Source organism: Schistocerca nitens, chromosome 1, assembly GCF_023898315.1.
Source record: "Schistocerca nitens isolate TAMUIC-IGC-003100 chromosome 1, iqSchNite1.1, whole genome shotgun sequence".
In the NCBI taxonomy this organism is placed as follows: domain Eukaryota; kingdom Metazoa; phylum Arthropoda; class Insecta; order Orthoptera; family Acrididae; genus Schistocerca; species Schistocerca nitens.
Window position 1 is genome coordinate 761,603,685 of NC_064614.1, and position 288,358 is coordinate 761,892,042.

General features: G+C 44.6%; 1 protein-coding gene across 1 annotated transcript; it reads right to left on the bottom strand.

The window, feature by feature from the left end:
• Positions 1-12,333: 12,333 nt before the first annotated feature.
• Positions 12,334-124,476, bottom strand: LOC126199277 (uncharacterized protein DDB_G0271670-like). Its single transcript, XM_049936126.1, has 4 exons — positions 124,432-124,476; positions 15,559-15,774; positions 14,801-14,988; positions 12,334-12,388 (listed from the first exon to the last, which is right to left on the bottom strand). Exons 1-4 carry the CDS (start codon positions 124,474-124,476, stop codon positions 12,334-12,336), a joined length of 504 nt encoding a protein of 167 aa, XP_049792083.1.
• Positions 124,477-288,358: the final 163,882 nt, after the last annotated feature.

A 288,358-nucleotide genomic window follows, 5' to 3' on the forward strand; every position in this document is an offset into this window, starting at 1 on the left:
ACAAAATGGAACTGTCGTTACCCAGTGTTTAATCCGAGAAGTTTGAGATGAATGTACCGTTGCTGCTACTCTTGCTTTTTACTTTTTATCTGCACTCAGTATCCCGTCATACAATCCATGACAGCAAAAAGGCAGGTTCCTTCTCACGTGCGAATACTCTCACAACCATTCTCACTTGTTTCGTCCTTTCTCGCTGGGACAGTTATTATTTTGGTATTAAGATAGTGGCAATAACTAGAATTACTCGAAAAATACTAAACCTGTTGACAAATGATTGTTACATATATTACAAGACGCATTTAGTAACGTAAGTCGGGTTCAGCACTTCAAAAATGGCTCTGAGCACTATCGGACTTAACATCTGTGGTCATAAGTCCCCTAGAACTTAGAAATACTTAAACCTAACTAACCTAAGGACATCACACACATCCATGCCCGACGCAGGATTCGAACCTGCGACCGTAGCAGTCGCGCGGTTCCGGACTGCGCGCCTAGAACCGCTAGACCACCGCGGCCGGCTAGGTTCAGCACTATGCCTAACCATCTACGAATAGGATTAGAGTACTGTGGCCGCACTGGTCCTTACTGCGGCTTTTAAAACGAAGGCAGAAGATCTGCATGTTCACTTTTCGTGCTCATTTTTTGACTTTTAGCTTTCTGTCCCTGACGGTAAAGTGGTCTGTTCAAGTTGTGACCCACTGCAGATTCAGGGTCTTTTCGGACAGATAAAGGGTGACAAACGGGGATTGGAGGTTTCCACATTGCCTAATACGTCGTTGTTAGTGGTGGGAAGGAGGTGCCGCACACGACATGTACTTCGAAAATGTCTGCCACTGCAGTACATGACATAAAAAGCCTGAAAAACCAGCATACTGCTATTCACTTGAAAACCTTCCGTTTCCCCGCTGGTCACCCTATGCCAGGCGAGTTGGTAATTTGTAAAACGGAGTTTCACTCAGGAATAGTTAAGAGACAAGTTCCAACACCAGCGTTTGCCTTACACCATAGGGAAACATTCCAATATCCTTGGCCAAACCCGGGGAAGGAAACTATTTCGAATTACTTCTAGTAGAATCGACGACTTCCTCGAAACATGCAGTACGCCTACGTGGCTATCGCTAACTCCCTTCAGTGGTCATTGAAACACAAAACATAATGACAATATTGCCGAAAATCTGATATGTATCTGGAATACACTACTTAAAGCCTTTTCGTTGGTGTGTGTTACTGATAATTAACTGGAATGCCATCACAGTACAAAAGTGCGTATTATGATGCAATTGTAATGTGAAAGAAAACTGAGGACATCTTAGATGACGGTCAGTTTGGCTTTAGGAAAGATAAGGCACCAGAGGGGCAGTTCTGACATTCCGCTTGAAGCAAGTGTTTAGAAAAGTCGAGGCACCTTCATGGGATTTGTCGACCTAGGAAAAGTGTTCGATAACTCAAAAAGGGTCAAGGTGTTCGAGATTCGACGTTTCGTTGAATGGTTCTCGCGTTGACACTTGGTGATGGTCCAGCATTGAAATTTGGGGAAGGGTAGCACTTCTGTCACGTTGAACGATTCTCTTCAGTCGTCGTTGGTCCAGTTCTTGCAGGATCTTTTTCCGGCCGCAGGGATGTTGGAGAGTTGATGTTTTACCGGATTCCTGATGTTCACGGTACACTCCTGAAATGGTCGTACGGAAAAATTTCCACTTCATCGTTACCTCGGAGATGATGTGTCCCATCACCCGTGCGCCGACAATAACACCACTTCAAACTCACTTAAATCCTGATAACCTGTCATTGCAGCAGCAGTTAACCGATATAACAACTGCGCCAGGCACTTGTTGTCTTATATATACGTTGCTGACCGCAGCGCCGTATTCTGAGTGTTTAGGTCTGTCTGTATTTGAATACACATGCCTATACCAGTTTCTTTGGCGCTTCAGTGTATATATAACAGAAATTTAGAATACGCTACATGATGAGAAAAAAAATCTTCTGCTCATGCAGACTGATAATACGAAGACGATGCTACATACCATTAGAATGGGAATATCCGGGTAGTCGATAGCTGAATGCGTTCTTCGTACGAACGCTTTAAAAATGACGAATGCTGAGCAGCGCGAGGGAACTTTGCAATACTCGTTGTTCCAGCGGCTCACCTCAGAGTGCTAACACAGGCGAAACATCGAGTTGGAAACTTTTCCAGGCGTTCCTTATCTCGCTTAGGAAATCTAGTCAGATGGAAAGCGCAGGAAAAAGCAGCGTGTGATCTAAGACAGTCCTTCCCACTCCCCCATCAACACTACCTCCACATTTCTCTCTCATACCTTTCCCTCAAACTTAGCACGAAGTCAGCTACACTAAGTAAGTCGTTAGTGGCAAACCAAGAAGATATACTGACAGCACTTACTCAAAGAATTATGTCTGTATATGTTTATGTGGATTAGAATCGTCTGGTCTGAAAATCAATACACAGTTCAATCCTACGGCGTAATCTCTCGTATTTTTATGATGCAAAAAGCAGGAAATACGAAACAGACTGAGACCTTTCTTTTGTTTTATACTTTGTGGTATTTCACGCTGATTTAATCGGCTCTTGACTTCTTTTTGTGGGGTGTTTTATATAATCTGCATTACCAGTACAGTAGTTGTAAAGCAATTAAACGCACAATCCTAGATTGAAGTCTAATCTGCATAAAGACCGATAGCAAATCGCCCTACGCCACAGTGGCCAAAACTGAAATCGTAAACAGATAAGTGAATTCTAGAACATATGTGTGATTTTCCTGAGACCATCAATCGTCATTATATTTTAGAGTGGTCTACCAGGTTGACAGTTACACATCTACACACCCAATCATCGGAAGATAGTGCACAAAAAGGGAGGCGGCAATCTTTCTCTCTTCGTGTGAAGTTCTCAGCTGGTAAATTGGGCAGAGTCTTCCTTATAGAAATATCGGATGGCTTACGTACGTATCAACTAGGGACAATATGACTAGTAGTAGTAACTCTTAGATCAAGTTACGAGAACTTGCAGAACATTTACGAGCAAATTCATTGTAGTTGAGCAAAATATTTTGTCCTAGAATATTCAGAGTGTGTTCATCCATCTTTTTTAGTGGGAGAGTGATTGAATGGAGGCACTATGGATAATACGATCAAAGCTATGCGATCCAAAATCAAAATGTGCTCATTGTGGCATTCTACATCTATACGACTATTCTGTAGTTCACAATTAAACGTCTGGCAGAGGGTTCATCGAACCACCTTCAAGTTCGTTCTCTACCTTCCCACTCTCGAACAGCAGGCGGGAAAAACGAAGCTCCGATTTCTCTTATTTTAGTATGATGATGATTTATTTCTCCCTATGTAGATGGACGCCGAAAGAATATTTTCGCATTCAGAGATTAGTGACTGAAAATTCATGTGGAGTTCCTACCGTAACAAAACTCGCCTTTGTTTTAATGATTGGCAACCCAATTTATACCAGTGACACTCTCTACCCCACTTCTCTACACTACAGAACAATATCCCATTCTTTCAGTCTCCACCCAATTTCTCGATAGTACAGAACGATATGCCCTTCTTCGAATTTCTATCTAGTCCGTCAGTCCTATCTGATACAGACTCGCCATAGCGCAGCAATACTCCAGAACACGACAGACAAGCGTAGTGAAGATAATCTGTTTAGTGGACCTGTGGTATGTTTTACCAGTAAGTCTTTGGCTCACTTTCCGTGCAACATTATCTATGTGATCGTTATTCTTGAAAGTAATCCATAAGTATTTAGTTGAGTTCACAGTCTTTGGATTTTTGTGATTTGTCGAGTAACCGAAGTTTAGCGGACTCCTTTTAGTACTCATGTGGATGATTTCACACTTTTCATTGCTTACAATCACTATAAGACAAGAGGTAAAACCACAGAGCTGCCTCAAAAATGTGTATTTTGCACCTGTTGTCAGGGTAACGTTCTTTTATACGATTCTTCTTCGCGAATGGCGCCGAACATTTTGGTAGCTATCGACCACAAATGTATCTTAACTTTCTGGTGAAAAATGTTTAATGGACCAGTTCATGTTACCGGGACTGTTTCAATTACTTACACACTATCTGCAGCCAACATGTGACTCGCGTAGGCTGTAGCTAGAAGTACCGAATTGTCGACTTATGTCATGTGGCCGCTTGCCATCAGCGAGAGATGGCCGGATGGCCCCTCCTGCATTACGAGTGGGACTCCGGCCAAGATACACCTGTCTGACCGCCGGAGTGGAACGTGTTGCCAAATAAACAAGACCAGAGACGTACGACGACTGTGACAAGTGGGTGGGTGGGGTGGATACGGTGACGTGACGGCGCCTGACGTACAACACACGAGCCCCGCGAATAACAACAGCCTGGGATTGCTTTTATATGCTGCCGTTGTCTGCGTTAGCTGATCCATGCCAAGGGCAGCGGAACAGTAATGTCGAGATAGGCTATTCGCCTCTCTCATTTTTTTGGTCTAAGCGCAATTTCGGAATTTTAACCTTCCATTCTTTCATTTTTTGACATTAAATTTGGAGAGTGTTGCACTCATACCGTTCTAGAACGTTACCTCATCAAATATAAAGAGTAAATATTACTGCTACTACTACTACTACTACTACTACTACTACTACAATAATAATAATAATAATAAAAATAATCGGGCATGGTTTTAGTGACCAGGGAACCAGCTTACGTTACTGTTAGATTGTACTATATAACATCCACGATTATATTTCTTTTATTACGAGTGGAATATGAAAGTGTGGATAATATTCATTCAATTATGTAATTATTTCTTAAAAAGATGATAATTATGTAAAATAGAGACAATATTTATCTCACATTCTTTGTTAATGTATGTCACTCTTTTGTTTTGTACCCTTTTGTCGTCTTCTACTGATGTACATCGCTGACGCAAGACGCGAATCGATTTGAGGTCTGTTAAATGAAAAACGTTTAATGTAAAATTATTGTGCTTTTATGTTCATTTGCTGGTAAAACAAATAGAGCCAAATTCGTTAAAACTATTTATGATTAATTATTGAAAATTCACTTCCTCTTAATTATAATTTTGTATTAATTGTTTTATCATAGCTGCAAGAAGCGCAGCCATTGTTAGTTGCGATTATATAGCAACTTCGTCTGTACTTCTAGTTGAAAATAGCATAGGTTTGTATTAAACTAATTTTCAAAACAATTTAATAATTTTTTTACTGGTGGCATCAATTTAAATGATATAAACGATTTATTGGGAAAAGGAAAATCTTAATTAAAAAAGAAATCCTCTATCTTTTGTTGGCCGCCATCTTAACTTTTATCACAGCTGCAAATTTAAATTACCTGAAACCGCAAACTTTCAGTATTCTGATGTGTAAGAAATAAATGTGCACCGGTGGTACTGAACTCTGTTTATAAAAGAAAAAATTAATCGAATCAGACTGCATTTTCTAAGAACAGTGCTGATGGTATTTATTGTTGAACAAGATTTCATTGCTGATGTATGTGGCCAAAATTAAACTACGCAGGAATCACGGAGAAAAATATTTCTGGTAGCGTATGTCAGTGTTGTGTGCCGGTGGTATTCTGTGGCTCCCTTTCATGATCAATTTGCTAAGAATAATTAAATCCATCGAAGACAAAAATTATAAAAGCTCTGATGTACGATCTGTAATTTTAGTGATATGAACACAGTTTACAGTCAACATTATTACACTGTGTCAGGTGGTATTCTTGTGCAATTTGAACAAAATAATTATCCGGGAGAAGTTGTAGTTTGAATAATGCATTATACCTGTGTATAATATTGTCAGTATCATTTACAAAATCAAATCAATGCAGCTGTTATATGAAAAAAACACAAAAAACAGAGCGAATTCAAACCGCAGAATACCATAGAGTACCGTATCATTCATATTCATTGCACTTGTCGGTGTTGATGATACACGAAAAACCGCCACAACTAGAGCAAGGTGGTAGTAGAACACCACTTAAGTCTTAATGGAAATCATTAAATGATGTATTGTACTAGTGTTCGTTTTTATTTGTAATCCTGATTCGACAACGTAGAACCGACGTGACCCTTTGGCAGTGAAACAGTGATACTGTAGGCAGCTGACGCCACTATACATAATTTATATCCTTAGCACACAGTAACAGGCGTATAATTATTTCTTCAACAAAAAGTGTTCTGGTATCAGACTCTGATGTACAATTGAGAAAAACGTTTCTGAAACTGTTAAGGAGGAAAATTGTCGGTGACGGCGAGAACACAAGGAGGTTGTCAATGACATGTTGAGCTAGCATGTAAGAAAAGAACAGCTTATTAGACCAAGTTACGAAGACAACACTAAACCAACCGAAAGGCACATAAAAAATTAATCAAGACAGTACTGTTATCACATCAGACAATTAGCAAGCTTTTGCACTACAAGTAATCCTAAAACAAAAATCTATAACGGGCTGTCTACGAGTGAAAGCGTATCACGTTTGCCTACCGTTAGCAGAGTTCTTAACCAACGAGCTGTCCTGAAAAGAATAAAGAACCACTTTTCGATTTTTACCTGTCGGCATGTCTCTCTGAGCTTACCAAGCTGTCTTGCAAACAGCAGCGTATAATGAAGAGTGATACATGATTTCTAGAGAGAATGCCATTTTGCAGACACTTTGACACAGGTACACCAGGTGATCTAAAAGTCAGTATAAATCTGAAAACTTAATAAACCACGGAATAATGTAGATAGAGAGGTAAAAATTGACACATATGCTTGGAATGACATGGGGTTTTATTAGAATAAAAAGAAAAAAAATCACAAAATGTCCGACAGATGGCGCTGGACAGCAAAACGTCAGTGACTGCTCATGACAATCGTGTGTAAAAGGAGCTGTAATGAGAGAGAGAATCAGATGCGCCAGCAGTCGCAGCATCATCCCCAGCCTGCTGGAACGTACGGTGTTTATGCACGATGGCGTTCCACCCCATATTGCTAGACGAGTGAAAGATGTCTTGCGCGCGTCGTTTGGTGATGATCGTGTGCTCAGCCGCCACTTTCGTCATGCTTGGCCTCCCAGGTCCCCAGACCTCAGTCCGTGCGATTATTGGCTTTGGGGTTACCTGAAGTCGCAATTATCGTGATCGACCGACATCTCTAGGGATGCTGAAAGACGAACATCCGACGCCAATGCCTCCGGACATGCTTTACAGTGCTGTTCACAACATTATTCCTCGACTACAGCTACTGTTGGGGAATGATGGTGGACATACAGAGCATTTCCTGTAAAGATCATCATCTTTCCTTTGTCTTACTTTCTTATGCTACTTATTGCTATTCTGATCAGATGAAGCGCCATCTGTCGGACATTTTTGAACTTTTGCGTTTTTTTGGTTCTAATAAAACCCCATGTCATTCCAAGCATGTGTGTCATTTTGTACCTCTCTATCTACATTATTCCGTGATTTATTTAGTTTCCAAATTTATACTGACTTTTTGATCACCCGGAATTTATCTGTTTGCTGCTATTTACTTATAACTTGCCATTTAGCAGCCAAAACAGATTGAATTTAACGCTGTTTTAAACTAAACAGTTATTACACGCGGGGCATTCATTCAAGAACTGACGCAATACTTTTTTTTTCTGAAAGCAGGTTGGTGTTATTCAGCATTCCCATACACCGTATTATTCCCCAATCTTTTGGCTGCAAAACCATATTTTTCATCATAATTGTTCAACGTGAGGGCTTCAAGCCACCTTACTTTGAGGGCCTGTGTGCCCTTATGGTACCATTCTACTGGTCGACGCCGGAGTAAATGTCTTTCTGAATCAGCATCTCCCCCTCATCCATGTAGTGCTTCCCGTGGACTGCATCCTTCATTGCGTCTTTTCCTTCGGAGACTATGATTTGCCGTTTTGTATACGGTTCGAAGAGATGAACGTATGTTTCATCGGCCGTGACTAAGTTCGACAAAAAATTGTCTCGATCAGCCTCTTAACGTGCAAGCAATCCTACAGAAATGACTCTTCGTTGCTCTGTATGGTGTTCTACTCGTATTAGGCGGCGAGGAATCCAGCGGGCACATACCTGTGGGCGTTTCAACTGGTGCACTATCAACAGAGAAGTTCAGTTTTGTTTGTTTGTGATGCGTCCATCACCCTGAATGAGTGTGTCCGCACGTTCCAACACTGCAGGAGTCACAGCTGTGTGCAGCTGGCTGGCGCGCAGGAAATCGGACAGGTTTGCGCGACTTTGTTGTCGAAGCGCGTATGAGTTCAGCGAGCTTTGGTTTTCAGAAAAAATAAAAGATCGTGTGGCATTGTTGGCCGAGAGGCCCCGTCCGGTGCAAGGCTTATTTCAGGCGACGCCACATTGGGCGACTTGCGCTTCGGTCATGATGTGGAGGACTCAACACCCAGTCCACGGCCGGAGAAAAAAATCTCCAACCCGGCCGGGAATCGAACCCGGGCCTGCTGCATGGTAAGCAAGTACACTACCACTCAGCTAAGCAGGCGGACTTTCGCCAAAAGAGACTGAATGACAGCTCTCTGCTTGGATCGCACCTCCACTGCAGACGCCATTTTGAAGGCTACGTATAGTGCCGCCAGCTATTAGAACTTCATGAAATTACTAGGGCTGAAGCGGGAATATAACAAATTCCGTTTCTTCTCAACCGAAACTGACAAAACTGTGTTGCATTACTTATTGAACTCGACTAATGTCTGAAGTAGTACTGGAGGGGACCGACACCATGAACCCTGCAGGGCCGTCCATAAGAGTACGAGGCAGTGTCGACCTCTTCTAAAGAGCACGTTGCAAAGCATTCCAGATATGCTCAATAATGTTCCTGTCTGGGGCGTTTGGTGGCAATCGGAAGTTTTTAAACTTAGAAGAGTGTTCCTGGAGACACTCTGTAGCAATTCTGGACGTGTGGGGTGTCGCATTGTCCCACTTGAATTGTCCAAGTTCGTCGGAAAGCACAACGAACATCAGTGGATGCAGATGATCAGACAGGATGCTTACATGTCACCTATCAGAGTCCTATCTAGACGTATCAGATGTCCGATGTCACTCCCACTGCACTCGCCCCACACCATTAGAGGGCCTCCACCAGCTTGAACAGTCCCCTGCTGACACTCAGGGTCCTTGGATTCATGACGTTGTCTCCATACCTGTACGCGTCCATCCACTCGATACAATTTGAAACGAGACTCGTCCGACCAGGCTACATGTTTCCAGTCGTCAACAGTCCAATGTCGGTGTTGACGGGCCCAGGTGAGGCGTAAAGCTTTGTGTCGTGCAGTCATCAAGGGTACACGACTGGGCCTTCGACTCCGAAAGCCCATATTGATGATGTTTCGTTGAATGGTTCACACACTGACACTTGTTGATGGCCCAGCACTGAAATTTGCAGCAATATGTGAAGGGTTGCACTTCTGCTCGTTGAACGAGTCTCTTCAGTTGTCGTTGGTCCCGTTCGCAGCGATGTTGCAGATCTGATGTTTTACCGGATTCATGATATTCTCGGTATACTCGTAAAATGGTCGTATGGGAAAATCCCCACTTCATCGCTACCTAAGAGATACTGTGTCCCATCGCTCGTGCGCCGACTATAACACCACGTACAAACGCACTTAAATCTTGATAACCTGCCATTGTAGCAGCAGTACTGATTTAACAACAGCGCCAGACACTTGTTTCATATATGCGTTGTCGAACGCAGCGCCGTATTTTGCCTGTTTACATATGTCTGTTTTTGAATACGCATACCTATAACAGTTTCTTTGGCGTTTCATTGTAAATATGTGGAATTCGGTGGCCGGGGGTGTGCGGTTAACTCATCCTGGTGCTCTTCGAACCACGCACGTACCCTGCGAGATTATGACAGGTTGCATTGTCCTGGTGGTAGATGCCGAGGAAAAACAAATTTCATGTCGGGGTGGACATGGTCCTCAAGGATAGATGCATACTTATGCTGATCTACTGTACCTTCAAGAATGGCGAGATGACCCAGTGAATACCACAAAAACGTTCCGCAGAACATAAGCCTCCCTCCTCCAATCTTAATCCCTCCGACGATTGTTGCAGAGTGTTTGCTTTCAGTCCCATGGAGCATATAACGTGATTTATTTGCAGAGGCCACATGTTACCACCCAGTGGACATCCATATATGGTTAGGCGTGCAAATTACAGCCTTCGTCGCCGATGAACGGAAGTCGGCGTGGGTGCATGAACTTTGAGCCTGCTGCTGAAGCCCATGTCGTACCCGAAGAAACTTATGAAGCCTCTTTCTTGCTTAATTCGTGCCATTATCAATACTAGAGGCGGTTTTACTCTATATTTCTGTATTGTCCTCTGACGGGAGGAGGTGATTTTTTTTCTATTAGTTGCTCTCTTTGTCTATTGTTTGGTTCTGTTTGATTTCTCACAGCCAGTCTCTTGTGTTCTAGTTCCCTCACATTTACTGAATACTGTACCTGTTTTTATTCTTTCGGAACAAAATACGATGATACAAATTCCAGTGTGTCATGCCCCTTGCCCCTTATTGGGTACCTGTGTTGCAAGATTTTTCTGTCTTGTGAGTCGAGCATTGACCAACACACTTTCATTCCCTAGTTCACAGAGTTCCACGTATGTCGCCATTCTATCGTTAAGTGATCATCACTTTCTGCTTTAGTTACTGCAAACTAGTCTCCTTTCCGTTCACTTTTTTATCAGCAAGCTGTCGCCTTCTTAAGCACATCTAAACCTGAGGGACAGGTGCCTCGTACTAGTTATGCTTCCTCTGAAGTGTCCTGAATGCCACTGTCAACTGCAGCAACTCTAGTGTTGGGAGCCTTCGTATCGTCGTTACCGGTTTTATTGATTTCAGCCTGCGTACCCACATACCGGTTCCAGAGCTGGTAACAGCACTCATGTCCAGCGCTCAGATGCAGTATTTTTGATTTTGGAAGAGCTTGTGACTCAGGAGCACAAATACGCTTATTATCGTAAGTGATATCAAACGAAAATTGTGACTGGATTTATTTCTTCGTAGGAGGGATGCATCCAGTTACCTTGGATGAAGAGTCACCGACTGATGTAGTAGGAACCTCTTTTATATCCCACGGGAATTTTATTCGGGCGCTTGCTACTTGTAGTAGATATTAACGACCTTGCAGACAAAACTTTTATTAATAGTATATGCATCTTCATGTTTTAACGGCGCGATTATTGATTCATTGAATTTTGGACATGCAGGTCGCATAAATTTCTTGCAACTCTTAGTATTTTGGACTTGTACCTTTCGGTCATTTTCAGAGCGTGCCGAAAACCTGACGCTAAAGCACTCTCTTCATTCATTTAAATCCGCCGACCGCGCTACTGGGCATGCTGCCACAGATACACAACCGCCAGATACGCTGACTGACGGCAAAGTAGTTCGGTTAAATTGAATCGTGGTTACGTGATCGATCTGTACTGGGATTCCGATTACCCATTATGAGCTGCACCGTAGCGACGTCTTTGCAAGTTTATTAAAGAAGACGTCGGATTCCATGAACTGCCCAGGCTTAAACCACCATCCCTACTAATAAAATTCTTCGCAAAACGAATTTCAACTGCTTCTTTCGCCACCGAAACACGAAAAGATGAAGTCGACCCTAGGATTTCGACATTGCAATACGTCAGAGAGAACGACGTCGACACAATGCTCCGTCACAGCCAAATTATTGGGCTTTAAGAGCCCGCTGTTTCGTGCATCTTTCATAGGCTGTACGATAGGCCACACTCGTAGGGACGCTTGCGAACCCTAGTCTTACTTAGCGTCAAGTAATCTTTGACGAAACATGAAAGTGGTGCCGTCATCGGTGGAGACCGAAAAATAACTTTGTGCTTGGCGAGGATCCGTGTTATTTTTGATGATAGACTTCCCACGTATGGCAGGAAAGCCGTGGATCTAATTTCTTTCTGTCTCTGTCTTCTTCATTGTTCTTATACCTATCTTTGGTTTTATTCGTACTGTCTTACGTATCTGTCATGAATAATAAAGTTACTGCAAAAACATCTTTTAAGTGTAGGAGCCCATCCTAGAGACACCTGTCGTCGGTAGTGACATGTGCTCTGTCAAGTAAAGCTCTGCGGACACTCCTCGGCTGGGTAGGATCGTACATTTGTTACCGGCAAATTGCGAAAGCCAGAATTTTATGGAATGCTTCGGGAATATGTAGAACACCGCAAGTCATTAGAGTATGAACTGTATCTTATTCAATACTTTGCCTAGGTATTTAATAGAATACCGGCTATGTTTAACGGAAAGTTAAAATGAAAGAATTTAAATATTTTTTTCAGATACAAGATCCACAAACATCACTGCTGAAAATGTCACTTCGATTCTGCTTTCTGCAATAAATAAAACATAAAAGAAGTACAGCTTCAACGTATCTGAAAATTGATTGTTTAAATTCCGTTATTGTCTATTATACATTTCTAACAATTGTTAACAACTTTCTTTTTCAGTTTTGTATTACATATTAGCAGTTACTAAAAAGTATTAAAACACATGTAATTCAGGTTATGCCAATTTTCAGACACGCACAACTGTGATAAATTTCGTGACTTAATTCAACCTTCACTAAATATTTAAGTTTCTAATTTAAAAATGTTATTTCATTGTGATATTGTACTTCGTCTGTGCCCATTTCGTAGTTTATAAAATACCCAGCCATTTTATACAATTCTTAGGAAAATAAAATTAAACACCTTGCCGAACAGTTCTAGGCATTCTATACATTGCCTTGATCAGACACTTTGCTAGGGAATGTGTTATTAGCAAACTCATACTCTTCGCAGATGATGTAGTTATCTATAGTGTACTGTCTGAAAATCACTGCACAAATATTCAGTAAGATCTTTAGATGATTGCAGAAGTGAAAAGATAGGCAACTCGCTTTAAATGTTCAGAAATGTAAAAACTGTGCACTTCAAAAAACGAAAAATGTAGTATTCTGTTAGTGCAATACCGGGTCGTAATTGGAATCAGTCAACTCAAACGAATATCACTTTGTAGGAATATGAAATGGAACTATTACTTAGGCTCAATCGCAGGTAATCAGTTGGTAGACTTCGGTTCACTGACGAAATCCTGGGAGAATGTATTGAATATACAAGGCACACTGCTCACAAAGTACTGGTGCGGTGATCGTAACATGTTGCAGATGTTCTGAAGAAAGCCTACTTAGTTTCAACAACCAGCAGTAAATGATAATCTAGAACTACATTATAACCCCCTACGTACGATGCCCGTAGGGGTCGGGAGGACAAAACCTAATTACAGCGCACACAGACGGGCTCAGACATTCTTTCCGCACTCCTTATCTCAGTGGGAAGTTAAGTGTTTTCCATAAACTACACAAAGGCCTACCACAAGTCTCTGTATTAGCTTCTTCTCTCAGATATATCAACAACAGCATCTAGAAAACTAATGTATGCGGATGATATTTCCATCAGGATCCAAAGTTCGAGCTTTGCGCAAAGTGAGGATGTTCCGATAGAAGACATTGGCATAATCAGTGAATATAGTGAATATTTCAGAAATTGGGGGCTCCAGCCGAACCAAAACAAAACTGAAGTCACATCGTTTCATGTTAACAACAGAGAAACTCAAAGAACTCTCGCCGTTCACTATTATGCGATCAAAATGAAACATAATCCACACCCTACGTACCTCGGTGCAACTTTCGACAGAACACTTACCTTGAGACAACGCCTGAAAAAATTATCAGCAAAACGCAAAACTAGAACTAACCCGGTTCAGAAACTGGCAGATACCCTTTGGGGTGCTACCACCAAAATTTCAAGATTTAGCACAGTATCCCTCATTCACTCATTGTAGGATACTATGGTCCTGTGTGGATCAATAATTGCTATACCAACCTTGCCGATAGCCAGCTAAACCAGGCAACGTGAACAATGAGTGGAACTATTAGAACAACTCTCCTCCAGTGGGTACCATTACTGACTTATGTCCGACCTCCCCAAACCGGACGACTGGCAGCTCTGAAATCACAGATGGAAAAATATAATGCCAACCCATCCTTTCCCATTCATGCAAATTTCCTTAAACGGCGGCAACTGAGACGTAAGTCAGGATATCCACCTGCAGCAGTTGCCAACCGACTCAGTGAGTTCAACATCAATAATAACTGAACATCACTTTGGCAACATCAGACTGTCACGAATTCCCAACTCTTAACAGGTCCACCTTTGAAGGTACCAGGACTTTCATTTTCCAGAATGGTGCAACATCAACAGGATTCGCACAAACGGTTGGTATCTGATAATGATGATGATGATTATGATTGGTTTGTGGGGCACTCAACTGCGTTGTCATCAGTACCCGTACAAAATCCCAATTTTTATACAGTCCAAGTTTTTACTCAATCCTATCGAGCTCCTGTCACGAATGATGATGATGATGATGATGATGATGAGGAGGAGGAGGAGGAGGAGGAGGGTGATGAGGATGAGGAGGAGGGTGATGAGGATGAGGAGGAGGGCGATGAGGATGAGGAGGAGGGTGATGAGGATGAGGAGGAGGGTGATGAGAATGAGGAGGAGGGCGATGAAGATGAGGAGGAGGGCAATGAGGATGAGGAGGAAGGCGATGAGGATGAGGAGGAGGGCGATGAGGAGGAGGAGGAGGGCGATGAGGATGAGGAGGAGGGCGATGAGGATGAGGAGGAGGGCGATGAGGATGAGGACAATGAGGATGAGGATGAGGACGATGAGGACGAGGACGATGACGATGAGGACGAGGACGAGGACGATGAGGAGGACGAGGATGATGACGATGAGGAGGAGGACGAGGACGATGAAGAGGAGGACAATGACGATGAGGATGATGAGGAGGACAATGACGATGAGGATGATGAGGAGGACAATGACGATGAGGATGATGAGGAGGACAATGACGATGAGGATGATGAGGAGGACAATGACGATGAGGATGATGAGGATGATGATGACGATGAGGATGATGAGGAGTAGGAGGATGATGAGGAGTAGGAGCATGAGGAGGAGTAGGAGCATGAGGAGGAGTAGGAGCATGAGGAGGAGTAGGAGCATGAGGAGGAGTAGGAGCATGAGGAGGAGTAGGAGCATGAGGAGGAGTAGGAGCATGAGGAGGAGTAGGAGCATGAGGAGGAGTAGGAGCATGAGGAGGAGTAGGAGCATGAGGAGGAGTAGGAGCATGAGGAGGAGTAGGAGCATGAGGAGGAGTAGGAGCATGAGGAGGAGTAGGAGCATGAGGAGGAGTAGGAGCATGAGGAGGAGTAGGAGCATGAGGAGGAGTAGGAGCATGAGGAGGAGTAGGAGGATGAGGAGGAGTAGGAGGATGAGGAGGAGTAGGAGGATGAGGAGGAGTAGGAGGATGAGGAGGAGTAGGAGGATGAGGAGGAGTAGGAGGATGAGGAGGAGTAGGAGGATGAGGAGGAGTAGGAGGATGAGGAGGAGTAGGAGGATGAGGAGGAGTAGGAGGATGAGGAGGAGTAGGAGGATTAGGAGGATGAGGAGTGGTAGGAGGATGAGGAGTAGTAGGAGGATGAGGAGTAGTAGGAGGATGAGGAGTAGGAGGATGAGGAGTAGGAGGATGAGGAGTAGGAGGATGAGGAGTAGGAGGATGAGGAGTAGGAGGATGAGGAGTAGGAGGATGAGGAGGAGGAGGAGGAGGATGAGGATGAGGAGGAGGAGGATGAGGATGAGGAGTAGGAGGATGAGGATGGCAACACCTAGTCCCCGGGCAGTGAAAAACAAACAGTTGAAACATTCTGGCAGATTAAAACTTTGTGCCGGACCAAGACTCGAACTCGGGACCTTTGCCTTTCGCGGGCAATTGCTCTACTATCTGAGCTACCGAAGCACGACTCACGCCCCGTCCTCACAGCTTTACTTCTGCCAGTACCCCGTCTCCTACCTTATAGATTTCACAGAAGCTCTCCTGTGAGGGCGTGAGTCTTGCCATCGCGGGCAAGTGCTCTTCTATTTGAGCTACCCAAGCAAGGGTCCTGAGTTCGAGTGTCGGTCCGGCACACAGTTTTAATCTGCCAGGAAGTTTCATATCAGGTAGCTCTCCGCTGCAGAGTGAAAATCTCATTCTGGAAACAAACGGTTGTTATCTGTTACAACAGCGTGACATAATAGGGAGCTCCAGAATGCCTTCTATGCAACCGATGTGGAGTTGAAGAAAGAGCAGTCGCCCTCCTCGCCCTGCTTTGCCTCGATAAATCCTTCAGGGATGCTTCATAGGATAACCACGACCTCACCACCGAATAACTGGTATGGCTGACCCACAGTGACCTGCATTTGCATTAAAAAAACAATATTGGACAAAATAGACATATGTTACTTTAGCTTCAGTTTGCAATAGTTATTTTAAGTTTTAATTTGTGGCAGTGTGTGTGCGAGTTCGTACAACTATCTATACACCAGAATTGAAGGGGAACCGCTACAATGGGACGTATCCGTCGTCATACATTTCAAACTGGTGTACGTAGTATGAATGTAGATACGTAGAAATACACGACGACGATTTATAAGCACGTGGAAGAGCTAGAAGTTGGTGGCGAATAAACGCAGATGTGGTAGCGTGCTGGGCGTGAGGCGTTCCAACACGTGCGGCGCAGCCACGCGGAAGGCCTGGGACACGTGCTCTGGGAGTGGCAGCGCGCCTGCTACGGTCAGCCGCCGCACCATCTTCAGGCCGCAGCTCTGTGGTCGCGAGGCCCCACAAGTGTCCCGGCGCGCCGTTATGCTTTAATAACGCCACGCCGCGCCACGTTCAGGGCAGCCAGCGCTTTGCTCCCTCCCTGACAGCCGATCGCACGTTCCTCACGGCTCTGGGGGGAAAGCAAATGAAACCCGACAATAGAACTGTGACGAAATATTCCTGACATGTTCCACATACGCTGATGGAAAAAAAAAAAAAAACTAGCAACAGCAACGAGGAGCTGTGCGATATAAACATCCATAAGTATGTTTCTACATCTTAAAGATGATGTCTATTCGAATATTGCACCAGTCGCCTAAGACTGTAAGGATGCAAATCAGGTTTGCTTTAAATGCACGCTGTAACGGTCGTGAGCGTTAGTTACCTTTGAGATCCAACGTGGTGAGTTTGGATGTTAATCAAGAATGCTTTTAAGGTGATAAAGACGCCATTACACCACCTTTCTAAATTTTAACGAGATCGTGTAATACGGCTATGAGAAGCTGGATGTTCCTCCCGCGGTACAGCAAAAAGACTTGGCAGGAATGTAGCCGCTGTACGTAATTGGAGGCACCAGTGGTCTGGTCTCAACAAGACCGGGTTCCGGGCACCACCGAGAGAGAAGACCGTCCTGTTCGGCGTATGGTTCTGGCGTATCTGTGGCAGCAGTTTCAGCAGCAGTAGGCACCACAGTGACGCAATAAACTTTTACAAATCGATAACTTCACGGACAGCTCCGAGCCAGATACCGTGTAGCGTGCAATTCCACTGACCCCAAGCCACCGCCATATGTGACTTCAGTGGTATCAAGCGAGAAACTGGATTCCAGATCTGTTGTGTTTTCTGATGAAAGCTGGTTCCGCATCGTTGATAGTGACGGCCGTGTGTTGCTTACAAGGATGCCAAGGTAAGGGCCCGAAACCAAACTTTCTGCATGCTAGACACACTGGACCAACACCTGGAGTTTTGGTCTGCGGTGCGATTTCGTATGATAGCAGGAGCGCTCTCGTGGTTATCCCACTCACCATGTCTGTGAAGTTGTACGTTAGTCTGCTGATTCGACCTGTTGTGCTGCCATTCATGATCAGCATTCAAGAGGGTGTTTTCCAACAAGATAACGCTTGCCCACACACCGCTGCTGTAACCCAGCATGCTCTACAGTGTGTCGACACTTTACCTTTACCTGCTCGAACATAGATCTGTCTGCAATCGAACACCTTTGGGACATCGACGGACAACTCCAGCGTCATTCATAACCAGCATTAACAGTCCCTTTATTGACAGACCAAGAGCAATAGGCATATAAGTCTTCCAAATACTGACTTTTGGCACCTGTACAACACTATGCATCCATGCAGTCAACATTTTGGCGGTTACACCAGTTTTCACATTTGCAGCGACTTACCTTGCGGTTACATAAAAATGCAAAATGACAGGTTATCACTTAATTGCGTCACCTAGACAAATATACTCCTGAAATTTCATTGTTCTACATTAATTATTTTTTGGTGTTCCGCCTTTTCTTCCGTCAGTGTATATACCGTTTGTCCTTCCTAGAAGCTGTCAGTTGCTTTTCCTATGGCCTTTCGGCAGCTATTGCTCGTCAGTGTGTGATCCGCAGCGGATAGAAGAAATAGAGAAGATCAGAAACAGCAACGCGTTTCGTTACAGTTTCATTTAGTAAGCTCGATAGCGTCACTGAAATCCTCAGGTAACTGCAGTGGCAGACACAGCAAGGGAGGCGTTCTGTACCACACTGTGGTTTTCTGTTAAAATTCCGCGAGCGTACGTTCCTAGAAAAGTCAACCAAGATACAGTATTGCTTCATCCTACGTATATTTCACAATAAAAAACAACCATAGATAAAATTAGAAATATTCGAGCCCACACTGAAGCTTACCAACAATCTCTTCCCTCGAACCGTACGCGACTGGAAAAGGGGGAGTGACAGTGGAACACGAAATACCCTTGGCAACACACTGAATTGTGGCTTTCGGTCTATAGATGTTGTAAGTAGGCTGTTTAGGTTTTTATATTGGTAACGCCACGTAGTGCTCTGTATGAAAATCACTGGCTGTGCTGCGTGCAGTCTGTGGCTGCTTTGCATTGTTGTTTGCTATTGTAGTGTTGGGCAGTTGGATCGCCATATGAAACGTCCCCTTAGAAAAATTAATGAATTACTGTGCTGATAAACATCTCATGTTATTCGATTTTCAAACAGCTGAGCAAAACTGAACATACTCAGACATTCACTAAAGTGACACACAATACAGGGTTATTACAAATGATTGAAGCGATTTCACAGCTCTACAATAACTTTATTATTTGAGATATTTTCACAATGCTTTGCACACACATACAAAAACTCAAAAAGTTGTTTTAGGCATTCACAAATGTTCGATATGTGCCCCTTTAGTGATTCGGCAGACATCAAGCCGATAATCAAGTTCCTCCCACACTCGGCGCAACATGTCCCCATCAATGAGTTCGAAAGCATCGTTGATGCGAGCTCGCAGTTCTGGCATGTTTCTTGGTAGAGGAGGTTTAAACACTGAATCTTTCACATAACCCCACAGAAAGAAATCGCATGGGGTTTAGTCGGGAGAGCGTGGAGGCCATGACATGAATTGCTGATCATGATCTCCACCACGACCGATCCATCGGTTTTCCAATCTCCTGTTTAAGAAATGCCGAACATCATGATCGAAGTGCGGTGGAGCACCATCCTGTTGAAAGATGAAGTCGGCGCTGTCGGTCTCCAGTTGTGGCATGAGCCAATTTCCGCGGGCTACGCGTGAAACTTGCCCGCACGCGTTCAACCGTTTCTTCGCTCACTGCAGGCCGACCCGTTCATTTCCCCTTACAGAGGCATCCAGAAGCTTTAAACTGCGCATACCATCGCCGAATGGAGTTAGCAGTTGGTGGATCTTTGTTGAACTTCGTCCTGAAGTGTCGTTCCACTGTTATGACTGACTGATGTGAGTGCATTTCAAGCACGACATACGCTTTCTCGGCTCCTGTCGCCATTTTGTCTCACTGCGCTCTCGAGCGCTCTGGCGGCAGAAACCTGAAGTGCGGCTTCAGCCGAACAAAACTTAAGGAGTTTTTCTACGTATCTGTAGTGTGTCGTGACCATATGTCAATGAATGGAGCTACAGTGAATTTATGAAATCGCTTCAATCATTTGTAATAGCCCTGTATTTTTAGCGCAACGCAATCTGACTTTCAGTAATCCCTACAAAAGAATGGCCCTGACTAACAATAACCTATTCCTTTAATGAATTCTTACCTCACAAAAATCTTCGTTACTCTAACTACTGCAATACACCGAGCGCCAATACTGCCAGCTAAATAAAAGATTCAAACTACTGAAGGCACTAACTGCTGATAGGCATAGTTAGCAAATGAAAGATTTTGATAGAGAAAAAACAATGTATTTACCTTAATATTGTTCAAAAGTCATATTATATATATATCAGATCATGACATCTAGTCTTACAAATTTACTGTCTCTGTCCAGATCATCCGCTCTCAAAACTCCGCCATCTCATTCCCCACACCCACCACTGCTGGCGGCTCACCTCCAACTGCACAACGCTACGCGCTGTTAACAGCCAACTGCCCAACACTACAATAGCAGTATTGCAACAATGCCACCCAGCCACAGACTGCACACAGCACAGCCAGTGATTTTCATACAGAGCGCTACGTAGCGTTACCAATATGAAAACCCTAAACAGCCTACTTACAATGTAAATTTAGATATTTGCAGTTCTGTTTTTGAGACATTTACTTGGCGTTACACCAAACAAATACTGCTCGGCACGTCTTTCATACAACGCCCAGCGCCGACAGAAAGCATCGGTTTGTTCCTCGGTTTGTTTCCCTTTACGAACGAAATTATTTTTAAAGCGAAATTTTACGTATCCATTCAACAGAACGGTCCAAAATTAGAACAGTGCGATATTTGTTTCATCGGCACCAGTCAGCTCGAGCTTGGCCGGTGCTGTTGCTGCCGTAGAACTTGTACGTACCGACAAAATAAATAGAAAACTATAAAAAAAAAAATTGGGATCGCGCTATCGAACGGGCATGGAAATTCCTCTTTAAAAATGATTTTGTTCGTAACAGGAAACAAAGTGGCGCGAACTGTCGGCGTCGGGCGTCACATGAAAGACGTGATGAGCAATGTTTGTGTATGTCGACGCCACCTACACATCGTAATGAGGCAATTTCAAATATCTGCCGAAATAGCAGAGAAATTTCCTGACGACTCTTAGGCGAGAAAATCTGATATTTATCTCTAAGTGTGTACTTCTGCATTTTTTGTTGTGTGAGTGGTATGTCCTGTGCAAAATCAGAGCAACGAAAAGTTAGAGAGGGAGGGAGGGAGGAAGGGTAAATGGTATCTTTACAATTTATCTGAATATGGGGGTTAAAGTGTGGCCTCAATGCAACTGTCGCGCAAACGGAATGCAGTAGGATGTGCCGTACATCAGAGCTGGATGAAGCATGGAGTGGAATTTTAGCAGTGAGAGCGTAAACAAAAACTCTGGAAAAAGAACATTCATCAGATCGGTAAATTTAATAGCACATATGAACTTGTGTAGTGAGTAATATGGTGGTTGCTGTTGGCTGCAGTCTATTACGTCGCATATCAATTAACCCTAGAATTTTGTTTCGCAGTCCCCTGAAATGTCTATGATCTATGGAAGAGGAATGATCAAAGGATGGTTTAATCACGAATACTTACATTCACACGCACTTGATACACTAACAGGATGGAAAAGAACTAAAAACCTTCAGCACAGCACACGTAAGTAGCAAGAGGGGCTGTTCCCTTGATTTTAGCATGCGGGATAAATGAATAAAATTTCTATTGAAATGAAATGCTATAAAAATGAAGCATAATTAATATTCGCAATTAATTCAGATACTCTACAGCGGAATATCACTGTGACCTTGGCACTGAGAACTTTCTCATTACATCACGATCACGTGGTCCTCACAAAGTGTGGACGAAGAAAGTTGTCAAATGAGACGAAATGCACAAAATTCAGTCTTAAAATCACGGAAATCATACCCAATACACATGCTCTCGCGAAAGGGATACTAAACAAAATGAACTGAATCACAATAAACTCAACACGGCTCCACGTGTTTGATTAACAGTTCAACTGAACAATAGCCTAACCGTCCCTGGATTTTAACGCATTTAACTCTCGCAAATTAACAAGTAAAATTTGCCGCACACGATAATAAACTAGGAAAGATGAAAGGGATCATTTACTTTGACTAGCTTTGAAAAACTTACATAAAACACAACATTAAGTTCTCATCGAAAAGGCACACTTACCGCCAGTAGGTCTCACCCGACTCGCGTCCCACAGAACACTCCATGAGCATTCGCTCTCCAACCAAAACCGCTCCCGGTAGCTACGGAAGTGGCCAGAGAAACCCCTATTGTAGCGCTAAACTACACAAAAGGTTCGTCCAAGAAACCTCTTTGCTACCTGGTACGTGTTACCTACAGTTGGCTGTTCTATCACAGTGGCAGACTACTATACTTCCACAGATCTACATACTGAAATCCTTGCACACACTCATTCATACATTCAACTCATCGGACAAGAAGAGGAAAGAAAAGATACATTGAAATATGGTACTTAAATTATCAAACATGCATGTGGGGCTCCGGCAAGTACCAATTACCTAATGAAATGTTAAAACGAAATATGGATTGTATACTGTGGCCACCACAAACATACTCAGCTGCTCAGTCTTTTCCCTTTCCTTCTTTACATCTAGGATAATAGACCATTTGCACCAACAATTCAGGTGCCACTGGCAAAATCATAAAGCGGCTCAGAGACCCTTCAGGGTGGGAGGGAGGGAGGGAGGAATGAAAATGAGGATTTTAAAAACTTAAGGACCAACACTGAGTCAAAAATCTGTATAAAGGTGGAGTAAAGAGAGTCTAATTCCAAGTGGTTAGAGTTGTCGAGTTCTGCCAGCGATTAATGAGCATAAAAGCAAGCTACCGCCCAGTATCCTTGGTGTACATTTAGTGTAGAACCTTAGAACAAAATCTGGGCTCAAATGTAATGACCTTTTTCGAGCAAAATAGTCCCCTCCATGCCAATCAGCATGGATTCCGAAAATATCGATCATGTGGCTCCCAACTTGCGCATTTCTCAAATGTCATCCTGAAAGGCACTGATCAAGGCAGCCAGACAGACGCAACATTTGATGATTTATATTGAAACAGTATTACAGACACGCATATTCTCGAAAGTGCGACCATATGGGGGGCATCGAGAGAGACTTATGACTAGATTGGGGACTTCCTGGCTAGGAGGGAGGATGTAGCAAGTCGTCTGGCATGGAGAGTCATCGAAAGATGTAAAAGCAACTTCAAGTGTGGCGTGGTGAAGTCTGTTGGGGCTTTCAGGAGGACGTGGTCCAAATCCCTGCACGAAATCTGAAGTGTTGGCAGCAAAGCCAACGCCGTGTTGCTAGAGGAGGCCGAAATGCACGCGTTTAATTACACGCAGATTGGAGTGAGGTCTGGAACAGGTCAGAGAAATAAGACTAGCAAAACAGGAAGTAACTGGTATAATACTTAACTTTAATCCACAATTGGTGAACATCTCTCTTGACTGTACATCATTTACATATTAATATAAACTGGTAATGGCGCCTTGCTAGATCGTAGCAAATGACGTAGCTGAAGGCTACGCTAACTATCGTCTCGGAAAATGAGAGCGTATTTGTAAGTTAACCGTCGCTAGCAAAGTCGGCTGTACAACTGGGGGGAGTGCTAGTAAGTCTCTCTAGACCTGCCGTGTGGTGGCGCTCGGTCTGCAATCACTGACAGTGGCGACACGCGGGTTCGACGTATACTAATGGACCGCGGCCTATTTAAAGGCTACCACCTAGCAAGTGTGGTGTCTGGCGGTGACACCACAAAATCCTCATTTAGATTTTCCTTGATTTTCTTAAAAGGATGAAGGAAAATACCTTCATGATTTTTTCGGAAAGGGCTCGGTTGATTTCCGTCCCCAGACCGAGCTTCTCCATCGTCTCTAATAAGATCGTTGTTGACGCGCGTTAAACCCTGATCGTCCTTTCTCTCGTTACAATGGGGAAGGACACAGAGATAATCATCGTCATTATCATCATGATCGTCTGCTTTCGACAAATTCGAAGCACGAACTGTTGCTTTTGAATCTTGCCCCTGTCTAAAAATTTTCTATCAAAGAACGATGTGGATGACGTATGCTACTTAGTAATCACTAATCAGATTACATGGATCATTCTGAAGCTTTTTCTGAGAGATGTTTAGGATGTCAGGCGCGTCCTTGGCACAAACTAATGATCGATTCACTACAGCGTTTGCTGAGATTCAAATGATAAAACTGCGACTTCTATGAAATGATAAAACGAGAAGAAGAAGATTGTATGTCAATTTTCATTCTAAGCAGGTGTATCACTCGCTTCTGCTGTTATTTCCAATCAGAATATGGCATTCATCGTTCCCCTACGACCAGTCTTACCGCTGTGAAATGGAGGATACGAAAGTAATAACACCAGTGCAGTAAGTGCGTATGACGAAGTGGAACGTTCCTGATTCACTCTAAACTACGGTACAGATACGCAGAGGTAAACAAAATTTCTGTAGTATTCATTAGGAATAAAAAATGAATGGTGCAGATTATATTTTCGTTGTTATTTTGAACCTTACATGTGTAAGAGTTCGGTGATCTACGGCCTTCGGTTAAAGGCACAAAACAATTCCCTGGTTCGGCAAAAGTGTTGTAAATTCCTAACTTTATGCTACATAATCAGAACAATAAAGCTGCTCCCATAGTCCCGATAGTCAATGTCTGTGGACAGTGTCATCAAAATGTTCTGTGATCTCAGACCTTCAATTAGCCCTTTGAGAAGATGAGTGTATGATCGTCTCGATGTACAAGATACACTACAAGGTTTATTGGCTGGTCACGGGGATATACAGCGTCATAAAGTCTATACAAAGGAGAAGCTTAAATCAGAAGAATAGGCACATTACGTCCTTTACAGACAATGAAAACAATAGCGAGCCAAGGCGGATGTATAGGAACGTGACGTATCTGCAGCGTAAAATCTTTTCTTCCCGAATAGTCCCGAGTTGCGGATGCCAGAGGTGAAGGAGAGACCGTTCGTTTAAAAGTATGAGAAACAAATTCACAAGCAATTGCTAAATTCTGAAAATAGGAGACCCTACAGGAACAAGTGGTGGGAATAGGTATCAATTGTGTGTCACTTCCGGCTGTAGTTTTACATTTATACAACTGTAAATGTATGTAACATTTGGAGGAAACTACACAATAGGCACAGTGGCTCGGTTACATTGTCCTCTAACATTGTTCTTTAAGTTCATGAGGCACTGCTACTACAGAACTTACGTACAAATTGGAAATGGCATCCCGGGTGCAGTTACAAAAGCAAGTGCATGTGTGATACAACGATAAATGCAAAACCCGTGTTCTTCGATAGCTTCTTGGTATAGAAAACTAACCTGAAGTATGAACATAAAATACATACACGGTGAATCGTCTAATACTTAACATACCTTTTACTTCGTGAATGCTTCATGATATTGAAACGAGATGTTCAGTGAATAATAGTACATAGCTTACCGTCCCAGATTTTGCAGGAAGTAATTTTTTTGTGTAACGATATATATTTTTTGAAGACATTGCTTTTGACAACGTGTATACAGTGATACAAAGCTTATTAAAGTTGACTTTGAACCTTTTTGGCAAAAATGTCCGAGAAATGTTGAAAAATTAAAAGAAAAACGGCTAGAATCAGTTGGTGCGGTGTGAACAGGATGAAGTGGGTCTTTCATGCCAGAACCAGTCACTGGTAACAAGAAGACCATCATACCTGTTAATCACATATTTTGACGAGTTTTAAGTTGCGAGGAACGTGTCAGAACTCTCCATTACATTAACAACATTGTAACACTCAGATATTGATAGTAACAATCTGAGGGCGAAACATGAGAGCGCGATTCTAAGCATCGTTTGAGACGATGTTTTCAGTAGGATTAGTTGCGAGCTCGGAGACAGAAGACGTGTCATGCTGCCTTCAACGTCGGTGATGGCGAATCTTACCACACTTAAGGTGTGATTTCATTTATATGGCCAGGAGAGATTTAGATGTCTTAACTACGCTTGAAGATGATTGTTAGTCCGATGATGGTCTGGTTTGTGGGGCGCCCAACTGCGCTGCTACCAGCGCGTGTACAGATTTCCAACCTTTGCTCAGCCCAATCTCGCCACTTCCATGAATGATGATGAAATGACGAGAACGCCACAAGCACCCAGTCATCTCGAGGCAGGTGAAAATCCCTGACCCCGCCGGGAATCGAACCCGGGACCTCGTGCTCGGGAAGCGAGAACGCGACCGCGAGACCACGAGCTGCGGACTTGTTGGTCCGAGCTTGCAGTAATCCCATGTGTTGCTTGTCAGTTAAAGAAGCCTCCTTATTCTCCAAAAAAATACGATGTGGTTATTGAATGTTAATATAACTTTGAAGTTGAAATAATTTGTTAACCTGGCACGCAGCCATTACTTATATTTACAGAATTGTCAGGCATTTCGCCATTGGTCTATTAATAATTGTCAATATATTATGGTCATGATGATTTTTGAAGTTTTAAAACATACATAATTTATGAAATCCCTTCTCACAAGTTATTTAATAGTTAACAGGACCCAAACAAACTCCTTTTTACTGAAGTCTTCCTTCGTAACAATAAGCCTTAGCCGCTCCTGCTGCATGCTGCAGCGAATTGCTCTAAACCACATGGAAAAAAGCGGTCATCTAAACAGGTGGTGCGAATCTTAGGGCCACTGACACCACACCGCGTCACGTACTATCCAGTGAATTCCGTTGCACAAGTCAAATTCTGTATCACTTGTAAATTCTTATTAAAAAACGCTGATAGCTTAGGTTTTAATTGTTATACGTTCATTTGTTCCTGTAGATTTTCATATTCAAATGCCCAATCAGATAATTTATCCAAACGTTAGTTTTAAGTTTTTCATGTAACGATCAGTTGAGGGCTTAAATGACAGTGAAAATGGCATACAACACCCAGACAGTGTTATGCAGGTTTGATTCCATTACTGATAGCTCATGTTGCTTATCGAGTGCATTTTCACAGACGAACATAGGCTATATTTGTTATAGGTAAGTTACAAAGTATGTTGATGAAGGACCTGTCCTGGCACCTGTTTAGCGGCTTTGCATGCGATGGACCCTCGTTTCTGAGGAAATCGATGTCGAAGTTTTATGCGTACCTCTCAATGCCTACACCGTTAATCATATTTACAATCAAGTGCAAGTAGTGCAGCGGTTAGGGTCCACGACTATCACGCTGACATTATTAAACGCGCAAACAAAGTTGACGCTCGGCTCGCTGGCTGATGGCAGCGGCTGTAAATGGGAAATGCCTTTTGAAGTCGCTCCCATCAGCTACCGCGCCGAGTGTCAACTTTGTTTTCGCGTACAATACAGGTTCAAATCTAGCCCGTGTATATTCCATTGCGCAGCGTGTCATTACATAGTATGTCATGGAAAATTAATTAAAAACAGTCTTTTTCGTCGTAGGAATGTCATTAATAAACCAATCATCACAGCAATTATTTTTCAAGTGTTTATTTCGTTTGTTACAGAATAGATTACAGAATCGCCTTACACGCTGTCGCTTGCGTCACTTGCTGTGCTAAAACAGAAATCTGGGCGGTGTTTGTCGCAGATTTAACCGAAACACAAATTCGTAGGCACCACAAATATTTAATGAAGGTTACTGCCTTGCTGGCACACGGATTTTCCAGAAGCGATACCGGAAAACACAGGTCGTAAACTTAGATTAAAAATGATTCTTCTTTCTTCGGTCAACTTCGATATGAAATCAGGGGCGCTAAACTAATGGAGAATTAAAGAGCATATTTTATGGAATCTTCCCTCGCAGCGATTTCTCTATTGGTTTTTAGCAAGTTAGGAGAATTTTGAATTTTTTCGTGAAAAAGTTTTAAGCTGCCTGCAAAAATGAACACCACAGGATTGTGGAAGTGGAGTATATTTGGGTGAGAGAAATTTTGCTGTGCTCGTGTTTTCTTTCCTTTTATCTACAAAGATTTGATCGTATAGTGCCTGATCAGTCTGCCCTCCGCATCAATCAAGCGTATGTTATCCAAATATTTTGCATATTAACTAAGAACCACAAATCTGAAGAAAGTTTGCTGTGTTACGGCGTATATGACTATTTTTGAACGATTTTTCATGACATACTATTTAATGATATTCTGTTCGATGAAACTTGAAAAAAGTATGCGAGTAACATTTGAATCAGTGTCTTCACCATGATAGCCACTTCGCTATTTTCGCTTAGTCGTAACTATGACTGACGTTATACACAAAGTTTCAATATCGAGTTTCTCGGAAACTAGGGGGCCGTCGTACGAAAACCGCTGGCCAGATACTCAGCACAGGTCCCTCTACAGTGTAACTGAGACTCATCAAAGTCTATGATCAACAGGTCTGATGGTCCACCTGTAAGGTAAAACGCATTTCCTATTGACTCTACTTCATAGGCAGAACGTCAGTTACGATTTGCGTAAGGTAAAGAAAGGGTTTAGGAAAGCTATTTCAAATGTGTGTACGTACAGGTATTCAAGTGAACAGCTTTTGTGGAAACCTACAAACAGTCGAAAGATTTGATGCGACGACAGAGGCGTTCTTTGTGGTGGTTACAGCACTATAGTCGATTCTAGCCGCATTGAGTTTCAGTTTCAGAACACTTCTCGGATGAAAGTAATGTCTGTGGCGCAAGACCGCGACCAAGTTGTCTTTCTTTGTCGCGACACTACAAAGGGGTGCAGCGGTCCATCAGCGCAGCCGCCTTTCACACAATGAAAAAAATCCGCCGTCTAAATTTAATAGCAGGGTGAATGGGACTGGGGCCGTCCTGGGGCTACCGAAACAAGGGAAAATTCCCATGCCTATCCGGCACCTCCAGGGCCAGAGTGTAGCGCTCCACCCGCTAGACCACCGCGGATGCTACTGCGGAAAGTTTCAACGCCAACAATTTTTTATCTCCCTGGACTCATCTTTTTCAAGAGCCTTCGCCCTCCGTTAAAAAAGTACCTAGTTCCGCTTAAAAAAGTACATACTTCAGTATCTCGATTGATACAACAATTGAGAAGGTTAAACAAAACGTGAGTGTACTCTGCATTATGTCATTTGCCGAAAACCTCGTTGCGACTTCTTGAACCGTTCACGAAATGAAACAGGTTTACATTAACACATCCTGAATGTAAGGATGTAATTTAATGACGAAAGTCAAGCTATTCGGAAAGAAAAATGTCTTCGACGCAATTGCGACTATAATTATATCAGAGCATAGTGCATACTACGCGTTAGACATTGCTTTAAGGGAACTTTGTGCACGCAACAGGAGCGTCCAGCACAGCTTGATTGTCAACTGTATATATAACATGCAATTTAGTGAAAATACACTGGCAAGAGTGAAGAAATTATGCAAAATTCACAAATTTGTGTTTCCCTTTCATTTTCTGTCACTTCACTTGATGCATTAAGGAAAAATAAATGTTTTCAAGTCGAGTCTTAAATACTCAAAGAGACTGTTTTCAATATGTGCTGTACAAAAGGCATGAAGTTCTCACTAGAAGTTATGATAGCAATGTTCCGTTTCTCAGTTTTGCGCGACTGCAACCTTCAATATAATAATTCTACACACCTAAGTCCCATCACATTTAAATCAACAATCAGGTATCTCCATCAGAGCTATATCTATGATGATCGAAAGTTTGAAAGTTTGTGGTTTTACGTATAATTTATAGAGGTTAAGGTAAGAAGAACATCTTTGTTACATGTAACAGCGCCATTACCCGTTACTTTGACAGTAATTACCTATCTGATGACGTAAACACTACAAAATAAATCGCAAATTTAGTTGCATTACTGTAGGCTGATATGTAAAGTTGAGCGGGCGATAAAGACAAAACTAACGATTCCTGAGATAGAGGTAGGAACAGAGAAATAAAGCATTAAAATGGCCCACTCTTCGGAGAGATCAGTAGACTGCTACGGTAACACTGCATCTAATGTATTTCACTACCGTGAAAACAGATGAAAAGTCTTCTTTGCAATGTTAAAAACGATCGAGATTTCCGAAAGCCTGATGTGTACTGCCTTCCATGCGTTGTTCATGGTAAGTCTTACGCGGAGCAGATTGTTAGCAGATGTGCAAGGAGTATCACGGACACACGTAGCTGAAACAACCAAGCGAATCAGCTGTCGGCGAACGCTGCCTCCAGTAAAATCACGAACTGAAATAGGCGAGACCAGTATCGCAGTGTTAACAACCATCTGGGACAGTATAATTAATGAGTTTATAGAAATGAAGACGTCGGAAAATCTAATTAACTGCAACGGAGGTTTTAACTGGAGCAAGGCGTAGGATCCGACACTATATATTGACAACTCGCCTGCTGCGTCATCAATCAGAGCTGGAAAATGGTAAAAAAACTGGCTCTGAAAAAAAGAAAAAAGAGAAATGAGCATCAAAGGGCGTAGAGGGCGCCGGGAGTCGAACTCTGCTGTAATAGAAGCGCAGCACCAACAGTACTTCACAGTCCACTATGGTGGTAGCGGCATAGCTCACAGCCTTTGACGGTGACTGGACGTTGTGTAGAGGAGTGGAAACAGCTGTGATGAAGGCCTGAAAACACTATAATTATGTAAAATTTCTTTTCGGGATTCACAATTACGGATGTGATACCCATTTTCAAAACATGACAGACTACCGACGTAATACGTACAAAACTGCTAACACTTAAACCCAGCTACATCCTCCACCCGAAGGTCGATGTTTATATGCTGTAAAAAATTATAAAAAAATTCACCACGTCGATGGGCCGTCTATGTGGCGGTAGGATGCTATCTCGATCTGTGTAGTCTCCGGTTCCACGGCTAGCCTCTATCGCTTACTGAATGCTACTTAACCAGCCAGAAGATGCTTAACTGAGATCGCAGACCGTGGAATATTGTACTGGTCACGTTATTCTACTCTCCAAGTGTAATCACAAATACATGTAAGTAACAGCTTATTGTTGGCGAACTGCATGCAGTAAACTACTTTTGTATGACGGTAATTCTCATTGTTTTCTACCTCGTATCTTGGAAATTAACATCGATCAGTCTTTTAGTAACCGTACATGATTTACACGTGAGATAAGAATTACTGTACTTACGTTCGCCGACAGTGTAGAGCTGGTCAGTGACTCCTTACTGATGTAAAGCCATCGTATATCGGTTGAACGTCGAAAACGGGTCCTGTTAACAAAAGGAAACAAATATGTTCAACGTGGAGCGTTATTACACATTTGGGATATTTCAAGTACATCAATTAATACCAGAGGCTCTGAATAGCGCGGACCGGCTACACGCAACAACAGCTCTTTTGTTGTATGCTGTAGAGAGGCGAAAAATTGTTTTCCTTCGAAGCTCGAGACAATTTCACGCGAAGTTTGGCACGCTGTTGCTGTAATCGAGTTTGCCACCCAAGCATGAAATTATTAATGTTCATCGACCTGGTCCAGGACCCACGCGCCAGTGGGGAACTAATTACGTGCCAAAATCTGATCGCAGCGCTAAAACTAACTTCGCCCTCAACCTAAGACCGTCCACAAGTGTCGCACATGCGGGGTTCTTGAGAGCAGATGTTAGAGAGAAGTTGGAGATTCGCCGTGTAATTAAAATTAGATGCTGTATGCCCCAAATAAAATTCCGGATGAAGAGGTATAACAAGAACGGGTGATGTATGAAGTCCTTCGTAGTTAACAGAATATGGGATTAGATAACCTGAAGTGATAATATATAATGCGGTGGGCAGTTGTGGTGGAAATGCGTTGATATAAGGCACAGCAGCCTTCCAGGTAAGAGGAAGTGGTAGATTATTGGCTAAAACAAAAGAAGTGACTGAAGCATAAAATCGTGAAGCATAAAATCACGATCACTTAAATCATATCAATAGAATTTCTTCATTTCTACAATTGAAACCAAATAGAATAAGCAGCTTCAGCACCACTAATACACATGCTGTTTCCCTTGCTGACTTAGGCATTTGGTTCAAATGGTTCAAATGGCTCTGAGCACTATGGGACTTAACATCTATGGTCATCAGTCCCCTAGAACTTAGAACTACTTAAACCTAACTAACCTAAGGACAGCACACAACACCCAGCCATCACGAGGCAGAGAAAATCCCTGACCCCGCCGGGAATCGAACCCGGGAACCCGGGCGTGGGAAGCGAGAACGCTACCGCACGACCACGAGATGCGGGCTAGGCATTTGGTCTCATTAACACGGCAAAAACTGGCAGGGAAGAAATTCATTGGAAAAACGGGGAATTTTCAGGAAGTATGATACCCGTAACACTAAATAGCTGTTGAAAATTTAACTATTCCAGGTAAGAAAAGGGGAGCAGGGGGCTAAGAGTTACTGAGCAGCTGCACAGATGTATTTCAACAACAGCAATAGTCACTTCATAAAGTAATCGAAACTGCAGACACTAATTACAAAGCACTCAATCTGGCAAAAATTTCCAGAACACAATGTCTAAACTAATAGCAATAGACCCAAGAATTAAAGGTTAGATTTTAAAAAAAAAAGCTGCATAGGAAACGTGCGATAACCTCAGCCGGATCGTTTCGATGTGCAGCAATGGGATAACTGGTTGATGCACACAGAAACTGAGGCATTTGTCGCAGCGATACAATATCAGGTCACTGAATAGAGAGCTACCTGAATTATATCCTGAATGAGCAAGAGATGTATGATATCTGTAGAAAATATGGGTATCAAAAGGAGACGATATCACACATTACATCTGGATGTAAAATTTATGCAATCGCTGAATGAGAATCGACAAAACAATCCGATTCAACCGATCTGCCATCACAACAGTTAAAGACGCTCAGACAAGTCTGCGCCCAACGCTCATAACTTTCTAATCGTCTGCAACGGGAAGATGCCAAATATAGGGATTTGGAAGACGAGATTCATACAGTGCTGATACCTAAATCTGCGTACATAGTCATTGTATCAATATCAGACATCGACGTTATCCGAAAGCGGACTGTGGAGAGCTTACGGGACCAAAAACTGCTTTCTTCACTCTCTTAGCGAATGCAAAAGACAATTCTGTTGAACGTCTGCAGAATAGTTTGTTGGAGAATAGTCTTAACATATTGGTAACTTACTGTTTAAACCGTTATCGTTATATCAGTACCATTTAAATGTGAACCAATATTTAACAACAATAATAATGAGGAAAAATATTCTATAAATTAGATCAGGTACTCAGTTCATACCATACATTCACAGCGACGAGGATCTCGTGAATGCGGAATATGTCAGACAAACGAAATGCAGGTTAGACCTAACGTAACTTAAACTGATAAACTGAAATGCAATGTTGATTTTACAGGTCATAATCGAAATGCATCTCAGCGATGTCGAACAAGTCAAAAAGTAGAATTAGTTATATTTTGTAATTAATACAGCTGTGGAAAACATCTCAGTATATACCTATGAAAGAGAATAAGGTAATTTCAATGCCATTATAGCAAAGCTTAGTGAAAAAAAAGTTTACAATATGAAAATCGCCTAGGTGAGGTACGCATTTCCTCCGCTTGTCATTTCTTCCAGGAGTGCTAATCTCGTAAGGTATGCAGGAGAAATTAGTGAAGTTTGGAAGGTAGGAGAAGAGAGAGCTGCGGAAGTAGCACTGTGGATGCGGGTCTCGAGCGATGCTTGGTAGCTCACTCGGTAGTGAACTGTCTCGCGATACGCATAGGTGCCACGTTCGAATTTCGGTGCAACACAGTTTTAACCTGCCAGGAAATTTTAAACTTGTGCTGTTCTTAATATACGCCGATGTAGACTGTTATATAGACTTACCTCCTGTACTGTAACATCCGTACAGTGCGGCGTGGAAGGGGCAGAAGAATGATCGTCTCCATGATAGTAACTAAAAGGAAAGTTACTTTCTTGAAGCATAGAAAAAAGATTCTAACAATGTTAGAAGTGAATTGCTGCTATACAGCGACTAAATTTTCACCGCCTCAGATTGAGATATTGGGGCGTCTAATACGGATCTAGGGTAACAGATATTTTTTCTTTTTTCGATAGTGATGCGTGGCTGGATGATCGACTGGCCACCGATATAAACATTAGGAATAAAAATTTCGCGCAAACTTTCGCTAAATCAACAGAATGCGCCCACTAGCAGGTACTGTCCTAGCATGATACGCAGAGAAACCTGCAGTAATTCAAGGAGTGTTTTAGATGCAGTTAAAATCAGCCGCTTCTTGTGAGGAAGCATTTTCAGATACATTTGTGGTCTCAGTTTTGCAAAGACCGACCTATTTCTCATCAGCTACTTCAAATAAGAATCTTACGTAAGATTTGTTGGCGCCGTGAGCTACTTATGCTCGAGTTAGAATCCCCGAGTCCACTACGTACTTGACACGCATCAATTTTTGCCGCGCGCCCGCCGTTTTTGGCAGTGAGAAAAATATCAAAGTGAGTGATAGATCCAAAGTATTGTTAAACAGTGACGCGACACCAAAACATCTGAAAGGCATGCCAATTCAAGTCGAGTCGAGTCCACAGATACGACCATCACTCGGAGCATGCCTACCTGACGAAGAAACTAACGCCAGATGCCAAAGTACAATGTATACAGTGTCCGCCCGCTTAGCAGAGGCCCGCACGGTAGCTCAGCGTGTTCGGTCACAGGGTTAGCTACCCTCTGTAATAAAAAAACACTGACTCAATGGACCAACAAAGAACTTCAACGGCTGTCATGAGACGTCCGACCCGAACAAATGCAATGAACAAAATGAGATTATAAAAAAAAGAAAAAATGGTAACGTGCTTGCCTCCCAAGCCTCCCGGGTTCGATTACCGGCCGGGTTGGAGATTTTCTCCGCTCGTGGACTGTGAGTGTTGTGTTGTCATCATTTCATCATCACCGGCACTCGAGTCGGCCTTGTGGCGTCGACTGTAGTAAGACTCTCACCCGCCCGCCGAACTTCCCCGGATGGGGCCTTCCGGCCACCATTGCCATGCAATCATTTCATTTCATTATGTATAAAGTCATAGACGCCAACCTGGCTGTGTGTGTTGCAACATACCGCCCGCGAATCTCGTCGGTAAAACCTCAGAAATTTTAGCATTCAGAAGCTAAGGATAGAGGTACGTATTTTGTAGCGAATCAGGTGTTAGCGCGATAAAAGTGAAGCGGCCCGCCGGACACGGTATCGCCAACCGTCTTCCGTTTGGTTTCTTAAAACCGAACATGAGAGCGATACAAAAACTGGACGTGGGACGGTAGTAGGGATCGAACCCGAGCCATCGGCTGAGCAGTCTCGCGCGCTATCATCTACGCTATGAGAACAACTGACAATAATAGTATCTGGCGGGCTGCTTGAATTTACACGCGCAAAGGCCTGATTGGTTAAGTTCAATGCTCATTAACTCGGAAACGGGGCAACATAGATTTTTTTTCCAGCAATTATCTGTCAGCATAAGCTTTCCACACTGTTTCTGCGCACCCTGTATTGTGTACATCTGTATCAAATGACGTGTATCGAACTTCTGTATTTCTTTTTGAGTCATCGGTCTTGTCTTCTGGCTTGTTTGATGCAGCCTGTCATGAATCCCTCTCCTGCGCCAACCTTTTCATCTCTCAGTAGCAATTACAACCTACGTCTTCAAATACCTGCTGGACGTATTCCCGTCTATCTTCCTCTACCGTTTTTACCCTCTAGAGCTCCCTCTAGTACGATGGAAATTACCCCTGATCTCTCATCACATGTCCTGTCATCTTGTCCCTTCTTCTGCTCATAGTTTTCCATATATTGCTTTTCTCGACGATTCTGTGGAGAAACTCCTCATTCTTTACCTTATCGGCCCACCTAATTTTCAACATTCCTCTGCAGCACCACATCTTTACTCCCTTCTGCCGGCCGCGGTGGCCGTAACAGTCTGGAACCGCGCGACTGCTACGGTCTCAGGTCCGAATCCTGCCTCGGGCAAGGCTGTGTGTGATGTCCTTAGGTTAGTTAGGTTTAAGTAGTTCTAAGTTCTAGGGGACTGATGACCTCAGAAGTTGAGTCCCATAGTGCTCAGAGCCATTTGAACCATTTTTTTTTTTTTTTACTCCCTTCTGTTCCGGTTGCCCCGCAGTCCATGGTTGTCTACCAGATAATGCTGTGCTCCAGACGTACAGTCTCAGAAATTACTTCTTAGAATTAAGGAACATGTTTGACACTAGTGTATTTCTGTTGGCGATCTTTACGATATCAAATCGATGGGGATCTCTGTGGTATACAGCTTCACGTGCTGCAGCTGTCAGACGCTAAATGAACACCTTACGTTATATTAGACGCAATCAGAGTACATCAGGACCATCATGAAGTGATTTAAGTAAACCAAGGGAAAGGTACTGATATCTGGGTGTCACTGTTGACGAATACGCTTGCAATGACTAACCACATCACTAAGCAACCTGGTTCAGTGAGAGTTGCACTGCTCTACCGTAGACAGCAAAGAACAAAGTGGGGTTAAACTATGCACAAACTCTGTATAAATGATTATCAGAAAATGGCAATGAGCTCCAGCAGGGTTCAACAGACAGAAGAATACAGTGGGAAAATGGAATAAAGAGCAGACGAGTTTTAAAAACTCTTGTTCACAAGACAGTGAAGAACGGAAAAAAATTCATCGTATCTCCGATTCGCTTGAAGCGAGCATCATAAATATTAACAATGACTCTGTTTATGCATGGAAAATCTATTTCTTTGATTACTTCGCCAGCTGCCACTTTTCAGTAACATTGAGCAGAAAAGAAAGTTCATTGTTCATCGTCGTGTGGTATCGCAAAGAACAGTCACCACTCGACGAGAAACCGGAAAATCTAATAGTTTTATCAGAGCGTGCGCCAATTGCTATGGCTCCAGCACGTCTTTTGCTTAGCGCATGGAAGAGACGCTGAAATCTGACTGCCAGCAGTTTTGCCCCGATTTATTTGCAAATGAGATCCCCGACTCTAATCGGCCGTGCAGTCACCTGTCTATCAAAACGTGGATGCAAATGTAATCAGGAACAGCCGAAGCGTGCACTGAGATGAACAAGGCACAAATATTGCGTCATTTATTCGAGTGCAGTTAGAAGGTACCTTGATGAGTTTCGTAATTCCGTGCTGCCACATTTTTATATAATTTGAACTCGAGATAAAAGAAATCACAAAGATGCTGATTTACATGTAACGTCTGTTATTTATTGTCATAAAAGAGAATAATTACAGTTTTCAGAAGATTATTTTGTCTAAAATATCCCAACATTAGAGAGATTAAAGGGATGCCCTTACAGAATATTGGCATACACATCGGCGATTTTAGCACTTTACGATTACAGCAACAGTTTCATAATTTTTTTTTTACTGCCTTGAAGTTAATGAAATGGGAAAAATGTTTTCCCAGCATCACACAGTTGAATCTGCTTTGGACTCACATTTAAATGAGTATCGCATTTGGAATGATCTTCTCATGCCTAGTACCCCACCTACACGGAAGGGGCGAAAAAGTGTTCCTTCACGAATTGATATACTGTTAACGCACTTTTTTTTCTCTCTCCAGTAATTAACGGCACGGCGATATAATTGAAACACACACAAGCAAGGGAAACTATGGAAAACATTAATTCGGATGACCTGGTCCCTATAAAGAACCAGAAGTGTTAAGAACTGTCCCACGTTTCTCGGCATCCCTGAATGTTGAAGTAGTTAACGATGCAGTAGGTATCTGCGTCGGCTTTGCCACAGGAATAGTCCACTGCTCACTGGGAAATGCTAGAAAATAAATGATCGGATACAGTTGCTAACTGCTCCTTTCGGTCAGACTCAAAGTGACCACTGGCACAACACTAAAATTAAGCCTTGCGTCAGATGTACGTGGCAATTAGCGAGTAGTCAAACGGTTAAACGAGCAATAAATTGCTGGAGAGAGAACACGTGCAAGCAGAGGCCAGCATTCTCGGAATCATGTGCAACAGCGGAAACGTCTGAAACGGAGCGACACAGCTTCAGTCTCTGGATCTCTCATGCTAACCTCGGGTCGCAGTGGCAATTCATCACCATCAGTAACAGTGCCAAAACAATCACAGTGGACGTAACACGTAGCATCTAGGGCACTATCACATTATTTAATTCAGGGGCTATATAGACTAATGGTGACACGTACACACTTGCTACTACGTGCGACGGCGACTAACATTAGGACACACACACACACACACACACACACACACACACACACACACACACACACACACACACACACACACACACACACACACACACCAGTGTCCAGATACAGTAAAGTAACTATCTGTAGCATCCTGTGAAATGTAATATAAACTGATGATTTCAACGAGGCCGGTGGTTTGAAGGTGTCGAAAAACAGTCAGTTTTATCCTTGGGAAGACAAATGCTGGAAGTCATAATCATTGGTGTGAACCCTTGTAACACGTCTATACCCTGCAAATTACCGTCAAGTGTGTGGTAGGGGATACCTTTTATTGAACCATACAGGAAGATCTTTTCCGGAACCATTGATGGCTGAAGAGTGCTCAGATTGACTGCAGCAATCTTATTACATTAATTCCACCTTCGCTGGCTCTATTAAAGGATGGGTAGGGGCGGGGACGGAGAAAATTTGTAGATGCTGTCCGAAAGAGCAATTTTTTGAATCCTCTGATGATGTTTTTTAGTCACTCAGCACGTCTTCTGTGTTGTATCTGGAATATTCAGTGTTTTTGTTGTTCGAATCATATACTCGAAACGACCGCTCGTGGAAACACCTGATCGACTTAGACTAGTCTTCATTTAAGCGTTTTTTACTATTAACAGAGTACTGAGAAGAAATCGCTGCAAAATTGCTTGCCTCGAACAGAGAAGTTACCGCACAGAAATGCAATATTTATGTTACTGACGGTCGTGCAGTACTCAGTAATTTATATACTGCTCAGCACAAACACAGAACTGATCATTACAATAGCAGAAAGTTGTAACAGCATTAGCAATATTTGTAGTTTATAACCGCAGCGAAACCATAACATTTATGCTGAATAATAGACTTGGATCTGAAAAGGCAAATTTAAGCATAACAAACGTAATCCATGAGGATTCCGCACAAGTATGCGAATGACGCATACTGAATCAAAATCTATTTCGTACTTGAGGTCTCTTAACACGAAGCCCAAATCAGTGTTGGCTCGAGCAGCTTTTGTAATGTACACTGCAACTCGAACATAAATGTCTTCGTTTTATTGAGGAAAGCAGACTTCGGGACACAATCCAATATAGTTTCGTGTTTAGTCTCGCAGTAAAATAGATGTAATCACGGAGGTCTTAAATTATAACTAACAAATTGATGGTATAAACAATAATTGTCGACGAACTTGAATTTCCACAACGGAACGTACACATACATTCACGTTAGTTATTGTAGATAAACAGCGAATTGTCGCTTGTTTACAGTGGTTGTGATGAAAAGGAACGGGAGTATTAACCCTTACCTTTGTTTTATGCGTTCACCGAGTGCAGGAAAGAGAAACAGTTAGGTGGAGCTGGGCACGAGTCGTGCAGGTGATGCTGGTGGGCGCCTTCAGCAGTCAGACAGCATTTCACTCTGGGAGAAGACGCGGCGTCGCGGAAGCGCTGGGACTGGGCCGAGTAAACACAACACAGCAACCACGCCTGCGGAGGCCGAGACGCGACTGAACTCGGATCGCGCGCCAGCTGGTGACCCCTAGCGGAGTCGCGTGACGTCACGGGTGGTGGGGGAGCCTTGCACCCTGGAGGGGGCAGCGTGTCAGGCCGGAGGCCCGGCGCTTCCGACGGGCCCAGCTCAGCGGTGCGGGCCGGGCGCGGGCCGCGTCCTCACGTGTCCCTCCCGCCTGCGGCTCAGTCGCGCTTCGCCTATTCTCAAAGCGGAGCGGATACAGTCTCACTCGCAGAGGGACAACCACTCAGTGACTCACAGATTTTGCCCGTACTTCACACGATTGTCCCACACATACTCAGATGTAGAATTGCTAAGCGGGTCGAAGCGTTGTACCCAGTCACTCATTGGACAGTCTGGTGTGGCAATGGAAGACTGCAAAAGCAAAGCCAAAGTTTTAAATTTCACATTTACGAAATCATTCTTGGGGCAGGTTCGTGCAAACATACCGTCGTTTGACATTCGCACAGACTCCCGTACGGAAGACACAGTAATAGGCATCCCTGGTGTAGACAACCAACTGAAGGAGTTGAAAACAAATGAGTCGCCAGATCCTGGTGGAATCTCAAGACAGCTTCACAGAGAGTATTCTGGCCCTTTACTTAGCTCGTGTTTATCGTTAATCTCTCGCACAGCTCAATGTCCCAAACGACTGGAAAAACTAGTAGGTGTGACTAGGGCCTCCCGTCAGGAAGAGCGTTCGCCGGGTGCAAGTATTTCGATTTGACGCCACGTTGGCGACTTGCGCGTCGATGGGGATGAAATGATGATGATTAGGACAAGACAACACCCAGTCCCTGAGCGGACAAAATCTCCGACTCAGCCGGGAATCGAACCCAGGCCCTTTAGATTGACATTATTTCGCGCTGACCACTCAGCTGGCGGGGGCGGACAACTAGTAGGTGATTCCTGTACACAACAACGATAAGTGAACGGACCTGTAAAATTAGAAATATCCTTAACATAAATTTGCTGTAGAATGCTATGGCATGTTCTCAGTTCGAATATAGTGTAAGTAGGCTGTTTAGGTTTTTATGTTGGTAACGCCACGCAGCGCTCTGTATGAAAATCACTGACTGTGCTGTGTGCAGTCTGTGGCTGGTTTGCATTGTTGGAATATTTGCTATTGTAGTGTTGGGCAGTTGGATGTGAACAGCGCGTAGCGCTGCGCAGTTGGAGGTGAGCCGCCAGCAGTGGTGGATGTGCGGAGACAGATGGCGGAGTTTTGAGAACAGATGATCTGGACGTGTGTCCATTAGGAAGAGTAAATTTGTAAAACTGGATGTCAAATGGCTCCGAGCACTATGGGACTTAACATCTGAGGTCATCAGTCCCCTAGAACTTAGAACTACTTAAACGTAACTAACCTAAGGACATCACACACATCCATGCCCGAGGCAGGATTCGAACCTGCGACCGTAGCGGTCGCGCGGTTCCAGACTGAAGCGCCTAGAACCACTTGGCCACTTCGGCCGGCAAAACTGGATGTCATGAAGGCTTTTGAACACTATTAAGGTAAATACATTGTTTATTCTCTATCAAAATTTTTTCATTTGCTAACTATGCCTATCAGTAGTTGGAATCTCTTATTTAGCTGGCAGTATTGGCGCTCGCTGTATTGCAGTAGTTCCAGTAACGAAGATTTTTGTGAGGTAAGTGATTCATTGGAAGAATCCTAAGGAAATGCAATCCGAAAACAAAGGAAGTAGGTTACAGTACGCTTGTTCGCCCACTGCTTGAATACTGCTCAGCAGTATGGGATCCGTACCAGGTAGGGTTGATAGAAGAGATAGAGAAGATCCAACGGAGAGCAGCGCGCTTCGTTACAGTATCATTTAGTAATCGCGAAAGCGTTACGGAGATGATAGATAACTCCAGTGGAAGACTGCAGGAGAGACGCTCAGTAGCTCGGTACGGGCTTTTGTTAAAGTTTCGAGAACATACCTTCACTGAAGAGTCAAGCAGTATATTTCTCGTGGCCGAGCGGTTCTAGGCGCTACAGTCTGGAGCCGCGCGACCGCTACGGTCGCAGGTTCGAATCCTGCCTCCGGCACGGATGTGTGTGATGTCCTTAGGTTAGTTAAGTTTAAATAGTTTTAAGTTCTAGGGGACTGATGACCTCAGAAGTTAAGGCCCATAGTGCTCAGAGCCATTTTTTAGTATATTGCTGCCTCCTACGTATATCTCGCGAAGAGACCATGAGGATAAAATCAGAGAGATTAGAGCCCACACAGAAGCATACCGACAATCCTTCTTTCCACGAACAATACGTGACTGGAATAGAAGGGAGAACCGATAGAGGTACTCAGGGTACCCTCCGCCACACACCGTCAGGTGGCTTGCGGAGTATGGATGTAGATGAAAGGTGTAGGTTATTGTTAGTCAGGGCCATTCTTTTGTAGGGATTATTGAAAGTCAGATTGCGTTGCGCTAAAAATATTGTGTGCCAGTTTAGTGATGTTCAGAATAAGTAAAGAGAGAAATGTCTGAGTACGTTCAGTTTGCTCTTCTGTTTGAAAATCAAATAACGTAAGATGTTTACGAGCACAGTCTTTCATAATTTTTCTAAGGGGAAGTTTCAATAGTAAATATCCTTGAGACGGAAAAGCTTTTGTTCACGAACCAGCACGGAGTAAGAAAGCATCGCTCATGCGAAACTCGGCTTGCTCTTTTCTCTCACGATAACCTGCCAACCATGGATGAAGTGCATCAGGCAGATTCCGCACACCTAGATTTCCGGAATGCGTTGGCTTGGTGTCCCACTGCAGACTCTTAACGAATGTAGGAGCGTATGGAATTGGTTCCCACATATGTGAGCGGATCGAAGACTTCTTGAGTAGGGCTGAAAGAACCCAGTAGTTTTCTTCTAAGGCGAGTGTTCGTCAGAGACATGGGTTTCGTCGCGAGTGCCCCAGGGGAGTGTGAAAGGACCGCGTTTATTCTCTATATACATAAATGATATACAGGACAGATTGAGCACCAACCTGCGACTATTTGCTGGCAACGCTGTAGTGCGCGGGAAGGTGTCGTCGAGTGAGTTTAGGAGGATGTAGCATCATTTGGGCAGAATTTCTAGTTGGAGTGATGAATCGCAGTTTGCTACAAATCTAAAAAAAACTTAGTCTAAGTTAATGCAGAGGAGTGGGAAAAAGAAAGTTCGAATGCAGGATTGCTAGTGTGCTGCCTGATACAATCGCGCCTGTTAGATATATAGGCTTAACCATGCAAATCGATTTGAATTGGAACGAGCACTTAATGACGGCTGGAGGGATGGCGAATGGTCGACTTCGGTTTATCGGGAGAATTTTAGGAAAGTGTGATTCATCCGCAAAGGAGACCGCATATAGAATACTAGTGTGATTCTCTCTTGACTGTCGCTCGAGTGTTTAGGATCACTACAAGTCGGATTAAAGAAACACATTGAAGCAATGCAGAGGAGGGCTCCTAGATGTGTTACCGGTACGCTCGATCAACATTCGAATGTTATGGAGATGTTGAGTGAACTCAAATCGGAATCTCTGGAGGGGAATATGACGTTCTTTTTGCGAAACGTTACTCGGAAAATTTAGAGAAGCGGGTTATGAAGTTCACTACAGAACGATTTTACTGCCGTTCCTAGTCAGACCAGTAACATCATCACCTACAGAACAATACAGCTGGGAAAGTCCGCTTGTGAATTTCCCCTTTTTCTACGAAGACGAAGGAAGTAATGTGTGATGTATTTCACATCTTATATGTATAAAGTTTAATCTAGACTAATATATAGGTTAGTCAGAAACAGTGTGAAAAGCTTTAACGGTGCTGCAGGGAAGCTTGGCTGCGAAATAATTGTTAAGAAAACAATTCGATACGTTGCGCTTGTTCCTAGTAATGTAGCAATCAAGTTAGCCAACGAGGTACTTCGGGAGTGCAAATTCAAGCAGCCTGCCAGATACAATTAGCGTCGGTTGTTCTCACAGCGTAATGATAGCCCACGAGATTGCTCCGCCTTTGGTTCGGGTTCGATGCTTACTATCGTCGCACGTCCAGTTTTTGTGTCGCTCTCTTGTTCGGTTTTAGCAAAAGGCGCAACGCATCGAATTCTTTTCTTAACAATTATTTTTCAGCACAAACTACTCTGTAACATACTTACAAGCTTATCAAACTGTTTCTGATCATCCTGGATAAAGGAGAAATGTGGTAAGGAAAAACCTATTTACTTCAAATTTTTACACGATGTTCTACAACATTCGCATGGACAATTTGAAACAAAAATCGTATGCACAGCAATGTACTTTTTGTTTTTTCTTCGCAGTCCGTTTTAACAATAGACCTGTATATGAGGAAAGCTGTTTTTGTGGCTTATCGGCTTATGATTACAGAACTGCAACCCAATCTGAATTGTACGAACCTTTGTAATCCTACTCGTTTGCAGATTAAAACTCTGCGAAGAAATGTCATTTCGACTGCTACCCTTACAGATCCAGCTGATGGAGAGGTCTCCTTCACACCTTGTGCATCAATGATTCCAACTGTGTTACACAATCTGTTTAAGAGAATCGAAATTTCGTTTGCAGTAACAATAAACAAGGCTCAATATCATATAGTCAAACTGGAACTGATTTATTCTGAGTGTTTTCGCAATGCCAGTTGTATTTTGCTGTTTGACGTACAAGTAATTCAGAAAACAAGTTACTAACCATGCGACATTATATCCAAAAATCATAAATTTTTGTATAATCCGTAGTTTTGTAATTGTATTGTATACGAAGAAATTAAAAACAATAAAAACAAAAACAACACTAAGGAAATTTTTTCATTCTCTCTCTCTCTCTCTCTCTCTCTCTCTGCTATATATGTATATACATCGAAGTTCCCTGCTCGCTTTTGTTTGTGTGTATGGGCTAATCTTGGGCACTACTGTAAGGATTTTGATCCACTTTTGTCTAATAGATAGACTGGTTCACGAGAGAGGTTCATGTATATCATCTACAATGAGGTGACAAGAGTTATGGTGTACCTCATAATATCGTGTCGCAGCTCCTTTTGCTCGGAGCAGCGCAGGAACTCTACGTGGCACGGACTCGACAAACCGATAGAAATCTCTTGCAGAAATCGAGCCATGCTACCTCTATAGCCGTCCATAATTGCGTAAGTGTCGCAGGTGCAGAATTTTGTGCACGAACTGACCTCTCGATTATGTCCCAGAAATATTCGATCCAGTCGGTTTCATGTAAACACAGCCCACACCATTATGGAGCCACCACCAGCTTGCACAGTGCGTCGGCCGCTGTGGTCGAGTGGTTATAGGCGCTTCAGTCCGGAACCGCGCAGCTGCTGCTGTCGCAGGTTCGAATCCTGCCTCGGGCATGAATGTGCGTGATGTCCTTAGGTTAGATAGGATTAAGTAGTTCCAAGTCTAGGGGACTGATGACCTCAGATGTTAAGTCACATAGTGCTTAGAACCATTTGAAATTGCACAGTGCCTTGTTGACAATGTGTATCCATGGCTTCATGGAGTATGCGCCACACTCAAACCCTAGCATCAGCTCATATCTGTTAGCACTGACAACTTTACGCAAACGCCGCTGCTCTCGCTCGTCAAGTAAAGGCCCGTGGTGAGAGGTAATACCCAAAATTTGGTATTCTCGGTACACTCTTGACTCTTTGGATCCCGGAAGAGTGAATTCCATAACGATTTCATAAATGGAATGTCTCATGCGTCTAGCTCCAACTATCAACCGGCGTACAAAGTCTTAATTTCCGTCGTGCTGCCTTAATCGTGTCGGAAACCGTTTCCTATGAATCTCCTGAGTACAAATGACAGCTCCGTCAACGCACTGCACTTTTATACCTTGTGTACGCGATACTGTCACCATCTGTATACGGGCATACCGCTATTCCACCACTTTTGTCGCCAGAGTTTATCCATATTTCGTGGAAACTGGATGACCTGTGATGAACTGAAGTCCGCTGCCGCTCTAAAAACGGTGGCACTGCCATCTAGCGCTAGATCCACCGCAACACCAGGTAACAACGAAGCTTAAGCAGAATCCTAGTCGGGCAAGTTGGTCTTGTCCGTGCTTGAAACCGAGAAGTGGCGGGACTGAATCACGGTCGGACCACGAATATATTATCTCTGCTTTTTAAACCTAGCAGTCACCCCTCAGTGATGTGGATATTCGCCTTCCAAGGCCTGGTCGTATAGAATGTAAAAAGCAGTGATACTGTTAATTTTCTTTGTTGTTGAAATTAATATTGAGGGACTAAAAGATAAAAAACAAAATATATATTAAAATACATTCAGAAATGGCGACATTCTAACAGCAAAAGTAGCACTCCACTTCCGCTAACAATCTGAAGAACTTGAACAAAGATAAAATGATTTGGGAAGGGGAAAAGTTGTTCTGTAGCTTTGAAATGTGTCGCTGAAACATATAGGGGTGCTTTGGAGGAGCTAGAGAAGGAGATTAGAGTTTAACGTCGCGTCGACTACGATGTCATTGGATACGGAGCACACACTCGGATTACGAAGCCGGCCGAGCGGTTCTAGGCGCTACAGTCTGGAACAGCGTGACCGCTACGGTCGCAGGTTCGAATCCTGCCTCGGGCATGGATGTGTGTGATGTCCTTAGGTTAGTTAGGTTGAGTTAGTTCTAAGTTCTAGGGGACTGATGACCTCAGAAGTTGTCCCATAGTGCTCAGAGCCAGTCGGATTACGAAAGTATGGGGAAGGACATCGGCGCTGTCTTCTTCAAAGAAATAATTATGTCATTTGCCTAGAGCGATTTAGACAAATCACGGAAAACCTAAATCTGGATGACCGGACGGGAATTTGAACCGTTGTGCTCCCTAATGCGAGTTCAGTGTGCCGACCATTGCACCACTACGCTCGGTCAACCGCTGGTGCTCTGGCTGATGAATTTCCTAACGTTGAATGCATCAGTATTTACGCGACTGTTACGGAAAAGGTCAAACATAGCAAAGTATGTTTAAGGCTGGTATCGAAGATGGTTGTCAACGACCACAAGACGGTGCCTGTATCAAGAAATAAGGTTTACCGTTGGGAACGTTTCGGCCACCCAACAGGCAGTGCACCCAGCGACTATTATGTCCTGTTGTACTTGTGAGAATGGTTTAATAGACAACTGATAGGGTGATCTGTCTGCAGAAACTTCCAGTGTCACTTTCCAATTCATCCAGTTGATGAACTGTGTGTAAAGTAACATGTATGTGAAGTAACGCGTTAATGAACCCTGAACTCAAACTCCAGAGCATACGAGGTGCGACAATAAAGTAATGAGACTGATGTGAAAAAAAATGTTGCTTACCTTTTTAGTCAAGTTTAGTGTTGTATCATTCAAAGTAGTTCCCTTCTTTTTCCGCCGCTTCTGCCATTGATGGTAACATTTCTGGAACTCATCTTCTGTAATATCCTCCAAGACCCTCGTCACAGCTTTTCGGACATCTTGTCTTGTTTGAAAATGGTGTCCCTTGACCATCCTTTCGACTCTTGAAAATAGAAAAAAGTCGTACAGAGCGATATCTGGTGAATAAGGTGGCTGTGGTTGTATTGAAATTTGTTTTGAGGTTAAAAATTGCTGTACTGCCAGAGCAGTATGCGATGGCGCATTATCGTGATGCAGAATCCAATTATCAGCAATATTGGCACGGACACGAAGAACTCTTTTACGAAGTCTTTCTAAAATTTATTTGTAGTAATATTGGTTAAATGTTTGTCCAGGAGGCACCCACACTTTATGAACAATTCCTTTGGAATTAAAGAAGCACACAAGCATGCATTTCACTTTTGATTTTGACATGTGAGCTTTTTTTGGTCTGGGTGATCCCTTTGAGCACCATTGCGAACTTTGGCGTTTTGTCTCTGGATCGTACTGAAAAAAACAACTTTCATCACCAGTGATAACACGGCTCACAATTTTGGATTGATTTCCGTTTGCTCAAACAGATCGGCTGCCACATTTTCCCGTGTTTTCTCGCTGCTGTGGTGTGAGATTTTTGGGGACCATTTTTGCACAAATCTTTTTCATACCAAGATCTCCAGTTTTTATGAGACGAACCGTTTCTCGATTGATGTTCAGTTCTTCTGCAATCATTTTCACGGATAATCTTCGATCAGATCGTACGAGTTCGCGCACCCTGGCCAAGTCGACATCCGTCCGTGAGGTTGATGGTCGTTCACTGCGGTCTTCATCTTCATCAACATTCGTTCTGCCTTCACTAAACATTTTATGTCAACTAAAAACTTGAGCTCTTGACATAACCTCCTCTCCAAAAGCCTTATGAAGCTTATCGTAATTTGTCGTCACGTTTCACCCAGTTTAACGCAAAAAGAAATAGCATACCGTTCTGCAACATTATGCGGTTCCATTTCCGTGACGAGACACACACACACACACACACACGTGTTAACTTATTACAGCACAACTCACGACTGAGCAATTCCATCGATGTGCCGCTTGGACTAGAAGCAGCTTATAGGCCAAGGTCAAAGATATTGTGTCTACGCAAGCCTGCAGGGTTGCCACATCTTGCAAAGAAAATCAGTCTTATTATTTTATTGTCGCACCTCGTATAGCAGTTTCATTAGAAGAAAAGATCAATCAGAAAACGAAATTATTAACACTCACAGTTAAATCATGTTAAGTCACATGTTATAATAAATGCAAATCATCACAAATGACGTAGGCACGCTACCCAGCGGAGAAGATATATCCCTAGAGTTACGCCAAGATTGAGGCAGTTGGGGTGACAGAAAGTCGGGACTGGACGGCGAGAGTCAACATTGGCGAGTGAGGCCGAATTATGTGAAAGAAGAGAGATATAATTAACAAGTTTAAAACAGCATATTGTGAGCGGAAGTTTGTGCTGAATATCGAATACAAAAGAACTGGTATAAATTAATTTTTGACGAAGTCCAACATGGTGAAAACATGTGGTGCAGTACATAATAACAGAGTATGGTAACAGCTGGTGTCGTAATATGATAGACGAAATAGTAAGTCATAAGTTAAAGGAAAGAGTGTAGATCTCTCTTATTTCAGTGCATTATTTTCCTAAAAATTTACTTGAAGCAAGTATGGACGCACTCCACTGCAACTCTACTTGTCTCTAAGGTAACCTAAGAATTGGTCTGTGTTGCAGAAGTGCAGCAGTTCTGAGAATGCTATTGTTGTTTCCATGTCGCAGTCTCGCTAAATAGCTTTCGTTGCTGTCAGATTCCATTCGTAAACGCAGTGGGATTCAATGATATGGACAGACGTATAAATTCCGTTGAGCATCAACATCAACATCGAACCGGTAGATAGCACTAGGTATACAGTATTTGTCTTACCAGAAGAAACAGATAACGAAAGGGCATGTTACACTTGGCTTAGCGTGCCAGTGTAAGATACAGCACCCACGTTATAAACAGTTTAAAGGTGAACATAAACTCAAGACGGCCATTATCAAAACTAGTTCAGTTCACATGTGGAGAACTTCTGTTGAGAGGTGTTAACATTGGTTATGTCGTCAGTAAAGTAGTTTTGTAGCCAGTGAGTTTTTTTCCCTTTTCAGATGGCAATTACTTAGCTATTAGGCCTCAAATTAATCACTACAATTTTCAACAGTCTTGAAATATAAAATTTTCACACATGGTAAAGGTAAAGCCGTCATCAACCTTAAGATTGGTTTCAACTCCGTAGTGCTTTACAAGACATGGTCCTGTTATAGGTGGTAGGCCCTTGCCTTCTTCTGACCTTTTAACTGACACCAAGCCAGTTGCATCCTACACCCTATCATCTACTCCAAACCACAGCGCAACTCAGCATTTTTCACATTAACAAATATTCAAAGAGTTCTCCTTACGAGGCAGCCACAACTGTATAAGTCTATTTTGTAAAATGAAGAAATCATACAACAGTTGCTGAATCAACAATGAATCAACGAACAATCTTTTAATGTATACAGACCAGTTTCGGAACACTTGAAGGTCCTTCATCTGTAATAAGGAAAATAATGTTTTGTAAGATAAGGGGGAGGGCATCCTCAAGTTGGAAATGTCAAGTGCGTTTTACGTGTTTAAGGATTCTGGTGATTTTTGATGTCCGGTCGTGATGTCGATTTTTTCGGATTTTTCTGGGTCCCCTTTTTATTCTTTTGACACGGAACTGTTGTTCAAAAAATGGTTCAAATGGCTCTGAGCACTATGGGACTTAACGTCTCAGGTCATCAGTCCCCTAGAACTTAGAACGACTTGAACCTAAGGACATAATACACATCTATGCCCGAGGCAAGATTCGAACTTGCGACCGTAGCGGTCGCGCGGTTCCAGACTGAAGCGCCTAGAGCCGCTCGGCCACCAGCGGCCGGCAACTGTTGTTCCTTGACACCACTGGGGTGAGTATGAATTCGGATGGTTCAGTGATTTTATTTGTTAGTAACATCTTGTTTTGTCTTCTAATTTATTTTAATTCATTTTAGATATTTTGCCGCATACTTCCTTATCTGACATTTAGAACTTGATATCCCTTCCCATTCTCTTCTAACACAGTATTTTCGTTGTTACAGTTTACAACACATGAAGGAACTTTAAAGATTTCCGAAACTGGTCGTGTATACAGTAAAATATCGTAAATTCAGCAGCTGTTGAGCGGTTTCTTCGTTTTACAAATGAACAAATATTTCCAGAGGCGAAAGACGTGTTTGGTGAAAGATAATAATCCTAGGAGTGACTATGGATTCATAGTGTGGCATATTATCCCTAAGACGCCGAGCCACACTTTGTCTACATTTTCAACTGCATCTATACCCCTAAAGTTGTCTTGCGGTATGCGTAGGAGGGTACGTTGTGTAATACTGTCAGTTCCATCAACCATGTTGCAGTAGCGAATGGTTCGCGGAAAGCCTCCGTGTGCGCCCGAACATCTCTAACTTTATCTTCACGGTCCTTCCGCGAGATATACATAGGAGGACTCAACATACTTGTTGATTCCTCTACGAATGTACGCTCTCGCAATTTTAACAGTAAATCGCACCATGATGCAGAACGCCTCTCCTTCAGCGTCTGCCACTGGCATTGGCTCATCACCTCCGTGACGCTTTTGCGCTTTCTAAATGGACCTACATCTACATAGATATTCCGCAAGCCACCGTACGGTGTGTGGCGGAGGGCACCTCGTACCACTACATGTCATTTCCTCTCCCGTTCCACTCGCAAATAGAGCGAGGGAAAGACGACTGCCTGTATGCCTCCGTATGAGACCTAGTTCCTCGTATCTTATAACCATAGTCCTTACTCGCAATGTATGTTGGCGGCAGTAGAATCGTTCGGCAGTCAGCTTCAAATGCCGGTCCTCTAAATTTTCTCAATAGTGGTTCTCGAAAGGAACGTCGCCTTTCCTAAAAGGATTCCCATTTGAGTTCCCGAAGCATCTCCGTAACACCTACGTGTTGTTCGAACTTAGCGGTAAAAATTCTATCAGTCCGCCTCTGAATTGCTGCGATGTCCTCTTGTACAGATCCCAAACACTCGAGCAGTATTCAAGAATAAGTCGCACCAGTGTCCTACATGCGGTCTCCTTTACAAATGAACCACTCTTTTCTTAAATTCTCCCAATAAACTGAAGTTGGCCAAACGCGTTCCCTACCAGAATTCTCACACGCTCGTTCCACCTCATACTGCTTTGCAACATCACGCCCAGATATTTAAATGACTTGACTGTGACAAGCAGCGCATTACATTATTCCACTTTCATGGCAAGTCACTCAACTTCGACACCTTACCGTACACCACGGCACCGTCTGAAAACACCCACAGATTGCTGCCCACCCTGTCAGTCAAATAATTTGTGTGTATAGAGAACAACAGCGGTCCTGAAACACTTCCCTGGGGTACTCCTGACGACACCCTAGTCAATCTGCAGTGAAACGCGCTGCCATTCTTTGGATCATCTGTTTTCTGTATCAATCCTATCGGGTACGGATACCATACGGACGAGCAATATTCAAGCATTGGTTGAAAGAGGGTCTTGTAATTACCTGCTTTGTTCACGGACTACATTTCCTGAGGATTCCTCCTATGAATCTGTCTGGCATTTGCCTTTCATATGGTCGTTCCACTTTAAATCGCCCGTACGCATACTAGATATTTTATGGAACCAACACCTATTAGTGATTTTACTGCAACCGTACAATTACACAGTAATGGGTCTTTCTGTCTATGTATACGCAATACTCTACAGTTATGTTGAGCGTCAATTGCCTCTCCCTGCACCAAGCGTTGATTCTCTGCTAATACATGATCTCCATATGGAGCATTAGCTTACGCCGCGCGGGGTAGCCGCGCGGCCTAAAGCGCCTTTTTCACGGTCCGTGCAGCTGCCCTCGTTCGAGGTTCGAGTCCTCCCTCGGGCATGGGTGTCTGTGTTGTCCTTAGCGTAAGTTAGATTAAGTAGTGAGTAAGCTTAAGGATCGATGACCTCAGCAGTTTCGTCCCATAAGATCTTACCACAAATTTCCAAATTTTTGATTGAAATGGTTCAAATGGCTCTGAGCACTATGGGACTTAACATCTGTGGTCATCAGTCCCCTAGAACTTAGAACTACTTAAACCTAACCAACCTAAGGACATCACACACATCCATGCCCGAGGCAGGATTCGAACCTCCGACCGTAGCGGTCACGTGGTTCCAGACTGAAGCGCATTGAACCGCACGGCCACGCCGGCCGGCTCCAAATTTTTCCATCAGTTTGTGGTAAGTTAAGCTATAATATGGACACGGTTGGAGAAAGCAACCTATGATAAATGAGAGCGTTCGGATTCACACACTAAACACAGTATATCCCGGCATATGCTAACTACAGCTACAAGAGCATAAAAATCAAAGTGTATGTTTTATTGACTTTTCAGTAAAATGATGGTGTAATTTGCCGAAACTCGAAGTGGAAGAGTCTAGTTACCTACATTTGTGTATTTCAATCGGCATCCGTAGAATAAAAATCCTAAATGGCTCTGCAATTCGCCATAATAACGATAAAACTTGGTATTTTCTCACTAAGAGTTAATAAAATGGTGTTACAAAAGTTAACGATTACTGTGGGTAACCTCTAGAAGTCGTAGTTTATGCTGTTAGAGAATCTCACATAATGCTCAGCAGCGATAAACAAAACGAGAGGCAGGGGTATCGCTTTGCACCTTGATAATGACAGTGAGATATGCCACCGAACGGCCCTCCAGTATACACAGCTCCACTCCCAGAGGCAGCGGCGCCGTAAAACACGCGGCAGGGTGGAGGGGTGAGTGGCCGAGGGTGTTGTGCCGGCCTAACGACCCAAGTCGGCAGCGCGAGATAAGGCGACGCGCCCTTTGAGCCGCATCTCCGATCCCATCTGCTGTCTTCCACAATTTGTCTTCCTTATCTCATCTGCCCGGCCGCAGCGACGAACGCAGCCCGACTGGGAGATGAGTAATGCCAATGTCTCTCACGGAATCTGACATGTCCCGAGATACCGGCTGATACAGGGAACCGAGAACACAACCTGCCCGTGTAGGTGTGTGTGTGTGTGTGTGTGTGTGTGTGTGTGTGTGTGTGTGTGTGTGTGTGTGTACACAGGGGGCACGTGGAATGCGAGCCTCTAAGTCGCACTGACCGGTCGATACTAGCAATGGAATGGTAGAGAAACAGTAGACAGTAAAGAGCCGTAATTTAGTTTAACGCTCGAAATGTTAGCAGGCGTAATACCGCACCTATAATTCTATGCTCGGGTGATGTCATGAGTATCACAGGCGTGCTAAATTTCGTTATTTTAGTGCCTCCGACCTCATCGTTGTAATAACATCTCGCAGACTGTCATCAGATCAGATGTTATAGTCACACATTCCTGAACAAGACACATTGTACAGCTTTAACAAACCTGCGTGTGCAAACGGATTGTCGGTCAAAAATTGCTTTAATTTTTTTAGTATGACCAGTTTCGAAACTTTCTGGCAGATTAAAACTGTGTGCCGGACCGAGACTCGAACTCGGGACCTTTACCTTTCGCGGGCAAGTGCTCTGCCAACTGAGCTACCCAAGCACGACTCACATCCCGTCCTCACAGCTTTACTTCTGCCAGTACCTCGTCTCCTACCTTCCAAACTTTACAGAAGCTCTCCTGCGAACCTTGCAGAACTATCACTCCTCAAAGAAAGGAAGACATGGCTTAGCCACAGCCTGGGGGATGTTTCCAGAATAAGATTTTCACTCTGCAGCGGAGTGTGCGCTGATATGAAACTTCCTGGCAGATTAGAACTGTGTGCCGGACTGAGACTCGATCTCGGGAGTTCCCGGATCGAGTCTCAGTCCGCCACACAGTTCTAATCTGCCAGGAAGTTTCATATCAGCGCACACTCCGCTGCAGAGTGAAAATCTTATTCTGGAAACATCCCCCAGGCTGTGGCTAAGCCATGTCTTCCTTTCTTTGAGGAGTGATAGTTCTGCAAGGTTCGCAGGAGAGCTTCTGTAAAGTTTGGAAGGTAGGAGACGAGGTACTGGCAGAAGTACAGCTGTGAGTACCTGGCGTGACTCATGCTTCGGTAGCTCAGTTGGTAGAGCACTTGCCCGCTATAGGCAAAGGTCCCGTGTTCGAGTCTCGGTCGGGCACACAGTTTTAATTTTCCAGGAAGTTTCATATCAGCGCACACTCCGCTGCAGAGTGAAAATCTCATTCTATGACCAGTTTCGGTTCACGTTAACTATTCTCAGGTATGGAGACAAAAGTAGAATAACTAAGACTGTATACTCTACCATATACATCAGATATACCAGATCGTACCTAATTCTATAGGTTACAAGTACGTTACCCTATTAACCCCTGAAAAAGAAGTTTTTACGAGAACAGTGTTCTCAACAAACAAAAAATTATTGTTAATTCAGTTCTGAAACGTATTTGCATTCATACACAACAAAGGCACCAGACTCCAACTGTTAGCAGTTGCTTTGCGGACTATATGCGCAACGTGTGTTGTTCTAGACCAATGTCTTATGCTGAGACGCAGCATGCAGCTTTTCCCGGTAAATAGGTCGCGTTCGCCTTGTAACCGATACAGTCAGGTACGTTCTGGTACACTGGGTGATCAAAAAGTCAGCATAAATTTGAAAACTTAATAAACCACGGAATAATGTAGATAGAGAGGTAAAAATTGACAGACATGCTTGGAATGACATGGGATTTTATTAGAACAAAAAAAAAAAAAAAAAAAAACAAAGTTCACAAAATGTCCGACAGATGGCGCTGGACAGCAAAACGCCAGTGACCTGGCATGACAATCGTGTATAAAAGGAGGAGAGAGAATCAGATGCGCCCCCCCATCTGCCCTTGGCTAGTGAGTGTCATGTTTGTGCCGACATTTTCGTGCAGTGTTTTACAGTGAGTGTTCAGTGTTGTATGTCTTTTGGAAATGTTGCGGACGGACATCATACTGTCGCTGGGTGATTTTTTTTTTACCTCTTGCGAACAGAAACCAGACTGTCGCCATGTTTTTTTTTTTTTTTTAAATTGTGTGTCTACTATGTTACTTGTCTGATTCCTGTGTATTTTATTAGCATTGCCAACCCCTTTGCTTTATGTTTTAACTTTCCACAATTTTCCGCCGTTTTACAATTTAAGTCACTGTTTTATCGCCTGATTTTATTGTTCTTTTCTTCTTACGTTTTTAAAAAAGTCTGTAGGCTGTAGAGCAGCGTACTAAGCTGCTGACAGCCCGCCCCCTTTGGGGGGAATCGAAATTCAATAAAGAAAAAAAAAAATCAGATGCGCCAGCAGTCGCAGCATGTTCACATTCAAATGGCTCTGAGCACTATGGGACTTAACTGCCGTGGTCATCAGTCCCCTAGAACTTAGAACTACTTAAACCTAACTAACCTAAGGACATCACACACATCCATGCCCGAGGCAGGATTCGAACCTGCGACCGTAGCGGTCACGCGGTTCCAGACTGTAGCGCCTAGAACCGCACGGCCACTCGGCCGGCCGCAGCATGTTGACGTTACCTGAAAAGGCGCTTTTAGTGAAGCTGTATTATCAGAATGGGGAATGTGCTAGTTCAGCGTTACGATCCTATCGCCATAGGAAGGGAATTCGAACGGGTGATGGTCCGTTGACAAATGCAGCTGTGGCGAGAATTATTTCGAAGCTTGAAGCCACGGGTTGTTTACACGATAGACCCAGTAGTGGCCGACCGAGCACAAGGCGTAATGCTGCTGAGACAGTTCAGGAAGAAATGAAGACTGTAGCGGGTTCGTCTATGCACTGGGAAGTCAGCGCTCGTGCAGTCGCACGTCGCACCGGCATTCCATACACTACTGTTTCATTGGCACTAAGTCGTACCCTACGATGCTATCCGTACTAAATCCATCGGCATCATGAACTGTTATCTGGCGATTTAGTGAAGCGGAGGGCATTTGCGGTGTGGGCGTTTCAAAAGATGGCGGAAGATAACCATTGGTTGAGTAATGTGTTGTGGACCGACTAAGCTCATTTCAAGCTCCGCGGGTCTGTCAGCGCCAGCAACTGCAGAATTTGGGCTACCGAAAATCTAGACCTGTCGTGGAAACTCCACTGCACGACGAGAAAGTCACGGTATGGGTTGGATTTACCACATCTACCGTTATCGGGCCTTTTTTCTTCGAGGAAATGCGTGATTCTCGTTTTGTAACTGCTACCGTGACGGGTGAGAGGTACGCCGATATGTTACAGAATTGCAGCATCCCCAGCCTGGCTGATAAACACCTGCTGGAACGTACGGTGTTTATGCAGGATGGCGCTCCACCCCATATTGCTAGACGAGTGAAAGATCTCTTGCGCGCGTCGTTTGGTGATGATCGTGTGCTCAGCCGCCACTTTCGTCATGCTTGGCCTCCCAGGTCCCCAGACCTCAGTCCGTGCGATTATTGGCTTTGGGGTTACCTGAAGTCGCAAGTGTATCGTGATCGACCGACATCTCTAGGGATGCTGAAAGACGAACATCTGACGCCAATGCCTCCGGACATGCTTTACAGTGCTGTTCACAACATTATTCCTCGACTATAGCTACTGTTGAGGAATGATGGTGGACATACAGAGCATTTCCTGTAAAGATCATCATCTTTCCTTTGTCTTACTTTGTTATGCTACTTATTGCTATTCTGATCAGATGAAGCGCCATTTGTCGGACATTTTTGAACTTTTGCATTTTTTTGGTTCTAATAAAACCCCATGTCATTCCAAGCATGTGTGTCAATTTGTACCTCTCTATCTACATTATTCCGTGATTTATTCAGTTTTCAAATTTATACTGACTTTTTGATGACCCGGTATTTGATGACCGAATCTATGCTATAATAGCAGCATTCTGCATCAATAAGTTTACAGGGCGATTCAGCTGACCCTACACCTGTCATTTTATGCAACCTGCAATGTTACAGCTGGCCTATATAAACCAAGCGCAATACTTCCATATTCTCTCGCTCGCTAAGCGCAAACTACTAGTCAAAAAAAAAAAAAAAAAAAAAAAAAAAAAAAAAAAAAAAAAAAAAAAAAAAAAAAAACCGAACAGGATCTTTTTTTAGAAAATTTAACGTAGTTGAATTTCGTACTGCGCTACGTTTTCTCTAGAGGTTATTGTTTTCGAGCTGTTCAAGAAAAACTTACAAAAGTGCTCATCAGACTCCACACACAACCCCCCCTCCCCCTCCCACAATCAGGCTCCACCACTCAGGATTCTAGCGTGTTGTTCATGGTACTCCCTCCTGCGATTGTACTATTTTTTCCGACTTCACGGATTGTTTCTCATCTTTGACCTTTCTTGGTCTTCATTGACTGGCCTTATGACACCATCGGACTAGTCAAGCACTTACAAATCGTAAAATTGACGTAAATGTAATCATTTCATGTATTCCCTATTCACTGTTGCAACAATAAATCTTGAGTGAATTGGTAATCTCAAAAACAGTAAACTCTTATTTCCGACAGTGCGTAAACAAGGAGACAATCAAACAGCCCCTTACTGCAAACAAATTTGTCTCCCGATGTTCGTTTTGAAATTTCTGAGAAAGTTTTCTACAGATTTCTACAGCAAAAAACCAAAAGTGATGTTACAGAGTGAGATGGTGCAATTGTTAGCACACTGGACTTGTATTCTGGAGGACGAGGGATCCAACATGCGTAGGGCCATCCAGATTTAGATTTTCCAAGATATCCCTAAATCGCTCCGGCAAATGCTGGGATCGTTCCTTTGAAAGGACACGAACGATTTCCTTCCCCATCCCTGAAACAGTCCGAGTCTGTGTTCCGTATCTAATGACTTCGATGTCGACGGGACATTAAACCCTGATCATCTTCCTTTTTCCTTCGAACGTCATACCCTGATTGAGCTGCAAAAGACTAGTTCTTAAGTAAAAATTTCCTGTGATTATGCTAATCTCTTTGTGGCATTAAGCCTCCAATGTAACTTCGAAACCTAAAATTTTATGGCATTTACTATACGAGTATTTATTTGGGTGGAAATATACTTTTACAAAAGAAATAATAACAGATGTCCGCAATTCCAGAGTGCACCATACGAGTACAATGTAACTTAAAATGGAGAGCTGTAAGTTATCTCGGTACTTGAGCAAACTAAAAGAGTAGGACACTGAAGCTTCTGAATTTAGTGACACAGCAGACTATTTACAACTGAGTGGATACAACAAAAAGTGCGGAGTGTGATATGTTAAACGAGGCTGAGGAGTACCTTTACCACAAGAAGGGGCAGTTGCGTGAAAATGTACTGCGGTATGGGTGGAAAGTTAATACGGCGCCTGGAAGAACAGCAAGGGAAAAAGTCATAGGGACACAGAAACTGTAAACAAATATTAGAGACCGTTCGGTTGTAGAAGATACAGTGTTTAGAGACGAAGAAATCGAACTTGTCACAGAACTCATAATTTAAAATAATAATGTTTACAATCACGTTGTTGTGTCAAATGGTTCAAATGGCTCTGAGCACTATGGGACTCAACATCTGTGGTCATAAGTCCCCTAGAGCTTAGAAATACTTAAACCTAACTAACCTAAGGACATCACACACATCCATGCCCGAGGCAGGATTCGAACCTGCGACCGTAGCAGTCGCGCGGTTCCTGACTGAGCGCCTAGAACCGCTAGACCACCGCGGCCGGCCGTTGTTGTGTCCATCACGTTTCAGAACTGGATAGATAATTGACCAACCAAACTGACTAGAGAACTGCTCGAAATATGAAAATGTGCATATAACTGTGAGCGCCTTAAATAACAGTTACTCAAATTATGTTACCTGGTGAAGTAATCGTATTAATCAAGAGCTCAAACTCCTCGTACTAGAAGCAATTCTAGTGGAACAAGAATGAACCTCGTTCATAGGCGACAACTTAAGTTGACTGGGCTACTTCATAGGAAAAAGTTTTAGCTTGAATCTTTCACAAAAACAATTACATGCAATTTACAAAGAATAAAATTAATCGTTAGATCACAGAAATTTATGTAAGTCGTCATACAATAAATTAAACGTTGTGTGTGTAATTCGTGTGTAGATAGATAACAAGCCAGTTTGGAAGCTACGTTTAACCTGCTTCTATCGTATTAATCTGCTTCGGAGGACAAGTTAAACGAAGAAGATAGGATGAAGAAGTACGTCGCGACCTTATTGCGGGAACTGATGCCGACATTGGGAAAATAGTAGCGATCGCGTTCATATCCTTCCGAGTACGAATATGTGTGACATCGGCTATGCTCAACTCGATGCAGTCGCATACCAAATACTGCAACACCAGATCTAAACGATTGCATTAGCAATACAAATCACACAAGCTGTAATTGACTTATACAGGTATTAGGTTCTTGTTCCTGTTTCCCATGTAGTATAAAATTATGCATCACATTCAAAGTACCACACACTGGTGTTCTGACGAATAAGTTGCACAGGTGCCTACACGATGAAAGACTCCAAGAAGTGGTCAGTTGTCAATGACGTCGTCAGGAAGAACACAGCTGCAGTGATTAGTGTTAGCACAATACAAAAGTCTTGTATGAAAGCCTTGTAGTTCCATTAAGTGCAGCATACTGCATCAACGAAATTAAAAACTCTTGTATATATATGTCAGTAATACCGACCAAAAGGAAATGTATCAACAGGCAACAATGAGTAGCTATTGACGAGGAATAACAAGTATTGCAAAGTACAGTAAGTAGTGAAGAATACACATAATGCGATTTTTATATTCTCGCAATCACAGATTATTTATTTAGGGAGCACTAATCACCTGAACTGTAAAGGCAAATTATTGGGGCAACTCAAGCAAAGGGTGGTATTGTTTAATTATATACGTGAGGAGTCTTGCGAATCGCATTACTTTCGTAAGAGGTAATAGTCGAGACAGCAAGTAGACTGGGAATGAAAGACGCATGTTGCGCTAGCCGTGAACAGCACGCAGGCCAGGGCGGCGGCCGCGCGGAAACACGGGTTGCCTAGCAACCAGCAGCTACACACGCGCCTCACCTGGCAACCAGGTCAGCCGACAGCGACGGGAAGATGGCTCGTTACCAAAACCCTTCATCGTTGCCTGCTGTAAATATGCTGAGTATAATACCAGTAAAAACTGTCTGATACACTGATTGTCCTCTCATCTTGAATATCTAGCCGTCCGAAACAACAGTATACGTCAAACAGTATTTTATAGGAGAGACTTAACTTTAAAATTTGTTAATAGGTTTATTAGTCTTGCGTGTAAATGTTCATATAAGATTTACTTTGAAGACTCGGTATTCCTGAAGAAGCATGACTAGTATTGTTTTCCCGTATTATGAGCCACACACATTATTATAGCCACAGAAAATATATTTTTATATTTTTAGAACAAGAGAATCAAGTTAACAAAAATAGTATGTTTATAAAATCAGGCACTGTATGAGTGACAATTCTGCAATCTGCAAAAGCTTCTTCGAGAGGATAATTATTCTATTCGCACAGTGCCCTTCACTTCCGGAGTATGGATGTAGAAAATCTTTCATATGTGGGGAAAATAAGTTGCAAGACATACTGAAGCTCACCTTCTTCACTTTTGAAATTGACAGCATTCCCCACTAGCCGTCTACAGAATCTAGTCGATGACTAGCCTTTCGTCAACGGGTGAAGCTTACGTATGTGCCTTCATTTATGTTACCGGAGAAAAAAAAATAAACAAAAGAACACTAGGTCACATACTTTAATGATTCGGACTATTTGAGACTCGTCATCTTCGAAAGGCTACTGAAACAATTTTTCGTTTACCTATTACCACTCTCTTCTCTTATTGATAGCTTTGATTCTCTGTCAAAATGTTCTTTTGTGTTATGCCGTGTATTTATGGTCTCAGACGTAATTCTTAAGACAGTGTTTCATCTAAATATATGATAAAGGTATGTAATTTCGCTCTTTTGGATGTCAGCCACGAATTTACTATTCTCATTTGTTTCTTTGTATGCTCAATCTTCGACGTTCGTCCTATCAAAATGATACCTGTATTCTTCAATGTAGTTTTTCCTTAATCATATGGAGTTTTTTATTACTGCAACTCACAAGACAGATGTTATCTGCATCAGCGAGATAACCATTTCATTACCGATCTCTTCTACTTGCTCTTCGAGTCTTTATCGCCTGGACCGTCCAGCGAGACCTCCGAATTTAAATCATAATAAAGCATGTCCGAAAAGCATTGTGGGGACGAATTTGTGCTCGTCAGGCAGCAACAAACACGCTCGCACACATTTTCCTTATAAATGAGAATGGCTTTGAATAGTGTTCCAGAACCATCTGACAAAGAGCTTTTGGAGCTTTTGGAGAGAGGATCGGCAAACTGGTAAGGGTGTATATTGAGTCGAAGAATTTTTCGAGTTGTTTGTTTCGGATACAACTGTATGCTAAATATCTTTTGACTAAGTTTTACCGTGCTCTGTCAAGCTTCCAACATCCTTTTGAGGAGATACGCTCTCATTTCTCGATTGTGGAGAGGGAAGACGAGGAGGTATTGGAGTTACCGCCCCGTCGACGTTGAGGTCATTAGAGATAGAGCTGAAACTCAGACTGGAGAATAAAACCAGCCGTGTCCTCCCAGAAGAACTATGCGGCATTCGTCTTAATCGATTTAGGGAAACCACGGAAAATCTAATTGTGGATGACCGACGAGGTTTGAACCACCGCTCTCGGAAGCTACTTGAATGTCGTACTATTGTAAAATTCTCTTGGTTTTCTTGTTTCTGCTTGACTTAGGTCAGCATCTCAGAAAGACATGAAATGGAGTGATACGAGGATCGTGTGAGCGTGTTCTGGAGTTTCAGCCGGGACCGTCCTGAACTTGGTGTGTTGTACAGAATGAATTTAATTTTTACGGACAGTAATACTGCCACAGCCGACAGCTTTGATGCAGTGGTAAAACCGGTTCCCATCAGATCACCAAAGTTAAGCGGTGTCAGGCATGGCTTGAACTTTGATGGATGGTCTACAGAGCTCTGTTTGCAACCGGGCTGCTGTCGGCTCTTGTGAGGTAAATTCAGGAGCTGCTTGATCGAGAAATAGCTGCTCCGGTCACGAAAACTGACAGCGGCAGGGAGAGCGGTGTGCTGACCACAGCCGGCCGGTGTGGCCGAGCGGTTCTAGGAGCTTCAGTCTAGAACCGTGCGACCACTACGGTGGCAGGTTCGAATCCTTCCTCGGGCATGGATGTGTGTGATGTCCTTAGGTTAGTTAGGTTTAAGTAGTTCTAAGTTCTAGGGGACTGATGACCTCAGATTAGTCCCATAGTACTCAGATCCATTTGAACCATTTGCTGATCACATGCCCTCCATATCCGCATCCAGTGACTCCTATCAGCAGATAATGACACGGCGATCGGTCGGTACTGTTGACTCTTCCGTGGCTACCGCCGCAGCAGCACTTTTGTGGAAGCTACCAACAACAAAGAAGAGACCAACGAATTGCAAACACTGCAATGGGCAGCATAATGGAACATCAGTATGAAATTGTGCGAATAATGTCCGTGTCATCTCATTTTCTGTACCAAATTGTGTTGTTAGAGTTCGTTGCTGTGAAGGGCCCTACGCAATCGGCGGAGAGGAGAGTTCATTTCAAAACCTATAGGTAAAAGCAATTGTAGAGCAGGATAAATAATGTCATACTCAGTGCTTAAGCTATTTTACATGTCCTCCGTAGGCTGTCAGTTTTTTTCATAAAGATGAACTTTATTGCATTTTGTAGTACACTGCTGGACAGTTTCGACACGTGGACATTTTGAAATGCAGTTGCGTCGGTGAAATATTTGTCGTATTTAAAAGCTATTTTAGAGTGGGATTGTACACGGTGGCTATTTAAAATGGTTTTACCATCACCACATGACGTACCACGCAGACTCTACTCTTTGTCGGTGTTCTCCATATGTTTCTTCCCTCACCAGTTCTGTGGAGAACATCGTCAATTCTCATCTTGTTAGTCCAACTAATTTCCTACAGCCTACTGCAGCACGATCTTCCGTGATTCACTTCCAAACGATACTGTGCTGCAAAGACATACAGAAATTTCTTTTTCAAATGTAGACCGACATTTTTAAATGGGTCAATAAGACCCCGTGGCGTTAGCATGTAATGTGTGTTGGCTATCATCCAGTCACCTTTTTGTGTGAAATGCGGCCGGCCGAAGTGGCCGTGCGGTTAAAGGCGCTGCAGTCTGGAACCGCAGGACCGCTACGGTCGCAGGTTCGAATCCTGCCTCGGGCATGGATGTTTGTGATGTCCTTAGGTTAGTTAGGTTTAAGTAGTTCTAAGTTCTAGGGGACTTATGACCACAGATGTTGAGTCCCATAGTGCTCAGAGCCATTTGAACCATTTGAACCATTTGTGAAATGCGGTAATGCGTGCAAAATTTAAGTTCTTGATTCACTTCTAAAATGACTTTCTCCGCCTAAAGACACGGTTTTCTTGTTGAAAATCAGTTCATTTTGCTAGGATACGTAGTATGCTGCTCACTTGAATAGTAGACCGTGCTAAGTTCGATGAAATGTCTTCGTCGCAGGCCCGGCGTATAGTAAAGGACTCTCGGCGTCCTGGGAAGCGTCAGCGAACTACTTTTTCTTATTTCCGTGGCGTGATCCATCGCCGCTAGACGTTTGTCACGATGACCATCTATACATTGTGAAGGTGCGTTTCAGTTGCCTATCTCCTTGAAGACAGCGGGTTAATACCAATCATCAATCCTGTTGCTCGCTTTCGTGCAATCAGTACTAAGTGATGACCTATCCTCCTCGTGTATATATACGGAGTAATCCACGGCATCTGTCTCTTGGTATGACAACACTATTTTGCTGCACTTTATTTTTCGCGTATGAGAGGCAGTCAAATGAAAGAACACACGGCACAACGAGACCACGCAGTGGTTCAGTTCAAAAGCAATCACCACACGCATTAAGATATTTATACCACTGGGACCCGAGACGATCAGTTTCCGTTTCGTAGACCGAAGTGGGTTACTGACGGATGCAGAACTCCACACAGTCTTGCACTTTCACGTCCGACTGAAACCGACGTCCTCGCATGTCTTTCTCCAGATCGCCAAAGATGTGACAATCACACGATGAAATATCTGGGATGTGCGGAGGATGCTGCAGTGTTTCCCAACTAAATCGCTGAAGTGCAGCCTTCGTCCGATTGGCAGTGTGGGGGTGGACATTATCGTACAACATGACGATCCCGTCTGACAATCTGGCTTCATTACATGTCGCAGTTTCTGCGGAGTGTCTTCATAGCGCTGATGTGCTCCACACGCGAGGAATTCGACGAGCAGAGAGCCTCTGCAGTCGAAGGACATCATCATGACATGACCGGAACTTATGTGAACAGTTTTGGATTTCTTTGGCTGGGGAGGAGTGGGATGTTTCCACTGTTGACTTCGCCGTTTGCCCTCAGGAATTCGGAATGCTGTCGGGCCGAATCATCACACTGCACGATAACGCCCGTCCCCACACTGCCCTGGGACGAAGGCTACGCTTCAGCGATTTCGTTGGAAAGCATTGAAACTTCCTCCGTACTGCCCGGATCTTTCACCGTGTGATTTTCAAATCTCTTGGCGACTTGAAGGAAGACCTGCATGGACGTCAGTTGCAGTCGGACAAGGAAGTGCAAGGGTAGGTGCCGTTGTGGATCCGTCAGCGACCGACCGCGTTTTATGAAACAAATCGATCATCTCGTCTCCCAGTGGGACAGAAAGGTGTGGCGATTACCCATTGTGGCGCGTATTCTGTTTTCATATCACTGCCCCTTGTCACTGAGGCGGCAAAAATTACGGGATAGCATATGCACATATAAAGGTGGCCGTAGTATCGCGTACACAAAGTATAAAAGGGCAGAGCACTGGTTTACCATATTATTATGGTCGCACTACGGGAATTAACAGACCTTGAACGCGGAACCTTAGTTGGCGCTAGACGCATGGGACATTCCATTTCGGAAATCGTTGTGGAAATTAAGTATCCCGAAATTCACAGTGTCTAGAGTGTGCCGAGAATACCAAATTTCAGGCTTTAACTCTCACCACGGACAACACATTGGCCTTCACTTAACGACCGAGAGCCGTGGCGTAGAGTTGTCAGTGCTAACACACAAGCAACAGTGAGAGAAATTGTTTTGGTTGGGAGGAGAGCCAACACCGTGTTATTAGAGGTGGCCGAAAGGCACGCGTTTTAGCTCACGCAGGCTGGCGTGAGGTCTGGAACAGGACAAGGAAATTAGAATTTAGAAAAAAGGACGTAGCTGGTGGAATACTTAACTTTAATCCATTAATGGTGAACGTCGGTCTGGACGGTACATGATTCACAATATCAATAGTAACTGATAATGGCGCCTTGCTAGGTCGTAGCAAATGACGTAGCTGAAGGCTATGTTAAACTATCGTCTCGGCAGATGAGAGCGTATTTTGTGTGTGAACCATCGCTAGAAAAGTCGCTTGTACAACTGGGGCGAGTGCTAGGAAGTCTCTCTAGACCTGCCGTGTGGCGGCGCTCGGTCTGCAATCACTGATAGTGGCGACACGCGCGTCCGACGTATACTAACGGACCGCGGCCGATTTAAAGGCTACCACCTAGCAAGTGTGGTGTCTGGCGGTGACACCACAGAAATAACCGCTGAAAACCATGTGGGACGCACGACAAACGTATCCGTTAGGACCGAACGGCGAAATTTGGCGGTAATGGGCTATGGGAGCAGACGGCCGACGCTAGTGCCTTTGCTAACAGCACGACATCGCCTCAGTGCCTCTCCTGGACTCTTAACTATGTTGGTTGGACCCTAGACGATTGGAGAACCGTGGCCTGGTTAAATGAGTCCCCATTTTAGTTGGTAACAGCTTATGGTAGTGTGGTGTGTTGTGACCTCACGAAGGCATAGACTCAGGTTATCAACAAGGCACTGTGCAAGCTGGTAGTTACTCCTTAAAAATGTGGGGTGTATTTACATGAAATGGACTGGCGCAGCTGACTGGAAGAGGTTGTGTTCAGTAACTTTGAGACCCTTTGCAGCCATTCATGAACTTCATGTTCCCAAACAATGATGGAATGTTTATGGCTGACAATGCGCAATATGAGCAGGCCAGAATTGTTCGCCATTGGTTTGAAGAGCATTCTGGACAATTAGAATCATTTCGTCCGAGATGAATCCCACAGAACACCTATGGCACATAATCGAGATGTCTGTCAGTGCACACAATTCTGCATCGGCAACACTTTCACAAGTATGGACGGCTGCTTTCAGCATGGCTCAATGTTTCTGCAGGGAACTCACAACTTGTTGAATCCATGCCACGTCGAGTTTCTGCACTAGCCGGGCAGAAGGAGGTCCGACACGACACTAGGAGATGTCCAATGACTTATCACCTCAGTGTGCATCTGAGAATGGCTAGTCTAGCTAGAATTTGTCACAACTGAGCCTGACAGCAAATTATTTTCATAACAAGCAATTACTATACGTCTCCACTCCGACTGAAACGTCGTTCCTTCCAAAAGGACAACTCTTAAGGTCTGAAGTGTTGCACCAAGTCTAGAATTTTGGTTCGCAAAGGAATAGCGGTAGCGTGGCGCTGTTAATTAGATGCGACGAGCTGCTGGTAAACATAATGGCGGTATTCCGTACGCCGGGCATGTAGTACAGACAGGCAGATAGCCGTCAGAACGTCACGCTCTGCTACGGGAGTGTCTCGGGCCGCTGCAGCCGGAGCTGGCGCCGCCCACGTAACGAGCGACGCCGGGCGCAGCCGCCCCGCCGTAACAGGCCGTAATTCCCGGCGCAGCCCCCTTTAATTCGTGTCATCCCGCGCGCCCCGGTCCGACGACCCGGCGCTCTGGCGCACCGTGTCATTATTGGGGCCTCGCCTCGTTGTCGGCGACTGTTCGCGGCCAATCAGCGGCACCGGACCTCCTCCCTTAACGAGACCAGGTGTTGAAAAGCGATACGGCTGTTGTGCGGCCATATGGCGGATGCCGTCGCAAGCGCGCTCCAGGGAAACCCCATCTTCCGGCCAGCTGCGCGCCACGCGAGTCTACACGCCAACTCCCAGCTCCATTTCGGTGAATAGCAGGTGGTATGCCGTAGCGTCGTTGCGGCGCCAGTCGGGCATGCTGGTCAGGCGGTAAAAGCTAATGCCTGGGAACAGAGAGGTAGTGGGATCGAATCCCGGTTGCATCACCGAAATTGTAAGTCTTCTCTTGTTGTAGCTTTCACCCTTCATCGATGTGAGAAGTCGGCAAGTATGGCATGTTCAACTGTGGATTCCTTTGCCTCACTGGCTAACTGGGTATATCAGTCGCCAAAGCGGCGCGCTACTGGAATATGTGCACTTGGGCCAAAAGAAATTAATGTCTGCGTTCTAGGTATGCGAGGCAAACGCCGTTTACTCAAAACTTTTTAGGAGTGGAAATGACATAATTCTTTCCTTTAGCGTTTCCTTTCAACCTGGTTGTATAGAACCCTCCACCACGAAGAGTACGTTACACTGACGTGACTGGAGCAGCTGAATGTAAAAGGGTTGCCCAGAATAATTCTTTATTGATCATAATGAGAATTACGCACACGAAATGGTATTTGTCTACACATACTATTTTTCCCCGTAATCTCCTTCCCATTCCACGGCCTTCCTCCAGCGGTAAAAAGGGCGTGATGATGATTATGTTGGATTTGTGGGGCGCTCAACTGCACGGTCATCAGCGTCCGTACAGAGTTCCAATTTTTACACAATCCAAGTTTTTCACAATCCAATCTAGCCACTGTCAAGAATAATGATGATGATGATGATGAAGACAATAGAAACACGCAGTCCCTTTTTTTTTTTGTCCCCGCGTAGAGAAAATCCCCAACCCTGCCGGGAATCGAATCCGGGACCCAGTAATCCAGAGGCAGCAACGCTAGCGATTAGACCACGAGCTGCGGACGAAAGAAGGGTGTGTGTGTCCTGTCGGTACCAATCCTTGTCCTGGTGACAAAGCCAGTGCTTCACTGCGTGAACTCCCTTTGCTGACTAAAAGATGCAGTGCTAGCTGCTCAGTCGTAATGCGTCTGTCCTCACGAGTGGCAACATCAGCTCGCTGCAACATGTTAGGTGAGACAGCCGTGCATGGTCTCCCAGACCTCTGCAAATTGAGGAGCTGCGCCGAACCGCCTTCTGATCGGCTCACCCTCCGTGCCCAGCTATTAACTGTACTACTGTGGAAGCAGATGCTCCATAGACTTTGTACAACCGTCGTAAATATTCCCCAGTTTCTTTCTCTACAGTGAGAAATTCAATGACGGCACTTGGGTTGTAAGGTACGTCACCTGCAGACGCCATTTTGAAACTGTCCTGCAGTTGCGCTATCTCTCGGAAATGACGGAAACTTGGAGCGCTGACTTAGGATGCTTCAAATAAGACATACGTAACGTTTCGCATTCGTGCATTGTTTTTGACTGAGAAAAAAATGCGGTGCATTACTTTGTGGGCAACCCTCGTACACGGCCAGAAACAGCTTGAAATGCTTGTGTGTTGCAGGGTAGGTTGTGCTAAGAAATAAATTGTAAGTTCAAAAATGTTCAAATGTTTGTGAAATCTTATAGGACTTAACTGCTAAGGTCTTCAGTCCCTAAGGTTACACACTACTTAACGTAAATTATCCTAAGGACAAACACACACACACCCATGCCCGAGGGAGGACTCGAACCTCCGCCGGGACCAGATGCATAGTCTATGACTGCACCGCCATAGACCGCTAGGCTAATCCCGCGCGGCAAATTATAAGTAAATGAATGTAAATAAATGGATGTGCTGTGAAGCTTCCGAGTTGATCTGCATTGAAGTTAGCCAGTCAGGCCGTTGTGCTTTGAGATTCAAGTATCCTGCCAGGTACAATTGGTATCAGCTGTTCTCATAGCGTAGACGATAGCGCTCGACACTGCTCAGCCTTTGGCTCGGGTTCGATCCTTACTATCGTCGCCTGTCGAATTCTTGTATCGCTCTCCTGTTCGGTTTTAGGAAACCAGAAGAAGAACACGTTCGGGGACACAGGCCCTGGCGAATCACTTGAATTTACACGCGCGACGGCCTCGTTGGCTAACTTCAATGGGAAGCAGCTCGGTAATGGCGCATCGTATCGAATTTTTTTGTTATAAATTATTTCTCAGTACAACCGACGCTGCAGCACAATTACAAGCCTTTCAGGCTGTTTCTAACCACCCTGTAGAGAAAGGCTTTTTTTTATTTGATGCTTTATTCATATTTCTCCGCCAGGTATAGTGATGACCTTCGGCTTTCATTTATAAAATTATAATTCATGAAGATATCAACTGATCCGGTAAAAATGATATAAGACAGGGAAGCAGTCTTTCGCTTCTACTGTTCAGTCTATTCATCGAAGAACTAATGACTAAAAATAAAGGTTCAGCAGAGAGACCGAGTGAAGTGGCGCAGTGGTTAGCATACGGGACTCACTCACATTCGGGAGGACGACGGCTCAATTCCGCGTTCGGCCATCCTGACTTGGGTTTTCCGTGACTTCCCTAAATCGCTTCAGGCAAATGCCGGGATGGTTCCTCTGATAGGGCTCGGCTGACTTCCTTCCCCATCCTTCCCTAATCCGAAGAGACCAACGACCTCGCTGTTTGATCTCTTCTCCAAAATCAGCCCCAGCCAAACCCTCAGCAGACAGATTAAAATAAAAGTTGAAATGATGTCAATGATGATATTCATTGATGATGGTGATGATGAATGGAATGAACAGTCTAATGAGAATTGAAGTTAAACCGAAGAAAGACGAAAGTCATGAATAACAGAAATGAGATTAACGACAAACTTAACATCAAAATTTCGTACCGTGAAGTAGATAAAGTGAAGAAATTTTGCTACACTGCAAGCAAAACACACATGACGGACGAATTAAGGACATAAAAATTAGACCATTGCAGGCAAAGAGGACTTTCTGGCCAAAAGAAGTTTTCTGCTATCAAACCGAAAGCTGGCCAGTGTCAATCCTGAGCCAGAAAGCTGGTCCTGTGGTATTCGAATTTTATTTTGCCCTGCCACCTCTCAGGGAAATAAGCGGTCTCAAACGACACCTAGCGTTTTCAGGAAGCACATAAACATTTCTTATCTAAAGGTAGCTGTTCCCCACGATGTGCTCTATGATCCCTTGATCGCAAAGATTCAAACACTGTGTATATTAGCTAATGAAATTCGTCATAAACAATCCACCACAGCTGGAGAAGAACTCTCCATACCTACAACACAACAAGAAAAAAACGAACTTCATTGCCCGTTATTAAAGCTGTCATTGACTCATAAAGGAGTCCCGTATGCATGAAGAAAAATAATGGCTCATTTCTCAAATAACAAAAGTGTAACAAAGCAAGTTTTGAAAGGCGAAGCTAAAAGTCTGACTGTCGGCCCATTCACTACCAACCGGCCGCCATGTCGTACTATGCCAATGACGTCAGCGCACATATCTCCCGGCCGTCGTCAGCTTTCCAGACCTGGGAGCCGCTTCTCACTTCGCTGGCTCCTTAGTTGCCACCACGAAGCTGAGTGCACCCCATTCCAGTCCACCAACCGAGGAAAAACGCCTGGCAGTGTGGGGAATCGAATCCCAGTCCTACGCATTGGAGTTAGACACATTGAATACTGAGCCACTTATGCGCATGCAACTTTTAAATGCAATCTAAAGTCATTTATTCTGGACAACTTCTATTCCATGTACGAACTTTTATTTAAGAACTGGCAACCTGAAAAACAACTGGTTTTTAAATTAATGGCATGAGTAAAACTAAAAAATAATATTTTTAAACTAATCATGCATACTAATCACGCATATTTTTCAGAATAAAATTCAGTCTCATCTGTAATTATATTTTTATTTCTCTTTACCGGTTTCAACAAATTCGTCATCTTCAGAAGGCTACAAAATTACGGATATTATCAATCTTTACACCTCGGCTACATATTTATGTAAAGTATAAGAAGTATATTGCCAACGCCCTTGCGCAGTGGTAACATCGGTTCCTGTCAGATAATCTTAGTTCAGCGCTGTCTGGCTGGGCTAGCACCTGGATAGGTGACCATCCGGTCTGCCGAGAACTGTTGGCAAGCGGAGTGCACTTAGCTCTTGTGAGGCAAACTGAGGAGCTACTTGAATGAGAAGTAGCTGCTCCGGTCTCGTAAACTGACATCCGCAGCTCTTAGGCTAGTGGCTAGCGATGCTACCCTGGTTCACGGGGTGCCAGATTCGATTCCCGGCCGCATGGGGTATATTCTCTGCCCGGGGACTGGGTGTTTGTATTGTCCTCATCATTCCGTCATCATTCATGAAATTGGCTAGATTGTACTGTGTACAAACTGGGAATGTGTACGGGCGCTGATGTCTGCGCAGTTGAGCGCCCCACACACTTAAGATCATCATCGTAAACTGACATACTCTCGGGAGAGTGGCGTGCTGACCACATGCCACTCCATATCCGCGTCCATTGACGCCTGTGGGTTGAGGATGACACGCCGGCCGGTTGGTACCGTTGGGCTTTCATGGCTTTTCCGGGCGGAATTTTTATAGGAAGTATGTTACAGGCTTCTCAAGGTAATTTGTCGAAAACGGTACGGCGAAATAAAAGTATATTTCCTACTGACGACCGAATTTTGTTCTGAAATATATACTACAGTTGCTGAAACTTACAGCTGTGACTGAAATAATAAATCGGATATCCTGTAAAGTGATTCTTTCCACATGAATTCGATAAAAGAAAGCCATTCCATTGATCTCTAGTATGTTTAACGCTACATAAAAGCTAAGCTCTTGATAAGCTCTTGATGGGCTACTGGCCAACTATCCATGCGCCTCAGACATATATTAACAACACTGTAACAGAGTTCATAAGCACTTCAATCAATAAATTATGTAAACCCACAATTATAAATTGCACAATTAGTGCATTTTATGACAGAGATGCGATGTGTTTGTAACAAGCAGATACATTACTTAACGTGGTGAAAGGGTACAGTACCGCCCGACATTGAAAATAGGTACAACATTCTTCGTTATTCTTGTCAGAACAACATATTTTTTTCTAATAATAACTCAATTTCAATTAATACAGCGAAGCCGGATACCAGTGTGGGAAAGAATGACTATTTAATGTGCACTCCCACAAAATAAATCCCTACATCCAGTTTGGTGAGATCTGTGAAATGAATGAATGTATGGTCGTCTGCTAACCGCAGATAGTGAATGTGAATATATGATCATCTTTGAGAAGATATTTGGGTCATCTTTGGTGAGACCAAAGAGATGAAATTTACCTGAGCTTTGAGCACCTTAAATGTGGCTGACCAATACGGTAACAAGGTGCTCCCCCACTTCGGCAGAGGTGCGAGAGGACCTGAAGAACGGCCACGTTTCAGCACTCTGCCACTGGATCTTGTGCTGTTAAGACCTGTCTTAGGTGTGCTCCGCAAAGACAAAAGAGTGGAGACATGGTATGCATGTGGAATATTTAAGAGTAGTTTGAAATAATAATTTCTCTATTTCAGGAACTTTTGTGGGGAGAATTAAATGTCAGGCAGGTAATATTAATGGGATCGTAGTAATCTTCGGAAGTGACCAACGGTCACAATGAAACCACGTGTAGCAATAAGTTGAAATACTTCCGTGTGCTTAAGTTAAGCTGAATTACTAGCGTGTGTACTATAAGTTGAAATATCTAAGAAATAGCGTGTGCAGGACTTGCAATTAGAGGCGAGTAATTCCACGTGGTGAGTACTGTGTGTGTCTCAATCTGTGTATGAGACAAAGGATAAAGAGAAGTACTCGTCCATGGTATCAGTTGAGGACTCGTGTGTGTGATGAATATGTTCTTAATATTACTTTGCGAGATATGTTTCCGTGTGACGCTTGATTCAAACTATAATACTCTGAGAGAGAAACAAGGTGAGTCAGCCGTCTATCCAGCAACGCCACTTGGCTTGCATTGCACAGGAAGACGTGCATGTATCTCCAGAGTAGTAGGAAAGTAGAATTACGAAGTGGGGCAGTGTCGTGTGAAACTGGGATAAATATTAATTGAAGTGGGAAAGCTGAAAGTGATAATGTTGTGACTATTCCCTGTGTTGTATTTCATGTTTTAGTGTGGTGTATGTCATGTACTTTAAGTATGTGTGGTTTGCATGGGAGAGTAGCAAGGTAGTTTCAGAGGTAGTGGGTTATGCGTGTTCGTTTTGTACTGCTCGGTCTGGAGGAAAGTTTCGTGATGATGATTGTGAGAGGCGAAGTGTGAGAAATAATAAAAGATCCACCATCCTATCCAGAAAGTGCACTGTAGCGTTAAATAATTACGAGACCATAATATAGAGATTCACCAATGTAAAGCCATGCCCACTGGGCGGAATTTCTCATGTGTTATTGTTGTAGGTTATAGAATTTGTGTGTTTAGGTTATAGAATTTATCTGAATAAATAAGATAGTGAAAAGAAAAAGATTGGTGGCCTTTTCCTTCGAATTGTATATTGTCATGATATCCAGAATTTATAATGTGTGCGCCACTCATATTCAGTGCGATGGCCACGTGTTGATAAAAGCCGTTAAATAAAAAAAAAAAAGAAAATGTGGTATTGCCAGTGCGTAGTGAACAGTCAGAGTTCTGTAAATTACTGATAGTCAGATGTGCGTTTCCGTTGCGTATTATTCATACAGGAGGATAATTTGTAACTTAATTGTGAGTACGAGAGTTCATGTTACTCGATAAATAAGAATGAATCCACTCGCTTGGCAGACCACTCATCTTGCAGGCCTGACTAAAGTACAGAAAATGTTCAAATGTGTGTGAATTCTTAAGGGACCAAACTGCTTAGGTCATCGGTCGCTAGTCTTACACACTACTTAAACTAAGTTAAGCTAACTTACGCTAAGAACAACACACACACACACACACACACACACACACACACACACACACACACACACACACACCGATGCCCGAGGGAGGACTCGAACCTCCGGCGGAAGAGACCGCGCAGACTGTGACATGACGCCTCAAACCGCGTGGCCACTCCGGTTGGCTAAAGTACAGAGACAGAAATAGTCCACAACAGCAGTAAAACACAAGAGGGAATAAAGTAGAAAGTCACGTAAGTTCAGGGCTGCAGCCTATCACCACTGTCGTTCAACTTTACGTCGACAATGTAGTAACGGAATGAAAGGAAATTTCGAAAGAATGACAGTGTGTAAGTGGGCTGTTTAGGTTTTTATGTTGGTAACACCACGTAGCGGTCCGTATGAAAATCACTGACTGTGCTGTGTGGAGTCTGTGGCTGGTTGGCATTGTTGGAATATTCGCTATTATAGTGTTGCGCAGTTGGATGTGAACAGCGCGTAGCGTGGCGCAGTTTGAGGTGAGCCGCCAGCAGTGGTGGATGTGGGGGGAGAGATGGCAGAATTTTGAGAGCGGACGATCTGGACGTGTGTCCATCAGAAAGAATGAATTTATATATTGTATATCATGAACTGATACATATATGATGACTTTTGAATATTATTAAGGTAATACATTGTTTGTTCTCTATCAAAATCTTCCATTTGCCAACTATGCCTATCAGTAGTTAGTGCCTTCAGTTGTTAGAATCTTTTATTTAGCTGGCAGTATTGGCGCTAGCCGTATTGCAGTAGTTCGAGTAACGAAGATTATTGTGAAGTAAGTGATCCATGAAAGGTATAGGTTATTCAAATGGTTCAAATGACTCTGAGCACTATGCGACTTAACTTCTGAGGTCATCAGTCGCCTAGAACTTAGAACTAATGAAACCTAACTAACCTAAGGACATCACACACATCCATGCCCGAGGCAGGATTCGAACCTGCGACCGTAGCGGTCGCTCGGTTCCAGACTGTAGCGCCCAGAACCGCACGGCCACTCCGGCCGGCGTATAGGTTATTGTTAGTCAGGACCATTCTTTAGTAGGGATAATTGAAAGTGAGATTGCGTTTCGCTAAAAATATTGTGTGTCATTTTAGTGTTGATCAGAATAAGTGAAGAGAGAAATGTCTGAGTACGTTCAGTTCTGCTCAACTGTTTGAAAATCAAATAATGTAAGAGGTTTATCAGCACAGGCTGGCTCTAAGCACTATGGGACTTAACATCTGTGGTCATCAGTCCCCTAGAACTTAGAACTACCTAAACCTAACCAACCCAAGGACATCACACACCTCCATGCCCGAGGCAGGATTCGAACCTGCGACCGCAGTGGTCACGCGGTTCCAGACTGAAGCGCCTAGAACCGCTCGGCCACACCGGCCCGCTATCAGCACAGTAATTCATTAATTTTTCTAAGGGGACGTGCTACAGGAACATATTTCGACAGCACTGTTCGCAGACGATTAGGTCTTTCTGGCCGGACGTAGAGAAGGACTGTACGACTATTGAATGTGATGGACAGCCTGGTCAGCTCAGGATATGGCAGAAGGATAAACGGAGCAAAAAGGAAGGCTAATGGAAGAAGTGAGAGTCTTTATATCTTGGCTGGATGGCTCACGCAAGGAAGAGGTCAGACGTGCTTTGGAGCAGATGAAAAAAGCTTTCTTCAATGAGAGACAGGTATCGATGTGGAACTAAGAAGCAAGTTTTCCCAGGCGTACATTTTGAGCACAGAACTGTATGGAAGTTAAACGTAGACCATCGAAAATCTGGAGAAGAAGCTGAACGCATTTGAAATGTGGTGCTACTGAAGAATGTTAAACATTGAGGCAGAGGGCATGGACAAAAGTACGGAAAAACCACAAACGCATCACATTACCATGCCTGATACGGTCTAGGCAAATGGTTGCCATTCAAAACAGCTGCCAGTAGTCTCGGAATGGAAGAAAATATAGGTCCTGTATGGTTTTTCAGAGACTCTTATACCATTCTTCCTACAAAACAGTGGCAAGTTCAATTGACGAGCCGACAGCGGTTGCGCACCCTGCTTAGCAAAGTAGATCACGAAGTCTCAATAACACTGAGACCTTGTGACTGCGGTGGCCAGCGGAGATGTGACGATTCATGCTCGTCCGAACAAAACGCTTCCTGGACGATGCGAGCAGTGTGAACAGGGGTTCTTTTGTCTTGAAACACAGCGTCACCATTCGGGAACTTTGTACCATAGGAAGGACCTGATCAGTCAAAATTGTCACGTATTGCTTGGGAGGAAAACGACGTTGCAGCGCAGCGTACCCATTGGGCCCATGAAATAACACGATATGTCTGCCGTAATCATCACCGAACCACTGCCATCCTTCACTCTTGAGATGTAGACTCGGCCAGAAGCTGCAAACAATATGGAACAAGAGTCATGCGGCCAAATGACATTGTTCCATTGCTAGACAGTCCAGAATTAGTGGCTTCATCACCCCATCTTCCTGTTACGGGCACGCTCATCAGTGATGCATGGTTTTGGAATTCAAGCTCGCCCTATAATTCCCTGCTTCTGGAGCTCCCTTCGCGTCTTTCTGATACTGACAGGTTTCGCGAGTGCGACATTTGCAGTTGTCGTCCTCTTATTTCTTGTCACAATACTCTTCAATGATCGTCCATCATGATCACTCAACACACATTTTCGTCCGTGTTGTCACTTAGTGGATGATGTCTTTCCGCCTTTATTGTACGCGGTATATATCTTCGATAGACGCCTCTTGAAACACAAAACACTTCAGCCACTTTTCTTACGGAAGACCCACCATACGAACACAAAGAATCTGCCCACGCTCGCATTCATTTAGCTCGGCAATGCACTCACAACTACACAGGACGCTGTTCTCATCACAACGCACACATGCAACGTATTGAGGACATTAAACAGGTGCCTTTAGTTGTCAAACAAACACCGCGCAACCAAGAGATTTTGGTTCAAATGGCTCTGAGCACTATGGGACTCAACTGCTGTGGTCATAAGTCCCCTAGAACTTAGAACTTCTTAAACCTAACTAACCTAAGGACAGCACACAACACCCAGCCATCACGAGGCAGAGAAAATCCCTGACCCCGCCGGGAATCGAACCCGGGAACCCGGGCGTGGGAAGCGAGAACGCTACCGCACGACCACGAGATGCGGGCACAACCAAGAGAATCGGCTTCCATCTGCATTTGTGTTCAAGTATACGTATCCAGCCGTGTTCCTATGTTTATTTCCAACACCTTTAGTTTGTTAGTGAGCTACCAAAAGGAACATTTGTATTTTATTTATTTATATAGCCTCGTCAGATTGGGTCTCTAGGCCCTCTCTTACATCAGGCTTGGGATTTGCATGAATTTTTCACTTATGAAATGAAATATACTTTAATGTGATAAGTAGCAATAAAATAGTATTAATAGAACTGAAAATGTTTTGCATGTATCTAATAACAATTCGAGTAACAGTACTAACTAAGAAGGAAAAACTACTACTACTACTACTACTACTACTACTAATAATAATAATAATACTAATACAAAACTTAGGAGAACGTACGGTAAAACCTTCAGCATCTACAAGAAAAATGTACGTCCATGCGCACGAAAATCAGGTACTGTAACACATTTATCAAGTCTGAAGCCTTGTACGCTAGCGAAGCACTTATACTCCACAGAGAAGGTGATATGAAAGATATCCTGAAAGAAGAACGTAAAATTCTAAGAAACATACTCAGTCCCAAAACAGTAGGTGGGTGCAGACTACAGTCCTGACAGACAACCAAAAAAGTATAAAATCTCGCGGAATGAACCAGCAAAAGAAGATTGAGATATTATTGGCATTTCCACAGACTCCAACAACAAGACTTACTCCCAAAAGTGCGACGTACAAACAACACAAAACCATATCTTGGATCGAGGAGGTCGAAAAAGTTTTAAAAGAGACTCGTGTATGTTGTGACATTGCAGACACTTGTCTCTATGCGATGGTTCAAAAATGATTCAAATGGCTCTGAGCACTATGGGACTTATCATCTGAGGTCATCAGTCCCCTAGAACTTAGAACTACTTAAACCTAACTAACCTAAGGACATCACACAACACCTAGTCATCACGAGGCAGAGAAAATCCCTGACCCCGCCGGGAATCGAACCCGGGAACCCGGGCGTGGGAAGCGAGAACGCTACCGCACGACCACGAGTTGCGGACTCTATGCGATGTTTATCTTTTTTATTTGATTATTTTTTATTATGTTTGAAGCAAGCACAAGGCTGGGTAGCTATGGAGGAAGGTTTCAGTTTGCCTTGGTGGAAAGCGAGCTGGCTGAGTGACAGCGTAGAGGTTCCAGTGTGACCACAGGAGATCTGTCCTAAAGAGTCTGGGGGAAGGAGGCCAGACTGATAAGTGCTGTTTTCACAGAAGCGTGTGTAGTAAGCCCCTGGCCGCCTGTTTCGATGCGAATACGGTTATCTCCTATGAAAGGAGTTGCCGACTACCCCCAGAGAATTGCCATGTGTGACGAATTCATCTTCTCGTACACAGAACTCAGAAGAGAACCATATGGCTCCGCTAGCTTACCGTGAGAAAACTCGTTGCCGTCCCTCCAAAATCATGTTATCCAATCATGTGAACATTGTCCGTCAACTCTCTTTGGCTCGAAGGATTCGACGAATGAGTGGTACCAGACTAGAAGTCAGTACCAACCTTCCGCATACTAAAACGCATTCAGTGAGTCAAGTATGGAATCTCTGCATGGTTCCCCTGCATTCTGGAAAAGAAAGCGAAATTCTCGCTTGTCACTTGGCAGTGCCTGGAGATCTTCCTCTCCAGATAGAATTTTTCGAGAGGCAGAGAGATAGGATGCGACGACGATTCTACACTCCTGGAAATGGAAAAAAGAACACATTGACACCGGTGTGTCAGACCCACCATACTTGCTCTGGACACTGCGAGAGGGCTGTACAAGCAATGATCACACGCACGGCACAGCGCACACACCAGGAACCGCGGTGTTGGCCGTCGAATGGCGCTAGCTGCGCAGCATTTGTGCACCGCCGCCGTCAGTGTCAGCCAGTTTGCCGTGGCATACGGAGCTCCATCGCAGTCTTTAACACTGGTAGCATGCCGCGACAGCGTGGATGTGAACCGTATGTGCAGTTGACGGACTTTGAGCGAGGGCGTATAGTGGGCATGCGGGAGGCCGGGTGGACGTACCGCCGAATTGCTCAACACGTGGGGCGTGAGGTCTCCACAGTACATCGATGTTGTCGCCAGTGGTCGGCGGAAGGTGCACGTGCCCGTCGACCTGGGACCGGACCGCAGCGACGCACGGATGCACGCCAAGACCGTAGGATCCTACGCAGTGCCGTAGGGGACCGCACCGCCACTTCCCAGCAAATTAGGGACACTGTTGCTCCTGGGGTATCGGGGAGGACCATTCGCAACCGTCTCCATGAAGCTGGGCTACGGTCCCGCACACCGTTAGGCCGTCTTCCGCTCACGCCCCAACATCGTGCAGCCCGCCTCCAGTGGTGTCGCGACAGGCGTGAATGGAGGGACGAATGGAGACGTGTCGTCTTCAGCGATGAGAGTCGCTTCTGCCTTGGTGCCAATGATGGTCGTATGCGTGTTTGGCGCCGTGCAGGTGAGCACCACAATCAGGACTGCATACGACCGAGGCACACAGGGCCAACACCCGGCATCATGGTGTGGGGAGCGATCTCCTACACTGGCCGTACACCACTGGTGATCGTCGAGGGGACACTGAATAGTGCACGGTACATCCAAACCGTCATCGAACCCATCGTTCTACCATTCCTAGACCGGCAAGGGAACTTGCTGTTCCAACAGGACAATGCACGTCCGCATGTATCCCGTGCCACCCAACGTGCTCTAGAAGGTGTAAGTCAACTACCCTGGCCAGCAAGATCTCCGGATCTGTCCCCCATTGAGCATGTTTGGGACTGGATGAAGCGTCGTCTCACGCGGTCTGCACGTCCAGCACGAACGCTGGTCCAACTGAGGCGCCAGGTGGAAATGGCATGGCAAGCCGTTCCACAGGACTACATCCAGCATCTCTACGATCGTGTCCATGGGAGAATAGCAGCCTGCATTGCTGCGAAAGGTGGATATACACTGTACTAGTGCCGACATTGTGCATGCTCTGTTGCCTGTGTCTATGTGCCTGTGGTTCTGTCAGTGTGATCATGTGATGTATCTGACCCCAGGAATGTGTCAATAAAGTTTCCCCTTCCTGGGACAATGAATTCACGGTGTTCTTATTTCAATTTACAGGAGTGTATTTCGGGACCTGCCATGGAGATGACACCTGGACCTATCATGACGGTAGCGGCAGCTGCTCTCAACCGTCATCTCAAGCCATTTTGCATTCGGTGCTGACTTGTGGGTTTGGGCACATGTTCGCTTAGTTCCAAATACCTTGTATCAAAATTAAAGCGGCAAACGGAAGGCTGCGTTTATTTTGCCACAAAACAGTAGAAACAGGTAATAGCAAAGTAGAAATAACGTAAATAATACAGAACATAAACAACAGCAACATACATAACAGTAGACGTAAATGTTCTTCGTTTTTTCCAGCTTAACAGATATGTACACACATTGCGACAATTGGTTAACGTGCTTAACTAAGGGGTGTGACCACCTCTGGCAGCAATACAAGCCTGACAACGACAGAGCGTGGTGTGAAAAACGTCATCAATGCATGTTAAGGAAGTAACGCCCATTCTTATTGCAGAGCTGCTCACTAGTCTTGGAGAGTGATTGGTGGATGTTGACGTGATGCAACCCGTCTCTCTAGTGTATCCTAGACATGCTCCATGGGACTAAAATCAGGAGAGCGAGCAGGTCACGCCATCGTTTCCAAGAAAACATCAACCACACGTTCTCTATGAGGTCGAGAACTATCGTCCATCAGTACGAGATCTGGGCGCACAGCACCTCACTACAAACGTATATGAGGTCCAAAGACCTCGTCACGATACGTGACAGCAGTTAAAGCTTTTCGATTCACTTTCACAATTTCATGAACAGGTGTTCGAATGGTCAATATAATCTCTTCCCACGCCATTAGTGATCCTCCTCGATATCGGTTTCTTTCCACAACGCTACGGTCTCGAAATCGTGTTCCGCATTCCCTTCAGATGCGAATTCGTCGAGAAGTCGAGAATCACCCTCGTGATCAAATCGGGACTCATCTGTGAAAAGAACATATACAGCAGGTAATAATATAGGCCGCTCTGTCGTAGCCTTCTCTACACCGTTTGCCTCGATACAACACGTCCAGTGGATGCTGCGAGCTCCGTTGCCTGTTGCTGCGCAGCTGTAAGGCGCTGCCATCGCGCCCTTACAGCCAAATAACTGTCCTCTTTCTCTGATGTCACACGTGATCGACCCTGTCCTGTCTTGAGGATACATTTTCGGTCTCTTCAAACTGTCGCCACATTCGAGAAACAACAAAACGATTCATGTTAAGCCATCGGGCCGCATGAGTTTGCGACCGTCCTGCTTCTATTCTTTCTATGGCCCTCCGACTCACTGAGTCTGGTAGGCATCTTCTGTGTGCCATACTGCACCGTTTCTGGCTCTGTAAAGAGCAACTGTGGATGAGGGACTACCCGACCAACACTACTCCGTTTGATAGGTGCCCTGACGACATCGTTGGCGTGGTTTCCCGTTGACCGAAATGCCATCTTCCGTGGAGAACACGAAAGTACGGACATCTGTTGACAATCTGTATGATTATATCATGAATTAGACACAGGACGGGGAACTAGCGGTTTGTCGCCTTAATTTTGGACACCAGTGTATGTCTCGCATTTCGAAAATAGCTCTGTCCATTATCTCAGTAGTCCGCCCCCGGTAGCTGAGTGGTCAGCGCGACAGACTGTCAATCCAAAGGGCCCGGGTTCGATTCCCGGCTGGGTCGGAGATTTTTTCTCCTAATCATCATCATTTCATCCCAATCGACGCGCAAGTCGCCGAAGTGGCGTCAAATCGAAAGACTTGCACCAGGCGAACGGTCTTCCCGACGGGAGGCCCTCGTCACACGACATTTCATTTCATTATCTCAGCAGCTCACAATTTGCTGGATTTGCAGCGCAACTTAGGTTAGTTGATTACTTTCCGTATTTCGCGAGTCGTGCACTCTATTACTTTGCATTTGCGTACTGTACAGATTACGAAAATCTGCTGTGCTTCCCAAACTGACTTCCGCTTAGGCGTACATTAAGATACAAATACGCTTCTAGTGAGCCATTATTTGCCGTTAATATTCAGAGAACTGATTCTTCTCGTGGTAGTAATTGGTTAGTAATCATTTCTTTTTGTTCACGTACAAATTTGTTCGCAATAATCTGATATTGTTCAGTGCGTTCTCGTTTTGCATAAGAGAATGAAGTCACCACCGGAACAGGGACAAAGTGGCTTGAAGAAAAGAAAACAATCCAGGGAAAAAAAGGAAAGCTGGTTGAAAACTCTGACGACTGAAACATAACTTTTCATGATTGGATAGGATCCAATCCCACCTAATAATAATAATATTTTGCTGAAACAATTCATGAAAATGGGATGGAAGCAAAAGCAAACGATATCAGTTACCGAAGGATGGAAACTGCATACCAACTAACCCCAGATATCTTCAACAAGAAATGTATATCCAAGCACACAAAACTAAGAATTTACAGTACGATAATTAAACCAGAATGCTTCTATGGATCAGAACACTAATCTTGAACCGGAAAACAGACACTGAAAACACTGAGAAAAAGGAATACAAAATCGTAGGAAAGTTCTAGGTCCAAAACTTGCAGAGCAACAATACTGACTCAGAGGCAACCAGAAAATCAAACAATGCACAAATAACCACAGTGACATTAGCAAACGCAGGGTAACGTTCGTGGGCATATTAAAAGAATGAACGAAGACAGACCTACGAAACAAAAAGTCGAATTCTTTGCCAACAGGAGTAAAGCCAAAACGGACGCGATGAAATGTATTTGAGAGATCGAAGCTGACCTGAAACTGGCAGGGATTACACTAGAAGATGTCGAACACAGTGAAATCTGCAGGTGTGAAACTCACAAATGGCCAGATGACCGACAGGAGAAACCAAAGAAGAAGTTATCTATTCTACGAGGAGTGAAAAAGACAAGTCTGAGAAGGCAAGGAAGGGAGTGAAGGAAATACGGGCGCAAAGGAAGGCAAACGCCCAGCTGCAAGTTCTTTGCTTAGTCCTACTGGGCTCATTCGCAAATAACAATAACAATAATTATAGTAATAATAATGCAATCAAAAATCGGGCACTACATCACTGTCTTTAAGCCCGAGGTGCTATAGGCAGCAGATACCTTGTCACTCCATAACAAGATGCTACTACAAAATTTACAAAAAGAAGAACTAAATATCATTAGGAAAATCCATGGACCACGAAAAACTGAAGCTGGATATAGACTGCAAACCAACAAAACTACGGAGGAAATTTCAAATATTGCTGCTGACATTAGAAAAAGACGCCTTAAATTCTGTGGACACACACACAGACTGCCTGAGTATAGATTCACACGCCAGATACTCACAACCACTGAAAACCTTAAAGGTATGACACAGGCTGAACAAGTACGAAGAGACCATACTGATGCTCAACTCACCATTCAGGACACTGCAACTGTAACAGCTGCAGAAGCAAATTGAGAAGTAGGAAGTCCAGCCAGAGACAAGAGCCAAAAAGACCGGTAGAAAGTGGATGGATGAAAGAAAGCCATGAACGAGAAAATGAAGGTCTCATGGAAAAACCAAGGAAGAACTGTAGAAGCTTGAGGTAATCCAAAAAGGGTCCACTATGTGTATAATAATAATCATATAATAATAATAGACCCCGTGGAGGCCCGGGAAAAGAATAGGCCTCCGGTAGGTTCTGCCAGTCGTAAAAGGCGACGAAAAGAACAAACCACTAATAGGGCTAACCCCCCTTTTAGTGTGATTAGTTGGTTCAGGACAGAACTAATCAAGCCTCGGACAAGCGCTGTCATGGTCGGGGACGACGCTTGAACCCTATGCCCGTCCACAATGGTAACGACACTGCTAGCCACACGGAAAATGATTTAAATCCAAACAGAGGTGTTTTGCAGGATATGCTTCCTGCAACCACTCTAGAAGGAAAACAAAGACAGAGGATGAGATGGTCAGATGAAGTTAACCGACACCTCATGTTCTGTTATTACCAAGCAACAAACTTAGGAACCAACACAACTGGATAAAGATCACAAGTATACACAAAATTTATTACCAGATACCCAGAATTAAAATTTTTAACAGAACAACGACTAGCTGATCAGCCGGCCGCTGGTGGCCGAGCGGTTCTGGCGCTACAGTCTGGAACCGCGCGACCGGGCATGGATGTGTGTGTTGTCCTTAGGTTACTTAGGTTTAAGTAGTTCTACGTTCTAGGGGGACTTATGACCTCAGCAGTTGAGTCCCATAGTGCTCAGAGCCATTTTTTGAACTAGCTGATCAGATCCGTGTAATAATAAAAAAATAACAGGATACCCCAGTCAGAATTAGAAAACATCAAACAACAAGTACAACAAATACTGAAACAAAATAATTTTCAATCAGAAGAAGAAGAAAATACAGTAATGGACTCAAACATCCCAGAGCAAACAAACAAAGAACACCAAGCATCTATTAAACAATCAGAGGAAAACGAAATCTTAAGACAGTCACCGGAACAAGCACAAACAGAACATGAAGTGACACACATGTTAGATATAGAAGAAAAATTTCAGCTAACATATATAGAATACAAAGACACAAATACAGACATTAGACCTTATATAGACCACCAAATAACCCACAAGTCGAAACAACAATAACAGCTATCAACACAATCATACACAACAAAATAAATGAAAATACAACTATGGAAGAGTTACAACTACTGGTTTATATAGGAGCACTCACTACACTAAATATACACACTAGGTAGAGATCAGAACAAACCAACACACAGAAGAGACCCACAAAACCAGCATGGCAACACAGGCTACAGATCAGAATAGTAAAACTGAGAAAAGACATCGGACAGCTAACACAATTTATAAGAAATAAAATATCAGACAAAAAACGAAAAAGGTTAGGTAAAATTTCACAACAAGAAGCGATAGAGCAATTAGATGAAAAGAAGCAGAAATTACAAGCATTGGCTAAACGGCTTAGAAGATGCAAAAAAAGTGAAAATAGAAGGACACAAAACCAAACATTCAACACAAACCAAAAGAAATTTTACCAGACATTAGATAACACACACATTAAAATAGACAATCCACCAAACATAACAGACATGGAACACTTCTGGAGCAACATATGGTCAAACCCGGTACAACATAACAGGCATGCACGGTGGATACAAGCAGAAACAGACACATACAAGAAGATACCACAAATGCCTGGAGTGATAATTTTGCAACATGAATTCACCCGAGCAATTAATTCTATGCACAATTGGAAAGCCCCTGGAGAAGATAAAACAGAAAATTTCTGGCTAAAGAAGTTCATCTCAACACATTCACATCTAACTAAATTATTTAACAGTTACACTGCAGACCCGTACACATTCCCTGATACGCTTACACATGGAATAACTTATGTGAAACCTAAAGATCAAGCAGACACAGCAAAGCGAGCAAAATATCGCCCCATAACATGCCTACCAACAATATACCAAATATTAACTTCAGTCATTACACAGAAATTAATGACACATACAACACAGAACAAAATTATAAATGAAGAACAAAAAGGCTGTTGCAAAGGAGCACGAGGATGTAAAGAGCAACTGATAATAGATGCAGAGATGACATGTCAAGCTAAAACTAAACAAAGGTCGCTACACTACGCATACATTGACTACCGAAAAGCTTTTGATAGTGTACCCCACTCATGGTTACTACAAATATTGGAAATATACAAAGTAGATCCTAAATTGATACAGTTCCTAAACTTAGTAATGAAAAATTGGAAAACCACACTTAATATCCAAACAAATTCAAATAATATCACATCACAGCCAATACAGATTAAGCGTGGAATATACCAAGGAGACTCATTAAGTCCTTTCTGGTTCTGCCTTGCTCTGAACCCACTATCCAACATGCTAAATAATACAAATTATGGATACAATATTACTGGAACATACCAACACAAAATCACACATTTGCTATACGTGGATGATCTAAAACTACTGGCAGCAACAAATCAACAACTCAACCAATTACTAAAGATAACAGAAGTATTCAGCAATGATATAAATATGGCTTTTGGAACAGACAAATGTAAGAAAAATAGCATAGTCAAGGGAAAACACACTAAACAAGAAGATTACATATTGGATAACCACAGCGACTGCATAGAAGCGATGGAAAAACAGATGCCTATAAATATCTAGGATACAGACAAAAAATAGTAATAGATAATACAAATATTAAAGAAGAACTAAAAGAAAAATATAGACAAAGACGAAGAAAAATACTGAAAACAGAATTGACAGCAACAAACAAGACAATAGCTATAAATACCTATGCTATACCAATATTGACCTACGCATTTGGAGTAGTGAAATGGAGTAACACAGACCTAGAAGCACTCAATACACTTATACGATCACAATGCCACAAATATAGAATACAAATGGTTCAAATGGCTCTGAGCACTATGGGACTTAACATCTGTGGTCATCAGTCCCCTAGAACTTAGAACTACTTAAACCTAACTAACCTAAAGACAACACACACATCCATGCCCTAGGAAGGATTCGAACCTGCGACCGTAGCAGTCGCGCGGTTCCGGACTGAGCGCCTAGAACCGCTAGACCACCGCGGCCGGCTATAGAATACATCACATACATTCAGCAACAGAAAGATTCACATTAAGCAGGAAGGAAGGAGGAAGGGGATTTATCGACATAAAAAAACCTACATTATGGACAGGAAGACAATTTAAGAAAATTCTTTATAGAACGAGCAGAAACTAGCAGAATACACAAAGCAATCACTCATATACATACATCGGCTACACCACTGCAATTTCATAACCACTTCTACAACCCTTTAGATAACATAACATCAACAGATACGAAGAAAGTAAATTGGAAAAAGAAAACACTACATGACAAGCACCCGTATCATCTAACACAGCCACACATCGATCAAGACGCAATCAACACATGGCTAAGAAAAGGCAATATATATAGTGAGACGGAAGGATTCATGATTGCAGTGCAGGATCAAACAATAAACACCAGATATTACAGCAAGCATATTATTAAAGATCCCAATACCACAACAGATAAATGCAGACTTTGCAAACAACAAATAGAAACAGTAGATCACATCAGAAGCTGATGTACAATACTAGCAAATACAGAATACCCCGAAAGACATGACAATGTAGCAAAAATAATACATCAACAACTTGCCATACAACATAAACTAATAAAACAACACGTTCCCACATACAATTATGCACCACACAATGTACTGGAGAATGATGGATACAAATTATACTGGAACAGAACCATTATAACAGATAAAACAACACCACATAACTAACCTGACATCATACTCACCAATAAAAAGAATAAATTAACACAACTAATCGAAATATCCATACCCAATACAACAAATATACAGAAGAAAACAGGAGAAAAAATTGAAAAATACATCCAACTGGCTGAGGAAGTGAAAGACATGTGGCATCAGGATAATGTTGACATCATACCAATTATATTATCAACTACAGGAGTCACACCACACAATATCCACCAGTACATCAACGCAATACAGCTACATCCAAACGTATATATACAACTACAGAAATCCGTAATTATTAATACATGTTCAATTACCCGAAAGTTCCTAAATGCAATGTAACATAAACCGTACAGTTAAAAGGGAGTCACACTTGATCAAGGTCCGTGTCACTTTCCATTTTTAACCAGACATAACGTCTGAGACAGGAAAGAGAAATAATAATAGTGGCAGATATGGAAAGTGTTTATGGGTGTGCAAAAGTAAATTTTCTAAGAAAGCTAATGGTGTCAGGGAGAAATGTGGATATACTGCGCCATGTAAGATCTTCGGAAAATCAGGAAGGTAAGACTGGACAGAAGAATAGCTGTTCATTGTTCCGGGTTAGGGTCGTGCAATATGAAGCTTTTTAGTTCCTGACGTTCCATCCAGAGTTGCATTGGGCATTCTCAGAGCTGCTTCTGGTACCGCTGACTGTTGCCGGCTCGCGTTTCATGGTCCATGGCAGCACTACGTTGAAGATTCAGCAACTAAGACATATGGTCGCCATAGCGTTCACTTACGATCAGAGGGATACTTACTTGTAATGGGGTGCTGAGAGCGTATAGCAAAAAAAGCCGAGTTATTGTTAGTTTGGTACATATCCATTACCTTTTGAATCTGGAGCTGTTATCAGTAGTAGAGATAAATGCAAGCCTGTCGAAGGCAATTACCAGAAGAAGGGGCAGGTTTGTGAGACGTTTGTTATCGTATCCTGGAATACCTGGAACTGGAAAGAGTAGTAGGGAGGAAAAGTAGTAGGAGTAGACAAAAAGTAGTAGACGCGAGTAACAGATTATTGGGGAAGTCGAGTGCAGTAGTTATGCAGCGATTAAAAGATGGACAGTATCAAACCTGCCGAAAAAGTGATGACTTAAAATTTAACCGCTGTGGTTGGTCACTCTGTCAAAATGATGTCGGAGCTTCGAACAGTAGTCTACCGAGTATCAGCGAGGTTGGCTATCCTACAGAATTAGTAGACGTGATGGAGGAAAGACGTGAATGCGGGTTTCCTCGGACTGGTTTCACGACGTCGAGGAGACTGGTAAGTATGCGGAAGCAACTAGCGCCCGGGTCGCCGTAGTTCGCGCAGCATTCACTGCCAGGGAGGGGAAGAAAGACCGTAAACTGCGCCACGCGCCCGTTATAGGCCTAGCCGGCTGGTCACAAACCTGTCAGCGCATCTTTGAATTCTTCCTTTCATATCCGTCATCTCGACTGCGTGAGGACTCCAGAGGTTCGGGCGGTATTCAAACCGGTCGTTCGAGAAACCTCCAATAGTTCTTCTCAGCAGATACATTTGGAGCCCCAAGATACTTGTTTCGAATGGAAGTGTACACAATAGAGCTCTCACAACTAAATTCACGTGTTTGTTCCATTTCATTTAGCTTCGCTTCCGTACTCTAAAATATTTGACTGATGTGGCTGGATACAGAGTTGCATCGATAACGAGACTCGGGATGTTTTAACACAGCCCCATCAAACTATGAGGAACGAAGTGTTACAAAGAAGGCTATTTGTCGTCAGGGAATATTACCCGTTATAAATTGTCGTTTGTGTGTTAAACACGTGAGTGAGGCGCATTGATTGTGGCGCATGACGCACCGTAACCAGCCCACAGTTACTTCCCGTTCTGCTTCTAAACCTCCAGCGTCCCTTAACAACTGTGTTTTACCTGTGATATTCTGAACCCTCCATGGGCTATGAACTGTTTAAGGTCGTTTATGTCAGCATGTGTTATGGTAAAACGAAGAGGAAAGTAACTGACTGAAAGCCCTCATCCCGTAATTTTAAAGATCTGACCGTGATTCTAATGGTTGGCGATCAGACTTAAGGTTGAGGGAATGACTTCAGCCGCGATCGCACTGAAAAACTAAATTGCAGCCTAACTGTTCTTTCCGTAACTGTAATTATTTACTACCAAATTAAGTGCAACAGGTGGTCAGGTTCTTCCGAAATGAAAGATGACGTCCATTAACTTTACTTAAACTTCTAACAATGAAAACATGCCTAACTGTATCACACTAATTCCTCTGATGCCACCGACAAATTTTAAACTTCAGCAACTTCAAAAAAAGCCACTTACGATTCAACATTCCTATTCGAACGACTGATTTCATTGCGCTGCTAGATGCTTCATAATCCAACTCAGAGTATTTCTGCCTCACAACTCTTTCCATATACACACTACGAAAGAAAAAGACGCATCACGAAGAAATCACGAGCCGCGAAATCGGAAGATGTGACACACATTTAAGCATCAACAAATGATTACAGTTTCAGAAAAATGGTATTGTTTATTCACCAGAAAGAGAGTCACAAATTGTGCAATCAATAACGTGTTGGTCCACGTCTGACTCGTATGCAAGCAGTTATTCGATTTGCTACTGAACAAGATAGTTGTTGGATGGATGAGTTCCTGAGGGATATCGTGCCAACTTCTGTCAAATTGGCGCGTTAGAGCGTCAAAATCCCGACCTGGTTGGAAGGTGCTGCCCATAAATACTCCTGACGTTCTCAATTGGGAAGAGATTCGGCGACCTTCCAAGGCAGGGTCTGGCAAGCACGAAGACGAGTAGTAAAAATCCTTTCCGTATGACGGCGGGAATTATCTTGCTGAAATGTAAGCCAAGGATGGCTTGCCATGAAGGGCAACAAAACGAGGCGTAGGATATCGTCGACGTACCGCTGTGCTGTAAGGGTGCTGTGGATGACAATAAAAGGGGTCTTGCTGTCAAATGAAATGGCGCCCCGGACCATCACTCCTTCTTGTTGGGCCTTATGGTGGATGACACACTGCTGTCCGTGGTATCTCCAGACAGTCTCTGCCCTGGAATCTTAACCTTAACCTAACCTTAACCTAACTCTAAACCTAACCTTAACCTAACTCTAAACCTAACCTTAACCTAACTCTAAACCTAACCTTAACCTAACTCTAAACCTAACCTAAGCGTGTTTATTGAGGACTCTCACTTCGAGCTGAACCCCTATGAGCAGCGTAGACGCGTCTGGAGACGCCCCGGACCTCAGTGGGATAGCAAACTGCCACGAGCCATACGGCCTGACAAACAGGAGTTGCGTGCTATTTCTTTTCTTGGTTCTTTGGTTGTCATCCGCGGCACCCTTACAATAATAGTGGTACGCCGACGATATTCTGCGCCGCGTTTTGTTGTCCTCCATGGCAAACTATCCTGGGCTTTCATGTCAACAAGCTGAGGCCTACCCACACACGGCGTGAGATTTTACTACTTTTCGTCTTGTTTGCCAAACTCCACTTTGGCCAACAAGATCGCCGGATCTCTTCCCAGCCGATAACTTTTGGAGCATATTGGCCAAGTCCCTCCAACCATATCGGGATTTTCATGATGTAAGTCTACAAAGAGATTAATTACGAAACGCTCGTATGATCCATCATATAAAATCGAATATAGCTCAAGTGTGTGTGGGATCCACACCAAATAGGACTGGCAGAGGATACGGGACATGTAAAAGGACAAAACGAATGGTCGCAGGTTTGTTTCACTCATGGTAGGCCGTCATGGAAACTCTGAAAAATACTGAACTGTCAGACGCTTGAAGATGGCACCAACTATCTCAGGAAAGCCTACTTACAAAGTGTGAAGAACGAGTATTGAGTGAAGAATCTAGGAGTATACTGCAACTCCCTGCGTTTCACTCTCTTAGTGAACGCAGAGACAAGCGTAGAGGAATTACAACGCGAACAGAGGCACTTAGTCAATCATTATTACCACGCTCATTACGTGAATGAGGGAGTATCCTCCAGCATGCACTTTGCTGTGGTTTGTAGAGGTATAAGTTAATGTAGCAGTACAGTGGATCGTGAAGTCGCGCACATAAAAGTAAATGCGCCTGTAAATAGAAGTTCCAATGGACTAGTTCAAATGGCTCTGAGCACTATGGGACTCAACTGCTGAGGTCATTAGTCCCCTAGAACTTAGAACTAGTTAAACCTAACTAACCTAAGGACATCACAAACATCCATGCCCGAGGCAGGATTCGAACCTGCGACCGTAGCGGTCTTGCGGTTCCAGACTGCAGCGCCTTTAACCGCACGGCCACTTCGGCCGGCAATGGACTAGTTCCTCGCGTGAGATATCCAAATGCCACAGTGCTGAACAATTTACGAGATTAATCGCCCCTTTTCCACGAACACGGATCAGTTACAGACAAAAAAGAGAACTTGATTGACCGTCCATTTTGACGAACGCTAGACTAGATGAGGTGAGGTGAGGAATGCGAAATTTAAGGTGACTACTTGTCCAGTCTCAAATTTCGTCTGGTAGTGCAAAATGGTTCAAATGGCTCTGAGCACTAAGGGACTTAACATCTATGGTCATCAGTCCCCTAGAACTTAGAACTACTTAAACCTAACTAACCTAAGGACAGCACACAACACCCAGACACTGGTAGTGCACAGAAAGCGATGCAAAAGTTAAAATTCCATTATTATCGTTTTTGTAGAGTCGAGGAATCGAAGTAACTGAACAAGAAAAAGCGAACAGCATACTCTACAGTTTCGGTCATTTGTTGACATGCACGCTGTCGCAGAAATTGGAAGTCCTTAACTTCAATTTTTTAAGTTCAGATGTCATTGTTTGTTGTTGAGGTGCGAATTTCTAAGGATTTTTGGTGAGAGCGTTGCTTGCTAGCTTTGCAGTGGTATCATTCCATATTATATGATTTTTCAGTTTTGTGGATACGTTTTCATTTTGAACAATGTTCTGTCTTTGTCCGGTGTGCGTCTTTGTTTAACGTAGTGAGAATCAGTATCTGCCTTTGTTTAGGGTCATCTGCGGATATTAGTAATTTTCTACTTTATTTTTTCACTGCCTAAATAATATTACTCGGACTTCTACACGTACTTCTATATACAAACTCCGCGAACCATCGTACGGTACGTGGCGGAGTGTAACCTGTACCATTACTAGTCATTTTTTGTCCCATTCGCAAATACAGCGAGGGAAAACGGCTGTTTGTATGCCTCCCTAATTTCTCTTATCTTCTTCGTCCTTACGTAAAGTGTATTTTGGCGGCAGTAGAATTGTTCTGCAATCAGCTTAAAATGTTAGTTCTCTAAATTTTCTCAATAATGTTCTTCGAAAGAACGTCGCTTTCGGTCCAAGCATTCCAGTATGAGTTCCCTCTCCATCTCCCTCTCCATAATACCTGCGTGTTGTTCGAACCTACCTACCGGTAACAAATCTAGCAGCTCGCCTCTGAATTGCTTCGATGTGTTCCTTTACACCGAGATGATACGGATCTCAGACACTCGATCAATACCCAAGAAGGGGTCGTACTAGCGTCTTATATGCTATCTACTTCAGAGATGAAATGCACTTTTCTAAAACTTGATGGCGTATGGTATTGTAGGGTGTACATTAAGTCCGGGAACACTTTCAATTATTTATTGCACAAGAGTCAAACATTGTACAGATATCACACGTTTGTCTTTTGAAGAGAAACCCTGAAATTTTTTCATGTATACCGCCACAATGTAGTTTTGTAATTTGCCGATAGTCAGCGTTAGTCGTAAACATGGCGAGTTCAGGTGCGGAGCGAGCTTTCTGCGTGTTGGAGCCGTGCGGGATTAGCCGAGTGGTCCAGGGCGCTGCAGTCATGGACTGTGCGGCTGGTCCCGGCGGAGGTTCGAGTCCTCCCTCGGGCATGGGTGTGTGTGTTTGTCCTTAGGATAATTTAGGTTAAGTAGTGTGTAAGCTTAGGGACTGATGACCTTCGCAGTTAAGTCCCATAAGATTTCACACACATTTGAACATTTTTTGTGTGTGTTGGAGGTCGACAAAAACTAGGGTGCTATAGCTGTTCAACGGATGTTTAGAACCAAGTACGGTAAGAAGCCACCAACAAGGAAGGGCATTTACCACTGGCACAACAAATTCATTACGACGGGTTGCTTGTGTCCGGCAAAGAGAAGCGGACGTCCAGGTGTGAGTGAAGTGAATGTGGAAGGCGTACGAGACACATTCATAAGGAGTCCAAAGAAATCGGTGCGTCGTTCATCCCGTGAACTAAAAATGGCTCCAATGACAGTGTGGAAAGTCCTGCGACAGAAGCTGTCTATGCAACCATTCAAATTGGAGCTAGCGCAAAAGCTCAATGACGACAAAGACAAGCGTTTTGAATTTTGTTCACAGTTGCTACAATTGATTGAGGATGGGGATGGCATTTTTGATCGCTTAGTTTTTAGCGACGAAGCCATTTTTCACACTAATGGGAAAGTGATCAATCCGAATTGTTGAATCTGGGGTACAAAGCATCCACACGAATGCAATGAATTTGAGCGTGATTCCCCAAAAGTAAATGCTTTGTGCCTTGTCACGTCGAAAACTGTACCGGCCATTCTTCTTCGCCGAGGGCACTGTCACTGGATATTCCTACTTGGGCATGTTGCAGCAATGGCTGACGCCTAAAATGCAATCGGACTCTCCGATCACCTTTCAGCAGGATGGAGCTCCACCCCATTTTCATCGTGAAGTTCGTGGGTACCTGAACACGGAGCTGTCACATCCATGGATCGGCCGTGCTACAGAAGGGGACAGCTGTTTCAGGAAATGGCCTCCTCGATCACAAGTTCTCACTCCGTGTGACTTTTTTCTGTGGAGACACAATAAAGATCTGGTGTATGTGCCGCCGCTACCACGTGATGTAGCAGAGCTCCGGGAGAGAATACGAGAAGCGACTGCCACAGTCGACGATGCCATGCTGGGACAGGTATGGCAAGAATTCGTCTACCGTAATTACGTCTGCCGGGTCAATCATGGTTTCCATATCGAATGTTTGTAAAAAAACTTTCAGAGTTTCTCTTCAAAATTCAATGTGTATGACATCTGTACAATGTCTAGTTCTTGTGCAATAAATAATTGAAAGTGTTCCCGGACTTTATGTACACCCTGTTTCCACATGGTCTCTTGAAGGAGAGATGTATCTACTGTTCGTGAATCTTCATGTTTATTCGTCGAATAATGATTACTCTCTTTCTGGAATCTTATCTCAATCTTATGACTTTTCTATTCAATCTGTACTTGGTCATTCGTCCTTTATTCACGTCAGTAGCCAATACGAGCACCACTTATTGGAAACTAGCTGCCTTCCGCGGAATTGATGGGATTATAAACAGCATTCAGTAGACAGAGTTTTCTTTCTTTTCACTCAAATTTCAGATAATGTAAGTAATGTTGTAGTCTTCGAGACAAGAGTTGCAGTCCCCAATACATCGAGAGTTGGCTCTTTTGTGGTACAAATGGCTCTGAGCACTATGGGACTCAACTGCTGAGGTCATAAGTCCCCTAGACTGGCTCTGAGCACTATGGGACTCAACTGCGGAGGTCATTAGTCCCCTAGAACTTAGAACTAGTTAAACGTAACTAACCTAAGGACATCACAAACACCCATGCCCGAGGCAGGATTCGAACCTGCGACCGTAGCGTAAGTCCCCTAGAACTTAGAACTACTTAAACCTAACTAACCTAAGGACAACACACACATCCATACCCGAGGCAGGATTCGAACCTGCGACCGTAGCGGTTGCGCGGTTCCAGACTGTAGCGCCAGAACCGCTCGGCCACCAGCGGCCGGCGGCTCTTTTGTGGTTCGTTCTTCTTTCAGTCAGCGGTTAGGCAATACAAAGTGAATTTTACGTCAGTCTTGCACGCGTTTTATCTACAAGAGAAGACGTAAACACACAACTTGTAGTAGAATGGTTGAACGTCTTTGTTACAATTTACGTGAATATATGTCAGAAACCTCCTTCATATGTTTCGTTACGGTGTGGTGTGGTGTGTTTGCTACCTATTATTTCATTAAAAGTAGTCATATCATGTTGTTGTTCACTCACGGGTTAAAATTTTGTAGAGGAAGGGGAATATTATCAGGTCGTTAGTACCGGTATCATAACTGCTATGCACTCGGGTTGAAGTCTAACTAGGTTCCAAACTGGGCCACGTTTTCTTTACTTATGAGGTGTAGTTCCATCTCAGTTGAAGCTTCATCTGTCAGTACACAAGAATGTCGGCAACCGAAAGACATGGAAACACCTTGCGCGGTCACAAAATTGAAATGTGGTATGTCGTATCACGTCGTCGAATACTGGGGCGCTATTCTTTAGAAGCGCAATGAATAGCGTTGTGAACCAAGACATAATTACATAGCTTATTTCTTTTCTTGAGGTAGATGAACGTTTTGTTCTTTGCAGCATTACGGTGCCACTTGTCACACGTCTAGTGAAATAATTCATTTCTTAAGCGATCACTCTAAAGAATAAATGTCAGCATCTTCGAAGCAACAGGTTAAGCCGAAGGACACCCATTTTACGGCGGTATTGACACTGGGGGCTGCCCACCAGCTGCTGTATTCAAAGACGCGACGCGAAGGGTGAGCCGGAGACCTGCGCTTAGGACTCGGCTGGCATTTGTCTGCAGCAGGCGAGGTTCGGTCGATGGAAGCGCAACAGGTGCGTCGATAGGGTGGCCAGCGTTGGCAATGGCGCTAGGGCGCGGCTGTAGGCCGCTTCGCTCCTGCTAAGTCTTCGCCAAGTCGAACATTTTCCCAGAATGGTTGCGGCGAAGTGCAACTGCGTTTCAGTTACATGTGTCGTAGAGTGTGCTTTTCATAGTTTAAAGGTCAAAGTCAAAACATACCTACGAGTTAGCTGGCAAATGAACTGCCTGTCACGCCTCAGATGCTCAGTTACATCTTGTATCGATAACTTACCGCTGGGTCGTTATAGCAGAGCTGTGTATGGTAGGAATCGTGCTGTGCTGTGATGGGGAGTGTCAGAAAGAAATTAGTACACCATTTAGAGGTTTCCAATTCACTCAAGATATGTTGTTGCAACAGCGCATATGGAATACATGAAATGATTATATTTACAGATGAGCAGAAACAAGCGGTTCTAAGGTATCAGTTATCGACCCGTGCTGAAACACCCGTATTAGTTCGTGGTGCAGTCTCCACGGGCGACTGTGAAGCCGCTGGCTCTGGCATCGAGTCGATCGTACAGATGGCGAATACTGTCTTGGAATAGATCATGCCACGCCTGCTCGACATGTTCATGTGGTTCTGTAAGAGTTGTTAGTTCACGAGTCGTACGAGTCGCAGCTCTTCCCATCGTATGCCTCACGTGATGGGCTGGAGCCAAGTCCAGAGATCGCGTTGGCCAGGGAAGTTGCTGCACGTCTTGCAGAGCATGTTGAGTTTCATGGGCAGTATGTGGACGAGTATTATTCTGTTATAACAACACATCAAAATCCTGTTGCAAGAACGGCAGAAGAACGGGTCTAACAACATTCTGCATGTACCGAGTGTTGGTTAGCGTACCCTCCACATACGCCAGAGATGAATGAGAGTTGTAGCGCATCGCACCCCACACCATAACTACTGGGATGTGGCCAGTGTGTGTTGGACAAATGCATTCTACCAGACAGCGCTCACCAGTTCTACGTCGAGCGCACGAACGACAACACTTACGTGCAGCAGAATCTACTTTCATCGCTGAAGACCATTCCACCTTCGAAGTTATGGTCTGAAGGCACCGGTCGAGCTGTGTACGTCGATGCTGTGGCGTGAGTGGAAGACGGGCTAGAGGTGTGTGTGCCCATAGTCCCAACGCTACTAACCAGTTCGCAACAGTTCGAGTTGACACGTCTGGGCTCACAACCCCTCTCATCTGTGCTGATCTGCCACTGCTACCCTTACATTACGACCACGCTGGCGGGTGTCTGCGCTGCGTGGACGTCCAGAACCTCTTCCTCCGGTGTGACAATGTTCACTTAATCACTGATACCAGCTTAGTTGCACTACTGACGCAGCACGTCCAACTTGGGTGGCAATCCACCCCGCCACTAGGGAGGCCACAATCTGACCCCTTCGCAGCTGTTGACTGTAGGAAGCACGAGAGTGTCTCTGTGGCATGGCTACTTGCTTGCTTCACACGTTTGGACCACACTGATACTTCTGGCTGTGATCGTTCCCAGTTAAAGGATAAACACGATGGCACTCTGGTAGCTATGCCGCTACGCTATCTGATGACGGACAACGCTGAAACCATTATCAGCACATCTACTATCCCTCAGGTGGCATACGCCGTCATCAGATCCAATTCAAAGTAGTCTTTCCAGGTGCACTAATTTCTTTTCTTTTTTCCGGAAGTTTACTTCAGACTCAAATCACCTTTCTAACATTTTTTTTTTCTTTTTCTGTGAATCATTCTCGAAATCACCACAAAAAGCAACTTCGAGTGGATGTAGTTTCAGTAGTTGTGCGGAGATGAAGAGGATTGCACGGGACAGTCTAGCGTGGAGAGAGTCATCAAACAAGCATTAAGTTAACAACAACAACCACTGGACATCCTGCCTGCAGGGGAAATGGGGTAGCTTGGAACCGCGGCGTACTTAACTGTAAGCCTATCGGAAGTCAGTAGTTCGATAAGGAATCCAGTAGAGTTTGAGGAGGTAGCAGAGGCAGTGATGTCTGAAATCATGACTTCGTACCATGATAATTGTTCAATCACCAAGAAGTGCTCGAATAGGAGTGTATCTTGGTGGAACAACAACTTGGCATTACAGAGGAAATAGGTACGAAGACTGTTTAACCTTGCGAGAAGGGAGGACAATGGGCACAATATCGGGAGGCCCTTGTCAAATACAATATTTCAATTAAGCATGCAAAGTAGGCGTTCCGGAATGTATTCAGTGAGCAGGTAGAGGGTACTGTTGTTCAGGCCAGACTCCACAAAATCTTCACTAGTACACCAACTAATCCAGGAGGAACTTTAAGGAAAGAGGATGAGGAGTATACAAGGACAATACATGAAATGCTCGAACTACTCCTCAAGACTCATTTTCCTCAATGTACTCTGACAGACAACATAGACCAGGACAGATCCCTGTGAGATATCGGTTTTGAGGTATTCGATGGGAGAACTGGGAATCTGCCAGAGAATGTGTTGACAATAGTAAAATCCAATGGCTGGTGGGAACATTCCAATTGTTCAAGCCATCTGGCCCAAATGGAACTTTTACAGTGCTCCTGCAACAAGCAGGAGTGAACTTAATAAGATTCCTCTGCAGGTTATTTAGGTTTAGCCTAGCAGCAGGTATCATTCCTAAAGTCTGGAGGGCAGCGAAGGTTGTCCTCATTCCAAAGCCAGGGAGAGTTGGTCATACCAAGGCCAAGGATATGAGACCAATCAGTATGTCCTCCTTTCTTCTTAAAACATTAGAAAAACTGGTTAACGTGCATGTTAGGGAAATGAGGTTAACTAGGGTCCCTCTACACATAAACCAACATGCATACCAACCACAAAAATCGTGTGAAACTGTACTCCACCAACTTGTTGGGAAGGTGGAGAAAGCACTACACATTCATTCAGGAAATAGTCCTCCGCATCTTCTTGGACATAGAATGGGCTTTTAGCAACACGGCCATCGAATCCATGGTTAAGGCAGCAGAGGTGCATGGCTTGGTGACCACCATTTTCAGGTGTATTAGAGGCATACTTAGTGGTAGAAAGGTAGAAGCCACCATGATGTAAGAAAAAATGGTAATCAACACCACCAGAGGCTGTCCACAAGGAAGGGTCCTGTCCCCTCTACTGTGGGACCTTGTGGTGAATGAGCTCATTGTAGAATTAAGCTATAGACAGTACTTTTGCCAGGGATACACAGACGATCTTGTCATAGTAACGCTTGGCAAATTTTCAAGTAGAGTCAGAGCTATGGCACAAGGAGCATTGAACATTGCGCAAAATTGGTTCAGGAAACAGGATCTAAGGGTTAGTCCTAAGAAGAATGTTGTAGTACCATTTAAGAGGAAGCAGATCCAACACACATATTGGAATCCCAAGCTTCTCGATGAAACTCTGCTCGTGAAGTGGATAGTGAAATATATAGGAGTAACCATGGATGGGAAACTATTGTGGACCATCGCACTAGGAGCACCTGTTCCAAGGCGAAAGGTACTCTAATTAGAGTACCAGGAGAGCTTGTGGTAGAAACTGGGGCTTAAGCCTCAAGAGTATGTACTAGATATACACCACAGTAGTGAGACCTGTGATCACTTATGGGACAATAGTGTGGTGGAAAAAGGAGAACAGCAGGTAGCTGCTATGGAGCTTGCTAAGGTGCAGAGATTGGCTTGCTTAGCCGTTACAGGTGGAATTAGCAGCACAGCCACTGCTGGGATGGGAACCATGCTGGACATGCCCCCATTACACCTGTGAATAAAGATGGAGGCAGCAGCTGGAGCACACAGGTTGAAACTGACAAAAAGTGGAACTCACTGGGGTATCCAGGATCTCACACTAAAATAATGAGTGAGGTAGAGATAGGTACAGTCGGGGAAATGCCAACCGACATATAATAACTCACAGCTGCTTCAACAAGTCTTTCAGTGTAGTAATTGAAAGTAGAGAGCTCCGGGACAACAAATTTCGACACCATACTGGGGACATAGTCTGATTCACTGACGGTTCTAAGACAGACCGAGGTGTAGGGGTATACGGAGTGCAGCCAAGACTGCAGAGTGCAACCTCTCTAGGGAAGATGGCCACTGTGTTTCAAGGAGAAATATCTGCTGTCAGAGTGTGCGTGGAGGAGAATTTGTGGATGTGCTACAGTGGTCGTAACATTTTCATTTATTCCGACAGCCAAGCAGCCCTGAAAGCACTGGCAGCCTTTGCAACAAGATCAAAAAATTCGTGGCGGAATGCCACGAAGTCCTTGTGGAGCTAGGGGAAAGCAATAGAGTAAACCCATAGTGGGTTCTTGGTCACTCAGGGATTAATGGTAATGTGCAAGCTGATAGGTTGGGCAGGATAGGGGCGATGACACATTTTATTGGACCGAAACCTGTCCTGAGAATCACCAAGGAGACAGCATGTAGAGTGTTGGGCTAAGGTCCAAAAGCAAAAACATGGCAAGGTATTGATGTCGAAGTCATGTTCTAAGAGAAGTCTCTCAATCCTAGACTTGAACAGGGAAGAAATGAAATTCATGGTTGGACTGTTGACAGGCCATGGGAATTTCAATGTTTCAAATGGCTCTGAGCACTATGCGACTTAACTTCTGAGGTCATCAGTCGCCTAGAACTTAGAACTACTTAAACGTAACTAACCTAAGGACATCACACACATCCATGCCCGAGGCAGGATTCGAACCTGCGACCGTAGTGGTCACGCGGTTCCAGATTGAAGCGCCTAGAACTGCACGGCCACACCGGCCGGCATGGAAATTTCAAAAAACAGCTACATATAATGGGGATAATAGAAGAAGACCCTAAATGTAGTATATGCGGCGTGAGGGAGGAAACGGCTTCACATTTGATCTTCGAATGCGAGGCATTGGAGACTAAAAGACACAGAATATTCCGATCAACCAGACCTGAAGAAATTGTTTCTAGGAAAGCACTGGTAAAGGATATCCTTGCACTCGTCAAGGGCATTGGTTGACTTTACTAGAGACACACAGGGAACTATACCGCGCAATGAACTCTGTTTCGGCGCGGGCAGCCGCGGGCTTGACCAATGTCGTTTTTGCTTTCCTGATAAAATGAAATCAGCGTTTATGTACTCGCGAGCGATGGCGGCCAGTTGAGTGGATGCTTCGGACGAGCAGGCAGTCGCAGCGAGCGAAGCCGGCCCTGACGCAACCGCCGCTGCTGCTTGACCCTGGGTCAACTGGGCGTGCGGCGCCCGGGTCGCATGGCGGCGACGCGGCTCGTCGTGCCCGGTCCTGGTCTCGCCTGGTCTGCTGGCGCGCCACTGTATATCAACAGCTACTTCCTGGCCTGCAAACACCTGGGCAGCAGAAGGGAAACCGCCACTACCGTGTCACGTGCTTGCATTTCTCTTCACATTCTTCGGGTGACAGCAGACAGTCATAAAACATCCACATTTTCGTTGAGAGTAATACCGCAAGCTTGCTGCACGTAAGACTTGAAATAATAAGTATTCAGTGAATCTTGCAGGTTTTGCATGAAGTACACAAAGGTAAAGTACTCGATGTGGTGCAGGTGACAGAAAGGTATACCAAATGTTCAAATGTGTGTGAAATCTTATGGGACCTAACTGCTAAGGTCATCAGTTCCTAAGCTTACACACTACTTAACCTAAATTATCCTAAGGACAAACAAACACACCCATGCCCGAGGTAGGACTCGAACCTCCGCTGGGACCAGCCGCACAGTCCATGACTGCAGCGCACTAGACCGCTCGGCTAATCCCGCGCGGCAAAGGTATACCCATCAAAACGAGATAGAGTTCTGAATGAAAAATGTCTTTCAAGTTGGAAAATTTCTAAACAATTTTGTGCCTGTTCTATGACGACGGGTTGAAAGACCACACCACGTACAATTGATGCAATGGCAACGGACACGCACAACTGAAGTACGGGGGCTACTACGTCACTATCCGATAAAAATTATGCGGACACATCTCTGTAATGCTGAGTTGACCACTAGCGTCACGAGACGAGGACTCGCCAGTATAAAACGAGGCGGTAGAGAAGTAATAACAGCGGAATGGGTTTGTCAGGAGAGCTCATTGACTTCGAAAGTGGATCATTAGAAGTGACCCGAGTAACAAATCCGTCAGGGACATTTCAATCCTTCTAAAGCTGCCCAAGTCGATTGTTGGAGATGTGACTGAAGTGGAAACGCGAGGAACAGCCACAGCTGAAGTAAACCAAACCATTACGAGGCAGGCCTCATGTACCAGTGGACAGGGGCCGTCTAGTATTGCGTGGGGTGGCTAAAAAATAGCAGCGGAGTGAGTCTCAAAGTGCTACCAGCAGTCCAGCTAATACAGTGACTGTACATAGAGAGTTAAAAAGAATGGGGTCCAATTGTTGAGCAGTTCCTCATAACCGTTACATTTCTGTCGTCAACGCTTGGAAAGGAGTGAAGAACGACGCTACTGGGCAGAGGAAGACTGGAAACGATTGACTTGGTGTGATAAATCACATTACACCCAGTGGCAATACGATGGAAGGCTTTGGGTTTCGCAAATATCTGGAGAACGTTAAATGCCTTCATATGTAGTGACGAAAGTGCCGTACGGAGGTGGTGGTGTTACGGTATGGAGGTGTTTCTTGTGGGTAGTGCGTAGTCCCCTTATTGAGCTTAAGGAAACGTTAAATGGGGAATGATATGAATACATTTTGCAGCACTGTGTACTGTACACAGTAGAGGGACCATTCGGTGACTAAGTCTGTGCCAGTACGACAACGTACGTCATAAAACAGCATTCGTGAGGCAATGGTTTGTGGACAGTAACATTCCTGAAGCAAAATGGACTGCTCAGTGCCCTGGCCCTAGCACAGTGGAAAAGTTTTGAGATGAGTTACAACTGTCACTTCGCTCCAGACAGCAGCGTCCAACTTCACTACCTTTCTGGTTTCGGCTTTTGAAGAAGAATGGGCTGCCATTCCTCCACAGACATTCAGACATCTCAGTGAAAGTGTTCCCAGCAGAACTTCACTCGTAGTAAGGGCGAAGGGCGGACACAACCCATATTAATGTCCACTAGGTCTTCGGACACTTTAGCTCAGACAGTATATCCACATAAATCATAAGTTGTGGGGGTTTTATTATACAGGTGCAAGACTAACTTTTTTTTGTTTTATTTTACTCGACTGGTAAATTATACACTGCGTCCATTGTATTTAAGCTATCGCATCACTACTAATTTTACATGAAGGGAGTTGCGAGCAGACTATTCATGACATCTCTGTGCATCATTTCTGTAAGCCGGGTACATCATCTATGTATGTCTACTGCGTAATCTAGCGCAAGCTCTTTGTAACAGCATTTTCCCTAGTACCACGCCCCCATTAACCATTGTACAGTCATAATGTGTAAGTCGAGTGCGATGATACACAAGTAATTTTTTAAATTTGTGACATAACTCGTATTGAAGGTGCTGGTGGTACTGGTTTATTGAAGGTGAACAATGTCAGGGGACATCATTCAAAAATAACATGTGCAGAGACTGAAACTAGTATGACATAATGTGCCATCGTTGAATTTTTTGTACAGCATGTTTCATGGTCTGATTTGTTACTGTTATTTCTGACAGAATTACTGTGTCATCTACAAACCTCAAAATTCGTGGGGGGTATTTCTTCTCCCTTTCCGAATCCATCTTTGTTTCCTACACAGATTACTTACTATACAAACCGACAATATTGGCGATAAGCTACAACCATGTCTCACCCCCTTATCAGCTACTGTTTCCTTTTCATGTCCGTCGATTCTTATAACTGTAGTTTGCTTTTTGTAAAAATTGTAGATAACCTTCCACTCGGTGCTATTTATTTATCCCAGCTACCTCCAAAGTTTCAAAGAGTGTATTGTGGTGAACATTGTTGAAAGCTTCCTCTAACTTCAGCGCTGTCAATCAATTTCGCACATATAGCAACGTATCTGCTACAAGAGAGGAGTGGGATGATCAGAAAAACAGATATTCGGGCAAAACGGTTGGAGAAGAAATAATAAAGGTGTGACATACACCATAAAGTCACGCAGGAGTCTAGCGACCATTCTAGTAAATATGTGTGGGTCTGTAATTAAGCTGAGTAGGTCACATAAGAAGTCGTACAGCACGCGAAGAATGACCTCATTGGCCACAAAGTATGCATGACACCTTTCGGAATGATTTCCATCTTCAGAAATTCAAGTGTAAAGGTAGCACAAGAGTGTTACCAGCTGTGTACTAACATGAGTTGACTGACTACTCAATTGGAGAAAACTGTCCAGAAACGAAAGATGAAGCGCTTTCTTTGTGTTCAACGAATATTGAAAGATCGCCTGCCGAGGTTAATGAAGGGGGTAAGCTCGACGCAGGAAGAGATGTATGTGCTTCATATCTCCGACACCTGAAGCTGACGAGGTCCGAATTAAAGTAAGATTAATATATGATCTTGTTGAAGTCTTTATAAGAAAGGTGACGAGAAAGAAATAATTATTGTCCACTCTTTTTGCAAAATATTCCAAAATGTTATATACTCCAGAGTAGTCTCTCATACAATTACGAACAAACAATTTGCCTAGCGTATCACAGCATGGATTCCCGGAGAGTTCCTCGACTGAGAAAGATATTTATACATTTGCTCCCAGGTACTACAAGCTTTAAATAATAAAATACCGCTGGATGGCGGTTTTTGTGATCTGCCAAAGTGTTTGATCGTGTACATCATAGTCTTAGGTTTATAGATTGATGCCTTTACAAACAACTGCTTTCAGTCACACTTAACAAATAGAATGCAACATGTTGTGTTGCACATTTCAAACAATCGTGTAAATTCCATTAGAGAGAAAAGAACTAAAGAAGTTGTTAATGATTTTTAAAGACTTTTAAGTGGTTTTCCGAAAATGAACTTTCCCTTAATTTTGATAATACACACTAAATTCAGTTTTGTACAACAAATAATGTCATACTAACAACTGATATGGCACATGAACAGGAGTCAGCAAACACGATAGAATGCTCCAAATTATTGAATGTACATGTTGATGAAAATGTGAACTGAAAGAAAAATATTACTCAGCTGTTCAAACAATTAAATTCAGCTACTTTTGCCATTCATATAATTGCTGGTCTTGGAAACAACGAACCAGCCTCCTAATACATTTAACGGTTTCCCCAAAATAATGTCAAATGCCGCAGGAAATTATTCTATCACTAAAAAAGAAAGTGTAGAGTCTACAAGAGGTGCTCAACAGCAGTCACCTTACTGGTGCCTCTTCAAGAAGTTAGGCATTTTAACTGCGCCTTCACAATGTATATATTCATAGATTAAATTAGTGATAAATAATGCATCACGAATGGAGGAAAATAGTGATGTCCACATCTACAGTACTAGAAGAAAAAATGACCTTTATTGTTATTTAAGCTGTAAGTTTCTGAAGAGAGTTCAATACGGACCAACAAACATTTTTGACCATTTGACCAATAATATAAAATGTCTGACGGGTAGTACCAAGTTTTAAATGTAACCTACAATCATTCAGGTCAGTGTGTCATTTAGGTACTATATCCAGCACGCAGCCATCTACTGAAACTAATCACGTACAAGTATCCTGTAAACTGACTCGTTCCACATCATATCGTTAAAAAAAGTCGTTAAAATGGTTATGGAACACGTAACCAACTAAATAACTAACAAGGTAAGTACATACTCAACGGGCCGCCGACTTTCCTCGCTTTTCGCGCGATGATATCACATACTTCGATGTCACAAATGCTGCTCTAATACGAAGCGCTTTTCCAGAATTTCCGAGACATCGAGAACGAAAGTTTCACGAGTTTGTTGACTACCGTACGTGGGTATTTATCGGCTGTTGACGAATCACTTGTATCGAAATGAAACGGTCTGCAACAAAGCACGTAGGTGAGGAGACAACCTAAGCTCATCACCGAATAGGGAACACGCCTGCTTTCTACAGATGCTCCAAACGAAGTATAAATACGGCGTACATTATTCGAAGCAGGTGTAGGCCTTGCGATTTCACTGCGACACTCTCATGAAAGTATTTATAAATAAATATTCATTTCAGCACGATTCCGTATTATACCTCGATAATACATCGCAATGATAATTCCACAATGATTATGTTGTTACTATCATCATAATTGTTCCTTCCAGAAGAGACACGATCCATTTTTAGCCATGAAAGTGTGTGGTAGGAGATTAGGATAAAACTGACGAGACTCGAGCGCAGCTCGGGCAGACTGGTGGCCTGCTGCCTTAGCTGGTTGCGCTGACTTGTTCGGCGGCTGGCGCTCTCGTATGGCGTTCAACGGGCTCCTGAAACTTTGAACCTAGGTTTCTCTAAAGCATCTGAGAATTGCATCGTAAGACAGCAGCATCTTTCTCTTCCAAGTGTGTACTACAATCGTGCTCAACAACAGCAAAACCGACGACCCGCAGGCTATATGCTTTCCTTGTAAGAAATAGACTTGGACAATATTTCGGGTCTTCTAGGTACGTCTATAGGATCAGTGGCCTTATTCATGTTGTCTAGGAATTGACATCAACGCTAGCGTTTACAGTGGAAACGAAATGACTTTTTTTTTCTCTTTTTCGAATAGGAGATGTGTCTTCAGCTTAATGTGTATGGTGGTACTTAGGATTAACGATCTGTAGAGTGATGGAGAGATCCAAAAGATTGATAACCAGCTGTTTCCAGCAACAGCGCACATCACTTGGCATGCCACGGCTGCGCCTCGAACTTTCTTTTTGATGCGGTGTTGGCGCGTCTCCACTCAATGAACTTCCTTGTGGATTCCGACTGCAGCTCTAGATATCTGCTTTCCTTCATTCAGTGTATTTCTCTGCAGGATTTGACATTTATTTATGCGTGGTAGCTATACACCAAAAGTTTTTTTTTCTTACAGAATCAACGTTAAATTCTATCGGTAGACTGGATTTTTGTTTGGTCTGTTAACTGCTTATTACAAAGATATATAGTATACGTATATGATATCTAAGAAGACTGATATGCAGAAGAAACTTTTACAAAACACAATATCTCAAAGAAACACTGGTGCCAATAAGATGGTTACTATTACAATAATTCGATAAGCATGCACCGGCTACATTATAGCGAAGACTTCTATCAAATATCGTGGAGTGAATTTCTACTGTAATGTCGATCTGAGCTACAGCGAGGAAAACCATGGTTACTAACTGAAATTTATGCGAAGTGCGTGTACAGACAAACAAATGATCAGTTTCAGAGAAATTGGATGATTTAGTTAAGACAAACATTTTCACAAATTCATCAAGTCAATAACGCGTTGGTCTACCTCTGTCAATTATGTAAACAGTTCTTCAGCTTGGCATTGTTTGATAGAGTTGTTGGATGTTCTCCTGGGGGATATCGTGCAAAATTTTGTCCAAGCAGCTCTTTAGATTGTCAACATCCAGAGCTCGTTGGAGGGCCCTGCCCATAATGCTCCCAACGTTCTCAGTTGGGGAGGGATCCGGCAACCTCGCTGATTCAGCTAGGGTTTGGCAAGTTCGAAGACAAGCAGTAGACTCGCCGTTTGGAGTGGGCAGTGCCTCGCTGAAATGTAAGCCCAGGATGGCTTACCGAGAAGGGCGAGAAAGTAGGACGTAGAATATCGTCTACGTGCCGTGTGGGGCCGCGGACGACAACCAAAGTGGTCCTGCTATGAAATAAAATGTGGACCCCACATCGTCACTCGTGGTTGTCGGGCCGTAAGGCGGGCGACAGTCGGGTTAGTATTCTACCACCGTCTGGGGCGCCTCCAGACACGTTTTCGCTGGCCGTCGGGCCTCAGTTGTAAGCGGGGCTCGTCACTGAAGAGAACTGTACTCCCGTAAATGAGATTCCAGGCCGAATGTGCCGAACACCAATGCAAACGTGATTGTGTGCGGAGGTCGATGGTAGTAGCCTCAAGTGGCCCAGTGATCTCAGTCCCATTTCTGTGAGCCGCCTATTAATGCTCCTTGTGGTCACTGAAGCACCAGTTGCACGCCAGATCAGTGATGATGAATCCGGGGCACTGAGTGCATCTCCACCACGGCTCGGTCCTCGCACTGTGCCGTCTTTCTAGGCCGATGGCTTCGTTCCTGACGCAGCGTTCGGCCACAGTTAACACATTCCTGGCAACATCGTCGAATAGTGGCACCGCTTCTATTCGAATGTCAAACGATTCACCGATTACTCCAACTGGCTTCTTTGAGCCCAATTACACGTCCTCTCTCAAATTTTGACATCTGCGTATATTGTTGAAGCGCCTGTGTGCGAGCCATAGTTACTATCCCACTGAGTAGCCGGAATGAAATTCGCGAGGGCTTTATGCCCTGGTATCGACAGCTGTTTAGTGAAATTGCGCTCCAGAGTCACACATTCCTCCACAGACAACCAGTCTACAATTTTACATTTTTCGTCGATACCTTTCGTTATCAGGAGAAAGAAAACTGGCGTTCTACGGATCGGAGCGTGGAATGTCAGATCCCTTAATCGGGCAGGTAGATTAGAAAATTTAAAAAGGGAAATGGATAGGTTAAAGTTAGATATAGTGGGAATTAGTGAAGTTCGGTGGCAGGAGGAACAAGACTTTTGGTCAGGTGATTACAGGGTTATAAATACAAAATCAAATAGGGGTAATGCAGGAGTAGGTTTAATAATGAATAAAAAATAGGAGTGCGGGTTAGCTACTGCAAACAGCATAGTGAACGCATTATTGTGGCCAAGATAGACACAAAGCCCATGCCTACTACAGTAGTACAAGTTTATATGCCAACTAGCTCTGCAGATGATGAAGAAATTGATGAAATGTATGACGAGATAAAAGAAATTATTCAGGTAGTGAAGGGAGACGAAAATTTAATAGTCATGGGTGACTGGAATTCGTCAGTAGGAAAAGGGAGAGAAGGAAACATAGTAGGTGAATATGGATTGGGGGGAAGAAATGAAAGAGGAAGACGCCTTGTAGAATTTTGCACAGAGCACGACTTAATCATAGCTAACACTTGGTTCAAGAATCATAAAAGAAGGTTGTATACCTGGAAGAATCCTGGAGATACTAAAAGGTATCAGATAGATTATATAATGGTACGACAGAGATTTAGGAACCAGGTTTTAAATTGTAAGACATTTCCAGGGGCAGATGTGGATTCTGACCACAATCTATTGGTTATGAACTGCAGATTGAAACTGAAGAAACTGCAAAAAGGTGGGAATTTAAGGAGATGGGACTTGGATAAACTGACTAAACCAGAGGTCGTACAGAGTTTCAGGGAGAGCATAAGGGAACAATTGACAGGAATGGGGGAAAGAAATACAGTAGAAGAAGAATGGATAGCTCCGAGGGATGAAGTAGTGAAGGCAGCAGACGATCAAGTAGGTAAAAAGACGAGGGCTAATAGAAATCCTTGGGTAACAGAAGAAATATTGAATTTAATTGATGAAAGGAGAAAATATAAAAATGCAGTAAATGAAGCAGGCAAAAAGGAATACAAACGTCTCAAAAATGAGATCGACAGGAAGCGCAAAATGGCTAAGCAGGGATGGCTAGAGGCCAAATGTAAGGATGTAGAGGCTTGTCTCACTAGGGGTAAGATAGATACTGCCTACAGAAAAATTAAAGACACATTTGGAGAGAAGAGAACCACTTGTATGAAATCAAGAACTCAGGTGGTAACCCAGTTCTAAGCAAAGAAGGGAAGGCATAAAGGTGGAAGGAGTATATAGAGGGTTTATACAAGGGCGATGTGCTTGAGGACAATATTATGGAAACGGAAGAGGATGTAGATGAAGACGAAATGGGAGATAAGATACTGCGTGAAGAGTTTGACAGAGCACTGAAAGACCTGAGTCGAAACAAGGTCCCGGGAGTAGACAACATTCCATTAGAACTACTGATGGCCTTGGGAGAGCCAGTCATGACAAAACTCTAGTTTCTGGTGAGCAAGAGATATGAGACAGGCGAAATACCCTCAGACTTCAAGAAGAATATAATAATTCCAAGCCCGAAGAAAGCAGGTGTTGACAGATGTGAAAATTACCGAACTATCAGTTTAATAAGTCACAGCTGCAAAATACTAACGCGAATTGTTTACAGACGAATGGAAAAACTGGTAGAAGCCGACCTCGGGGAAGATCAGTTTGGATTCCGTAGAAACACTGGAACACGTGAGGCAATACTGACCTTACGGCTTATCTTAGAAGAAAGATTAAGGAAAGGCAAACCTACGTTTCTAGCATTTGTAGACTTAGAGAAAGCTTTTGACAATGTTGACTGGAATACTCTCTTTCACATTCTAAAGGTGGCAGGGGTAAAATACAGGGAGCGAAAGGCTATTTACAATTTGTGCAGAAACAAGATGGCAGTTATAAGAGTCGAGGGGCATGAAAGGGAAGCAGTGGTTGGGAAAGGAGTGAGACAGGATTGTAGCCTCTCCGCGATGTTATTCAATCTGTATATTGAGCAAGCAGTAAAGGAAACAAAAGAAAAATTCGGAGTAGGTATTAAAATTCATGGAGAAGAAGTAAAAACTTTGAGGTTCGCCGATGACATTGTAGTTCTGTCAGAGACAGCAAAGGACTTGGAAGAGCAGTTGAACGGAATCGACAGTGTCTTGAAAGGAGGATGTAAGATGAACATCAACAAAAGCAAAACGAGGATAATGGAATGTAGTCAAATTAAATCGGACGATGCTGAGGGAATTAGATTAGGAAATGAGACACTTAAAGTAGTAAAGGAGTTTTGCTATTTAGGGAGTAAAATAACTGACGATGGTCGAAGTAGAGAGGATATAAAATGTAGACTGGCAATGGCAAGGAAATCGTTTCTGAAGAAGAGAAATTTGCTAACGTCGAGTATAGATTTAAGTGTCAGGAAGTCCTTTCTGAAAGTATTTGTATGGAGTGTAGCAATGTATGGAAGGGAAACATGGACGATAACTAGTTTGGTCAAGAAGAGAATAGAAGCTTTCGAAATGTGGTGCTACAGAAGAATGCTGAAGATAAGGTGGGTAGATCACGTAACTAATGAGAAGGTATTGAATAGAATTGGGGAGAAGAGAAGTTTGTGGCACAACTTGACTAGAAGTAGGGATCGGCTGGTAGGACATGTTCTGAGGCATCAACGGATCACAAATTTAGCATTGGAGGGCAGCGTGGAGGGTAAAAATCGTAGAGGGAGACCAAGAGATGAATACACTAAGCAGATTCAGAAGGATGTAGGTTGCAGTAGGTACTGGGAGATGAAGCTTGCACAGGATAGAGCAGCATGGAGAGCTGCATCAAACCAGTCTCAGGACTGAAGACCACAACAACAACAACCTTTATGAATATCAATTTGTGACCCATTTGCTTTGCTTCTTTGTGGTGTGACCTCTTATCCTATAGTGTGTGTGTCATAAGTTTCAGTGATTTCTTATCAGAATGCTCCGAATCCTCTGGGCGGAGAAAATACACTCCTGGAAATGGAAAAAAGAACACATTGACACCGGTGTGTCAGACCCACCATACTTGCTCCGGACACTGCGAGAGGGCTGTACAAGCAATGATCACACGCACGGCACAGCGGACACACTAGGAACCGCGGTGTTGGCCGTCGAATGGCGCTAGCTGCGCAGCATTTGTGCGCCGCCGCCGTCAGTGTCAGCCAGTTTGCCGTGGCATACGGAGCTGCATCGCAGTCTTTAACACTGGTAGCATGCCGCGACAGCGTGGACGTGAACCGTATGTGCAGTTGACGGACTTTGAGCGAGGGCGTATAGTGGGCATGCAGGAGGCCGGGTGGACGTACCGCCGAATTGCTCAACACGTGGGGCGTGAGGTCTCCACAGTACATCGATGTTGTCGCCAGTGGTCGGCGGAAGGTGCACGTGCCCGTCGACCTGGGACCGGACCGCAGCGACGCACGGATGCACGCCAAGACCGTAGGATCCTACGCAGTGCCGTAGGGGACCGCACCGCCACTTCCCAGCAAATTAGGGACACTGTTGCTCCTGGGGTATTGGCGAGGACCATTCGCAACCGTCTCCATGAAGCTGGGCTATGGTCCCGCACACCGTTAGGCCGTCTTCCGCTCACGCCCCAACATCGTGCAGCCCGCCTCCAGTGGTGTCGCGACAGGCGTGAATGGAGGGACGAATGGAGACGTGTCGTCTTCAGCGATGAGAGTCGCTTCTGCCTTGGTGCCAATGATGGTCGTATGCGTGTTTGGCGCCGTGCAGGTGAGCGCCACAATCAGGACTGCATACGACCGAGGCACACAGGGCCAACACCCGGCATCATGGTGTGGGGAGCGATCTCCTACACTGGCCGTACACCACTGGTGATCGTCGAGGGGACACTGAATAGTGCACGGTACATCCAAACCGTCATCGAACCCATCGTTCTACCATTCCTAGACCGGCAAGGGAACTTGCTGTTCCAACAGGACAATGCACGTCCGCATGTATCCCGTGCCACCCAACGTGCTCTAGAAGGTGTAAGTCAACTACCCTGGCCAGCAAGATCTCCGGATCTGTCCCCCATTGAGCATGTTTGAGACTGGATGAAGTGTCGTCTCACGCGGTCTGCACGTCCAGCACGAACGCTGGTCCAACTGAGGCGACAGGTGGAAATGGCATGGCAAGCCGTTCCACAGGACTACATCCAGCATCTCTACGATCGTCTCCATGGGAGAATAGCAGCCTGCATTGCTGCGAAAGGTGGATATGCACTGTACTAGTGCCGACATTGTGCATGCTCTGTTGCCTGTGTCTATGTGCCTGTGGTTCTGTCAGTGTGATCATGTGATGTATCTGACCCCGGGAATGTGTCAATAAAGTTTCCCCTTCCTGGGACAATGAATTCACGGTGTTCTTATTTCAATTTCCAGGAGTGTATAATAATATAACGGACAGACGCAGACAAAATGGCTCTGAGCGCTATGGGACTTAACATCTGAGGTCATCAGTCCACTAGAACTTAGAACTACTTAAACCTAACTAACCGAAAGGGGAACACACGCTTCCATGCCCGAGGCAGGATTCGAACCTGCGACCGCAGTGGTCGCGCGGTTCCAGACTGAAGGGCCTAGAACCGCTCAGCCACACCGGCCGGCTGTGTAAGACAGATATGGTATCATAGTTATATTTGTTTTCAGAAGTCTTGCAATTGCAGCACAGCCGAAATGTAGTCAATCATTGTCACGTTCGACATACCGTAGTCCATGTGATAGTGTCCACACTTCGGAGGGCATGTTGGACTGACGAGTTGGATAAACTCGTGCTACTAAATGCTTATGGGCACGCTACGCAGATGTCGCTATAAGGCGGCTAAAAACTGTGGTCGCAATTTACGCATCAGCAAGAAACACGAATGGTGAGACGAAGTTCGAACTCTTAAGTGATGGTTTCCCCGCCCTCGCAAACGGTAATGTTTACACAAGATAAATATAGTCTTACCGTATGAGCGATCAGTTGTCACGTTGGGCACAGTGGCGCTAATCTCCTCTGCGACTTTACGTCGAACGAAGAATGAGGTAAGGTTTGTGAGTAAAAACGCCAAAATCACTGCCCCCACTTCCGATGTTGCTTTCACGACGTCTCCAGAACATGGAGGTCACTAGAGATGGAGGAAGAAGTTTCAAATAAGTACGGAGAAAAGAAGTGTGACTTGACTTTTGACTTCACGTTAGTTATCCCGGTATGTCTCTTCAAATAGGAGTCCAGCGTTTCTCGCGTCACTCACACTGTGCCGGTGCCGCTTACTGCTGAGGGACCACGAGTGAACAGAACAAAGGAAACCGTGGTTAATGATACGGGCGCGTGCGCACACGTGTGTGTGTGTGTGTGTGTGTGTGTGTGCGTGCGCGTGTGTGCGCGTGCGTGCGCGTGCGTGCGCGTGTGTGCGCGTGTGTGCGCGTGCGCGTGTGCGTGCGCGCGTGTGCGTGCGCGCGTGTGCGTGCGCGCGTGTGCGTGCGCGCGTGTGCGTGCGCGCGTGTGTGTGCGTGTGTTTGTGTGCGTGTGTTTGTGTGTGTGTGTGTGTTTGTGTGCGTGCGTGCGTGTGTGTGCGTGCGTGCGTGCGTGTGCGTGCGTGCGTGCGTGTGTGTGCGTGTGTTTGTGTTATATGGGATCTTGCTATTGAAGTTGAACGTCGAAAATTAAGTGAATGATTAAAGCAGTAAATTGAGAAGTTATACAACACATTGGTGAGAAATGTTTATGGAAAGCCCGTACCCAAAAAATCATATACGCTGATGAGCCAAAAACTTTATGAACACTTGCTTAGTAGCGTGTTCGGTCGTCCTATGGAACGGAATACAGCAGCAGTTCTGCGTGGCTTTTCTCCGGAGTCATGCGGCACGAGATGTCCACACACAGGTCCGTAAATGATGAGCCCATGGTTTGTGGCCGTGGAGCTTGCGCCCGATAATGTGCTAGATGCGTTACATCGGATTCGGACAGGTCGATTGTTGTGTACATAGTTCCGCGTAGTCTGCGCGTACACAACTATCCCATTAGACCGCGCCCCGCTAAGCACATCAGCGCAGGCGCAGCGCTCGTCCGTCTCCGCACTACGAGATGGCGCTGCCATAGAGACTGACCAAATTCTGTTTCCGCCGATCCGCGTATTAATATGTAACGCAGTCAATGAGATTGCTGCTAACGTAGAACCTTTTCTCCTCGCGGATCACACTCGCGCAGTGATACATGAACGCGCGAGGTATTATAACGAGTGTACAGACCTCCGATTAGTCAGTCTGCATTTGTCTGTACCTGTCTGCATTAGTCTGTACGAGTTCTACATTTGTCAGTACGAGTTCTACATTCGTCTGTACGAGTTCTACATTTGTCTGTACCAGTCTATAGTCAAGTTTCAGTCTGCGCCTAATAAGATTACCATATTCCTGTACATAGCCATGAAGATAAATATATAGACACCTTTGTCAAGTATCAGAGATATGTGCGAATAAGATTAACGTACCAATACCAAACGAACTTCAGACTGTCAATTGTAAATAGCATCCAGAACCAAGTTAAGTAATTTTTATGCTTGTTATTATTTTAATAAATGTGTGTGAAAATTAATCAAGTTCTGTTTAAAGTTGGTCACCGTCAATCTGCTACTCTAAGCGTGCAAGTGGCATTTCTATCGTCTGACCTAACGGCAGAAGATAAATACGCCACGATAAGACCACGAGACATATTGCTGACACTCGCCTACTTCGTTAGAGCGACAAGTCAAATAATCTGATGGTGTGTGTATTGAAGGTTTTACAATACGCACACCACACGGATTATGGGGTCAAGGAACCAACTTGAGATCACTGCCACGCGCCTCAAACCACTATAGCACGATTACTGTCTTGTGACAGAGAGTTATCCTACTGGAAGATACTGCCGCTTTTGGGGATGACATCATGCGAAAAGGGATCAAGATAACCCGTAATAATGTTCACATAGACCACAGCTGCCTTGATGCGTTTGATTGCTACCACAAGGCCCCAGAGCATAATAGTACCCCCAGTGACCTGCGTCTGCGACCTGGTGCATGGTCTGAGAAGCCGTTTCCTTGGATAACGGAATATCAGACGACGACCATCGACCTAATTTAACAAGAAAAGTGGTTAATCCGAAAGGGCGACAAGTTTCCATTGATCTGTGAGCCAATCAACCACAATGATACCGTTGTGCCGTTATTATCGCGGGATTGTTGAGGTCCTCCTCTGGACAGAGCAAGGATCATCGAAGCGCCACCGATGTACTCGAATTAGCGACCGCAGCGAGAGTGTGGAGTGTAACCGGAAGCAGCGGAACAAACGGGACACCTGGCGGCGGGCAGTTAGCAGCAGGACAACCCGGAGATAGCGGTCCAGTCTGCTCGCATGAGGGACCGGATGGTATTGTCCTCTCACCTGAAGTCTGCGATCGAACTGCAATGGCAGTGACTGTGCCTTGTGCTGTGTGCCCTACAATATGGGCTCTCCAAGAGAAATACCGTATTCCGAAGGCCTCTGCGTTGTTTTGAGATTGAACTGCTTGAATGTGCCATCAGAAGTTGCACGTGGAATGTGATGTACCTTAATTCACATGTTGTAGTGCATTTGTAGTGTAGTCTTGGTTTCCTGTTGAAGTTACTGAACAAGTTGCTTCCTTTTCTCGTTATATTTCCTGGCTTGAAATGTAGCTTGTGTGCATACCATGTTCTTATTTTGTACTGTTTACTTGCAGCATTTTTCAAAAATAAAGAATATCGAGTTAGACCACAGTTGTGTTTGGTAATAAAGTTGTGTTGACTATTAAAATACACTGAAGCGCTAAAGAAACTGGTATTGACATGGGTATTCAAATACAGACATATGTAAACAGGCATAATATTGCGCTGCGGTCGGCAACGCCTGTATGAGACAACAAGTGTCTGTCGCAGTTGTTAGATCGTTTACTGCTGCTACAATTGCAGGTTATTAAGATTTAAGCGAGTTTGAACATGGTGCTATAGTCCGCGCACGAGCGATCGGACACAGCATCTCCGAGGTACGACCCTTTCACGAGCGTACGGTGAATATCAGGAATCCGGTAAAACATCAAATCTCAGACATCGCTACGCCCGGGAAAAGAACCTGCAAACACGGGACCAACGACGACTGAAGAGAATCCTTCAACGCGACAAAAGTGGAACCCTTCCACAAATTGCTGCAGATTTTCAATGCTGGGCCATCAACAAGTGTCAGCGTGCTAACCATTCAACGAAAGATCATCGATATGGGCTTTCGGAGCCGAGCCGGCCGCGGTGGTCTCGCGGTTCTAGGCGCGCAGTCCGGAACCGTGCGACTGCTACGGTCGCAGGTTCGAATCCTGCCTCGGGCATGGATGTGTGTGATGTCCTTAGGTTAGTTAGGTTTAAGTAGTTCTAAGTTCTAGGGGACTAATGACCACAGCAGTTGAGTCCCATAGTGCTCAGAGCCATTTGAACCATTTCGGAGCCGAAGGCCCACTCGTGTACCCTTAATGACTGCACGACACAAAGCTTTGCCCCTCGCCTGGGACCGTCAACACCAACACTGGACTGTTGATGACTGGAAACATGTTGACCGGTCGGACGAGTCTCGTTTCAGATTGTATTCGACCGGTTGGTCGTGTACGGGTATGGAGACAACCCCATTAATCCGTGGACCCTGCATGTCAGTAGGGGACTGTTCAAGCTGGTGGAGGCTCTGTAATGGCGTGGGACATGTGCAATTGGAGTGATATGGGAGCCCTCATACGTCTGGATACGACTGACAGGTGTCACGTACGTAAGCATTCTGTCTGATCATCTGCCTTCATTCATGTCCATTGTGTATTCCGACGGACTTGAGTGATTACAGCAGGACAATGCGACACCCAACACGTTCAGAATTGCTACAGAGTGGCTGCAGGAACACTCTTCTGAGTTTAAACACTTCCGCAGGCCACCAAATTCCCTAGACAAGAACATTATTGAGCATATCTGGCATGACCTACAACGTGCTGTTCAGAAGAGATCTCCATATCCTCTTTCACTCACGGATTTATGAACAGCCTTGCAGGATTCATGGTGGGAATTCTCTCCAGCACTACTTCAGACATTAGTCGAGTCCATGCCACGTATTGTTGCGGCACTTCTGCGTGCTCGCAGGGGCCCCACACGATATTAGGCAGGTGTACCAGTTTCTTTCTTTCTTCATTGTATATTAACAACTTCATGAGCCACAGTCACTTCCACTTTTCATCCTACTGCGTGTCCAACGCAATGGTAAGTTAAGATGATGTAGGGTCTACGTGACAATGTGTAAGGGTCGTGTGCACCAAGTTTAACAATGTGCGTGGAACGATGCACTCTTTAGTGTGTCGTCAGAAGTGCCAGAGGTCGCTGTCTATCCTGCTTTACAGAGCGGGCAAGCCTCCGGACTTGGACGTTCAGCGATGAAGCGTGAATGTCCAACACGTTGTCGCCTAATAGTGGATTCTCGTCCATCAATCACTATCCATAGATGGTCATACGAACAGCCTATTGGCTTTGTCGTTCCCGAGATGGTCTTTCCCAGGTGCTGGTCGACGGTTGTGTGTCCTTTGTCAAAGTCGTTTACGCGGTCCGTCCAAAATGTTCCAAAACTGATTTTGTTCGTGATGTACAAGCGACGTCATCGCAGTAACCACCCCAGCAGCTTGACTTAACGACTGTAAACAACAGACGTGCTTTTGACTAGTGAGCTGTGAGCAGACAGTGTTGTGACATTGTTTGTTTGTTTCGGTTCCGGTTTAGTGCGCAAAAACAACAAGGATCATACGCGCCCATCTCAGAACTGTAGAACACGAAGACAAAGACAGGATTTGAAAACGACTACACGTTCGTCCCAGTCGATGGAAGAGATGACAGCTAAAAACAGGAATGTGGAGAAAGGTCTATAAAACAAGTCATAGAGAAACGGGTATCCTGAACGAAATGTCCCTCGCTACATTGCTATGACGGATAAAAAGTAAATCGCGATCGACAGACCGCGCGTCGTCTAAAACGGCCGACAACTCAGACTGCAAACACAAACGAGAAAGTAAGTGGTTTAAAATGGGATTCCCGCCAGGAAATGGTGGACCGTCAAAGGTTGAGAGCAGTGAACACAAAGTGGTGGTGCAGCACCACGTAACAAATGGCGATGGCTGAAAAGACATGGTTAGATACGCAACCTAGCTAAAATGATCTCACGGAGAGAGGGCCGAGAGGAGTTCGTCCAAGACGCTGGGAGAGGCTTAATAACCAGGAGAGTTTCCCACGAAGGGAGGACCAGTGGTGATGGCAAAGTGACACCACCTGCTGACAGAAGGCAACACAGAGGTCATCCGAGGGGACGGAAGAGCTAGCGGGGTGAGGTACGAGGACAGCAGCCTTGGCAGCAGCGTCAGCGGCGTCATTTCCTGTCAGCCCGACGTGACCAGGAACCCACAGAAACATCACAGTGGTTCCATCAAGAGTGATCAAGTGACATCTCTTCTGGACCCGTTGCTCCAAAGGATGGACGGTGTACAGCACAGAGTCGGAACAGATGACAATTGAGAAGCCTATGTCGCCGGATGTACTGCGTGGCCTGATACAGGGCGAAGAGTTCTACTGTAAATACTGAGCAGTGTTCCGGGAGCCGATACAGAGAAGCGTCGGTACCAATGACAAAGGCACGCCCGATACCACGGTCAGTTCGAGAGCCATTAGTGTATACAAAGGTACTATCGCGAAGTTCCGTGTGAAGTCCGTGAAATTGAAGGCGATAGAGTGAGACAGGTGTAGTGTCCTTAGGAAACGAATGAAGGCCAAGATGAACACGGGCCGCCATACGAAGCCAAGGCGGTAAAGGGTTAACACCCATCGGAAAAGTAGCAGGTGGCGTGAAGTTAAGCTGCCGGAGCAACAGCCGAAAGCGAACTCCAGGAGGTAAGAGAGAAGAGGGGCGTACGCCATACTGGCGATCAAAGGAGCCATCTAAGAAGAACGTATAGCATGGGTGGCCACGCATGGCACAAACGGCTTGCATATATGTGTTATGACATTGCAGTCACGTATCGCTATGCGATGTTTATATTTTGACTTGCTCATTTCTGATTATGACTGAGGAAAGCACAATGGCACGCCCGATACCACGGTCAGTTCGAGAGCCATTAGTGTATACAAAGGTACTATCGCGAAGCTTTGGAAGGTCGGCCTCAGTGGCCGAGCGGTTCTAGGCGCTTCAGTCTGGAACCGCGCGGCTGCTACGGTAGCAGGTTAGAATCCTGCCTCGGACATGGATGTGTGTGATGCCTTAGGTTAGTTAGGTTTAAGTAGTTCTAAGTTCTAGGGGATTGATGACCTCAGATGTTAAGTCCCACAGTGCTCAGAGCCATTTGAAGCATTCTAGCTATGGAGGAAGCTTTCAGTCTATCTTGGTGGAAAGTGACCCGGCAGAGTGCCGCATCCCTTTCGGGATCCGCCGTGGGGAAGACGTCTGGACTGTTCTGACGTCCGTGGTAGCTCTTCTCTGGCGCTGTCTCACCCTTTTTGCATTCGGTACTGACTTGTGTGTTGTGGAGAAAGTACGTTGAGTTCTAATTAAGTTTCACTTTTCGCAGTTAGCGCTGTCTGTTATCTGAGAAACTCACCATTTGCAGTATTTTCAAAACAACTACACTTGCTTGTTTAATTGATTTCGCGAGTCATACTGTCGATTAATTTAAATTTGCTAGCTGTGCAGATTACGAAAGCTTGCTGCGTTTCCTGGCGGTCTTCAAATTAGATTTGAGGTATTCTCGAAATTGTTACCTAATATGAACGTACCGCAGAATGAGGAAGTGCAGAAATTTACGTGAAGGGTCAGTGCTTTAACGACATAACCGACATTCAGGGCTATTTGACCAATGTCCCAAAGAAAGGACGTTTCTGACGGTTCACATGGTGGTATGAACATTCTGTGCCTAGTACTCAAGTGGGGGTCGGGGAAGGGAAAGCATTAAAACCACCACCTTCACTTTTCTCTATTCTTTTTTGAATCCAGTCTCGAAACTTTTTGGACTACGGGGTATGTCAGTGGACATCCCATCCTGCAGCCCCTATCGTCGCTGGCATGAGCCCCCATTCGCCTCCGATCAGCTTAAATACTTTCCTTATCCCGATATATGATGGTAACTCTACCAGGCGGCATTCAAGTTCACGTTGGGCAGCAGTCATGTCGTTATGGATCTTCAGTGTATGTTGTACATACTCAACAGTGCCGAAAAGCAGTTCACTTGGTTCCAAAAGGAAATGTAAGTATAAAAATAAACTGAAAATTTAAAAGTCATTATTGATGATTTTTTGTGTAGTGCAGTAAATATGAAGAGGTTAAAAGAAATGCAAGAAACAGAAAGAACTTGATAACAACATTAGATCAATAGAATGGATGACCAGTGACTGGTAACAGAAGTTTATATAATCTACATAGACAACGATTCAACAGCATCTGAAAATCAATGCATTTGATCTATTATCTCCTTTTTTGGTGAAGCATTTTATTGAGGTGTTCCGATTCACCGCAAATAACAAAAAAATCATCAATTGCGGTTTTACTATTTAATTCATTGTCAGACATTTCTAGGTAGCTGACAAGGTTAAGAAAGCATGCTGATCAATATTTTTTCTGAGATAGGCCGTCAGAATGAAAGTTCGTTATCAGTATCTTCAAGTATCAAAAGATATTTGAGGCCACAAAGTCCTACACTGTGAATATATGCCTATCAGAGCCAGAGACCCTAAAAAGCTTCATATGGGTTAGAAATAAGGTCTGTAAGTACAGTTTGCGATTGATTAATTGACAGAGATGTATTTCACACCTTCAATTCCAACATTACAGAGAGGTTACAATGAAGGAGGCTCGAAGTTAGGCCTGGATAGCTTAAGTGGGATGAGTGAAGGGGTACAATGTCTACGTAAGATGCAGCGATTGTTTTGACACTTTTCTAATAGATCCCACACATTTACACCGTAGGAATCCACACACAGACACCAGTGGAATCGCCGAGACATTTGGTTGCCAACTATCGGTATTTATTGTATATACCAAACTTGTCTTAGAAATATTATCGTCCAGTAATAAACTTTTTCAATGTTTTTATTATATCAAAACTGATTTTTTATTAAATGTACTGACCTGTTATTTGTATTATTATTTTATTAGTTTTACTTTATCTTTCTACAAGTTTTAAACATTCCTGACATGGTGTCATTTTATTGCCCTGAGTAAAGTGTTATATAAAATAATTTATTTTTGCTGTTACGCATCGATTGATTTTACGTTCTCACTTGTCTGGTTTTTTAACGGAGTGTGATAATTCATGGGTAGAGCATCAGGCGTGATAAAATTATGGATACTGTTACGTTAATGAGTAATTTCACAGTGTACCTCTTACAGGCCCCGAGAGATGCGCTTTCATACTGTGTATTGTAAATTTAACGCCAGAACTTGATTCTAAACGAAGCATGACACTGTTACGAGATAGACTGCATGCGACACATGACATTACGATCACCAGTTTTGCACCAATTTTTTCTGTGATTCTCCTTTTTATATTAAACTTTAATCTCGTTTTGTAGCAGTTAAAATCGTTTCATTTTGGCAGACTTGGAGTTGGTTAACGACCATTACTGGCGACATGTGGGGAAAAAACCTACTCTTATGTACAGCATCAAAAATGTACTGCAAAAATGTAGTCCTCAAATGTAACTTTTTCTTTTTGGTAATATCTACAAAAATGTTTCTTTTATCAAATCTGTGGACCAAAAAGAAGAAAATAAAAATTTTGCCAACTATGCTGAGCCATGCAAGAACATTGCCTGCGAAAGTCAAGGCTGCGAGTTCAAATTCGTCTGACACACTGTTTTAATCTGATAGTCTAAACAACGAGATAGCGACAAATTGCAAGGAAATTGCAATCTCAGGCTGTTCTTTGAACAGAACGAAATTGACCTGGCGCCTTGTGCGTGTGTGTGCGTGTGCGTGTGCGTGTGCGTGTGCGTGTGCGTGCGTGACCAGAGAAAGCTGCACTCCTACGTCAGCATATTCCAGCAGCTACGAGGTGTTTCTTTCCTCGATTGAGCCATTACAGAATGGGAGACAGCCTTCCCCTTCCCTCCACCCCATCCTCAAGAGAAATATGATTTTAAATGAACAGAGAAACGGTAGGAGGAGAGCATGGCGCGAAGCGGTTTATTAGTGCAGTGAACGATCTGAAATATTAGCTGTTAAAAATGAGTCATTTAAAAGATAGATGTGTCTTTTATAATGGCATGTAACTGTATTTTACAACACTGGGGGTGGCGTGGCTTTGTGGGATCTGGTGAACGCCGATTGGCTCAATCCACAATCGTGCACTATAATAAGGTGCGGATACCAATTTTCCAAAGTTGCTGATTTGAATCTTGGCCATTTTCTCCGATACATGTCAATAAATTTATTTAAATTATCTGTAATGAGTGTGTACGGTAGCTTAGGTTACTAAAGTATTTTAACATGCCAGTTACATCTTCCCATTGATAATACACAGTCCAGTCACATTAACGTGAGCACCGCCTACGTTCAACGTCAACGTGCAATAACCACTCACTCACAGACGGCAGGTGTAAACACTAGCAGTGAAGAGTATATAATGTTTGTCAGGGAGAAGCAGAGGAAATGCACTCGTTGTCGTAATGCGGAAACGAAGTGATTTATCTGACGTCTGAAAGGCACGATCATGGGATTTCGGGTCAACGGTGGAAACAGTTCCTAAACAGTTCGCGTGCCGCCGTGGTCAAAATACACCGTGCATGGAAAAATGGGGCTATCCAAATCCGTCGTCGAGGCGACTGCGGTGCACCACGGGCCATAGGTGACAGGGGTAAACGACGGCTGAGAAGAAGTGTACGGGAGCATAGACGTGCAGCTGTTGAGCAACTGTCCGCCCTGATGAAGCAAGCGGCTACCAACAGTGTCTCCTTAAAGACCATTCAGCGAAAGTTGGTGCGTATGGGCCTCCGCAGTAGGCTCCTGGTTCATGCACCCATGCTAATGATCATAGCCGACGAAAGTTGGAACTTTAACGCCAGGACCGCAATTGGACGTCGACTAAGTGGCGACAGGTGGCCTTCTCAGATGAATCTCGTTTTTATGTTTCATCAGACAGATGGCGGTTGGCACGTACGTCCCTGCAAGAGACCGCAGCCTGTGGCTCTGTGGCTAGCGTTGCTGCCTCTGGATCACTGGGTCCCGGGTTCGATTCCCACTCAGGGCGGGAATTTTCTCCGCCCGGGAACTGGCTGTTTGTGTGGTCCTAATCATCTCATCATCATTCGGGAAGGGCCGAGACTGGACGTGGAAAGATTTGGACCTCGTACGGGTGCTGATGACCACGAAGTTGAGTTCCCCACAAATCACCACCACCACCACCACCACCACCACCACCACCACCACCACCACCATCCCTGCAAAAATCGTCGGATGGGTTCAGCCTAGAGGGAGCGTTGTCTGGGGAATGTTTCTGTGGCATTCCATGTGATCTCGTGATTCTGGAAGGCACAGTGGATCAACACAGCTATGCATCTACCCTTGCAGACTGTGTCCACCCCTTTGTGCAGTTTGTTTTGCCCTCAGCATAATGGCATCTACCAGCAGAACAACACAACGTGTCACGCAGCTAGCAGTGTACGTGCGTGGCTAAGTGAACCGTACTCCCATGGAAACGAACCAGCCCAGATCTAAAAGCAACCCAGAACCTGTCGGGCGACCTCGATCTAGTTGTTCGCGCCATGGATCCTCATCCGAGAAACCTAACAGAGCTGGCCATGGCGTGGCTCCATATCCATGTCGGTACCTTCCAGACCCTTCACTGACTCTTCCTACACTTCTCGCAGCGGTCCGCACTGCAAAAGGAGGTTATTCAGGCGTTAGACAGGTGGTGACAATGTGACTGGCCAGTGTGTATGCTGTTACGAAAGTTGATTCGCCGTCCTGGCTTAGACATGAGGCGTAGCAGAACTAACTTCTTCCTTTTCTAGGTAGCAACTCCAGTGGTGACCCTGTTATATAATATTTAATTTATTTTTGTCATATTACAGAGTTAGCGCTCAGCTTGCTCGGGGCCATAGTTAAGCTGCAAAATGGCAATCTGTGTCAGTGTGGCAAAGAAATGGAACACACTAAGTTAATTAAGGAGCTGGTGCCGGCCGCGGTGGCCGAGCGTTTCTAGGCGCTTCAGTCCGGAACCACGCGGCTGCTGCGGTCACAGATTCGAATCCTGCCTCGGGCATGGATGTGTGTGATGTCCTTAGGTTAGTTAGGTTTACGTAGTTCTAAGTCTAGGGGACTGAAGACCTCAGATGTTAAGTCCCATAGTGCTTACAAGGGAACCTCCCCATCGCACCCCTCTCAGATTTAGTTATAAGTTGGCACAGTGGATAGGCCTTGATAAACTGAACACAGATCAACTGAGAAAACAGGAAGAAGTTGTGTGGAACTGTGAAAAAATAAGCAAAATATACAAACTGAGTAGTCCACGGGTCGCATAGGTAACATCATGGACAAAATGAGCTCAGGAACGTCGTGGTCCCGTGGTAGCGTGAGCAGCTGCTGGGCGAGAGGTCCTTGGTTCAAATCTTCCCTCGAGTGAAAATTTTATTTTCTTTATTTTTGCATAGTTATTATCTGTCCGTTCGTTCATTGACGTCTTTGTTCACTGTAGTAAATTTAGTGTCTGTGTTTTGCGACCGCATCGCAAAACCGTGCGATTAGTAGACGAAAGGACGTGCCTCTCCAATGGGAACCGAAAACATTTGATTGCAAGGTCATAGGTCAACCAATTCCTCCACAGGAAAACACATCTGATATATTCTATACGACTCTGGTGACGGCATGTGCGTCACATTACAGGAATATGTTGTCGACCCACCTAACTTGTACACTTGGCGAATGGGTAAAAAGATTCTTCTACCTTGCCCGATTTAGGTTTTCTTGTAGATGTGATAATGACTCCCAAAAAAGTGATGAAAACATAAGAGTTTGTCACATAAACTGAAAATAAAAAATTAAACTTTTCACTCGATGGAAGATTTGAACCAAGGACCTTTCGTTCCGCAGCTGCTCACGTTACCACGAGACCACGGCGCTCCTGCACTCCTAGTGTCCTTGATGTTGCCTATCTTCCCATGAACTACTCAGTTTGTATATTTTGCTTATTTTTTCACAGTTCCACACAACTTCTTCCTGTTTTCTCAATTGATCTGTGTTCAGTTTTTCAAGGCCTATCCACTGTGCCAACTTATAACTAAATCTGAGGGGGGTGCGATGGGGAGGTTCCCTTGTTAGAGCCAGTTGAACCATTTGAAGGGGCTGGTACTGTGAAAGACAATTCATAACTGGCCCCTAAAATTCACGTAACTCCACAGCAGGAAGTATCACAACAGCTCACACTCGGCTGCAGAATGAAATGTTCATTCTGGAATGAATCTTTTGTTTGTCGCAATGTTTCCTGCCCTATTGAGGCTACTGTTTACCGGCAAGGGCACGGGGGACCAGCTAGGGGCGGGCTCATTAGCACGTCTTTGCACGGCGGCCAGCACCCATTAAGAGTTCGAGGGGCCGCGCGCCTCGCAGCGGGCCCAGCTGCAGCGGAACTATCTGCCCCGCACATCAGGCGCCGGACGGCCTTTAGCACCGCCAAACGGCTTTTAAGCACTCGGACGAGCAACGATATTGGAAACGTTAACCCCGCGGCGGCGATCGCCAATAAATTTCTCACAAACCTCCGCGCTAGACACTGAAGAATGGAGAGAGAGAGAGAGAGAGAGAGAGAGAGGAGTCGGTTAAAGCAGCGAGAGGGCAGATCGAGTTACGGAAATCACTTCCGCCGCTGCGGCGGACGCCTCACGATCCGTTCATTAAAAATAGTTACCGCGGGGAACACGTCCGGCGGGGCGGTGTGCGAGTGTTCCGCGATTCCGCAGATATCGATTGGCGGGGTTGCGCTCGTGACCGGCCGCGGTTTATCTGGCGCGCGCAGCGTTCCTGGAGGCTAATGTACCGGAAGGCCGGCCGGCCGGAGACGCGACGCGCTCCAGCGGGCAGGCGGCCGCGGATTTAATAAGGCGGGCAGCGCGCCGGCCCCTGGCGCTCCGCCGTCCTTATTGAAAGCGATCTGCCGAGATCGCAGTCACGCTAGCCGGCCCGCCGGTGCCACGTTTCCCCGTTTCGCGCGGCTGGAGCGCGCTCGCCGCGATGACGGACGCAGATAAATGCGTTTACGTTACGGTTATTGCCCCTAAAAGGACACGCATTAACAGTGCGATACTGGCGCCGGGACGGGCGCAGAGGTCGTAGAGTAATGGCTACGCCGCTCTGCATGAGGGGTCGAATAGACTTCACACTACTCTTTCAGTCGTGAAGTCACTGGTGGGCTTACGACTGAGGCGTTACTTTCGTTTTGCCTCAGGTTACAGTAGGAAGGAATTATGTTTTCTATATCGAGATATAAGTTTTTCTTTGATTGCTAGCAGCTTCAATACTTCGCTGGGTGAAAGGAATATTTGACGCATTTGTTTATTTCTTTTCATCATTTCATAAAGAGGTCACACGCCGTTTATATGTATACTCCTTGTTCCATCCTGTATGAGTGTGCATGGGTATGAATGGAAGTCAAATGTAGCGGGAGCATGGACCAAAGGGAACAGCAGTCATTGCCAACATTACAAGAATAACGGCAGGTAGGCGAGAGCAGCAGGCAAAGATCAAAACAGGCACGAGGGTAGGTTACAAAGTTGGTGCGGGAGTGAGGTGAGTCTCCCCACCACCGCGATTGAATAGGAACGTTGCTCGGATTTTGGAGCGTGGAGAGCACTGTGGGGCTAGCCATGAGACGGACCGGACGCGGGAGCACAGCAGCTCGCTGATTTGGTGAGATAAAAATGACCTAATGTGGCTAAAAATTCACGACAGGGTATGCTCATAGCACGCATTCACCATATCTTCATCGGTACAGGTTACGGTTTTAATTAATTTGCAATAGTTTTCTCGGAAATGTGTTTGTAAAATTTTGCTTTGTAGTAGTGATCATGCAACAGGAACCATTAGTTCATGCAGCTATTTCCCGAGTTATAAGCTTCACTTTTAGCTCAATGAGTGCAGATTGCGTATCGGATGGTAGATCGAGAAATTTCTGTCGCGAAATTTAATTATTTTTGGTACTTTCTTTGTGAGTTCAGTTCGCACTTCATTTTGGCGCCAATAGTACATCATTTTTGCCCAGAATCTTTTCTTTGATAGAGGTTTCCTACCTTCAGCAGTGTCCTATATTAAATTTCTAGTGGTGTAATTCATGCATGATGTTACGTGAGTCTTAAGTAATGAATGACGATTATCCCGCTAAACACGGTGTGGCCCACTTATGTATATTTTGTGTAATGAGACCATGATGAAATTATTCGTGTAGTGTTTTCGTTTTGTCATTGTCCTACCCATGAGAGGTAACGCTCATTCAGACATAAGTTTTGTAACTAAAGAAAAATTCAAATGTGTCGTCTTCTAAAATTTTCATCAAAGTAGAAAATAAATCTATTAAATGAGAGTCAGCATTTCAATTAAGAAATATTCCCCCAATCACCTGATACATGAAATGGATAGGATGTATCTTATTCAGTTCAATTAAACCCGGGAAGCCTTTTCAGTTCGATTTTCTAAAGTTAACGAAAGACAGAAATAATCTGCAATTTGAATTTAGATAGGCTACCAGCTGCTATAGTGACGGCTTTGAGTTCAACCACCCCATAATGTGTTATCTTAGAGAAACTCGCACCAGTACCGTTGCGCACATTTCTAAAACAATTAATATGTTTACCAAGTTAATCAAATAAGGGTCAGATTATAGGCACCATTTCTTATGCGCCTGGTATATTAGCAGCCAGGACGCGAAGTCTAGTATAATTCTCTAAGGTAACGCGAGGAGATGGTCACACAGGTTCAATATAAATTAAAAATATATAAAGAACCAGCATACAGCCAACGAGCAGTCTTACAGCACGACTATCGACTTCCCCCAGCGCATGTGAATGACGTATGTGTGAATTGTGTGCATTGTGTGCATTTCGATTATTCGTTTACTTTCTAGTGTGTTGGCCCCACTATGCTGCTTCGAAGAAATGGCGCAATGGAAATGTATAACAAACACGCCACTCTTATCGTTAAATGTCAGTTAACAACGCAGCAACGATACAAGACTCGAACAAAATCTAGAATAACCGAGGCTTGAGATGGAAGTCGTATGATTAAACCTTACCGTGATTGATATTGCTGTGACAGAATGAGATTTTCACTCTGCAGGGGAGTGTGCGCTGATATGAAACTTCCTGGCAGATTAAAACTGTGTGCCGGACCGAGACTCGAACTCGGGACCTTTGCCTTTCACGGGCGAGTGCTCTATCAACTGAGCTACCCAAGCACGACTCATGCCCCTTCCTCACAGCTTTACTTCTGCCAGTACCCCGTCTGCTACCTTCCAAACTTTACAGAAGCTCTCCTGCGAAACTTGCAGGACTAGCACTCCTGAAAGAAAGGATATTGCGGAGACATGGCTTAGCCACAACCTGGGGGAGGTTTCCACGATGAGATTTTCACTCTGTAGCGGAGCGTGCGCTGATATGAAACTTCCTGGCAGATTAGAACTGTGTGCTGGACCGAGACTCGATCCGGGAACTGCCGAGTTCGAGTCTCGGTGCGGTACACAGTTTTAATCTGCTAGGAAGTTTCGATATTGCCTTAGTTTATAGAGCGAAAGGATGTAGGCTCGCATCTCACTAAATACCAATATCTTTTTTTCATGTTAGCATTGTTAACACAGTCTGGGAGTTCGTTATGGATGGAATACTAGTATGTTCTGATTTAACATTTCTGATTAGAAAACTGAGGATGAAATAAATATGTCGAGATTTCCGAGTGTGCCGTCAAGCAGGAACCTAAGAGCACAGCCTTACATTGCTGCATGTGAAACGACCAACAGTAACATTCATTCTTCCATGTCACAAGTACTTGGCTGTTTATTTCCGAATACACAGCGATTTCCGAATGTGTGGTTAGACAGGAACCTAGGAGGACAGCTTAAATCGTTGCGAGTGAACCGATGGGCAACCATCTCGCACGTTATGTAATGATAAACACATGCCTATAAACAGTTCTCGCTACGATTGTGAGATTCTCCTGTCACTAACAGATCTATAAATACCAGTTCGGTACTATAGCGATCGACAAATCGATAGCTTCGTTTCACAGCATCACTAAGTCAATTCCTACAGAAAATAGTCTGAAACGTACTCGACCCGTGCAGGAGGAGCATCAGCTGAATGTCTCGCGAGGAAGAGCATTGGCGATGAAATGAGACCTCCTTACGCTTCGTTCTTTGTGGCACCGACAACAGACATCGCCGCCAGAGTTCGTCCGATAACATCGTCCGGCAGCTTGGTCACGGTGCGCCCGATCTCATTCGTCAGTTTTTGGCGGGGTGAAGGAGGTTAGGTTAGGTTAGGTTGGGTTAGAATCTGTTCTAAAGGGTGTTTTAGAATTCATGTTACGCACTTTTAGAGGTTTTAGAGGAGACTTAGTACATCAAGTTTTAGGTAGGAACCCATGTCCGGAAGAGTCATCCAACGACGCAGCAGATAGTCAAAGTTACAGGAACCGGCGCCTGAAAATGTTCGATTCGTATTCAGTGTGAACATTAATGAAACCGACAGAGGGCAGGGACGGATTCCTGACTGGAAATTGAAGAAAAAAGGCCCTCTGAACCTGTGTCCGAAAACGTATCGTTGCCACGGTAGATGGCGCTGCCGAATGTAAGTTTCTCTGACCAGGTGTCGTGCTTTCCTTGTGTGTTGCAGGTTGTGTAATTGACGCAGCGTACTCTAAGCAGCAGAGTGGTCCGGTATTTATATCTGGAATAAGCCGAGATGGTGTTTGTGTTCTTTTTCCTAGAAGATTTTTGACAGTAATACACTAAGGTGTGTATACACTAATTCACTAAGGTGACTTATGTTAGAAGATAGAATAAGGAAAGGCAAACCTATGTTTCTAGCATTTGTAGACTTAGAGAAAGCTTTTGACAATGTTGACTGCAATACTCTTTTTCAAATCCTGAAAGTGGCAGGGGTCAAGTACAGTGGAGCGAAAGGCTATTTACGATTTGTACAGAAACCAGATGGTAGTCTCAGGAGTCAAGAGGCACGAAAGGGAAGCAGTGGTTGGGAAGGGAGTGAGACAGGGTTGTAGCCTATCCCCGATGTTATTCAATCTGTGTAGTGAGTAAGCAGTAAAGGAAAGAAAAGTAAAATTTGACGTAGGAATTAAAATCCATGGAGACGAAAAAAAACTTTGAGGTTTCCTGACGACTTTGTAATTCTGTCAGAGACAGTGAAGGACCTGGAAGAGCAGTTTGCCGGCCGAAGTGGCCGTGCGGTTAAAGGCGCTGCAGTCTGGAACCGCAAGACCGCTACGGTCGCAGGTTCGAATCCTGCCTCGGGCATGGATGTTTGTGATATCCTTAGGTTAGTTAGGTTTCACTAGTTCTAAGTTCTAGGGGACTAATGACCTCGGCAGTTGAGTCCCATAGTGCTCAGAGCCATTTGAACCATTTTTGAAGAGCAGTTGAATGGAATGGACAGTACCTTGAAAGGAGGATATAAGATGAACATCAACAAAAGCAGAACGAGGATAATGAAGTGTAGTCGAATTAAATCAGGTGATGCTGAGGGAATTAGATTAGGAAATGAGACAAAGTAGTAGATGAGTTTTGCTATTTGGGAAGCAAAATAACTGATGTTGGTCGAAGTAGAGAGAGGATATGGAATGCAAACTGGCAATGGCAAGAAAAGCGTTTCTGAATAAGAGAAATTTGCTAACGTTGAGTACAGATTTAAGTGTCAGGAAGTCTCTTCCGAAAGTATGTGTGTGGAGCGTAGCCATGTATGGAAGTGAAACGTAGACGATAAATAGTTTAGATAAGAGAACAGAAGCTTTCGAAATGTGGTGTCACGGACTAATGCTGAAGATTAGATGGGTAGATCATATAACTAATGAGGAGGTACTGAATAGCATTGGGGGGGAAGAGGAATTTGTGGCACAACTTGACTAGAAGAAGGGTTCGGTAGGTAGGACACGTTCTGAGGCGTTAAGGGATCACCAATTTAGTAATGGAAGGAAGCATGGAGTGTAAAAATCGCAGAGGGAGACCTATGGATGAATGCACTAAGCAGATTCAAAGGATGTGGGTTGCAGTAGTTACTCGGAGGTGAAGAGGCTTGCACAGAATAGAGTAGCATGGAGAGCTGCATCAAACGAGTCTCTGGACTAAAGACTACAATAACAGCAACAACAACAACAACACTATGGTGACAAAAGTCATGTGTTACCTCTTAATTTCGTGTTGGACCTCCTGTTGCAGAGTGTAGTGCAGCAACTCTACGTGGCAAGATTCCACAAATCGTTGGAGATCTCCTCGTGAAATATTGAGCCATGCTACCTCTATAGCCTTCTGTAATTGCGGAAGTGTTGCCGGTGCAGGGTTTTGTGCACGAACTTACCTCTCGATTACGTCGCATAAACGTTAGATGGGATTCATGGAGGGAGATCCGGGTGGCCAAATGATTCACTCGAATTATCCAGAATGTTCTTCAAACCAATCGCTATCAATTGCGGCCTGGTGTTTGGGGACACGACGTTCATGAATGGCTGCAAATGGTCTCAGAGTCACCGAAAGTAATCATTTCCAGTCAATGATGGCTTCAGTTGGGCCAAAAGACCCACGTTGGATCAAAAGACTCAGTCCATTTCATTCCATGTAAACAAAGTGCACACCATTATGGAGCCACCACCAGCTTGCGCAGTGCTTCGTCCCCAACTGGGAGCCAAGCTTTCGTGGGATCTGCACCACACTCGAACCCTGCCATCAGCTCTTCCCAACTGAAATCGGGTATCATTTGATCACGCCACTATTTTCCAGTCGTTTGCGGTCCAACCGATGTGGTCACTAACTCAAGAGGGGCCCCACAGGCGATGTCGTGCTGTTAGCATAGGCACTCGCGTCTGTCATCTGCTGCCTTAGCCCGTTAACGCCAAATTTCGCCGCACTCTCCTAGCGGATACGTTCGTTATACGTCCCGCATTGATTTCTGCAGTTATTTAGGGCAGTTTTGCTTGTTAGTTAGCACTGACAACTTCAAGCAAACACAACTACTCTCGATCGTTAAGTGAAGGCTATCGACCACTGTGTTGTCCACGTCAGAGATAATGCCTGAAATTTGGTATTCTCGGCACGCTCTTGACACTGTGATCTCAGAATATTGAATTGCCTAATGATTTCCGAAATAGAGTGTCCAATGTGTCTAGCTCCAACTACCATTTCGCGTTCAAAGTCTTAATTCCCATCGTGCGGCCATCATCATGTCAGAGACCTTTTCACATGAATCACCTGGGCACAACTGAAAGCTCTTGCAGTGCACTGTCATTTTTTACCTTGCGTACGTGATATTACCACCACCTGTGTTTGTGCATATCGCTATCTGATGACTGTCACCTAGTGTAATATAAGGGTCGGTCAATAAATAACACCTATTTTTGTTATCGTTTTTTTTTCGTCAAGGATTTCAAATGGAACTACATAGACCGAAAACAAAAACTCTGACGATTAATTTAAGACTTTTCACTATAATCTTCGTCCATTTCCACAGTTTTAACATGTATTCCAGTGTGGTAAAACGCGCGGTCTTGCTTCCGAAGCACTGACGCACGGACGTTTTCGCGGCTCCTTATCTTCAAAGTGAATCGTACAATGAGCTGCTGTTAGCGGCAAGAACAGACAGAAGTCTGACGGTGCCAGTCAGGGTAAGTGGGGGCCGCGGCTGCTCTTCCCATCCAGTTTTCACAACCTTTTCAATGGTGCGTGGTCTTGCATTGTCACACAAAGGAACAACATCCGTCATAGTTTTTATTGGGCGAACTCCCTGAAGGTGTGCTTTAAGCTGCTTGAGGGTCCTCACTTACTGGACAGAATTTATTGTGCATCCCTGCTCCAAACAATCAAGCATAATCAGACCCTCTGAGTCCGTGAATATTGTAGCCGTAACTTCCCCTCTCGATCGTACAGTCTTGAACTTTTTCTTCTTCGGCGAGTTTCTGTGACGCCATTCCACTGACTGCCTCTAACTTTGATTCAAACAAATGAACCATTTTTCGTCTCCGGTCACAGATTTTTCCTGGAATTCTTCTCCTTCCAAACGGAAGTGCTGCAAGAGTTGGGAGACAATTTTCTTTCTTGTCTCTTTATTCTGGTCGGTTTAAGTTCTCGATACCAAAGTTGCACAAACTTTTGAGTATCCCAGTTGTTGAATAATCGTCATCACACTGCGTTTAGTTAGGGGTGTAATGCAACACAAATCATCTGTAGTCACCCAGCGGTCATCACGAATGATGTCATCGGCTCCCTGAATGCTGTGTGGTGTAGCCGCTGTCACCGGCCTACCGCTTTGTCTTTCGTGAGCCGATATGTTTACCTTCCAGCTTCGTTAAGCGACGAACCCATCGTCTTACAGTACTGATATCCAGTGTTGCGTTACCGTACGTATTTTCAAGTCCTTGATGAATGTGAATGAGCATTTCACCTTCTGCATTCAAGACTTCTATCACAGAACGCCGTCTAATACGAACGTCGATGTCGGCCATTTTTCAAGCGACTGCAGTACGAGCATCTGTTGACGCAGAAAGTTACAAGTCGTTCAAATGGCTCTGAGCACTATGGGACTTAACTTCTGAGGTCATCAGTCCCCTAGAATTTAGAGCTACTTAAACCTAACTAACCTAAGAATATCACACACATCCATGCCCCAGGCAGGATTCGAACCTGCGATCGTAGCGGTCGCGCGGTTCCAGACTGTAGCGCCTAGAACCGCTCGGCCACTCCGACCGGCCAGAAAGTTACATCCGTAGTATATTGGAGTAGAAACTTTGCGAAATAGCGCCAAATACAACTTTTTCACTTAATGTTATTCATTAAGAAAAAAAAATACGAGTCATTACTTATTGGCTGACCCTCGTATATACACTCCTGGAAATTGAAATAAGAACACCGTGAATTCATTGTCCCAGGAAGGGGAACTTTATTGACACATTCCTGGGGTCAGATACATCACATGATCACACTGACAGAACCACAGGCACATAGACACAGGCAACAGAGCATGCACAATGTCGGCACTAGTACAGTGTATATCCACCTTTCGCAGCAATGCAGGCTGCTATTCTCCCATGGAGACGATCGTAGAGATGCTGGATGTAGTCCTGTGGAACGGCTTGCCATGCCATTTCCACCTGGCGCCTCAGTTGGACCAGCGTTCGTGCTGGACGTGCAGACCGCGTGAGACGACGCTTCATCCAGTCTCAAACATGCTCAATGGGGGACAGATCCGGAGATCTTGCTGGCCATGGTAGTTGACTTACACCTTCTAGAGCACGTTGGGTGGCACGGGCTACATGCGGACGTGCATTGTCCTGTTGGAACAGCAAGTTCCCTTGCCGGTCTAGGAATGGTAGAACGATGGGTTCGATGACGGTTTGGATGTACCGTGCACTATTCAGTGTCCCCTCGATGATCACCAGTGGTGTACGGCCAGTGTAGGAGATCGCTCCCCACACCATGATGCCGGGTGTTGGCCCTGTGTGCCTCGGTCGTATGCAGTCCTGATTGTGGCGCTCACCTGCACGGCGCCAAACACGCATACGACCATCATTGGCACCAAGGCAGAAGCGACTCTCATCGCTGAAGACGACAAGTCTCCATTCGTCCCTCCATTCACGCCTGTCGCGACACCACTGGAGGCGGGCTGCACGATGTTGGGGCGTGAGCGGAAGACGGCCTAACGGTGTGCGGGACCGTAGCCCAGCTTCATGGAGACGGTTGCGAATGGTCCTCGCCGATACCCCAGGAGCAACAGTGTCCCTAATTTGCTGGGAAGTGGCGGTGCGGTCCCCTACGGCACTGCGTAGGATCCTACGGTCTTGGCGTGCATCCGTGCGTCGCTGCGGTCCGGTCCCAGGTCGACGGGCACGTGCACCTTCCGCCGACCACTGGCGACAACATCGATGTACTGTGGAGACTTCACGCCCCACGTGTTGAGCAATTCGGTGGTACGTCCACCCGGCCTCCCGCATGCCCACTATACGCCCTCGCTCAAAGTCCGTCAACTGCACATACGGTTCACGTCCACGCTGTCGCGGCATGCTACCAGTGTTAAAGACTGCGATGGAGCTCCGTATGCCACGGCAAACTGGCTGACACTGACGGCGGCGGTGTACAAATGCTGCGCAGCTAGCGCCATTCGACGGCCAACACCGCGGGTCCTGGCGTGTCCGCTGTGCCGTGCGTGTGATCATTGCTTGTACAGCCCTCTCGCAGTGTCCGGAGCAAGTATGGTGGGTCTGACACACCGGTGTCAATGTGTTCTTTTTTCCATTTCCAGGAGTGTATTTATTTTTAATAGCTAATTGGCATTTTTTTGATTGACAATTAGAGGATTTTGTTTAGTAAAGAAATTAAATACCGTAATTACCGAAACTAATAGTATCTAATAGTAATAAACTAGTGGTGGGTGTTTCATTGCTACAATCGATGTAAATTCACGATTTCGTATATTATACTAAGGCAAATGAAACAAAACAGAGGACGTACAAACTCATTCTTAAGTTACACATGATGTCCCGCTCTAAGACCTTGGCGCATTGTCCCAAGAAAGTACAATTTCCGAATTTCCTGCACACATAGCTCTACGACGATACGGATAACATGTGCATCACAGGCACGGCTGAATTGGCGTGGCATTTAAGCCTACTCCAAAGTCGAAGTACATGGGGCAGTAAGATTCCTGTAGCCAAAATGTCTAAATTGCACCCAGATTCTCCCCGGTATGTGAGCCAATTCAATGCTGCATCCAGACGTAGTGAATTAGTCTCAACAATTTGACCAAAGTCTCATGGATGTTTTTTTTTGTGGGATTTAAGGGCGCTCAACTACTGAGGTCATTAGCGCCCGAACACAGTTGTTAGAGCACATGGACTCTAGTAAAACTCAACGGAAGGAGGGGGGGACACCAGAAAGTCCTGACAAAGATGCAGATAAAATAAGTAAAAAAAGTTAGATGTCTTTGGACAAGCCAGTCAAAGTTATAAAACGCAGAACACGAGCAGCTGCTCGAGCGTCATCAGCTAAAATATCCGGTAAAGTAGATGGCAGGGACAGGACAACACGAGATTGACTAAAGCGGGGACACGACAATAAAACATGGCGCACTGTTAATGCTTGACCACAAGGGCACTGCGGGGCTGGGTCACCAGAGAGCAGGTAGCGGTGGCTAAACCGGTAACGCCCAATCCGCAACCTGGCCAGAAGGACCTCTTCTCGCCGAGATGCTCGGGAGGAGGTTGTCCAAGCAGTTGGGAGCGGTTTTACTGCCCGGAGCTTTTGAGGGATGACCAAGCATCCCACCACAACAGCACAAGCCTCTTACAAACAACCCCACGAACGTCAGATGACGGGACACAATGGGAGGCTGGCCGAGGCAGGAGGACTGCAGCCTTGGCTGCAGCATCTGCAGCCTCATTCCCAGGCACTCCTACATGTCCGGGAACCCACAGAAAGCTGACAGGAGAACCATTATCAGCGAAAGAATGGAGGGACTGCTGGATCCGTGGCACCAAGGGATGGACCGGATAGGGAGCTCCAAGGCTCTGAAGAGCACTGAGGGAATCAGAGCAGAGTACATACGATGAATGGCGGTGGCGGCGGGCATACTGAACGGCCTGGTGGAGAGCAAAAAGTTCGGCCGTAAAGCTGGAACATTGGTCGAGGAGCCGGTATTTAAAGGTGGCGGCCCCGACGACAAAGGCACAGCCGACACCATACTCAGTTTTGGAGCCATCGGTGTAAATAAAGGTGTGACCGGCAAGCCGAACACGAAGTTCGACAAACCGTGAGCAATACACTGCAGCCGGAGTACCCTCCTTCGGGAGTGAGCTGAGGTTGAGATAAATATGAACCGGAGCCTGGAGCCAAGGTGGTGTCGAGCTCTCACCCTCTCTGAAGGTCGTAGGGAGGGCAAAATCCAATTGTCGAAGCAGGCGACGGAAGCGGACTCCAGGGGGCAGCAGGGCAGACACATACAACCCGTACTGACGGTCGAGAGAATCGGCGAAGGAGGACTGATAAGAGGGGTGGTCGGGCATTGAAAAAAGCCGGCAGGCATACCGACACAGCAGTACGTCGCGCCGGTAGGTCAATGGTAATTCGGCAGCTTCAGCATAAAGACTCTCGACGGGACTAGTGTAGAAGGCTCCGGTCGCAAGACGTATTCCCCGATGGTGGATGGAGTTGAGACGGCGTAAGAGGGATGGCCGAGCAGACGAGTAGACGAAGCTCCCATAATCCAGCTTCGATCGGACTATGGACCGATACAAGCGAAGCAGGACAGTGCGATCCGCTCCCCAAGATGAACCACTAAGAACTCTGAGGACATTAAGGGAACGTGTACAACGGGCTGCCAAATAAGAGACGTGCGGAGACCAACAAAGTTTCCTGTCCAATGTGAGCCGTAGAAACTTAGTTGTTTCCACGAATGGGAGAACAACGGGACCGAGATGTAAGGATGGCGGAAGGAACGCTTTATATCGCCAAAAGTTGATACAAACCGTCTTCTCTTCAGAGAACCGGAAGCCATTTGCCACGCTCCATGAGTATAGGCTGTCTAGACAACGCTGAAGGCAGCGCTCCAGGAGGCATGTTCTCTGGGCACTGCAGTAGATCGCGAAGTCATCGACAAAGAGAGAGCCTGAGACATTAGGTGGAATGCAATCCACAATATGATTTATCGCGATGGCAAAAAGGGCTACGCTCAAGACGGAGCCCTGAGGCACTCCGTTCTCCTGGAGGAAGACGTCGGACAATACGGAACCCACACGTACCCTAAACTTTCGATCCGTTAAAAAGGAATCGATAAAAACGGGCAGGCGACCGCGTAGGCCCCACCTGTGCATAGTGCGGAGGATACCTCCTCTCCAACAGGTATCATAAGCCTTCTCCAAATCGAAGAACACGGCTACCGTTTGGCGCCTTCGCAAAAAGTTGTTCATGATGAATGTCGACAAGGTCACAAGGTGGTCAACAGCGGAGCGGCGGCGACGAAAGCCGCATTGGACATTGGTAAGTAGCCATCGAGATTCAAGAATCCAGACTAACCGAGCATTAACCATGCGCTCCATCACCTTACAGACACAGCTTGTAAGTGAAATGGGGCGGTAACTAGAAGGAAGGTGTCTATCCTTCCCGGGTTTGGGTATAGGAACAACGACGGCGTCACGCCAACGCATGGGGACCTGACCTTCGGTCCAGACGCGATTGTAGGTACGAAGAAGGAAGCTTTTGCCCGCCGGAGAAAGGTGTGCCAGCATCTGAACGTGAATGGCATCTGGCCCCGGAGCAGAGGACCAGGACAGTGCAAGCGCACGTTCGAGTTCCCGCATAGTAAAGGGGGCATTATAAGTTTCCAGATTCAGCGAGTGGAAGGAAGGTCGCCGAGCCTCTTCTGCCTCTTTCCTGGGAAGGAAGGCAGGGTGGTAATGGGCGGAGCTTGAAACCTCCGCGAAAAACCGGCCGAAGGCGTTGGAGACAGCCACAGGATCAACATGGACCTCATTACCTGAGGTCAGGCCAGGTACCGAGGAGTGGGCCTTAATGCCCGACAGCCGGCGCAGGCCACCCCAAACGACAGAAGAGGGAGTAAAACTGTTAAAGGAGCTGGTGAAAGAGGCCCAACAAGCTTTTTTGCTGTCTTTGATGACTGTACGGCATTGCGCTCGGAGTCGTTTGTATCCAATACAATTCGCCAACGTAGGATGGCGGCGAAAGGTGCGTAAAGCACGTCGTCGAGCACGGATAGCGTCTCTACAAGCCTCATTCCACCAGGGGACAGAAACGCGACGTGAAGAGGTACTATGAGGAATGGAACGTTCGGCAGCATTGACGATAACAGCCGTGAGGTATTCGACCTGACTGTCACAACTGAGAAAATCGTGGTCCGGAAAGGTCGCCAGGGAGGAGTAAAGTCCCCAGTCAGCTTTCGGTATGTTCCAGCTCGAAGGACGTGGGGATGGGGTGTGGTGCAGGAGACGAACGACACAGGGGAAGTGGTCGCTCGAATAGGTGTCAGAAAGGACATACCACTCGAACCGACGGGCAAGAGTGGTAGAACAGATCGAGAGGTCCAAGTGGGAGTAGGTATGAGTAGAGTCCGAGAGGAAAGTCGGGGCGCCAGTATTGAGGCAGACAAGATTGAGATGGTTGAAGACATCCGCCAAGAGTGAGCCTCTTTGACAGGATGCAGGAGAGCCCCAAAGGGGATGATGGGCATTGAAGTCGCCAAACAATAAAAACGGCGGAGGAAGCTGAACAATCAGGTGCATCATGTCAGCCCGACTAACTGCGGATGACGATGGAGTGTAGATGGTACAAACTGAAAAAGTAAAGGCAGAAAGACTAATACGGACAGCTATTGCTTGGAGTGGGGTGGTCAATGGGATAGGATGGTAATAGACATCGTCCCGAATGAGCAACATGACCCCACCATGAGCTGGGATACCGTCCACAGGGGTGAGGTCATACCGCTCCGAGGTATAGTGGGTAAAGGCAATACGGTCAGTTGGGCGCAACTTGGTTTCCTGGAGACCAAGGACGAGCGGACAGTGCAGGCGGAGGAGCAGTTGTAATTCCTCCGATTAGATCGAATACCTCTTATGTTCCAATGTAACAAGGCCATCGCTAGTCAAAAAAGAGGGGGAACGAGACGGGGGAAGAGCTGGTCACCTCGACGGCCGCGGAGGGCCAGGTTTCGAGGGAACAACGCTACAACCGGCGGGAGGCGGATCCTGTTCCATCGAGTCGTCGCCAGCTGCGGCCGCTGTCCCGGGTTGTGTAGGAGGGGCAGCATCATTTGCCGACGAGAGGCCAGCTGAGCGCCTGGCAGCAGAGCGTCCCGGCGAAACGAAGGACGGCCGGGAGCAGCGACTCACGGATGGAGCGTCAGACGAAACGCGCCGGGGTGGAGAGGGGGATAGAGACTTCTTCTTGGAGGCCTTCTTGGAAGTCCGAGGAGGCACAGGGATGGTGGGCTGGACCTGAAGAAGGTCCTCACGCGCGGGGTCCGTTTTGGAACGCCGGACCTCGGAAGCTGGGGTCCGGAACGTTTCCCCGATGGACGCCTGAGAAGAGGATCGCTTCTCAGGCGGCGGGGGGGGGGGTGAGGAGGAGGAGGAGGAAGGGTGGCCCCTGGGGCAGAGGGGATGGGGGCCACTGGGGAGGAGGATTTGGAAGGGAGGGATTTGGGAGGCGGAGGCATAGACCCCGGATGGGGGGAGGAGGTGGAGGGGGGACAGGATAGGGGTGAGGATACTGTGGAAAGAGTGGACACGACTGAGGCAAACGAAGTGGTCAACGTCACGGGATGGAGGCGGTCATACTTCTTCCTGGCCTCAGAATAAGAGAGACGAACCAAAGTTTTGAGTTCTTGAATCTTCTTCTCCATCTGATACGCGTGGCAGTCTAAGGATCTAGGCGAGTGGATGCCAGGACAATTTACGCACCGAGGTGGTGGGGTGCATGTATGTTCCTCACGAAGAGGACGTCCACAATCGCCACAAAGGGGCTCAGCCTCACACCATGACGACATGTGCCCAAAGCGCAAACACCAAAAACAGCGCATAGGAGGCGGGACGTAAGGTCGCACGTCGCACCGGTAGCACATCACCTTTACCTTCTCCAGGTGAACGTCCCCCTCGAAGGCGAGGATAAAGGCCCCAGTGTCGTTGCGATGGTCTTTGGGGCCGCGCTGGACTCGCCGGACGAAATGCACGCCTCGGCGCTCCAGGTTGGCCCTGAGCTCCTCATCAGATTGCAGCAGGAGGTCCCGATGAAAAATAACCCCCTGCGTCCTATTCAGTGCCAGATGCGGGACAATGGACACTGGGATGTCCCCTAGTCGGTCGCACGCCTGGAGCACCGCCGACTGTGTGGCGGAGGTGGTCTTTATAAGAACGGACCCCGAACGCATTTTACTGAGAGCCTCGATTTTCCCGAAGATGTCCTCTATGTGCTGAACAAAGAACATGGGCTTGGAGGTGGCGAACGTCCCCCCATCGGTTCGAGAACAGACCAAATAGCGGGGGAAGTACTTCGCCACAATCCGGCGGGCCTGTCCTTCCTCCCAGGGAGTGGCCAAGGGGGAAAGGGCAGGAGAACCAGAACCAGAGACAGTACCTTTCGTTTTAAAAGACTCGGCCGCAGAGCGACCTGATACATGTTGACGTTTCATCTGCGAAACGTCCGCCCCGATACCACCAACTCCGACCAGGGGCTCTCTCCACGGGCGCCACCCAGCCTCAGCAAGGGCCACCTGGCAGGATGACCATTGCTGGGAGTCCTGATGCCCCAAGGAGACGGGCATCTACTCCCTGGCCGACGTGGGGAGGGTGCAGCTTAGGTATCGGCAGTACGATCCCTGTGTTGTCAGGGGGCTACAACCTAGAGGGTACATGACGACCCCACCACAACGGGCTGGCTACCGTGCTGGATTTCGGGTGCCATGGAAAGTCCATCATGATCGTAGGTGCAGATGGGGACGCACTATGGGCGTAACTTGTACAACCCATCAGGCATTTAGGCCCGAGGAATAGTGGGTATGGTTACAACGCCGTTACAATGCTGAGTGCCAAGGTCTTAGTGCACTGAGGACCAATGGTACACCACGTAAGGCGTCCTTCCCCAAAAGGCTCGTACTTCTGTAGAATTTTGAAAAATGGAGGTCAAACCCCAAGGGGGACCACACATGGAAGGCCGAAACGGTTGAAACTCCTTTTAGTCGCCTCTTACGACAGGCAGGAATACCTCGGGCCTATTCTTACCCCGGACCCGCAGGGGGGCTCATGGATGTGACTGATAATGATCTTGCACTATGCGATTTCTGCGCTGCGAAATAAAAGTAAAGGATCATTTTTTCGGGATCCCGTGATTGTCTCCAACGGCGACTCAAAAGTTCCAAATTTGCCTCGAAGGTGCCTAGGACATTCCTGTGTAATGGTACAAAAGCATTCCAATGACACCAAATTTCAGCACAATTGTGCCCAACACAATCATGGACATGTCACACGACGGGAAGGTCATCACACCCCGTCTTACTAAGATTTCACCTCTCCTTTTCAAACCTCAGCGATGGAGATCAGAACCGCGACACCCAGCGTTGAAATCAAGCGGTTTTCTGATGGATGGCTGAATCGAATATTTCAGACACTCCACCACCCAGAATCGACACGAAAAAGCCTCAGGGAGTGGCATAAAGGACGTCAAAGAAACCACTCCCTTCCTTGGGCATTGATTTCAAAATCAAATGGTTCAAATGGCTCTGAGCACTATGGGACTTAACATCTACGGTCATCAGTCCCCTAGAACTTAGAACTACTTAAACCTAACTAACCTAAGGACAGCACACAACACCCAGCCATCACGAGGCAGAGAAAATCCCTGACCCCGCCGGGAATCGAACCCGGGCGTGGGAAGCGAGAACGCTACCGCACGACCACGAGATGCGGGCTTGATTTCCATACACTTGGCAGTCGAAAACGACAGTTGACAATGTCGGTTAGACAATAAGTGAGAGTGCACCGAGAGCTCTTGCTGCTAATAAGGCGAGTACACCATTCGTTTATTACATATTTTTACGAGCTTCAAACAGGAGCGACTTCAGTAATGGTTAGGAACTGTGATTGCTGTGTACAGATGCAACCTGAGTTATTGACCCTTCACTCACAGCTCCAGGCTATGTTGGCTTCCGTCACACAGCTTGATGCTGCTGCCAAGGGACATCACATTGGAGGGGGTCGGACGCGGGTATCCGAGGGACTTCGGCGGTGCTCCAGGCGTGCGACCGACTAGGGGACATCGGTTCACTACTGTGGCCGCCCCGGGTACTGCCTGCACTGAGGTGGATCCCTCACCCGTGGTCGAGTGGGAGATCATTCCAAAGTCTAGCAGGCAGCCAAAGACCTTCCAAATGGCCGATCATGGGGCCTCCCCGGTTCGTTTGACGAACAGATTTTGGGCGTAATCTGTGACTGACGAAGTCTCTGAGCCAGATGCAGTCGTCCACCCTGGTCCAGAGGAAGCTTCTCAGCCCGCAAGGTCTGGGCATTCACAGAGGGTGGGTTTGCTTGTAGCTCCAACGTTATGCGCGTAATGAGGCCTCTTAGGAACATGGCTGACAAGGAGGGGAAGGAAGCCAGTGTGCATACCGGGGAAAGTAATTCTGGATGTGGAAAGGGTGCTTCCTGATGCCATGAAGAGTACAGGGTGCAGCCAACTGCAGGTGGTGGCCCATGTCGGTATCAATGACGTGTGCCAATTTGTATCGGAGGGGATTCTCTCTGGTTTTGGGCAGTTAGCGGAAATGGTAAGACTGCCAGTCTTGCTTGCGAGATTAAGGCGGAGCTCGCCATCTGCAGCATTGTCGACAGAACCGACTGTGGTCCTTTGGTGCAGAACCGAATGGAGAGTCTGAATCAGAGTCTCAAACAGTTCTGTGACTGTGTAGACTGCAGATTCCTTGACTTGCACCATCGCGCGGTGGGTTTCCGGGTTCCGCTAAATAGATCAGGAGTCCATTACACACTGGAACCTGCTTCACTGGTAGCGGCGGCTGTGTGGAAGGGACTGTGCTGTTTTTTTAGGTTAGAGGGTCTCAGGAAACAACAGAAAGGGCGTCCGTCTAAAAGAGGGCACGTAAAACACAGTAAGGTAGTTGTAGAAACGATCAGTATTGTAGTTGTAAATTGTCGTAGCTGTGTTGGGAAAGAGCCAGAACTCTAAGCCCTAATAGAAAGGACTGAAGCTCAAATAGTTATAGATACGGAAAGCTGACTAAAGCCGGAAATAAGTCCACACGGAATTTTTTCAAACGACCTAACAGTGTTCAGAAAACAGGTTAAATACAGTTGGTGGTGGAGAATTTATTGCTGTCAGTAGTAGTTTACCTTGAAGTGAAATTGAAGTAGATAGTTATTGCGAAATAGTATGGGTAGAGGTTATACTTGACAATCGGACTAAACTATTAATTGGATCGGTTTACCGACCCCCGACTCAGAAGATACAGTTGCTGAGCAGCTCAAAGAAAACTTGAGTCTCATTTCAAATAGGTACTCCACTCATACAATTACAGTCGGTGGCGACTTCAATCTACCCTTGATATGCTGGAAAAATTGTACGTTTAGGCATAAAACATCATCCGAAATTGTACTGCATGCTTTTTCAGAAAATTGTTTTGAACGATTAGTTCACGAGTCCTCTAGAAGCGTAAATGGTTGCAAAAGCATACTTGACCTCTTGTGGATTGGAGAGGCAATCATTAAAACAAAGGCGTTCTCATGAAATCTAAATCACCAGTTTTCTCGTCCGATTGCTAAAACATTCAGTTGGCACCAACCTACATACGTAGAAATGATAATCACGATAAAAAAAAAAAAAGAAATCAGGGCTCTCACAGAAAAATTAACTGCTCGTTTTTCTCGCGTGCCGTTCGAGAGTGGAACGGTGGAGACAACTTGAAGGTAGTTCATTGAACGCTCTGCCAGGCGCTTTATTGTGAAGAGCGGTGTAATCACGGAGATGTGGATGTAGAATGTGGTAAGCAACAGGACGATGTTCTTGATAACATTCGACACTTCCGCTACCCCTTGAAAGTTTTTGTCCGCAGCTCGTGGTCGTGCGGTAGCGTTCTCGCTTCCCGCGCCCGGGTTCCCGGGTTCGATTCCCGGCGGGGTCAGAGATTTTCTCTACCTCGTGATGACTGGGTGTTGTGTGATGTCCTTAGGTTAGTTAGGTTTAAGTATTTCTAAATTCTAAGGGACTGATGAGCATAGATGTTAAGTCCCATAGTGCTCAGAGCCATTTGAACCTTGAAAGTTTCAAACCTAGTCTAAGGACTTAAAGGCATGCAACCCCAGTGGACGTGAGCGGACCCCTTAGGAGTGTAGTGTGACCGCAATTTTTGCTACGGTATACAGGTTGGAACTACTAGGGTGCGTTCAAAATCTTTCAACTAAATTTAAACGTGATCCAAAGTAGCGAAGGGTGTTTCTACTTTTTGAGATACACTGTTTAATGGCCCCTACTGGCATCGTCACAATGGGCTGTAGCATTAAAATGTGTGTGAATAGAATGCAAAGTATCACTCTAAGACCCTCCACTTTGGCAACATCCTCAATGCCAATCACACTTTCGTTCATTCCGTTAAAAATGTAGCTGTCTGAGACATGATTCAGCCTTAGAGCTGCTCTAGCACCTGAAGGTAGGCAAACACCACCTAAGAGTTGTGGAGCAACCGTGAGGCTTAATGTGCGTCGAAGTCTCAGACAAGTACTTCTTTAACGTGCTCAACGAAAGTGTGTGGTTTGGTACCGAGAATATTGCCGAACTGGAAGGTCTTAGAGTAGCCCTTTCCCATTTTATCCACACACACGTCAATATTGCTCCCACCGTGATCTCGCCAAACGATGGTGTGCAGCAGTAGAAAGAATACTGCGGAGACATGACTTAGCCACAGCCAGGGGGATGTTTCCAGAATGGAGTCTAAAATATGTTACAGTTGTTAACGTACAAAAGCTAAAATGTGTATCAGTAAGTGTGAATTAAACTTCACTGTGGGGAAGCTTTGTGAATAAATATTACAAAAATGTAAGTATCTATGTATGTATGTATGTATGTATGTATGTATGTATGTATGTACACAAAGGTGACAAAATTCATGAAATACATAATAATACCGTGTCTGACCTTCTCCTTGCCTGGCTTAGTTGCGCAATTCGACTTAGCATGGACTCAACAAGTCGCTGGAAATCACCTGAAGAAATATTGAGCTATGCTGCCTCCATATCCGTCCATAATTGCGAAAGTATTCCAGTGTAGGATTTTCTGCACCAACTGACCTCTCGATTATGTCCCAAAAATGTTCGATGGGATTCATGTTGGGAGAGCTGCCTGACCATATCACTCGCTCGAATTATCCAGAGGGTTCTTCAAACCAATCGTGAACATCTGCGGCCTGGCGACATGGTGCACCGCCATCCAAAAAATGCCATCGTTGTTTGGGAACACGAAGTCCATGAATGGCTGCAAATGGTAGCCGAAAAAAAAAAACATTTCCAGTCAATGATTGGTTCAATCACACCCGAAGACCCTGTACATTACACGTACACACAGCCCACACCATTGTGGAGCCACCACCAGCTTGCACGGTGCCTTGTTGACTACTTGGGTCCATGGCTTCATGGGGCCTGCGCCACACTTGAACACTACCGTAGGCTCTTATCAACTCATATCGGGACTTCCAGTTGTCTAGCGTTCATCCGTTATGGTCACGAGCCCAGGAGAAGCGCTGAGGCGATGTGCTGTTGGCGAAGGCACTCGCGCCAGCCATCTACTGCCGTAGGCCATTAACGCCAAATATCGCCGCACTATCGTAACGGATACGTTCGCCGTACGTCCCACATTGATTCCTGAGGTTACTTCGCGTAGTTTTGGATGTGTGTTAGCACTGACAACTCTACGCAAACACCAAGTGGGCAGCAATCTGCGGTTGTTTACTGACGATGCCATGGTGTACGGTAAGGTGTCGAAGTTGAGTGACTGTATGAAGATACAAGGCGACTTAGACAAAATGTCCATATGGTGTGATAAATGGCAGTTAGCCCTAAATGTCTAAAAATGTAAGTTAAATGCGGATGAGTAGGAAGATCAAACCTGTAATATTCGGATACAGTATTACTAGAGTCCTGCTTGACACAGTCAAGTTGTCTAAATATCTGGGCATGACGTTGAAAAAGCGATATGAGATGGAACGAGCTTGTGAGAACTGTGGTAGGGAAGGCGATTGGTCAGCTTCGGTTTATTGGGAGAATTTTAGGAAAAAGTGGTCCACCTATTCTTGAGTACTGCTCGAGTGTTTGGAATCCGTACCAGGTCGGATTGAAGGAAGACATCGAAACAGTTCAGAGGCGGACCGCTAGATTTGTTTCCGGTAGGTTCCAACAACACGTAAATGTCAAGAGATGCTTCGGGAACTAAAAAGGGAATCTCCGGAGAGAAGGCGACACTCTTTTCGAGAGACACTATTGACAAATTTTAGAGAATCAACATTTGAAGCCGACTTCCGAACGATTCTACTGCCGACGACATACATTGTGTGTAACGGCTACGAAAATAAGATACGAGAAATTAGGTCTTTTTGTGGAGGCATACGGTCATTTTTCCTTGGCTCTATTTGCAAGTAGAACAGGAAAGGAAATGAGAAGTAGTGTTACAATGTACGCTTGGCCACCCACCGTAGATGTAGATGACCAAAGGAATCATTATCTTTCACGACGGTACTCTATCTCAAACAGGAAATCGAAGAAAAAATTTAGACCTTTGGCTGGGAGGTATTTCAATATCCACCATACAGCCCATGCTTAGCACCAAGCGGCTTTCATCTCTTCCCTGAGATGAAGGCCTGGCCACCTACTCAGCACTTCATGAAAGACAGTGAGCTAACGGTGGCTTTAAGCAAGTGGCTCAAGCACCAAGAGTTCACCATTCGTGATGAAAGGATAAAAAGCTGGTGTTGTGAGTTAACGAGCATTTAATTATATGGCCGAAAGAGTCAGCCTACAGGAAATGTGAAACGAACCCTGTCGTCCAGGACCGTGTGCCATAAAGAGTGCAGATTCACCACGAGATGGGGAAATTTACAGGCGTTTATTGTATGTGAGTGAGGCAGACGAGAACCTACGTCATAGGGAAACCCAGTAGAAGCCGTTTGTGGCCAAGGAGACGTAGCACTGTTAAATGTGGTTGACCTAAGATCGGCCATAAAGGGAAACATTTATGAAAACTATTTCATTCTGCAGCATTTCAGGGAAGGAAGCCACAGTAATTTTAATCTACCATCCTTCATAAATTTTCATGGTAATCCCAATAAAACTGCAATACTGTACATGCCTATAATAGGTTAGTATTTACTGTTAAAGTGAAATTAACAAGTTTTGTAACAAAGACCTGAATGCTAAGATCCGAAGGCTTTGGTAGATCTTAACGACGATGTTTCATATAGAAGAGCATCATTAAAATGACAAACGTCGTAAATATCACCTCTGTAACTTTATTTATTTAAATTATATATTAATTTAAATTATCAGTATTTTCAGTTAAGCATCAGATCATCATTTCCTCCATACGAAACACATTGAACAATGGTAGTATGACACCTTATTGAATCATTAGGAACTAGAATATTTGTTGTTAAGTTTAGTTCATAATACTTAATTTTGCTCTTTATTTATTTATCAGAAAGCACATTGGTGCAAGGCTACTGGCCGTGACATTTAAAGTCAAGAAGGAAATTGTATTCGTTTTACGTAAAGGAATTTAACCTTTATTATGTAATGGCTATTATTGACACTTTATTTAGAACGTTAAAGTGGTCAAGCTTTGATTGTTTGGATATGTTAAAAGGTAAAGTAATGTAGAATAAGCTGTAGCCAATCAGATGGACGGCCTCAGGAAAGGGAACTGCCCTAGTCAGTTGAGCGACGATGTTCGGCGTGCTGGAAAACGCGGCCGGGGACGGGCAGAGAGAGTGCTGGTGCTGACGCGAAAGTGTGCAGTACAGTTCTGGTCTGGTCTGGACACCAAAGGGTACAGTTCGGATTGAGACGCGGAAGCGGACAGTCGGTCTTTAGGCAGCTAGGAAGTGAAACGACTTGGAAAATTTCTCGTTGTGTGCTACTGCAGGACTTAGTCTCTGAGCGGTGAACAGCTGCGTGCCTGGGATGAACTAACTTTTCGCATAAATGACGAGGTGGAGTATCGGACTTGTGTTTCGTGATGAGACTGAATGATCAAACTGTGTAAACTGGATATGCGCCCGAGTGTAACAGAAACTCTAAATACGACGACTTTCGCTATTAGATTGCTTTCTGAATAAACGTTATTCTAACCAAATCGCAACTCTGTGGCCTACATCATTTATGGGTCGTTAATTTAGTTCCCAGTATTATTATTACTGTTGTTATATGTTATATTAACTTTGTATTTCGCAAACTTACCATCAACCAGACAATTTAACCAATGGGTCACAAGTGTCTAATTTAGGGCGTGTAATGTGATACGTGCGGTTCAAGCCCTGGACGAGTTTGAGTCAAGACATTTCGATGAAGGGGAACCGTATGTGAGCCCGAACATCTTTGGGATGTTGGCTCGCAGTGTTACGGTATGACAGACTGTGGAGAAGTAATGTCAACTTGTGAATACAGATTGTATGAGAAGATTTTTTTCATATTTTAAATAGGTAACAGTGGGTTAATTTATAAATAGCCAAAATATGGAAAATGGAGTAACAGTTCATAAAAGACTGTGAATAGGAGAAATGTGAGGCTTACGTAAAGGTTAGAGTAGTGGAGTAGTAGTCCGAGTTTGAAGCTTGATTATTTAATATTAAATGAGGACTATCTGCTTGGTGTGTAATGATAGTAGATTCAATTTTTGCCTTTCCTTTGCCCAGTGCAGAACATGGGACTGTGGTCGGTAGTTGTCTATGTCTTTCCTGAAACATCACCTCACTAAACCTTAATACTCTCTTAGAAAACCAGAAAATGACTAATTAGTGTCCCATGTCAGCAATTGGGAACGCACTTAGGAATTATTGTGCATTTTCAGTACTGGAAAAATAACGTTTTTGATCAGAACAGATCACTAACCACCGACTTCAGAAATGTTATACACTTCTAAAACACCACTATGCACTCTAGAGGGATTCAACATGCATCCTACAGCTGGGTGCTGCAGGCTGAGTTCTCGATCTGCTTACTACTACTAAAATTTTAACAGTACAGCTTATCTGTCAGTCAATCTCAGGATAAGAATGAAGGTATTCGGATGGTCATTTTCTTCCCCCATAAATAACAATGCTCAGGAAAGCGCAGTTCCTGTAAGGACTTACGTCTAGTAACCTTTTTAAAATTAATTTAAGTACATAACTGATTTGACAGCAATGTTAATGCCCTGAAAATATTGCACTTCGTATACAAACTTTTGATCCACGAATGAATATTAGCTAGATATGACTTCTTTTTATGAGATACTAACTAGCTGAGCACCTGGCGTTGGCCAGGAATGCATTTATTCCAGTCTTCTATTAGTCGAACTCTTCCTCCTCCCCCACCTCTGTTCATATTCACCACCCCCTGTCTCTGTCCACCTTCTTTCCTCCACGCTCCATCCACCTGCTCCTCGCCTTCTGCCCATCCGATCCTCGCCCTATCTCTGTCCATCTCCTCCCCTTTCCTTTCTGTGTCCATCTCCTCTTCCCCCATTTCTCAGCCTCACTCTTTCACGATCTGTCTTTGTCCATCTCCTCCTTTCCCCTCCCTTTGTCCATTTCCCCCTTCCTATCTGTGTCCTATCTGTGCCTATTTCTTCCTTCCCCCTTGGTGTCTCTCCATCTCTTCGCCCTACCTGCTCTCTTCCCATTTTATCATGTTCACGACAGTAGGAGACTGGTGATTCTTATCCCTACAATACTTCCATCCAGAACGCAAGTAACATAAATAACAAATTTGACAGAAATCGGTGCAGGTGTTTAGAATGAGCTTTTTACCTATGACTTCGCCCACAATACGCAAATGTCAAATATGTTTCACACATAATAAGATTTTCACTCTGTAGCGGAGTGTGCGCTGATACGAAACTTCCTGGCAGATTAAAACATTGTGCCGGACCGAGTCTCTAACTCGCGACCTTTGCCTTTCGCGGGCACGTGCTCTTCCAAGCACTTGCCCTCGAAAGGCAAAGGTCCCGAGTTCGAGTCTCGGTCCGGCACACTGTTTTAGTCTGCCATGAAGTTTCACGTTTCACACATATTTAACGAATTTCAAGAGTATTGAGACATACGTTTCACCTGTATGTCTAGAGTCTTTCTCCCATCAGTTTCATTTTCACACAGCTCATTGTTTATGGCTCAATTGGCTCTGAGCACTATGGGACTTAACATCTGAGGTCATCAGTCGCCTAGAGCTTAGAACTACTTAAACCTAACTACCCTAAGGACATCACACGCATCCACGCCCGAGGCAGGGTTCGAACCTGCGACCGTAGCGGTCGCGCAGTTCCAGACTGAAGCGCCTAGAGCCGCTCGGCCACACCGGCCGGCTCATTGTTTATGGCGTAGCTCCTGGACTACTTGCTGTACAATAGCATCACTTTGTTTTAATATTTTCAACATTTCGCGGCCCTATCAGCAACTGTATAAATATTAATTTTAAATTAACATAACTTTGTAAGTACATCCAGTTTTGTGTGTGTGTCTACTGTCTGCGAAATGTGTTATGAACAGAGTCGGTGCTCCAGAAATAATAAATTAGAACGTGATGCATGATGCAGCATTTTCTCACGCGTGTCATTGATTATGTCGGCGTATCTCCGGAACTACGAGTGGTACAGTGATATATTTTTGTGTGTACATTCAGCGGCTGATGTGGATACTGTCTCCAAAATGTGTCACGAATACAGTTTCTAGTAAAGAAGTAAAAAATTGGAAAGGTCATGCTTCTTGCAGTAGTTTTACAGCAAGAACACGGAGAATACAGTAAGCGATGATTTTTTTTTCCTTTCATCACATTGTGGGAGTTGTCTACGAAGAAAACTTTCGTCAACGTTCAAAGTTACATGCAATGTTTGTTTCAGCTCTAAGTGCTCTCACTCTCAAGTACTAGATGACTAAAGCACACTGCTTTTTCACCCCCTACGCTGCTCGTTTGTTAGGTTGGTGGTTCTTACCCTCACAGTGGTTCCTTCCAGATACGTGTACCAAGTTTCCCTGGAATCGGTCCAGTGATCTAAGAGGAGATGTTGAACATACACACATACATACGTAAGTACATGCATTTTTATACTTTGTATGGATTCTGAACTAGGGAGGACTTTATAGCATAACGATAAACATAGGGGATCTGGAACAAGTGTTTAAGTAACGCATGATTACAACCAATACACTCGAACCTTAAGACAGTGTGTAAGTATACTGCATCCTTTTTCATAGACCGAGTGTGTTCAATGGAGATGTGGACTCCACGTTGTATAGCCTAACACCGACGTTAATTACAATAGCCATCCACAACAAATTCAGGATCAGCAAGTGTTTAGAAGTTTTTGGCGGCTCAGACACGTGCTGTAATATACATTCAAAGTAATAATTATATAATCTGACGAAGGCGGCTGTTCTAATAACGATTCTACTGAAGGCAGAACGTGATCAATAAGTCTATTCACATCAATCATGACTTAAGATAACATATGTGAGCACACGGGATCTGACCAACGAAACGTGCTGTATTATGTCTTCAGGATGGAAAATAACTGAAGAGCGTTCGAAATCACTTTTTATTACTGTCCAAGAAACAAATACGAAAATTTATGCAATGAAATTACGTATGTCCTCCCCGTGACCATCTGAAATACAAAGCCACTGATCATCAAAAACAGAACCATAATATCCTATGCTCAGAAACGGAACAAGTTGAACTCCATATAATTTCGAATCCCAATAGTAATATTGAATAAGTGGAACAGTAACGCGATTTATGATCCGTATTCATAGACGAATTAATCGAAAATCGTTATTAATCCTTGAACGTGGAGTAAAGACTCTCGCTCGGAATAACAGAATTAACTTGTGGTGCAAAAAAAGCACACCTATAAAAATACAAATCATTTACAATGAAATATTATGCCAATGCGCACTAGCAACCAACGCTCTCACCCTAAATTCCTGTATGTTTCAGCGTAGAAATGGCCGTCGAAGTAAAAAGTTAGAAGAAGCCGTCGAATTTGAGCCAGCAGAACCATGAAAATTGCAGGCACTGTCCACATTATGTGACTACCCCAGCGGTCGGCTGAAACACAGTTGTGCTTTGTATCTGCGACAGCAAGGCATGCTGAACGCTGTCAACTGCCCTGGTACCTCCAAAGTACCGCATACAGATATGCTTCCGCTACGCAACCAAAGATTTTGACGCCTCTAGCAAACGAAAACAGTGATTAGAAAGTCTGTGCCAACGAGTTTAAAATTCATAGAGTGGCTATACGTCCGCCATGTTTGAAGCGAATTGAATTCCCGTCCACCATTTTATTACGGGTCAAGGGCGTCGTCTGAGCCTTTGACTAAAATCAAATAGTTCATGCTAGCTTTACTTTTTGTTTCAAAAAACAGTAAACAGCAGTGATTTCTGTGTACACCGGTACTAACAAGGAAAATTCTGGTCGAAATACAGATAAACGTTGCAAGACGACTCGAAACTTTTTTGTCCAGCTACGATGACTTCTTGTTTCTCGCAATCTGAATGTAAATCAATGTAATTTGAGTGGGTACAACTTAAGTTTATTGAGTAAATTTAAAAAAACGTTGTAGCTAGGTAATAGAAAGTGTGACTGATGCAGTAGTTCTTTAAGCACACAATCACGGCCTCGAAAACAGTCGACTATGGAGACGATTATTTTTAAAAATGTGTGCTACTGAAACACACATAATTCAATAATAATCATGACTTATAAGACACTAAAGTAATGTATTTACATTTCATTTTACAGTATTTTAATTAGCTTTGCATTTTTGCAACGTTTTTGCTGATCTTTAAGTAAAACAAGCTTGGTATATGTGACGTTTAAAGCTTTCCCGGCGAAATTTACCTCCCTACTCAAAAGATTTAGATCTACGTAAATGATTTATTCTGCAGATAAAATAATTCCTGAGGAGTACTTTTGTAAGTTTCAAATACATCTGCAGGAGTACTCTGCAATTCACAATTAAGTGCCTGACAGAGGGTTCACCGAACCATCATCAAGCTACGTCTGTAGTGTCCCACTTTCGAAATAAACGAACACTTAAATCTTTCCGTGTGAGCTGTGATTTCTCTTATTTTATTAAGATGATTATTTCATCCTATGTAGGTGAGAGCCAACAAAATATTTTCACACTCTGAGGAGAAAATCGGTGACAGATTTCATGAGAAGGTCCTACCGCAACGAGAAACGCTTTTGTTTTAATGACTGCCATCCCATTCGTGTATCATATCCGCGGCATTTTCTCCCTTATTTCGTGATGATACAAAACGAGCTGCCATTATTTGAACTTTTTCGATGTTCACCATTCATATGCGGATCTCACTTCGCACAGCAATACTCCAGAAGAGAGCGGACAAGCTTGATGTAAACAGTCTCTTTAGTAGACCTGTTACATTTTCTGAGTTTTCTGCCAATAAATCGTAGTCCTTGATTTGATTTCCCCACCATATTAGCTACGTGATCATTCCAGTTTAAGTTATTTTTAATTGTAAGCCGTAAGCGTTTAGTAGGGTTTACAGCCTTTAGATTTGTGTGATCTATTGGACAACTGAAACGGCTTTCTTCCCTAAATTCGGTTGCTGTAAAAAGATGGTCACTTTTTGTAAATAAGGAACTTGTCAACAATTGCAGTCAGATGTTCATGGATGTCTTAATTGGACAAACTTTCGTAAATAGCTACCTGCCTTAGCAGAATAAAAGTGTAGGGTAAGAGCAAATTTCCTGCTTGAGAATAATGTGATAATTTTCCACTAGCTTGAGGTTTCAAAAGCTCATTCAAGAGATCCGTTAAATTTTCGCTATTTAACATACAAGAAACTGAAATACATTCTGTTTTTCCAAAACAGAAACTGAAGTTTCTAACAGCGTTTTCTTTTCTTTGTATCGCGCACTAAATTGCTTTATATACATGAAATGTATTCGTATATATGAATAAGGTCGAAAATCAGCTGTACAATGAAATGACAACGAAAATTTATGCCGGACCGGGACTCGAACCCGAATTTCCCTCTTATCGCGAGTAATCGCCTTACCATTTGGCCAGGCCAGGGCCAAACTTCCATGTATCATCAACCACGTCTCTACAACCTGCAGTCGTACATCCATTATGTATTTTCCCATTCAAGGGAGACGTTTTACTTGAAAGTCACTTGCCCAGTGTCGGCTGATAAGTACGATATTGCAGTGCTGTGTTATTCTGAATTACAATGGAGTGGTCCTTCGGACAGGCATGCACAGGGCAAGAAACTTTCAAGTAAAAAAGTCTCCTCTGAACGGGAATATACATAATGGATGTACGACTGCAGGTTGTAGAGACGTGGTTGATGACACATGGAAGTTTTGGTCTGAGAGTGAATCGTCCTCGGGTAGCCCAATGGTAAAACTATAGCTCGCGATAAACGGGATATCCGGTCCGGCGAAAATTTCCACTGTCGTCATTCCATCATACAACTGATGGTTGAGCATATTCGCAAATGCGAATACATTTCATGTCAGCTCTAGTCGCCACGGCGCCTACATTGTAATTAGTAATAACACAGGCACAGCAACATCGTATTGCTTTATGTATTTCGTCAGTAGTACATTCTCTGCTTGTACTTTGTCATATTGTGCTATCAGCTTTTTGGACATTGATGATCGTAAACAAATGTTCTAGGCAGAAAAAGAACGATATTCCACCATAGATTTAAAATAATTTTACTGTACGAAAATATAAATAATCAATATCGGTATGATAAAAACATGGAGTAAAATTAATTTATAGACTTCCTATGTGCTACTGAGGCCTGATTAATAGAAATGTCTTGCAAGCTCTCGAAGGTCACTTTCTGCTGGTGGTCGCAAGATTTTACCTTTTATTTGTAAATATGTTGGAAAAGTAAAGATACCTGATATTGCCTGATATATTTCTTTCCAAAATGAGCTGAGCAGAGGTAATTTGCTGTAGTAACTATTGAAAACCAAATTAGTTTTTTTCATTTATATTAAGCGTACTTACATGTCCAATACCCCGCTGAAACTCTAATATACGTTAAAAATTGTGTTTCGGCTTTTATTGATAGTTACTTTAATATGGAATATTTGTTGCTCTACGGTTTCGATTTGTGCAACTGAAGAACTGTTAAATTTATATTTTGCTACGCAAATCTTCCAGAAAAATTAAATATTTCGCTAATAACAGAACAGCTGACACTTCAAACACAAACAGCAGACCGGCTTTTCGTAATATTTTGATATTTTGATTACGCAAAACATGGCGTCCGAGTTAGCGTTGGTTGCTGCTTGGAGCGTTGTGGCTGGTGTCTTGGCCACTCTATGAAATTTTAACTTGTTCATCTGTGCGTATCGACAGCGGATTTTTGAGTCACCATTCTTCTGACTGGTTTGATGCGGCCGCCACGAATTCCTCTCCTGTAGCCAACCTCTTCATCTCAGAGTAGCACTTGCAACCTACGTCCTCAATTATTTGCTGGATGTATTCCAATTTCCGTCTTCCTCTACAGTCTTTATCCTCTACAACTCCCTGTAGTACCATGGAAGTCATCCCTTGTTGTCTTAACAGATGTCTTATCATCCAGTTCTCTTTTGTGGTCAGTGATTTACACATATTCCTTTCCTCTCCGATTTTGCGAAGAATCTCCTCATTCCTTACCTTATCAGTCCATCTAATTTTCAACATTCGTCTTTAGCACCACATTTCAAATGCTTCAGTTCTCTTCTGTTCCGGTTTTCCCATTCTCCATGTTTCACTACCGTATAATGCTGTGCTCCAAACGTACGTTCTCAGAAATTTCTTCCTCAAATTAAGGCCTATGTTTGATACTAAACTACTGTTAGCCAGGCTGTAAGTAGGCTGTTTAGGTTCTTATATTGGTAACGCCACCGCCACGTAGCGCTCTGTATGAAAATCACTGACTGTGCTGTGTGCAGTCTGTGGCTGGGTGGCATTGTTGGAATTTGGTATTGTAGTGTTGGGCAGTTGGCTGTTAACAGCGCGTAGCGTTGTGCAGTTGGAGGTGAGCCGCCAGCAGTGGTGGATGTGGGGAGAGAGATGGCGGAGTTTTGAGAGCGGATGATGTGGACGTGTGTCCATGAGAGACAGTAAATTTGTAAGACTGGATGTCTTGAACTGATATATATATATATTGTGACTTTTGAACACTATTAAGGTAAATACAGTGTTTGTACTTTATCAAAATCTTTCATTTGCCAACTATGCCTATCAGTAGTTAGTGACTTCAGTAGTTAGAATCTTTTATTCAGCTGGCAGTATTGGCGCACGCTGTTTTGCAGTAGTTCGAGTAACGAAGATTTTTGTGAGGTAAGTGATTCATGAAAGGTATAGGTTATTGTTAGTCAGGGCCTTTCTTTTGTAGGTATTTTTGAAAGTCAGATTTCGTTGCGCTAAAAATATTGTGTATCAGTTTAGTGTTGATCAGAGTAAGTAAAGAGCGAAATGTCTGAGTACATCCAGTTCTGCTCAGCTGTTTGAAAAGCAAATAATGTAAGAGGTTTATCAGCACAGTCATTCATAAATTTTTCTAAGGGGACGTTTCAAGGCTTCCAAATCAGTTAAAGACAAATATTATAAAAGACGACGTCATAAGACAGCTTTCAGAATTTTCGCATGTTTATTTCCAACAGGTGCTGGAAAACACTTGCCGCCGTCGGCGCTCACTACTCCGGACCATAACACACTTTAATCGGCTTAGGGAAAGATCAACCGATCATCTCCATCCTGGACAGAGACCACGTACACTGGACGCCAGCTCTTGGTCTCCCTTAGTAACAGCGCCAGGACCATGCCGCCGATGAAACGAGGCTCGCTCGCAGTAGCCGCTAGTGTAATACTTTGTAGCGTCCAATTTTCTCTCAGGTGCTGGCCGCACGTGCGAGAGTGAAACCGAGTCATATATAATTAATAACTACCGGTGGGAGCGGCGAGGCCCCTGGAACCGCAGCCAGAGGGGAGGGCACTGGGCAGGCGGGCTAGGCCGCTGCGCTGCGCTGCGCTCTGCTGTTCCCACGGGACGCCGTGCCTCGCGTGCTGTGACCGCAACACGGCCGGCCGGGCCAGGCCGGGTCCCGGCATCGCGCCCTGCGGCACACCGCAGCCGCTGCGGTCCGCGACACCTACTGTGCTCTGCTCCCCTCTGCTGAACGGCAAAGTCAGCGTGTTCCGGTTTACAGGAGTCGTAAGCTGTGACCGCGCGCTGGTTGGAAATCACGGAAGACCGAATTACTGACGTCATGAAGTAACGCCACATCTCCACCTGACACCGAAATGAGTTAGCGGAGGCAGTCATACTGCACCTACATATATACACTCTAAGACAAAAAACGACGCACCACGAAGAAATTATACGAATCGGACGGAAAAGGGTAGATGTGATGTGCATATACATGCACATGTACAGCAAACAAATGATTACAGTTGAAAGGGTCCTGTAGCCACCTTTCATTAGTCCGGTAGCCCACTTCCCCTGGCATTTCTCTTTCTTTTCCTTGTTTCTCTTTTTTCATAACTCTCATAGTGGTGTGATTGAATGGATGTGGTTGTGTGTCTCGTTGCTAGACGGTGGCGTAGTCTGCTGCAGAAAGTCTGCGATAGTCATATAGATTCAGCAGCAGTTGTACAGAATAGCCAACTCTCGTAGTGGTCAAGTAGGCAAAGAGGTTTGCGCTACTTGTGAGAAATCTACCTGCGTTAGGTTGGAGGCGGAAATGGGATATTTGAGTTTTCCGGGCCACGCGGAGCGTGGAAGAGGCTGGAGAAGAAAAAGGGAGGCAGTCTGCCACCGGTACGGGAAGCGTCCACAGCTGTGCTCCAGTCGAAGAAGGGTGAGTTAGACTAATCGCGTGGCGCGTTGTTGCTTGGCAAGAGGAGAGCTGTTAGCTTTTGGTCTCACTCTTCAACTCTGAAAGATTGCTTTGCCTTGTCGCAGCAAGGCATGCAAAACTTTGGCAGATTTTTCTTTCTATAGTAGACTTGGATCCGCCGCAAAAGCGCCACACAAAGATGTCGATAACAAGTGAGCACTCGCTTCTGTATGAATGTCTGTTTGCCTTCAGCTGTGCCTGTATAAGCTTTTATTTTCCTAAATATCAATAGTTTTTCCTTCTCGTAAATTTTCCTTGCTTTATGTATCTTTCGTCCGTGGGGAGCCAACCACGTGGTTGAACATTTAGAGTTCGTTGGGCTATCGTCATCACTAATTGTTAACTGTTCATGGTTGTGTGATGTGATATTGTTGCAACTTGGCCATACCTAGAAATTGCGTCTCCACAAACCACGTGTGCACGCGGGTGTACTGCGAAACGTGTACCGTTTCACGAGTTATTGCGATCAGTTATCAGGCAACAGCAGTTGTATGAATGATTCACACCAATGATTTTAGGTGTAGATTATAACGGTGAATATATCGATGCTTTTCTTTAATGTTTTAGGAATTAATGTTATCAGGAATTGTGTACATGTCTCAGATCCATATCTTAGGAATAAATGATTTTATCCACAATTTTCTCTTGTATTCCGACGTTACGTTTTTGCACCTAAGCCACTCACCTCGTAGCTTTCCCGTCAGCACATCCAACGAGTTTCCTTACGCACAGGCCCAGTGATTAGTTTCCCCTTTGATTTTAAAACAAATGCTTTAGAGTAAGTCTTATTTTCAGGTGTGTTGCTGGGAGCTGATCTCCTGCACAGTGTTCATGCATGTTCTATTTTAATTTAAATGTTTGATTCTCGTGAACAGTGCACGGGCAATACTATTAATTACATCGCATCCCCTATGAGCGACATCACAACGTATGCATTTTTATGAGTTTTTGGTCTGTGATCAAATTAGTTTATTTTCCGATTCGGCCAAACCTTTAATTAGTTGTATGGTTAGAATCGGTGGTGACCCTAATCTTCTCATGTTAATTTCACAATCAATAAACATTGCCATTCCCAATAATAACGTAATAACCCGTAGAAACAGGATAGTTACACAGTTTCAGTATCATTGGATGATTTATTCAAGATGAAGGGCTTCAGAAATGGAGCAAGTCAATAAGGTGTTGGTTGAGCTCTTCCCTTATGCGAGCAGTTATTCGGCTTGAAACTGATCGGCAGAGCTGTTGGATGTCCTCCTGAGGGATGTCTTGCCATATTCTGCCCAACTGGTGCGTCACATCGTCTTGGGCCTGGAATCTCGTTTACTGGAATAACATTGTCTTCCCTCTTCGAACTGAGCAACGATGACCAGCTAAGACGTGGGTGGAGACTGCCAAGACAGCAGTCGGATACTAATCTTATCCCGAGCGAGGTGGCGCAGTGGTTAGCACACTGGACTCGCATTCGGGAGGACGACGGTTCAATCCCGTCTCCGGCCATCCTGATTTAGGTTTTCCGTGATTTCCCTAAATCGTTTCAGGCGAATGCCGAGATGGTTCCTTTGAAAGGGCACGGCCGATTTCCTTCCCAATCCTTCCCCACCCCGAGCTTGCGCTCCGTCTCTAATGACCTCGTTGTCGACGGGACGTTAAACACTAACCACCACCACCACCACCACCAATCTTATCGTCGCCCCCCCCCTGCCCCTCCCCCCCAAGCGCCCGACGGCCAGAAGTGATGTTCTGAGGTGCTACTTCTTTTCATAGCGGGACACTTTTGGTTGTTATTCGCAGCACCCTTACAGTACAGCGGTACGTCTACAATATTCTACGCCCTGTTTTGTTGCCCTACACGGAAAGCCATCCCGGTCTTACATTACAGCATGATGATTCCAGTCCGCACAGGACGAGAGTTTCTACTGCTTGTGCTGGTGAGAAGTTCCTATGGCACCAAACTGCTGACGTCATCGGTCCCTAGGCTTACACACTACTTAAGTTAACTTAAACTAACTTAAGCTGACCACACACACACTCATGCCCGAGGGAGGACTCGAACCTCCGACTGGGGGAGCCACCCGAACCGTGGCAAGGCGCCCTCCACCGTGCGGCTACCACGCGCAACTACTGCTTATCTTCGTGCTTGCCAAACCGTACCTCGGCAGCAAGGTAGCCGGATCTCTCCACATCTGAGCACTTTTGGAGTATTACGGGCAGGGCGTTCCAACAATCTCGGAATTTTGACGATCTAGCGCGCCAATGAGATTTGGCAGCAGTGCCAAGCCGAATAACTGCTCGCAGAAGGGCAGAGGTGGACCAGCGTGTTACTGACTTGCTCAGTTTGGGAAACCCTTTTGCTTGAATAAATCATACAATTTTTCTGGAATTGTAATCATTTTCTTGTCTGTACATGTTTATCAAATCTACTGATATCTCCCTCATTCGGATGATTCCCTCCTGGAGAGCCTTTTTGGTCTTAGAGAGTGCCTCACAAGCCACTGTAAGGTGTGAGGCGGAGGTTACATCATACCACTATTATCGAATCTCTGTACTACTCCAGCCTGTTTCCGCGAAGGAAGAATGACTGACTTACAACATGACCTTTCGTTATAAACTAAACTGTTTATACTGTGTCTTTCTGTCGAAATGTCCCTGCTACTAGATTTTCAATGTCTTTGAACTTTTGTGTGTCAATTTTTAAACGTTTATTTGCGCAGTGGATTTTTGTATCTGTTCATAAAATGTAATTCGACTGCTCTGCAGCGTTAGGGAAATAATCTGCTGCACGAAAACATTAATCCTGATTACTCAACTTCCCGAGTGTCTTCATTTTGAAACAGTGTTCTGTTACACATGTGTGAAATCTGCTCTGTGTCGCCGGCCGGGGTGGCCGAGCGGTTCTAGGCGCTACAGTCTGGAACCGCGCGACCGCTACGGTCGCAGGTTCGAATCCTGCCTCGGGAATGGATGTGTGTGATGTCCTTAGGTTAGTTAGGTTTAAGTAGTTCTAAGTTCTAGGGGACTGATGACCTCAGAAGTTAAGTCCCATATTGCTCAGAGCCATTTTTTTGCTCTGTGTCACCTTTAAGATGATGGTGAGCTCAGCTTGAGGGGGCCGATGTTTTCTCGATGCCGATGTATGAGGAAGTGATGAAATGTGATAGCAAACATGGAGTTATTCATTCTGAATTATTATTTTGCTGCATGTTATGAGGAGGACTCGTATCCGATTTCCGCTCCGGCCAAGGATTTTTCCTTCGTGGAGGATTGCTATGGCGTGCACTGAGCTTCGCGATGCAACTGAGGAGCTAATTGGCTGATTAGTGGCGGCTCGAGATCGTGAAAACTGACAAGGGGTGGAGAGCAACGTGGTGACCCCAAGCCCTCCATACCGCATCCAAATGTCGCCACTGGCGGAAGATGACACGGAGGTCGGTCGGTACCAATGGGCCTGCCAGTGCCTGTAGACGTGGCCTAACCCTCTCTTTTAACTCAGTTATCACGTTATTTACGGTTTTTTCGGCATCAGCTGTCATCTGCAGTCATGGACTGTGCAGCTGTTGTCACCCTCACATCCACCTCTGTCGCCCCTCTGTTCTCTTCTGACGCTACTCGTGCTGCTCTGCCAACCTCTTCTAGCGGCTTAACGTCCTGACATCACATTCTAGGCTTTTCACTGACTTGCACCACATGGCTTCATTTGATTGCCAATTACTACAGCGTTCTTCAAAACAGTTTCAGAGTTGAGTTCATGGTGGATTTACCAACACATACGACAGTTTCAGTTACCTGTCAGTTATTTAAAACATCAGATGGCATCGATGATTTCCGAAGGTTCGGTCAACTTACAGACCATGTGTTCCTGCAGGCTCCACCACACATCATTCTTCTGTCATAGATCCTGTGCAAGAGATGCGACGATGGCAGAAAAACGTTCGTACTGTCTTCCTGGAGTACAAAATGAAGGAGTAGTAGAGTTCAGACACATCTCACCAGCGACGAGGTCATTAGAGCTGGAGCAAATGATCGGGTTGGGAAAGGAATGAGAATCAAACCCATCTGTCCTTTTCTGAGGAACCATCCCGAGTTTGCCTTAAACGGTTTACGAAAACCACGGCAAACCAAAATCTGGTAAGGGGGGGGGGGGTCCAGTTACTTTCTTCGCACTGCGTCAGCGCGCTCAGTCCTTCGATAAAGGAAGAAAAGTGTAATAACTGCTGTTCCAAAGAAGGCAGGGATGACACGTGTGAATATTAATGAGCAATTCAGTTTAAGAAGCCAAGGTTGCAAAATAATGACACGAACTATTTACAGGAAAATGGATAAAAGTAGCAGAAGCTGACCTCGGAGGTATCAGCTTGGGTTCTGGAGAAACGAAGAAACACCAGAGATTATAATGACCCTACAACTTATCTTCGAAGATAGACTGAAGAAATGAAAACCTAAGTTTACATCATTTTTTTTATCTGGAGAAAACCTTTGACAATGTCATCTGGTAATTCTCATTCACTGTTCCGTCTCAGGTGCACATTTTTGATTAGATTACATGTTTCGATCACTCTGGATAATCTTCAGAGCAAAGTAGTAGAGTCGACTACCGTCTTATCTATTCAGAAGCACGTACCAGAGTACTCGAGTACTCTGATGTGTCGTTCTACGCAGACAAGACGGGTTGCGGACGCGACTGCTTAGATCTGAAGACAAAAAGAGTGATCGAAGAATGTACTCTAATTAAGAAGTGCATCTGCGATGTAATAATAAATGAGAATTATTTTCAGTATCAAAATACAGTTGCTGACTCTCTCAAGACGATTGTGTTGGCTACAGAGAATATTGAGTGGAATACACATTTTTCAGTTATGAAGGCAGCATGGGCAAAATACAGGGAGCGAAAGGTTATTTACTACTTATTCAGAAACCAGACTCAGGTTAGAAGAGTCTGTAAGTAGGCTGTTTAGGTGTAAGTAGGCTGTTTCAGTTTTTATGTTGGTAACGCCACGTAGCGCTCTGTATGAAAATCACTGACTGTGCTGTCTGCAATCTGTGGCCGGTTGGACTCATTGTTGGAATATTCCCTTCTGCAGTGTTGGCAGTTGGATGTGAACAGCGCGTAGCGTTGCGCAGTTGGAAGTGAGCCGCTTGCAGTGGTGGATGTGGGGAGAGAGAGGGCAGAATTTTGAGAGCGGACGATCTAAACGTGTGTCCATCAGAAAGAGTAAATTTGTAATATTGGATATCATGAACTGATATATACACTCCTGGAAATTGAAATAAGAACACCGTGAATTCATTGTCCCAGGAAGGGGAAACTTTATTGACACATTCCTGGGGTCAGATACATCACATGATCACACTGACAGAACCACAGGCACATAGACACAGGCAACAGAGCATGCACAATGTCGGCACTAGTACAGTGTATATCCACCTTTCGCAGCAATGCAGGCTGCTATTCTCCCATGGAGACGATCGTAGAGATGCTGGATGTAGTCCTGTGGAACGGCTTGCCATGCCATTTCCACCTGGCGCCTCAGTTGGATCAGCGTTCGTGCTGGACGTGCAGACCGCGTGAGACGACGCTTCATCCAGTCCCAAACATGCTCAATGGGGGACAGATCTGGAGATCTTGCTGGCCAGGGTAGTTGACTTACACCTTCTAGAGCACGTTGGGTGGCACGGGATACATGCGGACGTGCATTGTCCTGTTGGAACAGCAAGTTCCCTTGCCGGTCTAGGAATGGTAGAACGATGGGTTCGATGACGGTTTGGATGTACCGTGCACTATTCAGTGTCCCCTCGACGAACACCAGTGGTGTACGGCCAGTGTAGGAGATCGCTCCCCACACCATGATGCCGGGTGTTGGCCCTGTGTGCCTCGGTCGTATGCAGTCCTGATTGTGGCGCTCACCTGCACGGCGCCAAACACGCATACGACCATCATTGGCACCAAGGCAGAAGCGACTCTCATCGCTGAAGACGACACGTCTCCACTCGTCCCTCCATTCACGCCTGTCGCGACACCACTGGAGGCGGGCTGCACGATGTTGGGGCGTGAGCGGAAGACGGCCTAACGGTGTGCGGGACCGTAGCCCAGCTTCATGGAGACGGTTGCGAATGGTCCTCGCCGATACCCCAGGAGCAACAGTGTCCCTAATTTGCTGGGAAGTGGCGGTGCGGTCCCCTACGGCACTGCGTAGGATCCTACGGTCTTGGCGTGCATCCGTGCGTCGCTGCGGTCCGGTCCCAGGTCGACGGGCACGTGCACCTTCCGCCGACCACTGGCGACAACATCGATGTACTGTGGAGACCTCACGCCCCACGTGTTGAGCAATTCGGCGGTACGTCCACCCGGCCTCCCGCATGCCCACTATACGCCCTCGCTCAAAGTCCGTCACCTGCACATACGGTTCACGTCCACGCTGTCGCGGCATGCTACCAGTGTTAAAGACTGCGATGGAGCTCCGTATGCCACGGCAAACTGGCTGACACTGACGGCGGCGGTGCACAAATGCTGCGCAGCTAGCGCCATTCGACGGCCAACACCGCGGTTCCTGGTGTGTCCGCTGTGCCGTGCGTGTGATCATTGCTTGTGCAGCCCTCTTGCAGTGTCCGGAGCAAGTATGGTGGGTCTGACACACCGGTGTCAATGTGTTCTTTTTTCTATTTCCAGGAGTATATATATATATATATATATATATATATATATATATATATATATATATATATGATGACTTTTGAACATATTAAGGTAAATACATTGTTTATTCTCTATCAAAATCTTTCATTTGCTAACTATGCCTATCAGTAGTTAGTGCCTTCAGGTGTTAGAATCTTTTATTTAGCTGGCAGTATTGGCGCTAGCTGCGTTGCAGTAGTTCGAGTAACGAAGATTTTTGTGAGGTAAGTGATTCATGAAAGGTATAGGTTATTGTTTGTCAGGGCCAGTCTTTTGTAGGGATTATTGAAAGTCAGATTGCGTTGCGCTAAAAATATTGGGTGTCAGTTTAGTGATGATCAGAATAAGTAAAGAGAGAAATGTCTGAGTACGTTCAGTTCTGCTCAGCTGTTTGAAAATCAAATAACGTAAGCAGCACAGTAATTCATTAATTTTTCTAAGGGGGCGTTTCATAGTACAACGTAATTGAAGTTCAGGTATACGAAACGCGCTTTGTGGAAAAATGGTATTACTTAAAACGCTTGCCACTTCCACTCCTCATATGTAGAGGTCAGTCAAAGAAGCGGTACAATTAACACAATCACCGATTTTTATAAGGTCCGTTACGTCATAGGCTTCCTAAGTGTACTTTTCTGCCGACCGAAGTGGCCGTGCGGTTAAAGGCGCTGCAGTCTGGAACCGCAAGACCGCTACGGTCGCAGGTTCGAATCCTGCCTCGGGCATGGATGTTTGTGATGTCCTTAGGTTAGTTAGGTTTAACTAGTTCTAAGTTCTAGGGGACTAATGACCTCAGCAGTTGAGTCCCATAGTGCTCAGAGCCATTTGAACCATTTTTTTTGTACTTTTCTTTTGTAAATAAATTATACACAACTGCAACCAGTCACTTTTTTCATTAATAATGCCTTATTACATTAACCGGTTTTCGAACCCTTTCAGGTTCATCTTCAGATGATTTCGGGAGAATCCGGGAAGTTACATCATTACTGGGAGTAGTATAATCCTGGGTGCTGGTTTGCGACAGTATAGGCGGCTTTTTTCGTATCTGTCTGCATCCATTTTGAAGTCCAGAGCACTTTCACACGAACTATATTAGTTCAAACTTTAACAGTGACACTTCACCAGCATCCAGCATGCGCTTTACAACTGTTGCTCATAAGCAACAGTTGTAAAGCGCATGCTGGGTGCTGGTGAAGTGTCACTGTTAAAGTGTGAAGTAATATAGTTCGTGTGAAAGTGCTCTGGACTTCAAAATGGATGCAGACAGATACGAAAAAAGCCGCCTATACTGTCGCAAACCAGCACCCAGGATTATGCTACTACCAGTAATGATGTAACTTCCCAGATTCTCCCGAAATCATCTGAAGATGAACCTGAAAGGGTTCGAAAACCGGTTAATGTAATAAAGCATTATTAATGAAAAAAGTGACTGGTTGCAGTTGTGTATAATTTATTTACATTAATATACAGTCACGGTTCTAAAATATCCGTAATGGATAAGCATATTAAAGTACTTTTCTTTGTCGAGCAACGTAAAACTGTAAGACAAAAAACTGCGCTGACTGCTTTTAGCTTGAGCCTTTGAGGGCCGATAATAGCGTGAAGAGTGATAAAGGGAAAGGCGGGTGACCTGGTTGCTCAGCCGGCTGGAGGCATCCCGTGCCGCGCCGTTGCCTGGCAACGGCCGTTTCCGCACCGTCGCAGAGCCGCGGGTCTATACAGGGACCACAATGCGCAAGTCGTCTCAGCAAAGGTACGGCCTACGCACAACGAGCTTCTTCCGTACTTGGAAGCGAACAGTGAGCGTTTGTCACTCATTAGCCTTTTAAAACTCTCACCTGTTGATACAGTAGGTCCCAATGAATACATGCGCTAGGTAAGAATGTTAAAATATGAGTGATCAACTGTAGAAAAATTTGCAAATATGTGCTGCAGTCTAGGTCTGTTGGGAAAATTGTACGGCTATCATAATGGTCGATACCTACAGCTGAGTAAATATAGTAAATTGTGCTTATGAAAACTTAGGGACAAATGCAATTCCAATTTACACCGAAAAGACTGGTTTAACGTTATGTAAGTCGAGTCTTCACAATAAGAATCTCGATCTCTCTCTCTCTCTCTCTCTCTTTCTCTCTCTCTTTCTCTCTCTCTTCCTCTCTCTCCTGTGAGGTTCCTACAGAGGTCTCCTGTCGCCGTATCCCACATATCTGTCGCCATTGGTTTATATCTATCGGTTTATATCTCTCCATCCTTCCACGTCTAGCTTTGTAGATCGGTGTCTTCCCAATCTAAAATCTTAAACTGAGTCTGCATGCCAAAAGATTCGAGAACAGAACATACGGAGTTGGATCGTTCCGTCGATTGTTAAGTACTTGAGAGAAAACACCATTCACTAGTATGTACGTTCCCAAGCCGTGGCATTAAAACTGAAAGAGACTTAATTACATTAATTACATTGGGAAAGTGCAGATTCATAACTGACGGACGAGACGAACATACTGCGAAAACATTGTAAAATGTATGTCACAAAGTTACCTAGTAGAAATAATTTCAAATAAGCAGGCGCAACGCCGCTGAAGATGTTTAAAAAAGTGGTCCAAATGGCTCTGAGCACTATGGGACTTAACCTCTGAGGTCATCAGTCCCCTAGAACTTAGAACTACTTAAACCTAACTAACCTAAGGACATCACACACATCCATGCCGGAGGCAGGATTCGAACCTGCGACCGTAGCAGTCGCGCGGTTCCGGACTGAAGCGCCTAGAACTGCTCGGCCACCGCGGCCGGCGAAGATGTTTAGATAGGCTTTATTTACTGCAGAGCATCGATGAATGTTGCACCGAGTAATAAATGTAAGGATTTGGTCTCAAATAGGCGGAGAAATCCACTACTACATTGACGAAAAAAATCGCAACACCAACAAGGAGATGTGCGACAAAAACAAGTTAGCAGGCGTGCTTCTACATGTGAAAGACGGCATCTACTCATATTTCGCGCCAGTCGCATTAGAGTGACGCTAGAAGCGCCACTACGAGGATGCAAATCACGATTGCTTTACGCACATGCTATACCGGTCGTGAGTGTTAGTTACCTTCGAGGTTGGGCGTGGTGAGTTGATGTTAGTCAAGAATGCCTTTAAGGCGACAAAGGCGACATCATCAGCACCTCAGTTTGAGCGAGGTCGTGTAGTCGGGCTACGAGAAGTTGCACGTTCCTTTTGCGATACTACAGGGACGTAGCCACTCACACGATTGCTGTCAGCGGTGGTCGCGAGAGTGTAAGATAGCGAGAAGATCGGGCTCCGGACGGCCACGTGGAACTACAGAGAGGGAAGACCATCGTGTTCGGCATATGGCTCTGGCACATCGTACTCCATTTGCAACGCAATTTGAGTAGCAGTTGGCACCACAGCGACACGATGAACTGTTACAGATCGGTTACTTCAAGGACAGCTCCGAGCCAGACTCCCGATTGCGTGCATTCCACTGACTCCAAACCACCGCCACTTTCGACTTCAGTGGTGTCAAGCGAGAACTCATTGGAGAGTTGGGTGGAGGTCTGTTGTGTTTTCTCATGAAAGCTGTTTCTGCGTCGGTGTCCGTGATGGCCGTGTGTTGGTTAGGAGGTCGCCATTGAGGACGCCATTGACCAGTCTGCGTGCTATACACACTGGGCTCACACCTGGTGTTATGGTCTGGAGTGTGATTCCGTATGACAAGAAGACCACTCTCGTTGTTGTTACCCCACACACCATGACTGCAAATTTGTACTTCAACACGGTGATTCGACCTGTCTTGTCGCCATTCATGAACAGCCTTCCAGGGGCTGTTTTACAATATGATAACGCTGTCCACATACCGCTGTTGTAATCCAACATGCTGTACAGATCTGTCTCCAGTCGAGCACATACAGGACATCATCGGACAACAACTGGACAACCTCCTTAAACCATACCCGTATGATAGACAAAGTGCAACACGCATGGAACTCCACAGCACAAACTGACATCCAGCGCCTGTACAACGCACGTTTGCATGCTCATACTCTACAGTATGGCGGTTACACGGATTATTAACATACCCACATTTCTCATGTATCTCGCTCAGACACTGACCTGTGATCTTGCATGTTAGGCACTTAATATGGTACCTAGCCAAAGTATTCCCGAAAATTCATTACTTACCTTAATTATCATTTGGTATTGGAATTTTTCTTCCATCAGTGCGTATTATTACACTGCTAGCGATAAATTACAGAAAACAGTAACTATCGTAAAATAACTAGGAGTAACAATCTCGGAGAGCGTGAAGTGGAATGACCACACAAAACGCAATGTAGGAAAAGCAGATGCTAGGCTGAGGTTCATTGGAAGAATCTTATGGAAATGTAATTCATCCATGAAAGTAGTCGCTTACAAACACATGTTCGATCTCTTCTTTAGTACTGATCATTGATCTGGGACATTTACAAGATTGGTTTGGTGGAAGGGATATAGACGTTCGATCAAAGAGCTGCAGGTTTCGTGACGAGATTGTTTATTCCACGCGAGAACGTTATATAGATGCTCAACAGTCTCCGGTGGCAGACGCTAGAAGAGAGGCGTTGTGCATCACGGAGAGGTTTACAATTGAAATTCCGAGAGAGCACGGCCTGGGAAGAGCAGGCCACTGTATTCTTTTCTCCCACATATGTACTGCGAAATGCAAACAAGAAAATCTGAGAAATTAGAGCTAATACGGATGTTTACTGACAACCATTCTCCCCACGCATCATTCGCGAGTGGAACAACGAATGTGGGACTAGATAGTGGTATCAGAAGCAATCTCTGACACACACCATGAGGAGTTTAAGGAGTATAGATGTGGATGTAGAAGCAGAAACTGTGATAATTATACGCTGAGGAGACAAAAGTCATAGAACACCTTGTAATATAGTGTTGCACGTCTTCTTTCCTGGCATAGCGCAGCAAATCGATGTGGCGTGGACTCAAAAAGTCGTTGGAAGTTCGCTGCAGAAATATTGCGCCATGTTGCCTCTACAGCCGTCCATAATTTCGAAGGTGTTACTGGTGCAGGAATTTGTGCACTAACTAATTTCTCGATTATGTCTCTGACACTTCACTCCTTTTCTCTTTCGTCAGAGGTCAGCATAAATGAGTGCGTTAATGTCTATAGAATAAATGACTGTGGTAAGGAGTGGACCCTTATTCTATGACAGGGCACAACGCTGTTTAAGCTGTAAACAAATTGGTTTTTAATGCAGAACTTTTTTCAAATAAATACAGGAATTTATACAGTTTGCAACATGAGAACATTAGGACAGTTGTCACGATAACGCATCTCATCTTGAATAAGTGAAATAACTCTAAACACAACAATATCAAACTCGATGAGCTGTCATCTGCATGGCTGCTCTCGTCCTCTGAAATTCCTACAAAAGCTAATCAAAACCTTTGCTGATTTTATCAGCAGAAACTCACCTATGTTTCTCGCGAGGCGAGAAAACATGCACTCATCCCTAGTCTTTGAATATGGCGATATGCACGTGCATGGCTGGAGCAGCATGCATATTACAATGCCCTCTCAGTTCTTCCAAGAACAATTAACTAAGTGGCTAGTTCGTTTCTCCGCAGTTGGAGAACACTACAGCTAATACCTAGCTGAATGTCAGCCACAGTGAACGCAGTGTTCACACAAATTTCTCCTCTGTATCGTACATAGAGTTACGCGCCTTGTTCTGCACTTGACGCCAGTTCAGAGGAGAGCGTCCTCGAAAATTTTGGTCTCGTCTTTCTCGTAGCGAAACTGTCCCCCACCTGGGTCCTTTCGTGGTCCATGTCATGGCTTTTTCCGACGAATAGGAACGTTCCTCTTATTTTGTGGAAACTGTCTCTGCCAATCGCAAAGGCCCTACCATTAAACTGCATCAAAATCTCAGCACTTTACTCCTTCCTAGTTCGTTTCCGCCAACCGGACATTTTGTGTCCACTCCAGATGCTTAAAAGTTAGATGCATACAGCATAAGCATACCACGCACTTTTCACATGATCAACTGCGTCACTGGTTTGTTCATATCCATTTGGAAATTCTGAAACACAGTTTTCTAATGGTTCTTTCCATCCCACTCCAGTGGCCTGCTACTTGCTCTCCTGCATGAGTCACCTGGCGCCCGTTCATTGACTCTCGCTGCGGGACGCACCCTAAGAACTTTCCGTTGTATTGCCCATGGTGGACCCTTCAATCCTGCTTCCCAACAGAACATTTCCTCTAGCTGCTTGTTTCACCTCTTGCTCATTGACATGCAGTATATAGGATCGGTGTGTTAATACCATCACCTGAGTGTCAACCCTTTGTATGATATACTGATAAGGAAATCTGCTCATTTTCGCTGAATTAAGTTAGGTGTCCGATTCACCTTCCCATTACGACGTATAAAAACTCTCATGTAAGGTGCGAAATTGACCTTCATTTAATCAACCACCTTACAAGTCTCATAAATATTCGATGGGATTCATGCCAGGCGATCTGGGTGGCCAAATAATTAGGTCGAATTCTCCACAATGCTCCTCAAGCCAATCGCAAACAACTATGGTCTGGTGACATAACATCGTTGTTTGGGAACATGAAGTCCACGAAAGGCTGGAAATGGATTTCCAGTCAATGATTAGTTCATCTGGACGAGAGCACCCAGTCCACTGCATGTAAACACAGCCCACACCATTTGGGTTCCACCACCAGCTTCCACATTGCCTTGTTCCTAACTTGGGTCCTGGCTTCGTGGAGTCTGCGCCACATTCGAACCATACCATCAGCTGGTACCAACGGAAATCGGGACTCATCTGACCAGGTCACGGTTTTCCAGTCGTCTAGGGTTCATCTGATAAGGTCACGAGCCCAGGAGAGGAGCTGCAGGCGATATAGTGCTGTTACCAAATGCACTCACCTCGGTCGTCTGCTCCCATGGCCCATTAATACCAGATTTCGCTACACTGTCCAAACGGAAACATTCGTCATACGTCCTGCAGTAATCTGCTGTTATTTCATGCAGTGTTTCTTGTCTGTTAGCACTGAGAACTGGACGCAAAAGCCGCTGCTCTCTGTCGTTAAGAGAAGGGCGTTGGCCACTCCGATGCCCGTCGTGAAAGGTAATGCCTGAATCCTGGTATTCCCGACACGCTGTTGACACTGTGGTTATTCAATTCCATATCGATTTCCGAAATGGAATGTCCCATGGCCCTAGTTCCAACTACGATTCTGCGTTTTAAGTCTATTAATTCCCGTCGTGCGGCCATGATTACGTCGGAAACCTTTTCACATGAATTACCTAAGTACAAATGACAGCTCCACCAATGCACTGTCCTTCGATACCTTGTGATGTGCATATCGCTATCCATGACTTTTGCCACCTCAGGGTACAGTTTGTAGTGAAACGCTCAGCGCCGGCCGGGGTGGCGGAGCGGTTCTAGGGGCTACAGTCTGGAGTCGTGCGACCGCTACGGTTGCAGGTTCGAGTCCTGCCTCGGGCATGGATGTGTGTGATGTCCTTAGGTTAGTTAAGTATAAGTATTTCTAAGTTCTAGGGGACTGATGATCTTAGAAGTTAAGTCCCATAGTTTTCAGAGCCATTCGAACCATTTGAAACCCTCAGCGTGGTACAATGAGCTACAAAAACAAAGAGAAAAGTCTTTATGTTCACTAAGACTAAGAAGGTTACCTAATTTCTCAGGCGGAAGACTAAATCAAGTGACTTTAAATCGTCGTTGCTTCTTTGTGTGTGGGAGGGATAGAAGGGAGAGAAAAGATTGAGTGGATGGTGCCGGCTTTGGCCAGTCGAAGAAACTATCTTAGAAGTAAAATAACGAGATGGAGGAAAACTCAAACAGATTTGACTCTGACACCCACTGCGTTGATAAGGAACATAGATCGAGGAAGACGAAAATGAAATTACAAGCAGATTTTCAATGTCCCGTTTACATGTAAGGTTAGAATTCTGTTTGCTAGGAGAATCAGGTATTAGTTTTTCGAACGTCAGTTCTTCGATATGAATGGTGTTTACAAATCAACCTTTCGCATTACGTCAGCATGATTTAGTAATGTTATCAGTATCTATGTATATATTTTAATAAAAATAGAGTATGATTTCCTTATGGGAGGCCATGAACTCTTATTTGAGAGGAAGAAAAGTAGGAGGAGGAGGATGAGGGGAGGGGCAATTGTTATCCACCAGAATTTTGAAGGCTCTGAATGGTTTGAAAGGTTTGATTGAGTAAAGATATTCCTGTTTCTGTGTACAGAATTGGAGTCATGTTTTCTCACTAGCCAGTGACTAAGTACGAGAGTCTTTCCCACAGAAAGAAAGAACGAGTATAGGAGTTTAGTAAGTAATCATTTGCGCAGAGTGTAGGGTTGTTGATGGTTCGATTCTGATACTCGTATTCCAGCAAATGTATCAGTATTGTCGCATATTCCGATCTAATAAAGATATGACATGCATCTCTTCAATTTTGGTGATAGGAATGGAATCCGGTCACTCTCTAACATTAACCATGAAAAATCTGATAACAACCGTGTAGCTACGGGACAAAAGCAAAAGCAAATAAGAAGAAGAACAGTGAATCGCATCATTTAAATAAAAGAAATGAACACTGTCATGGGCAGTCTAAAATTACTTCATCTCATTCACTCCACGCAAAATCGCTTCGTTAACACATAATCTGACATTTTAAGAAGTAAGCAGCTACCTGATAATCTTAACCGTATTCAAATGCGGTAAAGTGTTCACTTGAAATGGAAAAAATTGGAAATTTGTGGTAAGTTGCTATGGGACCAAACAGCGGAGGTCATCGGTCCCAGGCTTACACACTACATAATCTAACTTAAACTAACTGACGCTAGGGACAACACGTACACACACACGCATGCCCGAGGGAGGACTCGAACCAAGACGGGGGCAGCCACGCGGACCGTGGCGAAACGTCCTAGACCGCGCGACTATCCCACGTGGCTTACTTGAAAAAGTATGGGACTTGATACGCAACAGCCAAACTTGCGTTTTCGGAATACATATTCTTGAGTTTATGTGACCAACCAAAAGCAGTATTGATTATCAGTTTTAGAGAATGTCTGATATGGTGTCACCGGAAGGCACCACACTGGTTAGGTTGTAGGCTTCAAATTGGTCGCGGTCAGTGAGTACACATCGGACCCGCGAGTCGCCACTGTCGACGGTAGCAGACCGAGCGCCGCCACTCGGCTGGTCTTATGAGACAAGCTAGCGCTCTGCACAGTTATACAGCCGACGTTAATAGGAATGGTTCACTTTTTATAGCTTCAGATATCTCTTTGCAGAGACGCTAGTTAGCATAGCCTTCATCTAAGTCAGTAGCTACGACCTAGCCAGGCGCCACATACAGTTTATGCATTGACAATTGATCTATACGTGTGAAGCCATCAGAATTGTAAAGCAGTATTCGCAGTTCAGTCTATAACTACACTTGTAAATATTATTGTACGAAGTCAAGATCAACGTTCACCGCTGATGCTGAATGAAAGCTAAGTATTTAATTGTATTCCTGTCTACTAACTTTCTAATCACCTAAGATGTTCCAGATACATGCCATCAAGTATAGTTCATTGATCCTCACGTCAGCCTACGTGATCAACGCGTGCAATTAATTGCCACCCCTTGTGAGCAGACTAAGAGTCAATTTGCGTGACTCAGCCGGGTCACCCTTTTTCCATAGTTCCGCCTCATACACAACATTTGGGACCCACGTAAGCGCCCTGACTCCTGAAATAAGGCAATAAAGGTAACGATTAAATTTTTTATCGTACGTATTCGGGCACTACGTGTGCCGGGACGAAGACAGTTGGCCGGCCGCGGTGGCCGAGCGGTTCTAGGCGCTACAGTCTGGAACCGCGCGACCGCTACGGTCGCAGGTTCGAATCCTGCCTCGGACATGGATGTGTGTGATGTCCTTAGGTTAGTTAGGTTTAAGTAGTTCTAAGTTCTAGGGGACTGATGACCTCAGCTGTTAAGTCCCTTAGTGCTCAGAGGCATTTGAAGACAGTTGAGTAACGATATACACTGCTAGCCATTAAAATTGCTACACCACGAAGATGACGTGCTACAGCCGCGAAATTTAACCGACAGGAAGAAGATGCTGTGATATGCAAATGATTAGCTTTTCAGAGCATTCACACAAGGTTGACGCCGGTGGCGACACCTACAATGTGCTGACATGAGGAAGGTTTCCAACCGATTTCTCATACACAAACAGCAGTTGACCGGCGTTGCCTAGTGAAACGTTGTTGTGATGCCTCGTGTAAGGAGGAGAAATGCGTACCATCACGTTTCCGACTTTGATAAAGGTCGGATTGTAGCCTATCGCGATTGCGGTTTATCGTATCGCGACATTGCTGCTCGCGTTGTCGAGATCCTAAGGCGTGCTGGATCCCAACGGCCTCGTTTCACTAGCAGTGTAGATACAGGCATCTTATCCGCATGGCTGTAACGGATCGCGCAGCCACGTCTCGATCCCTAAGCCAACAGATGGGGACGTTTGCAAGACAACAACCATCTGCACGAACAGTTCGACGGTGTCTGCAGCAGCATGGACTATCAGCTCGGAGACCATGGCTGCGATTACTCTTGACGCTGCATCACAGACAGGAGCGCCTGCGAGAGTGTACTCAACGACGAACCTGGGTGCAGGAATGGCAACACGTCATTTTTTCGCATGAATCCAGATTCTGTTTACAGCATCATGAGGGTCGCATCGTGGTGAACGCACATTGGAAGCGTGTATTCATCACCATACTGGCGTACCACCCGGCGTGATGGTATGGGGTGCCATTGGTTATACATCTCGGTCACCTCTTGTACGCATTGACGGCACTTTGAACAGTGGAAGTTACATTTCAGATGTGTTACGACCCGTGGCTCTACCCTTCATTCGATCCCTGCGAAACCCTACATTTCAGCAGGATAATGCACGACCGCATGTTGCAGGTCCTGTACGGGCCTTTCTGGACACAGAAAATGTTCGACTGCTGAGCGGGCCACCACATTCTCTAGACCTCTCACCAATTGAAAACGTCTGGTCAATGGTAGCCGAGCAACTGGCTCGTCACAATACGCCAGTCACTACTCTTGATGAACTGTGGTATCGTGTTGAACCTGCATGGGCAGCTGTACCTGTACACGCCAACCAAGCTCTGTTTGACTCAATGCCCAGGTGTATCAAGGCCATTATTACGGCCAGAGGTGGTTGTTCTGGGTACTGATTTCTCAGGATGTCTGCGCCCAAATTGCGTGAAAATGTAATCACATGTCAGTTCTAGTATATTTGTCCGATGAATACCCGTTTATCATCTGCATTTCTTCTTAGTGTAGCAATTGTAATGGCCAGTAGTGTAATTTCCGTTGCTACGAGTCCCCTGACGATTACGGATTGGAGGAATACGAAAAGTACAGACTCGGCGCGATTCGCGGACGACTGCGTTCGGGGAAGAAGACGTAACGAAGTATTTCAGGTTGTAACGAAACGGTACATCGAGTCTCGTGGGATATGGCTATGGCTCTGAGCATTATGGGACTCAACTTCTGAGGTCATAAGTCCCCTAGAACTTAGAACTACTTAAACCTAACCAACCTAAAGACATCACACACATCCAAGCCCGAGGCAGGATTCGAACCTGCGACCGTCCCGCGGTTCCGGACTGCAGCGCCAGAACCGCACGGCCACCGCTGCCGGCTCGTGGGAATAGTTCATATGGCTCTGAGCACTATAGGATTTGACGTCTGAGGTCATCAGTCCCTTGAACGTAGAACTACTTAAACCTAACCAACCTAAAGATATCACACACATCCAAGCCCGAGGCAGGATTCGAACGTGCGACCGTAGCAGTCGCGCTCTCGTGGGATATTCGTTACTCATCGGCAGTGTTGAAAACACACGCTATGCGTCATGCTACTGCGGGATTCAAATCCAGTGCGAGTGCCAGTTGGCTCGGTTACCAATTGGGAGAGCGAGGAGACGAGCCGGCGGAGCGCGACCGTAAAGAGCGGCCGGACTGAGAGCGGGCAGCGCAAATGGCTCATTTCACGGCGTTCCGCAAAGAAGTCTGGTGCGTGAGTAATGGCGAGCGGTGCTGGGTCTGAGAGGAGCGGCGGCCGTCCCCCGCCGCCGGACAAAGGCGCCGCTAATCGCAGAACCAGTCCGACAGGGGAACTGCCATATGACAAACACGCGGGGCGCGCGCGCGCGCGCGCTAGGCCGGTACCCGTCTCGCAGCGGCGACACAGACGGTGGCGCGTCGCGGCCTTTTGCGGCGGGGCCGCCTCAGTGACAGCGAAGTCACAGCCGCGGGTACCTGACCCCCGAGCGCTCTGTCAAACGATGCGTCGTGCGGTCGATCTGGCGGCGCTTCTCAGGCCTCGCTTCGCGCGGGTGCGTTCCATTATCTGATCAGATGCGATCTCTGGTATCGGAGTCAGCATCTAAAATGATATTGATACACTGACCGTACGGATTCCAATACTATCGTTTTGATTGTAGAGCAGTATTCATTGCTTTTTCAAAATGTGATTGAAACCTGGAAATCGAGGAAGGCACGATTCGGTTACGATTGTGGACGGGGCCGTAATCAGTTTTTGTTCGTTCCCTTTTGCAATTACACGCATTTATTTTGAAACGGTAATTCCAGACTCGGTGCCGGCCGGTGTGGCCGAGCGGTTATAGGCGCTTCAGTCTGGAACTGCGCGGCCGCTACGGTCGCTGGTTCGAATCCTGCCTCGGGCATGGATGTGTGTGATGTCCTTAGGTTAGTTAGGTTTAAGTAGTTCTAAGCTCTATGGGACTGATGACCTTAGAAGTTAAGTCCCGTAGTGCTCAGAGCCATTTGAACCATTTTTGAACCAGACTCAGCAATAAATAAAGATATCAAACTTATTAATGAAGCAATAAACAACTGTGCAATTAACAGTGCTTTCAGTGCGTTACAATTTACCAAATGAACATAAAATACAGACACAGCAAATAATGTTTTGAAAACAAGCCAAAGCGATCCCAATTAGAACTTTACGGGAAGTAACCACAGTTACGGCTGAAGGCCTTTAACGTCAAGAGTGGCAATTATAAAAAAATTAACAAACATACTGTAAAACTGCAGTGCAATAGCAAGGTTGATTTAAAAAGACAGGCTACTGATGTCCAAACGGGTGAGACAAAATGATGGTAAACGTGGTAGCACAATCATTTAAGCCTGCTGTAACGCCAAGAATGCCAATTATACAAAAAATTTTGAACATATAACAAAACTGCAAATAGAATAATAGAACACAAGGGCCAGTCACAGACGGTGCACCAGGAACCGACCTCTGAGTAGGTCTGGCAAAAAAAAGGAAAATATTTTCGCGAGCGATGAGATAGGCAGCCAAGAGTTGCATTCATTTCACAAGATGGTAACTCAGACTAGTGGCAGTCCAACGAATGACTAATAATAATCTTGCTGAGGATACCTGACGTCCAATAAACCAAATGCAAAGATGTAAAAATACGCCGAAGCTGGAACCGGTAGTCTGGACTCTGCCCGCAGAATACTGTGCGCCCAGAACGAAAATGGAATCACTACCACCATAGTAGAAGGATCGCCAACCAACCCACAATCAAGAAAGCTGTCCAAACTATACGCCTCACCAGACAGCAGCGGCAAAGCGAAGAAACGTACACTACCGTTACATACACTAACCCTCCAGGGCAGGTAACTGGGGCGTTAGCGGCCACGAGGCAGGAAAAATACCGCTGGTTGAACTTAACAAATAGTAACAAACTGAACGCAACAATTAGTAATTAGAAGTCCAGGAAAACTAATCTGATCCGCCTTCCCCAAGCACTCCACTCGCTGCTCTTCGCCTCAGCAACACTACGAGCAGCAACACGAACTCAAGTCACCGGAGAATCGCAAGATCTTACAATGGTGGAGGTTTCTCTACTTGAATCCAAATGTACTGAACTTTATAACTTGCAGGATCCGGTTTTCGTGCACCCTCGTGACCACAGGCCTTTGATCCGGCAGTCCATCCGCGCTGCCATTGGTCCCGTCGTGTTCTCGCACTGCGCGGACCTGGGTCCACCTGAGTCTCCAACCGAACTACACTCTAACACGACCCGGAAGCACCACGGCATTGCCCCAAATGTAAGGCCACAGTTACCACATATCGGTAAAATGTAATGTATTTGGTTTAGCCGGTGTTACAGCTATCTGTAAGTTGTATTCACTTCCTCGTATTATTGCTTTATCATGTTTGAAGACTAATGCAATTACAGCCAAACCTCACACACTCAGACAGTACCAAACCCTTGTATGAACTAGACATCGATTTAGTTCGTGCTGTGTACTGTTGTCCAGTAGAACTTGCGTAAACCGTAATTAAAGGTATCACCAGAGGTACGGAGCACAGGAAAAGCGTATCTGCGAACGACTGAATTGCAGATCTCACGTCGGTGAGGAGGTAGAGCGTTCGGTCGTTGTACTTTAGATCTTACGTTCAAACCAAACTGACAAGAATTTTTTTAACTATTAACGCTTGAAACACTTATAAGCGAAAACATTTTCCTGGCATTTAAAAGGACTTTTCGGAGTTTGTAGCAATGTTCTTTTGGCAGTCTGCTTTCGCTTCGTTAGTTGAACGTTATGTACTTATTATTGATCTTATCATTTTGTTTATTATTAATTATTATTTTTACTATTACTTCCGCATGGCCGGCCGAAGTGGCCATGCGGTTCTAGGCGCTACAGTCTGGAACCGCGCGACCGCTACGGTCGCAGGTTCGAATCCTGCCTCGGGCACGGATGTATGTGATGTCCTTAGGTTAGTTAGGTTTAATTAGTTTTAAGTTCTAGGCAACTGATGACCTCAGAAATTAACTCGCATAGTGCTCAGAGTCATTTGAATCATTTGAACCACTTCCGCATGTGTCATGCAATTCTATCTTTATTTTTCTGTTCTGCCAAGAGAACATTGCTGTAAACTCCAAACAGCCCTTTTACGTGCCATAACCACGTTGTCCCTTATAAGACTTTCGTACATAATAAAGTAAAAAAGAAGTTGTCTTCATTGATGTTTGAGCTCGACGTTCTTTGTAGGACTATCTTATGCACTGCCAGCTTCCCCGCAGAAGGAAAGTAAGTGAATAATTCACAGTTATTTTTTTGATGTGCTCCGTAGTTCTGGTGTTACATTAATTAACGTTTACCCCCTTTCTGCTGAACGACAGCACATAGTACGAACTAAATCGGAGTTCTAGTTGATAACGTATCTACATACGACGTTTGGTCCCGATCCGAATGTCTGGCATCTGGAGGTTTGAGTGTTAGATTAGTGTATGTAGGCCATTTAAATCCTAGATGATTGACTGGTTTTGAATATCTAAAAACATTTCCAATACAAAAACGAAAAAAAGAGTGAGTAAAAGGAAACATCACTGTCGTGCTTCCTGATTTATTTTTCTCTCATTTGTCGTTTTCTCTCCTGTATTTATTGCTATTTTTTTTCACGACGTAAGCTTTTGATTTCACTTATGAAGTGTGATGGATAGCCACAGTTAATAATTGTTACCCATTATTTATTTCAATCAAGTCCATCGAAAGCCTACTAAAATGTAGAAAATCAATGTCGACTTCAAGATTAAATTCTCTTAGATTTTCTGTGAGTAGTTTCATTGTAAAAACATTGTCATTACACGAACGCCTTTGATCTAGTTTGAGAAAATTCATAGCTACAACTATTATTCTATTGTTCCAGAGTTTTGAGTAGATTTTCTACGCTGTGTTCAACATACCGATTCCACATTTGCTTATATTGTTCTTTCTGAACAGAGATCATTAAACGTGTGAGTAAAACGATCCAATTTTTTTGAAAAATCTGTTTTTGAAAAATCGTTATCTGTACAATATCTGTAGGTCAGATTATTATAGACAACCAGTTTGGATCAGACAACACACCATCCTCAGCTATCTATATACAATGAGACAGACTATAATTAGGCATAGTGTCCAACAAACAAAAACAATTACCATCTTTCTATAACACATTCTTCAAAATGACATAAATTACAGTACATGTGTCGTATCCTAGAACTGATATCTGTATGACTGCTAAAGACCAAGTGCATCAAACTCACAGCTAGCAGGAAAGCAACCAATGCTTTGATGGGACAAATCATAATTTTTCCAAAATATTTGGAATCTATAAATCACCGCTTCGTTAAAATAATGTACAAAACATGCAAATAAATCAAGACTATAAAAATTCCAAGGCTACAGGTAACTGCTTTCGTGTACTTGTCTGCTCTCCAGAAGATTTCATGTAATCGCTTTGGCATGGGACACACGAGAGCTCTAGTGACATCCATGAAAATGATAGTTCTCCGTAGGAGGAGTACTTCCTCAGTCCCGCGGCGGTAGTTTCGTTGGGCTTCTGCTGATGCCATCTCTATACCGTCTGAGCAAGAGGTTCACCTCAGGAACGCAACCATTCCAGTGAACCTGACTGCAAATTCTCAAAATGGGTGATATAACTTTCGGCGGCATGCTTCGTTAAAATTATTAGCTGTTAAGACACTTTATACCATCAATGGAGTTACCCAAATTATCAGAGAAGTACGATGTTCGCGTCTCTGACAGATCTCTAATCTGAACACTATGCCATTTGCGTATTGAGGCCATTTCTAAGGTTTACGGTGGCCGAAAACCACCGCTTCTGCCCATTCACGTTTATCATCCCTCGGAGACATAACAAGTCAGGCGGGAAGATGGTGGCGCATTTGCTGTACCTGGAGACACCTGGCCAGGGAGCGGCGGATCCAAAATTAAACCTGCTGGAACGGCCTCCGCCGCGGCTGCAGTCGTAAAACCCCGCGAAAACGACCCGCGCACAGCGCAGCGTCACTGAACGATACCATAAAGCAGGCCGTTTCCCCGCCGGCGCGCGCCGATGAAAAACCGGAAGCTGAGATCACGCCGGCGTCGAGTTATGCACAAGGACGAAATGTGTAATACCGCCCTTCGTTGTTCCTCTGTTTGATCTGCTTCCATCGAGACTCCATACGAAGAACGCCCGAAGCGAGGTGGGGGTCTGGTTCACAATTTCTACAGCGTAATCAGTGGAAGAGCATTTCGAGAAAGGCATGTGAAATGTACTTTGCTAGTGCACACTTCTTCTCTGTGACGATGACAACTTAAAGCTTCCTGCTACGAGAATTATGGCAGCAACAGTAGCCGTATTTGATTAGGTTCCACGTCTCTGATAGTTTGCTGAGAGATAAAAAGGAGTACATGAGGTGACAACAGTCGTGGGATAGCGGTACGCAGATACAGGCCGAACATGTGTGGTCGAGCGGTTCTAGGCGATTCAGTCTGGAACCACGAGACCGCTACGGTCGCAGGTTCGAATCATGCCTCGGGCATGGATGTGTGTGATGTCCTTAGAGTAGTTAGGTTTAAGCAGTTCAAAGTTCTAGGGGACTGATGATCTCAGCTGTCAATTCCCATAGTACTCAGAGCCATTTGAACCAATACCTGTCCGGAAGTGGTGTGCGTGCAACGACAACAAATTGTTCCAGGACACAATACAGAGCTGCATCGCATCCATGTCACAACAGATGTTCAGTGTCGTCTCCATGGTATTGCAGGTGGCAGGGAGAGAAGCGGTTGTCATGTGGGATACACATAATCGTACTTTGACTCACACCATGTTGGCGCGCCACTTGCCTGGAGCTTGTAGTAAGGTTCGTCTCAAAATCCTGTAGAACCCGGTCCTTCAAATCTGGTGTACGCACAGTTCACCGCTTACCTGCTCGTTCGTCTGTCTGGAAAGACCCATGATCACACAAACGCCCAAAAAGGGCTTGAAACGTAAAAATGTCGTGTGACTAGGGCCTCCCGTCGGGTATACTGTTCGCCTGGTGCAAGTCTTTCAATTTGACGCCACTTCGGCGACTTGCGCGTCGACGGGGATGAAATGACGATGATTAGGGCAACACAACATCCAGTCCCTGAAGAGAGAAAATCTCCGACCCAGCCGGGAATCGATCTCGGGCCCTTAGGATTGACATTCTGTCGCAATCACCACTTTTTTTTTAGTATCACTTTGTTCGTTTTCTGCTCGGGGCGGATGTCGTAAGACATCCGTTTCAGTTCGTTGTTGATCCATTAACTCAGTTTTTTTTATTACAGAGGGCAGCTACCCCTCTAACCGAACACGCTGAGCTACCGTGCCGGCTTTTTAATAACAATGAGAGTATGGCATTGATGGCCGTGAGACCCCTCGCGGGACGGTTCGCCCACCGCTCCACAAGTTCTTTAACGCCACTACGGCGACTTGCGAGTGAATGAGGATAAAATGATGATGAAAGACACACAGCACCACTCAGCTACCGGGGGGCGGACGCTTGAAAGGTTATGTGATATGGCTGGTGTCCGTCAGGGTACTTGTTTTGGCACAGGCGTGCTGTCTCTCAATTCTTTCCATCAGCTTGACCGTACACAAATAGCATCTTGGCTTGTTCCCGACATGAATAGCGGAGCATTCCTCTGCTCACACTACGCTGGGCCAATCACACAGCCTGCCCCACACAAGGAACACACGACACATGGTCAGAGGAACTCTCATTCGTCAGCGGCATCTACTATGGCAACGATGCATTTCCGGACACACGTTCATAGGACATTTGTTCCTCTATTTCCAGTCAGGAATCCGTCCTTGTGTTTTTTCTGTTTTATTAATGTCCAAGCTGTATACGGATGACAGTAGTATCTCCTACACAACGTACAAAAGGGCAGAGCATTGGAGGAGCTATTATTTGTATATAGGTGCTTCATGTGCAAAGGTTTCCTACGTGATTATATGGCAACACTACGGCAATTAACAGACTCTGAACGCAGAATGGTAGCTGGAGCTAGACGCATGGGACATTCCATTTCTGAAATCGTTAGAGAATTCAATATTCCGAGATCCACAGTGTCAAGAGTTTGCCGAGAATACCAAATGTCAGGCATTATCTCCCATCCCGGACAACGCAGTGATCGACGGCCATCTCTTGATGACAGAGCAGCGCCGTTTGCGTCGTGCATGTCAGTGCTAACAGACAAGCAACACTGCGTGAAATAACCGCAGAAATCAGTGCCGGACGTACGACATATGTATCCGTTAGGACCGACCGGCGAAATCTGTCGTTAATGGGCTATTTCGGCAGACGACCGACGCGAGTACCTTTGCTAACAGCACGACATTGCCTGCTGGGCCTCTCTTGGGCTCATGACCATATCGGATGAACCTTAGACGACCGGAAAACCTTGGCTTGGTCAGATGAGTCCCGATTTTAGTTGATAAGAGCTGATGGTAAGGTTCGAGTGTGGCGCAGACCCCACGAACCCACGGACCCAAGTTATGAACAAGGTATTTTGCAGGATGGTGTTGGCTCCAAAATGGTGTGGGCTGTGTTTACATTGAATAGACTGGATCCTCTGGTCTAGCTAAACCGATCGTTGACTTCGAGAGCGTCTGCAGCCATCCATGTACCTTATGTGCCCAAACAACGATGTCGTGTCACCGGGCCACAGTTGTTCGCGATTGGCTTGAGGAACATTCCGGACAATTTGTGAGAATGATTTGGCCACCCAGATCGCCCGACGTGAATCCCATCGAATATTTAGGAGACATAATCGGGAAGTTAGTTTGTGCATAAATTGCTGCACCGGCAACACTTTCGCACCATGGCTCAAAATTTTTGCAGAGGATTTCCAACGACGAATTGAGTCCATGCCAATTCGAGCTGCTGCATTATGCCGGGAAAAGGAGGTCCAATACGATACCACGAGGCCTCTCATGTATATATTGTGACGAAAGGATATCGTTGACTCGCGTCTGATCATTGAAACATCTTGTGATTTCTCTACAGCAGTTCAGCGAATACTAGTACCATTCCTTTAAAATTCTATGGTCAGTTTTCCCCCTTCCCTTTTCCTACCCACAGCAAAAAAAAAAGTTTTCTCAAATTGGAGCAGTCCTTCTTTCTTAAAGATCTCAAAATCGACGGGAAGCCTGACGCTCACCTTTATCCGTTCCTAGCAAATTCCGATAAAATATTCCTAGATGAATATGAATTGTGTAAGACGACAAAGATGTTAACAGCAAGTCCCTCTAACTTCATAAACGCTATTCAGACGAAAAATGATCCTAAGACAACAGTTTTGACATGTGTTAACTCTTCACTGACCGACCGATAGGGATAACTTATCCATTGAAAAATTCCTCACTGATGGCATGATCAGAAATCAAAATTCAGCGTAGATACCTTGAACAACCGCATATGAGTAGATCTGATGGCATGCTAGAACACGAGGAGACAGATTAAGAGGAGCACAATCGGTCATGAAACAACATGGCTGGTCCGTACCTGTGACTCACATTTAAGTTGCTTACATTAAATACGCCACTTTTCGGAGGATACGTGTATCTTCAGAGAGTACGTCGGAATTAATCTTCACTACGTCTTGCCATAGCAAAGGAGGCATTCAACAGAAAGAGGAGACTCTTATGTGGCAAATTAGATAAAGGACTAAGGAAAAGGCTTGACAAATGTTTTGTCTGGAGTGTGGCACTATATGGGGCAGAAACATGGACGCTGAGACTAGAGGATGAAAAAAGGTCAGAAGCATTTGAGATGTTGATGTGGAGGAGAATGGAGAGAATAAGCTGGATGGAAGGAGTAAGTAATGAAAGAGTATTGGAAAGGGTTGGTGAGAGAAGATGTCTGCTGAAGGTTGTAAGAGAAAGGAAAAAGAACTGGTTGGGACATTCATTGAGAAGGGAGTGCTTGCTAGTAGATGCTTTGGCAGGATTGGTTTGTGGGAGAAGACTGAGAGGAAGAAGGAGATACAAGATGATAGACGACATAAAGGGAAGAGGAAATTATGCAGACCTGAAGAGGATGGCAGAAGACCGGACAGCCTGGAGAACTACCACGTGAAAACCTGCCTTTTGGCAGAACACTAATGATGATGACGTCTTTGATCGTGTACAACGCTTATTAATCAGAAGTGAAAAGGGATATACATGCGTGTGTCGTTGATCACAGTGTATCAGAAAAAGCTTACTGGCAGTTATTACGGAATCCGTCAATTAGAGAGGTAAGATGAGAATTTTATTCTTGTTCCTCCGGTTTTCAAATCAGTGAGCTACATTATGAGGCGTCTTCATTTCTATAATGCAAGTAAAGGTCGCAAATGATATCGGTTAATCAAAAGAGTTAGTTGTCAATTGTGTTGGTATAAGCCAAAGTGGAGACCATCTGAGTCTTCATAAATGGATTATGAAGACTCGGTTCCAGCCAAAGAACTTTGTTCGAACTTAAAGCGTTTTATGAAATGCGAAGAATAGATGTCAGTTTTGTGCAGAGGGAACGGCGTTAGCACGTTACGGCGAGCAACAGAGCAACAATACAGCAGATTCAGTGATGTTTAATTTTCTTGTTTCTATATTAATGATGTTCATTGGAAACGATTGTCAGTCATCTTAACAACACTACTGTCAACGCACCAGCGACGAGGAGGGCTGGCAACAGAAACAGGACTCCTAGTTGATTGGTTGATTTGGGGAGGGGACCAAACAGCGAGGTCATCGGTCCCATTGGGTTAGGGAAGGATGGGGAAGAAATCCGGCCGTGAACTTTCAAAGGAATCATCCCGGTATTTGCCTGGAGCGATTTAAGGAAATCACTTAAAACCTAAATCAGGAAGGCTGGACGCGTGTCAGGTCTCCTGAAATATTTCACGTGGCCTACAAAACAATTATTCGATCCGTTCTTGAATATTGCTGATCGATGTGGGATCCTTGACAGATTGAATTAATAGAACAGATAGACAACTCACGAAGAGCGCCGCTTTTCGTCAGGGGATCGCTGAACGGCACAAGAGCGTTACGGAAATGCTCAACAAACCTCAGTGGCAGACATTAGAAGATGGGCGTTGTGTGTCAAGGAAAGGTTCGTTGAAATTCCAAGAGCCAGCCATCATATTCGCCTCACATATATCACGACGAGAAAAATCAGAGAAATTATAGCTTATTCGGAAATTTATTGATAGCCTTTCGACCCAGCCGCCATCCGCGATTGGAACAGGGAAGGGAGGAAATAATAATGGTACGAGAAGCACCCTAAACCATTCACTGTGAGGTGGCGTGCCGAGTGTAGATGCAGACTATATGTATATTGGCAAAGGCAGTAAGTTTTCTTTTCTCTCCTCCTCTCTTTTGATCATAGACGTTGCTATCGACGAGCAATTGGACGTCCTTGATCTGGATAAATTTATGATACAGTAAGTCTTTTGTTGGAAGTATCTTTCTGTTGGTTGGCTTTGCTTACGTAAACGATAGTAAACACTGATCGGAAAATTAATTAGCCAAATTTAGCGATACTGTAAGTACAGAACTGTAGCTTTTTTGTTGAGGTTTCCAAGATGGAAACGCTAAACGAGCTTCGATAATAAAAAAAGAGAAAGGCTTACGATGGAGTGTAAACACAGCACAGTTTACAAATAAATGTAATAAATTCCAGTTGCTGATGTGGCCGCTATCCCTCGATACGCGTCACTGAACGCATAAAATGCTCATGTGGCTGGTCGTAATGTTTTATTTGAGCAGCTAACTAAACACACAACGCCGTGGGATGCCAGAAAGAACAGGCCCACTTTGATTGACAAAATTAATTTATAGCGATTTATTGGGAGTTGCCCGACGCATTTTGGTTTCGTTTCTCGTCTCGCCGAGTCCTATTTGTAATGCACGCACCGCATATTTTTATTTATTACTGGCATCGATAATGAGTTTGAGCTGCTGCGCCTCCATGATACACAGCATGGTATCTGCAATGAGTTTTAATTGTTGCTCTTTTATCGTGTAAGTTCTATATCTGCAAAGTAACTGTCACGTTATCCGTACTTCTGAAACATATTTAAATCGTTCACACAATTTCGAGAAAGGACTGTCAGGCTGTTAATTTCATTGATACTCTGGAGACAGCGTAGGCCTACAATCTAGGTTGAGGAACTACACGGGGTGGAAATCATTTATGGCGTGTCAGAAGAACATTACCAGCGTTCACTTGTAGTAATTAAGCCTACCAATACCAAGGCATTTTCCGTAACGCGGATTGTCAAGGGGAAGTGGGTGAGTGTGTTTTATGACCATCCTAAGAATATTAAAAGAAACAACAAAATTCGTTAATTGTTGTTGACTTATATTAACAACATATTTTTTAAAGAAATAGTATGTGTAAGTATGTGCCTGAAAGTATCTTTTAGCACACACTTAACAATATCAATTCACTTTCAATAAAGTGTGCTACCAACGGGCTATTATATGCCCTCCCAACAAAGTTAAAAATTACGAATTTCGTTAACTATTGTTGAATTTTACTCAGAACATGTTAATCAAAGTGATAATGATGTATAAGTAAGGTCCTAAACCTCAAAACACTGAATATGATATTCGTTGGGGAAAATGATATTTACTACTCAGACATAAATTTTTGGATTAAGTTTGACTGAAAAATTTAAAATATTTATGGAATCTGATAGAAGAATTAGTTAAAAGCAAGAAATATTACTTCAGAATTTTAAAATATAAAGGAACTGGCTAGGTTGCAATGCTTTAAACGAGCGTCTGATCTTTGTTCGTTCAGTTTTGTGTACAGTTCCATACTTTTCCGTATAGTCACAACAAGTAGCTGTCACTCAAAGAAATCAAATGTGATGAAATTTGCTGAAGTACAGAACCTACTAATCGGCGTAAGGAAGATATGATGACTGGATTCCCGGCAAAGATTGTTTCTACGAACGTAAAATATAAATGTCTCTTTTGCGCAGCAGAAGTTAATTTTACATTCAATGTAATTAGCGTACATAACATTAAAGCGACGTTTATTGCTTTTTTTTCTTTTTCTTTTTTTTGCTGAAGTTAGCGAGCTTGGTAAGAAACATCTTACAGTGTTACTCTTCGGGCAGCAACGATCTGGCGAGGACTAAAACAGTCCACCGAAAACATCTCCGTGTTTATCAGTTGGGTCCAGGCCATGGATGGAGTTGGCTAATCTGTTTGCTGAATAGTTTTCTGTAGGAGATGTTTGTGTACGAAACGAACCCTGACCGAGCGAGGTGGCGCAGTGGTTAGCACACTGGACTCGCATTCGGGAGGACGACGGTTCAATCCCGTCTCCAGCCATCCTGATTTAGGTTTTCCGTGATTTCCCTAAATCGTTTCAGGCAAATGCCGGGATGGTTCCTTTGAAAGGGCACGGCCGATTTCCTTCCCAATCCTTCCCTAACCCGAGCTTGCGCTCCGTCTCTAATGACCTCGTTGTCGACGGGACGTTAAACACTAACCACCACCACCACGAACCCTGAAATGTCAAACGTTCTCTTTTTGCAGTACGCAGTGACCAGTCAATGCATGCGTATAGTGATATAACGACGCATGGGAGCATCAAACACGTCATCCTTGTAGACATACAGTTCTACGAATGACACTGCCTCGTGCAAAGGTATACATTTCACAAATATTTAATGGATGGTTATAGGTTTCCAGTTCTTCAGAAATCAAAATATTCCAGCTGGCAATTTGAAAACAAAACCGAAACTCAGCTGTTAGAACGGCTCTCTGTTAATCAGCAGGCCAGTGAACGTTATGGCTTGCCCAGAACAAATGCTCGAGACTAGAAGTGCACGCGTGGATTTTTGATTCGTGCATGTGGTTGACGAGGATGTGGTAGTGCGTGCGCACGGCAGCAGAGTCTTAAGCGCCCGCGTACATGCTTCTGCTTACAGAACACGAGCAGCAGCGTCGGAGTGTGTGTGGGACGTGGTGTGGCCAGACGAAAAAAATGTTCAAATGTGTGTGAAATCTTATGGGACTTAACTGCTAAGGTCATCAGTCCCTAAGCTTACACACTACTTAACGTAAATTATGCTAAAGAGAAACACATACCCGTGCCCGAGGGAGGACTCGAACCTCCGCCGGGACCAGCCGCACAGTCCATAACTGCAACGCCTCAGACCGCTCGGCTAATCCCGCGTGGCTGACCAGACGAAACTACAACCGTCCTGCTACAACTGTTGGTTCTTCAAGTACTAGGGGAGATGGTTCATTTTAAACAACAGATGAAATGTTAGTTCACTTTATTATGTGAGTGAATAAATAATTTACTAAACTTCTTTGTCACAGGAGTACTGGATAATTTACAACTGTCATTGACTAGCAAAGCATCACTTGATGTACTTGTTACCAAATTGTTCTCCTGCAGTACAATGTTCGACATTCAAATCAGCAAAGTTCATCTTAAATTGAAACTGACACTTTCCTGCGCGATAATGTTGCCTGCTGTAGCTGAGGGCTGCAAGTGGCGCAGGGGTCTTGTATGCTTGACACCATATTGGCCTCAGCACTGGGGCCCTGCTATATTAAAACGGGAGAGGGCTTGTATTCTGGAGTGTGTTTCACTGGTTGTTGCGGATTGCAGAGAGCCCTCCCTGATGTCTGTGGTATCGATTCGCGTTGCGGACTTTAGTGTGACACCTCAATCTCTGGACAATACAACAGGATGGCTGGCGTCTCTATTTCTCCGAGGGAATAGCAGCAGATGTTAACATCTGTGGTATGTAGTATTCCTTCTGTGTTCCAAATCTTTAGCTAAACATGTTGCCACAGTCTATGGACTTTGAACCATAGCGTCAAATCTATGGTATACATTTGTCTTCTTACAATCTGCAAATTCTCCTGTAGCAGAGATCAGTCGTGAAGGATACCCTAATGCTTGATGTCTTTCCTTCCAGCTCTGTTCTCTCACTCTCTCTCAGTATGAAATGCTGTGCTACTAGGTGAGCACGTGTGTAATATGTATGAATGTAATTAGCAGATTTGCGTGCTATTGGTCTGTCAATCACCAGTGCGGTAGTAACGTACTTAATTCGGTGTCGCTGTTTTTTGCGATCTTTCCTAGTTTGTGAAGCCCATAATATTACGATATTCCGTATCATGTGCTGTACCCAGAGGATACAGCAGTGAAGAGGCAGGTCTTCCAACAGGGCGCCGCTGTATGCAGCTTGGTAGGCTCAGGAGAGCAGCTCCTAAGGTCGTGCTCGCTGCTGGGAACAAATCAGCCGCGTCCAAACACTTCCACGTGCGGTCTTCATTGGGTCAGATCACCATAATTCAAGTGCGTCCTGTAAGCCGACTGTAGGAACAACCTATTGCCACATAATGGACTTCGTTTTCGCTTTTCATATATTGATCGCAAGCGATCATCTTACCCATGGATATCGAGTCAAGGACAGCCGCTGCCGACATCTGAACAGCTATCCCTATTTACCCACAACAAAGCGAGTAAAGCACTTCGTATCTCACAATGAAACCATGCGGCAACTGGGTTTTTCTATTTCTTCATGTTTATGGCATTTGAAGTTCCCTACTCGACTGTAAATCAATCAAAGCAGTTCGCTGCAACTCTCAATAATTTTCGAGAAAGTCGACGAGGTGGCGCAGTGGTTAGCAAACTGGACTCGCATTCGGGAGGACGACAGTTAAAACGCGCGTCCATCCATCCAGATTTAGGTTTTCCGTGATTTCTCTAAATCGCTGCCGGATAATGCCGGGATGGTTTCTTTGAAGGAACACGGCTGATTTCCTTTGACAAGATCCGAGCTTGTGCTCCGTCTTTAACGACCTCCAGGTCGACGGGGTGTTAAACCCAGTCTTCTTTTTTCGAAGTTTTCCGAACACCTTTAATACCTAAAAACGGCTGTTTCTCCATCGGTAATCTTGGTTTTGTGATGGAGTCCTCCCATACTACGTGGGTTGTCCCGGTTCGATTCCCGATTGTGGTAAACTTTTGAACAAAGGTGCTCACTCTATAAGGATTTCAGTGAGGAGTAAGATACGTGAAGATGAAAAAATTGAGCTGTATTGTTTTTTTAAAATTTAAATGATCATTATTAATAATCTTTTATAAAAGATCGGTAATTAAGAAATTGTATTTGCAATGAAAATTGGATTTTTGTGTGCGATATGTAATTAGAAATAACGAGTCGCGCCTTTTTCTTGAAAATGGAAATTAGAAGTTTGTTAATTAGCGTATATGTAACAAAGTTCATATTTACATGACATAGGTATTCGAACTGACCGGTAAAAAATGGAAAAAATAATAACCGAAACGAGACTCGAACCAGTGACTCTACGATTACCTGTCTCGAGCCCTACAAATATTTCCCCCTCTTTGTGTACTTTACGCTTCACGGAAATGGTTGTAGAACATGCAGCATTGTTCAAAAATATGAATCGGCGGAAATGGAACCCTGGTCGCTCGCATGACGTAACTCTACCAGAGAAAAATCTACCTTACTTAAGAGTAATTAAGTCACTCGGGAAATTCCATAGTCGATTTTCTCGAGAATTATTTTAGAGTTGCATTGAACTGGTGTGGTGGATCGATATTTGAGTCGTGAACTGCATGTACCATAAATATAAAAAAATAATTACAAAAGGCCGATTGCCGTGTGGTCTCCTTGTCGGTAAGAGAAAGCCAGTGAGATTTAGCCAGTGAACATCACGAAGTAGCTTGTTTTTTGTGAAATTGGCAGTAGTAAAGTGAGATGGATTTTATGTAACAGCGGTTCGCCTCTCTGTGAATTGAGGTGGCCGGATTTCATCAGGAGCAACATTTAGCCCCTGGGGAGGATCATGTTGTTCGTGAAAGCGCCTACACTGTAGCTGAAGGCAGAGCAGCGGAGAGGGCTTGGCGGATGGGATATGGCGTGGTGGGTGTCGCTGTTTTAAGAACTGCCGCGAGCAGGGCACGGCGGCAGGCAGGGAGCGGCCGAGACGTCGCTCATTAGGAAGGAGCTGCACGCAGGGCCCGCCCATCACATCGCAGCGCGGCGCGGCGCTGCCTGGCTGGACCGGCCGGATGTTTGCTCTGAGCAGCGCCAGCTACTGCGCCGGGGGCTCTCCGGATGCTCCAGGCGACGACCTGCCGCTCCAACTCCGTAATGTTTCTGTTTCCAGGCAGCAGAAACAGGGTCGCCTTTACAATATACACTCCAGGAAATTGAAATAAGAACACCGTGATTTCATTGTCCCAGGAAGGGGAAACTTTATTGACACATTCCTGGGGTCAGATACATCACATGATCACACTGACAGAACCACAGGCACATAGACACAGGCAACAGAGCATGCACAATGTCGGCACTAGTACAGTGTATATCCACCTTTCGCAGCAATGCAGGCTGCTATTCTCCCATGGAGACGATCGTAGAGATGCTGGATGTAGTCCTGTGGAACGGCTTGCCATGCCATTTCCACCTGGCGCCTCAGTTGGACCAGCGTTCGTGCTGGACGTGCAGACCGCGTGAGGCGACGCTTCATCCAGTCCCAAACATGCTCAATGGGGGACAGATCCGGAGATGTTGCTGGCCAGGGTAGTTGACTTACACCTTCTAGAGCACGTTGGGTGGCACGGGATACATGCGGACGTGCATTGTCCTGTTGGAACAGCAAGTTCCCTTGCCGGTCTAGGAATGGTAGAACGATGGGTTCGATGACGGTTTGGATGTACCGTGCACTATTCAGTGTCCCCTCGACGATCACCAGTGGTGTACGGCCAGTGTAGGAGATCGCTCCCCACACCATGATGCCGGGTGTTGGCCCTGTGTGCCTCGGTCGTATGCAGTCCTGATTGTGGCGCTCACCTGCACGGCGCCAAACACGCATACGACCATCATTGGCACCAAGGCAGAAGCGACTCTCATCGCTGAAGACGACACGTCTCCATTCGTCCCTCCTTTCACGCCTGTCGCGACACCACTGGAGGCGGGCTGCACGATGTTGAGGCGTGAGCGGAAGACGGCCTAACGGTGTGCAGGACCGTAGCCCAGCTTCATGGAGACGGTTGCGAATGGTCCTCGCCAATACCCTAGGAGCAACAGTGTCCCTAATTTGCTGGGAAGTGGCGGTGCGGTCCCCTACGGCACTGCGTAGGATCCTACGGTCTTGGCGTGCATCCGTGCGTCGCTGCGGTCCGGTCCCAGGTCGACGGGCACGTGCACCTTCCGCCGACCACTGGCGACAACATCGATGTACTGTGGAGACCTCACGCCCCACGTGTTGAGCAATTCGGCGGTACGTCCACCCGGCCTCCCGCATGCCCACTATACGCCCTCGCTCAAAGTCCGTCAACTGCACATACGGTTCACGTCCACGCTGTCGCGGCATGCTACCAGTGTTAAAGACTGCGATGGAGCTCCGTATGCCACGGCAAACTGGCTGACACTGACGGCGGCGGTGCACAAATGCTGCGCAGCTAGCGCCATTCGACGGCCAACACCGCGGTTCCTGGTGTGTCCGCTGTGCCGTGCGTGTGATCATTGCTTGTACAGCCCTCTCGCAGTGTCCGGAGCAAGTATGGTGGGTCTGACACACCGGTGTCAATGTGTTCTTTTTTCCATTTCCAGGAGTGTATTATCACAGCCGAATTTTCAATCAACAAATGCCTTCCTGTACCCATTTGGACATTAAAATTGGAGCACCGTTAATGAGACCTGCAACAAAGTCAGTTGAGGAACAGCTTACATGCTTGTATAAAGTTGCCCAAATAAAAAGGAGACTACAGTTATGTGGAAACACGTTTTGATAAGAATAGCACAATAACAGCTCTCGTAGAGCAGTACAACTATACGTGATCGCCACTGACATTGATTCATCGATCCCAGCGTGCGGAAAGGGAGTGGATGGTTTCAGTGTGGAAACTTCTGCGTTACTGACGGATCCAGTTTTCCATGCTGTTGCTAGAATGAAGGCTTTCACGATCGGACGACATTGCTGCTGACGAATCTTTCACGGTATAAGGTCGTGCTCCACGAAACTCTTCTGTTCCTAACGTTTCTTACAGAACTGCGCTGTACATCTTCAAAGGTGTTGCTCCACGAAACTTAGCGACATACGGACAGCAGCTCTGCAGAATCGCTAAACAGTTTTTTTGTCTTTGACAAGACGACAATCTAGTTAAGTGTTATCTTTGACAAGGATCATCTCTGCTTATCACGTGTAACGCCGACCATGCCCCCTTTTTGTAAATATGGACGTCGCTTTCAGACGACCGACCCGTCAGTCGGCAAAACTCAGAGGAGGAGAAACGCCTCTGAAGATGTCCAGCGCAATTCTGGACGATACGGTGGGAACGGAAGAGTTTCCTGGACCACGACTCTTATACACCGAAAGGTTTACCAGCAGCAGTTTCCATGCTGTCCTGCACATCCGTGCCACAGGTGAAACTCTTGACTTTGTTTCAAGGGGACAAAGATATTAGGAGGTATCGGGCTGTAAAGAGGGTGTTCCACGACCTCTCATAGAAATATCTGAAGGATCTCGAGGATCTTCTAGGTCATACGTTGATCTGGAGGAGCACTAGCCCGTTCTAGAGTTTGTCCCCGCACGTGTTCTTAATGACCTGTTTGAACTTCAGCAGCGTGGTGCAATACTGCTGAGCGTTAATGTTGATTCAAATGGCTCTGAGCACTATGCGACTTAACTTCTGAGGTCATCAGTCGCCTAGAACTTAGAACTAATTAAACCGAACTAACCTAAGGATATCACACACATCCATGTCCGAGGCAGGATTCGAATCTGCGTCCGTAGCGGTCGCTCGGTTCCAGACTGTAGCTCCCAGAACCGCACGGCCACTCCGGCCGGCCGTTAATGTTGCACTCCTTGGTAGCCAGTCTATGAGTAGAGGTCCTTCTTCGCCGAAAAAGAAAGAAAGTGAGCATCACTTTTGCCACTTTCGGGGAATAATGGGCTTTTTTCGGCGAGGGGAGCTGGGAAGCCATCACTGCACACTCACATGTTTGGAGACAAGGTCTAAGTTATGACACCGCGTTTCATCACGTGTCACGATCTGAATAATGAAATAAGTCCCCTGCTATGCGCATCTTAGCAGAAGGGTCAGGCAAACATCCATTCTCTGAGTATTCTCATTCCTCCAAAAAATGACCGTGCACCAACTGTGCACAAACTTTTCCATACCGAAGCTTCTCGTGGATTATATGATTCGCGGGTCTTTGCTTATCGACAGTTCAGCAGCAAAGTCATGTGTGATGACCCAAAGATTCGTCCGTATGTGCTGTCTCACAGTCGCATCGTGGCGCTGATGGTGACAAATGTGCACCTGCTCAGGGCGTGGCGTGTCCTTGATGTTTACAGACCGCACCGCATAATGCTGACACTGCGAGAACATCGTCCATTGTGCGACACACTGATCTCCGTACACCTCTTTCATGCGGCGATAAATTTGTGATGCAAGCTCCACTTCTGTGCGAAGAAACTGAATTACTGCTCATTGTACTGATCTAGAGGAATCCATCATGCAAAAACCGTGAGAACTCCCCAGAAATTATGAAACTGCTGCGAAGTCGTTACCTCCGCTTTGTAACTGGGAATTTCACTGCGCAATCTCTCGACGAACACATTGACCAACTGGGACTCCATATAGCGCCACTAAATCGAAGGATTTTTTTCAATTGAGCATACCTTATATGCAAATGATTAACATTTCACCGCGATCGTACAGGGTAGGTCGGAGTAACGTTTTCTGCGTCCTGTGTGTAAGGAATGATCACACAGCAGATTTCTCTTTCAGAAATGATATCTGGAAGTTCAGTGTTCGGGAGAACATCATATTACGCCTCGTGTAATACAAAGAAACGACTACCATCATATGACTGAATTCGACAGCGGCAGGGTCGTGGCGTATCGAAAATGAGATTTACCTTTCCACGACACTGTCGATCGAGATTCCATGACTGTGACGCGAATACGGAATCGATGGTTTCAGTTAGGTGTTAGATTAAGTAATGTGTAAGCTTAGGGTCCCATAAGATCTTACCAAAAATTTCCCAAAAATAACGATGTAGCACAAGAAAATCTCTCCTACTAATGTCGATGACAATCGTATTAAACCAGAGCTATCGAAAAGAGATCGGTTTCTACACTTTCTTCTTTATAAAGGTCTCTCTCCAAAGAGTCGTCGGGAGCCTTTTCTTGGTCTTTCGGCATATATCTTCAATTTCTTTCTTGCTACGTGTAACTCGAGTAAGTCCAAGCAAATACTGTTCATCACGTCTCTACGTAACCCCACCGTCGACTAAAAGTGTCCGTCTGTTTCCCATTACAAACAAAATGATTTTTAAAGTGGAGTCTTAACTGTCTATTCGACACAGCGAGCCCAAAGTAGACTGCTGCATTTTCTTTTTACCGATGTGTATTAACAAGAACTGTAAAACAGAAAGAATAACCACTAGTGATACAGCGGGCCGCGCGGGATTAGTCGAGCGGTCTGAGGCTCTGCAGTCATGGACTGTGCGGCTGGTCCCGGCGGAGGTTCGAGTCCTCCCTCGGGCATGGGTGTGTGTGTTTGTCCTTAGGATAATTTAGGTTAAGTAGTGTGTAAGCTTAGGGACAGATGACCTTAGCAGTCAAGTCCCATAAGATTTCACACACATTTGATTTTTGAGTGTAGCAGCGGCAGCACCGCCCGGGTCCGCGCTGACTATTACCGCCATGTGGAAGCGCTGCTCAGTTGCTGCTGGAGTACTGGTTATTCTTCGTATTATACTGTTCCTCTTAATACACACAGATAAAAGCAAAACCCTCTAGTCTAATTTGGAGTCACTCTAATCAAAATAATACGTAAAATTGGTTGAAATGGCTCTGAGCACTATGGGACTTAACTTCTGAGGTCATCAGTCCCCTAGAACGTAGAACTACTTAACCCTAACTAACCTTATGACATCACACACATCCATGCCCGAGACAGGATTCGCACCAGCAACCGTAGCGGTCGCGCGGTTGCAGACCGTAGCGCCTAGAACATCTCGGCCACTCCGGCCGGCAATACGTAAAATTCCACTTTAAGAATCATTTTGTTTGTAATACGAAACAAACGGACGCTTTTTGTCAACGCTGGGTGTCGTACGAAAGACGTAATGGGCAGGATATGTTTGGGCTTATTCCAGTTACGCGTAGCAAGAAAGAACTCTGCCGAAACACCAGCGGAAGTACGCCTGACGCTCCACAGGAGAGACGCCCGGTGTAAGATTAATGTGACGTTAAAAATCGAGTAATGACAGGTCACTGATAGTCAAAGCGCATTCCATCTTTTTAAAGGAGTAATGTGAAGCCATCTTCATCCCGAAGGTTGGTTTGAACTCGCTGGTGCTTTACTAGCACTTTCTTCTTGGATATGGTACGTGGTTGTCTTCCTACCTATGAACTGGGGTACCCAGCCATTTTTAGAGAGACCTACAGCTTAGCAAGTTAGTTCTAAGCAAAGAAGGGAAAGCAGAAAGGTGGAAGGAGTATATAGAGGATCTATACAAGGGCGATGTACTTGAGGACAATATTATGGAAATGGAAGAGAATGTAGATAAAGATGAAATTGGAGATACGATACTGCGTGACGAGTTTGACAGAACACTGAAAGACCTAAGTCGAAACAACGCCCCGGGAGTAGACAACATTCCATTAGAACTACTGACGGCCTTGGGAGAACCAGTCCTGACAAAACTCTACCATCTGGTGAGCAAGATGTATGAGACAGGCGAAATACCCTCAGACTTCAAGAAGAGTATAATAATTCCAATCCCAAAGAAAGCATATGTTGACAGATGTGAAAATTGCCGAATCATCAGTTTAATAAGTCACAGCTACAAAATACTAACGTGAATTCTTTACAGACGAATGGAAAAACTGGTAGAAGCGGACCTCGGGGAAGATCAGTTTGGATTCCGTAGAAATGATGGAACACGCGAGGCAATACTGACCTTACGACTTATCTTAGAAGAAAGATTAAGGAAAGGCAAACCTACGTTTCTAGCATTTGTAGACTTGGAGAAAGCTTTTGACAATGTTGACTGGAATACTCTCTTTCAAATTCTAAAGGTGGCAGGGGTAAAATACAGGGAGCGAAAGGCTATTTACAATTTGTACAGAAACCAGATGGCAGTTATAAGAGTCGAGGGGCACGAAAGGGAAGCAGTGGTTGGGAAGGGAGTGAGACAGGGTTGTAGCCTCTCCCCGATGTTACTCAATCTGTATATTGAGCAAGCAGTAAAGGAAACAAAAGAAAAATTCGGAGTAGGTATTAAAATCCATGCAGAGGAAATAAAAACTTTGAGGTTTGCCGATGATATTGTAATTCTGTCAGAGACAGCAAAGGACTTGGAAGAGCAGTTGAACGGAATGGACAGTGTCTTGAAAGGTGGATATAAGATGAACATCAACACAAGCAAAACGAGGATAATGGAATGTAGTCGAATTAAGTCGGGTGATGCTGAGGGAATTAGATTAGGAAATGAGACACTTAAAATAGTAAAGGAGTTTTGCTATTTGGGGAGAAAAATAACTAATGATGGGCGAAGTAGAGAGGATAGAAAATGTAGACTGGCAATGGCAAGGAAAGCGTTTCTGAAGAAGAGAAATTTGTTAAGATCGAGTACAGTTTGAAGTGTCAGGAAGTCGTTTCTGAAAGTATTTGTGTGGAGTGTAGCCATGTATGGAAGTGAAACATGGACGATAAATAGTTTGGACAAGAAGAGAATAGAAGCTTTCGAAATGTGGTGCTACAGAAGCATGCTGAAGATTAGATGAGTAGATCACATAAGTAATGAGGAGGTATTGAATAGAATTGGGGAGGAGTTTGTGGCACAACTTGACAAGAAGGGACCGGTTGGTAGGACATGTTCTGAGTCATCAGGGGATGAGAAATTTAGCATTGGAGGGCAGCGTGGAGGCTAAAAATCGTAGAGGGAGACCAAGAGATGAATACACTAAGCAAATTCAGAAGGATGTAGGTTGCAGTAAGTACTGGGAGATGAAGAAGCTTGCACAGGATAGAGTAGCATGGAGAGCTGCTTCAAACCAGGCTCAGGACTGAAGACCACAACAACAACAACAGCTTAGCGTCGACTCCGGACCGCGCTGTTACTTGGAATTTTTACTCTGACTAATCGTTATCAGAGGTGAAAGAAGCGCTAAGAGGTAGAAAAATCCTGCAGAAGGATGGGCGATTAGGACCTAACTCTCTATAAAGGAAGTGGTTATTAAAGAAGGATTACAAGCTGTGATCGGTGAAGGATACTTTCAATGGAGCCATCCCGGAATCTGCCGTCAGCGATTTAGGGAAACTACAGAAAACTTAAAATTCGTATTTCTGGACGGGTAATTGATTCATCTTCCTCCCGAATGTGAGTCCAGTGTCTTGCCGCTGTATCAGCTCACCTGGTACAAAAATTCTAACAATGAATGTGGATCGAATGCCGGACGTATCGAAATATCGTCTGGCATTTACCCAATAACCAAAGAGCCGTACGTCCGTAGTTGTACCAGGAGAAAAATACGAACGAGGTACGGCCGCGGAAAACAGCAACAAAAGGACAGCCTGGGCGGCAATCACTCTATCTTTAGCAGTCTACGTACACGAGCAAAGTGGCGCCCATGTAGCCCAGCTCAGCCAAGATAGAGCGCCACGAAGGGCCAGTTATACAGCCACTCGCATCAGGCAAATCAAATGAACATTGCATTCAACCTTCGCAGAAACGTAAGAGAACGACCAATTATTGTCCATTTCCGTTGTCGTTATTGTTGTTGTTTTGCGCCTCCAGTGCGGCCCGGCGGGTAGCCCTGCCCCTGCGCTCTGATTGCGACCAACACGTACGCGCCGAGACTGAGAGGCCCGCTCCAAAACAACAAACGGCCTACCTGCTCATATTTCTAATTTTACGATCTTTTTTCCTGTCCTGCTCAGACGTCTTTTTTGCAGCTACGTAGTAGTTTCTCGCCCTGCTGCTGACATTAATTACGGCGCGGTCGTCCGAGGAAATTAGTGATGAGGATGGCTGTAAATCGTGGGCTTAATTAGGAACGAAACAAAACCGACTCTTTACTCTGCAGATGGAAAATAATACAGAAGCTAAAATAAAAACGGACTTTTGGCGCTGTTGAAAGCAACCTTCTTCAGCTTTTCGCCACCGTTGCAAATACGGAGGCTTCAGACATCCAAGCTATTTTTTCTCTTAACTGATAATTCTTTTTCCTTTTTCTAGAGCTTATGACACGTGGCAACAAGTTTCCTTTTCTTCGTTACTGATTATAAACAGAACGTTATCTTCTATTTTCCGTCGCGACATCTACGTTCACATAAAGACTCAACAGTGCAGTCTATGTCCGAAAGATGTTCCTTTTCTTCTTTGTCCACAAGTTTCCGCTTCATTGCCTAGGGAGCGTAGCTAAAATGACTGCCAGATTGTGTTTAACGGGCAATGTCGTGTGACTAGGGCCTCCCGTCGGGTAGACCGTTCGCCGGGTGCAAGTCTTTCGATTTGACGCCACTTCGGCGACTTGCGCGTCGATGGGGATGGAATGATGATGATTAGGACAACATAACACCCAGTCCCTGAGCGGAGAAAATCTCCGACCCAGCCGCGAATCGAACCCGAGCCCTTAGGATTGACATTCTGTCGCGCTGACCACTTTTTTTTATCTCATTTTGTTCTATAGTGTTTGTTGAATTTGTTCGTGGCGGACGTCCGATGACATCCGTTCAGGTTGTTCGTTGTCCGTTCACTCAGTTTTTTTTCTTACATAGGGGAGCTAAACACTCTGACCGAACACGCTGAGCTACCGTGCCGGCAACCACTCAGCTGCCGAGGGCGGACTTTTAACGGATGTATCCCATCTCCACCGATAAGACTTTGTAGCTTACCCAAGGATATTTTCATAGTATTTACGTTGATCTCTAGTCGATCATTAATGGTTACGAAGCAGATGGAATTATAGATCCGATATACTTATACACTCCTGGAAATTGAAATAAGAACACCGTGAATTCATTGTCCCAGGAAGGGGAAACTTTATTGACACATTCCTGGGGTCAGATACATCACATGATCACACTGACAGAACCACAGGCACATAGACACAGGCAACAGAGCACGCACAATGTCGGCACTAGTACAGTGTATATCCACCTTTCGCAGCAATGCAGGCTGCTATTCTCCCATGCAGACGATCGTAGAGATGCTGGATGTAGTCCTGTGGAACGGCTTGCCATGCCATTTCCACCTGGCGCCTCAGTTGGACCAGCGTTCGTGCTGGACGTGCAGACCGCGTGAGACGACGCTTCATCCAGTCCCAAACATGCTCAATGGGGGACAGATCCGGAGATCTTGCTGGCCAGGGTAGTTGACTTACACCTTCTAGAGCACGTTGGGTGGCACGGGATACATGCGGACGTGCATTGTCCTGTTGGAACAACAAGTTCCCTTGCCGGTCTAGGAATGGTAGAACGATGGGTTCGATGACGGTTTGGATGTACCGTGCACTATTCAGTGTCCCCTCGACGATCACCAGTGGTGTACAGCCAGTGTAGGAGATCGCTCCCCACACCATGATGCCGGGTGTTGGCCCTGTGTGCCTCGGTCGTATGCAGTCCTGATTGTGGCGCTCACCTGCACGGCGCCAAACACGCATACGACCATCATTGGCACCAAGGCAGAAGCGACTCTCATCGCTGAAGACGACACGTCTCCATTCGTCCCTCCATTCACGCCTGTCGCGACACCACTGGAGGCGGGCTGCACGATGTTGGGGCGTGAGCGGAAGACGGCCTAACGGTGTGCGGGACCGTAGCCCAGCTTCATGGAGACGGTTGCGAATGGTCCTCGCCGATACCGCAGGAGCAACAGTGTCCCTAATTTGCTGGGAAGTGGCGGTGCGGTCCCCTACGGCACTGCGTAGGATCCTACGGTCTTGGCGTGCATCCGTGCGTCGCTGCGGTCCGGTCCCAGGTCGACGGGCACGTGCACCTTCCGCCGACCACTGGCGACAACATCGATGTACTGTGGAGACCTCACGCCCCACGTGTTGAGCAATTCGGCGGTACGTCCACCCGGCCTCCCGCATGCCCACTATACGCCCTCGCTCAAAGTCCGTCAACTGCACATACGGTTCACGTCCACGCTGTCGCGGCATGCTACCAGTGTTAAAGACTGCGATGGAGCTCCGTATGCCACGGCAAACTGGCTGACACTGACGGCGGCGGTGCACAAATGCTGCGCAGCTAGCGCCATTCGACGGCCAACACCGCGGTTCCTGGTGTGTCCGCTGTGCCGTGCGTGTGATCATTGCTTGTACAGCCCTCTCGCAGTGTCCGGAGCAAGTATGGTGGGTCTGACACACCGGTGTCAATGTGTTCTTTTTTCCATTTCCAGGAGTGTATTTTCCTTGAGACACACGAGTCTCAAATTTATCAACGATAATGACGGAAGCTGAAGAAATGAATTAATATTGATGCCACGGCTGGGATGTCAACCTGGGTCTCCTTGCTTTTTCTTTCTTTTTAATCTCATTTTGTTCTGTATTGTTGTTTGAATTTGTTCAGGGCGGACATGCGATGACAGCCGTTCAGGTTGTTCGTTGATCCGTTCACTTAGTTCCTTATTCGGCACGCATGCTAGCCATTACACTACTGTAGCGATATTCGTGATACAGCTACACGGAGTATCTAAGTGTAACGTCCTCCCTAACACAAACTTCAGTTATCGTCTTCAGCTTATTTTTCCTTTTTTTCATGTGTATCAAAGAAAATTTAATTATATCAGATCTCTGGATCACCTACGACTGAGGTACAGGCGGGACTTCCCCATTATGTCCAAAGCTGGAATGCTGTTCCAGTACCGGAGAACCTCACCAATAGAAACGATTTAAAAGGGGAAAGTAAGCGAAACACACGAATTGAAGTCTGTGTTAGGGACGACTTTGGACTTAAGTAGACCATGCAGCTGTGTTAACTACACAGCTACGGTGATGTATTGGCTAGCACACCTTTCAAGTAAGCAAGAGGACCTGGGTGCACGGCCTGGCAGTGACAAAAATTTTAATCCATTTCTTCAGCTTCTATCATTATCGTAGATACAGTTGGTATTTGTTTGATTTTTACCCCAATTTATATTTGCATCTGTATTGCTCTGGAAACAAATGCCGACGGTGAGCGTTGTGTGCCTAGTTTGGAAACAACCCTGTTCCATTCACGTAAAGTACATCTTGCTGAAACACTAAGGCTAGGAGCAAATTGAGACGCGTATAGCACGTGTGACGTGACACGACACTACAGCGCACACGCACGAGCCGCACGAGTCGCGCGGGTCCTGCGCATATTGCGACGCGTACACCATACTTCGTACGCGCCTACCGGCGTCGCTCTGCGCTGACAGAACCGAAGCGCGCGCAACCTGCTATCTTCCTCAGACGATTTTACAGAAACTAATCACTGAAAATATTTGATTTTTGCCTTACTTGTAGCGTTATATGTCAGCTTCGTAGCGAAGTGCCCATGATCTCGCTAATGACCATTCTTATTGTGATGTACACATTTTAGTAAGACAGTAGACAAAACTCAAAAAGTTTGCAACGAGAATTAGGGGTCGCTATGATTTTGCGTTTGGTGCGTGTTACACCATATGTTGCTGCGTTTGTTTAGACTTCGGAGGAGGTCTCCATCTGCCTCCGATCTCGAGAAAATGGATCCCATGCAGCGCGCTCACTTCCGATCTCACGCCCGCGAGAATCTCTCATATCTTCTAAACCGCTTCAGACACCGAAACGAAAGTTTGGCAAATGATGGCATACAAGGAGGCCAGTGTTTTGTCAGTTCTTAAGCATACGGAACTTTCCTATCTATGGCGAAATATCAGTACTTATACTTCCCTTTTTATTTATTTCACTCCAGTGACTAATTTTTTAAGAGTTATCGACAGCTAGCGAAACAAATAAACTTGAAATTTTTTCTACGGCTTGCCAAACTGACAATGTGTGATCGCGAATAAAATAGTTGTTATTGAGAAAAATAAACAGTTGATCTGTCGCACAACACAATGGTCAGTGCATTGTCAACAGCGGAGAATAATGCGCGCGACAAGAACGCACAAGCTAGCCATGTGTGCCTTGTGAGTTGGAGTTCGAGAAACATTGTCATCAAAGTAGATCTGGCTTTGTCATCTGTCAGTACTGTTCGCTTCTGTTTGGGGGGGCTCGTCTTCCGGGAAGTTTTAGTTGTACGTCAAAAGCAATACACACCACTGCGTGCAGGTTTATTCATGAATCGTTGCCAAAGTAGCAGAAGCAAAAGTACTGTCATGTGGTTGCCGTCACTGCGGTAACAATTCAGCACAGAGTCGTTGTACAGCTCCCCCATTGCTTTTAGTGACCTCACACACGAGGAGCGTATCGACCAGCTCTTTATCAATAAACCTGCGTCCGCAGCTCGTGGTCGTGCGGTAGCGTTCTCGCTTCCCACGCCCGGGTTCCCGGGTTCAATTCCCGGCGGGTCAGGGATTTTCTCTGCCTCGTGATGACTGGGTGTTGTGTGATGTCCTTAGGTTATTAGGTTTAAGTAGTTCTAAGTTCTAGGGGACTGATGACCATAGATGTTAAGTCCCATAGTGCTCAGAGCCATTTGAACCATTTTGAATAAACCTGCCCACACCAGTGTGTATCAGCGCTAACGTACGAGTAACCTAGCGGGAAAACAAACCCGAGTCGGAGCCAAACAGTACTGCAAGCATGCTCAAAGGCGAGGAGAGAAGCAAGTCAACAGCACATACTGCGATTGATTCCAGATTAGAAACACAACTAATTTAAAAGTTTTCCGCGTATGATACCGCATCAGATTGCAAGTAACTATCAGCGTTGAAACGAAAGTTTTAGCCACGGCCACAGTGGTCTTCTTCAGTAGTGATACATGTTTACAATATGGCGTGGTACCATTGCCACAAAACTTTCATGTGAACTGACTCTGGCCGCGGAATCAGAAGCGCTTATGAGATACACTCATGCAGTCAACATGCTTGTGCGCTGTTGCCTAGACATTTTCAGAGGAATGCAGATGAATGGGAGTAAGAAATGAAACGAACTGCAGCTACTGAGTAACAAGCCTCTGCAGAATGCGGGTCCTTACACCAAAATGCTCCGAAAATTCTGTCGGAGGCTCACCCTGTATATTTCTTCTTGCGGTATCCAACGGATGTAGTGGAATATTTTTATATAAACTCAACAACGATTGTGTAAATAGCTTCAACCGAAAAGGATTTCATCGTCCTTCCGATGATTACCGAGTAAGTGCTCCCAAGCCCACCCGGTTAGCCGTGCGCTCTAACGCACTGCTTTCCGGGCGGGAAGGAGTGCCCCGGCGGTTTTCCATCTGCCTCGGCGAATGCATGCTGGTTCCCCTTATTCCGCCTCAGTTACAGAATGTCGGCGATTGCTGCGCAAACACTTTCTCCACGTACGCGTACACCATAATTACTCTACCACACAAGCATTGGGGTTACACTCGTATGGCGTGAGATGTTCCCGGGTGGAGGGGGGCGAGGGGTCCACTGGGGGGCGAACCGCACAGTAACCCTGGGGTCGGTGTGGGGCGGCGGTGGGATGGATGGTGGGTGGAGTGCTGTGGCCTGTTGTGGGGTTGTGAACCACTGAGGGCTACGGCGGAGACGAAGCCTCTCCGTCATTTCTATGTCCCCGGTTCCATACAATACAATACAAAGTGTCCGCAACAAATGTGTGACCGAACAAAAGTACGAAAATAGTTTCACGTGAGACTGCACTATACTTGTATTATCTTGCGAACAGACAAGATATTTGAGTTCGAAGTAGTTTTTTATTTTTATTTGTTTGTTTACAATCTGAGTTTTCGACGCTTTTTAGGTATACCGGAAAAGCATTCAAAGCCAGTAGATTAGGACTGTGGTACACGAGATCGGCACGAAACACAGCTGTTGCAGAAAATGGTAAGGGAACATGAAATAATAAAATTTTCGTGTATATGCTCTAATTTTCTCGTGGATGGAGCCGTAAAGGGGGAAGATGTTAAAGACATTAAGAATGGTTACTATGACAAGTGAGTGCGAACTGCGGATTGTATCCAGCGCACAAATAAATTGAGAACATATTAAACTAGTGAAACGACGGTTGTCAAACACGCAAGGGCAAGGAAGAATGTACAAAAAAATTAAGAAAATAAGGTCTGTGCACTGAAGAAGCATAATATTGTTATTTCAAATAAATGAAAACCACCAGTTTGCTTTTGTTCCAGAGTATTAATTGTATTGTGTTAACCGGTTTTCTATTTCTCCTTTGATAGTTCATATCCTTCTCCAGCGTTGGCGGTTGGTGGGATGACAACAGTACTGCAACATTCGCTCTTTACCTAAGAGAACTGACACATCAAGAATCAAATTTACATTTGAAAATAAATGTTAGGGTTAAATTCTTACAAGATATGGAATAAGCATGTTCGTGATTTATATGTTAAAAGAGACGATTAAGAAGTCTCATAATATCACAATTAGCTGAAATTCTATGATTCAACTCAAGAATAAACATTATGATCATTGATGATTTGTACATGTTACGGATTACAGAGAGATTCTGCAAAGCAAATAAAGAATATGATAGCCAGTAGATGGGTAAATGAAATTAAATGATCGTATGGCATTTATTGGCCGGGATATCCCCTTCGTGGCTCGGCCGCCGTATTGCAGATCTTAAAAGCTGACGCCACTTCGGCAACTTGCGTGTAAGACACACAACACCCAGTCCCCTGCCGGGAATCGAACCCAGGTACCCACGCGTGATAGGCGGTAACGCTACCGCTGCGCTACGGAGGCGAACAATAGATGGGTAGATCAGAACGGAGCAACTGTGAAGCGATAAATGGGTGGATGAGTATGGAGCAACAGAGAAGCGAAAGTTCGATAGGGATGTACGGACGTTATGGAGCGTATGTAAGGACAGGGTTGGACAGTTTTGGTACGAACCGCAAGCTGAAGTTCAGCAGTGAGAAACAGGGGAGTCCCGAGTTGAAGTCAGAAAAGACGGATCTTTTGAATGTGAACAACGCTGCTACAATTCAGATTTGAGTTTTGTGGAAGCGTGCGACGACAACACACAATCAGCTGACGCAATAGTCAGGCGACGCAGACGCTTCCGATGTGGTCAGAGAAGTCTGAACATCGATAAGGTGGAAAAGGAATGCGGCGTTTTACTTTGGCTTTTGAAGCGGCGTGCTTCACTTACGATGACGTGCAGATTTCACTGTGCGCCAGGAAGTTAGTTTTATGTCTGAAGACTTCTCTCTTTTGAGAATGACATGCTGTGTTCTGTTTGCTAGAAACTCTTCGGTCCAGTTATACAGTTGGTCTGATATTCCGGACGCTCGTATTTTGTTCATTAGCCGGCAGTGCAGAACTGTTTCGAACGCCTTCCGGAAATCAAGGAGCCCGGCGTCTACCTAGATACCGGTATCTACTGCTTTCTGTGTCTCGTAGACGAACAGGGAGAGCTGGGTCTCATACGATCGTTGTTTTCTGAGTTCGTGTTGATTCCTAGATAGGAGATTGATTTTTGGTCACCAGAAATGTCATAAAGTGCGGGCATGAATCATTTTCCAGAACTGTACAACAGAACGGCGTAAGTGCTTTTTTCTAATCGTTAGGAACGGTTTGCTAGTCTAGAGACCTACGGTACAAGAGGGGCACGTTCTTTCGCTTATTCTGTGTAGAATCGTACTGATCAGCTCCAGCGGCCTTGTTGAGCGAAATCAGTTTCCTCTCTATCCCTTGACTATTTATTTCGATATCTGTCATTTTGTCGTTCCTATGACGATTTAAAGAGGAACCACAGTGTGATCTATATCTGTGAATCATTTTTTGGGAAAGTTTAGTATTTTAGCCTTTTCTGTGTTATCCTCTGTTTCATTACCACTATGGTCAGAGAGTGTCTGGACGGATAGCTTTGATCCGTTTACTGATTTACCATAAGACTGAAACTTCTTACGACTTTCGGTCAAGTCGGTAGGTAGAATTTTAGGGAAAGAAGGAAGATTGGATTTAACGTCCCGTAGACATCGAGGTCATTAGAGACGGAAAAGCTCGGATTATGTGAAGGATGGGGAAGGAAATCGACGGTGCTCTTTCAATGGAACCGTCTCGTAATTTGAGTGAAGCTATTTAGAGAAATAACGGAAAACTTAAATCTGGATGGTCGGACAAGGGTTTGAACCATCTTCCTGCCAAAAGCGAGTCCAATGTGCTAACCACTGAGCCACTTCGCGTGGTGACGGAATTTTACTTTCTATGTCGTTGAACGCTTCACGTATGGATCCCCATACGCCAATTTTGGCTTCGTTTAGACTTTATTTGTCTTTGAGGCTTTGGGTACTTCTAAATTTTCAGTGATGTTCTCATTGCTTTTGTAGGAGCTTTCTAACACGGTCGTGGAACCACGGCGGGTCTTTTCCATCCCTCACTACTTTGCTCGGCACATCCTGCCTAAAGTGTATAGCACAATACTTCTGAACTGTGTTCACTGATACTCAACATTTTCAGTGTTTGAGATGAAATTTTCGTGTTGACCTGTCAGGTAATCTGAAATCTGTTTCTTGTCGCTCTAGATAAACAGAAAGATCTGTATACCTTTCCTTATACTCGTATTTAGAACTGTATTCATTGATGCTGCAAGGGCCTTATGATCACTGCGCTGAGTCGAAAAGTTCCGGTCTGTTTGGCACCAGACGTTGTTAAACTGAAGTCTCTGTCACGTTTCACTGTCTACATACGAAGGCTAATCTCAGGAAATGCTTTAAGGATTCTGATACAGTTTTGACCAATATAAGAACTGATTCACAAGAAAGGTTGTGTGCGTCCTTTAATACCGCTACTCCCGATGAGTCGTACGACTGCAGATATTTAGTGCACCGCGCGAAACCCGGTCAGGTCGGTAGTACGATGGGCGTTTAGTAAGTGTGTGTGTGTGTGTGTGTGTGTGTGTGTGTGTGTGTAATATTATGGGACTTAACTGCTAGGGTCATCAGTCCCTAAGCTTACACAGTACTTAACCTAAATTATCCTATGGAGACACACACACACACACACACACACACACACACACACACACACACCCAAGCCCGAGGGAGGACTCTAACCTCTGCCGGGACCAGTCGCACAGTCTATGACTGCAGCACCCTAGAGAGCTCGGCCAATCCCGCGCGGCTTTCAGTAAGTAATGTAACATTTTTTGTGGCAGGAGGTTGGTTTTATTCAGGATTCCAATGTACCGTATTATTCCCCACCGTTTTGGCTAAAAAATCATATTTTTCAACGTAATCGCCGTTCAGTGCGTTGACCTTACGCCACCTTACTTGGAGGGTTTGTATGCCCGCATGGTAACACTCTAATAGTCGACGTCGGAGCCAACGTCTTGCTGCATCAATAACCCCAACATCACCCACGTACTGCTTCCTGCGGAGTGTGCATCCTACATTGGGCCAAACAGATGGAAGTCGGAAGGCGTGACATCCAGGCTGTAGAGTGGATAAGGAAGAACAGTCCAATGAAGTTTTGTGAGCTTCTTTCAGGAGAGCAGACTTGTTTGAGGCCTTGAGTTGTCATGCAGGAGATGTAGTTAGATAGCATGTTTGTGGCGAAAGTCGTGAGAGTGTCTGTACGTTCCAACATTAGGCTGTGTGCAGCCGGCCAGCAAGCGGGAGATCGGACACGTTTACGCGACTTTGTTGCGATGATGACAGACGCCTTACCCAACGACTCGCCGTGCTTTTGTCCACTGCCAGATCTTCCTGGTTTTCCGCCGAAAGGAACTAGGTGACAGCTCTCTGCTGGGAATGCACCTCCGTTACATACACCATTCTGAAGGCTACGTAAGTGCCGCCACTTATCGGAACGTCATGAAACTACAGGAGCTGAAGCGGGAATATTGCACGATGTCCCACATTTTTTCAACTGAAGTCGGCTGATGGAAATAAATGTGTTCCATTATTTATTGAACGCCTCTCGTCGTATCTATTAAGAGAACTGGGATAACATAGGTGTAGACGGCTGAATAAAATTCTTCTCAAGAAACAAAAATCCCTGTTATTTTTTCAAAATTCTTTGTAAATGTGTGCTTATGCGCGAGATTCTAGTAAGCCTATGCAAAGGAATTATCCTCGTTTGGAGGTCGGTACTTCGTAAGCACCGCCTGCCGAGCGTTGTGACGTCCCGGCCAGCAGGTAGGCGCCCCCTCCCTCGGCCAGCTTGGCCCGCCCCCGTGCACAGAGGCAGCCGCTAACGAGCCGGCTGGCCTAATGGCGGGTGACGCCTGCCCGCCTCGGTCCGGTGCGCGGCCAGCGCCCAGCACAGTCCCTTGTCGGCACCCAGTCGGGCCGCCGCGCCCTCGCCTTTGATTTACAACGTCCTCACAGCCGCCGGCATCGTGGGCTGCGGATGCGACGTACTGGACCAACACAAACGAACTAAATCCTCATTACCTCCTTACGGAAACAGTCCTTCGGAAACCTGTATTCTGTGAATTAATTATTACAACACGAGCCGTACCGGAAACGTCTGCGGGATGATTAACTGCGCGTGTTGTAATACTAGAAAGAGAATGATGAATGCTTGTTTATAAACCCCTTTCCTACCTGAAGTGTTTCCTTTCTGCTTTAGGAAACTCTAGTCGCCTCATTAGTTTGCTTTCTATGTTGTTATATTTATCATACGTTTGTGCTGTCCCTACAAACCGTCTCCAGAGCGTCTGCATATGAGCTGTCATTTGCCAGAGCGATGCACATTTGATTAACTTTTTTTACAATTTGGTTCGAATTAGTTTATATCTCTCAATTTTACATTAAAAGCGAACATTTTAGTTTAATCTTTTCAGTGACTGATTATCAATTGAGACTACAAGTTACTGTAACCAGTCACAATTTATTTTTATTTCCATTACATGTTTTGAAGGGCTAAACTTCCACCATTAGGTGCATTTATGTCATTTAAGACATGTGTGTATTATATATGTTTGGGGCTCTGCCTTTCGATGGTCACAGTCTATTTTTACACCACATAAACTTCGTATATGTGATTTAAACACTACAGAAAAATGTACCTATGACCACGGGAGACAGCGCCATAGGTTACCCAAAAATCGTACTTCTAATACGCACGTGCCTTACTAACGTTATGTCAATAAACCTAAGAGGAGGAGGAGCAGGAGGAAATTCCTGTTCTGCCCCGGGTAGCTGAATGGTCAGCGTGACGGATTCTCACTCCTCTGGGCCCGGGTTCGATTCCCGGCTGGGTCGGGGAATTTTCTCCGCCCACGGACTGAGTGTTGTGCTGTCCTTATCATCATCCTATCATAATCATCGACTACAGGTCACAGAAGTGGCGTCAAATTGAAACACCAGTACCCGGCGAACGCCCTGTCCGGCGGGGAGCCCTAGCCATACGATTAAATTAGTCCGCAGCTCGTGGTCGTGCGGTAGCATTCTCGCTTCCCGCACCCGGCTTCCCGGGTTCGATTCCCGGTGGGGTCAGGGATTTTCTCGCCTCGTGATGACCGGGCGTTGTGTGATGTCCTTAGGTTAGTTAGGTTTAAGTAGTTCTAAGTTCTAGGGGGCTGATGACCATAGATGTTAAGTCCCATAGTGCTCAGAGCCATTTGAATTATTTTTTTGAAATTACTGCTTCAACGTCCGTCGACAACGAAGTCATTAGGGACGGAGCACAAGCTCGGATTAGGGAAGGATGCGGAAGGAAATTACCCGTGCCCTTTCAAAAGAACCGTCCCGGCATTTGCCTGGAGCGATTTAGGGAAATCACGGAAAACCTAAATCAGTACGGCTATCCACTGCGCCACCTCGCTCGGTAATTACACTTCGAAACGCATTGTGGAATTAAGAAATAAACTGTGACTAGTTACAGTAACTTGTTTATCAGTTTCGTTTGCGTCATGCTGCCACCTTTTGCTTTTTTTTTTTTTTGTCCAAGTGCATTATGTTCCTTTGTAGCCCACTTCTATCATCAACCATATTTAACTTACGGTACTTTTGTTTTTATAATTTCCGAATTTTTTTTTTTGCCACTGTGGAATAATTCTAGTAGCCATTCAGACACTAACTAGTTTCGAATTCCGCAACCACTTACCTCCTATACTTCTCGACGGTATGGAAATACCGTATAACATCACAGCGAAGGACTGAGCTGTAACTTTGGTCCAACACCTCAACTGGGCACAGAATACTGTCGCCACACGATGGCAGACTTCCGCTTGTCTCTAGACCACCCATATGCTTCGTAACATCTTTCCATGAGATGTGAAACGTAAACCTGTGCACTCACTCGTTTTGCCGGACCCCTATTATTCCGATGTAACCGACATGGTGCAAGTAGTGAAAACTCCACACTCCTAGAACTAACCATGAGTGCTTGTGGATGTCCAATCAGCCACATCCATGTATTTTACTGTGTTAGTGTTTTATATCTCCAATCACAATTAATTACTGCCGCCAGACAGATTACGTGGCTGACATATGTGTGTATGTATTAAGACGGGGACCTAGAAACGATGGAGAGGCTTCGTTCCGCCGTGGCCCTCAGTGATTCACAACACAACAACAGCCATAGCAGTCCACCCACTCCACCGCCGCCCCACACCGAACCCATGTTATTGTGAGGTTCGGCCCCCAGCAGTGGACCCCCCCCCTGGCAGCGTCTCATACCAGACGAGTGTAGCCCAAAACGTTTGCGTGGTAGGGTAATTATGGTGTATGCTTACGTGGAAACAGTGTTTGCGCAGCAATCGCCGACACAGTGTATCCGAGGTGGAATAAGGGGAACCAGCCCGCATTCGCCGAGGTAGATGGAACACCGCCTTAAAAGGACCTTTCTCAAGGATAGAACAGGTACTTTATTTCAGTTTCTATAGTAATGTGTCCCATCACCAACAACTTTAATCTTGGCACAATTCAGTGCACCTTTAACCCATACGGACACAGTGGAACTCTGTACTTCTTAGTACATCTCAGATGGGGTAACCATGGTAATGGGGCAAGCTGTGCTCCCATCTTTGATATATATATATATATATATATATATATATATATATATATATATATATATATATGATTCATTTGCTGCCAGTTGCTACTTACTATATATATCTTCGATGTGCGGCGTTCTAGGTACTTTGAGTTGCCCCCTGGCGATCTAGCGCGACGCTACTACTTTTACTTAGCGTCGTGCCCGCTATTGCTCCCTGACCGGAAGCTGATAAGGATGGCGTTGCAGTCTGATAACTGGCAGCTATATAAGTGACGTTTCTGGTAGGAGGGCGTCAGTCGTCGAGCAGCAGCGCGTGCAGCTGTATCGACACAGACTATTATGCTGCGTTATTTTAGGAGGAGAAGACGTTCGCGCCTTACAGTGTATAGAGCTATTGATAATATGTCTATTACTACGAAGAGCAGAGTAGGTGCGCTAGTCATTCTTCATGGTCCTTCAGTGTTTTGTGGATGCGTACTGAATTTTACACTTACTAATGCTGATGCTGCCGGCCGCGGTGGCCGTGCGGTTCTAGGCGCTTCAGTCCGGAGCCGCGAGACTGCTACGGTCGCAGGTTGGAATCCTGCCTCGGGCATGGATGTGTGTGATGTCCTTAGGTTAGTTAGGTTTAAGTAGTTCTAAGTTCTAGGGGACTGATGACCTCAGATGTTAAGTCCCATAGTGCTGAGAGTCATTTGAGCCATAATGCTGATGCTAGTGCACATGGTAATGGTTGGGTTACTGTGGCTCTAGTTCGTGGTGGTAAAGTGGAGGCTGTATCAGGGCTGGAGACTTTTAACAGCCGAGAAGTTATCGCTTATCGTAAATTTCACATATGTGAAGTGTATAACAGAGATCGTGGTTCATCTTACTATATGTCTACAATGCCGTTGGTTCTTAGGACAATGAATCGTCGTAAAGTAAATGAATCAGAGTCTGTGTCCGTATGGGTTAAAGGAGCACTGAATTGTGCCAAGATTAAAGTTGTTGGTGATGTGACACACTACTATAGAAACTGAAATAAAGTAGTACCTGTAGTAGTAGTAGTAGTAGTAACCATGAACACCTCCTATCATTACGAGGTAAATGATAGAAACAAGGCCGGCCGAGGTGGCCGAGCGGTTCTAGGCGCTACAGTCTGGAACCGCGCGACCGCTACGGCCGCAGGTTCGAATCCTGCCTCGGGCATGGATGCGCCTGATGTCCTTAGGTTAGTTAGGTTTAAGTAGTTCTAAGTTCTAGGGGACTGATGACCTCAGAAGTTAAGTCCCATAGTGCTCAGAGCCATTTGAACCATAGAAACAAGGGGTCCCGTTAGGAGAGAGCGGCAAGTGAAGGTCAGCTTTAACAGCACGGAGTACGAATACTTTAGGAGCACTGCCCTCCTCCGAATCGGTAGTTGCCACTCTCGAGAGCGTTGAGTGTTATTGTTAGGAGTCGTGTGTTTTGGGCATCGGATTCATTAGCAAAAGTAATTGTTAATCATTATGAAAAGCGTACGAGAGGCAGAACAATGAGAACGAAATACATGGAATAAAAGTAAACTCTGTATTATTTCAAAAGCATTCACAATACTACAGTGCCTGTGTTGTTAAGAGGAACGATACAATGTTCCTTCGGACCTGCATGCATCGTATTTATCCGCGATACCAAGCAGCAACTTCCATTTAACATGTCCTCCCCTGCAGGAGAATTGCGTAATGGTATAGGAGTACAGGTTACGATGCAGGAACGATGACATGTGGATGATTGGGTGTGGCTGTGAGTCGTCCACGGATAGGCAAAGAGGTTAGGGTGGCCGCTCGCGTGGAGAGAGATATCCGGGATCGTGTCCCGGTCCGAGACAAATTTTCATTGTAGTCATTCCCTTGTACAGTTGTATATGAAAATAATAGCCATGCCATAACTTTTAATACATTTATCTCACTGTGGGACAGGACGGTAAATGCCTTCATGGAAACACGTTTGCTGTTGCCTACGGGCTCTCATGATTTGCTTCGTAAGATGCAAATTGATGGTTACTCATGGGACTTAACTGGTGAGGTCATCAGTCACTTAGAACTACTTAAACCTAACTAACCTAAGGACATCATACACATCCATGCCCGAGGCAGGATTCGAACCTGCGACCGTAGCGGTCGCGCGGTTCCAGACTGTAGCGCCTAAAACCGCTCGGCCACATCGGCCGGCACTCATGTTTTTCTTCTGGACTCCAAAAATATGGAAACAGCTTGGGAAGAGATCGATACCATAGGTTGGATGGGTAAGGGCTTCGCAGCAAACTTTTGCAGCGTAGTCGAAAACGCTTGTCAACGTGTGGTTTCCTAGGCGTCAAAATTAACGCGCAAAGGCAGATGTACATTTTCCAAATACTGAACCGCGCCTTCAAGCCAATGTGTCCAACAATGTTGGCGGACGGCTTCGTTCTCTTGCGGGATAGTGCCCGCCCACATGTGTCCACCGGCCGGGGTGGTCGATTGGTTCTAGGCGCTACAGTCTAGAACCGCGAGACCACTACGGTCGCAGGTTCGAATCCTGCCTCAGGCATGGATGAGTGTGATGTCCTCAGGTTAGTTAAGTGTAAGTAGTTCCAAGTTCTAGGGGACTGATGACCTCAGAAGTTAAGTCCCATAGTGCTCAGTGCCATTTGAACCACATGTTTCCAAGGGTTCTTTCGACTACGCTGCAGAAGTTTCCCAAATGTAATAACAGATATGGTGATTACTTTTGGAACAATAAATAGTTTACTCACTTTGTTCCGTCTCTGTAGTTTCCATTTGACTGCCACTTACATTTTACGTATGCGGGTGTTGTTTCGTCGAGGTAACAATCAGTCACGCCGCTGCGCTTACAGAATCAAGAAAAGCGAACTTGATCTTAGTTCATTGAACATTGTAATAGGGAGAGACTTTTAAACAGTCTGCAGTTAAAATTCACAAGGACAGATACATTCCTTTCTATATCGTGTCGTGAGAAAAGCAGTCAGCTTCGTTGCGAAATGGTTGCGTGTACGTTCGTATAAGCGGTCGGTAGCATCGTTAGGATGAATTAATGTTAATTATAAGAAACTGTGTTGACTGTAAAACTGAACTAAAAATCTGGACAGTGAGTTTCAAGTGACTGTTGTGCTAGTAAGCTGTTAGTGTGACTGAACATCATGACAACTGGTTTCATTGTACTGTGGCTGAAGTGCTAATGACAACTTACCTCTGTTGTGCGACCAAAACAGTGTACGAACAGCGCAGCCTGCATTGACGTATTTTATTGGTGGACTACGGGAGGATGTTTGCCAGATAATTGTGGTCCTCATTAAGTGCATACTCCCCCAACCTGCAGCTAATTACATACAGTAATTGCAGGACTCGACTGCGGTTGGTGATCGCACCAAAGAGAAGACAAGCGCGGAGGGTAAAGGGGTGTGTGCGAAGTAGGCACACGGTCGTTAAATATTCCGATCCACGTCCCTGAGTGAGTGTGCCTCTTACAGGGAGGCAGAGTCAACTAAAATGTTTGTTTTTGAGACAAAAGATAATATCTCTATAAACAAAGTGTAGATTGGCTGAAATATCAAATGTTGATTAATCTTCAGGGATAGCTTTGAACCCCAGAATTCAAGCTGCGTAATTGGATGTTTGCGGTGAACTGTGGGACTTAAAGCTGCGGCAATCTCTGCTTTATCGTGAAGCTAGAGTTGTCGTCCAAGGAAACAACCAATCTTGTAGATGGACTGGGAAATCATGGATACGATTTTTTCTCCGGGCGTCTGATGTGGAAGGGACCGTCTGAATGTGTTTTGGCCGGGTCCAGTGTTTTCTGGGAATTCTCCAAAGTAAGTCGCAGATCTGTTGGCGAGAGAAGGCGCTAGTCAGTGGAACGTGTTTAAAAACTCTCCTTCCGAACAGGCCTTGGAAGGCCCAACGGTATCGTCTGGCCGCCGTGTCACCCTCAGACCACAGGCGTCACTGGATGCGGATATGGAGGGGCATGTGGTCAGCAAATCTCCCTCCCGGCCGTATTTCAGTTTACGAGACCGGAGCCGCTACTTCTCAGTCAAGTAGCTCCTCAGTTTGCCTCACCAGGGCTGAGTGCACCCCGCTTGCGATCAGCGCTTGGCAGACCAGATGGTCACCCATCCAAGAGCTAGCCCAGGCCGACAGCCCTTAACTTCAGTGATCTGACGTGAACCGGTGTTACCACTACGGCAAGGCTGTTAGCAGTGGAACGTGTTTGCATCTGATTAATTATGGCATCTAATCGTTTCACCTATCAAATTGCGACTTTCATCTAGGGTTTGGAATCATTACGTGATCATGTGGAAATTGTAAATACTAGATAACCTCAGCTCAAATGCTAGGTTCCATGATTTTCTGAATGGGGTGAAATGAGACTATTTCAACCGACCTTTTATATTGTTGCCACTCTCATACCTAGTTACCTATTTTTTAATGTCGCGCAGATGAAGTTTTTGCTGCCTAGTCGAGGATTTAACCTGTACTTGGGAAAAGAATGTGACGGAGCAATCTCACTTGATTTCTTTTCATATTAGCAACCTCTTCCTTTCCCCTCTCATTCCTTGAATAATTCCTGCGATACGTTGATGCACGAGGGAGGTATGAGAGAAGTTTCATTTCCTCAGAGTAAAGTAGTTCCAACCCCACTGGGTTCCTTTCATAAACATCCAGTAATATAGTACGCCGTAGACTCAGAGCTTTCTCGTTTCCTTGCTTCGTTTAAATTGGCTAGGTCCACGAAACGGTGTCCTGCACCACTATGCAAAAGAAACGAGGCCCCGATTCCAACTGTCGTCCGTTGGTTGGTTTTTTGAGACACACTTGTTCCAGCCGCCGACTCGAGAGTATCTCTGTTCTTCAGAACAAGGTGAATTGTAAGTTCAGATTACTTTGTTCAGTTTGAAATGTGGATTGCGAACCAACGCATTTATTTCGGTTTAGTTACCAACAGTCGTTCTAGTGGAGATCGTGTTTTATTCTTATAAAACTTGCGTATAATGCGTTAACTTGTGACTGTGCTTTGTTCGTAGTCATAAACAGACACAATGCCCTCAGCATGTCCGTTTTAGCTAAGTTCAACGTTTTCTCCTGCGTCTAATAATTAATACGGGCTGTTTAACGGAGTGCGGCTTTTGTTGGAATGTATAATATCAATGATATTTCAGAGATGCCAGAGGATTCGCTTATCATGAGTGATGGACCCGCCGTACTGGTGTTCAGTAGTGTGAAGTTCCCCCTAATCATTGTGTTAATTAACTCCCTTCAGCGATTTACCCGCAACATCCGCACGCAGTTCCCAATGGTTTATCGTAGTTTCGCTATTATACGTCCTCTACGTTTAACTGATGGTTATCGAGGTCCCAACCACCACGTGTAACCGAATCCATGGTTAACTATGAGGGAACATTCCGGAGACGTAATTCCTCTCCAATGGAGGAAAGGAGCGTCTGAGGAGGACCAATGGTAAAACGAATAGTTGTGTTTAAGATAAAGTCGGGGGAATAATAGGAACACAAGCCCAAAAACGAAGCGCTCCGATTAGACAGGGTGTGAGACAGTTCTGTAATCTTTCACTCCTACTGTTCAGTCTGCAAATCGAAGAAGCAATGACGGAAATAATAGAAAATCTCAGGAGTTGGATTTAAATTCAGTGTGAAAAAATATCAGTGACGAGATACACTGCAGGTACTGTTGAATGGATTTATAGTAAACTGAAGAAAACTGCAAAGTAATGAGAAGTAACCGAATTGAGGTTAGCGATAAACTTAAATCAAAATTTATGATCATAAAGAAGACGAAGTTCAGGAACTCTGCTGCCTCGGAAGCAAAATAATCCAGGACAGCCGAAACAAGGACATAAGAAAGAGAGTAGCACAGACAAAAAGGGCGTTCAGACCAAAAAAAAAAATTACTAGTATCAAACAAAGGACTCAATTTCAGGAAGAGACTTTTGACAACTTACAGTACTGGCCATTAAAATTGCTACACCACGAAGATGACGTGCTACAGACGCGAAATTTAACCGACGGGAATAAGATGCTGTGATATGCAAATGATTAGCTTTTCAGAGCATTCACATAAGGTTGGCGCCGGTGGCGACACCTATAACGTGCTGACGTGAGGAAAGTTTCCAACCCAATTCTCATACACAAACAGCAGTTGACCGGCGTTGCCTGGTGAAACGTTGTTGTGATGCCTCGTGTAAGGAGGATAAATGCGTACCATCACGTTTCCGACTTTGATAAAGGTCGGATTGTAGCCTATCGCGATTGCGGTTTATCGTATCGCGACACTGCTGCTCACGTTGGTCGAGATCCAATGAATGTTAGCAGGATATGGAATCGGTGGGTTCAAGAGGGTAATACGGAACGCCGTGCTGTATCCCAACGGCCTCGTATCACTAGCCGTCGAGATGACAGGCATCTTATCCGCTTGGCTGTAACGGATCGTACAGCCACGTCTCGATCCCTGAGTCAACAGATGGGGACGTTTGCAAGACAACAGCCATCTGCACGAACAGTTCGACGACGTTTGCAGCAGCTGGGACTACCAGCTCGGAAACCATGGCTGCGGTTATCCTTCACGCTGCATCATAGACAGGAGCGCCTGCGATGGTGTACTCAACGACGAACATGGGTGCACGAATGGCAAAACGTCATTTTTTCGGATGAACCCAGGTTCTGTTTATAGCATCATGATGGTCGCATCCGTGTTTGGTGACATCGCGGTGAACGCACATTGGAAGCGTGTACTCGTCATCGCCGTACTGGCGTATCACCCGGCGTGATGGTATGGGGTGCCATTGGTTACACGTCTCGGTCACCTCTTGTTCGCACTGATGGCACTTTGAACAGTGGACGTTACATTTCAGATGTGTTACGACCCGTGGCTCTACCCTTCATTCGATCCCTGCGAAACCCTACATTTCATTAGGATAATGCACGACCGCATGTTGCAGGTCCTGTACGGGCCTTTCTGGATACAAAAAATGTTCGACTGCTGCCTTGGCCAGCACATTCTCCAGATCTCTCACCAACTGAAAACGTCTGGTCAATGGTGGCCGAGCAACTGGCTCGTCACAATACGCCAGTCACTACTCTTGATGAACTGTGGTATCGTGTTGAAGCTTCATGGGCAGCTGTACCTGTTGTACACGCCATCCAAGCTCTGTTTGACTCAAAGCCCAGGCGTATCAAGGCCGTTATTACGGCCAGAGGTGGTTGTCCTGGGTACTGATTTCTCAGGATCTATGCACCCAAATTGCGTGAAAATCTAATCACATGTCAGTTCTAGTATAATATATGTATTTGTCCAATGACTACCCGTTTATCATCTGCATTTCTTCTGGTGTAGCAATTTTAATGGCCAGTAGTGTACGTATGGAGCACAGCATTGTATGGCAATGAATCACAAATTATGGGGAAATAGGTAAAAACGAGAAGCGAAGCGTTTCAGATGTTGTGCTGTATAAGGAGTTTGAAAATTACGTGGATTGATAAGATAAGGAATGTGGTATTTCTCTGCAGAATCGGCGAAGAAACGAACGTATGGAGGACACTGACAAGATGGTTTAACAGCATGATAGGACTTCCGTTAAGAGATCAAGGATAAACTTCCATGATACTAGAGGAAGCTGTTAAGTGTTTACTCTCCACAGTTCCTCCTCGTACCAAGGAAGCTATTCTCTATAGTGAAAGACAGAGGTTGAAACATATAAATAAATGATTGAGGACATTGGTTGCAAGTGCTACTCAAGATGATAAAAAATTGTATGCATTTGATCCTCGTTGCTGTAAGTGGAAAATACGTTTATTTGCTCTGTCCCTTGTAATTGCCGAGCATTCTTACTCTGAAACTCTGAGAATTGTGCATAATGTGTGCAGTCTAACACCTTGCCCTTTCGTATGTCCCAGAACACAAAGGCGGCGTGTCGCACTGTCGAAGTCGTTACGAGAGAGGCAGTGAAAGGTTAGTGGTGCGACATTTGCGTAGCTGCAGCGCGGCGACAGTTCATTGTGTTTCGACAATCGGAGGTGCCGTCGGTGGCATTACGGCAGAGTGGGGGCGGCCTAGCGCGGCGCGCACACGTCAGCAGCTGTTGCGACATGGGAGTGCGACCAGCTGGCGGCTGGCTACCGGTCCCGCACCGGCGTGTAACGAGCGTCCAAGGCGGACTGGTAGCCGGCGCAGCTGGTGTTACCCAGCGAGAGCTGTGCACGGCAGCCGCGTGTCTGCTGCAGGGTGTCCAGAACTAGTCGCACAAAGAAACGTGAAAAATAAGAAACAAAGAGGATGCGGATGCGAGTAACAAATAACTGTTGAAGAAGACAAGGCCGTACGCCTTAAACGAAAAGTAAAGCACCGCCTTCTGAAAATATACTCCGTCTGATCAAAAGTATCCGGACACCCATATGTAATACAGAATTGACCATTAGACGTCACGACAGGCGGACCCGCCGTTATTAAATGTGAGGAGTGTTGTGTTGCCAGTACAGAAGCAGTAACAGCAAGCAGTATGGGTCATGGGCTACAGCGCCCATCAAGTGAAAGAAGTGATTTCTGGGAAATATCAGAATAAGATCACCGACGAAGAGCAGGAAAAGAAACTTCCTTTGCTGCCATTATCTGGCTCTGTGTCGGGCAAGATAAGCCGCCTGTTGAAAAGGCACTATATCAAATCAATCTTCAGGCCTCCAACGAAAATCCATCAATTACTGAGATCGGTTAAAGACGCAGTAGGTCTCAGAACACCTGGAGTCTACGAAATACCTTGTGAGTGTGGCCAGAAGTACATCGGACAAACAGTGCGCACTGTGGAACAACGCAGGAAAGAACATGAGAGCTATTATCGCCTACGCTATCCATAGAATTCTGCATTAGCTGAGCATGCGTTAGAAAACGGTCACCACATAAAATCTGACTATACCTCTCTCGTGCCTCGCAACTGGGTTAGTTTAATAAAGGAAGCTATTGAAATAAAAGTTACCGCAAATACCCTGAATAGAGACGGTGGCTTGCAGCTGAGCGCTGCGTGAGATCCAGACATCGCGCGGTTGAAGAGGGCACATCGAACGCCGACTCAAAACATGCCCATATATGGCCATGTCACTGGCACCAGTGACGTCACAGCCGGCAGCCAGCATATATAAGGGCACACCAACAGCCCACTGAAAGTCATATCACTTGACAATGGCCAAGGAGTGCTTGGCCGAAAGCTCGTGTAGTTTTAAGCAATTGACACGGTTGGAAACCCGAGAACATTTTATTCAGCAGAATAGGTCAATCAGAATAGCCCGGTGACTTTCGAAAGTGGACTAGTCACTGGATGTCATCTGAGTAATGAATCTACCGGGGACATTTGAACCCTTCTAAAGCAGCCCAAGTCGGATGTTGATGATGTGATCCTGAATTGGAAACGCGAAGGAACAACCATAGCTAAGCCAAGACCTGGCAGAGCTCATGAACTGACGCACAGGGACCATCGGGCATTACAGAGGGTGGGTGCCAAAAATCACATGATATCTGCGGAGGGAATCACTCGTGAGTTTCAAACTGCTAGCAGTGGAGCAGCTAGCGGAATGTAGTGCGTGGGGAGTTAAGAAAGGATAGGATACATTTTGGAGCAGCTCCTCGTAAGCTACACATTTCTGCGGTCAGTGTTAAGCGACGTTTAAGGGGACCACACCGTGGTTCAGGTCGAAAAAAATCGATTCTCGGTTTTCATCATATTACGATAGATTAAGGTTTTATTTAAGTACTCTGACAAGGATTTTGCTGAAAAAAATTTTTTCGACAATTTAAAGGGCATTTTCCTACCACGTGTGTTTTATGTGCCACGCCCACTTTTATGTCACCCACTTTTCTGCATATATTTTAGATCTTTATATCCCCTACATTGCATGTTAGGGATTTTTTTTACCCCCGAGTGCGTTGGCTATCCTTGTAATGCGACGGTCGGTATTCTTCTGTTTCTGCTATTTGTAAACAACACGCTTTCAAACACGCGGTTAGTTTTGTTCAAGTGTGATTGCGAGTAGTTGTTATAGAAAACTTGCAGGTATACTATGGGCAGACAATTAGGAGAAATAAAGAAAATCTGGAGGCAATGAAGAGAAATGTTTGGGCAATATTCTTCCATAAGTGCTCTACTGATGATAAGCCACGTCATGGATTGTGTCCATCGGGAGAAAATTCGTGGTGCAAATACAATAGGTCTCCGGGAACTGGAGAATCTCAGCAGCAGTCTCTTCCTGCTGCTGTTATTACAGCAATTAAACCTATTTTCAGAGACTTGGCTCATCCTGACCTTCTAAGGAAATGTCTGCATGGGCAGACACAGAACCCAAATGAATGTTTCAACAGCATAGTTTGCAACCACCTTCCTAAAACTCTATTTGTAGGCATGCATACAATGAAACTAGGAATTCATGATGCTGTTATTACATTCAATTGTGGTAATATTGGAAGTACTGAAAAAGCTGGGAATTAATACTGGTGAAACATTGCGATAAAGTGAGGATAGCCGATGCAGACAGGTCTGCATCTAATATGGCCAAGAAAGCAAGACAAACATCCAGAAAGGTGAAAAAGAAGCTGGAAGACCTTCTAGAGGCCAAAGAAGGGCCATAATATGCAGCAGGGCAGTTTAATTAACTGTAAGTAACAAATTTTCAGTACGTATGCCCCGTTATATCAGAAACTATCATAGATAAATGAATGAAATTTTCAGAGACTCTGCATAACATAAAAAGCCATGTCTGGTACTACATTCATTAATATTCCCCCATTAAGAAGTTCACAAAAAATATTTTCTGCAGAGAAAACTAAATATTTTTTGCTAATAAATTTAAAAAATTATTTCTTAAAAACTATAAAGTCGATAAAGTAGATTTTAGTACAGTAGATTCTATTACCATCATGTAACACACAGTAAAAATATTAAGGTCCTGCATCAAATAGTTTTTCAGAAATGGATCAAATACTTGCCTAAATAAACATGGGTTAGATAGGCAGGGTGTGGTCCTCTATATGGTGAAAAGAGCGAAGCCACTGTACAGTGGACGAATGGAAACGAGTGATTCGGAGAGATGACTCACGCTATACCCCGTGACAATCGAATGGAAGGGTTTGGGTCTGGCGAATGCCAGGAGAATGTTACCTGTCATCATGTGTAGTGCCGACAGTAAAGCCGGGAAGTGAAGGTGTTGCGGTGTAGAGATGCTTATCGAGATTGGGGGGAGGACTCTTAGAAAACACTAAATGCAGAAGGATATTAACACCATGTGCAACATTGTCTACTACGTACGTAGAACGAAAGTTCGGAGACTATGACTGTTTGTATCAGGACTACAAAGCAGGCTATCGTAAAGCAACATATATGAAGTAGCAACAGGCCTGCACAAAGTACTGACGTCAACTCAGTGGAACACCTTCGGGATGAGCTTAACGGTAACACTGCTCCAGACCTCAGTGTCCAATGTAATTATGGCTTCAGCTAACGAGGAAGAACGGGATGCCAATCCTCCACAGACATTCAGTCACCTTACAGTATTCAGCAGAGTTGAAGCTGTCATGAACGCGAAGCGTGGACCCACTTCATATTAAGGGGGGTAGGACGACTAACGGGCAGACTTTTAACAGCACAGGACATTTTAATTTCCACTGTCTATACTTTTAGAAATAAATTCATAAAACTTTGTCTGCATGACCAGGAGGATTCAGGATTCTGTCTCATAGGAGTTAAAGTTCAAAAATATAACAAAATAATTTTTGAACTTGTGAAATTTCATCATTTTTTCACATACTATTGGTTGTATTTGTTCCTATAGGTACACTTTCCTTCATAAGTAAGAGAGATTCTTCGATGAATTTTGCGCAGCATGCAAACCGGGCAGGTAGGTTAGAAAATTTAAAAAGGGAAATGGATAGGTTAAAGTTAGATATAGTGGGAATTAGTGAAGTTCGGTGGCAGGAGGAACAAGACTTTTGGTCAGGTGATTACAGGGTTATAAATACAAAATCAAATACAGGTAATGCAGCAGTAGGTTTAATAATGAATAAAAAAATAGGAGTGCGGGTTAGCTACTACAAACAGCATAGTGAACGCATTATTGTGGCCAAGATAGACACAAAGCCCATGCCTACTACAGTAGTACAAGTTTATATGCCAACTAGCTCTGCAGATGATGAAGAAATTGATGAAATGTATGACGAGATAAAAGAAATTATTCAGGTAGTGAAGGGAGACGAAAATTTAATAGTCATGGGTGACTGGAATTCGTCAGTAGGAAAAGGGAGAGAAGGAAACGTAGTAGGTGAATATGGATTGGGGGGAAGAAATGAAAGAGGAAGCCGCCTTGTAGAATTTTGCACAGAGCATAACTTAATCATAGCTAACACTTGGTTCAAGAATCATAAAAGAAGGTTGTATACCTGGAAGAATCCTGGAGATACTAATAGGTATCAGATAGATTATATAATGGTAAGACAGAGATTTAGGAACCAGGTTTTAAATTGTAAGACATTTCCAGGGGCAGATGTGGATTCTGACCACAATCTATTGGTTATGAACTGCAGATTGAAACTGAAGAAACTGCAAAAAGGTGGGAATTTAAGGAGATGGGACCTGGATAAACTGAAAGAACCAGAGGTTGTAGAGAGTTTCAGGGAGAGCATAAGGGAACAATTGACAGGAATGGGGGAAAGAAATACAGTAGAAGAAGAATGGGTAGCTCTGAGGGATGAAGTAGTGAAGGCAGCAGAGGATCAAGTAGGTAAAAAGACGAGGGCTAATAGAAATCCTTGGGTAACAGAAGAAATATTGAATTTAATTGATGAAAGGAGAAAATACAAAAATGCAGTAAATGAAGCAGGCAAAAGGGAATACAAACGTCTCAAAAATGAGATCGACAGAAAGTGCAAAATGGCTAAGCAGGGATGGCTAGAGGACAAATGTAAGGATGTAGAGGCTTGTCTCACTAGGGGTAAGATAGATACTGCCTACAGGAAAATTAAAGAGACCTTTGGAGAGAAGAGAACCACTTGTATGAATATCAAGAGCTCAGATGGCAACCCAGTTCTAAGCAAAGAAGGGAAGGCAGAAAGGTGGAAGGAGTATATAGAGGGTTTATACAAGGGTGATGTACTTGAGGACAATATTATGGAAATGGAAGAGGATGTAGATGAAGATGAAATGGGAGATAAGATACTGCGTGAAGAGTTTGACAGAGCACTGAAAGACCTGAGTTGAAACAAGGCCCCGGGAGTAGACAACATTCCATTAGAACTACTGATGGCCTTGGGAGAGCCAGTCATGACAAAACTCTACCATCTGGTGAGCAAGATGTATGAGACAGGCGAAATACCCACAGACTTCAAGAAGAATATAATAATTCCAATCCCAAAGAAGGCAGGTGTTGACAGATGTGAAAATTACCGAACTATCAGTTTAATAAGTCACAGCTGCAAAATACTAACACGAATTCTTTACAGACGAATGGAAAAACTGGTAGAAGCGGACCTCGGGGAAGATCAGTTTGGATTCCGTAGAAATGTTGGAACACGAGAGGCAATACTAACCTTACGACTTATCTTAGAAGGAAGATTAAGAAAAGGCAAACCTACATTTCTAGCATTTGTAGACTTAGAGAAAGGTTTTGACAACGTTAACTGGAATACTCTCTTTCAAATTCTGAAGGTGGCAGGGGTAAAATACAGGGAGCGAAAGGCTATTTACAATTTGTACAGAAACCAGATGGCAGTTATAAGAGTCGAGGGGCATGAAAGGGAAGCAGTGGTTGGGAAAGGAGTGAGACAGGGTTGTAGCCTCTCCCCGATGTTATTCAATCTGTATATTGAGCAAGCAGTAAAGGAAACAAAAGAAAAATTCGGAGTAGGTATTAAAATTCATGGAGAAGAAGTAAAAACTTTGAGGTTCGCCGATGACATTGTAATTCTGTCAGAGACAGCAAAGGACTTGGAAGAGCAGTTGAACGGAATGGACAGTGTCTTGAAAGGAGGATATAAGATGAATATCAACAAAAGCAAAACGAGGATAATGGAATGTAGTCAAATTAAATCGGGTGATGCTGAGGGGATTAGATTAGGAAATGAGACACTTAAAGTAGTAAAGGAGTTTTGCTATTTAGGGAGTAAAATAACTGATGATGGTCGAAGTAGAGAGGATATAAAATGTAGACTGGCAATGGCAAGGAAATCGTTTCTGAAGAAGAGAAATTTGTTAACATCGAGTATTGATTTAAGTGTCAGGAAGTCGTTTCTAAAAATATTTGTATGGAGCGTAGCCATGTATGGAAGTGAAACATGGACGATAACCAGTTTGGACAAGAAGAGAATAGAAGCTTTCGAAATGTGGTGCTACAGAAGAATGCTGAAGATAAGGTGGGTAGATCACGTAACTAATGAGGAGGTATTGAATAGGATTGGGGAGAAGAGAAGTTTGTGGCACAACTTGACTAGAAGAAGGGATCGGTTGGTAGGACATGTTTTAAGGCATCAAGGGATCACAAATTTAGCATTGGAGGGCAGCGTGGAGGGTAAAAATCGTAGAGGGAGACCAAGAGATCAATACACTAAGCAGATTCAGAAGGATGTAGGTTGCAGTAGGTACTGGGAGATGAAGAAGCTTGCACAGGATAGAGTAACATGGAGAGCTGCATCAAACCAGTCTCAGGACTGAAGACCACAACAACAACAATGCAAACCATACGTACAGGTGTATGAAACTGCAGAATTTTCCAAATCTATTAAAAACTGTGGTAGAAATTGAGATAATTAACTATAAAGTTTGAGTTTTTTCTAAACATGAAGTTTAAAATGTAACAGCTCATTCATTTTTTCATAAATTAAATAAGTTCTACAGTTTCATACACCTGTAAGTATGGTTTGTATGCTGTGCAAAATCCATCGAAAAATCTCTCTTACTTACGAAGAAAAGTGTGCCTATAGCAACAAATGCAGCCAATAGTAAGTGAAAAAATGATGAAATATAATATGTAAAAATCATTTATTTTCTTATGTCTTTTAACTTCCACTGCCATGAGTGTGAATCCTGAATCCTTGTGGTAATGCTGACAAAGTTTTATTAATTTATTTGTAAAAGTATAGACAGAGGAAATTAAAATGTCCTGTGGTGCCTCTCCTGCTCCAAGGCGGCCCGTCTGACGTCCTATCCCTGTTAATGTCCACTACTAAGTTCAAAATGGTTCAAATGGCTCTGAGCACTATGGGACTTAACATCTATGGTCATCAGTCCCCTAGAACTTAGAACTACTTAAACCTAACTAACCTAAGGACATCACACAACACCCAGCCATCACGAGGCAGAGAAAATCCCTGACCCCGCCGGGAATCGAACCCGGGAACCCGGGCGTGGGAAGCGAGAACGCTACCGCACGACCACGAGCTGCGGGCCCACTACTAAGTGTCCGGATGCTTTTGATACTATAGTGTAAGTACCGAATTAGTAAAGCAGTGTCACCAGCGTGTTAGGTTGGTTTAAATAAAATACACAGTAAGTGCTTTAGGCCAAATTTTCCGCCCCGTGAATGAAAGAAATCCACTGTTACTTGCACCTACACGGTGCATCTAAGCTCCACCGACAAGATTTTGGAGGTTGTTCAGAATTACTTTCTGTGTAATTTGGTGTCAGGGACCAGTGGGCTCCGATCCTCGTTACAGAGTAACTGCATTCCTTGCGATTTCTTATACACATTTATCTTCGTATCTACACTGCACTGAAAAAAATCTGCACGATAGTCGCAACAGCGGCGGTATACGCTGTGTGTCCTATACGGGAACAAGGCTGTTCCTTTCACTCACAGTATTTGCCGTGGATAACGGTAATACTCACTTTACTTTTCACCCTTATGTATTCAGTATTGCTCCGTTCTATCTTTTTTTCCTCGGCAGTGTTAGATGTACGTTAATACTCACTGTACTGTCTGCCGTGATGATGAGTGTTAAAATTCTGAACAATATCGGTAAGCGTACATTTCTTCATTTATTACTGTATTGTACACCGATACAACAGACTGAACACACGCTGATAAAAGTGTACGTGTATCGCCTGGAGATTCCTGAATTACTCTGTGTCTTGCGTTTTGCGTTTGGTGTTGCGTGCTACCGGCTTTCTCATTGTTGTGAAGGTATTTCGGCCGAAACAAAGGTAATTATGTGAACAAACGTAGTAAGTTATAATTTCTTTTACAGACGATCATGTGATTCTAGTTGGTCAGTATACGACGGCATCATCTGCAAGCAATCCAAGAGGGTCGCTCAGATTGCCTCCTAAATCGTTTGTACAGATTAAGGGCAGCAGAGGGCCTATAACACTTCCTTGGAGAACCGCAGATACCAATTCCATTTTGACTAGATAAATTCCCGTCAGTTATTATGAACTGTGATTTTTCTGAACGAGACGATACTCTACGGGCACGCAATATGTTCAGAATGCGTTTGTGAGGAGCAGCATCAAAAGCCTTCTGGCAATACAGAAATGCGGAATCAGCTTGACATCCCAGGTCAATAACAAAAGAAGTTACCTTCCTTCAACGGAAGATATACGTTCGCCTCAACTATTGACATGAATTTGAGGAAGAAGTCCCTGAAGCCGTACGAATAGAGCACAATAGTGTATGAGAGCGAAGTATATGCCAAGGAGAGGAAGAAGAAGAAGAAGAAGAAGAAGAAGAAGAAGAAGAAGAAGAAGAGCAAGAGGAAGAAGGAGAAGAAAAGGAGGAAACTGGTAGCTTTTCATGTCTGTGTATACTGAACAGTGTCAAAAGTGAAGAGGGTAAACGGAAAAAAGGGCCCGGTAAGAAAACATTCCTACTGAAATTTCTTACTAGAAGAGAAATGAATCAATGGGTCATTTGATGAGCCACTTGAGAGTAGTTAATTTGGCTCTAAACTGAGCTACGGGGTCTACAGACGGTAGGGCAGACAAACACAGACATGCAAAGTAGATCGTAAATTTGGAGGTGTAGTACAGATAGAAAGATGATAAATTGGAAGCACAGAAGTACGGTATTTTTCTTGCTATCTTCTCATTTTGAGGGCAAAGATTCGTAGCAAATTAGTTACACCAGAAAAACTAACATTATAATTAACATCAGTTAAAAATTAAAGCACTGAATTATTTTTCGAAATTGATCGACATCGGGTAAACGATACTGAGGAGGAGGAGGAGGAGGAGATTAGTGTTTAACGTCCCGTCGACAACGAGGTCATTAGAGACGGAGCGCAAGCTCGGGTGAGGGAAGGATGGGGAAGGAAATCGGCCGTGCCCTTTCAAAGGAACCATCCCGGCATTTGCCTGAAGCGATTTAGGGAAATCACGGAAAACCTAAATCAGGATGGCCGGAGACGGGATTGAACCGTCGTCCTCCCGAATGCGAGTCCAGTGTGCTAACCACTGCGCCACCTCGCTCGGTAACGATACTGAAAAGGTGCAAGAAAACTAGTTTCGTATCTGAAGGTTACAATAACAACAAGCTCTAATAAAAAAAAAAAAAAAAAAAAAAAAAAAAAAAAAAAAAAAAAAAAAATAATTAAGACATAAATCTAGGAAAAGAGGAGTAGCAGTTCAAGAAACCATTGGAGTTACAAATTCACGCTCACCTAATTAACTGTGGTCGTTATCAAGTGTTGTCGGTAACCACAGTGTGATAGAGACTCACGTATATGTTGATAAATTTCTACATTATACCTCTCGCTATGTAAGAGATTCATGCTGTTGTAAAGCTCTAAAATCTTCTAGTTTGGGCTGATAACTCGTAATTAATAATTTAATTACATACTGCAAGATATAGTATCGCTCAGCATTTTATTCCACCTGCTTTCAGCAATAAATAACGAATAATACGAACAGAGCAGCACCTGACAGGCGCAATGTTCTCCTTCCGTGAGAACTCCGCTCCAGTCTGTATTTTGCAGTGTTTCCAGCAAGTGGCCACTGCACAGATTAGTGGAAACTGACATGTCACTTCAGACCCATGTTAAATCGTTGTGCATCCGCTCCACGAGCTCACAAAAATACATGCTTCCGGTGAAGGCCTCAAGCGTGCTGGGCGAGCTTATGGGAAAGCGCTGCTAGATGTCTCAGATCCACGACATCATAAAATCTTCTTTAGGTCGTGCTCTAGCAGCTCCCATAAAGGGCATTTGTATGTGTACCACCCAAAAGACGCTAAAATTATTATTATTCTTTGACATGTCGTTCTGGTCTTCAGTGCAAAGACTAGTTTAACGCAGCTCTCCTCGCTACTTTATCCTGTTCAAGTCTTTTCATCTCCGAGTAACTAGTGCAACCTACATCCTTCTGAATCTGCTTACTATATCCATAACTTGGCCTCCCTCTGCTGTTTTTACCCCCCTCCCCCTCTCCCCCACGCTTCCCTCTAGTGTTAAATTGGTGATCCCTTGAAGTCTCAGAACATCTCCTACCAACAGATCCCTTCTTCTAGTCAGGTTGTGCCATAAATTTCTCTTTCCCCAAATTCTATTCAGTAACCCTCATTAGTTACGTGATCTACCCATCTAATCTTGAGCATTCTTCTGCAGCACCACATTTCAAAGGCTTCTATTCTCTTCTTGTCTGAACGGTTCACTGTCCATGTTTCACTTCCATACATGGCTACATTCCATATTTATATACTTTCAGAAAAGGCTTCCTGACACTTACATCTATACTGTATATTAATAAAATTTCTCTTCTTCAGAAACACTTTTTTTGTCATTGCTAGTCTACATTTTATATCCTTCCTACTTCCACCATCAAAAATTCAAATGTGTGTGAAATCTTATGGGACTTAACTGCTAAGGTCATCAGTCCCTAAGCTTACACACTGCTTAACCTAAATTATCGTAAGGAAAAACACACACACACACCCATGCCCAATGGAGGACTCGAACCTCCGCTGGGACCAGCCGCACAGTCCATGACTGCAGCGCCGCAGACCGCTCGGCTAATCCCGCGCGGCGGCCTTCCCCCATCAACAGTTATTTTGCTTCCCAGATAGCAAAACTCATCTACTACTTTAAGTGTCTCGTTTGCTAATCTAATTCCCTCAGCATCACCCGGTTTAATTCGACTGCATTCCATTATCTTAGTTTTGTTTTTGTTTTTGTTGATGTTCATCTTATATCCTCTTTTCAAGACAGTGTCCATTCCGTTCAGCTGCTTTTCCAAGTCCTTAACTGTCTCTGACAGAATTACAATGTCAACGACAAAGCTTAAAGTTTTTATTTCTTCTCCCTGGACTTTAATTTCTATTCCAAATTTTTATTTTATTTCTTTTACTGCTTGCTCAATATACGGATTGAATAACATCGGGGATAGGCTACAACCCGGTGTCACTCTCTTCTCAACCACTGCTTGCTTTTCGTGCCCTTCGACTCTTATAACTGCCATCTGACTTTTGTACAAATTGTAATGTCGTGTACACCATTTTAATTCTGAAGTATGTCAGATGATGACATAAACTGTAGAGACCAGATGCAGCATAATAAAGGATCTCAGTATCTTTGTGGTGGGATGCATGAAAATGTCCAGTGAATCAGGTGTGTAACGCACGCCAAATTTTCCACGTATGTTTTCAGCGAATGTTGTACTCCAGTACTGTCCGCAGTTCAGTACCGACGCGCATCACCATTGGCAGGATAATAGAGTAGAAACGCAACTTTTTGAATCAATGCCGTATAGTTCAGTCACATACTACGTTAGACACATGTAGTTTGTTCCTGGCTGTATTTCATTCCCTCTGGCCAAGTCTGAAAGTAAGTGGTTCTGACGTAACAACTGACTGAAAACCAAAATGAACAATTTGACATAAACACCTAATTAGTGAGATTCAGTTTCTGCCTTATCTGTGACGCACTGACTTTGTTTCTCATTGTCATATTTTATTATAACATCTACTACAGTACGTCGATGGCCATTAGCAAATTGTGTCTGTGTGCTGCCGTGTGGGACCTGAGAGACTGCTAACGAGAGCAGGTGTTGTGTGTCCTCTCAGTTGGTGCATTCGTAGTTGCACCTGCAGCTCTACCACGCTTAAGTAGGGTCACTGCGAGTGCTGCCAAGCCAGAATAATGAGTGTGTGGAAAGAATAGTCTAGTAATAGATAGTTAGGAAACGAAAGTTATTGATGGACAAAGTATAACGTTAAGGTAATTGAACTAGTCCCACGATGCTGGTCACTGAGCTTATATGTGTCGACAAGAAACAGTCTCAGCGAAAACAGGGCGATGTGAAGTGCATAAAGATGCATTCATTCTACAGTTGATACTTGTGGAAGAGAAACGAACCTGACATTAGAAGTCTATTTTTTTACTGTTCCCTTTAGCAGAAACTGTGTGCGTTTGTAGATAACCGAAGACAGTATCAGTCCACACTGACTTCTCAAAACGGTGCATCTTACAATTTCTTAAACAATGTCGTGTGGAATGTAACGTTTTTCAATAGGCCCTATCGTGACACCGGAAGAAAATGAATTCAATGATACAGCCACTGTTCTCAAAAGAGGTTCGCATCATTCTAAACATTAAAACTATCATTGGCATGAAAATCTCTCTTCTCCAAGATTTATAAAGGAAATGGAGCGATTTCTTGGGAGTAGTGATACAATAAACTGTTGATTAGAGCTCAGAAGCCCGCATCTCGTGGTCGTGCGGTAGCGTTCTCGCTTCCCACGCCCGGGTTCCCGGGTTCGATTCCCGGCGGGGTCAGGGATTTTCTCTGCCTCGTGATGGCTTGGTGTTGTGTGCTGTCCTTAGGTTAGTTAGGTTTAAGTAGTTCTAAGTTCTAGGGGACTTATGACCACAGCAGTTGAGTCCCATAGTGCTCAGAGCCATTTTTTTTAGAGCTCAGAACTTATCTGCGTCGATCCAAGTGAACATTCACAGTGTTCGTGGTAATAAATATTTACTAACTGCTAAAACAGTATTTTACGAGGTTATTGTTTAGTATCACTCTTGCTCATCCTTATCGCGGCTGTGAGATCTGAAAGCACCTTCACACCTCCACTGATTTCCTGTGTACATACCGTTTTGTATTCCCTCGGCTTTCTGATGTAGTGGCACCATCTGGCGATGTTATGGAAATCCGACGCACATCGGCATTTAATGCGTATGATTTGGCCGCTTAGGAGAATAATACTACACGGCATTCCGATTCACAATACGGTTGTAAGTTCTTTTATTTTATTCCATCGTTCATATAATCAGTTTGAATATTCATCTTTAACCTAAAAGACGAATAAATCTTAGGCCACTGTTCCCTCTAGTAGCGAGGTAATTTGACCTCATTTGCTGACTCACAATATAAGACACAGGAACGACATACTGCCGACTCGATGAAGAGCCATCTGACGAAGCACATACCACAAGAACATCCGCCTCGACTGTCGACTTCCTTCAATGTCTTCCTGAAGACGGGAACGTTTCCGACATACAGAAAGTACTCTGCGCTCGCCTCTTCACCCAACACCTACAATCATCTGTGATCACCAATAGCGATCTATTGGTCATAGTGAATAAGATACTGAAGTCACTTCCGGGGGGAGCAGAATTCAAATCCACGTTCTACAATAATGACTTATGTTTGCCCCAATTTTCTTAAACTGCATAAGGCAATTGAAGATGTTCCTTTGAATGCCATACGGCAGCTTCTACTCTGACTAATGATCCTGTAAATGTATAACTTTATTCCTTACTTTAGATTTCTTTCCTGCTATATCGAAAGTGCCATCTTTATCGGGTTATATATATATTGGCTGCATGTACGTTCCACATCTCTTCCTTAAGCGCTGGAACGATTTCAACCAAACTTAGTATACGTACAATATGAAAAAAAGCGCTACGTGCATAAGAACAACCTACCTCCCAAACGGGTGGCCACCAAAAAAGGAGGACATGGAAGGATAACTCAAGAGCAATTGGAACAATTTCAAACAAATTTTGTAGCGAAGAGTAATGTACCTTGAGGATGCTGTACCTGGAGACACATGATGTTTTCTAGTCGATGTTTCAATTTAGTGCCCCATTCTAACATCACATGAATGAAGGCGCGAAATCGCCATAAGCAGTTTATGGTATTTTGCACTGTTTTTGATGTTGTGATACATGAGATTGCTTTTTGCACAGGATCTGTAAGTATTATATTTTTGTAGCGCACATTTGAGTGTTGTATTACATATTACAGATATTTGGTAGATAGTGTTAATTCTTCAGTTAGGAAATTTTATGATGAGTAAAATTCTATATATTTTTAAAACTAGTTGTATAACGCGTGGACGGTGAAGCCATGCTTCGTCGGTTATGCACTATCTTGTACCTTGAAACAGAAAATAGATCCAATTTTGACATTAAGTAACTATTGAAACACGGCTGTCTAGCACGCCTTGGTTTCATATTATTGCATCCGTCACCAAACGCGAGTCACTTGTTCATCAGAGAATATCGATCGCTGGCGAATTCGCCTGCTAGTGAGGCGTGTCTTCGCAAAGCACCGCGTAGTTTTCTTTGGTCGCTCGCAAAACTTTGACCAGTGACGGCCAATCAGGACGCGAGCCGCCAAAAATTGTCTTACAGAACGTCGTCTGGTTGAGAAAAGCTTTATTCTTGACCGTGCCTCTTCGTCGAATGCACGAAACATAGACGATTGTCTTGTGTGTTTCGAGATAGGCGTATTCAGCCTGTTGTATCACAGGATATCGTGAGGACGGAGCTTCATTAATGCATTCATATTTCATTTACGTTGTTCGATTTTATAAGGGACAGAAATAAAGAGACAAATGGAAAAAGTAAGTAAACTGTTTTTTAGTTCGGAAGTAATCGCCAGTAACTGTTAATATACTTATTCCACCGTGAGCTATGACGGTCAGTGCCTTCATGGGAAAATGTTTGAAGTCGCCTACGGAACAACGATTGCAACCAGACGTTGGCCCATCCACATGTTGCAATGGTTGTGTCGACTAAGCTGCAGGAGTTTCGTTGGGAAGATCTTACACATTCTCATGCAATCCGACATCTCTCAATGCGATTTCCTTACTTTTGTAGCCCTGAATACAGACATCCGCAGGCGTCGATTTGCATCGGACGAAGTGGTGCACGACTTGGTACACTTACAGTTCCGTAGCCAATTGCCAACGTTTTTTCATGGCCGCCATGTCTCACAACGGAACAGAAGTGTTAACATTTATGTGATTAACAGTTGTGGGGATTACTTTTGAAACAATGAACAGTTTACTTACTTTATTCTATGTGCCTCTTTTTCATTTGTCTGCCCCTTAGATACATACTTCACAGCTGCGTAAAGGCGGACTAACTTCTCTTGTTACGTTTTTATTCATGTTAGTGAAAGAATGAATATCCTTTAATCCACGTCTATGGTTTTGAACAGTATTGGTGCTGTCTAAAATGTCTCTTGTATATACTATTATTTATATATATTTGACAATGCTGGGGCTGATTTTGTGTTTAGCGTTTGACGATGCCACTACGACTACAGTATATTAGAACATGTTTTTATAAAACAGATCTGAAGATAGTCATTATAGACCGAAACTGGTAATCTGATGACACAGAATTTGCGACCATAGACGTTAAGTTAAGGACATTTATTCTATTTTAGGGTCACTGTTCAATTCGCGAGCATGTCGCAGCTTGCGTTACTGAGGGAAATTAGATATCTTTTGCGGCCCATTCGATTTTACAAGAGCACGGTGAAGCCAGTATTCGGATTTAGTTCATGCATCCATAGAGACAAGTGACATATAATATCTATCACTCGCTCGTAAAATTATGGTACTAAGCTTTGTAATGTTATTTTCAAATTCTCTCTTTCATCGATGTAAAATTGTGGTTTTGATGTAATGTATTGTACTCGCCCGTGAGGGGTAATTAATTCCACAGAATCACTTTGTCCATTGCAGCGCTTTTTCAGTGCTTTTGGGGTTTGCAAATTCGCTGGTTTACCTACTAACCTTTGTTCCCGATTTCGACTGTGTGTCTGTCACCTGCTCTATGCATCTTCAGAACTCTAGCTTGGAAACGTGTACCATTCACTTAAATTATGTTATTTTTGTTGCCCTCAGATCTTAACTGCGCAACACTTTTGCTATTGTCATTTATAGCGTCACACACAGATAAGGCCACGTCTTACAGTTTCTCTGAGACATGCAGTTGCAGGAGCAGCCTTGGAGGCATTCACTTTATCCACCACAGAAGCACGTAGATTAGTAGGTTCTTTCATGCAATGTGGTTTACAAATAGCAAGGGCCAAGCGGTTTGAGGCGCCATGTCCTGTACTGCGCGGCCCCTCCCGCCGGAGGTACGAGTCCTCCCTCTGGCGTGGATGTGTGTATTGTTCTTCATCTACATCTACAATTATACTCCGCAAGCCACCCAACGGTGTGTGACGGAGGGCACTTTACGTGCCACTGTCATACGAGTACCTCCCTTTCCTGTTCCGGTCGCGTATGGGTCGCGGGAAGAACGACTGCCGGAAAGCCTCCGTGCGCGCTCGAATCTCTCTAATTTTATATTCGTGATCTCCTCGGGAGGTATAAGTAGGGGGAAGCAATATATTCGATACCTCATCCAGAAACGCACCCTCTCGAAACCTGGCGAGCAAGCTACACTGCGATGCAGAGCACCTCTCTTGCAGAGTCTGCCACTTGAATTTGCTAAACATCTCCGTAACGCTATCATGCTCACCAGATAACCCTGTGACGAAGCGCGCCGCTCTTCTTTGGATCTTATCTATCTCCTCCATCAGCCCGATCTGGTACGGATCCCACACTGATAAACAATACTCAAGTACAGGTCGAACGAGTGTTTTGTAAGCCACCTCCTTTGTTGATGGACTACATTTTCTAAGGACTCTCCCAATGAATCTCAACTTGGTACCCGCCTTACCAACAATTAATTTTATATAATCATTCCACTTCAAATCGTTCCGCACCCATACTCCCAGATATTCTACAGAAGTAACTGCTACCAGTATTTGTTCCGCTATCATATAATCATACAATAAAGGATCCTTCTTTCTATGTATTTGCAATACATTACATTTGTCTATGTTAAGGGTCAGTTGCCACTCCCTGCACCAAGTGCCTAGCCGCTGCAGATCTACCTGCATTTCGCTACAATTTTCTAATGCTGCAACTTCTCTGTATACTACAGCATCATCCGCGAAAAGCGTAAGGTAGTTTAAGTTAGTTTAAGTAGAGCGTAAGTCTAGCGACCGATGACCTCAGCAGTTTAGTCCCTTAGGAATTCACACACAGTTGAAATAGCAAGGAAATTCACCCAGCGGAAGGCTTAATTCATGGCAACAGCTTGCTGTACTTATCGTTCGAGTAGAGCCTCTTTATTTGGGTTTACGAGAGTTCTGTGACAGCAGGAACATTATTGTTCGTGTCAGATTGCGATTCCCAGGTCTAAATTTAATAACGTTGAGGTAAATTTCAGGGTGAACCGTGTGCAGGTGGTTCATGAACATCCAAGCTGACCGTCTTCAACTTTTATAGTCCTATCTTCCTCAGTTGCGTGTAATTTTGATATACTGATAATTAATTATTTGCTTTTGGACCTCTAAATAAAACTGAATGAAACAAAATTTTCGTGGCATAGGCGTTTCGCCTTTATTCTCTGCAATTCATCTTCAGTGGCCTGGAATATGTAAGTATTTTTACTTTTTAGTTTAAATTTTGGGCAATGTACCTACGGGTTGTAAACACTTCTGGTGGTTGTTTTTTTCCTATGACGCAGCAACATTTCAAATTCTTCTTATTTAAATAGATAGTAAAAATATGTACGTATTCCAGGACACTGAAGATGCGTTGCAGAGGATAAAGGCGAAACGGGTATGGCACGAAAATTGAGTTTCATTCAGTTCCAGTCAGGAGGTTCAAATGGTTCAAATGGCTCTGAGCACTATGGGACTTAAAAGCTCTGGTCATCAGTCCCCTAGAACTTAGAACTACTTAAACCTAACTAACCTAAGGACAGCACACAACACCCAGTCATCACGAGGCAGAGAAAATCCCTGACCCCGCCGGCAATCGAACCCGGGAACCCGGGCGTGGGAAGCGAGAACGCTACCGCACGACCACGAGCTGCGGACAGTCAGGAGGTCCAAAAGCAAATACACTACTGGCCATTAAATGGCTACACCACGAAGATGGCGTGCTACAGACGCTAAATTTAACCGACAGGAAGAAGATGCTGTGATATGCAAATGATTAGCTTTTCAGAGCATTAACACAAGGTTGGCGCCGGTGGCGACACGTACAACGTGATGACATGAGGAAAGTTTCCAACCGATTTATCATACACAAACAGCAGTTGACCGGCGGTGCCTGGTCAAACGTTGTTGTGATGCCTCGTGTAAGGTGGAGAAATGCGTGCCATCACTTTTCCGACTTTGATAAAGGTCGGATTGTAGCCTATCGCGATTGTGGTTTATCGTATCGCGACATTGCTGTTCGCGTTGGTCGAGATCCAGTGACTGTTAGCAGAATATGGAATCGGTGGGTTCAGGAGGGTAATATGGAACGCCGTGCTGGATCCCAACGGCCTCGTATCACTAGCCGTCGAGATGACAGGCATCTTATCCGCATGGCTGTAACGGATCGTGCAGCCACGTCTCGATCCCTGAGTCAACAGATGGGGACGTTTGCAAGACAACAGCCATCTGCACGAACAGTTCGACGACGTTTGCAGCAGCTGGGACTACCAGCTCGGAAACCATGGCTGCGGTTATCCTTCACGCTGCATCATAGACAGGAGCGCCTGCGATGGTGTACTCAACGACGAACATGGGTGCACGAATGGCGCCGGCCGCGGTGGTCTAGCGGTTCTGGCGCTGCAGCCCGGAACCGCGGGACTGCTACGGTCGCAGGTTCGAATCCTGCCTCGGGCATGGGTGTGTGTGATGTCCTTAGGTTAGTTAGGTTTAAGTAGTTCTAAGTTCTAGGGGACTTATGACCTAAGATGTTGAGTCCCATAGTGCTCAGAGCCATTTGAACCATTTGCACGAATGGCAAAATGTCATTTTTTCGGATGAATCCAGGTTGTGTTTTCAGCATCATGATGGTCGCATCCGTGTTTAGCGACATCGCGGTGAATGCACATTGGAAGCGTGTATTCGTCATCGCCATACTGGCGTATCACCCGGCGTGATGGTACGGCGTGCCATTGGTTGACGTCTCGGTCACTTCTTGTTCGCATTGACGGCACTTTGAACAGTGGACGTTACACTTCAGATGTGTTGCGACCAGTGGCTCCACCCTTCATTCGGTCCCTGGAAAACCCTACATTTCAGCATGACAATGCACGACCGCATGTTGCAGGTCCTGTACGGGCCTTTCTGAATACAGAAAATGTTCGACTGCTGCTCTGGCCAGCACATTCTCCTGATCTCTCACCAACTGAAAACGTCTGGTCAATGGTGGCCGAGCGATGGGCTCGTCACAATACGCCAGTCACTACTCTTGATGAACTGTGGTATCGTGTTGAAGCTGCATGGACAGCTGTACCTGTACACGCCATCCAAGCTCTGTTCGACTCAATTTCCAGGCGTATCAAGGCCGTTATTACGGCCAGAGGTGGTTGTCCTGGGTACTGATTTCTCAGAAACTATGCACCCAAATTGCGTGAAAATATAATCACATGGCAGTTCTAGTATAATATATTTGTCCAATGAATACCCGTTTATCATCTGCATTTCTTCTTGGTGTAGCAATTTTAATGGCCAGTAGTGTAATTATCAATATACCGTAAAAATCCAAGGTGAAATTTTCAAGATGTGGTAGGCTTTCAATTTTAGAAAACTGTTGGCTTGAGATTTGCAATATATTTACACAGGAAAGGGAAAAATGATACATTTCCCTGACATTTCGTAAAAACCGCCGATTTCGCGTTATGTCGGTAGAAATCGCCAGTTTGACGTTATTAGTCACGGGATCGTTTACGTGAAGTTCTCAGGCCTCTACCTGTCGCTCCTGTAAGTTGTCGGCGGGATCCTGACAGAGGGTGTGCTGCGCGTTCAGTGAGAGCACGTGGCTGCATACAGCAAGAAGTTGCCTGCCGGCCCGGCCCGGCGTGTGCCCGACTGCTCCAGTTTCGGCGGCAGTTGCTGACCGGGGCTGCATTGCGTAACGCCGGTGGGTGCGCATTCCAGGCGGCCTGGGGCAGCTACCTTGCAGAGCGGACCGCGGCACGCGCTGCCTCCGGCGGGGGCGGGACCTGGCTTCCGCCTGCTGGCGTGGCGCCGCTGCCCCTGTATGCAGATCCGTCGCTCGCTCGACCAGTTTCTACAGCTAACGGGCTTCAGCGCTGTCTGCTCGTGGGTTCGTATCAGTGGGGCCGCAGGCTCTGCATGGCGAATAAAGTAATAACCCGCAGACACTCAAGATTCCCCTGCCAGTCGGCAGCCAAGCTACTTGTCGGTAGTCAGTCTGGCGATGTATAAATATACAAGTACGTGATTACCAGGCGTTTTAAACTTACCATGTTGCTATCTTCTGTCAAATATGACCCGGAAAGGAGTTAGTTCTTCAATAACGTTTCTATATTTGAACACCCTCTAAACTTAATGACTTTTTTCTGTACGTTCTACTCAGCTTAAGATGCAAAGGAAAAACATCAGGTTTTTCTCACCTTCTAGCACTTTAATTTGTTGTACTTGTGTCCCTTGGGTCTATGTGACGGCCTCCCACTTGTTACCATGGTTGTTTCGAGTACGCTGCGGAACACTTGCGGGGATGCCCTTACGCATACTCAATACAGTTCCGATCTCCCCCCATCCGACTTCTATATTTTTTGGAGCCCTGAAGTAAGCCACTCGTGGACGTCGATTTGCTTCGGAAGAAGAGGTGCATGCTTGGGTACAACCATGACTCCATAGGCACAGCCGGCCGTAGTGGCCGAGCGGTTCTAGGTGCTTCAGTCCGGAACCGCCCTGCTGCTACGGTCGCAGGTTCGACTCCTGCCTCGGGCATGGATGTGTGTGATGTCCGTAGGTTAGTTAGGTTTAAGTAGTTCTAAGTTCTAGGGGACTGATGTCCTCAGATGTTAAGTCCCATAGTGCTTACAGCCATTGGAACACTTCCAGCAAGTAATTGAGGATATACGTTGCAAGTGTTACTCTGAGATGAAGAGGTTGCCACAGGAGAGGAATACGTGGCGGGCCGCATCAAACCAGTCAGAAGAGTGATGACACAAAAAAGGGGGAACGAAAGTCTCCGCTATACAAATCCAGATAAATTCAGAAAACAGAGACCTTGTGAAACTCTTCTCGCTTTGTTCCTTAAAGAAAGGTAGAGTTCTGCATATAACTGCTCCTACGTTGGTATCGTGTTGACTACGATACAGTTCTAAGGATTCGCTCACTGAATAAAATACCAGCTTGCACAGCATCGGACCTGCTTTGAGACAGGATTCAGGATTTTATCACAGATAGAATATAGCAAAGTTCAAATGGCTCTAAGCACTATGGGGCTTAACATCTGAGGTCATCAGTCCCCTACACTTAGAACTACTTAAACCTAACTAACCTAAGGACATCACACACATCCATGCCCGAGGCAGGATTCGAACCTGCGACCGCAGCAGCAGCGCGGTTCCGGACTGAAGCGCCTAGAACCGATAGGCCCCAGCGGCCTTCTAAAAAAAATGGCTCTGAGCACTATGGGACTTAACAGCTATGGTCATCAGTCCCCTAGAACTTAGAACTACTTAAACCTAACTAACCTAAGGACATCACACAACACCCAGCCATCACGAGGTAGAGAAAATCCCTGACCCCGCCGGGAATCGAACCCGGGAACCCGGGCGTGGGAAGCGAGAACGCTACCGCACGACCACGAGATGCGGGCCAGCGGCCTTCTCTCCACAAGGAAATGTCATAGCACCGTTACTTGTCACTACATAGAAATGATACCGTGGATGACATCAGAAACTCTGGGAGGCTGTTTGCAGACGGTAGTGCTGTACATAGGAAAGCTGCAAAGCGACAACAGTCAAATGCAGGAAAACCTACAGGAATCTGAACGTCAACATAAATGAGGATAATGTACTGGACACAAATAGGCGAAATGGGCCATACTATTCGAGTGCACTACTAGTGACAAATCACAGAAATCACTGGATACAGTAACAGCTGCAAAATGTCCATGAGCATCCGTTCAGGACGGTATAAAACAGAGCGAACATATAACAGTAGTTGTCGGAAAAGCAGATACTATGCCGACAAGCGAATTTTCCAGTCCGACATGTTGAAGCATGCCCTGGAATTAGAGAAACAATACATCGAAACAAAGACCGAGTAAAAATTGTGGCTGCTAAGACGCACTGCAAGTATTTTTAAACAATGTTGAAAATTGCCATATTCCTTGCTGGCCAGACGGCTGGAGAAATGTACTCCCCCACCGGAGCGATAGTGGACTGCGCATACATAATATGGTAGGCGCATATCCTTGGTTGACGCCACAGTTATCAGTTTGCACTAGCACGTTTTACAAATTACTTTAATAAATATTCCCAGTATGCCGCGCAATAAGCAGAGCAATGGTCAGGATCATTTCCTACCCCACCGCAGTTCTGTCTAAATGAAACTAGTAATTACTGCGAAGTGCTTAAAAGTATTATTTTTTCTTTCTGTGGTGTGCCTGGTATAAGGAAAATGTTTATTCTCGTCATTCAAATGACAGATCACTTCATTGTGATGACTATGGGGAATAAACAAGGAACTCGTTGTTACTAAAATACACATACAAAAAATTTATAATATGAACCGTGCCAAAGGAATTGCTATAAATGATGTATGTCAAGAAATATTTCATTTTGATAAAGTAAAGCCACGATTGATAGAAGTCGTCTGTAATGCAGCATCAAACACTGCCTTGTTTATTTTTCTCTGCTACTCACCTTTGTAAGAATTACTTATGTAACATTTTAGCTTCGATATGAACTGCGTTATTCAAAACGTTAACGATACGTGACTTTTTTTTGGGGTGGTCAGGTGCTTCAAATTCGCACGCATCACTACGGATATTAGCATTTCGCTTTCTTGTCACGGCCGATAGTGCGTAGACAGTAAGAACTGTACAAACCGCTGTCATCAGCCGTTCTTCGTGCAACAAAAACGAGTAACGTCAGCCGCTTTTTTCAAAAAAATAGTTGCAGTGCATCTTAGCAGCTAAAATTTAGACAGTGCATTTCTTTCGTTGTATTCTTCGTGCATAAAACGTTCAGGATGGGTTTCGTCATGTCGGATTGGACCATCACCAGACTGACGTACAGATTTGAAGTCCGTGTGCGTGGGATTACGATGAGAGTGCTTCTGGCTTCATACGAATTCACACCCTAAACCATAATTCCAGGTATAGGACCAGTGTATCCAACATACAGCCAGATTGGTTGCAGGCCCTCAGGAGGTCCCTTCTAACGAACAAAACACACGGCCATCACTGGCACCGAGGCAGAATCAGGTTTCATCGCAAAACACAACAGGCCGCCACCTCTCAGCGCAGTGAGCTCTCGCTTGTAACCACTGAAGTCGCAAGTGGCGGTGGTTTGGGGTCAGTGGAATGCATGCTACAGGGCGTCTGGCTCGAAGCTGTCCTTGAAGTAACAGATTTGTAACAGTTCGTTGTGTCACTGTAGAGCGAGCTGCTGCTCAAATTGCTGCTGCAGAAGCAGTACGATGCACCAGAGTCTCACACCGAACACGATGTTCTTCCCTCTCGATAGTACCAATTGGGCGTCCGGAGCCCGGTCTTCTTGCGACCGTAGATTCTCGTTACCACCGCTGCCAGCAACCATGTACAGTCGCTACCTTCCCTCCAAGTCTTCCTAGAATATCGCGGAAGGAGCATCCAGTTTCTCGTAGCCCTTTTACACAATCTAGTTCAAACTCAGTGAATTCTTGATAATGGTGTCTTTGTCGTCTTAAAAGCATTGTTGACTAACATCAACTCACTACGTCCAGACTCAAGGGTAAGAAACGCTCACGACCGTTACAGCGTGTATTTAAACACACCCCATTCCAATCCTCATAGCGCCACTCTTATGCGGTTGGCGCGACATTGGAAGAGACATCATCTTCGAGATGGAGGAACACGTCTACCAACCTTCGTTTATGTGGCACAACACTTTCTTCGTGTTGAAATTCTTCCACCAGTTTATTAAAAAACTCCAAATATTATCGTTTAAAGTTGCTGGAAGAGTTTAAATAGTGGTCTGGACACAAGCAATTGGATAATTTTAGCTATTGGGATGTATAGACTCAGCGTCGAAAAAAATCTGAGCTGCCCTGCTCAAGAGTGAAGCGCTCTTCACGGAAGGCCAGTGCCTGGAGCGCTAGTTAACACACATTACGTCACCGGACGCAAAGAAGAACAAGAAATAACCGCGAGGGCGCGAGATGTCAACGACCTAGATGGGTCAATTGGCGTTTATCTGGCAGTGGCTGTTTAATCAAATCACTTCTCCGCCCTGCGGCACGGGCTGCGCCGTGATGGCACCGCCAACTCAAGCCATCCGCCAACTGTACTGCTGCGTAAATTTGGTTTCTGCCGTAAAACGGAAGCATTGACGTTTGTTCTGAGGAACATTTGCACATTGTGTTAGTTTTGATTCCTCAGTTTCCTTATTATCGTTGAACAACGTGTAAGTTTAATCATTTTCGCATTACCTTAACAGGATCCGCTTTGCTTTTATCCCGATTTGGAAAAAGTGGAATTAAACACATCATTTGGGTAGCCTCTAAGTTATTCAAATATTAGATTAGATTTACATTAATTCCAATTGATCCGTAGTGAGGAGGTCCTCCAGGATGTAGAACATGTCAGAAAAACAGTACACATGACAAACATTTACAACTAAAACAAATAAGCTAATGTACCTTCCACAGGTCACAAGTGGAATGATCGTCACTTTTTTTTAATAAACACCATATGAAAGGATTATTTTACAACAATCCTTTACTAAGATCGCATTAATGCATTGAATTAAAATTAATTTTTTTTATTTTTATGTTAATAAACATATAATAGAACTACTACAATACTTAATTACAATGAACACATTACTGCACTGAAATAGTGCAGAAGTTATATATATTCAATACCAGTTGGTTCTATTGAGAAATTCATCAATGGAGTGCGAGATGTTGGCCACCAATAAATTCTTTGGGCTCCTCTTAAGCTGAATTTCATTGTTTGTTAAGCTTTTTAAGGTTGCTGGCAAGTTATTGAAAATGTGTGTTCCTGAATAATGCACACCTTTTTGTACAAGAGTAAGTTGAAAGGTCTCTGTTGGATTCCTTTCATGTTAGTTTCTGAAATCTGTTGTCATCTACGCCATAAATTCCTCTTCTAAATTTACTGTGGTGTTTCTGACTATTTGGGAGGAGACTGAGCAGTGAAACGTGTTACTTTTACACATAAACAAGAACGATCTGTCACACTACTACACTTTAAAACACAGTTTATATGTAATTCATGTCACACAGTCTCATACGGAACCTACACCCGCTTTCTTTTATATACTGTATATGATAAGATACTGTCATCCCCCTTTCCTTCTGTGTGAGAGGATGAATGAGCAAATGTATTTCTAGTTGCATGCTTGATGGTAGCAGACAAGCCTGTCTGCTAGAGAACAGTAGGACCAATGTCGGAACAGGTAGCTACGCTTTCTCAAAGCAGAGAGGTTTCTATTCTTAGTATGGTCCTGTCCGTACCTTGTCATGTTGGTATAGGAAGCTGCCTCTCTGGTCACTTCCGTTTGTATCTGTTAAGTACGCTCGGTAGGGGCCCAGGCAGTCTGTCCGCGGCGAGCGTCTGAAGTGGTAAGCTCTCCGGCTAAGCGCGTCTCTGCTAAGTTCGTAGGTCAATGGATTTTTTAAGTTCAGCCTAACTGAAAATTTAATCACCTTTATTTCAGGTTTGGATCTAAAATATCTAATGTTATCTTAAATTGCAACGCAGTGTAATTCGAGTGTGAAGTTCAGAATATTTCCAGCAGTTGCTTTGTCACTACTTTGTGAGTAAAGTGGAACCACGTGTTGATCAGTAACTCTAACTAGCATCATCAATCTTAAATGCGAATGTGCGTGAGATTATAACGTCTCGTCTTGACAATATTTTTCACTATAGCAACTTTTCTTTATGTTCAACCCACGTGGGGTGTACTTTGTGAGACCAGTACCACGTGCTTATACAATTGTTTTACCCATCAGGTTAATAGTAAGACGATAGTAACCAGTTCGAGGTTTTTCTTTTGTAAATTGCTTTTCGATCTAATTTATTTTAATTATCAAAATTATTGTGGAGTTACAATCTTTGTGTAAACCAAGTTGACCACGTGAAGCATGTGGTGTAATCATCAAAGTAGCCCTCAGCTATTCTTTTCGGGAAGATTTCACAGAGAGTTAGTATGAATTTAGTATACCAGTGTGTGGTAATTACATGACGGACAGGATTGCGCTACGAACGTAACTCGTAACTTCTTTCGGTGAAAATTGAATCGGTTGGTTGTGGTTAATTTCCTCTTGCATATGTTTCAACGTTTTTCGTGTGTTATTTTATGAATGCAGTGTTGTATGCAGTCTCCCAATCTTGGCTCCATATTTGATGTGTTCCGTAAGATTACAATCTCACATTTTCACTATCCTAAATAAGGCACCAGTTTAGTTATGAATTAAGTTTGATACGCTGAAATTTCAATGATCAATGTTAAAATAAATTTCCAAATATAAACTGATTTATTTCTTTTTATTTAAATTCTCTTATATATATATATATATATATATATATATATATATATATATATATATATATATATATATCTGCGGTTGTCGTATGACTATTAAAAGATTATAATTAATGTTAGTCTGGTTGGGAATTTGGTAAGCTAGACTGGATACCTGGTGAAACAGTTGCGCAGTAATGCAAGGTTAACTTCCCCACATAGCTCACAGCTTTTAACCCGCTTTTATTGTCTATCAGTACCGCTTTCATAGCAAATTAAAGCAACAACGTGACTAAATCATCTTGAAGTTTGTTCTTATTTCTAGTATTGATTCCATAAACTGAGCTGTTGGTTTGAAAAAGTGATATATTTTTAATGACAAATTTCATAAAGGATTAAATATATTGGGAAAAAGTAGTTAGTATCCCTAGTTCCCTAAAAAGGCCTCTGCATGATGTTCTTGAGGTCACACCACATACCACTTTTATTGCACGTTTTTGTGCCCGGAAAACTTTAGCTTGGCTTGATGAATTACCCCAAGAAATAATCACATATTACATTATGGAGTGAAAGTAAGCATAGTATGCCAGCTTTCTCATTTTTATATCGCCTATGTCTGACAGAATTCGCATTGCAAATAGAGATTTGTTTAGACCCTTCAGCAGTTCTGTGGTGTGCTCCCGACAGTTGGATTTATTATCAAGCTGTAATCCCCAGAATTCAACAATGTTCACTTCTTCTATCTGCTTGTCATCGTATATTAGGCACATACTCGTGTGACACCCCTTACAAGTTCTGAACTGCATGTAATGTGTTTTTTCAAAGTTTAGTGGCAGAGAATTGGTTAGGAACCAGTGATTAATGTCCACAAATATTTTATTAGCCGATCTTTCTAAGACTACACTTGATTTTCTATTTATTGCAATGTTTGTATCATTGTCAAACAAAACAAACTTGGCATCTGGTAATGTTACTGATCAAAGGTAATTGATATACACAAGAAAAAGGGCTCTAAGATGGAACCTTGTGGGACCCCACATGTAATTAGTTCCCAGCTGGATGATGCCTCATAGCTTAATACATATTTCTTTCCTGCCAGAGATATGAGATATGAACCATTTTGCAGCATATCCTGTTACAACTAATATTCTAATTTACTTAAAAGGATATTGTGATTTATGCAGTCAAATGCCTCTGCAGATCAGAAAATATACAAGGTGCCTGCATTTTATTGTCCAATGAATTAAGTACAAATGGCTCTGAGCACTATGGGACTCAACTGCTGTGGTCATAAGTCCCCTAGAACTTAGAACTACTTAAACCTAACTAACCTAAGGACAGGACACAACACCCAGCCATCACGAGGCAGAGAAAATCCCTAACCCCGCCGGGAATCGAACCCGGGAACCCGGGCGTGGGAAGCGAGAACGCTACTGCACGACCACGAGATGCGGGCTGAATTAAGTACATTTGCACTGTAAGTGTATATTGTCTTCTAAATATCAGAACCCTTTAGAAATCCGAACTGCGACTTTGACGGTATGTTATTTGTGATAAGATGGTTATAAAGCCGATTGTAAGTTACCTTTTCTAAAATTTTTGACAATGCTGGCAAAAGTGAATTTGGACAGATAGTATGTTGTCATAATCTACATTTGATGTTTAGATTTAGGGTGCAAAACCGAGCAAGATTTGTGGCGGCCCGGCAGGCGAACATGCTACATACAGTCGTCCGTGCGAGAAACACCAATCTTTCAAATTAAATGTGTGCTCCCTGCTGCTGTTGGATAAGCAGCTGCCAGCAGCAAGTCGTATACTTTTAGCTCACTTATTTGTTACATAGTTTAATTCTTAATTTCTTTGCGTGTTTTAGGTACTTGCATTGTTTAATTCATAAATTTCGGGCGTATTATAGTATTTGAGAGTTGTAGCATCGCGTTTTAGTACCTGAATAGTGTAAAATCGCTTAGTCTCCTCCTGCCGCCGAGCAGTGTGTCAGCAGTGCGCAAGTAGCAGCATTACTGCATTTACTAGGCAATCTTGTATTTTAATAACCGTTTAAATTTGGTGTCGAATTGTTTGTGCTCTCTGTACATTAGTTCAGACGTTCTTTGCACTACAGTATTTAACATGGATAGGGACTGCGACTGCTGTGTTCGGATGCGGGCTGAGTTGGCATCCCTTCGCTCCCAGCTTCAGGAAGTGTTGGCTTCGGTCACACAGCTTGAGGCTGTTGCCAATGGGCATCACTGTGGGGGTCCGGACGGGGGTTTGTCGGGGACGGCCAGCTCGTCCCACGCATCCCCCGATCGGACTACGGCTGTGGCTACCCGGGAAACTGCCCACATTGGGGTGACCCCTCACCCGTGGTAGAGTGGGAGGTCGTCTCGAGGTGTGGCAGGGGGCGAAAGACATTCCGGAGGGCTGAACGGAAGGCCTCTCCAGTTTGTCTGACAAACCGGTTTCAGAACCTGTCTCCGGCTGATACTGATCTTCGGCCGGACATGGCTGCTTGTCCTGTTCCAGAGGTTGCCCCTCAGTCTGCAAGACCCGGGCGATCGCAGAGGGTGGGCTTACTGGTAATTGGGAGCTCCAATGTCAGGCGCGTAATGGGGCCCCTTAGGGATATGGCAGCAAGAGAGGGGAAGGAAACCAATGTGCACCCCGTGTGCATACCGGGTTGGAGTCATTCCAGATGTGGAAAGGGTCCTTTCGGATGCCATGAAGCGTACAGGGCGCACCCATCTGCAGGTGCTCGCTCATGTCAGCACCAATGATGTGTGTCGCTATGGATCGGAGGAAATCCTCTCTGGCTTCCGGAGGCTACCTGATTTGGTGAAGACTGCCAGTCTCGCTAGCGGCATGAAAGAAGAGCTTACTATCTGCAGCATCGTCAACAGGACTGACTGCGGAGCTTTGGTACAGAGCCAAGTGGAGGGTCTGAATCAGAGGCTGAGACGGTTCTGCGACCGTGTGGGTTGCAGATTCCTCGACTTGCGCCATAGGGTGGTGGGGTTTCGGGTTCTGCTGGATAGGTCAGGAGTCCACTACACACAGCAGGCTGATACACGGGTAGAAGGGGTTGCGTGGCGTGGACTGGGCGGTTTTGTTTAGGTTAGATGGCCTCGGGCAAGTACAGAACGGGCAGCAGCCTCAAAGGGTGCGGGGCAAAGTCAGGACATGTGGGGACCAAGCAGCAATCGGTATTGTAATTGTAAACTGTCGAAGCTGCGTTGGTAAAGTACCGAAACTTCAAGCGCTGATAGAAAGCACCGCAGCTGAAATCGTTATAGGTACGGAAAGCTGGCTGAAGCCAGAGATAAATTCTGCCGAAATTTTTACAAAGGCACAGACGGTGTTTAGAAAGGATAGATTGCATGCAACCGGTGGTGGCGTGTTTGTCGCTGTTAGTAGTAGTTTATCCTGTAGTGAAGAAGTGGATAGTTCCTGTGAATTATTATGGGTGGAGGTTATACTCAACAACCGAGCTAGGTTAATAATAGGCTCCTTTTACCGACCTCCCGACTCAGCAGCATTACTGGCAGAACAACTGAGAGAAAATCTGGAATACATTTCACATAAATTTCCTCAGCATGTTACAGTCTTAGGTGGAGATTTCAATTTACCAGATACAGACTGGGACACTCAGATGTTTAGGACGGGTGGTAGGGACAGAGCATCGAGTGACATTATACTGAGTGCACCATCCGAAAATTACCTCGAGCAATCAAACAGATAACCGTCTCGTGGAGATAACATCTTGGTCCCATTGATAACAAACAGACCCGAACTTTTCGACTCTGTAAGTGCAGAACAGGGAAACAGTGATCATAAGGCCGTTGCAGCATCCCTGAATATGGAAGTAAATAGGAATATAAATAAAAGTGAGGAAGGTTTATCTGTTTAGCAATAGTAATAGAAGGCAGATTACAGACTATCTAACAGATCAAAACGAAAATTTCTGTTCCGACAATGACAATGGTGAGTGTTTATGGAAAAAGTTCAAGGCAATCGTAAAATGCGTTTTAGACAGGTACGTGGGGAGTAAAACTGTGAGGGACAGGAAAAACCCACCGTGGTTCAACAACAAAGTTAGGAAACTACTGCGAAAGCAAAGAGAGCTTCACTGCAAGTTTAAACGCAGCCAAAACCTCTTAGACAAACAGAAGCTAAACGATGTCAAAGTTAGCGTAAGGAGGGCTATGCGTGAAGCGTTCAGTGAATTCGAAAGTAAAATTCTATGTACCGACTTGACAGAAAATCCTAGGACGTTCTGGTCTTACGTTAAATCAGTATGTGGCTCGAAGCAGCATATCCAGACACTCTGGGATGATGATGGCATTGAAACAGAGGATGACACGCGTAAAGCTGAGATACTAAACACCTTTTTCCAAAGCTGTTTCACAGAGGAAGACCGTCCTGCAGTTCCTTCTCTAAATCCTCGCACAAACGAAAAAATGGCTGACATCGAAATAAGTGTCCAAGGAATACAAAAGCAACTGAAATCACTCAACAGAGGAAAGTCCACTGGACCTGACGGGATACCAATTCGATTCTACACATAGTACGCGGAAGAACTTGCCCCCCTTCTTACAGCCGTGTACCGTTAGTCTCTAGAGGAACGGAAGGTTCCAAATGATTGGAAAAAGAGCACAGGTAGTTCCAGTCTTCAAGAAGGGTCGTCGAGCGGATGCGCAAAACTACAGACCTATATCTCTGACATAGATCTGTTGTAGAATTTTAGAACATGTTTTTTACTCGCGTATCATGTCATTTCTGGAAACCCAGAATCTACTCAGTAGGAATCAACATGGATTACGGATACAGCGATCGTGTGAGACCCAACTCGCTTTATTTGTTCATGACACCTAGAAAATATTAGATACAGGCTCCCAGGTAGATGCCATTTTCCTTGACTTGCGGAAGGCGTTAGATACAGTTCCGCACTGTCGCCTGATGAACAAAGTAAGAGCCTACGGAATATCAGACCAGCTGTGTGGCTGGATTGAAGAGTTTTTAGCAAACAGAACACAGCATGTTGTTCTCAATGGAGAGACGTCTACAGACGTTAAAGTAACCTCTGGCGTGCCACAGGGGAATGTTATGGGACCATTGCTTTTCACAATATATATATAAATGACCTAGTAGATAGTGTCAGAAGTCCCATGCGGCTTTTCGTGGATGATGCTGTAGTATACAGAGAAGTTGCAGCATTATAAAATTGCAGCGAAATGCAGGAAGATCTCCAGCGGATAGGCACTTGGTGCAGGGAGTGGCAACTGTCCCTTAACATAGACAAATGTAATGTATTGCGAATACATAGAAAGAAGGATCCTTTATTGTATAATTATATGATAGCGGAACAAACACTGGTAGCAGTTACTTCTGTAAAATATCTGGGAGTATGCGTGCGGAACGATTTGAAGTGGAATGATCATATAAAATTAATTGTTGGTAAGGCGAGTGCCAGGTTGAGATTCATTGGGAGAGTCCTTAGAAAATGTAGTCCATCAACAAAGGAGGTGGCTTACAAAACACTCGTTCTACCTATACTTGAGTATTGCTCATCAGTGTGGGATCCGTACCAGGTCAGGTTGACAAAGGATATAGAGAAGATCCAAAGAAGAGCGGCGCGTTTCGTCACAGGGTTATTTGGTAAGCGTGATAGCGTTACGGAGATGTTTAGCAAACTCAAGTGGCAGACTCTGCAAGAGAGGCGCTCTGCATCGCGGTGTACCTTGCTATCCAGGTTTTGAGAGGGTGCGTTTCTGAATGAGGTATCGAATATATTGCTTCCCCCTACTTATCCCTCCCGAGGAGATCACGAATGTAAAATTAGAGCGATTCGAGCGCGCACGGAGGCTTTCTGGCAGTCGTTTTTCCCGCGAACCATGCGCGACTGGAACAGGAAAGGGAGGTAATGACAGTGACACGTAAAGTGCCCTCCGCCACACACCGTTGGGTGGCTTGCGGAGTATAAATGTAGATGTAGATTAACATTGGAATGTTTTCTCTTGTGTTTCATTGATAGTCATATTGTACGTTAATTTTAATGTACATTGGAGCCTTTTAAATCTTTATGGCAAATTAGTTGAAATGAGGAGAAATCATAGTATGAAAAGTGACTTGCCTTTTTCTTTTCCGATTAATATTCACGCTTCTGTGAGGTCGTTGGGATGCATTTTTTGCGAGAGCATACCGGGGCGATTAAGAAATTCTTTTGGAACTTTCATTCTTTCGTCTTGGACAGTGATGGATTTCAGTATAATTTCTTCCCTTTGTATCACCATCCGTATCTACTGATTCGTTTATTGAACTACGAAATTATCGTTGCTAAAATTGTTCCCCCACGAAACCATTTTCTGTTTACCTGGTTTCCCTGTAAGTGGATACACTTTTCGGTACTACGCTGCACGGCTCACAGGCGGAGAAGATTTTGTCGGATTGTGAATCAATGCGATATGTTTCGTTTCCAGTTTGTATTCTCGAATATTCCAGAATATTCCAGCACATTATATAACATTCGAAATAATTCGTTAACTTTCCAGAGTATTCTTAAAAGCTCGAGAATATTGTAGAAAAATCTCTAATGTTTTTCATTGTAACCAGGTCGATCTGAAAGAGATAGAAGTTGTCCTGGTGGCCACCATGATGTGATGACGACCACTTAAACACAGATATCCCCATAATGATAATACTGCACAACCACTATATCGCAGAACGGGAGAACCGAATGTACCATCAGACATCAAAACCACTGATTACCGGTGGTTAGTTTTCCAAGCATCGTCAACTTCAACCACAATTTGTATTTATAAATTACTGACAATAAGGTCTATACGTACCGAAATGGCCTGAAGGTTCCGAGATACAGATGTTCGGCGGTTCCTTTAGAGCGAAGAGATTCTCCACAGCAACCTAGAAAAAAACAAACAAACAAAGCGTTTTACGTTTGCACAGTCTTCATCATAAGAACACGTTCGTAAAGAAAGGAACAGAAAATTGCTTTTGCTGTTTCCTTCAGTCTGAACACTGGTTTGAGACAGCACTCTACACTTGTCTGTCCTGGGCAAGTGTCTCACATCTCGACACAAGTACTATAACATACACATATTTGAACCTGCTTGCTGAAATGAAATTGCTATCGAATGAAGCATCAGTACCTATTAGATAGATTAAAAGCTATTAAAGCTATCTGAAAAGTCGAATGTACGGGCAAGAGTAAGAGAACAAGCGACCAATTTTAACAAGAGATTCATCGGTTAGAATTCGTGGAAGTGATAGTTACAGTGGGAGAACACAGCTTCATTATTTACAGCGAGACGTGTAGCTATTACTCGTACATTTATCAGTCTGTTAACCACGATATTGAGTAATTCCAAATTATAATATTCTAAATTTTCATTTAACTAACTTTACTATACTCTACTTACAAAACTTGCTTCTGGGCGAGTAGTGACTGACGTCATTAGAGCCGGCCGTAGTAGTCGAGCGGTTCTAGGCGCTTCAGTGTGGAACCATGCTACTGCTACGGTCGTAGGTTCGAATCCTGCCTCGGGCATGGATGTGTGTGATGTCCTTAGTTTAGTTAGGTTTAGGTAGTCTAAGTTTAGGGGACTGATGACCTCAGTTGTTAAGTCCCTTAGTGCTTAGAGCCATTTGAACCATTTGGACGTCATCAGGACGAGTATAACTAACAGATACGTGAGCATAATTTTAATCATAATCAACTGGTTCAAACATTAATTTTTCCGCTTTAGAGCTGACAATAGGTTTTTTTCCTTATCTTATTAGTGTTTCGCTGAAGTACGGGCAGTAATGAACCATCTTTCAGTTGAAAAACTTGAATTGAAGTATAGAATTATGATTCATTTAATCAAGTCTCCACTTGGACAGAATAATATATTGTCAGTCTGGTGTTACTTGTATACTTCTGAATATCGTTTTGGCCAATATGCCTCGGATAAATCAACTGTCCTTTTTCTAGGTATCAGTAATCAGGGTGAAGTTAATTAATCGCAGTTAAATGGGATGGTTGAAGACCTGCTGTCGGCTACATCCCAAGGGAGGAGGCCGACATACCCATTTTGTTGCCTGCCTTAGTATGCTGATATCCAGAGAAAATTCACGAAGACTCCATACCACTGTTGCTGAGCCATCTTATACGTTTATACTCCGATCCACGAACGATGGCGGTTCGTGCAGCTCGAGACGCGGACGGAAATTGCATTGTCGTCGGTTCCAAGCGACAGTTGCGCTAAGCACGTACACGTGCTCTGCGCTTGAAGAAAGCGGGTGTACTCAAAATTTTGTCTGTCGCTTGCTCGTGCAGAATTTGTCGCTTACCACCACCACCACCAGCAGCAGCCGTGACAACTCGAAACAAATGGAATAAGAATTCGCTAAATAAATCGCTACATTAACGTTTAATACTCGCCTTGACGACGACATTCACAGCAGTGCGCTGAGAACACTACTGAACGCTCATTGGTTGTGAAGAATGCGTGACGTAGATGCCCAGAGAACGCCTAAACTCGACCGCCATCGTTTGTGACTCCGACTTGTGGACAGGTTCATACAATGGTCCTACCATCTCCTTTTTTCTAACCCTTATCCCATGATCGGTATGTTAACCTGGGCTTCGCAATGTTAGTGGCAGAAGGTCGCCAAATGCCCTTCCTGTCGCCACGTCGTTATCAGGATAAACAAAACTGATGTTCTGTGGATCAGAGCGTATAATGTCAGAGCCCTTAATCGGGCTGATAGGTCAGAAAATTTAAAAAGGGAAAGGAATAGGTAAAAGTTAGATATAGTAGGAATTAGTGAAGTTCCGTCGCAGGATGAACGAGACATCCGGTCAGGTGAATTAAACTAAAAACTAAACTCCTCCCGCACAGGCCATGAAGACCCAAAGGGACCGACTGGTCGCCGTGTCATCCTCACCCACAGGCGTCACTGGATGCGGATATGGAGGGACATGCGCTCAGCACACCGCTCTCGCTACCGTAGGTCAGTTTCCGAGACCGAAGCAGCTAGTTCTCAGTCAAGTAGCTCCTCAGTTTGCCTCACAAGGGCTGAGTGCACCTCGCTTGCAAACAACGCTCGACAGACCGGATGGTCACCCATCCAAGTGATAGCCCATCCCGACAGCGCTTAACTTAGGTGATCTGACGTAAACCGGTGTTACCGCTGCGGCAAGGCTGTTGGCCCGGTCAGGTGGTTACAGGGTTATAAATACAAAATCAAATAAGAATAATGCAGGAGTAGGCTTAATAATGAATTAAAAAATAGGGACGCCGATAAGCCACTACGAATAGCATAGTGAACGCATTATTGTAGCCAAGATAGACACGAAGTCCACACCTACCACAGTAGTACAACTTTATATGCCAACTAGCTCCTCAGATGACGAAGAGATTGAAGAAATGTATGATGAGATAAAAGAAATTATTCATACAGTGAAGGGAAACGAAAATTAAATAGTCGTGGGGGACTGAAATTCGATAGTAGAAAAAGGAAGAGAAGAAAAAGAAGTAGGTGAACATGGATTGGGGTAAGGAATTAAAGAGGAAGCCGCCTGGTAGAATTCTGCACAGACCATAACCTGATCAGGGCTTACACTTGGTTTAAGAATCTTGTAAGAAGGTTGTGTAAGTGGAAGGTGCCTGGAGACACTGGAAGGTTTCAGATAGATTATATAATGGTAAGACAGAGATTTAGAACCATACTTTAAATTGTTGGACATTTTCAGGAGCAGATGTGGACTCTAACCATAATCTATTGGTTATGAACTGTAGATTAAAACTGAAGAAACTACAAAAAGGTGGGAGTTTAAGGAGATGGGACGTGGATAAATTGAAAGAACCACAGGTTGTAGAGAGTTTCACACAGAGCATTAGAGAACGATTGAAAAGAACAGGAGAAAGAATTACAGTAGAAGAAGAATGGGAAGCTTTGAGAAATGAAATAGTGAAGGAAGCAGAGGATCGAATAGGTAAAAAGACGAGGGCTAGTAGAAATCCCTGGGTAACAGAAAAGATATTGAGTATAACTGGTGAAAGGAGAAAATATAAAAATACAGTAAACGAAGCAGGCAAAAAGGAATACAAACGTCTCAAAAATGAGATCGACAGGAAGTGCAAAATGGCTAAGCCAAGATGGCTAGACGACAAATGTAAGGATATAGAAGCATGTATCACTAGGGGTAAGATAGGAACTGCCTAGAGCAAAATTAAGCACACTTGGAGAAAAGAGAACCTTTTGTATGAATATCAAAGAGCTGAGACGGAAAACCAGTCCTAAGCAAAGAAGGGAAAGCAGAAAGGTCGAAGGAGTACATAGGAGGTTCTGTACAAGAGCGATGTACTTGAGGGTATTATTATGGAAATGGAAGAGGATATAGATGAAGATGAATGCGAGATACGATACTGCGTGAAGAATATGACAGAGCACTGAAAGACCTAATCGAAACAAGGCTCTGGGAGTAGACAACATTCCATTAGAACTATTGATACCTTGGGAGAGCAAGCCATGACAAAACTCTTCCATCTGGAGAGTAAGACAGGCGAAATACCTCTAGACTTCAGGAAGAATGTAATAATAGCAATCCCAAAGAAAGTAGTTGTTGACAGGTGTGAAAATTATCGAACTATCGGTTTAATAAGTCACAGCTGCAAAATACTAACACGAATTCCTTACAGACGAATGGAAAAACTGGTAGAAGCCGACCTCGGGGAAGATTAGCTTGGATTCCGTAGAAATGTTGGAACACGTGAGGCAATACTGACCCTACGACTTATCTTAGAAGATAGGTAACGTTGAGGCAAACCTACGTTTCTAGGATTTGTAGACTTAGAGAAAGCTTTTGACAATGTTGACTGGAATACTCTCTTTCAAATTTTGAAGATGGCAGGAGTCAAATACTTGGAGCGAAAGACTATTTACAATTTGTAAATGGCAGTCACAAGAGTCAAGAGGCGCGACAGGGAAGCAGTGGCTGTGAAGGGAGTGAGAGGGGTTGTAGCGCATCCCCGAAGTTATTCCATCTGTGTATTGAGCAAGCAGGAAACAATAGAAAAGCCCGCATCTCGTGGTCGTGCGGTAGCGTTCTCGCTTCCCACGCCCGGGTTCCCGGGTTCGATTCCCGGCGGGGTCAGGGATTTTCTCTGCCTCGTGATGGCTGGGTGTTGTGTGCTGTCCTTAGGTTAGTTAGGTTTAAGTAGTTCTAAGTTCTAGGGGACTGATGACCATAGATGTTAAGTCCCATAGTGCTCAGAGCCATTTGAAACAATAGAAAAATTTTGAGTAGGAGTTAAAATCCGTGGAGAAGGAACAAAAACTTTGAGGTTTGCCAACGACATTGTAATTCTGTAAGAGACAGCAAATTACTTGGAAGAGGAGCTGAACGGAAAGGACAGTGTCTTGAAAAGAGGCCATAAGGTGAACATTAACAAAATCAAAACGAGGATAGTGGATTGTAGTCCAATTAAACCATGTGATTCTGGCTGAATTAGATTACGAAATAGGACACTTAAAGTAGTAGCTGAGTTTTGCTATTTCGGGAGCAAAATAACTCATGATGTTCGAAGTAGATAGGATATAAAATGTAGACTGGCAATGCCAATAAAAGCGATTCTGAATTAGAGAATTTTGTTAACGTAGACTCAGATTTAAGTGTTAGGAAGTTTTTCTGAAAGTATTTGCACGGAGTGCAGCCATTTACGGAAGTGAAACATGTACGACAAATAGTTTAGACAAGAAGAGAATAGAAGCTTTCGAAATGTGGTGCTACAGAAGAATGCCGAAGATTAGATTGGTAAATTGCGTAAGTAATGACGAGTTACTGAAGAGAATCGGGGAGAGGAGGGATTTGTGGCATAACTTGACTAGATTGGTAAGTAGGACACGTTCTGAGGCATTAAGAATCACGAAAGTATTGGAGGGAAGCGTGGAGGGTAAAATTCGTAGTGGGAGGCCAAGAGATGAATACAGTAAGTAGGTGCAGAAGGATGTAGGTTGCAGTAGTTATTCGGAGATGAAGAGACTTGCACAGGATAGAGTACCATGGAGAGCTGCATCAAATCAGTCTTTGGACTGCAGACCACAACAACAACAACAACAACACAACCCACAGCAACATACAAAACAAAAGCGCTACGAACTTATGCACCATCCTAACATATTTGCAAATTTTGGACGATAACTAAGCATTATGGTATTCAAGGGAGAGAATGGCTCTCGTCGCTTATCGGCCGGGTAGATATGTTTCGGGGCCCGCGCGCCTCCCCGAATCTCGAACGCGGCGTTAGCGCGGCTGACTGTGAAGATCACAGTGACCTCCCTGCGGTAGGTATTCGATCAGATCCTCTCTCTATTGACAGTTCTAACGCACGAGCGGTAATAATCTAGTTTATTTGGGACAGAGAATACTGTATTACAAGTTCCAGCTGTTCCTTCCCAACAGCACGGTAACAATGGTCCGCGTGCGGCTGTTTACAACAACATTGAGATGTTGTCAGGAAACGCGATTTGTAGGCCGGCTTAGGCGTCAGCTGTCAGGCTGTCACTGCGTGTCCAGCCAGTGAACGGTAGCCGTGGCGTAGGAGCCCCTCACAATGAGAACGGGAGGGCAAGTCTCCAGAGCCTGAGAAGCGCGCCGCCAGTCCGGAGTCGTCCCGTCAGCCTCTCATAATCCCGCGTCCCGCGCAGAGGCAGCGGCCCACACACGAAGAGCCCCAGAGAGCACAGGCCGCCGGATTAAAACCCCCACAAACAGGCTGCCGGCCACGTCAAGAGGCCGCCCCTGTACCACGAGCATTACACCGGGCCATCTCCCTCCCTCCCTCCCTCCCTCCCTCCCCCCCCCTCTCTCTCTCTCTCTCTCTCTCTCTCTTTCTCTTTCTCACCGCTCCCCGTCAGCCTCCCGCTTCGGAGGACCCGTTTGCAGCTGTTATCACAGACGCTAGCCGCTTCCGAGTTTAGTGTCCACCTCTGAGCCGCGCCGGTTGTCAGCCGACATCCTGACAAGCATTTCAGGTGGACTTTTTCCTGCTCGGGCGTCAGTTCAGATAGCGCTAGTAGAGTCTCTGGTTTTGCGCAGTCCTTCGGTACTAATAAATCCTGAACGAAGTCACCCTATCCGCGCGGCAGAAATACGAGAGTGCAGTGAAGTGCTAAAGCTGTGACCACCCTTATGAGGGGACTACCAGAATACGAGGAAAACAGTTAAATACAACTGAATATTTTGCTACCATAACATCAAAGGGATATCGAAAGGTGATCAAAGTTCACGGAGAAGAAATAAAGGCTTTGAAATTTGATACTGACTCTGTAATTCTGTCTGCGACGGTAAACCACTTGTAGGAGCGACTGTAAGGAATGTATACTGTAATACAACGGTAATGGAGGTTAATCGAATTCGAATCGCAGCCTATGCCGAGGGAATTATTTTAGGAAATGAGACACTGAAGGAAGTAGATGTCTTTTGATATTTGAGTTTCAAATGAACTGACGATGGCTGAAGTAGAGAGGATACGCAATGGGTAACTGTAATTGCAAAAATTGTATTTCTAATAAAAAACTTAAGTGCGAAGAAGTTCTTTCTGGTGGTGTGTGTCAGGAGTATAGCCTTGTATGCAGGTGAAATGCTGACGATAATTAGTTAAGAAGAAAATTGAAGAGTGGGTAGATCTCATAGGTAATGAAGAAGAACAGGATTCAACTGGGTAGAGAACAAATTTACACTACAAATTGACATAGAGAAGGAATAGTTTAATAAGACACATCTTGAGGTAACAAATGTCCGTCCGAACAGGCCTCGGAAGACCCAGCGGTACCGACCGATCGACATGTCATTCTATGCTCATATGCGTCACTGGATGCGGATAAGGAGGGGCATATCGTCGACATACTGTTCTCCTGAGCATTGTCAGTTTTCGTAACCTGAACTGCTGCTACTCAGTCCAGTGGCTCCTCAATTAGCGTCACAAGGGCTAAGTGCACTCCATTTGCCAGCAGCGCTCAGCAGGCCTGGATGGTTTCCCATTCAAGTCCTAGCCAAGCCCGACACCGCTTAACTTCACTGGTCTGACGGGAGCAGGTGTTGCCACTGCAGGAAGACCGTCGGCTGAGGAAATAAGGTATCGTCAATTTTATAATGGGTGGAAGTGTGAGGGGATATCAACTGTAGAGAGACACCAAGCCTCGACTAAAGAGAGCAAGTTTAATTGGTTGGGGGTGGGAGTAGGTATGTCGAAGTGAGGAGGCTCTTGAAGGACAGACCAATGTGAAGGGCTGCATCAAACCAGTCTTCAGACTGAAGACCACAGCATCAAAGGGCTAAGCCATGTCTGTGACCATACATCTAATCAAAAGTATCCAGACACTATCGTCTTTATGAAGGCTTAAACTCTGTTAGAAACATTTTCAGTTATGTATCTGAATGTTTCTAGACGACTGGCAGACCTTTCTTCCTCAAGAGCAGAAACCAGAACAGGTAATGATGTTGAACACCGGCGTCTGAAGTAAAGTAAAGGGTAACTCATCCCAAAGGTGTTCCATTGCGTTCACGTGGTGACTCTAGACACGTCACTGCATTTCAGGAGCGCTATGGTCCCCAGACCATTGTCTCACGGGCTCTAATTCATGACTGGGTCCATTGTCATGCTGACACAAGCAATCATTGTCTCCGAACTGTTCCTCTATTGCAAACAGCACTCAATGCTGCAAAATGCATTCTAGCCTTCCACATATAGCATTATCTTGTGTGTGTGTGTGTGTGTGTGTGTGTGTGTGTGTGTGTGTACTTCACTGTTGGAGTTGCTCGAGCATTGTTCTCAATTCTTTTTAACTCTGTACGCACATTTATTGTGCTGGACTGCCTTCTGCATTCTGCAACTCACGAGTGATTGATTCTGCTGATTACATGCGATTTTTTTCAACCACCGTCTGCACTGCTCGAGAGGCCCTTTCTGTCATATCTACATAGGTTTGGTTTAGCTGTGGTTGTTCCTTCATGTTTCGACTTTCACAGTCACGTCACCAACAATCGACTTGGTCAGATTTACAACGGTTCAAATGTCCCTGAGGTATATGTTACTCAGGTGACGTCCAATGACTAGTCCAGATCGAAGTCACTAACTCTCCTGAGCGACAAATTTTGCTGTGGTCAGTTCCGCAGTACATAGGGGTGTCTCGATACTTTTGATTAGGTAGTGTATACCGTCTGGCCCATTGCACGGATTTTGTGGCAAATGCCATATCGACTTTAGCCAAGCATAAACTGTACGAGTTAGGAACAGGACTGGAAAGAAGTATCAGTATTGTTGCGCCATTTAACAATTCACACTGGTGTCTCAGTAACATTTGCTTACAGAGCTGTGGAAAAACTCAAGCTGAAACATTACAAAATGACGGTACTTAACAGACAGGCACTGCTGCTGAACCTCAGTACTGCAAAAGGCTGCGATAACTGTCCCACCATGAAAAACTAATCGCAATGCAGTCACAGACGTAAAGGTGGAGTGTGCCCTTACAATATCATGCATGAAATAACAGCAAATCTTTTGCTTGGTTGTTAGTTCTCTGAAAAATGTTACAGTATATTGTTCACATACCTATGGGTAATGCAATTAGATCGATCCACTAATGCATCTTACAATAATTAATCTCTTTATCTCTCTTTTCACACCATTCGAACGCTCTTCATGGGTGAGGATGAGTTTTACATCTCTAACAACCTGTCAGATCATTTATCTGTTCCGCTAATATCTTCACCACAGAGAAAGAGCACTTCAGGATCAGCCTCTCCACGCTGCTCAGACTGCAACAGCCAGTTATAATACTGATGTCAAACAACACTATGTTAATTGTTCAGTCGATGGATTATTTGCTGTTGTCTATACATGGTCCGTTAATACATCATATCTCTTGAGTTTGTGGTTGGCATTTAATAGGCAGCATACACACACGTTCCTCCTTGCTGTCGTGAGTGAAATCAACGGTTTATCCGAGCTGTGGAAGATAAGTGTATTCACCTTTAGAGTCGAGTATACTAGTATCTCTGAAACAATGTACTAAAACAGACGTCTGCTAGTGAGTGGAAGAATGTAGTCAATGCCGATCTTAATCTTACATCTAGAGTATACAGAGCAGCTGCCTCGATGTGAGCGGTGTACCTAAGGGTGAAGCTGGCCGCTGTGGTAGAGCGGTTCTAGGCGCTTCAGTCCGGAACCACACGGCTGCTACTGTCGCAGGTTCGAATCCTGCCTCGGGCATGGATGTGTGTAATGTCCTTACGTTATTTAGGTTTAAGTAGTTCTAAGTCTAGGCGACTGATGACCTCAGATGTTAAGTCCCATAGTGCTCAGAGCCATTTGAACCTAAGTGTCAAGATGCTTGAAAGTCGAACACAACTCGATAGTTATGCAGTTGTTGTCAGAATCAACCTGGGACTTAGAAAACCTTTGTAGCAATAATCAAACTCTTAAGTGAACAACGATGAGTAAGCGACTCTGAACCAGACTGGTGGCTACTGTACTGGTCTGGATAAAGCTACACCAGCGGCTAAGGTATCACTTTTGAGCCTTTCCTTGATGGCCGATGGTCGCCTACTCTGGTCAGTATATATTCTATGTCAACGTAATACCAATCATACTTTCGGTCTGTTGTTTCAGATATTAATATCGCCGCGTATGTTGACGATTACAAGAAGGCACTTAGTAATTTTACACGACAAATTTCGCTCACTGCTTTTTGATGTTCAATTATTATCATGTATGCTATTTATAAATACTTGTAACTAACTAGAACTTGCCGCTCTCATATTTTAGGTGTAAATGCCAAATAACTTTCTTCTAGTTTCCCGGAATATTTTAGTCATTGGTAACATCTTTGCTGTTGGTTAGGCGCGGTATATGAATAGATGCATAGGGGTGAACCCCTGAGACTTCAACAAGCATTGCTCGGCTGTGTACGGTCTCTATCTGGAAATCAGCAATTCAGATGTTCTGCTGTCAGTGAACACGTTCGAAAGCTACATTACACGAGCTATTACTGGGAGAACAAGCTGTTTAACAGTAAAACATGGCACTCGTCAGTAAACGCCTTCTGTCGGTACGTAGCGGGTGGCGGAAGCACATGGTACAGCGTAAACATCGTAATACAGTGTTGATATAGTCATTCTAAGCATATACGGATTAAAAAACACCAAATTCGTCGCAACGCCACCTTTGACCCAAAAATTGCCTCAGTACCAATTTCTGCTGGCTGTTTATCGTTTCAGATACGTTTTCTGTGTACGGACTAATTTAGGATACTTTTCTAATGAGGTCACTGCGTCTTACATTGCGTTATTACGAACTGCTGAATACATTTTTCCTCACACTTTTGTTTGGTCATACTATATTTTATTAAGAATACTAACATCCTTATTAGGTGCCTTTTTAGTAAACCATTGTGTCCTGTATGTGACACTGTTTCGTTTATGCCAGCACAAATGACTGAGATATTCCGGCGTAGAATACCTCAATGTAGTATCATAACCACTGAAGCAATAATAACATATCCGTATGCCGGTCGGAGTGGCCGTGCGGTTCTAGGCGCTGCAGTCTGGAACCGAGCGACCACTACGGTCGCAGGTTCGAATCCTGCCTCGGGCATGGATGTGTGTGATGTCCTTAGGTTAGTTAGGTTTAATTAGTTCTAAGTTCTAGGCGACTGATGACCTCAGAAGTTAAGTCGCATAGTGCTCAGAGCCATTTGAACCATATTCGTAAACATGACATCACTACGGAAGGGAAGTGTAAGGGGCTTAAAAATAATCACAATTTCTTATTTTCTGAGTTCTCATTTGCTCTGTTATACCAGAAAAATCCCAGAAAGTAACCAGTCACTGAAATTTACATGTATTAATCACGACGCGTTTGGGAGCATTTCGGAGGCTTGCGAATAATGTGGCGATCGTGCCCGTTTTGAAAACTACCCTTCAGATCAAATAAGTTAAGGTTAAACTACGTTTATCAACCAGAGATTAATCAACCCGCAAACCTTAGAAAACAGACGGGCTAGTGCACGCTTTAATTACGGTATACCGGGTGTTTGTTTTAACTGGAGTCAATTATATATGTCGAAAACGACGCATCATACCGAAAAAAAAAAAAAATGTTCTTGGTCAAATGTTGAATAATCGTAAATGGGAAATGTCTGTGCTGCAACTGGTCGCCTCTGAACTATCCCTCCTGTGTGGCGGTGTCAGCTTTGTATTTTCAAATGGGAACAGCCCTCCTCCTATTTTTACTGCGTATTCGGATTCTACGCCAAAAAATACGTTCAGTTTACTCGAACGGTTGTTTTCAGTGCATGGTAGATGGCACTGTAATAGACAAATACCAAGTGTGCCTGTTTTTGCAATTAAGAACCGACACTTTGGACCCTCTTTTCATTTACGATATAAATGTAAACCTTTACGTCCTAACGGCTGATATTGGTCTTTAAACGTCACTTGATGTACTAAATGTCATTGTACAGTACAAGTAATACGGTAGACATTGAGATTTCTGGCAAATAAGCTACCTGTGTGGTAACGTAGTTTTCTGGTACCTACGGGGTTGATTGTGGTGGGTCCCTAAACCACCGGAATGATTGAGTTCGGTGGCGCCCTCCAATGCCGCCATGAGGATGTCTGATTCCGGCGTGTGTTTCCATCCAACCGTTGTAACTCTCGCACTGGTCGCTGTGCGGCTGCCGGCGGAATACAAACCATTATAATAAGGTACAATGCCAACGAAGTAGTAGTGAAAGGCGCACCGCTCATGGAAACTCGGTAAATCAAAGATTACAATGGTGAGAGGCAAGGGGCTGACAGATATCAAGCAACCCGATGGAACAAAAAACTTACTACATCCACGTTGTTGTTCCTGGATCACGCTGAACGCAATTTCTAACCAGACACTGAAACGGCTAACCACATCGTAATGTACAATGAAATGTTTAACATTAAATTTTGAACATGAGAGAATCTGGAACATAATGAAATGGACAATCAAATGCGTCGCTTATTAACTGAAAAAACAGGCACACTTGATATTTGTCGATTGCAGCTCCATCTACCACTAATGAAAAGCAATGGTTTGAGTAAACCGTACGTATTTTTCAGCGTAGAATACCAATATGCAATGAAAATGGGGGTTCCCATTTGAAAATACAAAGCTGACCCCGCCCACGCAAACGGATGAGTCTCAATTATGTTGTATAAATGTTCCGTGGAATTCAAGTCGGGCGATCTCGGTGGCCGAATCATGCGCTCGAATTGTTCAGCACATTCTTCCAACCAATCGTGAACAACTGTGGTCTGGTAACATGGTGCATTGTCATCCATAAGAATTCCATCGTTGTCTGGAAACATGAAGTCCTTTAATAACTGCAGATGGTCTCCAAGCAGCCGAACATAACCATTTTCAGTCAACGATCGGTTCTATTGGACCAAACGACCTTGTCCACTTCACGTAAATACAGCCTACACCGTTACGGAGCCATCATAGGCTTGCACAGCGCCTTGTTAATGACTTGGGTCCGTGACTATAGGGTCTGCGCCACAGTCGAACCCTACCATCAGCTCATACCAACTGAAATCGGGACTCATTTGAGCAGGCCATGGTTTTCCGGTCGGTTAAGGTTCAACAAGTATGGTCACAAACCCAGAAGAGGCACTGGAGGCGATGTAGTGCTGTTAGTAAAGGCAGTCGCGCCGGCTGTCTGCTGCCTTAGACCCATTAACGCCAATATTCGCCGCTCTGTTCCAACGGATAAGTTCCTTGTATGTCCCACATTGACTTCTGCGGTTATTTCACTCAGTGTTGCTTGTCTGTTAGCACTGACAACTCTACACAAGCGCCGCTGCCCTCGGTAGTTAAGTGAAGGCCATCGGCCACTGTGTTGTCCGTTGTCACTGTAATGCCTGAAATATGGTATTCTCGGCAGAATCCTTACACTGTGGATCTCCGAATACTGAATTTCTTAACGATTTCCGAAATGGAATGTCGCATGTGTCTAGCTCCAACTGCCGTTCAGAGTCTGTTAATTACCGTCATGCAACCATAATCAAGTCGGAAAACTGTTCACATGAATCACCAAGGTTCAAATGACAGTTCCGCGAATGCACTGGCCTTTTATATCTTGTGTACGCGATACTACCACCATCTGTATATGCGCAAATCGCTATCCCATGAATTTTTGCTTGCTCAATATATATTGGGTCATTGGTCCTCTGGCAGATTTTATTCCACCTGTCGCGACTTCCTCTCCTGTGTCAACTCCCTCGTTTATAAGTGGCGCTTATACATAACTTCTTGTATATATACCAATCTCTGATTCCGCTACAGTTTATCCTCTGCAGCGTGCTCTAGTACCATGTAAGTTATTTGCTGATGTCCTACCACAAATACAGTCACCCTGTCTTCATCTCGTCAGTGCTTTCCACATGTTTCTTTACTCGCCGATTCTGCAGAAATCCGTTTTATCAGTCAACCTAATTTTTAACAACCTTCCGCAATGCCACGTCTCAAACGCTTCGGATCTCATCTTTTCGAGTGCTACCGCACTCCATGATTGTCATCCATTGAATGTTGTACTCCAAACGTGCTCTTTCTGAAATTTCTTTCTCAAATTAAAGCCAATGTTTGATACCGTCAGGCCGCCCGGGGTGGCCGAGTGGTTCTAGGCGCTACAGTCTGGAACCGCGGGACTGCTACGGTCGCTGGTTCGAATCCTACCTCGGGCATGAATGTGTGTGATATCCTTAGGTTAGTTAGGTTTAAGTAGTTCTACGTTCTAGGGGACTGATGACTTAGAAGTTAAGTCCCATAGTGCTCAGAGCCATTTGAACCATTTGTCATCTTTGCCTCGTCCGTCATCCGTTACTTTGCTTCGAAGGTGGGAGAATTACTTCGTCTACTTTGTGGTTCCCAAGTTTGATGGCAAGTTTCTCACAAATCTCATTTTTGCTGTTCATCATTACTGTCGTCTTCCTTCTATTTACTCTGAATCGATTGTCAGAAGGATGTAGTAATTCGTTCTTACGCACATTTTTTAACAATTGATTTATATGATATTGTAACGTTAACCTTATTTTCTACACTTTGAGAGGTCTGTTAGCCTCTGCTCGCACTACGAAAGATTTTGCGTAAACTCTCTATTTTGTTGTCTGATGGCGGACACGTAGTGTAGCCTTTTACCCATCCTTGTCTCTAAACGGTAACGAGAGGTTAGCTTCAAACTTCTTCGTTCAGCCAGAGAGGATCTTTTTCCTGCACTTCTATGGAAGATTGGCATCCCGGTTTTCCTTCATTTTGCTGACTCTTTACAACCGTTAGGTAGCTTGCTCAAACAGGACTAGTGAATCACATGCCGTGATGGGGTAGCATTACCGATAAAATTTCAATTTCTGGTCTCGTTTGCCCTCACTGGTTCTCAGCAGCCTCTCCGAGCAGCATGGGAGAAGGAACGGCCTCACGCTTTAGGGAGGCAGAGAGGTGGCCATTTTAAGACAATTTTGTTCCAGTTGTTGGTGTTTGAATACCATGTCCTGAGAACACCACTCATTTAGGGGAGTCTCGATGCAGTTTGCGATAAAATTAATCTTTGTTGATGGAATCAGCACCACTATCTGCCTCTTTTTGCGATAAATCATTATGTTCATTTTGTGTGTGAAGTTTTGATGAGAATTCCAATAATGCTGTTTGTAGGTCGAGGGCTTATTCGTTGAGCCACACTGCACCCTCAGTCCTAATGGCACCTGTCAGTGTTGTCTCTATTCTCAGCTGTAGCTCCTTCCTCACCTTTAGTTTATCGCTTAAGTTTATTTCATTCCTCTTCCAAATCTATTCGAGTGGATCACTATAGTTACGTACTACCGTCGTATAAACCGTTTACCCCAAGTGTGCGGTTTCAGTGTCCATCAGAACGCCCAAACGTGGGCGAATTCCTAAGGGACTAAACTGCTGAGGTCATCGGTCCCTAGACTTACACACTACTTAAACTAACTTATGCTAAGAACACCACACACACACACACACACACACACACAAACACAAACACACACACACACACATGCCCGAGTGAGGACTCGAACCTCCGGCGGGAAGTGCCGCGCAATCCGTGACATGGCGCCTCAAACCGCTTGGCCACTCTGCGTGACCCTTAATCTATTTCTCGCTTGCTGCTTGTTCATAATTCACTCAATTTACCGTAACGACAAAGCGTGTGATGATATTTCTGAAGGCGTGTGCTTTACTTGAGGCAGAAGGCGCTGCTGTCCCTTTTGTCCTCGTCTCCCCCTTCTTCTTAGCTCTGCCTTCTATAGATTATGTGTGATACATTCTACCAGATCCCCTGAGCTATTTTCTGATCGGTAATGGATGCATAGAGGACATGGCTCCTTCACTTTTTACTGTTCCCATTGATTCAATTTCCGTCGTTACTTCCAGCATCTTACTCAATTCAACACGGCATGTGCACATGCGTTTCCTGCAGTCGTGTGTAAAGGAGCACTCCATTTTCCAAGCATTAATGTATTAGCCCCTCTTCCTAATTTTTTTTTCTTGTTCCACTACATGAGAGATAAATATTATGCTACTGCTTATTTCTCTCCTCTTCAATTCAGAAAATTTCCCCTCTATTCAATCTCAGTAGTCCATTGCACGTGCGAGAGTGTGAATAAAATTAACCTTTTCTCCCCCTTATGCGGAGTGCGGGCTTCTCATACCACACGTCCCGCCCACCAAATTCCGTTTAATGCGGTGTCTGTTAGGGGTACTCCCACAGGATTCTGCTGTAGATCCGTCCCGGATGAATTAGGTATAGGGTAGCGGCTACGACACATGTTCGTTCATGTAACCTCAATTAATTTTCAGGGACAAGTGCTTGTGCTGAATAAATTTTTCGTTCTATTCAGTATTCCTGTACTTCCTCCTCCCTTTAATGAGGATAGAAATGTTATCAACAAATCTCATCTTAGATAATCTTGCAGTCTGAATTTTAATTGTATTCCGCAAACTATATTATTTATTCCTGCCATTCCAACAACGATGTACAGGGTGAACAGCTGGGAGAAAGATTGCAACCCCGTTTAACACTATTTCATTCGCGAACTTCGCGCTTCGTCTTGCATTCTAATTTTTCCACCTTGCTTCTTCAGTATATTACAAAACACCCATCTTTCCCTAAAGTTTGTACCTGTTTTCCTGATAATTTAGAACATCTTGTACCATTTTACACTTTCGATAGGTTTTTTTCATGTCCAGAGATCCAATGAACTTGTGTAGATCTCTCGTACGTCTTGCTTCCATTTTCAGTTGCAACGTCAGAACTGCATCTCCAGTTGCTTTGCCTTTCCTAAAGCCAAACTGATTGTCATCTAACAGATTTTGTGATTACTTTTCCACAGTTATATCTATGATATTATTATCAGCAACTTGGATACATGAGCTATTAAGCTGACTGTGCAATAGTTCTCGCACTCATCTGCACTTGTCATTTTCGAAAGGTATTTTTCCGGAATTTCTGTTGTTATTTCTCTAGATTAGCCACTTGATTGAGAAGTAGCGGTACCGATCACGATAACTGACCACGTTCGGGAGCCTAAGGGCTCCGGATGACACGGCGGACGGTCGGAACCGTTGGAGCTTCAAGACCTGTACGGACGGTGTTTGTTTGTTTTGTTTTTATTTCTCCAGATTTTAGAAGAAACTTGAACAGTCGTTTGGTTGCCACTTTCCCGCGATTATTTAATAATTTCTGATGCAAAGTCATTTATCCCTTCTGCCTCATTTAATCTCAAGTCTTCGAAGGCACTTTTAAATTCTAATACTGGCTCCCCTACAAAGTCCATATCGGATGCCACATCGTCTTCGTCATTTGACAGTTATTCAGAGATGGGAAAGCAGTTGGAAGATCAGTGGAACCCAATGAACATTGTCTTGAAGGGGCGATATAAGATAAACATCAACGAAACCAAAACGAGGTTAATGGAATGTAGTCGAATTAAATCAGGCGATGCTCAGGGAATCAGATTAGGAAAAGAGAAACTAGAAACAGTATATGAGTTTCGCTATTTGGCCAGAAAAATAACTGTCGAAGGCCGAAGCAGAGAAGATACAAAATGCGGACTGACAGAAATCAAGAAAAGCATTTATGAAAAAGAGCAATTTATTAACATTGAAATTATTTTAAAAGTTAGGAAGTCTTCTCTGAAGGTATTTGTCTGGAGTGTACGGAAGTGAAACGTGGACGATAAGCAGTTCTGACACAAAGGGATCAGAAGCTTCTGAAGTGTGGTGTTATAGAAGAATGCTGAAGTTTAAGTGGGTAGATCGGATAACTGACGAGGAGGTATTGAATCGAGGAGCGAGGAGATGGGGGGGGGGGAGAGGGATTAGTATTTAACGTCCTGTCAGTACTATGAGGTCATTAGAGACAGAGCAATGCCTCAGCTTATGTAAGGATGGGGAAGAAAAACGGCCATGCCCTTTTTCAAAGGAACCACCGCAGCATATCCCTGGAGCGATTTAGGAGAATAACTGAAAATTTAATCTGGGTGGCCAGACGGGGGTTTGAACTGTCGTGCACTAGAATGTGAGACCAGTGTGCTAACCACTGCGCCACCTCGCTCGGTGTACTGAATCTAAATTAGGAGAAAAGAAGTTTTTGGCACGACCTGACTGAAAGAAAGAATCGGTTGATGAGACACGTCGTGAGACATTAAGGAATCGTTGATTTGGTCGTGTGTATGTGTGTGTGTGTGTGTGTGTGTGTGTGTGTCGGGGAGAGGGCGGGGGGTTGAAATTATGCAGGTATTCAAGACCTGAATACAGTAAGAAATTTGTGCTATACTTTGACTAAAAGAAAGTTTCGGTTGATAGGACACAATCTGAGGTTTCAAGGAATCGTCAGTTTAGTATCAGAGGGAAGTATTGGGGGGGGGGGGGGGAGAGGATAAAAACCGGTGAGAGGGAGAGCATCAAAGCAGTCTATGTAGTGAAGACCACAACAATAAATTTTTAAAGCTGCAAATAATACATTTATTTCGGAATTAGATACTTTATGTCGTGACACTAATGTATCTCATGAACTACTAATATTTATACGAATGTAAACGTTTCCAACTATACTATGAAATACACAAAGAAGATCCCACGGGATGAAAGGGAGTAACTTTCACAGAGTTGAGCGCGCAACGTTGAATATATCGCGTCTTCGACAGCTATACGCGAAAGCCGAACTGCGGAATAATGTAGCAGCAGAGGCGGAGAAAAAGCCAGGGACAGTGAAGGATCGCGGCTAGATGGGAGCGGCGATACGCCGCCACCAAGATTAACGAGCAGCGCTTTATGTCGCCTCCAGGACACCCGCCCTCAGACTTGGGCCTGCAGGGAGGCTGGAGCGGAAGCGAGGCCGCCCTACTAAAACTCGTCCTCCTCTCCATCCATCTTGCAGCGGTCCCCTGATCGATCAGTATTAATTGCCGCCGGCAGTAATGCAGTGCCCAGATTTAATCGTCTTCTAACGAACTTCCCGCTACCGGCCGATTCTAAGGTTCGCGAGAACTTCTGGCGCTTCGGAAGATGTAAGATGACGCTGCACCAATATATCGACGAGGAGCAGTGTTCGTGAAGGCTTCTCTCGGCTTGATAGAACGAGATAATGTTATTAATGATAATGTTGAACTTTGTCAAGGGCACAAACAAGAATTTGGAAAGTCATTTTAGCTCTACTCTCTAAGTTGTAATTGGATGACAATAGATTGAAAAAAAAAAAAGATTAGGGATTGGTGAAATAACTGAAATTGCCAGGTTTGCAGAATATATTGTTCTACTGATGAAAAAATAAGTAACGAAAAGTGAAAGATTTAACACTCTATATAGTAATTCTGTGAGGGATAGCAAACAAATTGCAAGAGCAGTTGAACGTAATGGATGGTGTGTTGAAAAGAGGATACAGAATGAAAAAGCAAAACAAGGATAATGGGATGTTGAGAGGTGGCATGAGCCCCCTGTCATATTTCTATCTTACGATTCTCCTCTCTAATTGCATGCGGTGGAAAGTTGCTATTCCTTCACACGCGGACTTCCCACGCAGCGTCTCTCGTCACCCGGGTGGTCCGGTGACAGGCGGGCTCTGTTGAACTGGAGAGGGTTAAGCCGATGGGTGCGAGGAAGTCGAATGAATGCTTTGCAGACGCCGACATTGTCAAAAGACACGCCCGGAGGGGTTTGAAGTAGCGGCTGGGCTAGAGGTTCCGTTACTTTGCAGAATCTTAGCGAAAACACTTTCTGGCGGGCTACCAGCGAGGCGTGGGAATGACTTGTGTACCCAGGCAGTTGTGGCGGGAAAATTCCCGCGCTTTCTGCAAAATAGTAACTGTGATTGGCTTGCTCAGGGCATAGCTCCGTGACGTAGCAAGATCAGCACAGAAATTGGCGCCAAGAATCTCCATTGGTGGAATGGTAGTGCTCCGGCAATGGAGTGGAATTTTCCGCCGGTTTTCGAGTTGCTGATTGGAACGTTTAACCACGGCCACTGTCGTGGGGGCGGGAATGTTGTGTGTTCGACCTGTACGGGTGCTCTAGGTAGTCGGCTCTCGCCTTTCGGTCGAGGACGTCGAAGCAACCAGCCATCGCCTACGAGACGCCAGATCGTGTTCTGGCAGTTAAGAAGACAGTTTGGTAATGTATGTCCGCAGCACCGGCAGATAGGAATTTTCCTAGGTGATAATCAGAGCTCAGCAGAGCGCGCCTGTTCGTCTTTTTCTAACTTTGTTCTGTCTTGAGTAGCAGCAATTACTGTTGGGTTAGCTGTGTGTCTCTCTTGAGATTTGAGTGGCAAGGAATTGGCTCCACATACCACTTCGTCTTAAACCTCACGATCTAGTTTAGGGACAACTTCACCCTTACAGTGTTTGTATGAGTCTCCAATTTGAGCCAATTTGATGTATTATAAATATTTCATGTGTTTCTTTTATTATTTTGTGTTTAGTCTTAATAAATCATATTGTTATTTTTGGACAGAACTTTCATTCTGTTAATCGGTAGAGCAAACCTATAATTCCTCACTATGTTAATGAAACCTTCGTTTATTTAACTTATTTATCAAATTAAATTATTGCAGGTGCCAAACTCTTTTCTACTCCACTTGCAGGGTTGATTACAGTCAGTTCGCGTATATTTTTAATCCTTGTGCAACAGCAAAAGTCGGAGCTAGAATAGGGGGGGCTTTGAGCATCATTTACATATGTAGATTCAAGAAGAATTTAGTGTCAAATACACTGCTAGCCCCGGCACCTCGCATAATATGGCGACCCTTAGCCTCGGATCTTTCCTGTGAATCACTGATAAGCCAACAGGATTCTTAGTACGAACATTCAATTGTTTTTCTCTTTTTTTTTAATGAGTAATACCCAACTTGTTTTTCTTGTAGTTCCGCGATTAGTTTTTAAGTAGCGGCGCATGTTTACTGTTTTTGTTTTCAGCGTCTATATTTGTTTGTTTGTTCATTGTTTTATATGTTTCTTTGATGTGGTGTCCGTACCACTTCACACTTTGTCGGGTTTGTGTGCAGTTTCTGTGCATGTAGTTACAGCGTTGGAATGGCGTTGTTGAAATTTTGTGTCTATGTCGAAGAATATATGGAGTAGATTATTTTTATTGTGCATCTTAGATAAAATTGTTTTTCATGAATGGTCACGAGAAGTAAGGCACGACTATTATCGAGCGAAGTTAAACCAAAAGAGAATTGCATAATGGATAAGGGGCAGTTTACTGACGGGGATAGGTTCGGAGATGAAATGGGCACATTTTTAGCAGGAGAGGACGACAGGGTCATCGATGAGGAAGGTGATTTGGACGCGATCTTAGAGCAACGTCGCCGCCGTGATTATGATAGTGAGGTAGAGGATGAAACAGAGACAGGCACACAGGTCGAGACGGTAGTAGAGGTTTATAATCAAACGAACGAGAGCAGACAGGGGCCAGCTCGGCCACGTCAGAGCTCTAGCGCCCAGGTGTCCAGAGTTACATCACCCATGTGTGACAAGGATCAAAATGATGACATTAACCCAATACTGAGCTTCCTACGATCAATGAAAGAAGAAGCTGACGAACAGCGTAAGAAGGAGAAAGAAGAAGCTGACGAACAGCGTAAGAAGGACACGGAGGCAATAATTTCGCATATAGGGGAAATTCGTGGGGAATTATTAACAATAAAGAAAGAATGTGGAGAAGCAAAACAAATGTCAATGGTAGCACAAAAAGTAGCAGGCCTAGCCAAAACTGCAGCAACAGGGGCAATGAAAATCGCAAGAGTAACTTCTCAACTCGCAGGGCGCTTGCGACGTGCGACACAAGTCCACTCAAAATCCCTAGCGGCCTTAAAGACTCAAGGTAATATTGCGGTTACGAACATCACGAAACGAATGAAAGAAGTAGAGAGTCGGATAGCAAAACTAGAGCGAAACGGGCACACGAGCACTGCGCGTTCGGATACCAATGATGGAGTACACAGGATTGTGTCTCCGAGGAAAAGCCCGCCGTGCTCTAGCCCAGTGACAGCGTGCGGAACGAACAATGCACACGCAGAAACAGCGAGTAATAGCTCCAATAATTGCAGCCCACTTAGAAGAGTGAATGCTGAGTGCCACTTCCACTGTGATACAGAGGTAGCACATCACAGTTATCAGCAAGATAGATCAGGACACTCAGCAGACGTGCAAGTATCGGAAACGAGTGACAACACCAGTGCGAGGATCGGACAGGATTTTGATCACAATCACTTCCTGTCAATACTAAAATTCCAAAAGTTCAGAGATAATGGAGGGTCGGTGCATCCCAAGAGCTGGGTGATGCAGTTTACAAATTCATTACCGTCATCATGGCCAACCCTGGCAAAATTAGAATTCATGTGTGGACACATCGAAGGCCAAGCCGCGGAAAAGATGCGGGGTGTGACAGCGACGTGTCAGAAGTATCAGGAATTTGTTGATGCGTTCCTGGGGATCTACTGGTCAAAGGAAACGCAAGACAGGATTAAAGAGGAAATAATATTTTGTCCTGAACTGGAAGTGTCCGGGCAAAGGAGCGCAACCAAATTTTTTGATGATTTACTCAAGAAGAATCAATTTTTAGATAGTCCATATAGCAAGGGAGAAATCATCAAATTTTGTTTTTCCAAATTGGCTGTTAGGTATCAACAGACACTTGTCGGCAAGTGTGGATCTGACATAGAAGCATTCAAGAGTCTATTGCGCGAACTGGAAGTAGTCTTCGATAAACAAGACGCAAAGGACAGGAAGAAGGCGCAAAATAACAAATACCACGGGCCAGCAAGGGCAGACGACAACAGATCGCATAATCGCGCTCGTCAGTTAGGAAACCAGGGTTACGGAAATCAAGGTTACGCAATTCAAGATTATGGAAACCAGAGACACGGAAACCAGAACGTCAGGGAACAGGGTCAATCTAGACAAGGAATCTGGGACAGGAGGAATAACGAACGGCAAAGCGACCGTAACTGGAGAGAGCGAAATCAAGGACCACAGGAGAACCAGGAGATTGAAATTAGACCTGCAAATCCTAATGCACGTCAGAGGAGGGGGAGTCTGACAAGGGACTGGCGCTAGTCCATAGGACTCCACCACATCTCTCACAGAAAGAAGTTCGTGGAATAATGGTAGTTTAAGTGGCGTACATAGTAGAATAGGCAAATATATGAACCTTTCTTCGGGGAACAATAATCGTTACATTAATATATCAAGATTGCTATAGTATTAACACGCTGCGTTGTCTTGCATAAGAATTTACTGCTGCTATCCTCTTTTTGTTTATGTTCGCGATCTCCAATGTCGATGGAGTAGGAGACACTACCTTTCCATGAGCAATGTTTTTGTCCTTTCCTATCTGGTGTCCATGTTGAGGGATAATGATGAGTGAGGAGATGTCGCACAAACGGGCGCATACAAGAACGTGCTCTTAGAAGCGTTCTGAGAAGTCGTGATACGCTCCAAAGCGGCCACAACCAGTTCGTGAGACGTTCATACCAATGCTTGCAGGCACGCGTCGGTGCACTGCAAGATTGTGGTATATTGCGTGATTTCGATGATGAATATGGGCAGTATAGTTTTTACAGTGATGCGCCAGCATCGTTGTCTTGCAAGTCTGGGTGAACCTGTGAGCGTTTGACTCCAATGGTGCCCTAGGGCCTAGACGGTAGAAATGCGGGCATAAAGCCTACCATGCCAATGTGCTGGTTGGGGATTTAGCGTGCTGCTTGTGACTGTCACAGATGAATAACCAAGGAATTATACTTGGAAATTCGTGACATACTGTGTAGCTGGTGTGTGGTGGGCGACGGAATCCTCAACAGGAACCAGTCCTGGCTTGGTCATATTACATTGCCTCTGGAAAGGTGTGCTTTGATCGCGAATACTGCATAACATAGAAAAGGAAGTTGCAACTATAAATTTATTGTCTTGTATAGCCATGGCTAACCCAGTCTCTGGAGTTTCAGTGAGGCGTAGTGAGAACTCGGAGGCCATTTCGTAGCCGGCCGCGGTGGTCTAGCGGTTCTGGCGCTGCAGTCCGGAACCGCGGGACTGCTACGGTCGCAGGTTCGAATCCTGCCTCGGGCATGGGTGTGTGTGATGTCCTTAGGTTAGTTAGGTTTAAGTAGTTCTAAGTTCTAGGGGACTTATGACCTAAGATGTTGAGTCCCATAGTGCTCAGAGAGCCATTTCGTACGGCGCGCACATCACTGTCGTCAATAGCGGTGAGCAGCGAGACATCTCAGCGTAACAGGAATTATGTAAGAGTATTGTATAAAAAAAAAAATAAATAAAAGGGAAAGTACGATATACTAGGATAAGTTAAACTGTAGGATTTAACAATAACTAGATTATTATTGTGGGGGTTTTCTACCACAAGTGTGGCGCACGCCTGTTGAGATGCTATTTTTCAGGTCACCAAACCACAGACCCGAGATGGAGGGACGACGGGCGAGCGAAAGTAGCATAGTTGCATGTTCCTTATAGCACAGTAAAACTTAGACCTGCATAACAACATAATTGAATTAAAAGACATAGAATGCAGATCGTTGGCAAATGGTAGTTAATTCTTGAGCATGTCTACTGTCGATCTATATAATTAATAGTAATATTAGTGCGGGCCCGCACATTTAGTTCTTCATCCAATATAGCGTCACACACCATGTACAATAGTGAGATCGGTCTCTACACAAATATCAAGATAAATTATTTCCATGATTTTTGTTATGATAGCTACAGATAAATAACTGTAAAATTAAAATTAGAGTGTCTGAAATGACAGACCATCAATGTATCGTGATGTAAATTTATTATAACATAGAAGGTCATGGGGAAAAGTTAGGCATAAGATTTTTGTAAGAATTGTGCAGATGACGGGGATCGTGGCAATGCAGGGGCCAGCCGGAGGTCATCGGCTACCTGCAAGAAGAAAGCGTCAGCGCGCTACCTGACGTGAAGGGCGGGAGAGCATCCGGTCCTACAAGCTGACAGCACCGGGCCGTGTACCTGAGGGATTAGGCGGCAGACAGCCCTCGCCGGGCCACAAGCGAAAGTGGGGCTGGCCGTTGACACTGACACGCGACCCACACGCGACAGCCTGCTAGCTCTCCGGACGCGGCAGCCGTTTGGAGGGATTCCCTGCGGCAGACCACGTTGTCGTGAGTACACGAAGAAGATCACATATCGTGTCAGAACCTGCGCCTCATGTGCCTCAGGACAGAAAGGGACGCTATATACTCACCTGTTTGGGTTTTTACAACTCACTAGCATTGGCCGATCTGCATACACAAAGCAGTATTGTGCCACACTAACAAATGTATGGTCTCATTTCTAACTTCTCCTCTCTATTAGAGAGCAGTTTTAGCAATCGTCGCTCCTAGTTCGATCCTGTATGGATGACCTCACACGCTTGTGGAGTCACTCCACGTGCCATCATCCCTCGTCGAACTGCAATATTGGGAAACATAAAGTACTGTCCAGCGAGAGAAGAGGCCTAGACTAGTGATGTGTCCCAACAAGTAGACCTCAGAGACAATTAATCGACGTGAGGAGAGCCTATCACTGTGTCTTCCTACCATACTGCCGTCATCATATGCGTGGGTCTTGGTCCAATCTCAACAGAGTACTGCAGATGCTCCAGCATACACTATTGCCGTTGCAACAACGTAGCAACAACACCCGACGTTTAGCCCAATGTGATGTCAGTAAGGTGTAATTTGTGAAGTGCTTCGATTATTTCTAACAATGTGATTTAGTGCCTCATTCTCAGCACAGTCGTGAACATTGTGCAATGTGCACGCACAACTTGATGCCACATGAACCTTGTTTTTTTTTCTTTCTTTTCTTTCTTAAATTTCTTTCTCTAATGTTGTTTTTGTAATGTATGTTATGCTTTGTATGTGTTGTGTTTTACACTGTAATTCTTATTACAAATTACTGTATTGTTCTCCACACCGTGTTTTTTTTGTATTTTGTATTTATTGTTGTGTGTATGCAAACAGTGTGCCTGAAGTCCCCATAAACTGAAGCAGATACCACCACTGTCATTGTGAATGGACCATCAGTTCAGGGAACATTTTGTAAAGGTTATTCTTGCTGCAGGGAGACAGAATGAATCGGAGGTTGTAATTAGATTCTGAAAGCTCACAAAGAAATTGTTAACTTAAATAGTATCATGTGTGAGTGAGTTCAGGTTAGTTTAATGATACAAATTGTTGTAACATCTTGGGCATTTAATTGCGGAGCACTCCAACTCTGATTGTAAAGAATAAACTGCTCCATATTTGGCTCAGATGCCCGGGCCATATTTAGAGCGTGAATGTCTGTGTGAATCGGTCTTTGGAAGGGGCTCCCTGGGTATGGATGTGTGATGTGAGTGTTAGTGTTCCATATTAAGAAGGTGAAGTTGGCTACATCATAAATAATCCTCCCTCTATGAGCTGCATTTTTCAGTTGCAGTGATTTTCTTTATAGAGTGCGGCATGTGGAGTCAGTTTGCGAGATTGTTCTTGGGCGATTTACTCACTACCTTGCTCCTAAGTGAGCCAACCGCCCACCAATTACAATCTAAAAATGGCGTAGGGGCAATGAGAGGTGGCATGAGCCCCCTCTCATATTTCTATCTTACGATTCTCCTCTCTAATTGCATGCGGTGGAAAGTTGCTATTCCTTCACACGCGGACTTCCCACGCAGCGTCTCTCGTCACCCGGGTGGTCCGGTGACAGGCGGGCTCTGTTGAACTGGAGAGGGTTAAGCCGACGGGTGCGAGGAAGTCGAATGAATGCTTTGCAGACGCCGACATTGTCAAAAGACACGCCCGGAGGGGTTTGAAGTAGCGGCTGGGCTAGAGGTTCCGTTACTTTGCAGAATCTTAGCGAAAACACTTTCTGGCGGGCTACCAGCGAGGCGTGGGAATGACTTGTGTACCCAGGCAGTTGTGGCGGGAAAATTCCCGCGCTTTCTGCAAAATAGTAACTGTGATTGGCTTGCTCAGGGCATAGCTCCGTGACGTAGCAAGATCAGCACAGAAATTGGCGCCAAGAATCTCCATTGGTGGAATGGTAGTGCTCCGGCAATGGAGTGGAATTTTCCGCCGGTTTTCGAGTTGCTGATTGGAACGTTTAACCACGGCCACTGTCGTGGGGGCGGGAATGTTGTGTGTTCGGCCTGTACGGGTGCTCTAGGTAGTCGGCTCTCGCCTTTCGGTCGAGGACGTCGAAGCAACCAGCCATCGCCTACGAGACGCCAGATCGTGTTCTGGCAGTTAAGAAGACAGTTTGGTAATGTATGTCCGCAGCACCGGCAGATAGGAATTTTCCTAGGTGATAATCAGAGCTCAGCAGAGCGCGCCTGTTCGTCTTTTTCTAACTTTGTTCTGTCTTGAGTAGCAGCAATTACTATTGGGTTAGCTGTGTGTCTCTCTTGAGATTTGAGTGGCAAGGAATTGGCTCCACATACCACTTCGTCTTAAACCTCACGATCTAGTTTAGGGACAACTTCACCCTTACAGTGTTTGTATGAGTCTCCAATTTGAGCCAATTTGATGTATTATAAATATTTCATGTGTTTCTTTTATTATTTTGTGTTTAGTCTTAATAAATCATATTGTTATTTTTGGACAGAACTTTCATTCTGTTAATCGGTAGAGCAAACCTATAATTCCTCACTATGTTAATGAAACCTTCGTTTATTTAACTTATTTATCAAATTAAATTATTGCAGGTGCCAAACTCTTTTCTACTCCACTTGCAGGGTTGATTACAGTCAGTTCGCGTATATTTTTAATCCTTGTGCAACAGCAAAAGTCGGAGTTAGAATAGGGGGGGCTTAGAGCATCATTTACATGTGTAGCTTCTAGAATTTAGTGTTAAATACACTGCTAGCCCCGGCACCTCGCAATGTTGTCGAAAGAGATCCGGCGGTGTTGAGGAGTACGATTAATGAATGAGACATTAAAAGCAGTACACGAGAATTACTTTTTGGCAGCGAAATAACTGATGATAGATAGGTAAGGAACATAAAAATGCCGAGTGGCAATAACAAGGAAAGACTTTCTGAAAAAGAGGAATTTGTTAACATCTAATATAAATTTAAGTGTTGGAAAGGCTTTTCCGAAGACATTTGCATGGACTGCAGCCGTTTACAGAAGTGAAACGTGGACGATAAAGAGTTCAGGCAAGAAGAGAATATCTTTGGAAATGCGCTACTACAAAAGAATGCTAAAGATTTGATGGGAAGACAGAGTAGCCCATGAGGAGCTACTGAATCGAACGAGGAAAAAATATTTGTGACAAAATTTGACTAAAAGAAGGAATCGATTAATGTGACACATCCTAGGGCATCAAAAAATTGCCAGTTATGTAATACATGGAAGTGAGTGTGTGTGTGTGTGTGTGTGTGTGTGTGTGTGTGTGTGTCAGAGAGAAAGGGCGGTGGGGAGTGTAATAATTATAGAGCGAGACAAACCCAACCGTACAATAAGGAGGTTTAAACGGGTATTTGTTCAACAGTAACGACAAGATGAAGATACATACACAGGATTGATTAGCATGGAGAGCTGCATCAAAAGCTTTTGTCACCTTCCTTTCACGAATACGAGCCCATAGCCTTAACTCTTCTGCTATTGTCCTTGTGTCAGAACTGGAAGAAATATTTAAGTTACATTGCACTTATGTCCGAGCGGTTCTAGGCACTACAGTCTGGAACCGCGCGACCGCTACGGTCGCAGGTTCGAATCTTGCCTCGGGCATGGATGTGTGTGGTGTCCTTAGGTTAGTTATGTTTAAGTAGTTCTAAGTTCTAGGGGACTGATGACCTCAGAAGTTAGGTCCCATAGTGCTCAGAGCCATTTGAACCATTTTTTACATTGCACTTAATTCTGTTTAACGAACCAACAAGAGAAGAATGAGCTTGAGGAAATAGCAACAGACTACATACAAGTAGTGGGGGAAGATATGAGAACATTAAGTGACGGGATATAAAACACGAAATCGGTTGGTCTAGGAAACTAAAGGAACTTAGAAAGCTTTCTTCAGGTTATGTTACCTTCCACTATGTTTTGCCGTTGTGAGATAACTGACGAAGAATCGATAACTAAGCTGTCTGAACGAAGGATTAACTAGGAGAGGCCAAGGAAAAATAACAAAAAATGACAACAGAATATTTGCTGAAGCATTCACTACTGTATATGTAGGGTAGTTAATTAAAAGCGTGTGTTTATCAGGTGTACATATACAGGTTGACAATTATTGAACTATATGAAATAAAATCGTCATAAGTTCTGAACGGTTTGCGTTAGGACTTTCAACGGCACGTACGCAGTTAGATTTCGTAGTGTGAATATCTTTAGGAAGAGCAACTTCGTTAACACTACCTAACGACTTACAATTTGGAGATAATTTCGCGGCAAACCACGCACACTGAAGCATTTGCTCGAAAGTTGGAGCTTTCGCATTGTTACGGATTGATTCTTTCCGGAAAACTGTGACGAACAGTTTTTGTTTGTCTCCAAGAAGTCAGGGCAAATTTGGTCCTAGATTACAAGACGGAAACCAATTAATGGAACGGCATTAGAATGTGTACACAACAGGCACAAAATGTGGATAACTGACAAAACAAACCTGTCATCAGTTTTTGGACAAAATTTTGCTACATTACGTGAAAATGGAACCGTTCTGTATATTATTGACTCGTGGGGTCTGCAAAACGATCGCTCAAACGATGAAATCGGCATACTGACGTGTTCTTTAAAAAGTAGTTCCACCAAAGTGTATATCGACGTGTCAACCCTGTCACGTATAATTTTATTTTATCGATGGGTGAAGAATTACATTTCGAGGCTTACAGAAGTGCCATCGCACAGCAAAGAGAAATCGCAAATAGAAGCGCTGCAGTTAAAATACAGGCCTTGATCCTTAATCAACTTTTGCAGTCTGATACCTTTACTCGATAAACAACTGAATTTCTTTTCGTAATCCATAGTACTTCGTGCGCTGCATCAAATTAAGTGTAACATTGCACGAAATTTTAGAGGGTTTCCAGAGGTAAAAACGCACTGCGCAAACTTTACGTATAGTTGACTTTCGCTGATACATTGCAGGGACTGAAATGTAGATAATATATCGAAATTCTATTTAAAATTGCGAGGAGAACGATATCTCATTTCGTTTCGGAGTAATTGGGTCTTATATCCGGCGGACGGTAGCGCGCGACGCTTTAATGCACGTCATTGCGCATTGCGAATCATGTGTCCGTAACAGGCTTTATATCTCATAAAGATTCAATATATCCAAACGAGTTTTTTTTTTTTTTGCAAATGATAATAAGCAATGAGACTTACGTTACATGATAGACACTGGAAACTTTGTTATTCACAAAGATATTGAAGTAACTCGTCGGCAGCAGGGAGAGGTCGGCAGCTCAGGACATATACAAACGTCCATAGCTCTGTAGGAAATCCTAAGCGGTGCGTGTATACACGTCGACAGCTCCTGGGTAACGGCGTAGCATGACCTGTATACAAGTATACAGCGCCAAAAGGCTTACAACATTGGCGAGGCTGCTTTACTATGTTCACTCCCCAGAATCTGATTGTAACATACGTGCCTTCGTAAATTTTTCGTGCTGCTCTGAATACACTACTGGCCATTAAAATTGCTACACCAAGAAGAAATGCAGATGATAAACGGGTATTCATTGGACAAATAAATTATACTAGAACTGACAAGTGATTACGTTTTCACGCAATTTGGGTGCACAGATTCTGAGAAATCAGTACCCAGAACAACCACATTTTGGCCGTAATAATGGCCTTGATACTACTGGGCATTGAGTCAAACAGAGCTTGGATGGCGTGTACAGGTACAGCTGCCCATGCAGGTTCAACACGATACCACAGTTCATCAAGAGTAGTGACTGGCGTATTGTGACGAGCCAGTTGCTCGGCCACCATTGACCCGACGTTTTCAGTTGGTGAGAGATCTGGAGAATGTGCTGGCCAGGGCAGCAGTCGAACATTTTTTGTACCTAGAAAGGCCCGTACAGGACCTGCAACATGCGATCGTGCATTATCCTGCTGAAATATAGGGTTTCGCAGGGATCGAATGAAGGGAGAGCCACGGGCCGTAACACATGTGAAATGGAACGTCCACTGTTCAAAGTGCCGTCAATGCGAACAAGAGGTGACCGAGACGTGTAACCAATGACACCCCATACCATCACGCCGGGTGGTACGCCAGTATGGCGATGACGAATACACGCTTCCAATGTGCGTTCACCGCGATGTCACCAAACACGGATGCGACCGTCATGATACTGGAAGCCGAGCCTGGATTCATCCGAAAAAATGA

What these genes read in the sequence shown, in the direction of transcription:
- LOC126199277 (XM_049936126.1), bottom strand. Translation starts at nt 124,476, where the DNA reads ATGGTGGTGGTGGTGGTGGTGGTGGTGGTGGTGGTGGTGGTGGTG. An exon ending in ACTCCTCATCCTCCTACCAC is followed by an intron (nt 14,989 to 15,558) that starts TCCTCATCCTCC and finishes TCATCATCCTCA; the next exon opens with TCGTCATTGTCCTCCTCATC. An exon ending in TCCTCATCGTCCTCGTCCTC is followed by an intron (nt 12,389 to 14,800) that starts GTCCTCATCGTC and finishes TATTTATTGCAG; the next exon opens with AAAGCAGAATCGAAGTGACA.